The sequence below is a fragment of the Pristiophorus japonicus genome, chromosome 2 (assembly GCF_044704955.1).
Source record: "Pristiophorus japonicus isolate sPriJap1 chromosome 2, sPriJap1.hap1, whole genome shotgun sequence".
NCBI lineage: Eukaryota > Metazoa > Chordata > Chondrichthyes > Pristiophoridae > Pristiophorus > Pristiophorus japonicus.
Window position 1 is genome coordinate 62102767 of NC_091978.1, and position 234462 is coordinate 62337228.

At 45.9% G+C, this 234462-nt stretch overlaps 1 protein-coding gene and 1 long non-coding RNA gene across 5 annotated transcripts; one reads left to right on the forward strand and one right to left on the reverse strand.

Moving 5' to 3' along the window:
• Window positions 1-9783: 9783 nt before the first annotated feature.
• Window positions 9784-217734, forward strand: rab27b (RAB27B, member RAS oncogene family). Of its 4 annotated transcripts, XM_070867506.1 has the most exons (7): window positions 179188-179274; window positions 189009-189107; window positions 189255-189426; window positions 205198-205286; window positions 207511-207614; window positions 214246-214369; window positions 215307-217734. In XM_070867506.1, the coding sequence occupies exons 3-7, from the start codon at window positions 189274-189276 to the stop codon at window positions 215494-215496; spliced, it is 660 nt and encodes a 219-aa protein (XP_070723607.1). In that variant the 5' UTR covers window positions 179188-179274; window positions 189009-189107; window positions 189255-189273; the 3' UTR covers window positions 215497-217734. The 4 variants fall into 4 exon arrangements, with proteins under 4 accessions (XP_070723608.1, XP_070723609.1, XP_070723610.1 ...); XM_070867507.1 differs by lacking the exons at window positions 179188-179274; window positions 189009-189107 and adding an exon at window positions 9784-9991; XM_070867508.1 differs by lacking the exons at window positions 179188-179274; window positions 189009-189107 and adding an exon at window positions 72666-72683.
• On the reverse strand, window positions 176403-179024 carry LOC139230301 (uncharacterized). Its single transcript, XR_011587899.1, has 3 exons — window positions 178853-179024; window positions 176726-176882; window positions 176403-176577 (listed from the first exon to the last, which is right to left on the reverse strand). It is a non-coding gene; the product is annotated as an uncharacterized lncRNA (long non-coding RNA).
• Window positions 217735-234462: the final 16728 nt, after the last annotated feature.

Genomic DNA, 234462 nt, shown 5'->3' on the forward strand with positions numbered 1-234462 from the left:
GTTAGCCCAATCAACATGCAGATTAAAGTCACCCATGATAACTGATGTAACCTTATTGCATGCGTCCCTAATTTCCTGTTTGATGATATCCCCAACCTCCCTACTACTGTTTGGTAGTCTGTACACTACTCTCACTAATGTTTTCTGCCCTTTGGTGTTTCGCAGCTCTACCCATATAGATTCCACATCATCCACGCTAATGTCCTTCTTTGCTATTGCATTAATCTCCTCTTTAACCAGTAATGCTGCCCAACTCCTTTTCTTTCCTGTCTGTCCTTCCTGAATATTGAACACCCCTGGAGGTTGAGTTCCCAGCCTTGGTTACCCTGGAGCCATGTCTCCGTAATCCCAATAACATCATATCCGTTAACAGCTATCTGTGCAGTCAATTCGTCCACCTTATTGTGAATGCACCTCGCATTAAATTCAGAGCCTACAGGCTTGTTTTTTTTAACACTCTTTGTATATTTGCTAATGCAGTTCGGGAATGTTTAAACTAATATGGCAGGGGGATGGGAACCGATGCAGCGAGAAAGGGTGAAGTAATATGGAGTCAGAAACAGATGGTAGAAAGGTAAAAAGCAATAGTGGAAGGCTGAGTAAACAAAGGCAAGAAACAAAAAGGGCCACACTACATCATAAAAGGACAAAGGGTGTTAAAAAAAACAAGCCTGAAGGCTTTGTGGCTTAATGCAGGAAGTATCCGTAATAAGGTGGATGAATTAACTGTGCAAATAGATATTAACAGATAAGATGCGATTGGGATTACAGAGACGTGGCTCCAGGATGATCAGGGCTATGAACTCAACATCCAAGGGTATTCAACATTCAGGAAGGATAGAATAAAAGGAAAAGGAGGTAGAGTAGCATTGCTGGTTAAAGAGGAGATTAATGCAACAGTTAGGAAGGACATTAGCTTGGATGATGTGGAATCTATATGGGTAGAGCTGCAGAACATCAAAGAGCAAAAACATTTATTGGGAGTTGTGTACAGACCTCCAAACAGTAGTAGTGATGTTGGGGAGGGCATCAAACAGGAAATTAGGGGTGCATGCAATAAAGGTGCAGCAGTTATCATGGGTGACTTTAATATGCATATAGATTGGGCTAACCAAACTGGAAGCAATACGGTGGAGGAGGATTTCCTGGAGTGCATAAGGGATGGTTTTCTAGACCAATATGCCAAGGAACCAACTAGGGGGGAGGCCATTTTAGACTGGGTGTTGTTTAATGAGAGAGGATTAATTAGCAATCTCGTTGTGCGAGGCCCCTTGGGAAAGAGTGACCATAATATGGTGGAATTCTGCATTAGGATGGAGAATGAAACAGTTAATTCAGAGACCATGGTCCAGAACTTAAAGAAGGGTAACTTTGAAAGTATGAGGCGTGAATTGGCTAGGATAGATTGGCGAATGATACTTAAGGGGTTGACAGTAGATGGGCAATGGCAGACATTTAGAGACCGCATGGATGAACTACAACAATTGTACATCCCTGTTTGGCGTAAAAATAAAAAAGGGAAGGTGGCTCAACCGTGGCTATCAAGGGAAATCAGGAACAGTATTAAAGCCAAGGAAGTGGCATACAAATTGGCCAGAAATAGCAGCGAACCCGGGGACTGGGAGAAATTTAGAACTCAGCAGAGGAGGACAAAGGGTTTGATTAGGGCAGGGAAAATAGAGTACGAGAGGAAGCTTGCAGGGAACATTAAAATGGACTGCAAAAGTTTCTATAGATATGTAAAGAGAAAAAGGTTAGTAAAGACAAACGTAGGTCCCCTGCAGTCAGAATCAGGGGAAGTCATAACGGGGAACAAAGAAATGGCAGACCAATTGAACAAGTACTTTCATTTGGTATTCACTAAGGAGGACACAAACAACCTTCCGGATATAGAAGGGGTCAGTGGGTCTAGTAAGAAGGAGGAACTGAGGGAAATCCTTATTAGTCGGGAAGTTGTGTTGGGGAAATTATGGGATTGAAGGCTGATAAATCCCCAGGGCCTGATGGACTGCATCCCAGAGTACTTAAGGAGGTGGCCTTGGAAATAGCGGATGCATTGACAGACATTTTCCAACATTATATAGAGTCTGGATCAGTTCCTATCGAGTGGAGGGTAGCCAATGTAACCCCACTTTTTAAAAAAGGAGGGAGAGATAAAACAGGGAATTATAGATCGGTCAGCCTGACATCGGTAGTGGGTAAAATGATGGAATCAATTATTAAGGATGTCATAGCAGCGCATTTGGAAAGAGGTGACATGATAGCTCCAAGTCAGCATGGATTTGTGAAAGGGAAATCATACTTGACAAATCTACTGGAATTTTTTGAGTATGTTTCCAGTAGAGTGGACAAGGGAGAACCAGTTGATGTGGTGTATTTGGACTTTCAGAAGTTCTTCGCTAAAGGTGCCACACAATAGATTAATGTGCAAAGTTAAAGCACATGGGGTTGGGGGTAGTGTGCTGACGTGGATTGAGAACTGGTTGGCAGACAGGAAGCAACGAGTAGGAGTAAATGGGTACTTTTCAGAATGGCAGGCAGTGACTAGTGGGGTACCGCAAGGTTCTGTGCTGAGGCCCCAGCTGTTTACATTGTACATTAATGATTTAGACGAGGGGATTAAATGTAGTATCTCCAAATTTGCGGATGACACTAAGTTGGGTGGTAGTCTGAGCTGCGAGGAGGATGCTATGAGGCTGCAGAGTGACTTGGATAGGTTAGGTGAGTGGGCAAATGCATGGCAGATGAAGTATAATGTGGATAAATGTGAGGTTATCCACTTTGGTGGTAAAAACAGAGAGACAGACTATTATCTGAATGGTGACAGATTAGGAAAAGGGGAGGTGCAACGAGACCTGGGTGTCATGGTACATCAGTCATTGAAGGTTGGCATGCAGGTACAGCAGGCAGTTAAGAAAGCAAATGGCATGTTGGCCTTCATAGCGAGGGGATTTGAGTACAGGGGCAGGGAGGTGTTACTACAGTTGTACAGGGCTTTGGTGAGGCCACACCTGGAGTATTGTGTACAGTTTTGGTCTCCTAACTTGAGGAAGGACTTTCTTGCTATTGAGGGAATGCAGCGAAGGTTCACCAGACTGATTCCCGGGATGGCGGGAAAGACTGATTCAACTGGGCTTGTATTCACTGGAGTTCAGAAGAATGAGAGGGGATCTCATAGAAACGTTTAAAATTCTGACGGGTTTAGACAGGTTAGATGCAGGAAGAATGTTCCCAATGTTGGGGAAGTCCAGAACCCGGGGTCACAATCTAAGGCTAAGGTGTAAGCCATTTAGGACTGAGATGAAGAGAAACTTCTTCACCCAGAGAGTGGTGAACCTGTGGAATTCTCTACCACAGAAAGTTGTTGCGGCCAATTCACTAAATATATTCAAAAAGTAGTTAGATATAGTCCTTACAACTAGAGGGATCAAGGGGTATGGCGAGAAAGCAGGAATGGGGTACTGAAGTTGCATGTTCAGCCATGAACTCATTGAATGGTGGTGCAGGCTCGAAGGGCCAAATGGCCTACTCCTGCACCTATTTTCTATGTTTCTATGTTTTAGAATTATGTTGTAATATGACCCTTTTTGATTTTTGTCCTTGATTTCTCTGCTCTCCACTCTTGCTTTTCTGCTTCCTACCTTTTGCTTCTGCCCCATTTTTACTTCCCTCTGCCTCCCTGCAGATTCCCAACCCCCTGCCTTTTTAGTTTAAACCCTCCCCGACAGCACTAGCAAACACACCGTCGAGGACATCGGTTCTGGTCCTGCCCAGGTGCAGACTGTCTGGTTTGTACTGGTCCCACCTCCCCAATAACTGGTTCCAATGTCCCACGAATTTGAATCTCTCCCTCTTGCACCATTTCTCAAGCCACGCCTTCATCTTAGCTATCCTGCTATTTCTAATCTGACTTGTACGTGGCACTGGTAGCAATCCTGAGATTACTACCTTTGAGGTCCTACTTTTTAATTTAACTCCTAGCTCCCTAAATTCAGCTTGTAAAACCTCATCCCACTTTTTTACCTATATCGTTGATACCTATATGCACCACGACAACTGGTTGTTCACCCTCCCCCTCCTGAATGCCCTGCATCCGCTCCAAGACATCCTTGACCCTTGCACCAGGGAGGCAACATACCATCCTGGAGTCTCGTTTGCGGCCGTAGAAACGCCTCTCTATTCTCCTTACAATAGACTCCCCTACCACTATAGCTCTCCCACTCTTTTTCCTGCCCTCCTGTGCAGCAGTGCCACCCATGGTGCCATGACCTTGGCTGCTGCTGCCTTCCCCTGATGAGTCATCTCCCCCAACAATACCCAAAACAGTGTATCTGTTTTGGAGGGAGATATCTGCAGATGACCACTGCACTACCTTCCTTCCACTGCTCTTCCTGTTGGTCACTCATTCCCTCTCTGCCTGTGTAACCTTTACCTACAGTGTGACCAACTCACTAAACGTGCTACTCACGACATCCTCAGCATCGCGGATGCTCCAGAGTGAATCCATGCGCAGCTCCAGTGCTGCAATGCGGTCTGTCAGGAGCTGCAGCTGGATACACTTCCTACACATGTCGTTGTCAGGGACACTGGACTACAAACTCACACGAGGCATGCATATATAGCAGACACGGTCACTCTGTGACCTTCACCTTTATTCCCCGGACCAAGGAGAGCTGATCCTGGGTGGGACCTCCCCTTTTATACCTGGAAACCCAGGTGAGGAGTGTCTCCTGCAAGTTCACCCCCTGTGGTCAGGGTGTGCATTTCTATGGTACAGATACAGTGTACATGAGTTACAGTTACATGACTATGTCATTGCAAGATGGTTAAATACATGACAGGAACCATCCGTGATTTCCCACATAGCACAGGAGGAGCATGACATGGGTCTGCATTCTCCTGCCAGGACTTTACCCTTAAATTACTTAATTTTGCAACAATGACAAGGTTTCTTACTGCTAAGAAAAAGAAAAAGATAAAGAAAAAGAACACTACTCAGCACTCAACCAGCAAATCACTTACCCTCTTGGCTGTGACGTCACACTTCGATTACTTTTTACTTCTTTCTTACTTTTGACCCCGCTGCCGCTGCTTCTATCACAGGTCCGCCCGCTCCCGCCGCTGCTCCTGACTAGCTCCTGAGACTGTGACTCCTAGTTCTAAATGGCCTTATATGAAGTAATAGCAACCTGATCCTGCCTTGATCACTAGTGCAATATTAATAATGACACTTCTTGAATATGCAAGGAGGCAGTTTAGATAGTCGAACTACATTTTAAAAAGCAGCTTGGAGCAAACATGGGGTTGGTAATTGTCGGGTGGTGTGACATTTGGCTGGAGTAAGTATCGAGAGATGATGGGGTGAGTATCAGGTAATGCAACAGTAAACTGAAACCATTTTGATCCTATAGTGTGAGGTACTGATAAAAGGCCTATTTGATTACAATGTTTGGGCTCTTGACAATTTGATCATAGTATGAGAGCTATTGAATAAGGGAAATAAGCGCAGTTGGGTGAGATTATGATCTTTACACAATCCAAAGGCAAGTTTGCTTATTAATTAAGTGGATTTGCAAGTAAAGTAAAGTGTATAGGAACATAGAAACATAGAAAATAGGTGCAGGAGCAGGCCATTCAGCCCTTCTAGCCTGCACTGCCATTCAATGAGTTCATGGCTGAACATGAAACTTCAGTACCCCCTTCCTGCTTTCTCGCCATACCCCTTGATCCCCCGAGTAGTAAGGACTTCATCTAACTCCCTTTTGAATATATTTAGTGAATTGGCCTCAACTACTTTCTGTGGCAGAGAATTCCACAGGTTCACCACTCTCTGGGTGAAGAAGTTTCTCCTCTTCTCGGTCCTAAATGGCTTACCCCTTATCCTTAGACTGTGACCCCTGGTTCTGGACTTCCCCAACATTGGGAACATTCTTCCTGCATCTAACCTGTCTAAACCCGTCAGAATTTTAAACGTTTCTATGAGGTCCCCTCTCATTCTTCTGAGCTCCAGTGAATACAAGCCCAGTTGATCCACTCTTTCTTGATAGGTCAGTCCCACCATCCCGGGAATCAGTCTGGTGAATCGTCGCTGCACTCCCTCAATAGCAAGAATGTCCTTCCTCAAGTTAGGAGACCAAAACTGTACACAATACTCCAGGTGTGGCCTCACCAAGGCCCTGTACAACTGTAGCAACACCTCCCTGCCCCTGTACTCAAATCCCCTCGCTATGAAGGCCAACATGCCATTTGCTTTCTTAACCGCCTGCTGTACCTGCATGCCAACCTTCAATGACTGATGTACCATGACACCCAGGTTTCGTTGCACCTTCCCTTTTCCTAATCTGTCACCATTCAGATAATAGTCTGTCTCTCTGTTTTTACCACCAAAGTGGATAACCTCACATTTATCCACATTATACTTCATCTGCCATTCATTTCCCACTCACCTAACCTATCCAAGTCACTCTGCAGCCTCATAGCATCCTCCTCGCAGCTCACACTGCCACTCAACTTAGTGTCATCCGCAAATTTGGAGATACTACATTTAATCCCCTCGTCTAAATCATTAATGTACAATGTAAACAGCTGGGGCCTCAGCACAGAACCTTGCGGTACCCCACTAGTCACTGCCTGCCATTCTGAAAAGTACCCATTTACTCCTACTCTTTGCTTTCTGTCTGACAACCAGTTCTCAATCCACGTCAGCACACTACCCCCAATCCCATGTGCTTTAACTTTGCACATTAATCTCTTGTGTGGGACCTTGTTGAAAGCCTTCTGAAAGTCCAAATATACCACATCAACTGGTTCTCCTTTGTCCACTTTACTGGAAACATCCTCAAAAAATTCCAGAAGATTTGTCAAGCATGATTTCCCTTTCACAAATCCATGCTGACTTGTCACCATTTTCCAAATGCGCTGCTATGACATCCTTAATAATTGATTCCATCATTTTACCCACTACTGAGGTCAGGCTGACCGGTCTATAATTCCCTGTTTTCTCTCTCCCTCCTTTTTTAAAAAGTGGGGTTACATTGGTTACCCTCCACTCCATAGGAACTGATCCAGAGTCAATGGAATGTTGGAAAATGACTGTCAATGCATCCGCTATCTCCAAGGCCACCTCCTTAAGTACTCTGGGATGCAGTCCATCAGGCCCTGGGGATTTATCGGCCTTCAATCCCATCAATTTCCCCAACACAATTTCCCGATTAATAAAGATTTCCCTCAGTTCCTCCTCTTTACTGGACCCTCTGACCCCTTTTATATCCGGAAGGTTGTTTGTGTCCTCCTTAGTGAATACCGAACCAAAGTACTTGTTCAATTGGTCTGCCATTTCTTTGTTCCCCGTTATGACTTCCGCTGATTCTGACTGCAGGGGACCTACGTTTGTCTTTACTAACCTTTTTCTCTTTACATACCTATCGAAACTTTTGCAATCCGCCTTAATGTTCCCTGCAAGCTTCTTCTCGTACTCCATTTTCCCTGCCTCAATCAAACCCTTTGTCCTCCTCTGCTGAGTTCTAAATTTCTCCCAGTCCCCGGGTTCGCTGCTATTTCTGGCCAATTTGTATGCCACTTCCTTGGCTTTAATACTATCCCTGATTTCCCTAGATAGCCACGGTTGAGCCACCTTCCCTTTTTTATTTTTACGCCAGACAGGAATGTACAATTGTTGTAATTCATCCATGCGGTCTCTAAATATCTGCCATTGCCCATCCAAAGTCAACCCCTTAAGTATCATTCGCCAATCTATCCTAGCCAATTCACGCCTCATACCTTCAAAGTTACCCTTCTTTAAGTTCTGGACCATGGTCTCTGAATTAACTGTTTCATTCTCCATCCTAATACAGAATTCCACCATATTATGGTCACTCTTCCCTAAGGGGCCTCGCACAATGAGATTGCTAATTAATCCTCTCTCATTACACAACACCCAGTCTAAGATGGCCTCCCCCCTAGTTGGTTCCTTGACATATTGGTCTAGAAAACCATCCCTTATGCACTCCAGGAAATCCTCCTCCACCATATTGCTTCCAGTTTGGCTAGCCCAATCTATGTGCATATTAAAGTCACCCATTATAACTGCTGTACCTTTATTGCATGCACCCCTAATTTCCTGTTTGATGCCCTCCCCAACATACAAGAAAGATGTGATCGCGGAGTCACTGAACCTGGACCACAGGGTGATCACATGACACGACAGGAAGGGAAACAGAATATAAACTGGGAGAAAGATAGAATTCATGGTAGCGAATTGAAGGAATAACACCGGGAAGAGGCAAGATTACAGCTCTATCCAGAGGACTGGGTAATACCATTTTTCTTATACCTCTGTACTATTATGTCAGCCGTGACTCAGTGGGTAGCACCCTTGCCTCTGAGTCATAAGGTTGTGGGTTCAAGTCCCACTCCAGAGATTTGAGCACAAAAATCCAGACTGACCCTCCACTCCAGTGCAATGCTGAGGGAGTGCTGCACTGTTGGAGGTGCCGACTTTCAGAAGATTTGTTAAACCGAGGCCCTGTCGGCTCTCTCAGGTGGACGTAAAAGATCTTATGGCACTATTTTGAAGAAGAGTTATCCCCAGTGTCCTGACCAATTTTTATCCCTCAATCAACATCACTAAAGCAGGTTATCTGGTCATTATCACATTGCTGTTTGTGGGAGCTTGCTGTGTACAATTTGGCTGCCGTGTTTCCTACACTTCTAAAAGTACTCGATTGGCTAAAAAGTGTTTTGGGACGTCCGGTGGTCATGAAAGGTGCTATATAAATGCAGTGGTGTCCTGTCGCAGTATCCTGTGAGAGTACACCACCGCAGGTCGGGAGGATAAAGAGCTGGAGCATGCCACTGTAGCTTCTGAGGTGGGAGACTGGGTGACGTCATCAAGGCCCAGGTCGCCGGTTGGAGCGTGGGCTGGGACATGGGTGGGGCCCAGACACAGCGGAGGAATGGGATGGTTGTAGCAGAGGTGCGGCAAATGAGGGTGCGAGGCCCAGAAGAACCGAGGGCCCACGGGCAGCACAGACCAGCCCACACTGCGATTTGTGTGCGCACTAGGTCCGTGCAGCAGAGCAGGTGTCCAGTCATCCTGGTTAATGCTTGCCACTGGATAAAGGCCTAGCTCTGTCAAGCCCGTGTAGTGGCTGATGTGCAACGGTTACCACACGTTAAAAAAATCCACGTACAGGAATCTTCCACCCCTGGAGTTCAGGACTGGAATATCGGGTCCTTCATTAAAACATCTGTGAACTCAACCTTTTAGGTGTGGAAGCAAGTCATCCTCGTTCGAGGGGCCGCCTATGATGATGATATATAAATGCAAGTTTTTCTTTTTATTGCTAAAGTGATTGTATTTACTTGACTTATTCCATATCAATAAAGTCATCAAACAATCAATATAGTCTCCTTCCAATGCTTACAAGTATAGTGCAAACATACATTCTTAACAAAAAGTGCTCTTTTCTCCTCAGATTTCACAATCTAAAATCATTGCGTTTAAAATATATATATATATTTTTTTTTAAACTTCTATTGGCCAGATTGAGTGATTGTTTCCAGAAAGAGTGAATAAGCGGGTTGCTTTGTTGTTGCTGCTGTACCGGCGTCAGCGTTAGGACCTGGGGGTGGCGGGTTTGCTCTCTCTCCAGGGGGCAGGAGTCTGTGAGCAGCGCCGAGCTGCTGCCAGCGCACTCCAGGACATTGCCAGGGGGAGGAGGAGGAATCAGGGGAACTGCACAGCAGTCAGATCGCCCTCTTCTACCCCGTTTTGTCTTCGCATTTTCTGTTTCTGAGCTGAATTGACCGGGACCAGGAGATTGTCAGTCTCTCTCGCTCTCTGTCTGTCGGTGTGGCAAACGGTGCAAAAGCTGGCTGAAAAGCTACCAATTGTATGATCAGATCGGTGCTGAGGGCAAGCTGAGGAATGAACTAGTTATTTGTTTTTTTTCAAAAGAAGGCAAATCCGTCGGCTTTACAGCAGTGTGGAGTAAGTAGATTTGTGTGTATTTCCATAGATAATGCTTTTCTAAAAAAATATTTTTCCTATTACCTGTTCATTTTTAAGCTTTTTCAGTTAGAGTTGTTTTTGCATTTCTGTGTTAATAGCTGACTGAACAAGTGATGTATTTGCCTCCCAAGATCTATTGCAATTTCCCTATTCAAGTTTTTTATCTTAACCTGCGTTTTTCTTGTATATTCTCGCTCAGTGGGGTAGGACAGGAGACTTGTGTGTGGTGTTGTGTGTCTACCTGCTAGGCTCCAATCCAATCCTGGATGCACCCGTTCTAAAGTTAGTGGTCCTTTGCCTTGTTTACAACCTTAGAGACTTGTTAATGTTTCCTTTGGTCAGCCAGGTCTAACGCAGGGAGACCCAACACCATGCTTGAAATTCCAAACTATGATGAAAAAACACGCACCGCTATGGTCTATACTTTCTCTCCCTGTATGGGTACATGCCACTTACCCAAGTCCATGAGGTAAACAAGAAAGAAAGACTTGCATTTATATACAATCTTTCACATCCTCTGGACGCCCAACCCACCCCCAGCAATTTCCAGCCGATGCAGCACTTTTGAGGTGTAATTACTGTTGTAATTTAGGGAAAAAGTCTGTCAGCAGCTAACGATTAGGGATTCCAAATGTGTACAGAAATGTGTGCTGAAGTTTAAAACCCAAGCAGCCCTTTAGGAAGTTCCCTGCTGCTTATCCACCTAGGACCATCAGGCTACTGGTTTGCAGAAAGAGAGAGAGAGGGAAGAATTCAGGTCCCTAGCTCATGTAATGAGCAGTGCTGATGTTACAAAGCTAGGTGGGAATGTAAGTTGTGAGGAGGATGCAAAGAGGCTTCAAGAGGATATAGACAGGCTAAGTGAGTGGGCACGGACATGGCAAATGGAATATAATGTGGAGAAATGTGAAGTTATCCACTTTGGTAGGAACAATAGAAAAGCAGAGTATTTTTTAAATGGTGAGAGATTGGGAAATGTTGGTGTTCAGAGGGATCTGGGTGTCCTTGTACACAAATCACTGAAAGTTAACATGCAGGCACAGCAAGCAATTAATAGAGCAAATGGTATGTTGGCCTTTATTACAAGAGGATTTGAGTATAAGAATAAAGACATCTTACTGCAATTATATAGGCCTTGGTGAAACCGCACCTGAGTATTGTGTGCAGTTTTAGTCTCCTTACCAAAGGAAGGATATACTTGCCAGAGAGGGATTGCAATGAAGGTTCACCAGACTGATTCCTGGGATGGGGGATTGTCCTGTAAGGAGAGATTGAGTTGACTAGGTCTATATTCTCTAGAGTTTAGAAGAATGAGAGGTGATCTCATTGAAATATACAAAATTCTTACAGAGCTTGACAGGGTAGATGCAAGCATGATGTTTCCCCTGGCTGAGGAGTCTAGAACCAGGGGTCACAGTCTCAGAATAAGGGGTTAGCCATTTAGGATTGAGATGAGGAGAAATTTCTTCACTCAGAGGGTTGTGAATCTTTGGAAGTCTCTACCCCAGATGGCAGTGGAAGGTCAGTCGTTGAGTATAATCAAGGCAGAGATTGATAGGTTTTTGGATATTAAGGGAATCAAGGGATATGGGGATAGTACAGGCAAGTGGAGATGAGGTAGAAGATTAGCCGTGATCTCATTGAATGATGGAGCAGGCTCGAGGGGCCAAATGGCCTACTCCTGCTCTTATTTCTTTTGTCCTCATGATGCTGTATGTCATATTACCCAGTCTAACACAGAAGTTTGATTTGGTTCCCAGTCTTCCAATGCCAGATTATCATTCTGACATCAATGAGACTCGTTTAAAGGGGTATAACTTAAATATGTTTTTTCCCTTTACCAAGACTTAGCATCTGTTTGGTTTTGGACCTCTCAGTCTGAATATTTCTAAAATGCAAACCAGACATCAACATTTTGTGTTTTTTAAAAATCTTCTTTTGACTTCAGTGTCTTGATGTGCAGCATTAGGCACTAAGGGGTGGAAATTCGGTCGCACTTCTGTTGCGGCATTCTCCCGGGCGGAGCAGTAAACTTTGTGCCGGCAAATGGGTCTGCCGCCACTAAATTCATCAGCTGGGCCCTGAGTTTGGAGCAGGGCGCTAAGGGAGGTGGTTGCACACCTCTTTTAGGGTGCTCGGCTGGCTGAGCATGAGAAAATCCCGAGCTAAACAGCCAGCCTCGGAGTGACCTAAGAGAGGCCTCGGGAGAAAAAAAACATTCATGATAAATAACTCACGGCACCACAACATAAATTGCAAAAAGAATCAATCACACTTACCTCAGGTCGGCACCTACCTCACTGCAGCTGCTACAGCTTGAAATGCCAGCTTCCACAGGCGTTCCCACCAGGGTGCTCTATGGAGTGCTATGGGTTGGCGCGATCCAAATATTGAACCGGTGTCACAACCAGGGGCATTGCACACTGACTCACCACTTCCGGGTGGTAATGCTCCGCACCCCCTCGGAACTGGCACCGAATGTCCCGGCGGGGTGCTGAATGCTGGCCGCCCACCTGGAAGTGCTTACCGCCGCCATTGCAGTCCCTCCGGGCACTATCAGGATCGAAAATCCAGCCCAAGAGGTTTCAATGAGTTGGTATTGGCAGCTAAGAAAACTTAGGAAGTCATGTTTCCTGGACGAGACAATTTTGGCTATGAGGAAAGATTGGAGATTCTGGGTCTGTTGTCTTTGGAACAGAGGAGGCTTAGGGGAGACCTGATTGAAGTGTATAAAATTTTGAGGGGCCTGGATAGAGTGGATAGGAAGGACCTGTTTCCCTTGGCAGAGGGGTCAACAACCGGGGGCATAGATTTAAAGTAATTGGAGAGAGGTTTAGAGGAGATACGAGGGGAAATATCTTCATCCAGAGGGTGGTGTGTGTCTGGAACTCACTGCCAGAAATGGTGGTAGAGGCAGAAACCCTTACCACATTTAAAAAATACTTGGATGTGCATTTAAAGTGCCATAACCTACAGGGCTACGGACCAAAACTGGAAAGTGAGATTAGGCTGGATAGCTCTTGGTCGGCCGGCGCGGACACGTTGAGCCAAAATGATCTCCTTCCATGCTGTAAATTTTTATGATTCTATTCTGTGTTCTTACCCCTGTAACGGCTACCCAGGTTTTACACTTGGCAATAGATACCAATTCTATTCCCCACTCTTTTCCCCACCCTCCCCATGAATAGAAGGAACATGTACCTATGCATTGCAGCAATCTGCTGTTCTATATGCAACCCTAATACCTAAAGAACATTGCTTGAGATTTCACAGTAAGCCAAAGAAAAACCTTAAAACTCAGTACTCCCAAGCAGTGGCCATGTTAATATGTTTGTCACACTCTGGTAACATCAACTGTTGGTTCGTGTGAAGTGGAACTGTTATTGTTAGGTCTGCTATGCCTGTAAACCCTGTTAATGCCCAAAGCATTCAGTATATTATGTTGTGCCCATTACTGAAGTGGACCTCTTTTTGCTGCAGTGCAGTAGAAACAGACTGACCACTCCCTCTTACTACCAGCCCTCCCTTTTTTGAGTGCCGGCTTGGCTCAGTTAGTAATTCTCTTGCTGTTGACCCAGAAGGCTGTGACTTCAAGTCACACTGGAGGACATAGACAAAATTTAGAATGGTATACAGTTCTTCCAGATATTGCTCTCTCCCATGCTCAATGTTGATGCATTCTGGTTACTTTTCTTAACTACACAATTGATAGATTTTTAATCTTAGAAAAATTGATAGGAAAAATAAATGACATTTGGGCTTCTCCATACCCAGAGCACCAACTGCATCATTTACCCCAAAAGCTACCTCAGCATATACACTGGGAGAGATCTTGAGACCTCCTGCCTGGCAAAAGTGGGGCAGTACTGCCCTGAAAATCATAAAATCATACAGCACAGAACAAGGTAATTTGGCCCAATGATTTTTTTGCTGGCTCTTTGAAAGAGCTATCCAATTAGTCCCACTCCCATGCTATTTCCCTATAGTCCTGCATTTCTTTCCCCTTCAAGTATTTATCTAATTCCCTTTTGAAAGTAACTATTGAACTTGCATTTGGCTCAGTCAGTAATTCTCTTGGTGTTGACCCAGAAGGCTCACTGAAGCTCACAGAGAGAATTATACGGTTCTTCCAGATATTGCTCTTCCCATGTGAATTTCCTACATTACCACAGTGACTATACTTCAAAAAGTACTTCATTGGCTGTAAAGTGCTTTGAGATGTGTAGTGGTTGTGAAAGGTGCTTTATAAATGCAAGTCTTTTTTTCTTTTTGCTTCCACCACCCTTTCAGGCAATACATTCCAGAACATTACTCGCTGTGTAGAAAAATGTCTTCTCATTTCCCCCCTGGATTTTTTTGCCAATTATCCACAAACTCCATTCCCTGCCACACACTCTGTTCCCTAGCCACTGACTCCATTCCTCTCCCTGGCAACTGTCTGAGGCTGAGCCACATTGTTCGCAACTTTTGATCCCGAGATGAGTTTCCAACTACATATCTATGCCATTTTTAAGAGTGCCTATTTCATATTTCCACCTCCGGAACATCACCTGACTCCGCCCCTGCTTCAGCTCATCTACTGCTGAAACTCTCACCCATGTCTTTATTACCTCTAGACTTGATCATTCCAATGCACTCCTGGCTGGCCTCCCACATTCTACCCTCCATAAACTGCGCTGCCCATGTCCTAACTTGCACCAAGTCCCGTTCACCTATCACCCCAGTGCTCGCTGACTTACATTGGCTCCCGGTTAAGCAACACCTCAATTTTAAAATTCTCATCCTTTTTTTCAAATCCCTCCATGGCCTCACACCTCCCTATCTCTGTAATATCCTCCAGTCCCACATCCATCCAAGATATTTGCGCCTCCCTAATTGAGGGCTTTTGAACATCCCCAATTTTAATCACTCCACTATCGGTGACAGTGCCTTCAGGTGCCAAGGGCCTATCCTCCGTAAACCTTTCCGCATCTCTATCTCTCTCTCCTCCTTAAGGATACTCCTTAAAACCTACCTCTTTGACCAAGCTTTTGGTCAAATCCTTATGTGGCTCGGTGTCAAATCTTGTTTTATAAAGCTGCTGTCAAGTGCCTTGGAACGTTTTACTATGTTAAAGATGCTATATAAATACAAGTTGTTGTTGGTAAATCTGCGTCCTCTAATTGTCTATCTTCCTGTCAGGGCAAAGAGATATCTGTGCTATCAAAACCCTGTATAATTTTGAACACCTCTTGCAAATCCCCTCTTAACCTTCTCTGCTCTAAGGAGAACAATCCCAGTTTATCTAGTCTCTGCACATAACTGAAGTCCCTCAGCCCTGGTAGCATGCTGGTAAAGCTCCACTGCACCCTCTGCAAAGCCTGACATCCTTCCTAAAGTGTGGTGCCCAAAATTGTACACAGTACTCCAGCTGAGGCCTAACCAAATTTATAAAGGTTTAGCATAACATCCTTGCTTTTGTACTCAATGCCTCTATTAATAAACCCAAGGATCCCGTATGTTTTTTTAACAGCCTTATCAACTTGTCCTGCCACCTTCAGAGATTTGTGGATGTAATCCCCCAGGTCTCTGTGTACCATTTAGCTCATGTTCCCTCTCTTCATTTTTCCTTCGAAAATGTATCATTTCACACTTCTGCATTAAATGTAATCTGCCATATGCCTTCCCATTTCACCAGCCCATGTCCTCCTGAGGTCTGCTACTATTCTCAATCCTGGGGTATGATTTACTGCCTGGCTCGCACCAAGCCTCGGGCCAATGCTATATTCTCAAGGGTCTACCACTGGGCAACTGGAGTGCCCACCTGAGTCAAATGTCAGGCCCTGTTAATATGCAAATAGGGGTGCTATGACATAAATAGGACCCCTATTGCCATTTTAGGACTTAACTAGGCGGAACATGCTTGCATTCTAGCCAACAATGACCCCAGAAGATATGTTTTTATTTATTTGTGTGGGGCCGGGAGGAGCAGGTAACTGATGCCATGTTTTCCTATGTACAGCCAGAATCAGCAGACTTGGGCTCGGGGGTTAGCACGGATTGCAGGCTTCCTACAAGTCCAAGGTGCATCCACATCGTCCTGTGGGCTCCTTCAGATCAGCCCACTGCTTTCGAATTGTGAGGCTTTTCATTTCATGGCAACTGGTGTGATCAGCAGTGCACCATGCACATTTGTTCCTGTTTTCCCCAGTAGCTACCTTGATGCACTTATAATTCAGCAATTCTGCCCCTGTATAGCAAGTTAAAGGCTGGCTGCTTGGGGACAAGAGCTATCTCCTGCACTCTTGACTTCTCTCCGGAACCCAATTCAGCGGCTGAACTGCATTACAGTCAGATCTATGGTTAAAAGAGAGTCCTCATCAAGCAGACCATTGGAGTCCTCGAGCGACGATTCCACTGCCTGGACAAGTCTGATGACATCCTCTGATACACCTCAGAAAGACTATCCCGTATGATGGTTTGGTGTATGCTGCAAAAATCTTTCTCTGCAGCAGGGACAACATATGGAGTCATGATTGGATGAAAACCTTCATCGTGATGACATTAGCGACATAGAGTGTGGCGAAGAAGATGGGCTCCAACATCTGCCTAAAGCCAAGGCTCTTTAGCAGGAGCTCATTCAGCCAAACGTTCCCTGCTCCCTTGAATTAACAGTCATGCCTAACATCTCTTCACCCTCCATTCAACTACATCCACCCAAAGACCAATCATAGAATCATAGAATGATTACAGTACAGAAGGAGGCTATTCGGCCTATCAAGTCTGTGCCGGCTCTCTGCAAGAGCACTTCACCTAGTCCCACCAACATTGATATTCATCTTACCTGACATTGCAGGGTTAGCTACTACAGGAACACCCTGCACACAAAACATTCAAAAAGGTTGATCATTTTACTGGCTTACAAAAAGTCTACAAGCTGGCCTATAGTGCCTGTTGCAAGCGCTCTCTTATCTATTCTAGTGCACCTATGCAATGCTTCCCCAGTTGCTGTAGCATTGGAGGTAGATCATCATCATAGGCAGTCCCTCAGAATCGAGGAAGAGTTGCTTCCACTCTTAACATGAATTCTTAGGTGCTGAACAATCCAATACGAGACCACAGTCTCTGTCACAGGTGGGACAGATAGTCGTTGACGGAAAGGGTGGGTGGGACTGATTTGCTGCAAGCTCTTTCCGTTGCCTGTGCTTGATTTCTGCATGCTCTCGGCGATGAGACTCGAGGTGCACTTCCTCCACTTCGGGTGGTCTATGGCCAGGGACTCCCAGGTGTCAGTGGGGATGTTGTACTTTATCAGGGAGGCTTTGAGGGTGTCCTTGTAACGTTTCCGCTGTCCACCTTTGGCTCGTTTGTCGTGAAGGAGTTCCAAGTAGAGTGCTTGCTTTGGGAGTCTCGTGTCTGGCATGCGAACAATGTGGCCTGCCCAGCGAAGCTGATCAAGTGTGGTCAGTGCTTCAATGCTGGGGATGTTGGCCAGGTCGAGGACGCTAATGTTGGTGCGTCTGTCCTCCCAGGGGATTTGTAGGATCTTACGCAGACATCGTTGGTGGTATTTCTCCAGCGACTTGAAGTGTCTACTGTACATGGTCCATGTTTCTGAGCCATACAGGAGGGTGGGTATTACTACAGCCCTGTAGAGCTTGGTGGCAGTTTTGAGGGTCTGGTCTTCAAATACTCTTTTCCTCAGGCGGCCGAAAGCTGCACTGGCACACTGGAGGTGGTGTTGAATCTCGTCGTCAATGCCTGTTCTTGTTGATAAGAGGCTCCCAAGGTATGGGAACATGGAGGTAGAAGGCCACTGTGTTCAGACCAGGGCACTTAAGTTGCTTGTGGTCGGTGATCTCTGTGAACCCGGGACTCAGAAGCCTGACTGCAGACTGCAGCAACTCGGTAGCTGTGGGGGGCAGTCTGGCCCAGCTGGCTTTCTGGCACCATGATGGCCATTGGTTGAAGGGTTGCAGAGTGCTTTCATCCTGAGAGAGGGCAGCATGTTCCACTCCCCGTTGCACAACTGCTCCTGCAGGGCCCAAGTTGTCCGAAGGATCTAGGTAAAGGGTAGAGGGACAAGAGTAAAACATAATGACACTGGTAAAGCTGATGAGTGGCAGTGCAATGCAATGCAATACCAGTTGACTTGTACATGTGTGTGAGAGAGTTAAGAGAAAAGGAAGGGAAAATTCTCCAGCACTGTGCTGTGCGTGCCTTCGTATCTACAATGCTGTGTGCTCTCTCTCTGCTACTAATATCAATGATAACGTCCTCCGTTAGTTTCAGACTTTGCATTGTACTGGATCCTCCTATTCTTGAAGTCTCCCTTCAATGTATACCAGACACTAATGCCACATGAGTGGATGTGGATTAATGCTTGCCCCGTTGAAAGGCTTTGAAGATGTGTGACGCAGTTTAATGTTTGTGCTGAGAGGAAGAAGAAGCATATGTAGACAAGAGAAAGGGATCGTTGTGTGGGGGGGCGGCGGCAGTCGCAGGTCTTGATGTGTGGCAGAAGCTCTTGTCCAGAACCTTTGGGACAGCCAATCAGTTGGAGCACGAACTTGCTCCAAGTGATAAAAAGTGTACGTGATTGCACATACCATTGCTCCAGGACCTGAGAACATAAGCTAAATGGCTAGTTTAGTACTGAGGGAGTGCTGCTTTATCAGAGGTGTCGTCTTTCAGATGCAATGTTAAACTAAGGCCCCGAATGTTCCGGTAATTTATGTAGAAAAAAATTAAATGATCATTCATCTCACTGCTGTTCATGAGACTTTTCTGGGTTCAAAATGATTGCTGTATTCGTCTACATAACAAGCATGACTGCATGTCAAAGTAATTCATTATATGTGAATTGCACGGACATGTGAGATGTGATAACATGCTGGATACAGTAGTATAGCGGTTAAGTTGCTGGACTAGTAATCCCAAGAACGTGAATGCAGATCCCACCACAGAAACGGTAAAAGTGATCATGAATTTGTTGGATTGTCATTAAAACTCAACTGATTCACTAATTAGGGAAGGAAACCTGTCATCTTTACCTGGTCTGGCCTATATGTGACTCCAGTCCTATTCCAATATCATAACAGTCCCTCCTTTCAAGGATGACTTGCTTTCACGTCAAAAAGGGATGAGTTCACAGGTGTTTCAATGAAGGACCTAATATTCCAGGTCCCGAACTACATCCTGAAGGGTGGAAGATGCCTGTGCGTGAATTTTTTTAATGAGTGGTGGCCGTTGCACACCAGCCACCACATGGGCTTGACAGAGCTAGGTCTTGGTCCAATGGCAAGGATTATCCAAGACGACTGGAGACCAGCTCTGCTGCATGGACCTAGTGCGCACACATCATCATCATAGGCAGTCCCTCGGAATCGAGGAAGACTTGCTTCCACTCTTACTATGAGTCCTTAGGTGGCTGAACAGTCCAATGCAAGAACTACAGTCCCTGTCGCAGGTGGGACAGATAGTCGTGGGAAAGGGTGGGTGGGACAGGTTTGACACATGCTCTTTCCGCTGCCTGTGCTTGATTTCTGCATGCTCTCGGCGATGAGACTCGAGGTGCTCAGTGCCCTCCCGGATGCACTTCCTCCACTTAGGGCGGTTTTTGGCCAGGGACTCCCAGGTGTCAGTCGGGATGTTACACTTTATCAGGGAGGCTTTGAGGTGTCCTTGTAACGTTTCCTCTGCCCACCTTTGGCTCATTTATCGTGAAGGAGTTCCGAGTAGAGTGCTTGCTTTGGGAGCCTCGTGTCTGGCATGCGGACAATGTGGCCTGCCCAGCCGAGCTGATCAAGTGTGGTCAGTGATTCAATGCTGGGGATGTTGACCTGGTCGAGGATGGTAATATTGGTGCGTTTGTCCTCCCAGGAGGTTTGTATGATCTTGCGGAGACATCGTTGGTGGTATTTCCCCAGCGACTTGAAGTGTCTGCTGTACAAGGCCCATGTCTGCGCACACAATCGCAGTGTGGGCTGGCCGGTGCTGCCCCTGGGCCCACGCTTCTTCTGGCACCAAACTCACGCCTCTCCTGGGCCCTGATCGCGTCGCTCCACGATCACTCACCACTCCTGCGCCCCAACCTTGCCGCTCCTGCTGTACCTGCCCCACGCTCCAATCACAGACCTGGACCTTGATGACATCCAATCCAGTCACCCTCTTCACAGCCGCCGCTTCCCTGCACCAGCTCACGCTGTACCTTGCAGCGGTATGCCGCCATGCTGCTCCAGGGGCCGCTCGCCGCTCGCCTTTTATGGCCCCGACCTGCCGCTGATTGTCTCTCGCAGGAGGGGGCCGCCATGCTGCTAAATGCCGCCGCTCGCCACTCCTTTTATGGCCCCGATCTGCCGCGGATGGTCTCCCGCAGGTCGGGGCCTGTACTCCAATATAGTGCATTCTTAACTGCCTTAGTAGTAACCTAGTATGCCACTCAGTGGTATCAAATTGCTTAAATGCTGTGTCAAAATCCTAGAATTCCCTACTTAATAGCAATGAGGGAGCATTTTCACCACAGGGACTACTTCGTTTCAAGGCCCACCATTGCCTACTCAGGGCAACTAGACATGAATCTTGCCATCAAAGCCTATATCCTGAAAATGAATAAAGGAAATCTAAATTAATCTATTTCTCTCTTCCATCATTCAATCACCACTTTATTTCAATTAAAAAAATTCGCATTTTTCCACCGCTGAGCATAATGATGGACAATGAAAGATGGCAGCCTCCTGCAATTAAATTATGATTTGAGCTTTACTAAGCATTGGGTTTGACAGCAGAAGTCTTGCCTCAGTGGTTGTACTTTCACCTTTGAGTAGGAAGGTAGTGTGTTTAAAGTCAACTTCAGAAACTTGAATCCAGTTTGACACTTCAGTGCAGCACTGAGGGAGTGCTGCATTTGGATGAGGCGTTAAATTCTTCTTTGTGGGACCTTGCTGTGCACTCATTTACAACAGTAATTGCACAGACACAGTAAACTAAATTGTTTCCTTTTGTTCTGTAAACTCGAATGACTTCTGTTCTCTTAATGGGCTGTAAAGCACTTTGGGACACCCTGAGATTGTGAAAGGCGCCGTATAAATGGAAGTTATTTTCTTTTCTGTCCATTAGCCACGTAACTTGGGATTGGAAGAATGTCCGCCACTCTGAAATGTACATCACAAGAAATGATGGGGGGAGGGGGAACAATGTTAAAATATTCTTGCAAGCTTTCATATCAAGATTTTTCAAATAATTAAAACGGCAGGTATTGGAGTGCTGTACATTTCTGTAAAAGCTTATGAAGATTTGGGAGACATGGTCATTGTTAGCATGAAGTCTTTCCCTGTATGGTTGCATTGCATTTTGATGAATGGTATATCATTACCACTCATGGAGCGTTTTAACTTGTTGAAAGGCATGTGGTGATTGAATTATTGAATATAGACTGAATTGCAGAGAGAACGGAAGTCATGCTCTCATCAGTGCTGAGAAGAATCATTCGAGTTTATAGAACAGACGGAGGCTATTTGGTTTACTGTGTCTGTGCCAGCTATTTGAAAGTCAGTAACTATCTAGAGGGTGATGGACTGTGTGTTGCCAATCCACTAGTGTATTAAGTACCAGAAACAACTTAAATTTTGAGTCTTGTCTGTGGATCTTGACTTTTAATCTTATTTATTTACAGCCTTTGGAAAAGATTTTGTTCTGGTTTAATCTAGATTTTTTTGTTCCAAAATTTTAGTCATATCTTTCATGTTTTCATTCTAATCCTGTCAGGAATTTTTATCAGAACAAATTGTTCCACTTCCCAAAATTCACAGGGGCCATACAAATACTGATTGATAATAAACTAGGGCTTGAAATACAACAAATTACCATTTCAAAATCTGGTTCAAAAGTTATAGGTTATTAACCAATTTTTAGTCCTAGAAAATGCCTTAGTTTCTGTCTCGGTTTCAAATTTAGTCTAGTTAATTCCATAATAAAATAATTTTAGTTGATGAAAATGCAGTGGCCAGGGATTTCCTTGGAGCTGCTCCTGCTCCGTCATTGTAACTGCACTGTCCAAGGATGAGACGTTAAACCGAGGCCCCGCCTGCTAGGCCAACATAGAAACTTCAGGAAAGGAGGTCCTGAGCTTCTTTTAATTTAATCTTGTGATGTGGGTGACAGTGGCAAGGCAGTATTTATAGACCATCTGTGTTTTAAGAGTTAACCACATTGGGCCCAAGTTTCAGCTGTCCCGCAGAATGGTGCACCTCCGAGAGGCCCGCCTATTTTGTAGAATTAAAAGTGCGCCTAAAACTTACCGCGCAATTCTTGGTGTTCAGCAGGCCTGTTTAGCAGTCGGTGCGGCGCAGCACAAGCAGGTGGGGGCGGAGCTACAGCCCTGTGCCGAAAAGAGTGCCGGCAGCTGCGCGTGTGCACAGTGGAGTCTGCGTGCGTGCGCAGCTGCTCCTGGCCCACTCAGATGTCAGTTGTCTCCGGGCGACCCTATTCCTGGCCGAAGGGATGTTGTGATGTTCGCCGCCACTATCCCAGGCCGAGTGGCCTGCCTGCCTCACCGTCCCTTGCCTCGCCGCTGCCCAACCTCAGGCCTCGCCTCATTGTCACTGCCCTTACCTCGAAGCCTCCTCGCCGGTTTGCCTGAATGCCTCCTCCGTGACGGGGTAGCTCGACCAACTCTCCGGCGGGCCCCCCCGACCGCCTCCTTGGCAGGCAGGGCTGCGTGTGCTGTTGGAGGGCTCCTGGTGCTCCCGAACAGATAGGTGCTGCAGTAATAATTTTTTATTTACTGATTTATTGATTGATTTTTTAATTTTTTATTTATTGATTTATTGATTTATTTATTGATTGGTTGATTTATTGATTTATTTATCATTTATTATTGATGATGGCTCTTTATTGCTAAAAGTGAAGTGTTTAATGCTTTGGAAAATCCCCTAACTTCCCTCACCACCATCTCTGGCTACCTGCGCCTAATTTCTAAAGTGTACGCAAGGTTTTTCTGAGTGTACAAAAGTCGCCACTTACTCCGTTCTAAGTTAGTTTGGAGTAATTTTTCACTGCCTAAACTTGCAAAACAGGCGTAATTGGCTGATAACGCCCCCTTTTGAAGAAAAAATGGAACTAAAACGAAACTAAACTAACTCACAGAACTGGAGCAAACTAAATGCCGAGAATTGCTATTTCTAAGATACTCCAAACTAAACTAGTTGTTCCAAAAAAATAGGAGCAACTCCAGCCGAAACTTGGGCCCATAGTGTGGGTTTGAAAGCACATGTAGGCCAGACTAGGTCAGAGTGGCAGGGTTCCATCTCTGTATAACAACAGCACCAGCTGAAATTTGATGGCAACCTGGTAAATTATATGTTAATTTTTTTGGTGCTAGCCTACAAATTCCCATCATTTTTGAATTCACTTTTACAATTTACCATGGAGGGAATTTGAACTCATGAATGCTAGGTTGTAAATCCAGCACCATTATAACTAGGCTACTGCATGGATAGCAATCCAGAGGGGACAATTTTCCCTTTCCCCTCCCGAGTTAGTGATGCTGAGGTCAGTTGCACCTCTCCATCCGAGGTGAGATTGAAAAGCTCGGCAAAGTTGCGCAATTGAAACTGGCTCCTTCCATCTCATCACTGTCTCAATGCTAAGAAAGTAGACATGTTACATACCTCACTCCACATATAATGCTTCTGCAGTGGCTGTTGTTTGTTCTTTTACACACTAGACCAGTGTTGATGCTGATCACTTTGATAGTCCTTGGAAGCAGTGTGTATGTTGCCGCCCTTGTATTTCTTATATTTTCATTGAGTGAAGTTTCTTCCTTCGCTTTTGTGAAAACAAGATAAGAAACAGGAATAGATCCAAATCTGCAACACAAACAGCCACCCCCAAGGTCCAACAATGTGACATAGTAAGTCTTTTACTGTACAATAATGGATCTCTTGTGGTGCTGCTTATGAACTAAAAATAAAGACCACACTTACATGAGAACATAAGAACATAAGAAATAGGAGCAGGAGTAGGTAATTTGACCCCTCGAGCCTGCTCTGCCATTCAATAAGGTCATGGCTGATCTGATCATGGACTCAGCTCCACTTCCCTGCCCGCTCCCCATAACCCTTTATTCCCTTATTGCTCAAAAATCTGTCTATCTCCACTTTAAATATATTCAATGACCCAGCCTCCAAAGCTCTCTGGGGCAGAGCATGCCACAGATTTACAACCCTCTGAGAGAAGAAATTCCTCCTAATTTCAATTTTAACTGGGCAGCCCCTTATTCTATGTACCCTAGTTTTAGTTTCCCCTATGAGTGGAACTATCTTCTCTGCATCCACATTGTTGAGCCCCCTCATTATCTTATATGTTTCAATAAGATCACCTCTTATTCTTCTGAACTCCAATGTGTATAGGCCCAACCTACTCAATCTATCTTCATAAGTCAACCCCCTCATCTCTGGAATCAACCTAGTAAACCTTCTCTGAACAGCCTGCAATGCAAGTATATCCTTCCTTAAATAAGGAGACCAAAACTGTACGCAATACTCCAGGTGTGGCCTCACCAATACCCTGTACAGCTTAGCAGGACTTCTCTGCTTTTATACTCTATCCCCCTTGTAATAAACGCCAACATTCCATTTGCCTACCTGATTATTTTTGTACCTGCATAGTAACCTTTTCTATTTCATGCACAAGGACCCCCAGGTCCCTCTGTACTGCAGCACTTCGCAATTTTTCTCCATTTAAATTATAATTTGCTTTTCTATTATTTCTGCCAATATGGATAACCTCACATTTTCCCACATTATACTTACTCCATCTGCCAAATTTTTGCCCATTCATTTAGCCTGTCTATATCCCTTTGCAGATTATTTGTGTCCTCCTCACAATTTGCTTTCCCACCCATCTTTGTATCATCAGCAAACTTGGCTACATTACACTCGGCCCTTCATCCAAGTCATTAATATAGATTGTAAATAGTTGAGGCCCCAGCACCGATTCCTGTGGCACCCTACTAGGTACTATTTGCCAACCAGAAAATGACCCGATTCTCTGTTTTCTGTTAGTTAGCCAATCCTCTATACACACTAATATATTACCCCCAACCCCGTGAACTTTTATCTTGTGCAGTAACCATTTATGTGGCACCTTATCGAATGCCTTATGTATCTATGGGGCAGATTTTCCAAACTGGTGCTCCCAGGGACCACATATTGGAAATTAAGATACAGAGGTCAGCATGCCCCTTCATGATTTTCCATCTAAACAGATCGGAAATCACCTGGGGCATGGGCCTAATATTTAAGTGATGCCCGACAAGAGGTTTGGGCTCTGTGGCCATGCTCCATGTGCATCATCATCATCATAGGCAGTCCCTCGGAATTGAGGAAGACTTGCTTCCATTCTTAAAATGAGTCCTTAGGTGGCTGAATGGCCAGTGCACTGCTGGTGTGCTGCACTCACATTGCTTTGGTTCAGCGCTGGGAAAGGATGATCGGCCATTACGTGGTTAATGGTCATTGTTTTATATTCCTTGCTGTTTCATTCCTGGGTGGTGCAGAATAAAATGGGCCTCTAGGTCATGTGACAATGTGCTATAAATACCAAAGCTCTGAATTTCTGCAGGGGTGGTGGGGGAGGGGGCCTGTGGGGGGCTTGCCATAACATCGGCGATAGATTGGCAGAGCCCTCAGAGAAACGACATAAATGGTCAGCCATTTCTCTCAGGCCTCCGCCAACCGCCCACTGAAGTTACAGCAGGAGCAGGAGAACCTCCCACAGAATTTCAGGGCCCTAGGCTTGATTGCCCTCTCTAACTGCTTGTATTTTCCTTATTATGCCATAAAGAGCTATAATATTCCTGACATTGCCTTTGTGTTAATTTTATCTGCTTTTTTTCTTCCATTTCCCCACCTCATGCAACTACTTTGTTTCTTTTGTTTTTTCCCAGTCAGGACTGGCTTTGTGAAGTCCTAAATGAGCATTGAGGGAGAAAGTTGAAAGGCGTAGTGAGAAGAGAATGAGACCAAGACCTAGCTCTATCCGATGTTGTATTAGGAAAAGGGAATATTCTTTGCTATCATATTGTTTCAGCATTCCCTGATGATCAGAAAAACGTCTAAATTTGGTCACTGGGGAATTGAAGCCGGATCAGAACAAAGTGTAACATTGGAGTCATTGGCACTAATGGGCGCTTAAGGCGGCGCAAACGACTTCACCCGGGCACGGCGCTGCTACCGACACCCGTGAAATTCAACGGGAGTTTAGCGGCCTGCAAACCGGTAGCGCCCCGGGTTGTTGCACCAGCGATGACAATGTCATCACCATGCGCAGCGACCCATTATCTTCCAGGAGCAAAAATTCGGTAGCACTCCTGCTGCCATGGCACCCCACTCCCTGCTGGTCCAGTGACGGCCCTTTCTCCCTCCTGCAGATTCAGCAGCTTGGCCCTCCCCTTTAATGGAAGGGCTCAGCCCTCTCTTCCCACCAGCGCTATGCATCCCTCCGCGTAGCGCTGGAAGATTCGCGTCCCTTTGTGCCCGGTCCCGCCCTTGAGAGGAAGTGGAGCAGGAGATTTTGCGCTTCACTTCCTCTTGGGGGCGGTAAGCCCAATATAGCTCACGGGGCCGGACTTCTGCGGCTGGTGCAGGAACACCTGCCCCGCGGCTGTTCCTGCCCCCGCACGGGGCGGTACCGAATTTTCAGCCTCTTGAATCTAAATCATATTCACATTTTTTTTTGATCAATTTCTGGCCAGTAGCCTCCAGGCAGCTTGTGTGTTAGGCATTGTGCTGGCTAAGACATGCAGTGAGATGTAGAATTCAGGACTTTCCAAGGAACAGTGATGATAATGCTATGGTGACCACCCCTGTATTATCTGGTGCCGAAGCCCTATTCTCTATAGCCAGCCAATGACTGGAGTGCTGAGAACCTACACACAAGATATGAATGTTGTTTATTAAGGTTTCAGAAAATATTTAAAATATGTCGGACCACCCGCCCCCCCCCCCCATGGCGCACCTGTTTGGATTGGGTACTTCAGGGGAGGCTCAGAGAGAGAACATTTTACTGTTGGGTCGGCCTCTCCCTAATAAAGACCCACCCTCCATTATGACTGTTTTTTTTTTGCAGGCTTCATTACCCAGATCTACCACGGGATCTTGGGCTTTAAATAAAGGCAAGAGTACAACAGCCAGGAAGTTTTACCAAACCTATATAAAATGTTAATTCGGCCCCAGCTGGAGTATTGTGTCCAATTCTGGGCACCACACCTTAGGAAGGGAATGACGGCTTTGCAGAGGGTACAGAAGAGATTTGCTAGAATGAGGGATTACAGTTACGTGGATAGACTGTAGAAGCTGTGGTTGTTCTCCTTAGAGCAGAGAAGGCGAAGAGGAGATTTGAGTGAAGAAATTGAATTAGCCAAAATGCATTACATTTCCATAGCCTTAACGTGTACTCCAGCAACAACGGTTCAGCAAATGATAGTTTCTGCATTTATACTTCCCAACACACTTCCCAAGACACTCGCCACAGAATACCTTTGACCTGTTCTTGTAGCCATAGTATGCGGCTGGTCCAGTTAAGTTTCTGGTCAATGATGACCCCAGGATGCTGATGGGGATTCGCCGATGGTAATGCCGTTGAATGTCAAGGGGCGGTGGTTAGACTCTCGCTTGTCGGAAATAGTGTGGTATGAAGTTGGAACTTTTTGCAGATTGTTACAGATCAACCTGCTGTGTTTGTAACATAAACATGGAACCCTGACTTCAGCACCTGTCATAAGCTTGTGGCAACTGTGGCTCAGTGGGTAGCACTCTCGCCTCTGAGTCAGAAGGTTGCACTTGAAGTGCGGTAATCTGCAGAGTTACAGACCTAGAGCTGGAAAGTGGGATGAGGCTGGATAGCCTCTTGTTGGCCAGCACGGACACGATGGGCCGAAATGGCCTCCTTCCATGCTGTAAACTTCTATGATTCTATGATCATGAATATGCACACATTGCAGCTGCCCATATACATTCAGTTGCTTGAGTTTTTCAGAGTGGCACCATTAGCCCAGTGGTTGCTATGCTGGCAACCAGAGGTTTGTTGAAATCCTAGGGATCGTTACTTGTCACTCAGTTCTACTTAATGCAGATTGTTATCAAGGGATGGAATTTACAAGGCTGTTACGTGGAGATAGAACATCTTGTGACAGTGAACAGTACCACCAGTTGAAGTTGAAGGAGTGAACTGCTATCATCTTTGTCCAAGTGCAGATGTCCCCTTATAAATTGATGTGGTGGCCAAGACTGAGAATTCAACATACAGGGGTATCTGACAATTCGGAAAGATAGACAAGAAGGGAAAGGAGTTGGGGTAGCTCTGTTAATAAAGGATGATATCAGGGCAGTTGTGAGAGACGATATTGGCTCGAATGAACAAAATGTTGAATCATTGTGGGTGGAGATTAGAGATAGTAAGGGGAAAAAGTCACTGGTGGGCGTAGTTTATAGGCCCCCAAATAATAACTTCACGATGGGGCAGACAATAATCAGGGGAATAATGGAGGCATGTGAAAAAGGAACGGCAATAATCATGGGGGATTTTAACCCACATATCGATTGGTCAAATCAAATCACACGGGGTAGCCTTGAGAGGAATTCATAGAATGCATACGGGATTGTTTCTTAGAACAGTATGTTACAGAACCAACAAGGGAGCAAGCTATCTTAGATCTGGTCCTGTGTAATGAGACAGGAATAATAAACGATCTCCTAGTAAAAGATCCTCTCGGAATGAGTGATCACAGTATGGTTGAATTTGTAATACAGATTGAGGGTGAGGAAGTAGTGTCTCAAACGAGCGTACTATGCTTAAACAAAGGGAACTACAGTGGGATGAGGGCAGAATTGGCTAAAGTAGACTGGGAACACAGATTAAATGGTGGCACAATTGAGGAACAGTGGAGGACTTTTAAGGAGCTCTTTCATAGTGCTCAACAAAAATATATTCCAGTGAAAAAGAAGGGCGGTAAGAGAAGGGATAACCAGCCGTGGATAACCAAGGAAATAAAGGAGAGTATCAAATTAAAAACCAATGCGTATAAGGTGGCTAAGGTTAGTGGGAAACTAGAAGATTGGGAACATTTTAAACAACAGCAAAGAATGACTAAGAAAGCAATAAAGAAAGGAAAGATAGATTACGAAAGTAAACTTGCGCAAAACATAAAAACGGATAGTAAAAGCTTTTACAGATATATAAAACGGAAAAGAGTGACTAAAGTAAATGTTGGTCCCTTAGAAGATGAGAAGGAGGATTTAATAATGGGAAATGTGGAAATGGCTGAGACCTTAAACAATTATTTTGCTTCGGTCTTCACAGTGGAAGACACAAAAACCATGCCAAAAATTGCTGGTCACGGGAATGTGAGAAGGGAGGACCTTGAGACAATCACGATCATTAGGGGGATAGTGCTGGACAGGCTAATGGGACTCAAGGTAGACAAGTCCCCTGGTCCTGATGAAATGCATCCCAGGGTATTAAAAGAGATGGCGGAAGTTATAGCAGATGCATTCATTATAATCTACCAAAATTCTCTGGACTCAGGGGAGGTACCATCAGATTGGAAAGCAGCTAATGTAACGCCTCGATTTAAAAAAGGGGGCAGACAAAAGGCAGGTAACTATAGGCCGGTTAATTTAACATCTGTAGTGAGGAAAATGTTTGAAGCTATCATAAAGGAAGAAATAGCGGGACATCTAGATAGGAATAGTGCAATCAAGCAGACGCAACATGGATTCATGAAGGGGAAATCATGTGTAACTAATTTACTGGAATTCTTTGAGAATATAACGAGCATGGTGTACCGATGGAAGTGGTGTATTTAGATTTCCAAAAGGCATTCGATAAGGTGCCACACAAAAGATTACGGCAGTCGGGAGCAGCGTCGAGGAGGTGCGTGGAGAGGCCTATAAAAGGCACAGCAGGGAGTCTGGGGCCCAGCGTCGGCGGCAGTCGGGAGCAGCGTCGAGGAGGTGCGTGGAGCGGCCTATAAAAGGCACAGCAGGGAGTCCGGGGCCCAGAGTCGGCGGCAGTCGGGAGCAGCATCGGAGGTGTGTGGTGAGGCCTATAAAAGGCACAGCAGGGAGTCCGGGGCCCAGCGTCGAGGAGGTGCGTGGTGAGGCCTATAAAAGGCACAGTAGGGAGTCCGGGGCCCAGCGTCGGCGGCAGTCGGGAGCAGCGTCGAGGAGGTGCGTGGAGCGGCCTATAAAAGGCACAGCAGGGAGTCCGGGGCCCAGCGTCGGGAGCAGCGTCGAGGAGGTGCGTGGAGAGGCCTATAAAAGGCACAGCAGGGAGTCTGGGGCCCAGCGTCGGCGGCAGTCGGGAGCAGCGTCGAGGAGGTGCGTGGAGCGGCCTATAAAAGGCACAGCAGGGAGTCCGGGGCCCAGAGTCGGCGGCAGTCGGGAGCAGCGTCGGAGGTGTGTGGTGAGGCCTATAAAAGGCACAGCAGGGAGTCCGGGGCCCAGCGTCGGCGGCAGTCGGGAGCAGCGTCGAGGAGGTGCGTGGAGAGGCCTATAAAAGGCACAGTAGGGAGTCCGGGGCCCAGCGTCGGCGGCAGTCGGGAGCAGCGTCGAGGAGGTGCGTGGAGAGGCCTATAAAAGGCGGAGCTTGTGCAGCTACAGGGAGAAGGCAAAAAAGAAGTAGAAAGAAATCAAAAGGTGACGTCACAGCCAAGAGGGTAAGTGATTGGCTGGTGATTGGTGAGTAGTTTTTCTTTTTTCTCTTCTATATCAGTGAGTAACTTTTAACATTGTTGTTGCCAATTTAAGTGTATATAAGGGTTAAGTCATGGCAGGAGAGCTCGGTCGGGTGTTAGAAACATAGAAACATAGAAAATAGGTGCAGGAGTAGGCCATTCGGCCCTTCTAGCCTGCACCGCCATTCAATGAGTTCATGGCTGAACATGCAACTTCAGTACCCCATTCCTGCTTTCTCACCATACCCCTTGATTCCCCTAGTAGTAAGGACTTCATCTAACTCCTTTTTGAATATATTTAGTGAATTGGCCTCAACAACTTTCTGTGGTAGAGAATTCCACAGGTTCACCACTCTCTGGGTGAAGAAATTCCTCCTCATCTCAGTCCTAAATGGCTTCCCCCTTATCCTTAGACTGTGTCCCCTGGTTCTGGACTTCCCCAACATTGGGAACATTCTTCCTGCATCTAACCTGTCTAACCCCGTCAGAATTTTAAACGTTTCTATGAGGTCCCCTCTCATTCTTCTGAACTCCAGTGAATACAAGCCCAGTTGATCCAGTCTTTCTTGATAGGTCAGTCCCGCCATCCCGGGAATCAGTCTGGTGAACCTTCGCTGCACTCCCTCAATAGCAAGAATGTCCTTCCTCAGGTTAGGAGACCAAAACTGTACACAATACTCCAGGTGTGGCCTCACCAAGGCCCTGTACAATTGTAGCAACACCTCCCTGCCCTTGTACTCAAATCCCCTCGCTATGAAGGCCAACATGCCATTTGCTTTCTTAACCGCCTGCTGTACCTGCATGCCAACCTTCAATGACTGATGTACCATGACACCCAGGTCTCGTTGCACCTCTCCTTTTCCTAATCTGTCACCATTCAGATAATAGTCTGTCTCTCTGTTTTTACCACCAAGGTGGATAACCTCACATTTATCCACATTATACTTCATCTGCCATGCATTTGCCCACTCACCTAACCTATCCAAGTCGCTCTGCAGCCTCATAGAATCCTCCTTGCAGCTCACACTGCCACCCAACTTAGTGTCATCCGCAAATTTGGAGATACTACATTTAATCCCCTCGTCTAAATCATTAATGTACAGTGTAAACAGCTGGGGCCCCAGCAGAGAACCTTGCGGTACCCCACTAGTCACTGCCTGCCATTCTGAAAAGTCCCCATTTACTCCTACTCTTTGCTTCCTGTCTGACAACCAGTTCTCAATCCATGTCATGCTCCTCCTGTACCATGTGGGAACTCAGGGACACTTCCGGTGTCCCTGACGATTACGTGTGCGGGAAGTGTATCCGCCTCCAGCTCCTGACAGACCGCGTTGCGGAGTTGGAGCTGAGGGTGGATTCACTCGAGCATCCACGATGCTGAGAATGACGTGAGTATCACGTGTAGCGAGTTGGTCGTACCACAGGGAAAGGGTCCACAGCCAGATAGGGAATGGAAGACCAACAGGAAGAGCAGTGCAAGGAAGGTAGTGCAGGAGTCCCCTGTGGTCATCCCCCTGCAAAACAGATACACAGCTTTGGGTACTGTTGAGGGGGATGACTCATCAGGGGAGGGCAGCAGCAGCCAAGTTCATGGCACCGTGGCTGGCTCTGCTGCACAGGAGGGCAGGAAAAAGAGTGGGAGAGCAATAGTGATTGGGGATTCAATGGTGAGGGGAATAGATAGGCGTTTCTGCGGCCGCAACCGAGACTCCAGGATGGTATGTTGCCTCCCTGGTGCAAGGGTCAAGGATGTCTCGGAGCGGGTGCAGGACATTCTAAAAAGGGAGGGAGAACAGCCAGTTGTCGTGGTGCACATTGGTACCAACGACATAGGTAAAAAGAGGGATGAGGTCCTACGAAACGAATTTAAGGAGCTAGGAGCTAAATTAAAAAGTAGGACCTCAAAAGTAGTAATCTCGGGATTGCTACCAGTGCCACGTGATAGTCAGAGTAGGAATCGCAGGATAGCGCAGATGAATACGTGGCTTGAGCAGTGGTGCAACAGGGAGGGATTCAAATTCCTGGGGCATTGGAACCGGTTCTGGGGGAGGTGGGACCAGTACAAACCGGACGGTCTGCACCTGGGCAGGACCGGAACCAATGTCCTAGGGGGAGTGTTTGCTAGTGCTGTTGGGGAGGATTTAAACTGATATGGCAGGGGGATGGGAACCAATGCAGGGAGACAGAGGGAAACAAAAAGGAGGCAAAAGCAAAAGACAGAAAGGAGATGAGGAAAAGTGGAGGGCAGAGAAACCCAAGGCAAAGAACAAAAAGGGCCACTGTACAGCAAAATTCTAAAAGGACAAAGGGTGTTAAAAGAACAAGCCTGAAGGCTTTGTGTCTTAATGCAAGGAGTATACGCAATAAAGTGGATGAATTAACTGTGCAAATAGATGTTAACAAATATGATGTGATTGGGATTACGGAGACGTGGCTCCAGGATGATCAGGGCTGGGAACTCAACATCCAGGGGTATTCAACATTCAGGAAAGATAGAATAAAAGGAAAAGGAGGTGGGGTAGCATTGCTGGTTAAGGAGCAAATTAAGGCAATAGTTTGGAAGGACATTAGCTTGGATGATGTGGAATCTATATGGGTAGAGCTGCAGAATACCAAAGGACAAAAAACGTTAGTGGGAGTTGTGTACAGACCTCCAAACAGTAGTAGTGATGTTGGGGAGGGCATCAAACATGAAATTAGGGGTGCGTGCAATAAAGGTGCAGCAGTTATAATGGGTGACTTTAATATGCACATAGATTGGGTTAACCAAACTGGAAGCAATACGGTAGAGGAGGATTTCCTGGAGTGCATAAGGGATGGTTTTTTAGACCAATATGTCGAGGGACCAACTAGGGGGGAGGCCATCTTAGACTGGGTGTTGTGTAATGAGAGAGGATTAATTAGCAATCTCGTTGTGCGAGGCCCCTTGGGGAAGAGTGACCATAATATGGTAGAATTCTGCATTAGGATGGAGAATGAAACAGTTAATTCAGAGACCATGGTCCAGAACTTAAAGAAGGGTAACTTTGAAGGTATGAGGCGTGAATTGGCTAGGATAGATTGGCGAATGATACTGAAGGGGTTGACTGTGGATGGGCAATGGCAGACATTTAGAGACCGCATGGATGAACTACAACAATTGTACATTCCTGTCTGTCGTAAAAATAAAAAAGGGAAGGTGGCTCAACCGTGGCTATCAAGGGAAATCAGGGATAGCATTAAAGCCAAGGGAGTGGCATACAAATTGGCCAGAAATAGCAGAGAACCCGGGGACTGGGAGAAATTTAGAACTCAGCAGAGGAGGACAAAGGGTTTGATTAGGGCAGGGAAAATGGAGTACGAGAAGAAGCTTGCAGGGAACATTAAGACGGATTGCAAAAGTTTCTATAGATATGTAAAGAGAAAAAGGTTAGTAAAGACAAACGTAGGTCCCCTGCAGTCAGAATCAGGGGAAGTCATAACGGGGAACAAAGAAATGGCGGACCAATTGAACAAGTACTTTGGTTCGGTATTCACTAAGGAGGACACAAACAACCTTCCGGATATAAAAGGGGTCGGAGGGTCTAGTAAGGAGGAGGAACTGAGGGAAATCCTTATTAGTCGGGAAATTGTGTTGGGGAAATTGATGGGATTGAAGGCCGATAAATCCCCAGGGCCTGATGGACTGCATCCCAGAGTACTTAAGGAGGTGGCCTTGGAAATAGTGGATGCATTGACAGTCATTTTCCAACATTCCATTGACTCTGGATCAGTTCCTATGGAGTGGAGGGTAGCCAATGTAACCCCACTTTTTAAAAAAGGAGGGAGAGAGAAAACAGGGAATTACAGACCGGTCAGCCTGACATCGGTAGTGGGTAAAATGATGGAATCAATTATTAAGGATGTCATCGCAGTGCATTTGGAAAGAGGTAATATGATAGGTCCAAGTCAGCATGGATTTGTGAAAGGGAAATCATGCTTGACAAATCTTCTGGAATTTTTTGAGGATGTTTCCAGTAGAGTGGACAAGGGAGAACCAGTCGATGTGGTATATTTGGACTTTCAGAAGGCTTTCGACAAGGTCCCACACAAGAGATTAATGTGCAAAGTTAAAGCACATGGGATTGGGGGTAGTGTGCTGACATGGATTGAGAACTGGTTGTCAGACAGGAAGCAAAGAGTAGGAGTAAATGGGGACTTTTCAGAATGGCAGGCAGTGACTAGTGGGGTACCGCAAGGTTCTCTGCTGGGGCCCCAGCTGTTTACACTGTACATTAATGATTTAGACGAGGGGATTAAATGTAGTATCTCCAAATTTGCGGATGACACTAAGTTGGGTGGCAGTGTGAGCTGCAAGGAGGATTCTATGAGGCTGCAGAGCGACTTGGATAGGTTAGGTGAGTGGGCAAATGCATGGCAGATGAAGTATAATGTGGATAAATGTGAGGTTATCCACTTTGGTGGTAAAAACAGAGAGACAGACTATTATCTGAATGGTGACAGATTAGGAAAAGGGCAGGTGCAAAGAGACCTGGGTGTCATGGTACATCAGTCATTGAAGGTTGGCATGCAGGTACAGCAGGCGGTTAAGAAAGCAAATGGCATGTTGGCCTTCATAGCGAGGGGATTTGAGTACAAGGGCAGGGAGGTGTTGCTACAATTGTACAGGGCCTTGGTGAGGCCACACCTGGAGTATTGTGTACAGTTTTGGTCTCCTAACCTGAGGAAGGACATTCTTGCTGTTGAGGGAGTGCAGCGAAGGTTCACCAGACTGATTCCCGGGATGGCGGGACTGACCTATCAAGAAAGACTGGATCAACTGGGCTTGTATTCACTGGAGTTCAGAAGAATGAGAGGGGACCTCATAGAAACGTTTAAAATTCTGACGGGGTTAGACAGGTTAGATGCAGGAAGAATGTTCCCAATGTTGGGGAAGTCCAGAACCAGGGGACACAGTCTAAGGATAAGGGGGAAGCCATTTAGGACCGAGATGAGGAGGAATTTCTTCACCCAGAGAGTGGTGAACCTGTGGAATTCTCTACCACAGAAAGTTGTTGAGGCCAATTCACTAAATATATTCAAAAAGGAGTTAGATGAAGTCCTTACTACTAGGGGAATCAAGGGGTATGGTGAGAAAGCAGGAATGGGGTACTGAAGTGCATGTTCAGCCATGAACTCATTGAATGGCGGTGCAGGCTAGAAGGGCCGAATGGCCTACTCCTGCACCTATTTTCTATGTTTCTATGTTTCTATGTTTCTAAGATAAAGATACGCGGAGTCAGAGGAAATGTATTAGCGTGGATAGAGAATTGGCTGGCTAACAGAAAGCAGAGAGTCGGGATAAGTGGGTCCTTTTCAGGTTGGAAATCGGTGGTCAGTGGTGTGCCACAGGGATCGGTGCTGGGACCACAACTGTTTACAATATACATAGATGACCTGGAAGAGGGGACAGAGTGTAGTGTAAAAAAATTTGCAGATGACACAAAGATTAGTGGGAAAGCGGGTTGTGTAGAGGACACAGAGAGGCTGCAAAGAGATTTAGATAGGTTAAGCGAATGGGCTAAGGTTTGGCAGATGGAATATAATGTCGGAAAATGTCAGGTCATCCACCTTGGAAAAAAAAACATTAAAAGGGAATATTATTTGAATGGGGAGAAATTACAACATGCTGCGGTGCAGAGGGACCTGGGGGTCCTTGTGCATGAAACTCCCAAAAAGTTAGTTTGCAGGTGCAGCAAGTAATCAGGAAGGCGAATGGAATGTTGGCCTTCATTGCAAGAGGGATGGAATACAAAAGCAGGGAGGTCCTGCTGCAACTGTACAGGGTATTGGTGAGGCCGCACCTGGAGTACTGCGTACAGTTTTGGTCACCTTACTTAAGGAAGGATATACTAGCTTTGGAGGGGGTACAGAGACGATTAACTAGGCTGATTCCGGAGATGAGGGGGTTACCTTATGATGATAGATTGAGTAGACTGGGTCTTTACTCATTGGAGTTCAGAAGGATGAGGGGTGATCTTATAGAAACATTTAAAATAATGAAAGGGATAGACAAGATAGAGGCAGAGAGGTTGTTTCCACTGGTCAGGGAGACTAGAACTAGGGGACACAGCCTCAAAATACGGGGGAGCCAATTTAAAATCGAGTTGAGAGGAAATTTCTTCTCCCAGAGGGTTGTGAATCTGTGGAATTCTCTGCCCAAGGAAGCAGTTAAGGCTAGCTCATTGAATGTATTCAAATTACAGATGGATAGATATTTAACCAATAAGGGAATTAAGGGTGACGGGGAGCGGGCGGGTAAGTGGAGCTGAGTCCACGGCCAGATCAGCCATGATCTTGTTGAATGGCAGAGCAGGCTCGAGGAGCTGGATGGCCTACTCCTGTTACTAATTCTTATGTTCTTATTATGTTCTTACAGCTAAGGGGATCAAGGGCCATGGAGAGAAAGCAGGAAATGGGTACTGAGGGAATGATCAGCCATGATCTTATTGAATGGCGGTGCAGGCTCGAAAGGCCGAATGGCCTACTCCTGCACCTATTTTCTATGTTTCTATGTTTCTATGTACACTGCAAAGAATACCTAATATTTTTAGATAAAGATCGGGTGATTAGAGGCACAAGAGACGGAAAAGATAAGAAAGCACACTTTAGTATGTTGTGCTGGTAAAGATGAATGTTGAGTAATGGTGCATGCCTTGCAATCTTTGTTTTTTTTTGAACAGCTCAAAAATGTTAGTGCCACAAAGATACAGTGTTAACTGCTTGATTGTAATGTTGCAGCAGACTCCATTTACTCACTTCCATCTTCACAAAGCCGCTTATGTGCCAGAATGTTGACATCAATTGCAATGCCTTTGAGCAACATTTCCTGGTAACTCTTTAATAGGAGCCGTGGATCAATCTCCTAATGTGTCAGCAGACTTCACTCGAACTTCTATTTCGGTGGAATGTTAATCAATATGTTGTTGTTTAACAAGCAGTACTGCAATAAAGTATTTTATTAATGCATTTTGTTTAATAATCTATTATGGCTTGTTAGAATAAAGATTAGCGGGGAAACAATTGGGGGCAGCAACATTTGCAAGGCGCTCGTGAGAAATTGGGCTTACCGCCCCCGAAAGGAAGTGGAGTGCAAAATAAAGCACTCCAATTCCTTTATGGGGCGGTAGCGGGGCGGATGTGATGGGAGCGGGGCGCAGCGCTGCAAACTGGGCTGAGTAACGCTGCCCCGTAGATGGGGCTCATCCCTGAATTAAAGGAAATGGCCCAAACTGCATACCTTGCAGCAAAAAAAGAGTCCCTACCTGGACCACTGAGGAGCAGGGGTGCCACGCCAACAGTCCAGCACTCAAGTAGAGTGCCGCATTGACCGATCGCAGCACGGACCCCGCATTCAAAGCAGGAAAGAATCGGCTAATTTTTTTTTTAAACCACAACACACCTCCCCTTTAAGTTTTGCCCCGCGAGCGGCCGGCTGCCTGGTACATGCCCCCTGAAGCTGTCGCTGTCATCGCCCGTCGCAGCTTCAGGGGGCAAAACTCAATTTAGGGTCCGGGGCACTCATGGCGTGGGGGTGCTGCAGACGGTGATGACGTATGCATCGGCAGCGGAGCGGAGTGCTACTGGTTACCGCCGCCGCTAAACTCCCACCGAATTTACCGGGAGTCATTAGCGGTGCCACGCCCGGTCGTAAAGTCATTTGCATCCTGTTAGCGCCTCTCGGGGGGCCGTAACGGGAGCCGTAAATGTCCCCAATTTCTAGGCCTAAGTGTTGCAATGCAATACTTTCACAAACTGGAGTCATATTGATTCATGTGGAGTTGATAACTTTAAAGAGATTTATGATCCCCAAAAATTGATTCGATCATTTGAATACATGGGATAAGAAGCAGAAAATTCTGGAGATATACAGGAGGTCAGTTAGCATCTAAAAGCGAAAAGCTAAGAATTTGGGAGGGGCCCTTCACAAATGCACGAAAATCTCATTTTTCTTAAGGGTCTATTTTAACGTTACTCACCCGGTGGAAACCAGGCGTGTGGGCAGTTAAAAATGACGGGGTTACTTACCCTTTCATAAATTGCCTATTTTAACCTGCAACGTTGTGCAAGCAGATGAGGCGCCTGCTTAATGTAGGTGCAGGCCAGTGGGAATGTATGCAAATTGGGGTCCTACTATGTCAAAAGGACCCCGATTGCATTTTAACTGGGGCCTGGGTGGGGAATCCTTCGCGACTTTCCCACCAGGCTGGGGCAGGTCTTTCATTGGCCTGCAGATAGAAGAGACCTCCAGTGCAAGTGTAAAATTTTCCATTGTGGGGCCAGGAAGAGCAAGGAGTGCTCATGTTGGCCCCACACGGAAAGCCACGGCTGTCACCTGCCCTTCTTCCCTGCTGTGAGACCCTCCCGAAACCCCCTGCTCATGACTTTGAGACCTTCGCATAGTTCTGGCAGGTAGCTTTTGGCTGCCCGAACTTCCTCTCCTGCCCGCCTGTTTCGGGAAGGCAGCTGTCCAGCAAACTATGGATGAGGCCGAGGAATTAAAATACTCCAGGACTCAAATTAGGCCCGTGACTGTATAACACTCTCACCTCGTCCCCCACCAGCACCAAACCCATTTGGGGTTAGAATTGACCCCTGAGAGTCAGATACATTAAAGTAGGTTGCATTTCTAAGTGAGACTAGATTCTTAAGAATTGCATAAATAATCAAGGATAACTCATCGGCTGAACTTTGAATATTTTAATTCGAGAACTTCATTACTTTGTTCTTATTCGCATTGTAGACTCTTACAACACAGAGGAGGACTTTCAGCCTATCGTCCCTGTGACGACTTCTTAAAAGAACTATCCAATTAGTCTTCCCACTCTTTCCCCATAGCCCTGAAAAGTTTTCCTTTGAAATAGGATATTATACCGTGCTTGATGTGTTGTAATGATTTGGAAAGCAACTAATAGGCAGATGTGAGAAGAGATACTTTGGAAATTTGTTGGCATACTTTGTTTCGAAATCAAGTTAATACAAAGACTGATATAGCCTTTACTTGCTTGTTATGTATCCTCCTAAGAGGCCTTTTTCTTTCTGTGATTAGATTAAGTGTCATTTTTTATTCTGATTTTATTGACAAACTCAATTGCCTCTGGAGAATTAATGTGATTGTAATTCTGTATTGCTGCGTTCTCTAAACTTTGAGTTGTACAAAACATTATTCAACAAAACACAGTGCTGTTCATGAAAACCTTGAGGACCTGCTCTTTAAGCTAGCACCTACGCCCTCCAGCCATATTTTGGCTGCTTTGCCTTTCCTTCCAAAATATTTTCAACCCACTCCATTATTTGCTGCAACCTAGCTTCTGAGAAGCAGCAACATTTGGGATTCCTAGTCATAATGCAAATGATGTAGCCCACTCCTCTGGTTGTAGAATCCCCCACAACTACAGCACACTCGCTATTACCACCCTTGCTTGTTTTCACTTGGGGTAACCTCACCTGGACCTTTTCTGTTTGATGCCTTCAAGATAGGAAGTAGTAGAATTTAAAAGGATGCGTGCAACTGAAATTTTAAGGTGTGTTAAGTTGTAAATATTATTTTGGTTATTTAGTATAGTTACATTAAAATAAATAGTTATTTACATTAAGACTCTTTAAAGGGTTGTTAATTTCACAAAGAATTAAGTTTGGGCGAAGCAAGATGAAAGTGCTGAGACTGAGTTGACCTGCTCCATCAGATGATATCAAGTAAGATGTAGGCGTCAACTCATGAACCACTTAGTATGGCAGGAAGCTAGTGTTGTGTAGAACTTATGTCACGCAAATGTTTTTGGTAAACACAAGTGTCCAGGACAGCCACAGATGCAAGATTTGTCTCGAAGTTGATTTGCTTGAGATCAGAGTCACTGGGCTTGAGGAATACTTGGGGGCACCACTCCATGGCCGCGATTTTGCCTAACGGGACGGGAGCGAAGCGGGCGATATCCGTAGTGGGGTCCCCGCCCGCTGCCGGTTTCATTCCGCTCTGTTGAAGTGATGGGGCGAGGTTCCTGACCAATTGAAAGGAAACGGATCTGAAGACATAATTTGAGGTTCATGCCCAATTTAATTTGACAGTTGTACTGTCAGTGTTCTACAACACTGAGGTGCTGCAAACACTAACAATCACTGCACAGAGGTGCAGGGCTGCACCCAGACTTTCCCATGACTCCTTCCATATGCTTATGGAGGGAGTCACAGAATGCAGGGAGGTTCTTTTCCATTCCAGTGGGTGGAAGAGACCTCCCCATGACACCACGCAGCCTGGTTGCACATTGCACAGAAGGGCATAAGAAGGGATGTCGTCAGGTGCAAACCTTTCAATGATCTCAGTGGATCACGAAACGTTACTGCAAAGTCACACTCAACATCATCCTGCTGTGCCTCTCATTACATCCCCATCACTCTGCCTTTCCTACCTATTCCACACCAACTTACCTTGCACCTCCACCCATCCCTCTCTACCTACGTTATCACTTCCCCATCTCACTAGCCACCTCTTACACTCACCCTCATCATGGCCAATCATACCAACTAACAACACACAAGACACTTGGGTCTTTTAGCCAATGTTCATGTAAAGTTGCTGTTAATGTGTTGTCAAACATTGAAATCTTTATTTTCAATATTTTGTCTTCTTGGACAGATTTGGAAGTGGCTTAGTGAGTTGCAGTGAATGGTGAAACATAAGGGTATCCTCCACAATAGTGATAAGTGTGAAAGGAATGCGTAGGGCATTGCAGGGATGGTTTATGGTGCTGGTGTGGTATGGTGCCAACCTGGCACATCATGTGGCAGCCAGGATGTACAGAATCAAGTGAAGTAAATCTGGTCATGGTGAGGCCATCCTTGGCCTCCCGGGTAGCAATGTGATCAGGTGCTGATGCCCTTTAACCTGTGCAGCATCAGGTGATTGCAGAGATGGTTGCTGTTGTTATTGGTGCTGCTGGTATGCCTGGTGCTACTGCTGTTGAGGATGATCATGGTAGGATTCTGAGGACCAAGGTGAGATTTTTTTCAAGGGCACTGATGTTGAAGGAATAGATGGCAGCTGAAATTGAGATGACAGAAGCGATTTGTCAATGGTGAGAGAGGTTGCTCCAAGGGGGTGACACTGGATAGAGAGTTCACCCCACAAAAAAGGTTACTGCGCAAGGTAAAAGTTCACGGGGTTGGGGGTAATATATTAGCATGGATAGAGAATTGGCTAACCAACAGAAAGCAGAGAGTCGAGATAAATGGTTCATTCTCTGGTTGGCAACCAGTAACTAGTGGGGTGCCGCAGGGATCAGTGCTGGGACCATAACTATTTACAGTCTATACTAACGACTTGGAAGAAGGGACTGAGTGTAACGTAGCCAAATTTGCTGACTATGCAAAGATGGGAGGAAAAGCAACGTGTGAGGAGGACACAAAAAAATGTGCCACAGGGCATAGACTGACTAAATGAGTGGGCAAAAATTTGGCAGATGAAGAATAATGTTGGAAAGTGTAAGGTCATACACTTTGGCAGAAAAATAAAAGAGCAAGTTATTATTTAAATGGAGAAAGATTGAGAAGTGCTGCAGTACAGCAGGACCTGGGGGTACCTGTGTATGAAACACAAAAGGATAGTATGCAGGTACAGCAAGTGATAACAACATAAGAACATAACATAAGAACATAAGAATTAGGAACAGGAGTAGGCCATCTAGCCCCTCGAGCCTGCTCCGCCATTTAACAAGATCATGGCTGATCTGGCCGTGGACTCAGCTCCACTTACCCGCTCGCTCCCCGTAACCCTTAATTCCCTTATTGGTTATCCTCCTCCGAACCCGCCCTCTCAGTGCCGGCAAAATAGAAACATATAGAAACATAGAAAATAGGTGCAGGAGTAGGCCATTCGGCCCTTCTAGCCTGCACCGCCATCAATGAGTTCATGGCTGAACATGCAACTTCAGTACCCAATTCCTGCTTTCTCGCCATACCCCTTGATCCCCCTAGTAGTAAGGACTTCATCTAACTCCTTTTTGAATATATTTAGTGAATTGGCCTCAACAACTTTCTGTGGTAGATAATTCCACAGGTTCACCACTCTGGGTGAAGAAGTTTCTCCTCATCTCAGTCCTAAATGGCGTACCTCTTATCCTTAGTCTGTGACCCCTGGTTCTGGGCTTCCCCAACATTGGGAACATTCTTCCTGCATCTAACCTGTCTAAACCCATCAGAATTTTAAACGTTTCTATGAGGTCCCCTCTCATTCTTCTGAAATCCAGTGAATACAAGCCCAGTTAATCCAGTCTTTCTTGATTGGTCAGTCCCGCCATCCCGGGAATCAGTCTGGTGAACCTTCGCTGCACTCCTTCAACAGCAAGAATGTCCTTCCTCAGGTTAGGAGACCAAAACTGTACACAATACTCCAGGTGTGGCCTCACCAAGGCCCTGTACAACTGTAGCAACACCTCCCTGCCCCTGTACTCAAATCCCCTTGCTATGAAGGCCAACATGCCATTTGCTTTCTTAACCGCCTGCTGTACCTGCATGCCAACCTTCAATGACTGATGTACCATGACACCGAGGTCTCGTTGCACCTCCCCTTTTCCTAATCTGTCACCATTCAGATAATAGTCTGTCTCTCTGTTTTTACCACCAAAGTGGATAACCTCACATTTATCCACATTATACTTCATCTGCCATGCATTTGCCCACTCACCTAACCTATCCAAGTCGCTCTGCAGCCTCATAGCATCCTCCTCGCAGCTCACACTGCCACCCAACTTAGTGTCATCCGCAAATTTGGAGATACTACATTTAATCCCCTCGTCTAAATCATTAATGTACAGTGTAAACAGCTGGGGCCCCAGCACAGAACCTTGCGGTACCCCACTAGTCACTGCCTGCCATTCTGAAAAGTCCCCATTTACTCCTACTCTTTGCTTCCTGTCTGCCAACCAGTTCTCAATCCACGTCAGCACACTACCCCCAATCCCATGTGCTTTAACTTTGCACATTAATCTCTTGTGTGGGACCTTGTCGAAAGCCCTCTGAAAGTCCAAATATACCACATCAACTGGTTCTCCCTTGTTCACTCTACTGGAAACATCCTCAAAAAATTCCAGAAGATTTGTCAAGCATGATTTCCCTTTCACAAATCCATGCTGACTTGGACCTATCATGTCACCTCTTTCCAAATGCGCTGGTATGACATCCTTAATAATTGATTCCATCATTTTACCCACTACCGATGTCAGGCTGACCGGTCTATAATTCCCTGTTTTCTCTCTCCCTCCTTTTTTAAAAAGTGGGGTTACATTGGCTACCCTCCACTCCATAGGAACTGATCCAGAGTCAATGGAATGTTGGAAAATGTCTGTCAATGCATCCGCTATTTCCAAGGCCACCTCCTTAAGTACTCTGGGATGCAGTCCATCAGGCCCTGGGGATTTATCGGCCTTCAATCCCATCAATTTCCTCAACACAATTTCCCGACTAATAAGGATTTCCCTCAGTTCCTCCTCCTTACTCGACCCTCTGACCCCTTTTATATCCGAAAGGTTGTTTGTGTCCTCCTTAGTGAATACCGAACCAAAATACTTGTTCAATTGGTCCGCCATTTCTTTGTTCCCCGTTATGACTTCCCCTGATTCTGATTGCAGGGGACCTACGTTTGTCTTTACAAACCTTTTCCTCTTTACATATCTATAGAAACTTTTGCAATCCGTCTTAATGTTCCCTGCAAGCTTCTTCTCGTACTCCATTTTCCCTGCCCTAATCAAACCCTTTGTCCTCCTCTGCTGAGTTCTAAATTTCTCCCAGTCCCCGGGTTCGCTGCTATTTCTGGCCCATATCATATGTGAGGAGGAATGATTTTCTGGAACATAATTTTCAGAGGATGGTCAGCCCACAGGTATAGAGGGCGAGTGAGGCAGACGAGGGTAAGTGGGTGATTGCCCAGCAACGTTGTGCAAAAAGACAAAATGAGCTAGTGTGGCCATTTTTGAGCCAGTTTTAAACAGGTTTACAGTACTGGATATCTCTAATGCAGACATAGATGGTGGTGAGACCAAAGTATTAAAAATAAAGTTGGAGTAGTAGAAGGACTAATTGCAATGGAGAGATATGGGGCTGGAACCTCCACTTTTGTGGTTATCGCCCCAAAATGGGAGATATTTCCGGCATGGGTGGTAAATAAGGGTTTACCGCCCATTCTCAAACCACCTAATTTCCACTTTTGAAAATGGGCGTTACCGCAAGCGATATAAAATGGGCGGTAATGTTAAATTTTTCTGACCTTCTGCCGTAAAGTGTGGCCGTCCTTAGCAACGGCATGGCAACGCTCGACTCCCGCGATTCTGGAGGTCACAGGTCACCATGACATGCGCAGATGAGGAAACAGAGAGAGAGAGGGAGCTCAGAGTGAATGAAGGCGTGGCTGGATGCTGTGATGGATCTGGTTCCAGGTAATGAAGCTGGACAATTAAGTAAAGCTGTGAGAATATTTGGGTAATGATTTAATCAGGTTCACAAAGCAAAAGAAGAGTTGAATACATAGTTGTCAGACTGGAAATGAGCTTATTTTATTGAGATGAAAAGGCACCCAGCCCAGATGAATAGGGTGTTAATAGGGTGTTTTCCTGAAAGGGATGCAGCAGCATTGTGCTGAATTTATTAAGTACCATTCGCATCACAGAAGTGCCAGGCAATTACCATCTCCAACAAGAGAGAGTCTAACCACCTCCCCTTGACATTCAGTGCCATTACCATACTGTGGCTACAAGAGCAGGTCAGAGGCTGGGTATTCTGTGGTGAATGTCTCACCTTCTGACTCCCCAAAGCTTTTCCACCATTTACAAGGCACAAATCAGGAGTGTGATGGAATACTCTCCACTTGCCTGGATGAGTGCAGCTCCAAAAATACTCAAGAAGCTCAACACCATCCAGGACAAAGCAGCCTGTTTGATTGGCACCCCATCCACTACCTTAAACATTCACTCCCTGCACCACCGGCGCACCGTGGCTGCAGTGTACCATCTACAAGATGCACTGCAACAACTCACCAAGGCCACCCCAGTGCCCATCCAGACTTATGTGAAAGCATGACGAACTGGTATGCAAGTAATTTTAGGTGCCAATTTGAATTGTGCCCATAACATGCCTAATTCAAATTATTGCATAATTCATTTTTTTGGTGCAAAAAACTTTGATTGGCACTACATGATTGGCAACTAGGAAATGTGCAAGCATGATCCAGCATTTGTGGCTGGGTCCATTCAGCACCTCCCTATTTCCCCAACCTCTTTTTCCGGCGCACTCACCCGAGATGCGCCGACTTTGTGTGCTCAAAACGGCGCCCAAAAACTTACTCATGATTCTGGCCGCTCTGCTGTGTGTCCCGGGTCCTGGCGTGGCGTATATAGTGCTGGGGGGGGGGGGGGGGGACTACAGCCCTGTGCCAAAAACAGTGCCGGTAGCTGTCCGCATGCGTGGTGGAGTCTGCATGCATGCGCAGTAGCTCCTCGCCCTCCCAGTGCGTCCTGCAGGCTGTGAGCGGGACCAGATGCTCGCTGCCCTATCCCTGGCCGAAGGGACGACCCGATGTTCGCCGCCCCTATCCCTGGCCGAATGGTCTCCCGCACTGCACCGGACCGCCCAAGCTATTGAACAGATGGAAACCTGCTGTGCTAACTTGTTTCTGGCAAACATATGGGGAAGTTGTTTCTGTTTTACACATCTTTTGGGAGTATCTCGGCATACAGCCTTTGGAGCCAATTACTTACAGAGAATGGAAACATCGCTCGGCTTAATTTGTTTTAGGAAGATCCCTGTACAGGTAAAAAAATGATTGTGAAGGAGACCTATAAAAATGTGCAAAGTAATGAGTGACATGAAAAATGCCCTGTACATGTAAGTAGCTGCTTGTGTTGTTTAAACGACTTAGATTGTATGTTTGCAGAGTTCCTTTATTTTCTTTTAATCTTTCCTTAAAACGTTGTAAGTCTTGGTGCTTTAGGTGCAGGTCTTCTCTGCTTCCTTCTATTTTTTATTTGTTATTGAATGCTTTTTGTGCTTTGTTTAGTGCTTTGTAAGTCTTGGTGTTTTAGAATGTACTAACCTGCGCTCATTTCTTAACTCTCCGCAAGGGTTTTCTGTGCGGTCACAAGTGGCCACATACGCTGGCCTCAGTTAGTTTGGAGCAACTATTAGCTGTCCAAACTGGTTTAAATGGTGAAAATGGCTGGTAACACGCCCTTTTGAAAAAAAAACTAAACTTAAAAAAAATCCTAACTAACTCACTTACACTGGCGCAAATTCAATGTGCAGAATGGGAATTTTTAAGATATTCCAGAAAAATCAAGTTGCTCCAAAAAAACAGCAACTCCTGGGCAAATTTGGGCCCTATGATAGCACAACTGAAAGCAACTCAGTGCTGAGGAATCTGTGTCATTGTAATATGTTTAATCAGGGTGCTTGCTGCTGCCCTTCCATATTTGATGCATTGTTTATTAAGAATTTAATAGAGCACCATTGATTTTGTTTCCCAAATGTATAACTTGCATAATTCAATACCAATCTTGGACATGATTCAGAATCCATTTAGGCAGGGAGAGCTTGGTTATTAATTTAAATGAAGCTCTTCTGAAAGCATACAGCTGTATCACAGTTTCCTGCTGCAGACTTCGCTTAAAAATGTAAACCTTTTTAATGCACTTCATTTCTAATTATAAACAAAACTTCACGGGGGTGAATTTATACTTCAGCGGGAGCACAGAATGGGTGGCAGCGGAAAGACCATTCATTTATATACCCCACCAACCCCCCCCCACGATTAACCTTACCACTGTTCAGAGCGGTAGGCAGTTTGGTCACGCTGCTCTTTGACTTGCATTCTGCCCTTGTGGGTGTGCAGTTCATAGTATGTTGACATTGAAGATTGCTACTCAGATCGGTCTCTTTTTGATTCCATCCTAGAATTTCCATCCATAAATTTATGCTGACAGTCCAATGCAGTGCTGAGGGAGTGCTGCATTGTCAGAGGTGCCGTTTTTCAGATGAGGTGTTAAGAACATAAGAATTAGAAGCAGGAGTAGGCCATTTGGCCCCTCGAGCCTGCTTTGCCATTCAATAAGATCATGGCTAATCTTCTACCTCAACTCCACTTGCCAGCACTATCCCTATATCCCTTGATTCCCTTAATATCCAAAAATCTATCGATCTCTGTCTTGATTATATTCAACGACTGAGCTTCCACTGCCATCTGGGGTAGAGAATTCCAAAGATTCACAACCCTCTAAGTGAAGAAATTTCTCCTCAGCTCAATTGTAAATGGCTGATCCCTTATTCTGAGACTGTGGCCCTTGTTTCCCCATCCAGAGGAAACATTACCGTCTCGCCCTATAAAAATTTTGTATATGTCAATGAGATCACCTCTCATTCTTCTAAACTCTAGAGAATATAGGCCTAGTCTGCTCAATCTCCCCTCATAGGGCAATCCTCTCATCCCAGGAATCAGTCTGGTGAACCTTCGTTGCACTCCCTCTATGGTAAGTATATCCTACCTTAGGTAACGAGACCAAAACTGTACACAATATACCAGAGGGCCAAAATTGGTCGACATACTGCCCACATATTGCCCAAATATGCAATTTTGGTCAAAAAAACACCTACATACCGCCAACACACCGCACGGCGGAATATTCATCATTGACATACCGCCGAGCAGTATGCACACCATCACCCGTGCAAGATTGCCCGCATACCGCCAAAAAGTCCGATTTTCATCACATACTGCCGACATACCCACCGGAGCTGCATACCGTTCTGGAAAAGGTGGTTTTACGCGATGTTAAGTGGGCGGGAATGGGTGGTAGTGCTTGGTGCCACCGTTTTTAAATCGGGAACAGTCAGCTAAAGCAGCACCTCAGTATTTTTGAAGTGAACATTAATTTTACAGTGCAATTTAGTGGAAAAGGTATGTTTATTGTTACTGATGAACTTATTAAGATAGAAGGACTTTTAGTTATATTATTTTCATCGAAAAATATTGTGGAACTTTAAAAAGAATGGGGCCTGTACTATCTCAGCCTATATTGCTGACTACCTGTCTAATGCAGGATTCAGATGTGTGAAGGTTTATTGAGCAGAGTTATCAGGGTAATGGAGGAGGTCGCAAACTGACGAGGAGGAGTAGGCCTTACCCCCAAAGGATTTTATGGGAGAAGCGCTCATACTTGGACCTGACCGATCGACAGTGCATTTGAAGGCTGCGCTTCCGAAAAGACGTGATCACAGAGATTTGCCAGCTCATTAAGGCAGACCTGCAGCCCAGTACCACCAACATTACTCCACTCTCTGTCGAGATGAAGGTGACTGCGGCACTCTCGTTTTATGCATGTAGCTCTTTTCAGGCATCAGCTGGAGACATATGCACTATTTCTCAGTATGCTACTCATCGGTGCATTCGACAGGTAACTGAAGCACTGTATGCACGCCGGATGGAATTTATAAACTTCCCAGAGATCAGGGAGGCACAGAGTGACAGGGCTTTGGGATTTGCACGCATTGCCAGCTTCCCCAAGGTGCAGAGTGCTGTTGACTGTACCCATATTGTCCTGCGAGCACCATTACAGGAGGCAGAGGTGTACCAAAACCACAAGGGAATTCACTACCGCAACGTGCAGCTCGTATGCGACCATACACAGCGCAATAATGGCAGTGAATGCCAACTTTCCAAGGAGTAGTCATGATGCGCATATGTTGCGTGAGAGCACTGTGTCTGATCTGTTCAAGTCTGAGCCACAAGGTAAATGCTGGATGCTGGGGGGAAAAGGGTACTGCCTCGCCACCTGGCTCTTGGCCCCCCCTGCAGAACCATCACACAGAAAAACATAAAAACATAAGAAATAGGAGCAGGAGTAGGCTATTTGGCTCTTCGAGTCTGCTCCACCATTTAATAAGATCATGCTGATCTGATCATGACCTCAGCTCCACTTCCCTGACCGCTCCCCATAACCCTTTACTCCCTTATCGCTCAAAAATCTGTCTACACCTTAAATATATTCAATGTCCCAGCCTCCACAGCTCTCTGGGGCAGAGAATTCCATAGATTTACAACCCTCTGAGAGAATAAATTTCTCCTCATCTCAGTTTTAAATGGGAGGCCCCTTATTCTAAGACTATGTCCCCTAGTTTTAGTTTCCCCTATAAGTGGAAATATCCTCTCTGCATCCACCTTGTTGAGCCCCCTCATTATCTTATAAGTTTCCAAAAAAGATCACCTCTCATTCTTCTGAACTCCAATGAGTATCGGCCCAACCTATTCAACCTATCTTCATAAGTCAACCCGCTCATCTCTGAAATCAACCTAGTGAACCTTCTCTGAACAGCCTCTAACGCAGGTATCCCCTTCCTTAAATACAGACACCAAAACTATGCAGTATTCTAGGTGTGGCCTCACCAATACCCTGTACATTTGTAGCAGGACTTCTCTGGTTTTATACTCCATCCCCCTTGCAATAAAGGCCACCATTCCATTTGCCTTCCTGATTACTTGCTGTACCTGCATACTAACTGTTTGTGTTTCATGCACAAGGACCCCCAGGGTCTCTCTGTACTGCCGCACTTTGCAATTTTTCTCCATTTAAATTATAATTTGCTTTTCTATTATTTCTGCCAAAGTGGATAACCTCACATATTCCCACATTATACTCCATCTGCCAAATTTTTGTCCACTCACTTAGCCTTTCTATATCCCTTTGCCGATTTTTTGTGTCCTCCTCATAACTTACTTTTCCACCCATCTTTGTTTCATCAGCAAACTTGGCTACATTACAGTCGGTCCCTTCATCAAAGTCATTAATATAGATTGTAAATAGTTGAGAACCCAGCACCGATCCCTGCGGCACCCCATCAGTTACTGTTTGCCAACTGGAAAATGACCCATTTATCCCGACTCTCTGTTTTCTGTTAGTTAGCCAATCCTCTATCCAAACCGAGCAATGATATAATAAGAGCGATATAACCACACATAATATAATCGAAAAGACAATTGGAGTGCTGAAGCAGCGCTTTCGATGCTTGGACCACTCAAGAGGCAGGCTGCAATATCACCCTGGGCAGGTTGCTCAGTTCACAGTGGTGTGTGAAGGGATCAAGGGGTATGGAGAGAAAGCAGGAAAGAGGTACTGAGGTTGAATGATCAGCCATGATCTTATTGAATGGTGGTGCAGGCTTAAAGGGCCGAATGGCCTGCTCCTGCACCTATTTTCTATGTTTCTATTTTTATGTTACATAATTTCGCAATCATGCGCGGACAGGAATTGCTACAGAGGACTGCGGGACCACCTGTAGGAGACAGAGGAGAAAGAAGAGGAAAGTGAGAGGCAGGAGTGTTAAGTGTGGAAGAACTCCACAAGACTGATTACTGTGAGCTAAAACTGATGTGGCCTGAGTCTCTTTAATACAACTCCAGAGTGCATAAGCAGCATGGCAAACAACCTTTTATACTCCCTTGCACAAGGTGTGCAGGTGACCCTTGGGCCTCCAACAGTTGTGCCCTCTGGTGGCAAGCCTTATACAGTTACAATGTTTACATACATAATATCATTCCTTCCCCCCCCCCCCCCCAAAGTCTTTAATACAAATTATTTACAAGTTGAGACGATCTGGGGACCTACTCTCCCTGGTTGATTGTCTGAGTTCAAACTCTGGCATGAGTGAGTTGGTCGAATTATTGCTGCACTGCGGCACGGCTGGTCTGACAGGACTGTTGGGAATGGTGGGTTCATCCTCTTGATTGACAGCAAGGTCGATTGCTGGTTGGATGTGTGTTGGTGGGTCGATGATGGTGATGTCCTCTTCAGGTTGTTCCTGGTTGTCGGTGAACCGCAGTTTGGTCTGATCCTAATGCTTTCTGCACGTTTGTCCATTCACTAGTTTGACTATAAACACTCTATTCCCCTCCTTGGCCAAGACAGTGCCAGTGACCCATTTAGGACCATGACCGTAATTCAGGACAAACACAGGGTCGTTAACATCAATGTCACGCGATACAGCTGCGCGATCGTGGTACATGTTTTGCCGGTGACGCCGGGTTTCCACATGATCATTTAGACCGGGTGGACTAGGGAGAGCCTGGTTTTGAGTGCTCTCTTTATTAACAATTCTGCAGAGGGAACCCTAGTGAGCGAGTGGGGCAGCGTCTGGTAGCGGAGCAGAACCTGAGATAAGCGGGTCTGCAAGGAGCCTTCAGTCACACGTTTCAAGCTCTGCTTGATAGTTTGGACTGCCCGTTCCGCTTGACTATTGGATGCAAGCTTAAACGGGGCAGACCTGACATGCTTAATGCCATTGTGCGTCATAAACTCGTTGAATTTAGAGCTGGTGAAACACGGTCCATTGTCACTGACAAGGACGCCGGGCAAGCCATGGGTGGCGAACATAGCTCAGAGGCTTTCGATGGTGGCAGTGGATGTGCTGGATGACATGATTACACATTCAGTCCATTTAGAGTAAGAGTCCACTACAACTAAAAACATCTTTCCGAGAAAGTGGCCAGCAAAATCTACGTAGATCCTGGACCACGGTTTGGAGGGCCATGACCACAGACTCAATATAGCCTCCCTTGGTGCATTGCTCAATTGTGAGCACATGTTGCACTGGTGTACGCATGAATCTAAGTCCGAGTCAATGCCGGGCCACCAAACATGTGACCTGGCTATAGCCTTCATCATGACTATGCCTGGGTGGATATTGTGTAGGTCGCATATAAATGTTTCCCTGCCTTTTTTTGGCAAAACCATGCGATTACCCCATAAGGGACAATCCGACTGGATGGACATTTCATCTTTGCGTTGGTGAAACGGCTTAATTTCATCTTGCATTTCCCCATGAACGGCCGATCAGCTCTCATTGAGGATGCAACTTGTTACAAGTGATAGCACAGGATCCTGGCTGTTCCAGGTGCTAATCTGGCGAGCGGTGACGGGTGACCCCTCGCTCTCAAAAGCATCTATGACCCGAAGTAAGTCTGCCGGCTGCGCCATTCCCACCCCGGTAGTGGGCAATGGTAGCCGACTGAGGGCATCAGCACAGTTCTCTGTGCCTGATCTGTGGCGGATTACATAGTCATAGGCGAACAATGATAGTGCCCATCATTAGATGCGGGACGAAGCATCGGTGTTTATTCCTTTGCTTTCTGAAAATAGCGAAATGAACAGTTTATAGTCGGTTTCAAGTTCAAACCGAAGTCCAAATAGGTATTGGTGCATTTTCTTAACCCCATACACACATGCTAACGCAACATTCTTGACCATACTGTAGGCTCTTTCAGCCTTAGACAGACTTCTAGATGCGTATGCAACCGGTTGAAGTTTGCCCGATACATTGGTTTGCTGTAACACACAGCCGACCTCGTATGAAGATGCATCACAAGCTAGCACTAATCGGTTACACGGGTCATACAGTACAAGTAACTTATTGGAACAAAGCAGGTTTCTGACCTTCTCAAAGGCTGTCTCTTGAGATTTACCCCAAACCCAGTCGTCACCCTTATGTAGTAACGTGTAACGGTTCCAGCAAAGTGCTTAACCCAGGTAGAACGTTACCAAAATAGTTGAGGAGTCCCAGGAACGAATGCAGCTCCATCACATTCTGTGGTCTGGGTGCATTCTTAATGGCCTCTGTCTTTGAGTCCGTGGGTCTGAAGCCATCTGCCGTAATCTTTCTCCCCAGAAATTCGACCTCTGGTGTCAGGAAAACACACTTGGAGCATTTCAGCCTGAGTCCCATTCTGTCTGGTCGAATTAGAACCTCTTCCGGGTTGTGCAGGTGTTCAGTGGTGTCATGACCGGTGATCAGGATGTCGTCTTGAAACACAACGGTGCATGGAACCGATTTCAGCAGACTCTCCATGTTCCTCTGGAAGATGGCAGCAGCCAAGCGAACCCCAAAAGGGCACCTGTGGTATATAAATAGTCCTTTGTGCGTGTTGATGCATGTTAATCTTTTCAGCCAGCTTCTGTGTCATGCAGGCGGAGGTTAGGTTCAACTTAGTGAACGACTTCCTCCCCCGCTAACGTTGCAAACAGGTCATCTGCCTTGGGTAGCGGGTACTGGTCTTGTAACGAGACTCAGTTGATCGTTACCTTGTAGTCTCCCCAGATTCTGACTGTGCCATCGCTTTTTAACACTGGAACAATCAGACTGGCCCACTCGCTGAACTCGACTGGCGATATGCTTCCCTCTCATTGAAGTCTGTCCAGTTTGATCTCGACTTTCTCCCTCATAATATATGGAACCGCTCGAGCCTTGTGATGAATGGGCCTTGCATCGAGGATTTGATGGATCTGCACCTTGGCACCTGTGAAGTTGCCAATGCCTGGTTCAAACAGCGATGGAAACTTGCTCAGCTTGGGCGCACGAGGCATCATCCACTGAAGATAGTGCTTTGATGTCGTCCAGGTTCCATCGAATCTTTCCCAGCCAGCTTCTACCGAATAGCGTTGGGCAATCACGGTGCAATCCACAGTGATAAATCATGCACAGCTCCATCATACTTAACTGCTGCACTGCCAATGACTGATATGAGCTCTTTGGTGTAGGTGTGCAGTTTTGTCTGAATCGGGCTCAGTTTGCGCCTTTGTGCCTTGTTGCCCCACAGTTTATCAAAAGCCTTCTGGCTCATAATTGAAAGACTCGCCCCCATGTCCAATTCGATTGATACCGGAATACTGTTCAATTTGACTTTCAGCTGATAGGAGGGCTCTTGGTGGTGAAGGTGTGTACCCCATACACTTCTTCCTCGGTTTGAGTTGCCCCTCTTGTTTGTTCTGCGTGATCCGTGCCGCATGGTGAGTCACAGCACACTCGCACATTCGCTGGAGGTGCCCCATTGTTTTGCAGCCTTTGCACACGTAGTGCTTGAATCGACATTGATGGGCTCGATGATTACTCCTGCAGTGCCAACATGGTGCTAATGGATTTGCATTCAAGCCCGATGGCGGACTCTGAGTCATCCTAGCTGCCAACGTGTAGACCCTGCCATATGCAGTTCTGCCTGCTAGCGACGTTATTTTATGCACAGTACTTGCCGGTGAGCTTCGCTGCTGGGAAGATATCTGCCTGGTCTTGTCGCTCATGGATATGAATGCCTGGGCTATTGTGATGGCTTTGCTCAGGGCTAGAGATTCGGCGGACAGCAGCTTGCGAAGAATGACCTCATGACCGATGCCAAGCATAATAAAGTCCCACAGCATTTTCCCCAAAAATCCAGCAAATTCGCAAGTTCCCGCAAGGCGTCTCAGGTCGGTGACATAACTCGCCACGTCCTGGCCCTCGGAGTGGTGGTGCGTGTAAAAGTGATGCCTGGCCATTAAGATGCTCTCCTTTAGCTTGAGATGGTTCCGAACCAGCATACACAACTCTGTATATGTCTTCTCCGCTGGTTTCTCCGGTGCTAGCAGATTCTTGATGAGGCCGTATATTGTGGACTCACACACGGTGAGGAGAATCACTCTGCGCTTGATCGCTTTATCGTCCCCATCAGCTCGTTGGCATTGAAGTACTGGTCGAGATGCTCAAAATAAGCCTTCCCAATCATCACCCTTTACAAATCTCTCTAAAATACCAACAGCAGTCATGACCGCGTGATAGTTCATAATCTGTTACTTGTCGCCAATTGTTAAGTATGGAAGAACTCCAAGACTGAATACTGTGAGCTAAAACTGATGTGACCTTAATCTCTTTAATACAACTCCAGAGTGCCTAAGCAGCATGGCAGACAACCTTTTATGCTCCCTTGCACGAGGTGTGCAGGTGACCCTTGGGCCTCCAACAGTTGCGCCCTCTGATGGCAAGTCTTACACAGTTACAATGTTTACATACATAACAAGGAGGATGATGAGGAGCTTCCAGAGGAACCCATGGCACCAGCCCCCCAACACCACAGTGGAGAGAACGCAGTAGGGCACTGCAAAATTGTTACGTCAGCAGCTCATAAATTAATGCTTTGCTTGAATGTGGAGAGCTGCGTTTTGGGACCCTGATGACCCTTACCCCAAAAGTTTGACACTGTACAAGAGTGCTTAAATTCAATTCAAATGTTTATGTAAAAATTGCTAAAATATACAACAATTTTAAAACTTTGTAAAACTTATAACTATAAAACAACTTTAATAACATCTTTAACAAAACTTTTAACAACTTTAATAATTTTAACAAAACTTTTACAACTTTAATAAACTTTTACAACTTTAATAAACTTTTGCAAATCAAACTTCAATTATTCAGTCAACAAGTCCAACTAAAGAAAGGGTAGGGCATTCAGGCAGGAAGAGTGTGAAATATTAGATGAAATAAACATAGTGAGAGAGGAAGTAATAAGGGGCTTAGCATTCGGTGCAGCGGCCCCGATCTGCAAGGACCATTGCCAGGTATGGCCCGTGCTGGAGACGGCTGTGAAGAAGGTGACTGGATTGGATGTCACCAGAATCCAGGTCGGTGATTGGAGCGTCGGCAGGTACAGAAGGAGCGGTGAGAAATTGCAGAGCGACGTGATCGGGGCCCAGAAGAGGCAAAGGCCCAGGGGCAGCACGAGCCAGCCCACACTGTGATATGTGTGCGCACTAGGTCCGTGCAGCAGAGCTGGTCTCCAGTGGTCCTGGTTAACCTTTGCCACTGGATCAAGACCTAGCTCTGTCAAGCCCATGTGGGGGCTGGTGTGCAACGGCCACTACACGTTAAAAAAATCCACGCACAGGCATCTTCCACCCTTCAGGATGTAGTTCAGGATCTGGAATATCGGGCCCTTCATTGAAACACCTGTGAACTCATTGAATTCATCCCTTTTTGGCATGGAAGCAAGTCATCTTCAATACGAGGGGCCACCTATAATGATGACAATAAAAAGACCCTTTACTGTCCTCGGCCATGACCTTGGCCCCATCCCTGACTGCGTGCTACACCACCCTTGGGACTATTCCCCCCTTTCTCATTTCCATCCTTCCCTTTCCCACTGCCTCTGAGCCCGGACCTCCCCATGGTGGTACCAAGCTGGCGTGCAGTACTGCACCCTGAGTGCTGTTGCTGTCGTTGGGGGTCAGACATTGCAGGCACAATAAGGCCTCAGGAGAAGCTCATGATGTGGAAGGCATGGCTTCAGGGCTGAAAGATGATGTCAGATCCCCACCCTCAGGTGTTGTTGAGCTGACTGCTATGACACTGGGGGGAATTCCGCGCCATGTCCAGATCCTGTTGATTGCTGCATGATTTCGAGGGTGCCGGTGGTCTGCTCCATCGCGGTGATCAATCGCAACATATCCTCCGACTGCCGCTCTGATAGAGCCGCGATGTTTGCGGCTATCTTTGTCATGGCCTTGAGCAGCTCTCGACCTATGTCGATGCTGGTCTGTGACAGACGCGCCATGTCCTGGTACACGCCTACAGCAACCAACCTTTTCTGCACCAACCTCTGTCGCTGCAGCAAAAGCGCTGCAACACTGGGGGTGCATTGCTGCGCACCACTTGGTCCCACAGAATTAGAGGAGCCATGGGGGAATCCCCTGAATACAGACTCGGTGATGGAGGATGTTCCAGCTGCCCCACATGGAGCTGGTGTCTCCTCCTCCATCTCCACTGGCTCCAGGATCGGCGGCTCTTCCTCTTCGTCTTCCTCATCTCTGCCAATGGTGATGTCGGGAGAGGGCTGGGTGACGCCAGAGGTGGAGGCAGTGGGTCTGTCGTCTGTGTCGGTGTAGTCTGGATCATCCAAGTCTGGAAGTACAAATCAACATTTAAAAATGCTTGCCACCAGGGGAGGGGTCAGGGTTATATGAGTATATAGTACAGTGACTTAACGCAGTCTTACTTAAATGTCCACTACTGCTGCATTACTGCATTACATATCGCAGACAGACAATACATATATGCATTACTTTACATGCCCCCAACAGTACATCACATGAGGCCAACATTACAGTGCAATAAACTTGCATTACATCACATCAGGCTAACATTACAATTACTGTTACATTACATGACCTAAGAGGACCGTAACACAGACTGGATTGTATTCAGCTTACCATCCTGTGTGAGTGGGTCAGCTCCAATGCCGGTGGTGGCTCGGTTGCTATCCCCGACCAGGGACAGGGCACGGATTTTGATGTCATTCAGAGGCTCCTGGGTTGTGGGTCCTACCCCCGTATGCTGCTGATCGGCTGCTATTGCAGATGTCTTCTTCTGCAGAAAGTAAAGTAAATCAAAGTAAAAATCTTCAATCCATTTAAAATCGCAGACACACAGGATCATACAGACACACATACACACACACATTAAAAAACACTGCGTTGATCCTCTTGTCATTGCCTGAAAGTACGAATACATTGCCGTAACCTTAAGATAAATAACATAATCCATGTGACACGGAACCTACATTTACATGGCACATAGCACATGGCCTTGCAGTCGGACTCAGGTGAAATTATAATGGGGAACAAAGAAATGGCAGACCAATGAACAAATACTTTGGTTCTGTCTTCACGAAGGAAGACACAAATAACCTTCCGGAGGTACTAGGGGACCGAGGGTCTAGTGAGAAGGAGGAACTGAAGGATATCCTTATTAGGTGGGAAATTGTGTTGGGGAAATTGATGGGATTGAAGGCTGATAAATCCCCAGGGCCTGATTATCTGCATCCCAGAGTACTTAGGGAAGTGGCCCTAGAAATAGTGGATGCATTGGTGATTATTTTCCAAGGGTCTATCGACTCTGGAGCAGTTCCTATGGACTGGAGGGTAGCTAATGTAACATCACTTTTTAAAAAAGGAGGGAGAGAGAAAACGGGTAATTATAGACTGGTTAGCCTGACATCAGCAGTGGGGTAAATGTTGGAATCAATTATTAAAGATGAAATAGCAGCACATTTGCAGAGCAGTGACAGGATTGGTCCAATCAGCATGGATTTATGAAAGGGAAATCATGCTTGACAAATCTTCTAGAATTTTTTGAGGATGTAACTAGTAGAGTGGACAAGGGAGAACCAGTGGATGCGGTGTATTTGGACTTTGAAAAGGCCTGGACTTTGAAAAGGCCTTTGACAAGGTCCCACATAAGAGATTGGTGTGCAAAATCAAAGCACGTGGTATTGGGGGTAATGTACTGGCGTGGATAGAGAATTGGTTGGCAGACAGGAAGCAAAGAGTCGGGATAAACGGGTCCTTTTTGGAATGGCATGCAGTGACTAGTGGAGTACCGCAGGGCTCAGTGCTGGGACCCCAGCTCTTTACAATATATATAAATGATTTGGATGAAGGAATTGAGTGTAATATCTCCAAGTTTGCAGATGACACTAAACTGGGTGGCGGTGTGAGCTGCGAGGAGGATCCTAAGAGGCTGCAGGGTGATTTGGACAGGTTAGGTGAGTGGGCAAATGCATGGCAGATGCAGTATAATGTGGATAAATGTGAGGTTATCTACTTTCGTGGCAAAAACACGAAGGCAGAATATTATCTGAATAGTGGCAGATTAGGAAAAGGGGAGGTACAACGAGATCTGGATGTCATGGTTCATCAGTCATTGAAAGTTGGCATGCAGGTGCAGCAGGCGGTGAAGAAGGCAAATGGCATGTTGGCCTTCATAGCTAGGGGATTTGAGTATAAGAGCAGGGAGATCTCACTGCAATTGTACAGGGCCTTGGTGAGGCCTCACCTGGAATATTGTGTTCAGTTCTGGTCTCCTAATCTGAGGAAGGACGTTCTTGCTATAGAGGGAGTGCAGCGAAGGTTCACCAGACTGATTCGAGGGATGGCCGCACTGACATATGAGGTGAGACTGGATCAACTGGGCCTTTATACACTGGAGTTTAGAAGGATGAGAGGGGATCTCATAGAAACGTATAAGATTCTGACGGGACGGGACAGGTTAGATGCGGGAAGAATGTTCCCGATGTTGGGGAAGTCCAGAACCAGGGGACACAGTCTTAGGAAAAGGGGTAGGCCATTTAAGACTGAGATGAGGAGAAACTTCTTCACTCAGAGAGTTATTAACCTGTGGAATTCCCTACCGCAGAGAATTGTTGATGCCAGTTCATTGGATATATTCAAGAGGGAGTTAGATATGGCACTTACGGCTAAAGGGATCAAGGGATATGGAGAGAAAGCAGGAAAGGGGTACTGAGGTGAATGATCAGCCATGAATGGCGGTGCAGGCTCGAAAGGCCGATTGGCCTACTCCTGTACCTATTTTCTATGTTTCTATGTTTCTATGGCGGGTGCATAAATAAAATCATTACTTACTTTTGCTACCCTCACCAGGTAATTCCACCTCTTACGGCAACTTTCCCCAGTGCGTACCACTGTACTTATGGAGCACACAGCCTCCCCGATCTCATCCCATATCCAGTTGTACTCCTTTGGGGGGGGGGGGGGGTTTCCATCACCACCCTTCGTTAGCTCGGAGTACTTCTCTGTTATATGCTCGAGAAGGGCAGCTAACTCCGTCTCGTCGAAGACAGGCGCCCTCAACCTCCCGTCCTTCTCGATGTTCCTGCGCTTCGATTTTTAAAAAACATTTCCATTATCTTTCTGTTATGATTTTTGCTTTATAAAATATGTCTTATTCTTCAAACTGTAGAATTATTAGTTGTTATGAATATTTTTTAACTCTGCAATATGTTTTTAAAGTAACTGCCGGTCGACTAGCTTGCTGCTCCTTCTCACTCACTCTCTCCTCTTCAAGTCACTGCGCATGAGCTGGTGACCCCTGACCCTCGAAATCGTGGGTAAAAAGCTTCTGTAAAAAAAAAGGGGAAAAATAAAATCGGATATGCGCAGTTTAGTGCTACACTGTCCATCGAAGAGAAAGTCGATCTGGATCGACTACTAGGAAACCTACCGCCCGCTACAGATTGCTGGCATACCACCGACATAACGGCAAAAATTTTTTGACTAATTTTGTCCCTTTGGTCTCGGCGGTATGCCGGTGGTCTGAAATGAGGCACTGCCGGCAGACCGCCGAGAAATGGACAGACCTTATTCATCGACCAATTTCAGGCCCCAGATGCGGTCTCACCAGAGCCCTATATAATTGCAATAAGATGTATTTACTCTTATGCTCAAATACTCTTGTAATAAAGGCTAACATACCACTTTCTTTCTTAATTGCTTGCTGTACTTGCATGTTAACTTTGATAAAGACAGAAAGGAGATCTTATGAGAGTAAACTAGCAAGTAATATAAAAACAGACAGTAAGAACTTATACAGGTATCTATAAAGGAAGCGAGTAGCTAAAGTAAATGTTGGTTCCTTAGAGGATGAGGTTGGGGAATTAATACTGGGGAACAGAGGAATGGCAGAGATTTTGAAAAAATAGTTTGTATCGATATTCACTAAATCGCAAGACACTAAAAATATCCCAACAATTGATATTCAAGTTGCTATTAGAGGGGAGGGGGGGGAATTAAAACAATCACTATCACTAGAGATAAAGTACTAGGCAAATTAATGGGACTAAAGGTGGACAGGTGCCCTGGACCTGATGGCCTGCATCCTAGGGTTTTAAAAGAAGTGGCTGCAGAGAGAGTGGATGCATTGGTTGTAATCGACAAAAATTCGACTGGACTGGAAAACCGCAAATGTAACACCCATATTTAAGAAAGGACAGAGACAGAAAGCAGGAAACTATAGACCAGTTAGCCTAACATCTGTCATTGGGAAAATGCTGGAGTCCATTATTAAGGAAGTAGTAGCAGGATCTTTAGAAAATCATAATGCAGTCAAGCAGAGTCAGAATGATTTTATTAAAGGGAAATCATGTTTGACAAATTTGCTGGAGTTCTTTGAGGATGTAACGAGCAGGGTGGATTAAGGAGAACCTGTAGATGTGGTGTATTTGGATTTTCAGAAAACATTCGATAAGGTGCCACATAAAAGGTTACTGCACAAAATACGAGCTCACGGTGTTGGGGTAATATATTAGCGTGAATAGAGGATTGGCTAACTTACAGAAAACTGAGATTTGGGATAAATGGGTCATTTTCAGGTTGGCAAAGTGTAACTAGTAGGGTGCCACAGGGACCATAGAAACATAGAAACATAGAAAATAGGTGTAGGAGTAGGCCATTCGGCCCTTCGAGCCTGTACCACCATTCAATAAGATCATGGCTGATCATTCACCTCAGTACCCCTTTCCTGCTTTTGCTCCATACCCTTTGATCCCTTTAGCCGTAAGGGCCATATCTAACTCCCCCTTGAATATATCCAATGAACTGGCATCAACAACTCTCTGCAGTCGGGAATTCCACAGGTTAACAACTCTCTGAGTGAAGAAGTTTCTCCTCATCTCAGTCCTAAATGGCTTACCCCTTATCCTTAGACTATGTCTCCTGGTTCTGGACTTCCCCAACATCGGGAACATTCTGACTGCATCTAACCTGTCCCGTCCCGTCAGAATTTTATATGTTTCGATGAGATCCCCTCTCATCCTTCTAAACTCCAGTGAATACAGGCCCAGTCGATCCAGTCTCTCCTCATATGTCAGTCCTGCCGTCCCGAAAATCAGTCTGGTGAACCTTCGCTGCACTCCCTCACTAGCAAGAATGTCCTTCCTCAGATTAGGAGACCAAAACTGAACACAATATTCCAGGTAAGGCCTCACTAAGGCCCTGTACAACTGCAGTAAGACCTCCCTGCTCCTATACTCAAATCCCCTAGCTATGAAGGCCAACATACCATTTGCCCTCTTCACCGCCTGCTGTACCTGCATGCCAAATTTCAATGACTGATGTACCATGACACCCAGGTCTCGTTGCACCTCCCCTTTTCCTAATCTGCCACCATTCAGATAATATTCTGCCTTCGTGTTTTTGCCACGAAAGTTGATAACCTCACATTTATCCACATTATAGTGCATCTGCCACTCGTTTGCCCACTCACCTAACCTGTCCAAATCACCCTGCAGCCTTTTAGCATCCTCCTCACAGCTCACACCACCACCCAGCTTAGTGTCATCTGCAAACTTGGAGATATTACACTCAACTCCCTCATCCAAATCATTAATGTATATTGTAAATAGCTTGGGTCCCAGCACTGAGCCCTGCGGCACCCCACTAGTTACTGCCTGCCATTCTGAAAAGCACCCGTTTATCCCGACTCTCTGCTTCCTGTCTGCCAACCAGTTCTCTATCCACGACAGTACATTACCCCCAATACCATGTGCTTTAATTTTGCACACCAATCTCTTGTGTGGGACCTTGTCAAAAGCCTTTTGAAAGTCCAAATACACCACATCCACTGTTTCTCCCTTGTCCACTCTACCAGTTACATCCTCAAAAAATTCCAGAAGATTTGTCAAGCATGATTTCCCTTTCATAAATCCATGCTGACTTGGACTGATCCTGTCACTGATTTCCAAATGGGCTGCTATTTCATCTTTAATAATTGATTCCAACATTTTCCCCACTACAGACGTCAGGCTAACTGATCTATAATTACGTGCCTTCTCTCTCCCTCCCTTCTTAAAAAGTGGTGTTACATTAGCTACCCTCCAGTCTACAGGAACTGATCCAGAGTCGATAGACTGTTGGAAAATGATCACCAATGCATCCACTATTTCTAGGGCCACTTCCTTAAGTACTCTGGGATGTAGACTATCAGGTCCCGGGGATTTATCAGCCTTCAATCCCATCAATTTCCCGCCTAATAAGGATTTCCTTCAATTCCTCCTTCTCACTAGACCCTTGGTCCCTTAGTATTTCCGGAAGGTTATTTGTGTCTTCCTGCGTGAAAACAGAACCAAAGTATTTGTTTAACTGGTCTGCCATTTCTTTGTTCCCCATTATAAATTCACCTGACTCTGACTGCAAGGGACCTACGTTTGGCTTCACTAATCTTTTTCTCTTCACATACCTATAGAAGCTTTTGCAGTCAGTTTCTATGTTCCCAGCAAGCTTCCTCTCATATTCCCCCTCCTAATTAAACCCTCTGCTGTATTCTAAATTTCTCCAAGACCTCAGGTTTGCTGCTTTTTCTGGCTAATTTATATACCTCTTCCTTGGATTTAACACTATCCTTAATTTCCCTTGTTAATCACGGTTGAGCCACCTTCCCCATTTTATTTTTACTCCACACAGCGATGTACAATTGTTGAAGTTCATCCATATGATCTTTAAATGTTTGCCATTGCCTATCCACTGTCAACCCTTTAAGTATCACTCGCCAGTCTATTCTAGCCAATTCACGTCTTATACCATCGACCTTAACTTTTCCTTAAGTTCAGTACCAGTGCTGGGACCTCAACTATTTACAATTTATATTAATGACTTGCATGAAGGAACCGAGTGTAACGTAGGCAAATTTGCTGATGTTACAAAGATCGGTGTTAAAGCAAGTTATGAGGAGGACGCAAATAATCTGCAAAGGGATATAGATAGGCTCAGTGAGTGGGCAAACATTTGGCAGATGGAATATAATGTAGGAAAATGTGAGGTTATCCATTTTGGCAGGAAAAATAAAAAAGCAAATTTCTATTTAATTGGAGAGAGATTACAAAATGCTGCATTACAGAGAGATCTGGGGGTTCTTGAAAAACAAAAAGTGAGTATTCAGGTACAGCAAGTAATTAGGAAGGCAAATGGAATGTCGGCCTTTACTGCAAGGGAGATAGAGTATAAAAGTAGAGAAGTCCTGCTACACTGTACAGGGTATTGGTGAGGCCATACCTAGAGTACTGCGTACAGTTTTAGTCTCCTTATTTGAGGAAGAATATAGTTGCATTGGAGAAATTTCAGAGAAGATTCACAAGGTTGATTCCTGAGATGAAGGGGTTGTCATATGAAGAAAGGTTGAGCAGGATGGGCCTATACTCATTGGAGTTTAGAAGAATGAGAGGTGATCTTATTGAAACATATAAGATTCTGATGGGTCTTGACAGGGTTGATAGAGGCAGAGAGGTTGTTTCCACTAGTCGGGGAGACTAGAACTAGGGGGCACAGCCTCAAAATACCGGGGAGCCAATTTAAAACCGAGTTGAGAAGGAATTTCTTCTTCCAGAGGGTTGTGAATCTGTGGAATTCTCTGCCCAGGGAAGCAGTTGAGGCTAGCTCATTGAATGTATTCAAATCACAGATAGATACATTTTTAACCAATAAGGGAATTAAGGGTTATGGGGAGCGGGCGGGTCAGTGGAGCTGAGTCCACGGCCAGATCAGCCATGATCTTTTTGAATGGCGGAGCAGGCTCGAGGGGCTAGATGGCCTACTCCTGTTCCTAATTCTTATGTTCTTATGTTATATTATGATGCAGAAGGGATGCTTCCCCTCATGAGTGAATCTCGAACTAAGGGGCATAGTTTCAGGATAAGGTGTCACCAGTTAAGGCAGAAATGAGGAGGAATTTCTTTTCTCAGAGGGTCATGAATCTTTGGAATCCTTTACCCTAGGGGACGGTGGAGGCTGAGTCTTTGAATATATTTAAGGTGGAGATAGACAGATTTTTGAACAGTAAGCAAGTGAAGGGTTATGGGGAGCGGGTGGGGAAGTAGAATTGAGGCCAGAATCAGATCAGCCATGATCTTATTGAATGGCGAAGCAGGCTCGAGGAGCCAAATGGCCTACTCCTGCTTCTATTTCTTATAAAAACATAAGAATTTGGAGCAGGAGTAGGTCATTAGGTCCCTCGAGCCTGCTCTGCCAGTTAATAAGATCATGGCTGATCTGATCTTGGGCTCAGCTCCACCTCCCTGCCCGCTCCCCGTAACCCTTCACTCGCATATCGTTCAACAATCTGTCTATCGCCACCTTAAATATGTTCAATGACCCAGCCTCCACAGCATCCTGGGGCAGAGAATGCCAAAGATTTATGGCTTTTTGAGAGAAGAAATTCCTCCTCATCTCAGTTCTAAATGGGCGATCCCTTATTCTTAAACTATGCCCCCAGTTCTGGATTCCCCCACGAGTGGAAACATCCTCTCTGCATCTATCTTGTCGAGCACCTTCAGAATCTTATATGTTTCAATAATATCACGTCTCATTCTTCTAAACTCCACTGAGTATAGCCCAACCTACTCAACCATTCTTCATAACTCAACCCCCTCATCTCCGGAATCAACCTAGTGAACCTTCTCCAAACTCTATCCAATGCAAGTATATCCTTTCTTAAATAAGGAGACCAAAACTGTACGCAGTACTCTAGATGTGGCCTTAACAATATAGTTGTAGCAGGACATCCCTGCTTTTATACTCTATTCCCCCTTGCAATAAAGGCCAACATTCCATTTGCCTTTTTGATTACTTGCTGTAGTTCCATACTAACCTTTTGTGTTTCATGCACAAGTACCCCTAGGTCCCTCTGAACTGCAGCATTTTGTAGTTTCTCTCCATTTAGAAACAAAGAAACATAGAAAATAGGTGTAGGAGCAGGCCATTCGGCCCTTCGAGCCTGCAACACCATTCAATATGATCATGGCTGATCATGCAACTTCAGTACTCCACTCCTGCCTTCTCTCCATACCCCCTGATCCCTTTAGCCGTAAGGGCCACATCTAGCTCCCTTTTGAATATATCCAATGAACTGGACACAACAACAATAATAATTAGCTTCTTTTATTTTTCCTGCCAAATTTCCTTTCCCACATTATACTCCATCTGCCAAATGTTTGCCCACTCACTTAACCTGTCTATATCCCTTTGCAGACTTTTTGTGTCCTCCTCACAACTTGCTTTCCTATCCATCTTTGTATCATCAGCAAACTTGGCTACATTACACTCTGTCTATTCATCCAAGTCATTAATATAGATTGTAAATAGTTGAGGCCCCAGCACCGATCCCTGTGGCACCATTTGCCAACCGGAAAATGATCCATTTATCTGACTTTCTGTTTTCCGTTAGTTAGCCAATCTTCTGTCCATGCTAATATATTACCGCCAACCCCGTGAGCTCTTATCTTGTGCAGTAACCTTTTATGTGGCACCATATCGAATGCCTGTTAGAAATGCAAATACACCACATCCACTGGTCCCCCATTATCCACCCTGCTCGTTACATCCTCAAAGAATTCCAGCAATCTGTCAAACATTATTTCCCTTTCATAAAACCAAGCTGACTCTGCTTGACCGAATTACGCTTTTTCAAATGTCCTGCTACTGCTTCCTTATGAATGGATTCCAGCATTTTACCAATGACAGATGTTAGGCTAACTGGTCTATTGTTTCCTGCTTTCTCTCTGCCTCCTTTTTTAAATAGGGGTGTTACATTTGCGGTTTTCCAATCCACTGTGACCTCTCCAGAATCCAGAGAATTTTGGTAGATTACAACCAATGCATGCACTACCTCTGTAGCCACTTCTTTTAAGGCCCTAGGATGCAGGCCTTCAGGTCCAGGGGATTTGTCCACCTTTAGTCCCATTATTTTACCGAGTACTTTTTCTTTAGTGTAGTGATTGTTTTTTGTTTTAAGTTCCTCCCTCCCTATAGCCCCTTGATTATCTATTATTGGGATGTTTTTAGTGACTTCTACCGTGAAGACCAATACAAAATATTTGTTCAAAGTCTCCGCCATTTCCCTGTGCCCCATTATTAATTCCCGCGTCTCATTCTCTAAGGGACCAATGCTTACATTAGCTACTCTCTTCCTTTTTATATACCTGTAGAAGCTTTTCTCTCTGTTTTTATATTTCTTGCTAGTTTACTCTCTATCTTACCTCTCTTTATAATTTTTTTAGTCATCCTTTGCTGATTTAAAACAAATTCCCAATCCTCTGGCCTCCCACTAATCTTGGATACTTTGTATGCCATTTAAAAATGCTTTATACCATCCTTTACTTCCTTAGTTAACCACGGATGGTTCTCCCTTCTCTTAAAGTAGTTCCTTCTCACTGGAATATATTTTTGTTGAGAGTTTTGAAACATCTCCTTAAATGTCTGCCACAAATTATCAACCATCTTACACTTTAATCTATTTTCCCAGTCCAGTTTACCAACTCTGCCTTCATGCCTTTGTAATCGCCTTTATTTAAGATCAGGACACTGGTTTGAGATCCAACTTTCTTACCCTCCAACTGAATTTGAAATTCAACCATTTATGCTCTTATGTACTTTCAGTAATTCGTGTACAAGGACACCTAGGTCCCTCTAAACACCAATATTTCCCAATCTCTAACCATTTAAAAAATACTCTGCTTTTCTATTTTTCCTACCAAAGTGGATAACTTCACATTTCTCCACATTATATTGCATTTGCCAAGTTCTTGCCCATTCACTTAGTCTGTTTATATCCCCTTGAAGCCTCTTTGCATCCTCCTCACAACTTACATTCCCACCTATTTTTGTAAACTTGGATATATTTCATTTAGTCCCTTCATCCAAATCATTGATATAGATTGTGAATAGCTGGGGCCCAGGCACCGATCCTTGTGTCACCCCATTAGTTACAGCCTGCCAACCCGAAAATGACCCGTTTATTCCTACTCTCTATTTTTTGTCCGTTAACCAATCCTCAATCCATGCTAGTATATTACCCCCAATCCCATGAGCCCTAATTTTGTTCAATAACCTTTTGTGTGGCACCTTATCGAATGCCTTCTGAAAATCCAAATACACCACATCCACTTTTACATCTGCCCTCTCAGGTGGACGTAAAAGATCCCATGGCACTATTTTGAAGAAGAGCAGAGGAGTTATCCCCGGTGTCTTAGCCAATATTTATCCCTCAATCAACATAACAACAAAACAGATTATTTGGTCATTATCACATTGCTGTTTATGGGAGTTGCTGTACGCAAGTTGGCTGCCACGTTTCCCACATTAAAACAGTGACTACACTCCAAAAGAACTTAATTGGCTGTAAAGCGCTTTGAGACGTCTGGTGGTCGTCTCAAGGTCAAGCACCCAGGTCCTACCCCACTGCTGGCCAAGAACGGTGAGCTACTCATCAAGTCGGAGAGGCAGTCAGTGCCCGTTGGAAGGAATATTTTGAAGATCCCCTTAACTGAGACTCTGTCTTCACTTTGAGTGCCCTCGACTCCATCCCGCAGCATGCTACCCTCCACCATCTCAGCACAACTCCAGCCCGGCACGAGGTAGAAAAGGCTATCCGCCAGTTGAAGAATAACAAGGCAACAGGAGCGGATGGAATTCCCACCGAAGCACTAAAGCATGGCAGAGAAGCACTTTTGGCACGAATACATGACCTCATTTCTCTTATTTGGAAGGAGGAGAGCATGCCAGGAGATGTCAGGGATGCCGTAATCGTGACTATCTTCAAAAAAGGGGACAAGTTCGATTGTGGTAACTACAGAGGAATCTCCCTGCTGTCAGCCACAGGGAAAATCATTGCAAGGATCCTCCTCAATCATCTTCTCTCTGTGGCTGAAGAGCTCCTCCCAGAGTCGCAATGCGGATGCCGCCCACTGAGGGGTACAATGGACATGATCTTCAACGCGAAACAATTACAAGAGAAATGCAGGAAACAGCACCAACCCTTGTATATGGCATTTTTTGACCTCACAAAGACCTTTGACATTGTCAACTGTGAGGGATTATGGAGTGTCCCCTCCGTTTCGGCTGCCCTCAGAAGTTTGTCACCATCCTCCACCTACTTCATGGTGACTTGCAAGCCGTAATCCTGACCAATGAATCCATCACAGACTCGATCCATGTCTGGACCAGGGTCAAGCAAGGCTGCATCATCGCACCAACGCTCTTCTCGATCTTCATTGCTGCAATGCTACATATCACCCGTAACAAGCTCCCTGCTGGAATGGAGCTAAATTATAGAACAGATGGGAATCTGTTCAACCTCCGCCACCTCCAGGCCAGATCCAAGGTCGTCCCATCCTCTGTCATCAAACTACAGTACGCAGACGATGTTTTCCTCTGCACACACTCGGAGGCCGATCTCCAAGCCATCGTCAACACTTTCACCGAGGCCTACGAGAGCATGGGCCTTACACTAAACATCGTAAGACAAGGGTCTCTGCCAACCTGATCCTGCCACACAGCACTGCCCCCCGATTATCAAAATCCACAAAGAGGCCTTGGGACAACGTGGATCATTTTCCATATCTCGGGAGCCTACTGTCCACAACAGCAGGCATCGACGACGAGGTCCAACACTGCCTCCAGTATGTCAGCACAGCCTTCGGTCACCTGAGGAAGAGAGTATTTGAACAGCAGGACCTCAAATCCGGCACCAAGCTCATGGTCTCCAGGGCAGTAGTGATAATCACCCTCCTATATGGCTCAGAGACATGGACTATATACAGGAGACACCTCAAAGCACTGGAGAAGTACCACCAGCGCTGCCTCCACAAAATCCTGCAAATGCATTGGCAGGATAGACACACCAACGTCAGTGTTGTCGCTCCGGCCAACATCCCCAGCATCGAATCATTGACCACACTCGATCAGCTCCATTGGGCGGGCCACATCGTCCGCATGCCCGACACGAGACTCCCAAAGCAAGTGCTCTACGCGGAGCTTTGACACAGCAAGCGAGCCCCAGGTGGGCAGAGGAAATGTTGCAAGAACACCCTCAAAGCTCCCTTGACAAAGTGCAACATCCCCACCGACTCCTGGGAATCCCTGGCCCAAGACTGCCCAAAGTGGAGGAAGAGCATCCGGGACAGCGCTGAGCACCTCGAGTCCCTTCGCCGAGAACAAGAAGAAACCAAGAGTAGACAGCGGAAGGAGCGTGCGTCAACCCAGGCTCCCCGACCACCCTTTCCTTCAATCACTGTCTGTCCCACCTGTGACAGAGACTGGAGGTCCCATATTGGACTCCTCAGTCACCTGAGAACTCCATTTTAGAGTGGAAGCAAGTCATCCTCGACTCCGAGGGACTGCCTATGATGATGATGATGGCCATGAAAGGCGCTATATAAATGTATGTTTTTCTTTGACTATTTCAACTCTATTCATGGAGGTAAATTTTAATACCCCCCCCCCCCGGCCCCCATTAAAACCTGGGACGATCGTGGTTTTCCTAGATTGACGACAGTTTTTACGCCGCTGCCACTTAAATTTAAGAATAGTGACACTGGTGGCCTGCTAGGGGACACCACGGCTTAAAGTAAATAATATCTAGCAAACATCGCTGCTACTTAAACAGTAAAATGTGTAAAGTGTCTCCTAAAATTAATTGCACCTATTTCCTGTCTAATGTTTGGATTGAAATAAAACAAGCACAGGATCTAGTTTCTACATTTCCCAGAAGAAAGTAAAGGCGATGGGAATTATAGGTTCCAAGCCAAAATGGCATCTGGTTTGTTGCACAAAGATCCTAGGCTGAAATTGTGGCTGAGTCTGTAATCACTTCTGATTTTGTATTTGTTATTCTTAGAATGGTGGTTAATGGCCATGAAATAGAATGTGACAGATTTTGCTTTCAAAGTAAAGGCGAGGTTCATGGCACTCGCCGTTATTTATGCGTTGACAGTACAGCAATTTCAGGCGAGGGGCAGATTTGGGGTTAATTGCGAATATCCAACAGTTGCAGTCCAAGTTGCTGTTTCTCTGCTGTTAGTTTCGCAAAGATGGTATCTCGCAGGCTGCATCACCATAGATAGGCACTGAATGTTGTGAGGTTGTTGTATTTACGCGGTAGATACGAACCGAGCCCACCACAGATATTTAGGGCTAGTAATTGCAAGCGTAAGTACCCCATTACCGACGTGCTAAGTGTTAATGACTGACAATCAACTTTTCCGGCACCAAAAATGAATTATTATAAGCTTGGAGTCTCATTCCTTCAGCTTGTGAATCGTTTTAGGAGATTTAAAAAATGTCAAATTTAAAAAGAAATGTCTTCCTTTTCCTTTCTGTCTCTTCTTTTCTCCCTGTCTTAATTAAATCTTGCTTTCTCTCTCTTTATTTCTCTTTCTGTACCTGATTTGCCATTGTATTCATCCCCTTTAAATTCATTCTTGTTCTCAGTTCTTCTGATGTTTATATCTCAATCCTTCAATCTCATTGGTTAAGGAGATTCCCTGTTGGTTGCCCTGTTCATCCAGGTCCCAGATGCCTTGCTTCCCTCACTAAACCAATTAGCTCGCACTTTCAGCAACTTAGTGGGCAAAATATTTTTGAGCTAAAAAGTGTGGGGACATGTCTAACTAACGGCAGGCACTGTTAGATGCCCTGCTATAGCAAAAGCTGGCTGATTATTTCAGTATCCAAACACACAGCACTTCAGCACATTCTTGACTTCCCATTATCATTTGGTTTTAAAATTGAGATCATGTAGCCTATTAATTAAAGTCTATGATAGTATTGACTCACAGTTACTGGAGTCACTCTTGGTGCCAGTATATTAATAAATTAAGGAAAAAATGGCTAGCATTTTTAGACGCTAGGAGGATAATTTTATTTGTTGCAGTTTTTCAGACATAGCATTTCGTTCATACACCTTTGTTCTCTTTTTTAATTACTTTGAGGTTGCATGTAAAATAGACTAAATCATCTTTGACAGCTTGTGAACATTGTCATTCAATTGCCATTGGCTGCTTCATTTCAGATTTGCCATTATGCTCACTGCGGCATATTCTAATTTGAAAACCAGCACACTAAGGAGTAAGTTATCAATGGCGAGTTCAGCAGGCTGGATGGCAAAATGTACAGGATGCCGCGCCGATATGGACATTGCAGAAAAACGTGGGCCACCAATTTAACTAAACATCAATTTTTTCTTTTTCAGTAGTTAAGAATATGCTGAATTAGACCAAGATTGCAGGTGTTAAAGGCAGTGTTACATTTAGCTCTCTCTACTGTCCAGTCTCACGTAACTTTTTAGTGTCGTGCAAAAGGAAGATTTTAGTGATTATAATTATTGTGCTTCATCATCATTACCAGCAGTGACTTCAATTTAGAAAAAGATCTATAATCTTGTAATTATGTATAACCACAGGCTTGCATTTAACCGATAAACAAGGGAAGCAAACTGGTCTAAATTGCCATAACGCTTTGAAGTCTGCACGACTGGTACTGAATTGTGAGTTTTGATTTTGATCTGCACTATTATATCTTTCATTCCCGTTATCAGCTTTAGAATGTTCTGGTGAACCTTTTCTGGTGACTCAGTTGTGAGGTGTGAGATTGAGCTACAGAGTAGGAAGGGACCAGCAGTGGGACATTTGGAAAAGCATAATTCAATCAAGCAGAGTGAGCATGGTTTTATGAAAGGGAAATCATGTTTGAAAAATTTGCTGGAGTTCTTTGAGGATGTAACGAGCCGGGTGGATAAGGAGGAACCAGTGGATGTGATGTATTTGGATTTCCAGAAGGCATTCAATAAGGTGCCACATAAAGGGCCCCAAGTTTCGGGCCGCGCCTAGAATGGCGCAGCCTCGACCTGGACGCCCGTTTTTCACGCCAGAAATTGTGCCTAAAAAATATTTACCGATTCTCCGGCTCCTTGCAGGTCCTCTGGAGCTGGGCGCGGCGCAGCACGAGCTGTGGGGGGTGGAGCCAGGTCCCTGCGCTCAAAACAGTGCCGGGACCTCTGCACAGGCGCGCTAGCTCCAGGCGCTCAAAACTTTGTGGGAGGGGCCCGAAGCACGCAGCCCCTAGCCCTGGCCGAATGGCCTCACTGGGGCTGCGTGGATCAGGCTGCACCTCCCACGCCCACCTCCTGCTTCCTCCCTTCAGCTGGCTCTCTCAAACACAACCCCGCCCCCAGCTCCTGCTCCGACTCCCCCCGACCCGACTCCCCCTCCCCCCCGGACCCGACCCCCGCGCCTCCCCCCTCCCGGACCGGACCTGACCCGACCCGACTCCTGCTCCCCCCGCCCTCCCCGGACCGGACCGGACCCGACCCGACCCCCGCGCCCCCGTCCCCCACCCCGGACCAGACCCGACCCGACCCGACCCCTGCTCCCCCTCCCTCCCCGGACCGGACCGGACCCGACTCGACTCCTACTCCCCCTCACCCCTCCCCCGGACTGGACCCGACCCGACTCGACTCCCGCTCCCCTCCCCCACCGCCCCCGGACTCCCCCTCCCCCCCGGACCCGACCCCCCCTCACCGTCCCCGGACTGGACCCGACCTCGGACCAGACCCACCCCCGCCCCGCCCCCAGACCAGATCTGACCCCACCACTCCCCCCCCGACCCCGGACCCAACCTGCCCCCCCTGCCCCCAGACCGGATCTGATCCCCCCACTCCCCCTCCCGCCCTCGGACCCGACCCGACCCGACCCTGGACCCGACCCCCCCACCCCCGGACCGGACCTGACCCCCGCTCCCCCCCCCCGCCCCCGGACCTGACCCGGCCCCGGAGCCGACCCCCCCCCGCCCCGGTCTGGACCTGACCCCTGCTCCACACCCCCTGCCCCCGCACCCGATCCGACCCGACCCCAGACCCGACCCCCTCCCACCCCCGGACCGGACCTGACCCCTGCTCCACACCCACCGCCCCCGGACCCGACTCGACCCGACTCCCGGACCCGATCCGACCCACTCCATGACCCGACCCACACACCTCCCCCCATCCCCCGACCCGACTCCCTAGCCACCTACCTTTAAATCTGGTGCTGGGGGCGGGCCCCGCCCGAAGTCTTGGGCCCGGCCGGGCCCGGCCCATTCACCCTCCCTCTCCTCTCCTCTCTCCCCTCCCTTCCTCCCTCCCTTCTCCCCCTCCCCCCTCCCTCTCTCCCCCCCCTTCATCTCCCCCCTCCCTCCCTTTCCTCTCCCTCCCTCCCCCTGCCTCTCTCCCCACTCCACCCCCCACCCCCCCCCTACTCCACCCCCCTCCCCTCGCTGTCAGAAACACAGACACTGACAGACAGAGAGTGAGAGAGACACACACAGACAGACAGAGAGATAGAGACACTGACAGAGACACACTGGGGGCTGGGGGGGGGGGCATCCCAGCACGCTGTTGGAGGGCTCCCGGTGCTGCAGTCGGTAAGTAGAAAATGTTTTATTTATTGATTTTTTAATTTTTTTAATTTTTTATTAATTTTTTGGGATTGATTTATTGATTGATTTATTGATGTATTTATCATTTATTATTGATGATGGCTCTTTATTTGTAAAACTGAAGTGTTTAATGTTTGTAAACTTCCCTTTGAAACCGTACCCCCCCCCATTCCCTACGCCTGATTTTCTAAGTATAGGCAAGGTTTTTCTGAGCGTACAAAAATCTACACGTACTCCATTCTAAGTTAGTTTGGAGTAAGTTTTCACTGCCTAAACTTTCAAAACGGGCGTAAGTGGCCGGACACGCCCCCTTTTGAAAAAAAAATCTGTTCCAAACTGACTCGAACTGGAGCAAACTAAATGCCGAGACTTGCAATTTCTAAGATACTCCATTCTAAACCAATTGCTCCAAAAAAACAGGAGCAACTCAGGCCGAAACTTGGCCCCAAAAGGTTTCTGCGCAAGATAAAAGATCACGTGGTTGGTGGTAATATAATAGCATGGATAGAGAATAGAAACATAGAAACATAGAAAATAGGTGCAGGAGTAGGCCATTCGAGAAGATCATGGCTGATCGTTCACCTCAGTACCCCTTTCCTGCTTTCTCTCCATACCCCTTGATCCTTTAGCCGTAATGGCCATATCTAACTCTTTCTTGAATATATCCAATGAACTGGCATCAACAACTCTCTGCGCAGGGGAATTCCACAGGTTAACAACTCTCTGAGTGAAGAAGTTTCTCCTCATCTCAGTCCTAAATGGCTTACCCCTTATCCTTAGATTATGTCCCCTGGTTCTGGACTTCCCCAACATCGGGAACATTCTTACTGCATCTAACCTGTCCAGTCCCATTAGGATTTTATATGTTTCTATGACATCCCCTCTCATCCTTCTAAACTCCAGTGAATACAGGCTCAGTCAATCCAGTTTCTCCTCATATGTCAGTCCTGCCATCCCGGGAATCAGTCTGGTGAACCTTCGCTGCACTCTCTCACTAGCAAGAACATCCTTCCTCAGATTAGGAGACCAAAATTGAACACAATATTCCAGATGAGGCCTCACCAAGGCCCTGTACAACTGCAGTAAGACCTCCCTGCTCCGATACTCAAATCTCCTAGCTATGAAGACCAATATACCATTTGACTTCTTCACCGCCTGCTGTACCTGCATGCCAACTTTCAATACTGATGTATCATGACACCCAGGTCTCGTTGCACCTCCCCTTTTCCTAATCTGCCGCCATTCAGATAATATTCTGCCTTTGTGTTTTTGCCACCAAAGTGGATAACCTCACATTTATCCACATTATACTGCATCTGCCATGCATTTGCCCACTCACCTAACCTGTCCAAGTCACCCTGCAGCCTCTTAGCCTTCTCCTCACAGCCCACACTGTCACCCAGCTTAGTGTCATCTGCAAACTTGGAGATATTACACTCAATTCCTTCATCTAAATCATTAATGTATATTGTAAATAGTTGGGGTCCCAGCACTGAGCCATGTGATACACCACTAGTCACTGCCTGCCATTCTGAAAAGGACCCGTTTATCCCCACTTTCTGCTTCCTGTCTGCCAACCAGTCCTGTATCCACGTCAGTACATTACCCCCAATACCATGTGCTTTAATTTTGCACACTAATCTCTTGTGTGGGACCTTGTCAAAAGCCTTTTGAAAGTCCAAATACACCACATCCACTGGTTCTCCCTTGTCCACTCTACCAGTTACATCCTCAAAAAACTCTAGATGATTTGTCAAGCATGATTTCCCTTTCATAAATCCATGCTGACATGGACCGATCCTGTCACTGCTTTCCAAATGCGTTGCTATTTCATCCTTAATGATTGATTCCAACATTTTCCCCACCACTGATGTCAGGCTAACCGGTCTATAATTAACCGTTTTCTCTCATCCTCCTTTTTCAAAAAGTGGTGTTACATTAGCTACCCTCCAGTCCATAGGAACTGATCCAGAGTCGATAGACTGTTGGAAAATGATCACCAATGCATCCACTATTTCTAGAGCCACTTCCTTAAGTACTCTGGGATGCAGACTATCAGGCCCCGGGGATTTATCGGCCTTCAATCCCATCAATTTCCCTAACACAATTTCCCGCCTAATAAGGATTTCCTTCAGTTCCTCCTTCTCACTAGACCCTCAGTCCCCTAGTATTTCCGAAAGGTTATTTGTGTCTTCCTGCGTGAAAACAGAACCAAAGTATTTGTTTAACTGGTCTGCCATTTCTTTGTTCCCCATTATAAATTCACCTGAATCTGACTGCAAGGGACCTACGTTTGTCTTCACTAATCTTTTTCTCTTCACATATCTATAGAAGCTTTTGCAGTCAGTTTTTTTTTTCCCAGCCAGCTTCCTCTCATACTCTATTTTCCTCTTCCTAATTAAACATTTGTCTTCTTCTGCTGAATTCCAAATTTCTCCCAGTCCTCAGGTTTGCTGCTTTTTCTGGCCAATTTATATGCCTCTTCCTTGGATTTAACACGATCCTTAATTTCCCTTGTTAGCCACAGTTGAGCCACCTTCCACGTTTTATTTTTACTCCAGACAGGCATGTACAATTGTTGAAGTTCATCCATGTGATCTTTAAATGTTTGCCTATCCACCGTCAACCCTTTAAGTATCATTCGCCAGTCTATTCTAGCCAATTCAAGTCTCATACCATTGAAGTTACCTTTCCCCAAGTTCAGGACCCTAGTCTCTGAATTAACTGTGTCACTATCCATCTTAATAAAGAATTCTACCATATTATGGTCACTCTTCCCCAAGGGGCCTCGCACAACAAGATTGCTAATTAGTCCTTTCTCATTACACGTCACCCAGTCTAGGATGGCCAGCCCTCTTGTTGGTTCCTCGACATATTGGTCTCGAAAACCATCCCTAATATACTCCAGGAAATCCTCCTCCACCGCATTGCTACCAGTTTAGTTCGCTCAATCTATATGTAGATTACAGTCGCCCATGATAACTGCTGTACCATTATTCCACACATCCCTAATTGGCTAACTAACAGAAAAGAGAGTCGAGATAAATAGGTCATTTTCCGTTTGGCAAACAGTAACTAGTGGGGTTCCGCAGGAATCGGTGCTGGGGCCTCAACTATTTACAATCTATATTAATGACTTGGATGAAGGGACCGAGTGTAATGTAGCCAAGTTTGCTGATGATACAAAGATGGGTGGGAAAGCAAATTGTGAGGAGGACACAAATAATCTGCAAAGGGATATAGACAGGCTAAGTGAGTGGGCAAAAATTTGGCAGATAGAGTAAGTATAATGTGGGAAAATGTGAGGTTATCCACATTGGCAGAAATAATAGAAAAGCAAATTATAATTTAAATGGAGAAAAATTGCAAAGTACTGCAGTACAGAGGGACCTGGGGGTCCTTGTGCATGAAACACAAAAAGTTAGTATTCAGGTACAGCAAGTAATCAGGAAAGCAAATGGAATGTTGACCTTTATTACAAGGGGGATAGAGTATAAAAGCAGACCAGTCCTGCTACAACTGTACAGGGTATTGGTGAGGTCACACCTGGAATACTGCGTACAGTTTTGGTCTCCATATTTAAGGAAGGATATACTTGCATTGGAGGCTGTTCAGAGAAGGTTCACTAGGTTGATTCCGGAGATGAGGGGATTGATTTATGAGGATAGGTTGAGTAGGTTGGGCCGATACACATTGTAATTCAGAAGAATGAGAGGTGATCTTATTGAAACATATAAGATAATGAGGGGGCTCGACAAGGTGGATGCAGAGACGATATTTCCACTTATAGGGGAAACTAAAATTTGGGGACATGGTCTCAGAATAAGGGGCTGCCCATTTAAAACTGAGATGAGGAAGAATTTCTTCTCTCGGAGGGTTGTAAATCTATGGAATTTTCTGCCCCAGAGAGCTGTGAAGGCTGGGTCATTGAATATATTTAAGGCGGAGATAGACAGATATTTGAGCGATAAGGGAGTAAAGGGTTATGGGGAGCGGGCAGGGAAGTGGAGCTGTGTCTATGATCAGATCAGCCATGATCTTATTAAATGGCGGAGCAGGCTCGAGGAGCCAGATGGCCTACTCCTGCTCCTATTTCTTATGTTCTATGTACTGTCCAGTCTTATCTGACCTTTTAGTGTCAAACAAAAGGAAGATTTTAGTGATTAAAGTTATTTTGCTTTATCATCATTACCAGCAGTGATTTCAATTTAGACAAAGGCGTGAAATCTTCTTTGTAATTATGTATAAACACAGGCTTGCATTTAACTGATAAACAAGGAAAGCACACTAGTCTAAATCGCCTTAACCCTTTGAAGTCTGCACTAGTGGTACTGAATTGTGAATTTTGATTTTGATGTGATATGCTTCATTCTCATTGTCAGCTTTAGAATGTCCTGTTCAACCTTTTCTGGTGAGGTGTGGGATTGAGCCATACAGAGCAGGAAGGTACCAGATACATTGCCCAGTTTGTGTTGTGCTAGCTGATGTCAGCTTGCGTGGCAGTAGGCTGCAATTGGCTTCAGCGTTTCTTGCCAACAGAGAGGAAAAATAACTCATTATCCAGTGATCTCTGTTTGAAAGTGTCACATATAGATATCTGCTATGACGCAGCCCCATGGTCAAATGGCTTGCTGATAGTCATTATCTATAATTTAGAATGATGAGTGGTTAGTTAGCTAAGATACCGGAGAGTAGTTAGTATCCATGGAGCCATAGCCTAGCATGATTGAACAATTTCAGGGGAGGATTTAATTCTCTTGTAGAATCATTGGATTGACAGCAGAGAAGGCGGCCATTCAGCCCATCATGCCAGTGCTGGTGCTATCACTTCATCTGAAACTGCATACTCCAATCCCTTTGTGCTGTATCCCTTTACATTCTTCATTTTCAAATAATTATAATGATTCCCATTTCTAGTATCCTAATGTAAACTTATGCTTGTAGATTAAGATGGTCTTCTGGCAATTTTCATAGACAATTGCAAAGTCAGTAAACTCAAAGCAAATCATTTATGTTTGAATGGTGTCCCAGTTTACCAGGGCTAAATGTTGAATTGAACTTTTTCGACCTTCAGTGTTCTCCAGTGACATTTAGGATTATTTCTGAATGTCCCTATTAGGATCCCTCCATTTTGTGGATTTGATTGCGTGCACTTGAATGGCTTTTTCACTGAAAAATATCCTTCTGCATATGTGCAAGACTATTTCTATATTGAAGAGTATTAGTCCAGATCTTCTGGGGTCCAAGGTGCGTATGTGGCCATAAGTGCCCTGCAACTTCCAGGTTTGCGCGTGCGATGCGCATGCGACAACAAACTGGAACTTGCGATCTGCCAAGTTTCAGTTTGACAGATCCACCGCATCCCCGAGAAATGGGCATTTGCTGGCAGAGAGTTGGGGTATAGACCAGCGAATGCCCGTGAATTTCTCACACCTGGTAAAAGCAGGCATGTGATGAGGAGAAACTTCTTCACTCAGAGAGTTGTTAACCTGTGGAATTCCCTACCACAGAGAATTGTCGATGCCAGTTCATTGGATATATTCAAGAGGGAGTTGGATATGGCCCTTACGGCTAAAGGGATCAAGGGGTATGGAGAGAAAGCAGGAAAGGGGTACTGAGGGAATGATCAGCCACAATCTTATCGAATGGCGGTGCAGGCTCGAAGGGCTAAATGGCCTACTCCTGCACCTATTTTCTATGTGAGGCCTTCTTATACTAGTATAAAAGTTTAAATAAATATTATAATATATTTTTTTAATTATTTAAACATAAAAAACTTCTAAAATTAGTTTGTTATTTTTAGCCCTTTTAAACATTTACATTTATTTTTCAAAAAATGCAATTTTTGTTTTAAATGTTTTATTAAATTGTATTTTAACTCATTTTGAACATGTAATGATTTATTTTTATTTACCTGGTGTGTAATTGTATTTTTTTGTAGGATTTCTATTCATGCTTATGAAGATTCTGTACGTAAATGGAATCCCCGTAAGCATAATGGAAATCCCCTTTGTGATTGGTTGGTCCGGCCCACATGATCCCAGGGGCACTTGTGAACCGCGCGTCCCCCTGGGATACGTGGGCCTTTATGCAGGCGTACGCGTAGAGGACCTCCGAGACCAACAGGTAGGTTCGTACTTTTCTTGCAGTTCGGAGGCATTCGCCTGAGGGAAGCCTCCGATTGCAAATTCAGGCCCAATGAGTCCTATCTGTTGGGCCTGTCTAGTTCTCAGTGCTTTGCATGGCTGTATCACCTTGATAGAGGTGCCATCTGCAGGTACCTCCCTGTATTACACTTGCTTTGGAATTGGAAAATATTGGCATGCTGTTGGTTCTGTTGGTAATTTTCTGTACTATAATTGCATCCCAACATAATACAGTTTTATTTTTGAAGTAGAACCTCTTAGAAACATAGGACCACAAGAACAGGAATAGGACATTCAACCCCTTGAGCCTGTTATGCCATTTATTTAGATCATGGCTGATCTGTATCTTTACTCCATCTATCTGCCTTGGTTCTGTAACTGTTAATACCTTTGCCTAACAATATTCTATCAAACTCAGTTTTGAAATTTTCTATTGACCTAGCCTCAACAGCTTTTTCAGGGAGAAAGTTCCAGATTTCCACTACCCTTTGTGTGAAGAAGTGTTTCCTGACATCACCCCTCAATGGCCTAGCTCTAATTTTAGTTTTATGCCCTCTTGTACTGGACTCCCTCATGAGAGGGAATAGTTTCTCTCTGTCGACCCTATCAACTCCTTTAATAACTTTTAAACACCTCAATTAGATTCTCTAGACACCTCTTGCCTTATTTCAGTGAGCTCTGTGAATATCAGGTACTGAAGAGAACGCTTGTCGTCTCAGTTCGTTGCCAACAGCGCATCTGAAGTTAGCGGCAAACTGCAAATGTCAGACAGGAAGCAAAGAGTAGGAGTAAACGGGTACTTTTCAGAATGGCAGGCAGTGACTAGTGGAGTGCCGCAAGGTTCTGTGCTGGGGCCCCAGCTGTTTACATTGTACATTAATGATTTAGAAGAGGGGATTAAATGCAGTATCTCCAAATTTGCGGATGATACTAAGTTGGGTGGCAGTGTGAGCTGCGAGGAGGATGCTATTAGGCTGCAGAGTGACTTGGATAGGTTAGGTGAGTGGGCAAATGCATGGCAGATGAAGTATAATGTGGATAAATGTGAGGTTATCCAATTTGGTGGTAAAAACAGAGAGACAGACTATTATCTGAATGGTGACAGATTAGGAAAAGGGAAGGTGCAACGAGACCTGGGTGTCATGGTACATCAGTCATTGAAGGTTAGCATGCAGGTACAGCAGGCGGTTAAGAAAGCAAATGGCATGTTGGCCTTCATAGCGAGGGGATTTGAATACAGGGGCAGGGAGGTGTTGCTACAGTTGTACAGGGCCTTGGTGAGGCCACACCTGGAGTATTGTGTACAGTTTTGGTCTCCTAACTTGAGGAAGGACATTCTTGCTATTGAGGGAGTGCAGCGAAGGTTCACCAGACTGATTCCCGGGATGGCGGGACTGACCTATCAAGAAAGATTGGATCAACTGGGCTTGTATTCACTGGAGTTCAGAAGAATGAGAGGGGACCTCATAGAAACGTTTAAAATTCTGACGGGTTTAGACAGGTTAGATGCAGAAAGAATGTTCCCAATGTTGGGGAAGTCCAGAACCAGGGGTCACAGTCTGAGGATAAGGGGTAAGCCATTTAGGACCGAGATGAGGAGAAACTTCTTCACCCAGAGAGTGGTGAACCTGTGGAATTCTCTACCACAGAAAGTAGTTGAGGCCAATTCACTAAATATATTCAAAAGGGAGTTAGATGAAGTCCTTACTACTCGGGGGATCAAGGGTTATGGCGAGAAAGCAGGAAGGGGGTACTGAAGTTTCATGTTCAGCCATGAACTCATTGAATGGCGGTGCAGGCTAGAAGGGCTGAATGGCCTGCTCCTGCACCTATTTTCTATGTTTCTATGTTTCTATAAACAAAACGGCACTTCGGCCACAGAGGCAGTGCTCAGCAGCAAAATAGTTGCTGTTTGCAACTTTGAGACAACTGAATGGACAAACAGTAGCAATATAAGTGAGAGTGACTGCTTGTAAAGTAGAGAACCAGTAAAGAAATATTGTTGTTTATTAGTATGTTTTGCCATTTTTTATCCTGTATCCTTGCAAAATGTTGAAATAACGAGTTACAGGAGGATATACTAACCTGTACTTAATCTGTTAATGGTTCACATTCCTCCTCTCTCCCTCCGCTTGCCCATTAAAGCAAAGCAGGATTTATAACTGTTTCCACTGTAACTGCATCCTAGAACTATAAAAATTTACAGCACTGAAGAAGGCCATCCAACACATGTGTCGATGCTTGCTCTTGGTAGAGCAATGCAATATTAATTTCACTGCCTCGCTCTCCTTGCGTAGCCTTGGAGTCTACTTTGTTTCAAATAATTACCTAATGTTTCCTGAAAAACTGCAATGGTTTCTGCCTTAACCACACCCTGAGGGAGCACTCCCTCGACATAACATTTTTCCAAACTCCACTCCTCTCTTTCTTAGTGACAACTTTAAATTGGTAGCTCCTCATCACTGACTTTCCAATTAGAGTAAATAGTATTTCACTATTCATTCTATCAAACCCCTTCGTAACTTTAAAAGCCTTTATTACCCTTACCCTTATCTGCTCCAATGGAAAAGGTCCTAGGGGTCGAAATTCGGTCCCGCCGTTTTTGAGGCGGTATCATTGGCTGAGTGCTGATATTAACGCCAGCCGGTAGGTGCCGTCTCAAACTGTAAAATTCAGTTTTGCCACCCAAAGATGAGGGAGCAGCGCTAACAGTGGCATTGCACACACATCCTCGGGCGCCAATGGAGCGGCATCTCAGGAGACCGACCGAATTTCCCGATGGTCGGCTGCCGGCATGCACGATGAAAAATTTTTTGTTAAAGTTTCCGATACTTTCCCTCACCCACACTTCCCCACTGGTCCCATTAATACATAGCTGCTAAAAAAAATAAACATCACCACTTACCTTGATCCCTGGACGCTACCATCCCGGGATCCCCGATGTCCCACCAGCTTTCCCAGGTTGTACCAACGCCTGCTGGTAAGGCCACCGTACTTACGTAATTTCGCAACCATGGCGGCAAGGGAGCATTGCACGCTTGATGGCGTCACCATGTGGGTGGCGGTAGAGCACGCAGCGCTACCTCTTCTGCCGCCCCTACTGCCCAACTAAATTTTCCGAGATCCAAGGAACCTGGTCGCCGCCGACGGTAAGCACTTAGCCGCCCGTTAGCTGCCTCTCTCCGGCGGTAACGGGTGGCATTAGAAACCAGATTTTGACCCTCTAGTATCTCAGATCTGTCCTCATAATTTCCATACCCTGGTATCTTCCTGGTGAATCTGTGCTACAAACTCTCAGTGGCCTTGATGCCCTCTCTGGAAATAGAGTGCCCAGAACTGCATAGTACTCTAACTATGGCATTATATATTGTCTTATACAATTTTATCATTACATCTTTGCTCTTATACTTTACGTCCCTATCTAGAAACCCAAAACCCGCACCTGCACTTTCAGAGAAATGAGCCTCTATGTTTCTCAGTTCATCCACCTCCCTCGGTATCTTTCTGTTAAGTGTATATTCTTTATTTTTTCTCCTGCTCCTATTTCTTATGTTCTTATGTAAATTATATTAAATTTGTCAACCGTGACTTTGCCTTAAAAAATCCTGATTCCCCTTGACTATCCCATGCATTTCTAAATGTTAATTAACTTCATCATGAGTTATGAATTCAAACAGATTGCCCGCAACTGATGTTAGACTACTGCTCTGTAATTACCAAATTTAACCTTGTCTAGTTCCTTGACTCGTGTAGTATCAGTGTCGTGACAGTATATTTGGCTACCGTCTAATTCACTGGCACAATTTAAATATCTAAGAAGAATTCAACATTTTTTTGGTGAGAGCCTTTCCTCTGACATTCTTCCGCAGCTTTGGATAGATACCGTCAGGATCTCGTGACATTTCCATCTTGGGTTCTGCTATTTTTCTTAGAACAAATTCCTTTTCTACAATTTCCTGTAAGATTGCTACATGTCCTCATTTAGTACAGGTACTCTTACATTCTCACTTCCACCATCATTTTTAAAAACTAATGCCAAATATTTATTTATTGGGGCTAAAATTCCGGCCTCACTGGGTCCGTACGAAATGTGCACGAACCTGACGAGGTCTCGCAAAAGCCGGTTTTCAGGGCACGATGCGCATGTGACGAAAACTGGCTTTTCTGATCTGTCAAAATTTCTCTTGATAGATCCTCTGCATCCCCGGGGAAGGACATCCGCGCAGGAGAGATTGGGCTACTTGCCCAACTCATGCTGCGAGGAGGATGCTATGAGGCTGCAGAGCGACTTGGATAGGTTAGGTGAGTGGGCAAATGCATGGCAAATGAAGTATTATGTGGATAAATGTGAGGTTATCCACTTTGGTGGTAAAAACAGAGAGACAGACTATGATCTGAATGGTGACAGATTAGGAAAAGGGGAGGTGCAACGAGACCTGGGTGTCATGGTACATCAGTCATTGAAGGTTGGCATGCAGGTACAGCAGGTGGTTAAGAAAACAAATGGCATGTTGGCCTTCATAGCGAGGGGATTTGAGTACAGGGGCAGGGAGGTGTTGCTACAGTTGTACAGGGCCTTGGTGAGGCCACACCTGGAGTATTGTGTACAGTTTTGGTCTCCTAACTTGAGGAAGGACATTCTTGCTATTGAGGGAGTGCAGCGAAGGTTCACCAGACTGATTCCCAGGATGGCGGGACTGACCTATCAAGAAAGACTGGATCAACTGGGCTTGTATTCACTGGAGTTCAGAAGAATGAGAGGGGACCTCTTAGCAACGTTTAAAATTCTGATGGGTTCAGACAGGTTAGATGCAGGAAGAATGTTCCCAATGTTGGGGAAGTCCAGAACCAGGGGTCACATTCTAAGGATAAGGGGTAAGCCATTTAGGACCGAGATGAGGAGAAACCTCTTCACCCAGAGAGTGGTGAACCTGTGGCATTCTCTACCACAGAAAGTTGTTGAGGCCAATTCACTAAATATATTCAAAAAGGAGTTAGATGTAGTCCTTACTACTAGGGGGATCAAGGTGTATGGCAAGAAAGCAGGAATGGGGTACTGAAGTTGCATGTTCAACCATGAACTCATTGAATGGCGGTGCAGGCTCGAAGGGCTGAATGGCCTACTCCTGCACCTATTTTCTATGTTTCTATGTTTTTATATGCCCAGCAAGTGTTCTTTAAACTCTTACGCCTGATGAAAGCAGCCACATAGCCTATTTTTACCAGCATAAGAATTTTAAAACATAGAAAAATTAAATTTAAATACCACATTTTATAGTAAAAAAAAACCTGTCCATTAAGTTTATTTTAACCCCTATTAAATCACATTTTAAAAAAATTCCCCAAAAGATTTTTTTTTCTAGAACCAGGGGTCACCGTCTCAAAATAAGGGGTCGACCATTTAGGACTGAGATGATTAAGTTTAATTTCAATGAATTTTAAAAATGTGAGGTGTTTTTTTAAATTATGTTGTGTTTCTCGTTTTAGGGGTTTATTCTCATTGATAGTAATGAGAACTCGTAAAAACGGAGTTTCCATTATTGTCAGTAAGAATACTGCAGAGTCATTGGTGGTCCAGGCCCACATGATGCCAGAATTTTCGTGCGTACGGGAAAGTCCTCTCCATGTACACTACACATGGAATGAAGGCCTCCAACCGCAATCGGAGGTGCTTCCGGGACCACCAGGTGCTTTCGTAAAAAAGTTTTGGGTCAGAGGAGTTCGTGCGCAGGAAGCCTCCGACCGGAATTTTCCCCCCAATATATTGATCCTCCACAGCTATAGTCCCTCCTTTGTCCCTGAGTGGTCCTGCTATGGAAATGTTGTGCTTTAAAAACATAACATAAGAAATAGGAGCAGGAGTAGACCATTCAGCCCCTCGAGCCTGCTCCGGCATTTAATAGGATTATGGCTGATCTTCGACCTCAACTCAACTTTCCTGCACTATCCCCATATTCCTTGATTCCCTTAATATCCAAAAGTCTTTTGATCTCTGTCTTGAATATACTCAACGACTGAACCTCTACAACTCTCTGGGATAGAGAATTCCAAAGATGCACCACCCTGTGAGTGAAGAAATGACTCCTCATCTCAGTCCTAAATGACCGACCCCTTATTCTGAGACTGTGACTCCTAGTTCTACTGTACTCCCCAGCCAGAGGAAACATCCTCCCTGCATCTACCCTGTCAAGCCCTGTAAAAATGTTGTATGTTTCAATGAGATCACATCATTCTTTTAAACTCCAGAGAATATAGGCCTAATCGTCTCAATCTCTCCTCATATGATAATCCCCCCCATCCCAGGAATCAGTCTGGTGAACCATCGTTCACCTGTCAGAGGTGCCATCTTTTGGATGAGATATTAAACCGAGGCCCTCTCAAGTGGATGTAAAAAATCCCATGGCACTATTTCGAAGAAGAGCAGGCAAGTTATCCCCGGTGTCTTGGCCAATATTTATTCCTCAATCAACGTAACAAAAAAACAATATCTGGTCATTATCACATTCCTGTTTGTCGGAGCTTGCTTGTGTGCAAATTGGCTGCCGCATTTCCGACATTATAACAGTGACTACACTTCAAAAGTACTTCATTGGCTGTAAAGCGCATTGAGATGTCCGGTGGTCGTGAAAGGCACTCTTTTTGCAAGTCCTTTTTTTTTCCGTTGGACTCCCTCTATGGCGAGTATATCCTTCCTTAGGTAAGGAGACCAAAACTGTAATGGAAAGCACCTGATCAAAGATGAATATTGTTCGGCTACGCCCTCTCTTTTTATCTGGTCATTATCACATTCCTGTTTGTTAGTCCTAAAGTAAATGTTGGTCCCTTAGAAGATGAGAAGGGGGATTTAATAATGGGAAATGTGGAAATGGCTGAGACCTTAAACAATTATTTTGCTTCGGGCTTCACAGTGGAAAACCCCAAATCCATGCCAAAAATTGCTGGTCACGGGAATGTGGGAAGGGAGGACCTTGAGACAACCACTATCACTAGGGGGGGTAGTGCTGGACAGGCTAATGGATCTCAAGGTAGACAAGTCCCCTGGTCCTGATGAAATGCATCCTAGGGTATTAAAAGAGATGGCGGAAGTTATAGCAGATGCATTCGTTATAATCTACCAACATTCTCTGGACTCTCGGGAGGTACCAGTGGATTGGAAAGCAGCTAATGTAACGCCTCTGTTTAAAAAAGGGGGCAGACAAAAGGCAGGTAACTATAGGTCGGTTAGTTTAACATCTGTAGTGGGGAGAATGCTTGAAGCTATCATTAAGGAAGAAATAGCGGGACATCTAGATAGGAATAGTACAATCAAGCAGACGCAACATGGATTCATGAAGGGGAAATCACGTTTAACTAATTTACTGGAATTTTTTGAGGATATAACGAGCATGATGGATAGAGGTGTACCGATGGATGTGGTGTATTTAGATTTCCAAAAGGCATTCGATAAGGTGCCACACAAAAGGTTACTGCAGAAGATAAAGTTACGCGGAGTCAGAGGAAATGTATTAGCATGGATCGAGAATTGGCTGGCTAACAGAAAGCAGAGAGTTGGGATAAATGGGTCCTTTTCAGGTTGGAAATTGGTGGTTAGTGGTGTGCCACAGGGATCGGTGCTGGGACCACAACTGTTTACAATATACATAGATGACCTGGAAGAGGGGACAGAGTGTAGTGTAACAAAATTTGCAGATGACACAAAGATTAGTGGGAAAGCGGGTTGTGTAGAGGACACAGAGAGGTTTAGATAGGTTAAGCGACTGGGCTAAGGTTTGGCAGATGGAATACAATGTCGGAAAATGTGAGGTCATCCACCATGGACAAAAAAACAGTAAAAGGGAATATTATTTGAATTGGGAGAAATTACAACATGCTGCAGTGCAGAGGGACCTGGGGGTCCTTGTGCATGAATCCCAAAAAGTTAGTTTGCAGGTGCAGCAGGTAATCAGGAAGGCGAATGGAATGTTAGCCTTCATTGCGAGAGGGATGGAGTACAAAAGCAGGGAAGTCCTGCTGCAACTGTACAGGGTATTGATGAGGCCGCACCTGGAGTACTCTGTGCAGTTTTGGTCACCTTACTTAAGGAAGGATATACTAGCTTTGGAGGGGGTACAGAGACGATTCACTAGGCTGATTCCGGAGATGAGGGGGTTACCTTATGATGATAGATTGAGTAGACTGGGTCTTTACTCGTTGGAGTTCAGAAGGATGAGAGGTGATCTTATAGAAACCTTTAAAATAATGAAAGGTTTAGATAAGATCGAGGCAGAGAGGTTGTTTCCACTGGTCGGGGAGACTAGAACTAGGGGGCACAGCCTCAAAATACAGGGGAGCCAATTTAAAACCAAGTTGAGAAGGAATTTCTTCTCCCAGAGGGTCTGTGGAATTCTCTGCCCAAGGAAGCAGTTGAGGCTAGCTCATTGAATGTATTCAAATCACAGATAGATAGATTTTTAACCAATAAGGGAATTAAGGGTTATGGGGAGCGGGCGGGTAAGTGGAGCTGAGTCCACGGCCAGATCAGCCATGATCTTGTTGAATGGCGGAGCAGGCTTGAGGGGCTAGATGACCTACTCCTGTTCCTAATTCTTATGTTCTTATGTATCCGTCTGCTCTGCTCTTTAAGACACCATCTTCAAGTTGGAATACAGTTCTATGGACATAGGCAATGCTTCAGTATATTGCCCAAAGTTGCCAGACTTTATGCATGAATCTAGAATGGCCTATAATTTTCGCAAAATGAGTTACACTGCTATTGTACCCGTAAAAAAAAAGTGTTGCATCCAACATTGGCCTCTAGAAAGACTTATACATGAGCTTCCTGGATCTGTTGATTTGCATTCACAGTGGTGCAAGCAATGATGTAAAGCAGGAGCAAGCTGCTCAACTAACTGGATAACTGTGCAGCCGTTTCAGAGAGTGTTCAGCCTGCACGCCTCTGCAGCAGACTGGGGGATAAACATCTAACAACACTTGGCTCTTTTACACCACTCCTAATAACGGCTCTGCATGTCTTAGCAATATTTTGATTACACCTACACAGAGTTATGAACACTCAAGCACCATTTATACCTAAAAGGCAACACAGCATGGCACCAAGCCAGACTAGGATGAACCCACAACTTCATTCATTCAAACCTCCAAGTCTTCCTGGAAAGCATTGAAGGTAGGACGAGCAGACTCCTGGGTGTGGGTGCAACCACGTCTCCCAGAATTATCACTTGTGCCACCTGGAGGGAGCTGGCACTGACACTGACTGCCAACTCATCTACCCCCAGGACAGCAGAACAGTGTCGCAAAAAGTTACACATCCTTACTAGGGCAAGCAAGGTAACACACTGCATATCTCTCCCTTTCCTTTCTAGCCCACCCAGGGCACCAGCACACTCTTCACCCTCTTAAAGCAAAACTTGCTCAACTAAGCCTCCGTAATGCTCCTTGGCTAACAGGGGCTCCATAGAAACATAGAAAATAGGTGCAGGAGTAGGCTATTCGGCCCTTCTAGCCTGCACCGCCATTCAATGAGTTCATGGCTGAACATTCAACTTCAGTACCCCATTCCTGCTTTCTCGCCATACCCCTTGATCCCCCGAGTAGTAAGGACCTCATCGAACTCCTTTTTGAATATATTTAGTGAATTGGCCTGAACAACTTTCTGTGGTAGAGAATTCCACAGGTTCACCACTCTCTGGGTGAAGAAGTTCCTCCGCATCTCGGTCCGAAATGGCTTACCCCTTATCCTTAGACTGTGACCTCTGGTTCTGGACTTCCCCAACATTGGGAACATTCTTCCTGCATCTAACCTGTCTAACCCCGTCAGAATTTTAAATGTTTCTATGAGGTCCCCTCTCATTCTTCTGAACTCCAGTGAATACAAGCCCAGTTGATCCAGTCTTGCTTGATAGGTCAGTCCCGCCATCCCGGGAATCAATCTGGTGAACCTTCGCTGCACTCCCTCAATAGCAAGAATGTCCTTCCTCAGGTTAGGAGACCAAAACTGTACACAATACTCCAGGTGTGGCCTCACCAATGCCCTGTACAACTGTAGCAACACCTCCCTGCCCCTGTACTCAAATCCCCTTGCTATGAAGGCCAACATGCCATTTGCTTTCTTAACCGCCTGCTGCACCTGCATGCCAACCTTCAATGACTGATGTACCATGACACCCAGATCTCTTTGCACCTCCCCTTTTCCTAATCTGTCACCATTCAGATAATAGTCTGTCTCTCTGTTTTTACCACCAAAGTGGATAACCTCACATTTATCCACATTATACTTCATCTGCCATGCATTTGCCCACTCACCTAACCTATCCAAGTCGCTCTGCAGCCTCACAGCATCCTCCTCGCAGCTCACACTACCACCCAACTTAGTGTCATCCGCAAATTTGGAGATACTACATTTAATCCCCTCATCTAAATCATTAATGTACAGTGTAAACAGCTGGGGCCCCAGCACAGAACCTTGCGGTACTCCACTAGTCACTGCCTGCCATTCTGAAAAGTCCCCATTTACTCCTACTCTTTGCTTCCTGTCTGACAACCAGTTCTCAATCCATGTCAGTACACTACCCCCAATCCCATGTGCTCTAACTTTGCACATCAATCTCTTGTGTGGGACCTTGTCGAACGCCTTCTGAAAGTCCAAATTTACCACATCAACTGGTTCTCCCTTGTCCACTCTACTGGAAACATCCTCAAAAAATTCCAGAAGATTTGTCAAGCATGATTTCCCTTTCACAAATCCATGCAGACTTGAACCTATCATGTCACCTCTTTCCAAATGCACTGCTATGACATCTTAATAATTGATTCCATCATTTTACCCACTACCGATGTCAGGCTGACCGGTCTATAATTCCCTGTTTTCTCTCTCCCTCCTTTTTTAAAAAGTGGGGTTACATTGGCTACCCTCCACTCTATAGGAACTGATCCAGAGTCAATGGAATGTTGGAAAATGACTGTCAACGCATCCACTATTTCCAAGGCCACCTCCTTAAGTACTCTGGGATGCAGTCCATCAGGCCCTGGGGATTTATCGGCCTTCAATCCCATCAATTTCCCCAACACAATTTCCCGGCTAATAAGGATTTCCCTCAGTTCCTCCTCCTTGCTAGACCCCCCGACCCCTTTTATAACCGGAAAGTTGTTCGTGTCCTCCTTCGTGAATACCGAACCAAAGTACTTGTTCAATTGGTCCGCCATTTCTTTGTTCCCCGTTATGACTTCCCCTGATTCTGACTGCAGGGGACCTACGTTTGTCTTTACTAACCTTTTTCTCTTTACATATCTATAGAAACTTTTGCAATCCGTCTTAATGTTCCCTGCAAGCTTCTTCTCATACTCCATTTTCCCTGCCCTAATCAAACCCTTTGTTCTCCTCTGTTGAGTTCTAAATTTCTCCCAGTCCCCAGGTTCGCTGCTATTTCTGGCCAATTTGTATGCCACTTCCTTGGCTTTAATACTATCCCTGATTTCCCTTGATAGCCACGGTTGAGCCACCTTCCCTTTTTTATTTTTATGCCAGACAGGAATGTACAATTGTTGTAGTTCATCCATGCGGTCTCTAAATGTCTGCCATTGCCCATCCACAGTCAACCCCTTAAGTATCATTCGCCAATCCATCCCAGCCAATTCACGCCTCATACCTTCAAAGTTAGCCTTCTTTAAGTTCTGGACCATGGTCTCTTGGTATCTTGTACTATGGCTACCCAGCTCCCCTCACAGCAATTACTGACATGCACAACCCTCAAATCCCTTCATCCACTTTAACAATCTCTTATCCCATAGCTGTGAGAGACTGGAGGGATGTGATTAGGGCCCAGGGGAGGCGTGAGTTCGGGGCCAGGGGCCCAGGGGCAGCACGGGCCAGCCCACACTGCTATATGTGTGTGCACTAGGTCCATGCAGCAGAGCAGGTCCCCAGTTGTCTTGGGCAATCCTTACCACTGGACCAAGACCTAGCTCTGTCAAGCCTGTGTGGTGGCTGGTGTGCAACGGCCACCCCACATGAAAAAACTCTACACACAGGCATCTTCCACCCTTCATGATGTAGTTCGGGTCCTTCATTCGAAACACCTGTGAACTCATCCTTTTTTTGGCGTGGAACCAAGTCACCCTCATTTCGAGGGACTGCCTATGATGATGATAATCCCACACCTTGCACCTCACTTCTCTCATGCCACTTGGCACACACTCCTGAACTGCTAGCCTTACCCTCATTCACTCTGTCATCAAGTTGGTACACAATGTCTGCCAAAGCCAGACTTCAGGAGGGACATCCCCACCTTTGAGCCCCTCATCCGCTTTGAGAAGACCACCTGTCCCGTGGGACAGCACTCAGCTCTTGCCGTGGGATATGGTGAGGTTGGTGGTATTTTGCCTGCACCAAACTATTGACTGAACACCTACACTGTTGCGCTGGCATCCCAGTGAAGCAACCCACAGAGGCAACCTTCCACCTCCTTCTCTGCCTCCTTAATCCCAAGGAAAGATGTTCATCCATTCTTAAGCTTCTACCCTGCTGTCCTGTAGATCCACCAGAGAAACAGGCAGTACAGGAGGAACACCGCGATGAGATTGAAGAGGGTGATGTGGACCAATCCGCCAATGAGTCTCAGCAACATGATAGATACTGCCACCTCTCAGGACAGCAGCACGTGCCAGGCCTCCAGCCGTCCCCCTCACTGCACTGCGGCAGTAGAACGTGAGAGGTGACAGTAAAATGCCAAGGAGCAAGCTGACATGAGACGGGGGCACCTCAGCCCCTTGAGCCTTTGTAGAGCATGTGTAGCCAACCACCTCCTGTGAGCCTGGCCCTCAGATGACACCTAGAAGAATAGGTGGGAATGCCCTAGCTGCTTTTGAGAAGCCCTGATTGCGGGTAGGGCACAGGGGATCCAAAAGTTTGCCTGTGGTCCAACGCAATCAGAAGCAAATGCAGGTGTCTGGAGGCAGAATAGCAAATCAAAAACCTGCTTTAAAAATCGTTTCCTAGCTGCATAAACCTGACTTGCAAGATCTCCAGTCCCTTCTGTTTCAAGAGCTCCTCACCTCCACCTTGAGCAGCTGACCCTGACAGCTGTTGTGCCTCATTGAACCGTGTGCAAGTTACCCCAAGTGCACCAGCAGTCCAAATCCAGGATATGCGGAGTTGCTCTGCCACCAGCTCTCAAGAAGAGAACATTTACTCAAGGGAGAAAATGGAGTGGGCAATGTGGTTAAAAAGGGAAAAAATGCTGATATAAGGGATGTCAACAGGACATGGTAAATAAAAGCTCAGCATGATACTATACACATGTCCTGTCAGAGAGATCAGTTCAGATAATTCTGATAGATGCCAAGGAAATTAGAAGCACAGTGAGAATTTTGTTTTGCAACCTTTCCAAGTGGCAGATCACAGGAAGACCACATGCAGATGTTTGTACGTCAGCAGCAAATTGGCAACCTACATGAACAGAACTGATTAAAAAGCATGTCTCCAAAACAGCACATCTTTTGAAGGTCAAACGCTCCAAGTTATGTCAATCTCGTCAAAATTTGGAACTCACTATAATCATATGAAAAAATACCAAAGTGAATTTGATCATAGTGCTAGTTAGATGCCGTTATCTATTCAGGCTAACTGTTTTCCATCGAGAACAGTTGAAATGGCAATAGCGGGTTCAATCTCCAATAATCACCACTTTTTGTTTATTATTTACCAGAAAGGTTGCTACCAGGGAGAGACAATTTGCACACGTTAAATAATTCAGATCAGCACCATTCCCAACAAACGTCAAAGGGCTAGAATTTCCGCCCGGTTTCTCGGTAGTATTGGTCAGTTTGGGCAGAAAACCATCTGGTGGAAATTTCGGAAAACAGTTCCGCCGGCGGTTTCGAAATACCACTGGGGAGCGGACCGCCGGCGTGCACCGCTTGAGTTTTGTCTCAGCGGTGACCTGTCGGTAAGTAAAAAAAAAACACCCACGAGAAACTAGCTGGAACTGGGGCCCTGCAAAAAAAGGTAAGTTAAAGTTCTCTTTTACTTTCTTTTTCAGCGATTATGTGTAAAAGGATCCTGAGAATGTATTAATATTATTTATTTTTTGTATTTAAAAAAAATAATTTTTAGTGTTTTCCCCCCTCCCTAGGCCCAACCCGCAGCCTTGGTCTAAATTTTAGTAAGTACCGCCCATTTAGATTAAGTTCCACCCTAGAGGCCCAGGATCACGTTTTCTGCCGAGAATCAGGGTGTAAGGTCCATTTTTTCTGCCAGGCGAAATTTTTTCCTTTTTTTGTGGAATTTTTCACCCGCGGTAATTTTAAAATCTTAGTGGTATTTTGAGCGGCAATCCAGCGGTGGTGGATTTTTGGGAAATTTTAGCCTAAGGGATTTGCAAGTGACATATTGACAGAGTCCAAATAATGTTTGGTACCAATTAATCATTTTGCCAGACTTTTTATTAAAGTGCATTCATTATATTTTAATTCAGGCTATTTTCATGAACCTATAGACCAACATTCGCGAGGCATGAGACTTCGCCAGGCGCAGAAGTCTCACCCTTCGCGATAAATTGGGGTTACCGCGCCCAAAAGGAAGTGGAGCGCTACATCACGCAGTCCACTTCCTTCCTGGGACGGGAGCGGGACGCATGGCTCAGCAGTTCTACACGCTGGGCGGCAAAGTACTGCCGCGTACGAGGGGCTCTTTATTGAATTAAAGGGAAGGCCTCAAGCTGCATACTCAGCATACGAGGAACCCACCTACCTGGACCACCGGGGAGTGGGGGTGCCATGCGATCAGCCAGGCATTCAAGCAGAGTGCCGAGCTGGGCGATCGCGGCCACGACCCTGTGACCAAAGCGCCACCGGAGCTGGAAGCGAAACGGGAGGTTTTTTTTCAGCAGCAGCCGGCCACCTTTCCTTTAAATTCCACCCCGGTAGCGACCGGCCACCAGGTCCGTGCCCCCTGGAGCTGTTGCTGTTATCGCCCGACCCAGCTTCAGGGGCGAAACCCAATTTAGGTGCCGGAGCGGTAATGGGTCGATACGCACGGCGGTGATGTCACGATTTCTGGGTGCAGGAGACTGGGTCGCAGTACCGTAGTGCCGCCACTATACTCCCACCGAATTTATCGGGAGTCGTTAGTGGCACCACACCCAGTCGCAAAGTCATTTGCAACCCAGTAGCACCCAATTTCTCTACCCATAATTTCTAAATGTTGTTTCATGTTGCCAATAGTATTGTGATATTGTAATAATAGTATTTTCCAGTAGGTCTCAGTTGGAGAAAAATTGTTTGTTTCCTTAACAGTGCTGTTTATGCACCATTAAGGGTTTGTTGCTGCAACTTGTGCCAGTATAGGAGTAAAATTTACAGTTGGTCATTCATAGGTGAGTAAAGCTGGTCCAAAATTCCTGCAATTGACCAATTGACTATTTCTGTAAATGAGGTTGGACACCCCCCACTGTATCATCTAATGGTAATTAGATATAATTTTCTTGTGTAAGTATACCCCTCATATTATTTCCCGAAGAGAGTATTTAACTGAGTGGAAGGATCTAGTGGGATATATTTTGACTTTTGGGCGATTGACCGGCAGAGTGGACTGATCAGCTGCCCGCTCCAGCGGCGAAGATTTTAAGGCCCAGGCCTCATTTAAATTTGGCAGGGCGCCAAACAGAAGTCGTGCTGCAGCTCGTCTGATGGAGGCCTCAAGATCGGGCTAGGCAGCTGCCAGCAAGGTAGGTTGCAGGGTTGGATTGCGATTACGGAGGATTGAAGTCCCAAGGCGGTCAGAGGCCCAGATTATTTTTGTGGGCCTAGGAGGAGCATGCTCAAGTGACATTTATCTTTGGCAGGATTTTTCATCATATGACCCCGATTTACATATTTAAAAAGAGCTTATCGACTGAAACAAGTGAGCGCTTTGGACACCCGGCAATGGGTCCTTTTCAAAATGGAGCTGTCCGCATCGCTGGTGTTAACGGGGTGGCAAGGGTACTGACCCCGGGCACGGCAGCATAGTGGATACGTTATTAGACTAGTAATCCAGAGGCCTGGACTGATCTGGAGGCGTGAGTTCAAATCCCACCACAGCAGTTGGAAAATTTTAATTCAGTTCAATAAATCTGGAATAAAAAGCTAGTATCAGTAATAGTAACCATGAAACTACTGGATTGTCGTAAAAACCCATCTGGTTCACTAATGTCCTTTAGGCAAGGAATTCTGCCATCCTTACCTGGTCTGGTCTCTACAAGGCTCCAGATCCACAGGAATGTGGTTGACTCTTAACTGCCCTCTGAAATGGCCGAGCAAGCCACTCAGTTGTCCAAAATCGCTATGGAAAACAATAATAAGAATAAAACCGGATGGACCACCCGGCATCGACCTCAGCACCACTTCGGACACATCAAGGACACACAACTCAGTTGACCCTGCAAAGTTCTCCTCACTAACATCTGGGGACTTGGGAGAGCTGTCCCACAGACCAGTCAAGCTCACAGAATCATACCTTTCAGCAAATGTCCCACCGGAAGGACAGACTCACCAGAGGTGATGGCACAGTGGTATTCAGTCAGGATGGAATGGCCTGAGAGTTTTCAACATTGACTCTGGACCTCACGAAGTCTCATGGCTTCAAGTCAAGCATGGGCTGCTGATTACCATCTACTGTCCTCCCTCAGCTGATGAATCAGCACTCCTCCATGTTGAAACACCACTTGAAAGAAGCACTGAGGGTAGCAAGGGTACAGAAAGTACTCTGTCCATCAGCAGCAGCAGAATTGTATTCCACCACAATCTGTAACTTCATGGCCTGGCATATCCCTCACCAGGACCATCAAGCCAGGGCAATAACCCTGGTTCTATGAGGAGTGTAGAAGAGCACCAGGCGTACCTAAAAATGAGGTGCCAACCTGGGGATGTTGCAACACAGGACTACTACTAGGCAGCCCCTTGTGACGATGGGCTCACAGGTATTACAATGAGTTACATCTTAAAGAGGTGTAAGATGCCCGTGCATAGATTTTTTTTTACGTGTTTTTTTTTAAGGGGCTTGACAGAGCTAGGTCTTGGTCCAGTGGTGAGGATTGACCAAGATGACTGGAGACCAAGCTCTGTTGCACCTCCCCTAGGCCCCGACCCCACTGCTGTTAAATGCTGCGCCGCTCCTGGGCCACGACCCCGTCACTATTAAATGCTGCACTGCCCATCGCTGGGCTCAACCTCCGTCCCCCACTGGGCGCAACCTCTGCCCCCCACTGGGCGCAACCTCTGCCTCCCACTGGGCGCAACCTCTGCCCCCCACTGGGCGCAACCTCTGCCTCCCACTGGGCTCAACCTCTGCCTCCCACTGGGCTCAACCTCCGTCCCCCACTGGGCGCAACCTCCGTCCCCCACTGGGCGCAACCTCTGCCCCCCACTGGGCTCAACCTCTACCCCCCACTGGGCTCAACCTCTGCCCCCCACTGGACTCGAATGCCGCCCCTCGCTGGACTTGACCTCCGCCCCTCATTGGGATCAAATTCCACCCGTTGCTGGGCTTGACTTCTGCACTTGCTGGGCCCGGATCTCAGCCCCTAGCCGCGCTCAACTTCCGCACCCGCTGTGCCCGGATCGCGGCCCCCTGCTTGGCTCGGACGCCGCTCCAATGGGCTGCCTGGACTCCAGGCACCCTTGTAGAAGTGGTTGCACTCCTGGGCCAGCTCGCGCTGCTCCCCGCAGTGGCTGGCGCTCTTACTTATACCCCGCCTGCTGATGCTGTTCTCTGGCAGGTTCAGGGGGGGCGTCACAAAACAGGACTACATGCTAAACAGCAGAAGCAGCCTGCTATAGACAGAGCTAAGCGATTCCACAACCAGTGGATCAGATCAAAGCGCTGCAGTTCTGCCACATCCAGTCACGAATGGTGGTAGACAATGAAATAACAAATGGGAGGAAGAGGCTCCATGGATATCCCCATCCTCAATGATGGCAGAGTCCAGCATGTGCGTGCAAAAGACAATGCTGAAGCGTTTGCAACCATCTTCAGCCAGAAGTGCCGAGTGGATGCTCCATACCGGCCTCCACTGCAGAAGCCAGTCTTCAGCCAATTCGATTCACTCCATGTGATATCAAGAAACAGCTGAGCACACTACAGCAAAGACTATGGGCCCGACAATATCCCGGCTGTTGTGTTGAAGACTTGTGCTCCAGAATTAGCCGCGCCTCTAGACAAGCTGTTCCAGTACAGCTACAATACTGGCATCTATCTGACAATGTGGAAAATGCCTAGGTATGTCCTATCCACTAAAACAGAACAAATCCAATCTGGCCAGTTACTGCCCCATCAGTCTACTTGCAATCATCAACAAAGTGATGGAAGGTATTATTGACAGTGCTATCAAGAGGCACTTACTCATCAATAACCTTCTCACCAATGCCCAGTTTGGGTTCCGCCAGGGCCACTCGGCTCCAGACCTCATTGCAGCCTTGGTCCAAACATGGATAAAAGAGCTGAATTCCAGAGGTGAGTTGAGAGTGACTGCCCATGACATCAAGGCAGCATTTGACCAAGTGTGGCAGCAAGGTGCCCTAGTAAAACTGAAGTCAATGGGAATCAGGGGGAAAACTCTCCACTGGCTGGAGTCGTAACTAGCAGAAAGGAATAAGGTTGTGGTTGTTGGAGGCCAATCATCACAACCCCAGGACATTACTGCAGGAGTTCCTCAGAGCAGCATCCTAGGCCCAACCATCTTCAGCTGTTTCATCAATGACATTCTCTCCATAATAAGGATAGAAGTGGGGATGTTCACTGATGATAGCACAGTGTTCAGTTCCATTCGCAACTCCTCAGATAATGAAGCAGTCCATACCCACATGCAGCAAGACCTGGATGACATTCAGGCTTGGGCTGATAAGCGGCAAGTAACTTTGATGCCACAGAAGTGCCAGGCAATGACTATCTCCAACAAGCGAGAGTCTAACCAACGCCCTTTGACATTCAACGACATTACCATCGCCGAATCCCCCACCATCAACATCCTGGGGTCACCATTGTCCAGAAACTTAACTGGTCCAGCCACATAAATACTGTGGCTACAAGAGCAGGTCAGAGGCTGGATATTCTGCGGCGAATGTCTCAGCTCCTGACTCCCCAAAGCCTTTCCACCATCTACAACGCACAAGTCAGGAGTGTGATGGAATACTCTCCACTTGCCTGGGTGAGTGCAGCTCCCACAACACTCAAGAAGCTCAACAACATTCTGGACAAAGCAACCCGCTTGATTGGCTCCCCATCCACCAACTTAAACATTCACTCCCTCCACTACCTGCACAATGTGTCTGCAGTGTGTACCATCTACAAGATGCACTGCAGCAACTCACCAAGGCTTCTTCGGCAGCACCTCCCAAACTCGTGACCTCTACCACCTATAATGACAAGGGCAGCAAGCGCATGGGAACACCACCAATTCCAAGTTCCCCTCCAAATCACACACCATCCTGTCATGGAAATATATCACTGTTCCTTCATCGTTGCTGGGTCAAAATCCTGGAACTCCCTCCCTAACAGCACTGTGGGAGTACCTTCACCGCACGGACTGCAGTGATTCAAGAAGGCGGCTCACCGCCACCTTCTGAAGTGCAATTAGGGATGGACAATAAATGCCGTGACGTCCATATCCCATGAACGAATAATAAAATAAAGGTGAAGGCAATGAAAAGCAAGCCAAGTAACTTTACTTTTGCTCTGATCAGAATATTTCTCGATAGTAACTCACACAGAAATCTACATTTATTCTAGTGGCACTTGACATGATTGGTCCTCTCATTATGTATGTAATTGGACTTTAATTAAAGACCAGGACATAATCACCTTGCGCACCTCTTCCTTCTGATTTGGAGGGTGCTTATCTGCATTATGATTCAAGTTTAAATAAAAACTAATTTTGCATATATATATATTGTTACCTATGGAGCAAGAGTCAGACTGAACACTGTGAGCTCAAAGTAGAGTGTGACCTTAGTCTTTTATTGCAGGTCTCCAGAGTGCTTCTTCAACCTGTGAGGCCTCCTTAAATACCTGTGCTCCCAAGGGATTATGGGATCCCTTGTAACTTCAGGGGATGAGCCCTCTGGTGGCAGTACAGACTAAATACAAGTTTAGATATATAACAACACTCCCTGCCCCCCCCCCCACCCCCCCCGCTCAAAGTTAATAGTGTAACTATTTACAATGTGAGTCGATCTGGGGCCCTTCTTGCCTTGGTTGATCGTCTCGGTGTGAAAGCTGGTATTGTTGAATCATTTGTTGGGCCCTTGCTGGGCTGCTGTGCAGCTGGCCTTGCTGGGCTGCCTGGTGTGTTGGGCCCTGCTGGGCTGCTGTGGATGATGGTCAACTATGCTTCGTGGTCAACCGTGGTGCCAGTTGCCACTGGTGTGTATGTTGGGGGATCAAAAATGGTAGGGTCCAAGGTGGGTTGCTCAGGATAGTCCGTGAATCTGAATTTGATTTGGTCCAAGTGTTTCCAGTGAATGAGTCCATTTGAAAGTTTGATCCGAAACACCCTGCTCCCCTCTTTGGCCACGACAGTACCAGGAAGCCACTTGGGACCTTGTCCATAATTCAAAACAAATACAGGATCATTGATTTCAATCTCGTGTGACACATTTGTGCTATCATGGTTTGCACTTTGTTGAAGCTGCCTGCTCTCTACCTGTTCATGTAGATAAGGGTGAACTAATGAGAGCCTTATCTTAAGTGCTTTTTTCATGAGCAGTTCAGCAGGTGGGATCCCAGTGAGCGAATGGGGTCTCATGCGGTAGCTAAGCAGGACTCGGGATAGGCGAGTCTGAATGAGCCTTCAGTTACCCTCCAAGCCTTGCTTGATGGTTTGCACTACTCTCTCTGCCTGACCATTGGACGCTGGTTTAAACGGGGCAGCTGTGACATGTTTGATCCCGTTACGGGTCATGAATTCTTTGAACTCAGCACTGGTAAACATGGCCCATTGTCGCTCACCAGGACATCGGGTAAGCCGTGTGTGGCAAACATGGCCCACAGGCTTTCAGTAGTGGCAGCAGACGTGCTAGCCGACATTATCTCACATTCAATCCACTTGGAGTACGCGTCTACAACCACAAGGAACATTTTACCCAAGAATGGGCCTTCATTGTCGACATGTACCCTAGACCACGGTTTGGAGGGCCAAGACCATAAACTTAGCGGCACATCCCTGGGTACATTGCTTAACTGCGAACATGTATTACATCTGTGAACGCAGGACTCTTTAAGTCCGCATCGATACCAGGCCACCACACGTGGGATCTGACTATCGGTTTCATCATTACGATGCCTCGGTATGTACTGTGGAGGTCATTGATGAAGGTGTCTCTGCCCTTTTTGGGGACCACTACTCGATTGCCCCACAGAAGGCAGTCTGCCTGTATAGACATTTCATCTTTGTGCCGCTGGAATGGCTTTATCTCTTCCTGCATTTCCACTGGGACACTGGACCAGCTCCCGTGAAGCTTTTGACTAGAGATAATAAGGGGTCCTGGCACATCCAGGTTTTGATCTGCTGGACAGTGATGGGTGATTGCTCACTCTCAATGCTTCCATAACTACGGCTAGATCTGCGGGCTGCGCCATTTCCACCCCCGTGGTGGGCAATGTCAGCCTACTGAGAGCATCGGCGCAGTTTTCTGTGCCTGGCCTGTGGCGGATAGCGTAGTTGTATGCGGACAACATGAGCGCCCATCTCTGGATGCGGGCCGATACGTTGGTATTTATCCCTTTACTCTCGTAAAACAGGGATATTAGTGGCTTATGGTCAGTTTCTAATTCGAATTTTAGCCCAAACAGGTATTGATGCATTTTCTTTACCCCATAGACACACGCTAACGCTTCTTTCTCAATCATGCTGTAGGCTCTCTCAGCCTTGGTTGGACAGACTCCTGGATGCATAAGCAACCGGTTGCAGTTTCCCAAAATCATTAGCTTGTTGCAATACACACCCAACGCCATATGACGATGCATCACATGCTAGTACCAAATGCTTACATGGATCATACAACACAAGCAATTTGTTTGAGCATAACAATTTTCTCGATTTTACAAAGGCATTTTCTTGGCTTTTGCCCCAAACCCACTCGTCCCCTTTTCGTAGTAAGACATGCAGTGGTTCTAACAGTGTGCTGAGACCCGGTAAGAAGTTACCAAAGTAGTTCAAGAGCCCCAGAAACGACCGTAGCTCCGTCACGTTCTGTGGCCTCGGTGCGTTCTCGATTGCTTCGGTCTTCGCATTGGTGGGCCTAATGCCATCCGCCGCAATCCTCCTTCCCAAGAACTTCACTTCAGGCGCCAGGAAAACGTACTTTGAGCGTTTTAACCTGAGCCCCACATGGTTGAGTCGACTAAGAACCTCCTCCAGATTCTGCAGATGCTTGACTGTGTTCCGACCTGTGACCAAGATGTCATCCTGGAAGACCGACTTCAGTAAGCTTTCCATGTTTCTCTGGAATATCGCCGCCACTAATCAGATTTCAAGCGGGCCTCTGTTATAAACAAAAAGACCTTTGCGCGTGTTGATACAGGTGAGGGCCTTCGATGATTCCTCCAGTTCCTGCGTCATGTAGGCTGAAGTCAAATCCAGCTTCGTGAACGCCTTTCCTCCCGCCAGCATTGCAGAGGTCGTCGGCCTTTGGTAGTGGGTATTGGCCCTGCAGGGAGAAACGATTGATAGTTACTTTGTAATCGCCACAGATTCTGACAGTGACGTCTCCCTTGAGGACAGGAACGATTGGGCTGGCCCACTCGTTGAACTCGATCGGTGAAATGATGCCCTCTCTTTGCAGCCAGTCTAGCTTGATCTCTGCCCTTTCTCTCATCATGAATGGTACTGCTCTCGCCTTGCGATGGATGGGTTGTTCCCTCAGAATTAGGTGGATCTGCACTTTTGCTCCTTGGAATTTCTCGATGCCTGGTTCGAACAGCGAAGGAAATTTGTTTTAAGACCTGGGCACACGAAGTGTTGTCAGTGGGCGATAGTGCTCGGATGTCATCCCAGTTCCAGCATATCTTTCCCAGCCAGCTCCTTTCGAGCAGTGTGGGACCATCGCCTGGTACCATCCTGAGTGGTAGTTTGTGCACCGCTCCGTCGTAGGAGACCTTTACAGTAGCACTGCCGATTACGTGAATCAGTTCTTTTGTGTAAGTTCTTGGTTTCGTGCGAACTGGAGTTAAGACTAGCCTTGAGGCCTTGTTGCACCACAACCTTTCGAAAGTCTTTTTGCCCATGATGGACTGGCTCGCGCCCTTGTCCAGCTCCATTGACATCAGGAGTCCATTTAGTTCAACATTCAGCATTATCGAGGGACAATTCATGGTGAATGTGTGCACCCCATTTACCTCTGCCTCCTTAGTCTGAGCCTCTGGTTAGTCGTGATCCTCCCTGGATCTGTCCTCCTCTGCAACATGGTGGTTTGCAGGTTTAACAGGATTTGCAGCTCGCCTGCACATTCGTTGGAGGTGTCCCATTGTTCCACAGCCCTTGCAAACGTACCCTTTGAAGCAGCATGAATGGAAACGATGATCACCCTCCAGAGCCAACAAGGTGTTAATGGCCTTGTATTCATCACCCTTGATGGTGGACTCTGAGACATCTGCAGACGTGCAGCTGCAAGCATGTGTGAGATCAACATCACTTTGTTCACAGTATTTGTAGCAGCACTTGTGTGTTGAGAGATTTGCTTAGTATTGTCACTGGTGGCAGTGAACGCCTGGGCTATCGCTATGACCTTATTCATGGTTGGGGTCTCTACAGTCAAAAGTTTGCGAAGTATGGTTTCGTGGCCAAAGCCAAGACGAAAAAGTCTCTGAGCATGTGCTCCAAATGTCCTTTAAATTCGCAATGTCCTGCAAGGCGTCTTAGCTCGGCGACGTAACTCGCCACTTCCTGGCCTTCAGACCTTTTGTAGATGTAGAACCAATACCTCGCCATCAGAACGCATTCCTTTGGGTTCAAATGCTCTCGGACCAGTGTGCACAAATCGTCGTACGATTTCTCCTTGGGTTTCGCTGGAGTGAGCAGATTCTTCATGAGGCCATACGTTGGTGCCCCACAGACAGTGAGGAGGATCGCCCTTCATTTGGCAGAATTCTCTTCCCCATCTAGCTCATTGGCCAAGAAGTATTGGTCGAGTCGCTCCACAAAAGTTTCCCAATCATCTCCCTCTGAGAATTTCTCCAGGATGCTCACTGCTCTCTGCATCTTTGGGTTTGCTATCTGTATCTCGTCACCAGTTGTTATGTATGGAGAAAGAGTCAGACTGAACACTGAGCTCAAAGTCGAGCATGACCATAGTCTTTTATTGCAGGTCTCCAGAGTGCCTCTCAACCTGTGAGCCCTCCTTGAATACCTGTGCTCCCAAGGGATTATGGGAGCACAGGTATTCAATGACTCCAGTGAATGAGCCCTCTGGTGGTAGTACAGAGTAAATACAAGTTTACATATATAACATATATCATGATGTGAGCATCATTATATGTGTAATCCCTTTACTGGGGTACGGTACGGTTGTGGCTATGCAACCGGACGAGTGAACTAGAGAATGTGAGTTCAAATCCCATCATGACAGTCTGAGAATTTAAAATCAGTTTATAAAATCTGGAAATAAAAAATTGCAATTGTGAAATGTGATCATGAAGCTTTCAGATTAGCAGTAAAAACCCAACTGGATCACTAATGTCCTTTAGGGATGGAAACCTTCCCAATATGGCCTATATGGCACTTCAGTCCTTCACCAATGTGAATATCACTTAACTACCCTTTGAAATGGCCTGGCAAGCCACTCAGCTGTATCAAGCCAGTTATCCAGACTGCAGTGATTCAAGAAGGAGATAACTAGGAATGGCAATAAATGCCAACCTTTAGAACTTTAAGTGAGATCCCTGAACAACTACCTTCACCGAGAAAAGGTTTGGCAAATCTTTCTTCTGAGGAGTTATAGTGAGCTATGAGTCATTTTTCACACAGCAACATTAGAAATTTTGATGTCACCTATATCATATTTTGTGTTGGGTAAACATTTTCTTGTTTATGAAGACAATGCCTCTTTAAGAAACATCTCAGTTGGAGTGGTCTCAGAATTCATGTTTTAGCTATCAGAACATTAGAATTTTTATATGTAAGGTTAACACACACAAGTGTGCTGCTGAAACACGCTATGAGTGATATAAAAAAATTGTGCATTTATATAGTGCCTTTCACGACCACCAGACGTCTTTACAGCCAATGAAGTACTTTTGAAGTGTAGTCACTGTTGTAATGTGGGAAACGCGGCAGCCAATTTGCCCACAGCAAACTCCCACAAACTGCAATGTGATAATGACCAGATAATCTGTTTTGTTATCTTGATTGATAAATATTGGTTAGATAACTGCCCTGCTCTTCTTCGAAATAGTGCCATGGGATCTGTTACGTCCACCTGAGAGAGCAGATGGGGTCTTGGTTCAACATCTCATCCAAAAGTCAGCACCTCTGACAGTGCAGCACTCCCTCAGCACTGCACAGCAGCGTCAGCCAAGATTTATGTGCTCAACTGCTTGGAGTGGGACTTGAACCCACAACCTTCAAAGGCGAGTGTACTACCCACTGAGCCACAGCTGACACTGCAAAAGATAAAACAGATAGGAATAACATGTTGCATAAATTCTTATAGACAAATTGATAAAAGTACATGATATATTTATAATACATTAACTGAGTGGAACTTATAAAAAGTATGTGAAGTTTGTGAATGTGCTTTGTGCATCAACTTGGTCTACTAATTGTGCAATGCCATCTCGTTGACATGGGCTGGTACCTGATATTTATGCATACCGTGGCTGCAATGTGCGCTATGTACAGGATGCACCGCAGCAACTCGTCAAGGCTTTGACAGCACTTCACAAACCCACAAATTCCACCACCTAGAAGGACAAGGGTGGCAATTGCATAGAAACATCCCCCACCTCCCAAGTCCCCTCCAAGTCACACACTATCCTGATTTGGACATATATTTCCTTTCCTCATTGTTGCTGGATCTATCTCCCTAACAGCTTCACCACACGGACTGCAGCTACTCAAGAAGGCGGCTCAGCACCACCTTCTCAAGGGCAACTAGGGATGGACAATAAATGCCAACCTGGCCAGTGATTTCCGTGTCTCAAGAGTGAATAAGAGTGAAGAGTACCATTTGGTTCTCATTCAAAGATTGGTGGAAGTAAAACTTAAGATGGAAAATAATTCTTATTACCAACAACAACTTGTATTTATATAGCACCTTTCATGAACGTAGTGAAACGTCCCAAGGCGCGTCACAGGAGTATTATGAGATAAAAAATTTGACACCGAATCGGATAAGTAGAAATTAGTGCAGTGAAAGAGGTAGGTTTTAAGGAGCATCATGAAGGAGGAAAGAGAGGTAGAGAGGCGGAGAGGTTTCGGGAGGGAGTTCCAGAGCTTGGGGCCTAGACAATGGAAGGCACGGCCACTAATGGTTGAGTGATTATAATCAGGGATGCTCAAAAGGGCAGAATTAGAGGAGCACAGACATCTCCGGGGGGGTTGTGGGGCTGGAGATTACAGAGATAAGGAGGGGCGAGGCCATGGAGGGATTTGAAAATAAGGATGAGAATTTTGAAATCAAGATGTTGCTTAACCGGAAGCCAATATAGGTCAGCGAGCACAGGGGTGATGGGTGAACGGGACTTGGTGCGAGTTAGGACACGGGCAGCCAAGTTTTGGAACGCCTTTAGTTTACATAGAGTAGAATGTGTGAGGCCAGTCAGAAGTGCGTTGGAATAGTGAAGCCTAGAGGTAACAAAGGCATGGATGGGGGCTTCAGCAGCGAATGAGCTGAGGCAAGGGCAGAGAGGGGCGATATTACGGAGGTGGAAATAGGCAGTCTTCGTACATTCGTACACTTCGTAGCTGCGGATATGTGTTCGGATGCTAATTTCAGGGTCAAATATGACACCAAGGTTGCAAACAGTCTGGTTCAGCCTCAGGCAGGAGTTCGGGAGAGGGATGGAGTCAGTGGCTAAGGAACGGAGTTTGTGACGGAGACTGAAAACAATTGCTTCGTTCTTCCCAATATTCAATTGGGGAACATTTCTGCTCATTCAGAACTGAATGTCGAACAAGCAGTCTAACAATTTAGAGAGCGTGGAGGGGTCGAGAAAAGTGGTAGTGAGGTAGAGCTGGGTGTCATCAGCGTACATGTGGAAACTGACGCTGTGTTTTCGGATGATGTTGCCCAACATGTAGGTGAGAAATAGGAGGGAACCAAGGATAGATCCTTGGGGGACACCAGGGGTAACGATGCAGGGGTGGGAGGAGAAGTCGTTGCAGGCGACTCTCTGGCTATGATTAGATAGACAAGAATGGAACCAGGTGAGTACAGTCCCACCTAGTTGGACGACGGTGGAGAGGCGTTGGAGAAGGATAGATTGGTCAACCATGTCAAAGGCTGCAGACAAGTCAAGAAGGACGACGGGGGATAGTTTGCCTTTGTCACAGTCACAAAGGATATCATTTGTAACTTTGATGAGAGCACAGAAACTGGATTGGAGGGATTCAAACATGGAACTACGGGAAAGATGGACACGGATTTGGGAGGAGACAACACGTTCATGGACTTTGGAGAGGAAAAGGAGGTTGGAGATGGGGCAGCAGTTTTCAAGAACGGAGGGGTCGAAGGTTTTTTTTGAGGAGAGGGGCGATAACGGCAGATTTGAGGGAGAGGGGGACAGTACCTGAGGAGAGAGAACCGTTAACAATGTCAGCTAACATGGGAGCAAGAAGATGAAGTTGTATGGTCACCAGTTTGATGGAAATAGTGTCAAGGGAGCAGGAGTTTAAGATGTTTCCAACAGTAAAGGGAAACTTTTAGTTATTTGATGATAGCTAGCTGCATTTCCAAGTACTGTAAAACATTCCAAGCTCTTGGAATTAACATTCTTATCAGGTCATCTTAGTGAGGTCTGAGCTCAAATATTAACAACTGGAGCTTACCCAAGGAGTTGGGGGTGTGAGAGAGAGAGAGTGATCAGAAATGGTGGAATGAGATACGAGGAGGAAAAAAAGTATTCAGTTCTATAATAGTGAGGGTCCATGGCATTTTGTTTTGTTTACTTTAGCTCCATTATACCCAAACAAGTGATGCATCCTTGATAACATTTTCTAATTTGTAAGTTCATACGGTCTTGATGCATAGAAACAGAGCCAAAACAGAGCCTTGTGATAAAATCTCTTGCCACAGACTGGCGTTTCCTGTTCTGAAGAAGTGGCTGCAATGCATGTGGGTGGAAATCTAAAGGGATGTGTGTGAGGGACGAAGATGTGGCATTTTGTTCTTTGCTCAGCATTACGTTAATTCCGCTCACATACTCACTATCACTTTGATCTGGTCTTGGTAAACAACAGTTGGTTGGTGACGATCGATTGTACATCTCTAACTGTAAGTAACAGTATGTCTTGAAGTCGTATTTTTCTTTGCATGATTGGCATTTGCAGATAACAATTGATAAAGCATGTTATGTGCTGTCTGAGGGCAGTTTGGCAAGTGTTTTTTTCAGCTACATACAGTTGTAAAACTGTTAGTAGATGAAATAATGTCATTTTGTTTTGAGTTTCAAGCTCTTCCAATCAAACTCCATCAAATTTTCAGAACATCACAAGGCATTTCAACATCCTTTGATTTGTTGCTGTTTTGATATCTGCACCACAAATGCTTGTACTTTTGCACAGTAGCACCAAGGTTAGACTAACTTTTGAACTTAAATTGTGGTCACAGAAGTTGAAATGGATACACAATCAAAGGCCGAGAAATTCAGTCGCACAGGCACTAAACAGCCTCCCAACCTTCCAATATGGGAAGCAGGAAGTGCACGCTCATTGCGAGCTGGAAGTGCGTCACCAGCCATATTGGTGTAGGTAGATGCGTTGATGTCAGAAGTGTGCGTCTGGATTACGCGAAAGCAGAATATGTTATTTAAATTAGGTTCCTGTGCTTCATGTAGGACCTGTTTTCGATATTAGAATGCCCCAGCACATTACTCACGACATGATCTGTGCTGCTGATTCTCTCTATATCTCCTCTTCTGTTTCTTCTATCTCCTAAACTCTTCATTTTGCTCCTCTCCCTATTTTTTCTTCCTTCTTCACTTTCAGATGTCAAGTGATATATTGTGGCGTGCAGGGATAGGTGACACCACTGGCTGTAGGCTACACGTAGGGTGGGGGATACGGGGAAAATATGATGCTCTGTGGCTCTCTTTCCATTCGCTCTCCAATGACTGGTGTTTCCCCATCCTTATTCACATCACATCCCCTTTTGCTTCAGCTTCCCATTACCCCTTCTCCTACCTCCCCCCTTCCACCCATTATTACTCCTACCTCTTTGAATGGCCTGTTCAGCCCCTTAATTTTCCCATTTCCCTTCCTTTGGGATTATTCACTACGCTTAGCCATCCATCCACTGCCTCCCAAGTGCAGGAGGTAGGAGATTAAAAGCCTCCCCCTCCCACTCTCACAACCTCTCCCCTCCTACATTCACTTTCTGTTTCCCTCAAAGAGGCTATGTTTGCTTTCAAAATTATTGGGGTGAAAATTGCGGTCGGAGGCTTCCTGCGGACGAACGCCTCCAACTGAAAAAATGTTTACAAAAATAACCGGTGGTTCTGGAGGCACGTAGGATTGCATTCAGAGGCCAAGTTTCGCAGTCCAGTGTACGGGAACATGTCTTCCAGGATCGTATGCGTATCCTGGAATCATGTGGGCCTGGACCACCAATCATGATGTAGTATTCTCATTTTTAGAAAGGAAGGTCCGAGTTCCAATTACTATCAATGAGAACACTCCTCAAATCTAATAAATTACAAACATGAATAAAAAAACACTTCACATTTTTTTAATTAATAGAAATTGCATTAAATTAAATGTTTTAGAGAAAAATGTATTTTTTTGAAATAAAAAAAATGTAATAATGTTAAAAATAAACGTATCTTCATAGGGTTTTTAATACAAAAATAAGTAATAACATTTAATTTTTCTATGTTTTAAAAGTCTTATGCTGGTAAAAGTAGGCTATAAACCTGCTTTTACCAGCCGTAAGAGTTTGAAGGGTATTCGCTGGGCAAGAGTTGGGCATCTTGCCCAAATCGCCGCCCGCGAATGTCCTTCCTGTAGCAATGCGTGCGATCTGTCAAAAGATCTGACAGATCGCAAAAGCCAGTTCTCGGTGCAAAAGAATATAAGAACATAAGAACATAAGACATAAGAACATAAGAATAAGAACATAAGAAATAGGAACAGGAGTGGCCATCTAGCCCCTCGAGCCTGCTCCGCCATTCAATAAGATCATGGCTGATCTGATCTTGGCCGCATTTCCCTGCCCACTTCCCATAAACCCTTGACTCCATTATCATTCAAAAATCTGTCTATCTCCACCTTAAATATATTCAATGACCCAGCCTCCACAGCTTCCTGGGGCAGAGATTGACAACCCTCTGAGAGAAGAAATTCCTCCTCATTTCTATCTTAACTGGAAGACCCCTTATTCTGAAACTATGCCCCATAGTTCTAGATTCCCCCATGAGGGGAAAAATCCTCTCTGCATCTACCCTGTCTAGCCCCCTCAGAATCCTAAATGATTCAATAATATCACCTCTCATTCTTCTAAACTCCAAGGAGTATAGGCCCAATCTGCTCAACCTCTCTTCATATGACAACCCCTTCATCTCAGGAACCAACCTCATGAACCTTCTCTGAACTGCCTTCAATGCAAGTATATCCTTCCTTAAATAAGGAGACCAAAACTGTGCGCAGTACTCCAGGTGTGGTCTTACAACGCCCTGTACAGTTGCAGTAGGACTTCCCTACGTTTATTCTCCATCCTCTTTGCAATAAAGGCCAACAATCCATTTGCCTTCCTGATTACTTGCTGTATGCATGCTAACTTTTTTTAAATTTACCTTAAAGCTTTTGAAATTTGTCCTCTTTTTCAAAATTATTTGAGAAAAGGTTACATAGAAACATAGAAAATAGGTGCAGGAGTAGGCCACTCGGCCCTTTGAGCCTGCACCGCCATTCAATGGGTTCATGGCTGAACATGCAACTTTAGTACCCCATTCCTGCTTTCTCGCCAGACCCCTTGGTCCCCCTAGTAGTAAGGACTACATCTAACTCCTTTTTGAATATATTTAGTGAATTGGCCTCAACAACTTCCTGTGGTAGAGAATTCCACAGGTTCACCACTCTCTGGGTGAAAAAGTTTAGAAGCATAGAAACATAGAAAATAGGTGCAGGAGTAGGCCATTAGGCCCTTCTAGCCTGCACCGCCATTCAATGAGTTCATGGCTGAACATGCAACTTCAGTACCCCATTCCTGCTTTCTCGACTTCAGTACCCCATTCCTGCTTTCTCGACTTCAGTACCCCATTCCTGCTTTCTCCTCATCTCGGTCCTAAATGCCTTACCCCTTATCCTTAGACTGTGACCCCTGGTTCTGGACTTCCCCAACATTGGGAACATTCTTCCTGCATCTAACCTGTCTAAACCCGTCAGAATTTTAAACGTTTCTATGAGATCCCCTCTCATTCTTCTGAACTCCAGTGAACACAAGCCCAGTTGATCCAGTCTTTCTTGATATGTCAGTCCCGCCATCCTGGGAATCAGTCTGGTGAACCTTCGCTGCACTCCCTCAATAGCAAGAATGTCCTTCCTCAAGTTAGGCGACCAAAACTGTACACAATATACCAGGTGTGGCCTCACCAAGGCCCTGTACAACTGTAATAACACCTCCCTGCCCCTGTACTCAAATCCCCTCGCTATGAAGGCCAACATGCCATTTGCTTTCTTAACCGCCTGCTGTACCTACATGCCAAACTTCAATGACTGATGTACCATGACACCCAGGTCTCGTTGCACCTCCCCTTTTCCTAATCTGTCACCATTCAGATAATAGTCTGTCTCTCTGTTTTTACCACCAAAGTGGATAACCTCACATTTATCCACATTATACTTCATCTTCCCTGCATTTGCCCACTCACCTAACCTATCCAAGTCACTCTGCAGCCTCACAGCATCCTACTCGCAGCTCACACTGCCACCCAACTTAGTGTCATCCACAAATTTGGAGATACTACATTTAATCCCCTCGTCTAAATCATTAATGTACACTGTAAACAGCTGGGGCCCCAGCACAGAAACTTGCGGTATCCCACTAGTCACTGCCTGCCATTCTGAAAAGTACCCATTTACTCCTTCTCTTTGCTTCCTGTCTGCCAACCAGTTCTCAATCCACGTCAGCACACTACCCCAATCCCATGTGCTTTAACTTTGCACGTTAATCTCTTGTGTGGGACCTTGTCGAAAGCCTTCTGAAAGTCCAAATACACCACATCAACTGGTTCTCCCTTGTCCACTCTACTGGAAACATCCTCAAAAAATTCCAGAAGATTTGTCAAGCATGATTTCCCTTTCACAAATCCATGCTGACTTGGACCTATCATGTCACCTCTTTCCAAGTGCGCTGCTATGACATCCTTAATAATTGATTCCATCATTTTACCCACTACTGAGGTCAGGCTGACCGGTCTATAATTCCCTGTTTTCTCTCTCCCTCCTTTTTTAAAAAGTGAGGTTACATTGGCTACCCTCCTTAGGAACTGATCCAGAGTCTATGGAATGTTGGAAAATGACTGACAATGTATCCGCTATTTCCAAGGTCACCTCCTTAAGTACTCTGAGATGCAGTCCATCAGGCCCTGGGGATTTATCGGCCTTCAATCCCATCAATTTCCCAAATACAATTTCCCGACTAATAAGGATTTCCCTCAGTTCCTCCTTCTTACTAGACCCACTGACCCCTTCTATATCCAGAAAGTTGCTTGTGTCCTCCTTAGTGAATACCGAACCAAAGTACTTGTTCAATTGGTCCGCCATTTCTTTGTTCCCCATTATGACTTCCCCTGATTCTGACTGCAGGGGACCTACGTTTGTCTTTACTAACCTTTTTCTCTTTACATATCTATAGAAGCTTTTGCAGTCCGTCTTAATGTTCCCTGCAAGCTTCCCCTCGTACTTTATTTTCCCTGCCTAATCAAACCCTTTGTCCTCCTTTGCAGAGTTCTAAATTTCTCCCAGTCCCCGAATTCGCTGCTATTTCTGGCCAATTTGTATGCCAATTCCTTGGCTTTAATACTATCCCTGATTTCCCTTGATAGCCACGGTTGAGCTGTAAATTCCTGGATTCTTTTACCTCAATCTGGTTCAGTAAAATTACTGAGTCGAATACCTCTTGTGCTTTGAACAAAGCAGTCTTTATTACCGGCCAGTAAGACCTATCAGACAGAAGATATACTCTCTGGATAGAGCGTACACACTCCCTACGGATAGGTGAAGTTACATCATAAAGCATTAACAGTTATACAGTTTTGAAATCAGATAACAAAATACAAATGGATTGACAGTCTAACTCAGCCACTCATTAGTCAATCTATATGAGATGTTTTTCTTGAAAGCTCAAGCATTGCCTCTAAATGTTCCAATCTAGTGGTGTGACTATTCATGTTACAATTAGATGTTATTGGCAGGATTAGTGACTTGAAACCTTGAGAAAGACTGTTAGCTATGCTGATGTTGCACTATTTGCAATCTGACATTCTCCCAGCTATTCTTCCATGGCTTATACATTTTCATATATCCCGTTTACTTTACTGTCCTTAATTCCATATATTCCGTTCAGATATCCACATCCCTCCTTTTATCATTCTATGATAACATTTAGGATCATTCTAGGAGTATTGCATTGTTGAGTAGTTCTCTAGTTTGTTGGATCATAACCCAGGAACCCTTGACCACAAGAGGGTCTGCTAACCTTGTCATCATTACTTTACAGCAGAGGTTAAGGCAACCAACAATCAAACAGCAGGTAATTATTATTACGATGAGAACAATTGCCCCATGTATTAGATAGGATCTCCAAGATCCACCCAGAAACCAATCAAACCTGCTAAGTTCTTTTGCTGATGTGGATAACTTCTTCACCTCCCTCCTTATGTGATCGGCAAGGTGGGTTATGTTTTCTGAACTATCAGGAATGTAAGTGCAACATTCAGATCCTATCAGGGCACACGTTCCCCCTTTCTCAGCTAACAGGTAATCGAGGGCCATTCGGTTTTGTAATGCTACGGTCCTTATCGCTACCATTTCAGCTGTGATGCCCTCCAGAGCCTCAGCAGTGCGGTTAGCTACCTGTTCCAATATCGTTTCTTTGAATCCATCTAACAGTTTCAGTTAGGGTCAGTGGAACGGTGCGCAAAGGAATTCCCCCTTTGGAATGTATAGGGATATGTGAACACACCCAGCATCTAGTGAAGTGCCCTTTTTCCGCATAAACGTAAGATATATACAAAAAGGTGTTTACATGGAGCTCTCGCCTTTGTCTTCCTTCCCGTGCGCCAAAACTGTCATATATTATGCAGACAGTGGCATACAGACACAGTCTCATCTTATAAATAGTCCAATTATTTAGCTGATAAAAAGAGTTCTGTTTTCCCGTTTCCCTTCTTCAGGTCTCCGTCAGTGTATTTGGCTGTCTTACGGGTAAAAGTTCAAACTGATCCTCCTTCAACTGCCTTGTTCAGCTATGGGGAAGAGGAGATCTGGAACAGAAACAGGAATTAGACTAACCAGCAAAATTTGTTTAAATGGTGATGAGCTTGCAGTGGTGCAGGTGAACCCAGGCACTTTTCCCCTCAACCTTGGCTGCGGGGGTAGTGAGTGACACCTAAAAAGGCCCCTCCCATTGTGGCTCTAATCCCTTCCGAATCCATACTTCCCTGGTGCCACGAGGGACAATTCGGGTAAAACTGGGAGGTCGAGGTGAGCATCTTGAACCTGGTTGTGAACTAGTCGCAGAGCCTGAGTCAGAGAAAGAACATAGGTGGTCATCAGTCTAGCTGAGATCTCATATCTAGGAACAATTTCCCTCATTAACACCTTAACAACAGTCTGAGTCTTATTGTCCAGGTTAGGGTAGGCTTCAATCCATCTGCTAAACACATCTACTATTACTAACACACATTTGTAACACTGAACTTTTTGCAACTCAATGTAGTCCAACTGAAATGTTTCAAAGGGACCTTCGGGTAGGGGCTGTTTACCCCAATCACAGGGGACTCCCTTCCCTGGATTATGTTGCTGGCCAACCAGGCAACGACTACTGATGTTCTGGGTGAGCGCCTGGAGTCTAGGGTACCCCCAAGTAGCCAAAAGTGTGTCACTCGTGATCCTTGCTCCACAATGAGTAGCAAAATGCAGACATTCTATAACCCATGAGGCCAACTCGTCAGACATGCAAGTCTGTTCCGCGGGAGTGGTCCAGAGTTTAGAAACATTGTCATAAGTACATGCATAATATTTCCACAACAGTTTATCTTTTTCAGGAGCGTCCTCCTGTGCTTTTATAACATCTTGGATGGTTGGCATTGGTTTTTCCGAGGCTAACTTATCCTTCGCAGGATTTTTAGTCTGACTCATAATTTTGGGCACTACCATCTGTTGGTCACGAGAGGCCTGTTTGGCCTCTTGGTCAGGACAACGATTCCCTATATCAACCAGAGAATTTGACAATGGCAATGCGTTTGGGGAACATGAGGGTTTGCAACAAATCAGATACTAACTGTTTATGAAATATCTCATTCCCCTGTGAGGTTAGGAATCCCCTATTTTTCCATAATTGTCCGAAATCATGGGCCACCCCAAAGGCATACCTAGAGTCGGTATAGATATTGACTTTGAGATCTTTGGCCAAGATACAGGCTTGGGTGAGGGCGAATAGTTCAGCTTGTTGAGCAGAATAGGCGGTTTCAAAGCGGCAGATTCCAAGACCTGATTCTCCTGGTTTACTATGGCGTATCCTGAGATTCGTGTATCTTCTGGATTAATAGAAGTACTTCCGTCAACATACATAAACAATCATGACTGGGTTCTTCCTCATCTTGGGGTGGCTCAGTAAGAAAACAGGCCGGATTAATTGCAGTACAGTGCCGAAAGGTCAGTTTAGGATTGCCTGTGATTTCAGTGGGTTCTGTCGGATAGAGGGCCAGTCCACATTGCCCTGCACTGGGATCTCAATGGGAGTATAACCCACTTGGGAGGGGTCCTCTGCCCACACATGAAGATCCACATAGTCAGGTATGTCCGAGACAGTATGATGCTGTAGAGTCGTTAAGACCTTCTCGGGGTCCCCATGAAATTGGACTGTTCGGCCATGTTTTACGATTTGCACATCCTGGCTGGTAGGGTCAGCCTCATCTATGGCCTTGCGTACCATAACTCCCAAATCTTTAGCATGGTGAGGGGCTAATACTTCACGAGCAATATGCGGTGCCATTGTTAGGGGCTGTTTCCACAGATTTTTATCCACTTCCACAAAATCTGCCTCTCTTTCCAGTCCAGTCACTCTAGCCCTTAATAGAATTCCCTTCACTTCCCCTTCATGATCCTGATAAAAGTTCTGCAGGTCCTGATTCTTTCCACTGGGATCGTATGCTAGGGTCACGTGATAGGGTGCCTGCGGCAGGTCCAGAGACCACCACTGAGGGGTTCTAGTGGTATAATACTGCCGCTTAAGGGTTTCCTGTTTTACAATAATCCCATTATCTCCATACTCCAAATGCAACTGGAATTTGCAAAGGAGGTCTCTAGCCATAAAGTTACAGTCCAGATTGGTTGTGATAACAACTCGATGTTCCACCGATTCTTCCTGGTAACCCATTTTAACCGGTTCTGACACTAGGAATGTCGAGATTTGTCCCAGGAATCCTGAAAGTTCCTGTGTTTCAGTAGAGGCAGGGAGTTTAAGCTTTGATTGTACAGAAGACATGAAGGCTCCCGTATCTATCAAAAAGGGTTGCCACTCATTCAGAATGGGTTCGTAGTCCGGGGAGGATCCCTGCACAATCAAGCTGCGTAGTCAATTGGGGGACAATTGACCAAAGGGGTTGTTTCTGGGAGAAGTTAGTGTAAGATCCTCCTCTCCCCCCTTGCCCCCCTCCTCTTCCTCCTCTTCCTTTTCCATGCTGACGGTAGGGGCAATTTTTATTCCAATGTCCTTCCTGCCCACAATTAAAACAGTCAATTCCTCTTACCCAGTCCCGGCCTCTTCCCATACCATGCTGGAGACAATAGGGAGGTTTATAGCAGGGCTCGGGCCGTTTGGTTGTTTAGTATAACCGTATCCTTGCTTATCCATCCAATGCAACACTACGGTTCTATTGATCCTTCCTCCCGAGATGGCTCTTCCTTTCTAGTCACGTATTCAGTCTTGACCCGGGTTGGGGGCGCACCTCCCCCCTCCCCTTTCTTTTCCTGCCAATAATATCTAACTGTCCTCTCCATCTGTCCGGATAGCGTGAGCAATCAAATAGTTGTTTGAAGATCACAGACATCTATAGAGAGGTGGTCTGCAGCTTGTTGTGCCTCAGGGTTTGGCATTGGTCTGACAGGGAATTGGTGTCGGGACTTTGGGATCTTGGAAATCATTTCTAGGCCGGAGGATGTTTCAGAGCTGTCTGACTGCTTGACAGTTCTGCGTCTCGATCGGCGGGGGTGTTTGCTATGTCTTTCACAACTTGGACTGGTAGATTGACTAGAAAATTTACGGGACTGTTTGTGATGTTGTGATATAGTTCTGCCCTTTCGAGTGTGAGATCTGGTCCTTTCGGCTATATTGCTTGTAAACTGGGGATCCCAATCGCTATCAGAGGATGAGGAGTCAGTTCGGGTTTGTTGCTTTGGTGGTATGGGGTTATTTTTAACTCCTCTCGCCGGAGTGTAAGGTGGAGGGTGTTGGGAAGAGGACTGGAGCAAGAGGCCAGGGGGTGCGGGAGGCGCCGTTGGGCGCTGAGTCAGTGGCCACTCATCAATTTCATCATCAGCCTCGGTTAACACAATGCCAGCCATTTTAACTCGTAGTTGATCAATACCTTTCTCAAAGGTCCCAGAGGATCTCTTAGCAAGTTTCTCGTGCGCACATTCTTTCTTTAAGACGTCTACAGTTTTAACATGTGTTCCCTCTGTCAATGCAAGTCCTAATTTAATAGCATTTGTTTGCCAACTCGATAGAAGTGATGCATCTTTTAATTTCTGACAATAATGTCGCCAGGTTGCAATTAAATTTTTATCCCCTTTTCCTCGTCCCCTTCTCCAAATTAATCCCTGTGCTTTTTTTGCTATCTCTACACTTCTAGTGTCACCTAGAGGCCATTGGTCATCCCCTAATAATTTATTCAGGGCTCCTGATAATTTTCTAAAGTCTTCAGCTCTTTCAGGGAATTCCTCACATAGCTTTTGTAGCGGACTATCCGCATCCGTGGTTTTATCTAACTGATTACCCATTTTCACGCTGCTCCTCGTATTACTGTGTCGCTACGCGTTCGTGTCGTCGTGCAATTTAAACAAACTTAAAAATTGACACAGACTTTACAGAAACTAACACTGACTTTAACTAACTCCAAATAACCAAACTTTACTAATGCTAACAATTACCCGCGTCGCCGCGCGGTTCGCGTCGCCGCGCGATTTAGGATACTAAAACTACCACGTCGCCTCGCAGTTCACGTCGCCGCGCAATCCGCGTTGCCTCGCAGTTCACGTCGCCGCGCAATCCGCGTCGACCCGTGGCTCGCGTCGCCGCGCGAGTTAAGATACTTAAAACTTTAAAAGATAAACAAGGACTTCTAACACTTACCCACGTCGCCGCGCGGTTCGCGTCGCCGCGCGATTTCAATACTTAAAACTTTACTTAAAACTCTAAACACTTAAGACTTACAACGACTTACTGACATTAGCATTGACTTTCGCGATTCGCGTTGCTGCGCCTCTGTGTCACTACGCGTCGGCGTCACTGCGCGTTTATGTCACCGCGCGTTTACGTACTGCGCGTCTACGTCACTGCGCGTTCGCTTCCCTGCGCATTCGCTTCCCTGCGCGTTCGCTTTGGCCCTTCTCCTCTCGGCCGCACGCTCGCACCGCTGCGCGTCTCGCGTTGTTTGTGCGTCTGCGCCGCTGCGCGTTCGCGTCGGCCCTACCTTCCGAGTTGCTGCGGGGGTTTTTTTTTTAATTCAATCAGAGCCTAGACGGGCCAAGTGATATACAAGGTCGACGTCGTACCTGAGTTGAACACCTATCCTCGATTTAAATCCCCATTTTATTCCCTGTGAGCCTAATTTTCTAATTTTGATCTCTTATGAGCCTCAATTAATTTCTTTCAGTTTCCAAATTTCCCTATCCTTTCGCGTTACTGCGCAGTTTAAATTCAATCAGTCAATGAAAGCCCTTATTTAATGGAGTTTTTCTGCCAACTGGACCGGAGTGATTTATTTTTTTACTGCAGTGGAATTTTTTCATAATTTAAAATCTCAGAACATTTTTTTTTTTAGCACCTATTTAGTACGTAACTTTTTTTTATAACTAGAGAGAAGTCTGGCACGTAGGCTGTGGACTGCTTTTCGTTATCTCAATTGTTCCAGCCTCAAGGTCGTGTTATTTAATATAATTTTTTTTTTAAATCCTTTTGAATCCATCTCAGTTGTTTTGCTGTGCCTTCTCTGAATGTTTTCTTTCAACAAGTTTTTCTTTTTTTTTAACCACCGGGACCATGTAATTTTTTTTTCAACAAACCTATCCTTTGTGCATTTCCTGACTCCGTAACTTATCATCCGAATATACGTAATTCAATAAGGTTCACACTCTTAAACTTCCCACATACAGGACAACACTACGAAGGGTTAAAACAAACTTTCATTCTGTTTGAGATAAAACAAACCACAACTCCCCGGCTTTTTTTTTACAGTAAAAATCACAGAAGCATTTCTCATCTAAACAGACATTCACAAGAGTCACTTTTCTTTCCTATTAATTTTTGGATCCATGATTGATCATCCATCCCTATCTAGCTCTAACTATCTTTCCAAGTCGCCGCTTGGTTTGCGTCATCGCGCAATTTCCCTATCTCTATCCCTATTCTAAGTTTGAAAGGTATTCACCAGATTGTCCTGGATCTCGTTCAGACACTACCTGAGAACCAGCGAGTGGCTAAACTTTCCTCAGACTTTTGAAACCGGGGGAAACTAGAGCAGTATTGAAATTATACTCACTCCAGTGGCCACTTTCCCCTCGTCTCATCCAAGGCTAGTCTGGCTCTTAATTCGCAAGTTTTCGGCAGTCGTCCGTTGAGATCCCACTTCTGACACCAAATGTAAATTCCTGGATTCTTTTACTTCAATCTGGTTCAGTAAAATTACTGAGTCGAATACCTCTTGTGCTTTGAACAAAGCAGTCTTTATTACCGGCCAGTAAGACCTATCAGACAGAAGATATACTCTCTGGATAGAGCGTACACACTCCCTACGGATAGGTGAAGTTACATCGTAAAGCGTTAACAGTTATACAGTTTTGAAATCAGATAACAAAATACAAATGGATTGACAGTCTAACTCAGCCACTCATTAGTCAATCTATATGAGATGTTTTTCTTGAAAGCTCAAGCATTGCCTCTAAATGTTCCAATCTAGTGGTGTGACTATTCATGTTACAATTAGATGTTATTGGCAGGATTAGTGACTTGAAACCTTGAGACAGACTGTTAGCTATGCTGATGTTGCACTATTTGCAATCTGACATTCTCCCAGCTATTCTTCCATGGCTTATACATTTTCATATATCCCGTTTACTTTACTGTCCTTAATTCCATATATTCCATTCAGATATCCACAGAGCCACCTTCCCTTTTTTATTTTTACGCCAGACAGGGATGCACAATTGTTGTAGTTCATCCATGCGGTCTGTAAATGTCTGCCATTGCCAATCCACAGTCAACCCCTTAAGTATCATTCGCCAAATCTGTCCTAGCCAATTCACGCCTCATACCTTCAAAGTTACCCTTCTTAAAGTTTTGGACCATGGTCTCTGAATGAACTGTTTTATTCTCCATCCTAATGTAAAATTCCACCATATTATGGTCACTCTTCCCCAAGGGGCCTTGCACAACGAGATTGCTAATTAATCCTCTCTCATTACACAACACCCAGTCTAAGATGGCCTCCCCGCTAGTTGGTTCCTCAACATATTGGTCTAGAAAATCATCCCTTATGCACTCCAGGAAATCCTCCTCCACCGTATTGCTTCCAGTTTGGTTTGCCCAATCTATATGCATATTAAAGTCACCCATGATAACTGCTGCACCTTTATTGCATGCACCCCTAATTTCCTGTTTGATGCCCTCCCCAACATCACTACTACTGTTTGGAGGTCTGTACACAACTCACACTAACGTTTTTTGCCCTTTGGTGTTCTGCAGCTCTACCCATATAGATTCCACATCAGGACAGAAAGTTACTGGACAGAAAGTGCGAGGAGGTAAAGGAAAATACCCCATTAGTACAGCAACTGGACAGTAAGGGGAAATTAGGTACACCACACATACTCAGACTGTATAACCTGAGTTCAGCTCACAGAGTCACAGTTCTGGCCAAAAAAAATCCAAGCCCATGCTTTTGGGAGAGGCTGAGGCCTTCAAATATTAAAGACATTAACAGACTGTTCAATCGATAAATTTATTCCACGTTCTTGTGAAATATATCAATTTGGGATTTTAAAAATTTTGTTCACAACTTTATTTTGAATGTTGCTGAGAAAGTGGTGGCAGGCAAACAGTTTCAGAAAGCATTTTGAGCAATGTGCTTTTGAACCATGCCACCTACGGGAGAAACAGTTCCTGCAGATACTGATAATGGGCTCAATTTTCCCCAGTGATTTGCGCCATTTTTTTGGAGCAGACTGCTTTTTTTGGCCTAAGTTAAAAATCCACAATTTCCCCAATTTGCACCAGCGTAACTCAGTTAGTTACTGGTGCGTTCATAATAAAGGATGAAACTGAGTACTGTGTACAATGAGCAAGTGTGACCTTAGCTCCTTTAATAAGACTCCAGAGTGCAGGTACCTCGTGGGTGGCTTGCTTAAGATACCGTGCTCCCAAGGGATGCTGGGAATCCTTGGGACTCCAACAGGTAGGCCCTCTGGTGGTAGTGTAATAAAGGTTGCAAGGGGTTAAATATATAACATCACTCCCCCGTAAAGTCAATAGTACACTGAATTACAAGGTGAGATGATCTGGGGCTTTTCGCTCCCTTGTCGATCGTCTCGGTACAAATGCGGGTGTGGGCGAGTTGGTTAGTTCTTCACTGGGCTGCTGGGCAGCCGGCCTTGCCAGGCTGTTGGGGATGGTGAGTTCGGCTTTGTGGTCAACCATGATGTCAGTTGCTACTTGTGTGTGTATTGGAGAGTCAAAGTTGGTGGTGTCATCTTCAGGTTGTTCGTAGATGTTGGTGAACCGCAATTTGATTTGGTCCAAATGTTTTCTGCATGTTAATCCATTGGCCAATTTGACCTGAAACGTCCTACTCCCCTCTTTGGCTATGACCGTGCCAGTGAGCCATTTGGGGCCATGTCCATAATTGAGTACAAACACAGGGTCCTTGACCTCAATATCACGTCACAAATTTGCGCTGTCATGGTACACACTTTGTTGATGCCGTCTGCCCCCCACGCGATCATGGAGATCAGGGTGGACAAGAGAGAGCCTTGTTTTGAGCGCCTTTTTCATGAGCAGCTCGACTGGGGGAACCCCGGTGAGTGAGTGGGGTCAGATGCGGTAGCTGAGCAGCACTCGGGATAGTCAGGTCTGCAGGGAACGTTCCGACATGCATTTCAAGCTTTGCTTGATGGTCTGAACTGCCCGTTCCGCCTGGCCATTGGATATGGGCTTGAACGGAGCAGATGTGACGTGCTTGATCCCATTGTGAGTCATGAATTCCTTGAATTCAGCACTGGTGAAACACGGCCCATTGTCGCTGACTCAGACATCAGGTAGGCTGTACGTGGCAAACATGGCTCGTAGGCTTTCAATAGTGACCATGGACGTGCTTACAGACATTATTGCACATTCAATCCATTTTGAGTAAGCATCCACGACAACCAAGAATATTTTGTCTATAAATGGGCCCGCATAGTCCACGTGTATCCTCGACCACGGTTTGGAGGGCCATGACCACAAACTTAGCGGTGCCTCTCTGGGTACATTGCTCAGCTGAGAGCAAGTGTTGCACTGGCGCACGCATGACTCTAAAACTGAGTCGATGCCAGGCCACCACACATGGGATTTGGCTATGGCTTTCATCATTACAATGCCTGGGTGGGTGCTGTGCAGTTCACAAATGAACGTATCTCTGCCTTTCTTGGGCAAGGCCACGCGATTGCCCCACAACAGACAGTCCGCCTGCAGGGACATTTCGTCTTTGCGCCTGTAGAATGGCTTAATTGCCTCCTGCTTCTCCGTTGGGATGCTGGACCAGTTCCCATGGAGGACACAGTTTTTTACCAAGGATAGTAAAGGATCCTGGCTGGTCCAGGTTCTGATCTGGCGGGCTGTAACGGGGGACTTTTCGTTTTCGAATGCATCCATTATCATGAGCAAATCCGCAGGCTGTGCCATTTCCACCCCAGTGGTGGGCAATGGTAGCCGACTGAGAGCATCAACGTAGTTCTCTGTGCCCAGTCTGTGGCAGATTACATAGTTGTATGCCGACAGCGTGAGCGCCCATCTTTGGATGTGGGCAGAGGCATTAGTGTTAATCCCTTTGCTCTCAGAGAATAGCGATATGAGCGGCTTGTGGTCAGTTTCAAGATCAAACTTGAGGCCAAATAAGTACAGGTGCATTTTCTTTACCCCATAAATGCACGCCAGAGCCTCTTTTCGACCTTGGACAAACTCCTGGACGCATAAGCGACCGGTTGCAAGATCCCCAATTCATTAGCCTGTTGTAACACACACCCGACCCTGTATAACGATGCATCGCAAGCTAGCACTAATCGTTCACAAGGGTTATACAGGACAAGTAATTTATTAGAACACAACAGATTCCTGGCTTTCTTAAAGGCAGCCTCTTGTGAATTCCCCCATACCCAGTCGTCTCCCTTGCGCAGTAGCACATGTAGGGGTTCTAGCAGGGTGCTTAACCCAGGTAGGAAATTACCAAAATAGTTAAGGAGTACCAGGAACGACCGCAGGTCCGTCACCTTCTATGGTCTCGGCACGTTCTTGATGGCCTCCGTCTTGGCGTCGGTGGGTCTGATGCCGTCTGCTGCAATTCTCCTTCCCAAGAACTTGCCCTCCTGCACCAGGAAAACACACTTCGAATGTTTCAGCCTGAGCACCACGCGATCCAACCGACAAAGAACCTCTTCCAGATTCTTCAAGTGCTCAATGGTGTCCCGACCTGTAACCAGTATGTCGTCCTGGAAAACCACGGTATGAGGAACCAACTTTAGCAGGCTCTCCATGTTCTGTTGGAAGATTGCCGCGGCCGCCCGAATCCCGAACGGGCATCTGTTATAGATGAACAGACCTTTGTGCCTGTTGATGCAGGTGAGGCCTTTCGAAGACTCCTCCAGCTCCTGCGTCATGTAGGCCGAGGTCAGGTCCAGCTTGGTGAATGTCTTCCCTCCAGCCAGGGTCGCAAATAGGTCGTTTGCCTTGGGCAGCGGGTACTGGTCCTGCAGCGAAAAACGGTTAATCGTTACTTTATAGACCCCACAAATTCTGACTGTGCCGTCCTCTTTAAGTACTGGGACAATCGGACTGGCCCACTCATTGAATTCCACCAGCGCGATGATGCCTTCTCGCTGCAGCCTGTCCAGCTCAATTTGCACTTCCTCACGCACCATATATGGTACCGCCTGTGCCTTGTGGTGGATGGGTCACGTACCGGGAACCAAATGGATCTGCACTTTCACCCCCGAGAAGCTTCCAAACCTGCTCAGAACCTGGGCACATGAAACATTGTCGACGGACGAAAGCGCTCGGATGTCGTCCCAATTCCAGCGGATTTTTCCCAGCCAGCTTCTGCCAAACAATCTGGGGCCATCCCCTGGCATAATCCACAGTGGGAGTGCGTGTACTGCTCCATCATAGGAGACTTTGACTTCTGCACTGCCAATTATAGGGATTAGTTCCTTGGTGTAAATCCTTAGTTTGGTGTGAATGGGGTTGAGCTTGGGCCCCACAGCCTGTCGAAGGCCTTTTTACTCATTATGGACTGATTCGCACCCGTGTCCAGTTCCATAGATACTGGAATTCCGTTCAGTTCAACTTTCAACATTATTGGTGGACAGTTCGTGATGAATGTGTGTACCCCGTGCACTTCTGCCTCCTCGGTACGGGTCTCCAATGCAGCCTGATCCACAGTGGGTCGATCTTCCTCTGCAATGGGGTGGTTTGCAGGGTTTGCAGCTCGCCTGCACATTCACTGGAGGTGTCCCATTGTTCTGCAACCGTTGCACGCATAGTGCTTGAAGCGGCATTGATGGGGCCGGTGATCACCTCCACAGTGCCAACAGGGTGTTAACTGCCTTGCATTAACGGTTGATGACGGACTCTGGGTCATCTAAGGTCGTGCAACAGCAGCCGGCCTATACGTTCTGCCATGTATATTCCTGCTCGAAAATGACATTAGTTTGTGCACAGTACTGGCCAAAACCTCTTTACTCTGCGAAATCTGTTTGGTGTTGTCGCTGGTGGACATAAATGCCTGGGCTATCGTTATGGCTTTACTTAGATTCGGAGTTTCAACAGTCAACAGTTTGCGAAGGATTACCTCATGGCCAATGCCCAGTACAAAAAAGTCTCTCACCATTTGTTCTAGGAATCCCTCAAATTCACAATGTCTTGCAAAGTGCCTTAGTTCGGCGACATAGCTCGCTACTTCCTGGCCCTGCGACCATTGACATGTGTAGAATCGATATCTCACCATCAAAATGCTTTCCTTAGGATATAGGTGCTCCCGGATCAGCGTACACAATTCTTCATAGGATTTAGCTGTTGGTTTTACCGGAGCTAGGAGATTCTTCATCAGGCCATAGATTGTTGCCCCACAGACAGTTAGGAGGATCGCCCTTCATTTGGCAGCATTCTCATCCCCTTCCAGCTCGTTGGCCACAAAGTATTGGTCGAGTCGCTCCACGAAGGCCTCCCAATCGTCCCCTTCTGAGAACTTCTCCAGGATACTGTTGTGTATCTGTAAAGCATGCACTCCCATGTTCCGCCACCAGGGAGTGCATCCCCTAAAGTCCCAAGGGATCCCAACATCCCTTGGGAGCACTGTATATAAGCTGGCCCCTAAGGCCTGTTCCTCACTCTGGAATGTCTTAATAAAGACTGAGGTCACTGTTATTTTAACCTCCCTGTGTGCAGTCTCATCTGTGTCAGGAACACAACAATTGGCGCCGAGTATATGAATCCAATGCAAAGATGCAACAAACTGTGGGCATCCTGGAGAAATTCTCAGAGGGTGAGGACTGTGAAGCCTATGTCGAACGGCTAGACCAATACTTTGTAGCCAACGAGCTGGACGGAGAAGGAAGCGCTGCAAAAAGGAGAGCGGTCCTCCTCACGGTCTGCAGGGCACCGACCTACAGCCTCATGAAGAATCTTCTGGCTCCAGTGAAACCCACAGATAAGTCGTATGAGGAGCTGTGTACACTGGTTCTGGAGCATCTTAACCCAAGGGAGAGGGGGCTGATGGCGAGGTATCGGTTCTACACGTGCCAGCGATCTGAAGGTCAGGAAGTGGCGAGCTACCTCGCCGAGCTAAGGCGACTTGCAGGACAATGTGAGTTTGATGGCTACCTGGAGCAAATGCTCAGAGACTTTATTGTACTGGTCATTGGCCACGAGACCATCCTACGAAAACTTTTGACTGTAGAGACACCGACCCTCAGTAAGGCCATTGTGATAGCACAGGCGTTTATGTCCACCAGTGATAACACCAAACAAATCTCTCAGCACACAAGTGCTAGCAATGTTCATAAATTAACTGGAACTGTGTTTGCGAGCAGAAATGTATAGGGCAGAAACCATGAGCCTGCAACTGCCAGCAGGCCTCAGGTGACCCAGATGACACAGAGTCCGCAACAAAGGATGAATGCAAGGCAATTCACACCTTGTTGGCGTTGTAGAGGCTTCCATTCAGCCTATTCATGCCATTTCAAAGGCTATGTTTGCAAGAGCTGTGGAACAATGGGGCACCACCAATGAGCTTGCAGACGAGCTGCAAGCTCTGCAAAACCTGCTAACCACCACGTGGCAAAGGAAGATTGGTCCATGGTGGATCAAAGCAATTTCGAGTCTCAGAGAAAGGAGGCAGATGCTTAAGTACACGGGGTGCACACATTTTCGACGAAATGTCCATCTATAATGCGAAATGTAAAATTGAATGGCTTATCCTTGGCAATGAACTGGACACTGGCGCTAGTCAATCCATCATGAGGAAAAAGATGTTTGAGAGACTGTGGTGCAACAAGGCACTCAGACCAGCCCTGAGCCCCATCCACACGAAACTAAGAACGAACGCCAAAGAGCTTATAACTGTCCTGGGCAGCGCCATGGTCAAGGTCACCTACGAGGGCACGGTGCACGAACTACCACTCTGGATTGTCCCAGGCGATGGCCCCAAACTGCTTGGAAGAAGCTGGCTGGGCAAAATCCGCTGGAACTGGGATGACATCCGAGCACTATCACATGTCGATGAGGCCTCATGTACCCAGATTCTTAACAAATTTCCTTCCCTTTTTGAGCCTGGCATTGGAAACTTTTCCGGGGCGAACGTGCGGATCCACTTGTTCCCAGAGGCATGACCCATTCACCACAAGGCGCGAGCGGTACCTCACATGATGAGGGAGAGAGTGGAAATCGAGTTGCACAGGCTGCAATATGAGGGCATCATCTCCCCAGTGGAATTCAGCGAGTGGGCCAGCCCGATTGTTCCAGTACTCAAAAGTGATGGCACGGTCAGGATTTGCGGCGATTATAAAGTAACTATTAATCGTTTCTCGCAACAGGACCAATACCCTCCACCTAAGGCAGACGACCTATTTGCGACGCTGGCAGGAGGCAAGACGTTCGCCAAGCTCGATCTGACTTCGGCCTACATGACGCAGGAGCTGGAGGAGTCTTCGAAGGGCCTCACCTGCATCAACACGCACAAGGGACTGTTCATCTACAACAGATGCCTGCTTGGAATTCGGTCGGCTGCAGCGATCTTCCAGAGAAACATGGAGGGCCTACTCAAGTCTGTACCATGCACAGTGGTTTTTCAGGACGATATATTGGTCACGGGTCGGGACACCATCGAGCACCTACAAAACCTGGAGGAGGTCCTCCAGCGACTGGATCGCGTAGGGCTGCGGCTAAAGAGGTCGAAATGTGTCTTCATGGCAACAGAAGTGGAGTTTTTGGGGTGAAAGATCACGGCGGACAGCATTCGGCCCACAGACGCCAAGACAGAAGCTGTCAGGAATGCGCCCAGGCCACAGAACGTCACGGAGCTGCGGTCGTTCCTGGGACTCCTCAACTATTTTGGTAACCTTTTAGAGCTCCTACATGTGTTATTGCGTAAAGATGAGAACTGGGTATGGGGAAAAATACAAGTAATTGCTTTTGAGAAAACCAGAAACAATTTATGCTCCAACAAGCTGCTTGTATTGTATAACCCATGTAAACGACTTGTGCTAGCATGTGATGCGTCGTTGTACGGAGTCGGGTGTGTATTACAACAAGCTAACGTTGCTGGGAAGTTGCAACCTGTCGTCTATGCCTCCAGGAGCTTGTCTAAGGCCGAGAGGGCCTACAGCATGATTGAGAAAGAGGCATTAGCATATGTAGTGGGGCTAAAGAAAATGCATCAGTACCTGTTTGGCCTCAAATTTGAGCTGGAAACCGATCACAAGCCCCTCATATCCCTGTTCGCTGAAAACAAGGGGATAAATACTAATGCCTCAGCCCACATACAAAGGTGGGCCCTCGCGCTATCAACTTATAACTATACCATCCGCCACAGGCCAGGCACCGAGAACTGTGCGGATACTCTCTGTTGGCTACCATTGCCCACCACAGGGGTGGAAATGGCGCAGCCTGCAAACTTGTTGATGGTGGCGCAGCCCGCAGACTTGTTGATGGTCATGTAAGCTTTTGAAAATGATAAATCACCTGTCACGGCCCGCCAGATTAGGACTTGGAACAGCCAAAATTCTCTGCTGTCCGAAGTAAAAAAACTGTGTACTGCATGGGAGCTGGGCCAGCATCCCCATTGAAATGCAAGAGCTAATCAAGCCGTTCCAGCGGCGAAAGGACGAGCTGTCCATTCAGGCAGACTGCCTGTTGTGGGGTAACCGCGTAGTGCTACCAAAAAAGGGCAGGGAGACGTTCATCTCGGATCTTCACAGTACACACCCGGGTATAGTAATGATGAAAGCGATAGCCAGATCCCACGTGTGGTGGCCCGGTATCGACTCTGACTTAGAGTCCTGTGTACGGCAATGCCGCGTGTGTGCTCAGTTGAGCAACGCGCCCAGAGAGGCACCACTAAGTTTGTGGTCCTGGCCCTCCAGACCATGGTCGAGGATCCATGTCGACTACGCGGGCCCGTTTCTCGGTAAAATGTTCCTGGTGGTGGTGGATGCCTTTTTAAAATGGATTGAATGTGAAATAATGTCGGGAAGCACCGCCACCGCCATCATTGACAGCCTGGGGGCCATATTTGCCACCCACGGCCTGCCTGACATACTGGTCAGTGACAACGGGCCATGTTTCACCAGTGCCGAATTTAAAGAATTCATGACCCGTAATGGGATCAAACATGTCACCTCGGCCCCGTTTAAACCAATCAAACAGCCTTAAACGAGTCACAGAAGGCTCACTCCAAACCTGCCTGTCCCGCGTACTGCTCAGCTACCGCACGAGAACCCACTCGCTCACAGGGGTGCCTCCGGCTGAGCTACTCATGAAAAGGACACTTAAAACCAGACTCTCGCTGGTTCACCCCAACTTGCATGATCAGGTCGAGAGCAGGAGGCAGCAACAAAATGTAAACGATGGTCGTGCCACTGTGTCACTGGAAATTGATCTGAACGACCCTGTGTATGTGCTAAACTATGGACATGGTCCCAAGTGGATAGTGGGCACGGTGATAGCTAAAGAAGGGAGTAGGTATTTGTAGTCAAACTCGACAATGGACAAATTTGCAGAAAGTACCTGTACCAAACGAGGCTGCAGTTCACAGACTGCCCTGAACAACCCACAGCAGACACCACCTTTTTCAAGTACACAACACACACCCAAAGGATCAACGACACCACCCTGGACTAGGAAATCGAACCCATCACCCCTAACAGCCCAGAAAGGCCAGGCTCACCCAGCAGTCCTGCAGGGCCAACAACATGCCAGCCCAGCGAGGACACAGCCAACACACCAGAACAGACATTTGTACCGAGGCAGTCTACCAGGGAAAGAAAGGCTCCCGACCGCCTCACCTTGTAAATAGTTTTCACTTTGACTTTGTGGGGGAGTGCTGTTGTGTATCTGTAAAGCATGCACTCCCATGTGCCGGCACCAGCATCCCAGCATCCCTTGGGAGCACTGTACATAAGCCGGCCCCTAAGGCCTGTTACTCACTCTGGAGTGTCTTAATAAAGACTGAGGTCACTGTTACTTTAACCTCCCTGTGTGCAGTCTCATCTGTGTCAGGAACACAACAGATACCAACCTTTCTTTGCATTTTCGCGCGGTTGTTTGTTACCTCGTCGCCAATTGATGCGTCACAATAAAGGATGAAACTGGGTACTGTGTACAATGAGCAAGTGTGACCTTAGCTCCTTTAATAAGGCTCCAGAGTGCAGATACTTCGTGGGTGGCCTGCTTATATGCCGTGCTCCCAAGGGATGCTGGAATCCCATGGGACACCAACAGGTAAGCCCTCTGGTGGTAGTGTAATACAGGTTGTAAGGGGTTAAATACATAACAGTTACGATTTTTTTAGGTAAGTTTTTTTTCAGCCAAAATGGGTGTAACCTGCCACCTATGCCAATTCTGGCTATTTAGGCAAATTTGGCCAGCTGAGAGTTACTCCAGTTCTGCTTAGGTCAGTGGATGTGGCCTCTGCAGAAAAACCTTCTGGAGAGTTAAAGAAATCGGCGCAGGTAAGTGCAGCAGATGCCCGGACAGCAGCAGCAGGAAAGGTAAGAGAGCGGGATAGAGAGAGGTGGGGGAGAGCCAGGTGGGGAGGGGGCGTGGTGGGGGGAGACGGGGTGGGGGGAAGCCTTTCGGGTGAAGTTAGTTGCGGGGACAGGGAGGGAGGAGGCCATTCAGCCTGGGATAGGGGTAGGGGAGCGGGACCGGCAAGCCCTTCGGCCAGGGCTGGTGGGAGGGCATCAGGATCCACAAGGCACTCGGGGCTAGGGGGTGGGGGCCGGTGGGAGACCTGGAGCTGGACCGGCACAGGCAAGGGGTTCGGGGCGGGCTAGGGAAGCAGACCGGCAAGCCTTTCGACCAGGGCTAGGGGCGGGGAGCGGGACCGGCTTTAATAATTGGAGGTAGAGGTACGTTGCTGTAATATATTTTAACGTGTTTTTAAGTTGATGCAATGAGTTTTAATGTGTTTTTAAGTTGATGCAATATGTTTTAATGTGTTGGGAGCTGGCTGTATGTTTCACTTTGCACCTGGTTACCGTGCCAACCCGATCCTTTTGGCGCAGATCAAGGCTCCACCCCTAAAACTAAAGGACAGGTTAGGCCACACCAAAATGAAGAAATCCAACTTGGAACATTTTTTTTTTGGCGTACTTGGGACCCCAAAAAACGGGCGTAACTCTTCAAGTACGCCAAACAAAAGCTTTGGGGAAAATTGAGCCCAATGAGTTTTAAATGGAATTTACACCCAATGTACCAAACGTACTATACAATAGATAAGTTTTGTTGTGGGCTTAAATTTCTTACGTTTAAAATAGTTGCATTCCTGGTGTTAAATTTTACACATAAGTCAATAATGGGCTGTAATTTGCGTTCCCGACAGGCACGTATAAGGTGCGCCTGCCCTCTAGGGTCCTTGCAGATTCTGGGTGGAGATATGCGCTGCGCATACACAAAAACCCGGAGCTTGCAATCTGTCAAGTATTTGCTTAACAGATCATCCACATCCCTGAGAAAAGGGCTTCCGCGGGCAGAGAGTTGGGTTATTTGCCCAACTTCTGCCCAGCGAATGCCCGTGAAATTCTTATGCCTGGTTAAAGCTGGAGTAAGGCAAGGGTATTTTTCACCCCTTCAAAACATTTAAATTTATTTTTCAAAAAATTACAATTTTGATTTAACTGTTTCATTATATTGTATTTTAATTAATTATAAATATGTAAGTTTTCTATTTATTTGTTATGTTAAATGTGTTTTTTATGTGATCCTCATTCCGTAATCCCCATAAGCATGAATGGGGATCTCCTTCTTTGATTGGATGGGCCAGCCCACGTGATCCCAGGGGCGTTTGTGAACCGCCTGCGCCCCCGGGATGCGAGGGCCTCTATGCAGGCCTACACGCAGAGGCCCGGGAGCACGAGTCTCCGTGGATCCCGAGGCAGAAGGTAAGTGCGTAGATTTTTTGATGTCGGAGGCTGCTCAGTGTATCTCCTTAACCAATTAGATTTAAGGATTGAGAAAGAAACAGGAACGATGGAGAAGGAGGATGCATTAGAGTGAAATATGGTACAAAAAGAGAAATAAAGAAGAAAAAAAAGACTGGATTAAGAGTGAGAGAAAAAGAGACAGAAAGAAAAAGTCAAAAAAATAGAAATGTTTAAAATCTCTAAGAAGAATTTACTACATGCAGGAATGAGATTGGACAGTTTAAGCTGTTCCCTTTCTGGGCCAGAGAGGCTGATTGGCATTGCATTAATAATTATCACAACGTTGAAAGGATACTTATGCTCTTAATCACCAGCCCTAACTTTTCATGGAAAGTTTAATGGAAAATTAATGTGCAAATCCAGCAAGTTCTTAAGATAATGGGGAGGCTCAGGGTGAGGTGCTGATTGTGCGAAGCAAATGGGGGAGTGGCATAAATCAACCATCAAGTTCTAGAGGTTCGCAACTCACGGCATATCTCTTCATTCCCTGATTTGCGCATTAAAAGGAAAAACGATTTACATTTATATAGCGCCTTTCACGACCACCGGCCGTCCCAAAGAGCTTTTCAGCCAATGTTGTACTTTTGAAGTGTAGTCGCTGTTGTGATGTAGGAAACACAGCAGCCAATTTGCACATAGCAAGCACCCACAAACAGCAATGTGATAATGACCAGATAATCTTTTTTTTGTTATGTTGATTGAGGGATAAATATTGGCCAGGACACCGGGGATAACTTCCCTGCTCTTTTTCGAAATAGTGCCGTGGGATCTTTTCGTCCACCTGAGAGAGCAGATGTGTGTCGTTAACCTACCATTATTCCATAGTCATCAGTGCTTACGCCCCGACATTCGATGCAACAGATGAGGCCAAAGAGGGTTTTTACTCCAACCTTGAAAAATGCCTGACCTGCGTCCCCGCGGGCGACAAACTGATCATCCTCGGCAACTTCAACGCCAGGGTCGGCAGGGACACAGACCTCTGGGGAGGCATGATTGGCAGAGAGGGCGTAGGGAAAGCCAACTCCAGCGGTACCTTACTCCTGACAAAATGTCTAGAGCATGGTCATCACCAACACCTTGTTCCGCCAGAGGGATAAATACAAGGCATCATGGCAACACCCTCGCTCCAAACACTGGCACCTGCTCGATTAAGTCATCGTCCGAGCCAGGGATCGCAAGAATGTGCGCATCACCCGTACCATGACAGGAGCTGACGACTGCTGGACGGACCACCACCTAATCCGACATCAACATAGCCCCAAAGCGGAGGGGGCAGCAGAAGCAGTGTCTCAAAATAGTCAATGCCGGGGCACTTAAGGACCTAGCTAAGAGAGCCCTTTACAGTCAGCGCTTCACAGCTAATCTGGCGTGCCTTGATGACCCCGAGACGCAGAATGCCCACAGCAGTTGGTCTGCCCTCCAGGCCTCCATAACCAGTGTCTGCGAAGAGGCGCTCAGTCACTCAACCATGAAACACCAGGACTGGTTTGATGAGAATGATCAGGAGATTCAAGAACTAATAGCCTGCAAGCGCAGGGCATTTCTGAGCCTTAAACAGCAACCCAACTCGGGAGCAGCAAAGCAGCATTACAGACGGCTAAAGGCAAAGGTCCAATTAAAAACCCGGGACCTAAAGAACAGGTGGTGGATGGAGAAAGCACAGGAGATACAGCAGCTGGCCCACAGCCATGATGTGCAAGGATTCTTCACCGCAGTCAAGGCCACCTACGGACCAAAGACCCAAGGCCCCACCCCACTGCTGGCCAAGAACAGGGAAACACTAATCAAGGACACCGATAGTCAGGGCCCGCTGGAAGGAACAATTCGAAGATCTCCTCAACCGAGACTGTGCCTTTGACTCGAGCATTCTCGACTCCATTCCGCAGCATGCTACCCGCCACCACCTCAGTAAGACCCCAACACTGCATAAGGTAGAAAAGGCCATAAGACAGCTCAAAAACAACAAGGCTACGGGTGCGGACAGAATCCCTGCTGAGGCACTGAAGTATGGCGGAGAGGCACTACTGGCGCGAATACACGACCTCATCTCTCTCATCTGGAGGGAGGAGAGCATGCCGGGAGATCTTCGAGATGCAGTGATCATGACCATCTTTAAAAAAGGGGACAAGTCAGACTGCGGCAACCACAGAGGAATCTCCCTGCTATCAACCACAGGGAAAGTCGTTGCTAGAGTCCTCCTCAACCGCCTTCTCCCCGTGACCGAGGAGCTCCTCCCGGAGTCACAGTGCGGATTTCATTCATCCCCTCCAGGGTACAACAGACGTGATTTTTGCAGCGCAACAGCTGCAGGAAAAATGCAGGGAACAGCACCAGCCCTTATACATGGCCTTCTTCGACCTTACAAAGGCCTTCGACACTGTCAACCCCGAGGGTCTATGGAGCATCCTCCTCCGTTTCGGATGCCCCCAAAGGTACGTCACCATACTCCGCCTGCTCCATGATGACATGCAAAGGGGACCTTACCAACGGATTCATCACAGACCCAATTCATGTCTGGACCGGGGGTCAAGTAGGGCTGCGTTATCGCCCCAACCCGCTTCTCAATCTTCCCCGCTGCCATGCTCCACCTCACAGTTGATAAGCTCCCCGCTGGAGTGGATCTAAACTATAGAACCAGTGGGAAGCTGTTCAACCTTCGCTGTCTCCAGGCCAGGTCCAAGACCACTCCAACCTCTGTCGTCGAGCTACGGTACGCGGACAACACCTGTGTCTGTGCACACACAGAGGCTGAACTCCACGACATAGTCGACGTATTTACCGAGGCATATGAAAGCATGGGCCTTACACTAAACATTCGTAAGACAAAGGTCCTCCACCAGCCTGTCCTCGTCGCACAGCACTGCCCCCCAAACATCAAGATCCATGGCGTGGCCCTGGACAATGTGGACCACTTCCCCTATCTCGGGAGCCTCCTACCAACAAGAGCAGGCATTGATGATGAGATCCAACACCGCCTCCAGTGCGCCAGTGCAGCCTTTGGCCACCTGAGGAAAAGAGTGTTTGAAGATCAGTTCCTCAAAACTGTCACAAAGCTCATGGTCTACAAGGCCATAGTAATACCCGCCCTCCTTTATGGCTCAGAGACGTGGACACCTCAAGTCACTGGAGAAATACCAGCGATGTCTCCGCAAGACCCTGCAAATCCCCTGGGAGGACAGACACACAAACATTAGCGTCCTCGTCCAGGCCAACATCCCCAGCATTGAAGTACTGACCACACTTGATCAGCTCCGCTGGGCAGGCCACATAGTTCGCATGCCAGACACGAGACTCCCAAAGCAAGCGCTCTACTCGGAACTCGTCCACGGCAAACGAGCCAAAGGCGGGCAGAGATAACATAACAAGGATACCCTCAAAGCCTCCCTGATAAAGTGCGACATCCCCACTGACACCTGGGAGTCCCTGGCAAAAGACCGCCCTAAGTGGAGGAAGTGCATTTGGGAGGGCGCTGAGCTCCTCAAGTATCGTCACCGAGAGCATGCAGAAATCAAGTGCAGGCAGCGGAAGGAGCATGTGGCAAACCAGACACCCCACCCACCCTTTTCCTCAATGACTATCTGTCCCACCTGTGACAGAGACTGTGGTTCTCTTATTGGACTGTACAGCCACCTAAGAACTCATGCTAAGAATGGAAGCAAGTCTTCCTCGATTCCGAGGGACTGCCTATGATGATGATTATTTTTCCCGCAATGTTTGACCCAATGTGTTAAGCTGGATCCTGCAAGTTAAATTCTTATATGTTACCAGCTGATAAATCAACAAATGAACCGAAAGCACATTCTACTCACTTGCCACCAAGTGAACTATTCTCCGATTTGGACACTTGGAGCAATCCATATGTAGTATTTGAGCTCCTCTTCAAGAGAGGTATTCTAGCAGTCATTAAAGCATGCCTTAATGTTACCTCATAAGTAACACACTAGCATTTTTTTGGGCACTACTTTGATGTTGGAGATAAATGAATGAGAAAGAAAGCAAGATTGCCTGCCTTTGGTGTGGTTTTCTGCATGCGGTTTCTGTTTTACGTGCCTATATGATTTGCTTTTCTGTATTATTGCTTCTAACTATTATTTGGAATGTTTGAATTAAAATAGTTAATTTGACAAATTATTTCCCTCATTGTTGAACTATAACCTTGTTTGAGGGCTACCATCATTAGATATAACTGAGGATTGTCTTTAGCATGAATCCTGTGTCGTACAATAGCGAGGGAAGATCATCTAGCTCTTAAAAGACTTCAGTGATTTGGAGAGCCTTGAGGAATTGGGATGTCTGAACCCACTTCTTAGCAGACATGGACCTACAAAACACCACAATCCCTAACTGAGCAGCAATTGGTACTCTCACCCAGAGAGACCACAGTGTGGAAAATTGAAAATGTTGTAATGTTGCTTCTCTGAGGTTTGCATTGAGGCATGTTTTTGAGGCAAAGGAGAAGGAGATTACACTGCATCTAACTTCTTTACCTGTGCTTGATGATGACATAGAGTGTTTGAAATAGGACAGTGTTCTGTTTGTTAACACTAAGATCCCTCACTTAGATAAACGCAACATTCTTCCAAAAAGTTGAGGGAGCACTGCCCTGGTGATTTTTACCACCAGCACAACAAGTTTATCAAGATTTTTGGAAAATGAGGTGTGTTGAAAGAATGAGAAAGATAGGTGTGTGTGCGTGTCATGTGATAGTTATGATTTACAATATAAAACAAGCTCATCAACTAATGAGTAACAATTGAAACTTGACCCAGCATTAAAGGGCCAATCTGTTTCCCGCGAATATAGGTACCTTTCAGTTAAACATTCTCAAATGAGGAGGGATAGGTGTAACCCTAAACTATGATACTTCACCATGACTCTTAGCTTAAGCAATGTTGTCTTACTTGTTAGTTGACAGCATGAAACCATACAATACTTTTTTTTACAAGACCTGTAGGTAAGTATCCAGCTTAATTCTCAACTAGCCTGTTTAAAGCTACACTAACACACTGTTGATTTTAATTTAAAATGAGATTGTAATGAATGGTATTACATTTTCACTCGCGAGGCAAACATCTGTCCTGGTGTTCACCTCTTGCAACCAGTATTCCACCTGTTCATGACAGCTGCTCCTCCAGTTTACAGTTCCTTTTATTTTGTTGCTCGGTGGCAGAGCAAGCGGCCAAACAAATGCAAAAGAAGAGGAAAGCATAGCCTGCAGACAGCAGCCAAGGCACCAAGGAGTACAAGGAGTTCAAGTTCTAGCCTTGGTCAAGCTGCAGATTTCACTCACACCATTTCTGGCCCTTAAACTTCACTCCCGTTTCTCATTGTATTAAAGTTGTGACATTTTTAAATAATGATGAATTAAGAATCGGTTCCTCGTTACCTTGGAACGCTAGAATTTACACGGGATAAAGAATTTAAGTCCAGTATGTTTTATTTGTTTCAGGGGTGTGTTTTTGTTCAGAAATGACTCTCCTTATGAGTCAGAACCATCCAATGGTGCAGATTACAAACTGATATTGTGCAAGTGTAGAATGTTTCTCAACTTGCAAAAAAGCCATTTGACGCCTGCTCCTACTGAAGGGAACAGTCCAGATGTTAGAATTTGTATCTTTCGATCAGGAGGCAGCAGCTTCATATTCTTTTGGGGATTTAACTTTGAATCCAATATTGACACCATTCTACAGTTTAACAGGATGCTGAATTACTGTATCAGATTTGAACCTAAGGTGCTCCTCTTATATCTGTTCTATAATAGGGTGTCGCAACTGTACACATTGTGTTCACTTTAGGGCACTTCATTATAGGAAAGGTATGAACACAATGGAAAAGCTACAACATAGGTTCACCAGGGGTGAAGAGTTAGTTATGAAGAGATACTTGAGAGATTGGGCCTTTTTCACCTAAATCTGAAAAGATTAAGGCGTTACCTGTTTGAGGACCTCATGATTTTGAAGACTTATGATAAGGTAAATAGTGACATGTTAATACTGCTGTTTGGCAAGATGGTAATGAATAGCCACAAATTTAACAGAGCCACAAAATAATTAGGAGGTTACACAGAGTAGTTGGAATGTGGGATTCTCTGCCACAGACTGTTGTCAAAACACAGTCCTTAAATACTTTTAAAAGGGAATTAGATAGTTGTTTCAAAAGGGAGTATTAAAGAGTATGGGGAATAAGCAGAGGAGTCAGATCGAGACTAAGTGGTTCATGCGGAGAAAAACACCAGCTCAAACTTTGTAGGTCAAGTAGCCTATTTCTGTGCTGTACCATTCGATTATTACTATCTGAAAAACTAAAATCCTGTGGGATTAAAAAAAAAGTATGTGTCAGTTACTATTGGTTCCCAAGTGGTTCCATTATCTCTTCTCATATCTCCTCCATGTCCCACTGTAAACTACATTTTTAGTCTCACTGTACTGCACCGATAAAATGTCCTCAAATGAAGCAATATGTTTTGATGCTATTATGCTTATTTGTGAGCTGGGGATATGCAAAACTATTCACTCATGGCTGGCTATTGTAGGCTGTTCTTAGTGAGGCATTGTTTTAATTTTCTGAATTCTATGAAGGTTATACATTTTATGCAAATTCAGTTTCGCTTGACAGGAACAAAAGCATTTTTTTAAACGACATTCCATCAATTGATCTGACAATGTGGACTCTCAGATATTTTGGAAGTACAGGTGCAGCATTGAGAATCTGGAGTTCCGGAATCCGGAATGTTCCAGAATCCGGACTCCGAACCGGTCAGTGGCAGGGTCATCTGGAATCCATAAAATGTTCCGGAATCCGGACCCGACGACCGGCCGACCTCGGGGCCCTGCCGCTGCCTGACCTCGGGCCTTGCCTCGCGCCGCTCGCCTCGTCCCACCGCTGCTGCCCTTACCTCGAGGCCACCTCGTCGGCCCACCCGACAACCTCCTTGGGGACCGCCCGACAACCTCCTCCTTGGCGGGGTCTGCCCGAAGACCTCTTCTGCGGGGCCCGCCCGACAACCTGCTTGCCAGGGCCTGCCTGATGAAATCTTCCCTTGCGGGGCCGAACGGCCCGAACAGCTCTTCTGCAGGAATCTCCGCCCCCCCCCACCCCCCTTTCTGACGTTCCGAAATCCGGAAATACCCGAACCTGGGCTCAGGCGTTTCCGGATTCGTGATGTCAGAAAACAAATCGAAAGTCCGGAAGAGCCCAGAATCCAGAATGGCCTCCGGCCCGAAGGTTCCAGATTTTAGGCGCTGCACCTGTATTGAAGGCATTTACAAAGTATACGATGGTAAAATTTACAATGGTTTAGAGAACATTTAAGAAGAAAGAAGCTAGCAGATGCCTATCTGGTGACTGAGGTACTGGATTTGAAAATAACCACCATACAATAAAGTCAGTGAACTTTAATCTTTGGCAAGGTTTTAAAGAGCTCGGAGCCGAAATTCAGGGTCTCAAAGAGACCTGTTAGTGTCCGTTTGCGGCGGCCATTTCTAAAAATTAAATGGCCGCCGCTTTGGGCTCAACAGGCTGACAGACCTAAACTCAGGCCGGGGATTTTTCGGCCTGGACCCCATACTGCCCAAGTGGTATCACCACCAATAAAATCAATAAAAGTACTCACCCAGCGATTTTCACTTCACTCAGTGGATTCTCTACCGCGCGGTGCCACCGACAGGATTCTCTGTCGGTGCACCTCTGCAGAATGACTGCGGGTTGGCAGTGCGGCCATTCTTAAAGGAGAGCGCCCACTGCCTCGGCCACAGTGCAAGAATTTTTTGCCGGCCAACTTGCCGATTGGACAACAAAATACTGGCCTTGGGTGCCAGGCCACTGACCCGGCTGAAGCCCTTCCTGGTGGCCCAGTGGCCAAAGTTAAAAAATGATCGCATCTCTCCCTTTTAACGGCGGGAAGAGAGCGTGGTGACGCACACCGCTGTGATGTCACTATGCTGATTGACAGTGGCGGGCGGTCGGGCCTTCCGACCAATTTTCAGCCAGTGAGCCTGGCTTTGAGTCTAAGGTCTGTTCCCATTATGATCCATTTCCCGTAGGACTTTGAAAAAAATTCAAAGTCCTGAAAATGGATCTACTCACCGCACCAAGAGTTCCAGCGGTGAGTAATAGTAAAAACTCAAAGGTGCGCCAGCGTTCTGGCCCACCTGAATTTCGGCCCCCTCGTCTCCAGAGAAATAATCTATAATTACGTAGCAGAGGCGTAAGAGTAAAATAAGATATTAGGAGGAATGAGCAAAAGCTTGATGAAAGAGATAGGCTGTAGAGAGGGTCCTAAATGATGCAAGGGATGTGGTGGCGAGGCAAAGGAGTTCAGGAAGAAGCTTCCAGAGTGTGGGGTCCAGCTAGGGCGGGGCAATGCCATTTATATAACACCTTTAACATAGACACAAGGATGAGAATTTTAAATTTGAGACTTTGGAGGACCAGAAATCAGAGGTCAGCAAGGGCAGGATGATAGGTGAGTTGGATTTGTTGTGGGATATGTTATGGCCGGTGGAGTTTTGTATGAGTCAAAGATTACAGTGGGTAGAGAATGGGAGGTGCCTAAAGCATGGATGGGATTTCCGCAGCAGATGGGTTGAGCTGGCCAGTGTTACGGAGGTGGAAGTGGGCATTCTTTGTGATGGAAAGGATATGGTGTCAGAAGCTCAGGCCGAGGTCGAAGAGGATGCTGAGGTTGGAGGTAGACAGATTTTTGAACGATAAGGGAGTAAAGGGTTAAGGGGAGGGGGGTGGGGGCAAGTAAGTGGAGCTGAGTCCATGATCAGATTAGCCATGATCTTATTGAATGGCGGAGTAGGCTCGAGGGGCCTAATGGCCTACTCCTGCTCCTAGTTCTTAACTTCTTATGTTGCAGACTTCCTGCTTCTGCTTGATACAGTGAGGTGGTGTCAGTAGTGATGGTATTGAGTTTTTGGCAGTGACCAAAGATGATGGCTTTGCTCATCTCAGTGTTTAGCTGGAGGAAATGGTAACTTATCCAAAACTTGATTTCAACAACAACTTGCGCCTTTAATGTAGTAAAATATCCCAAGGCACTTCACAGGAGCGGACACCGAGGCACATAAGGAGACTCGAAGTGCTCAATCGCCGAGAGCATACAGAAAACAAGCGCACCAGCGGAAGGAGCGTGCAGCAAACCAGACTCCCCACCCACCCTTTCCTCCAACGACTGTCCAACCTGTGACAGAGACTATAATTCCCATATTGGACTGTTCAGTCACCTGAGAACTCACTTTTAGAGTGGAAGCAAGTCTTCCTCGATTTCGAGGGACTGCCTATAATGATGATGACATAAGGAGATATTAGGACAGATGACGAAAAGCTTGAACAAAGAGGTAGGTTATAAGGAGCGTCTTAAAAGGAGGAGAGAGAGGCGGAGAAGCTTGTGCGGGGGTGGGGGGGAGATTCCAGAGTTTAGGGCCTAGGCAGCTGAAGGCTCGGCCGCTAAAGGTGGACCAATTAAAATCGGGGATGTTCAATGGGCCAGAATTGGAGGAGCGCAGAGACTTGTAGGGTTGGAGGAGGCTGCAGAGGTGGGGAGGGGCAAGGCCATAGAGGGATTTGAAAATAAGGATGAGAATTTTAAAATTGAGGTGTTGCTTAACCGGGAGCCCATGTAGGTCAGCGAAGACAGGGGTGATGGGTGAACAGGACTTGGTGCAAGTTAGGATACGGGCAGCAGAGTTTTGGATAAGCTCAAGTTTATGTAGGGTGGAAGATGGGAGGCTGGTCAGGAGAGCGTTGGAATAGTCAAATCTACAGATAGTAGTAGATGCTGATGGCAGCCAGGAAGCTGAAAAATCTCCTGGAACTTCCACTGCTCTGTATCTTTAAGGCCTACAGCAGTACACAGCATTCCTTCCCATAATCAGATTTGAATCCTAGGTGGTCGTCCTGCTCGGGATTCACCCAGTCCATTCAAGTGAGCTGAACCAGGGTTCAGCAGAAGTCAATTCAGGCACTTGTGGAAACTGCAGGGGATGAGCGATTGGAGGGGAAGGAGAATGCGAGTCACTTTTTCTGATCCTTTTTTTTAACTACCCTCAATTCCCTTCTTGTAGAAATCTGAATTCTCCTTTTTTGTTTTCTTGTATCTTTTCTGTCGATTTCCACCCTTCCTATTGATCACCCATTCCCATTTAGATCGTCCCCTTCCTCTTGATCACTTCCCTCCCTCTCGAACACTTCCCCCGCTACCCCCCGGACCTCCCTGGGGGAAGTACCGATGATGCCACGACTCAAAATTTACATCCACTTTGACGGCCAGTTGCCTGGGGACACGTAGCACGCGTCCGCAAATCACTGGTCCAACTTAAATAAGGCCCAATGCCCAATATCGAGTGTGCCTCGGGCCTACCCATTCCGGTCCATGGATCGCTTCCTGTGCCCAGTTTGTGGCAGCAGGCCGGTGTAATGTATACACCTGTACACTCACAAGTTTGTTGAATTGGGAGTGGCTTAGCCAGTCACGTGATGTTCACAAGACTCAATAAAACCCCAGCCAGTTGGGTTCAGGGAATTCATGATGAGGCAGGTGGTTGTGAGCCTGGTGGATGAACTGATAATGTGTAGTGTGATTGTTAAACCTTTTGCTAATAAAACAACGAGGGCTAGAACCTCCACTTTTGTGCTTATCGCCCAAAAATGGGTGATATTTCCGGCGTGGGCATTAAAAAAGGGTTTTCAGATCATCGGCTTCTCGCCCATTCTCAAAGCACCTAGTCTCCATTTTTGAAAATGGGCGTTACCGCAAGCGATATGAAATGGACGGTAGCGTAAAAATGTTTTGACCTTCTGCCGTAAAGTGTGGCCGTCCTTAGCATGGCAACGCTCGATTCCCGCGATTCAGGAGGTCAAGGGTCATCATGGCATGCACAGAAGAGGAGACAGAGAGAGGGAGCTGAGAGGGACTGAAGGCGTGTCTGGGTGTGATGTGGCTGCATTGGGAGGAAGGAGGGAGACTTTAGAGCTTCACAGCAAGTTAGGAAAGAAAAATTAGCTGTTAACAGCCACATATTTGCCCGCATTTGGCCTATAATGGAGAGAGAGGAGGAGACATCACAGCACACTGTGGAGACTGACGCTGGAGAGAGCAGTGAGGTGGGAGAGGAGCACATTGGAGGGCGCAAAAGAACCAGGAGGTTCTCGGACGAGGCAAGTGCCTCCCTCCTGCAGGAGGTCGAGTTACACTGGGGTGATTTGACACAGGGAGGGCATGGGAAGCCCACCCCAAAGGCCTACCAGAGGATTTGGACCGAAATAGCAGAGGTGGTCTCGTCAGCGAACAACGAGGTTCGTGAGGGCAACCAATGCCACAAACGATGGAACGACCTTGTGGGATCTACAAGAGTAAGTATTACATTGATTTACATGTACTTATGTATTTATATAATTTGATTTGTAACAGTCATGAGTGACTATCATCAGATGTGAGGTCTTTCACTTTTACTGGGAATGTTGTAGTCAAAGCCTGCGGTCACGGTGCACGTCTTTAGGTAAAGGATGATAATTTTCATAATAATCATGATTACATCTGTCAGTTATGTGTTGTATCAGTGTCTGTGACAGTACCTAGCAATGATATCACGTAATGATCTCATGCCATGTCGTCCTGTCACCTTTTACAGAAGAAGCTATCGACGATGAGGTCCGTGCAGAGGCGATCGGGTGGGGGGCCACCAGTCCCCAGCAACATCACTGAGATGGAGGAGCAGGTGCTCACACTCGCGGGGAAGCACACCTGGACAGCCACGGACGCATCTGCAGACCCTGAAGTGATGCCACATGAGTAAAACTTACACCACTGCGTGATGTGAAGTCAATAGATGCCACACCCACTCATATCCGAACAATCATATATGATAGATGATTTCGAAAATTGTCCTAGAAATAATGATGGCCTAATGAAAATCATTGCAATGCAAACGTGTTGATGGTCATGAAATGTGATGTCTGCAATGATTTTGAGAGCGGTGGTGCTTTTGTCATGCATATGCTGTGTGTAGCACTGGATTCACCTTGTCACCCTAGCGCCCGCTTTTCCTCTAATAACCTCATTTGTGTTTTGCAGCTCAGCCACCAGTGTGTCCCAAGACAAGACCAGAGAGGCCAGAAGGTTGAGGGTGTGGGGCCCAACTCTCCAGACGATCCAACATCTGGTGCTGAGGAGCTTCAATTCTCGCCCGGCAATCCGCTGGGTCTGTTCTCCACGGATGAGAGTGCGGACTTCGAGGAACCTGCATCGCCACGCTCCAGAAGCCATTCCACCCCAAGGCCATCTATAGGTCCTCCGGTCATTCCCACCTTCACTTTGGAGGTACGGGCCCCAAGTACCTCGCCACAGGGCACCCCGTTTGTCCCCAGGACGGCGCCGACCCCGCGGAGGTCTCATGGATGCAGCAGGTCTGTTCCACGAGCACCACATGACAGCGGAGAGATGGTACAATTGTCCAGGAGGACTGTAGACAATGGTGACCAGCTCATCAAAGGATTGGTGGGCATATCCTGACAGCTGGCACCATGACTGAGTACATTCCATGGATGGCGGAGGCCCTGGATGCGAAAGCCAGGAACACTGCTGCCACAGGCCTCCCAGTGGTCCCCGAGCGCAGCACTCCACCCCTAGGTTCTCCACCACCACTGCAAACGACAGATGAGAGCAAGGACCAAGATTTTGCTTCTGTATCAGAGAACGTTGCCCCCTCGGCACCCACCGCTCCCATACCCGTGCAACCACCGCATCTGCCTTCATCTCCCCCCAATGAGGCACCGTCTGAGGAGCTCCTCAGCCAGGCGCTGTGGAGCGAGGAGGGGAAGGTGTAGAGGTGGGGAGAATAAGGGGAGGTGGAGAAGGAAAGTGAGGTGCATGTCCGCAGGTGATGGCTCCATCTCCATCAATATCTCCATCTGGGTGTATGCAATTTGTTGTAATGTATGGGGGCAGGGGACTACCCTCCTGCTTTGCCTTTGTATTCTGTGTTGCTGGACATGTTGAACATTTGATTGATGTCAATGGTGGAAAAAGTGGGGTGTGGGCGGGTGTTGGATGTTATTGCCTGTGATACTTATGATTTCAGACCAAAGTTGGTATAAAATTTTTGTTATTGAACATAACCTTGTTGCGCATTGGCTCAGATAGCTGCACCGTTAAACACTGGTGATTCCTTAACATGAAAGTGTCAAATACAACTTAACATCAATCAACGTAAACTTTAACTGGCACCAAGATGATGGGCACCATTGATTTCTGAGCTGCACACACACAGCAGTGTGTCAGCTTTGTCACTCACATCACGCTCTTTCAGGCAAATCATTCGGATGTCCGCTCCTCACGTAAGAGTCTTGCAGCTATGAAGCCACCACGGGCCCTTTCCTGCAGTCTGGAGGGGGTCGTGGGCATGGCCCTAGGTCAGCATCCAGCCCCTCATCGTCCTCTTCCTCTCTTTCATGAGGTGGAGCATCAGTGCCTTCTGGCAATTCTTGGCCCCTCCTGATAACCAGGTTGTGATAACCAGCATCGAGCACACTACCACGAATTTAGCTACTTGCTCAGGGTTGTATTGTAGCTCCCCTCCTGAGTGGTCAAGACATCTGAAGCGCTGCTTAAGCAGAGATATTGTTTGGTGATCCCATTGCATTGAAAGTATAATAGCGATGGATCAGAAGCAATGATTTCCTCACTAAAATACACCTGAAATAAACCGCCAATAGTCCAAAGTCTGAAAATATGTCTATTGAGATGTTCACTTCACCTGAGGAGAACGCCAGAGTCAATGCAAACTCCCCCGAAGTTGAAGCAGCCTTTTGAATGAAGCGACCTGCGAATTTAAACATGCCAGCCACACCGTTGGCGCTCGTTCAGAACAGTTCCACTTTTTCTGGGCGTTTTTTGGGCGAGCGATATTGTGGATGATATGTGTGCGAGGTGGTGTTTTGATAAGTGCAATAAGTCAAAGTACAAATAGGGTTGCAGAGTACTTGCATACACTTACAGATAAGTGTGTGGATATTTTTATACATTTGGGTAGCACATGCACAGACAGAATTGAGTTTTACTACTCGAACTCTGCTTGGTAAGAGAAGACCCCGATTTTAACTGCAGGTGGATTGCCGCTCAGTTAAAATTACAGTCCGGTCTCAATTATGCCATTGGGCCACAAATTGCAAATATAAAAGAGGACTCAGTTGACTCCGGGCAGTGGCCTTGCTGCCTGCTCAGGAGAGCAGGTTAAAATTGTAAATGTTGAAATCATGGTGAGTTTCGCACAGGTAAGAACCAAGACAATTTTAACTGCCCACCTGCCAGGTTTCTGCTGAGCGAGTAAGATTAAAATCGCAATGCTTTTTCATAGAAATCAGCGAAAAATTATGATACAGAAGGAGGCCATTCGGCCCATCGCGTCTGCTGGTCGAAAAAGAGCTACCCAGCCTAATCCCATCTTCCATCACTAGGTCCGTAGCCCTGTAGGTCACGGCTCTTTAAGTGCACATCCAAATACTGTTTAAATGTGATGAGGGTTTCTGTCTCTACCACCCTTTCAGGCAGTGAGTTCCAGACCCCCACCACCCTCTGGGGGAAGAAATGTTTCCTCATCTCCCCTCTAATCCTTCTACTTTAAATCTATGCCCCCTGGTTATTGACCTCTCTGCTAAGGGAAATAGATCCTTCTTATCCACTCTATCTAGGCCCCTCATAATGTTATACATCTCAATTAAATCTCCCCTCAGCCTACTCTGTTCCAAGGAAAACAACCCCAGCCTATCCAATCTTTCCTCATAGCTAAAGGGGACCGAGGGTCCAATGAGAATGAGGAACTGAAGGAAATCCTTATTAGGCGGGAAATTGTGTTAGGGAAATTGATGGGATTGAAGGCCGATAAATCCCTGAGGCCTGATAGTCTGCATCCCAGAGTACTTAAGGAAGTGGCCCTAGAAATAGTGGATGCATTGGTGATCATTTTTCTACAGTCTATTGACTCTGGATCAGTTCCTATGGACTGGAGGGTAGCTAATGTAACACCACTTTTTAAAAAAGGAGGAAGAGAGAAAACGGGGAATTATACACCAGTTAGCCTGACATCAGTAGTGGGGAAAATGTTGGAATCAATTATTAAAGATGAAATAGCAGCGCATTTGGAAAGCAGTGACAGGATCGGTCCAAGTCAGCATGGATTTATGAAAGGCAAATCATGCTTGACATATCTTCTGGAATTTTTTGAGGATGTAACTAATAGAGTGGACAAGGGAGAACCAGTGGATGTGATATATTTGGACTTTCAAAAGACTTTTGACAAGGTCCCACACAAGAGATTGGTGTGCAAAATTAAAGCACATGGTATTGGAGGTAATGTACTAACATGGATAGAGAACTGGTTGGCAGACAGGAAGCAGAGAGTCGGGATAAACAGGTCCTTTTCATAATGGCAGGCAGTGACTAGTGGAGTGCCGCAGGGCTCAGTGCTGGGACCCCAGCTATTTACAATATACATTAATGATTTAGATGAAGGAATTGAGTGTAATATCTCTAAATTTGCAGATGACACTAAGCTGGGTGGCGGTGTGAGCTGTGAGGTGGACGCTAAGAGGCTGCAGAGTGACTTGGACAGGTTAGGTGAGTGGGCAAATGCATGGCAGATGCAGTATAATGTGGATAAATGTGAGGTTATCCACTTTGGGGGCAAAAACACGAAGGCAGAATATTATCTGAATGGCGGCAGATTAGGAAAAGGGGAGGTGCAACGAGACCTGGGTGTCATGGTACATTAGTCATTGATAGTTGGCATGCAGGTACAGCAGGCGGTGAAGAAGGCAAATGGTATGTTAGCCTTCATAGCTAGGGGATTTGAGTGTAGGAGCAGGGATGTCTTACTGCAGTTGTATAGGGCCTTGGTGAGGCCTCACCTGGAATATTGTGTTCAGTTTTGGTCTCCTAATCTGAGGAAGGACGTTCTTGCTATTGAGGGAGTGGGGAGTGCAGCGAAGGTTCACCAGACTGATTCCTGGGATGGCAGGACTGACATATGAGCAGAGACTGGATCGGCTGGGCCTGTATTCACTGGAGTTGAGAAGGATGAGAGGGGATCTCATAGAAACATATAAAATTCTGATGGGACTGGACAGGTTAGATGCAAGAAGAATGTTCCCGATGTTGGGGAAGTCCAGAACCAGGGGACACAGTCTAAATATAAGGGGTAAGCCATTTTAGACTGAGATGAGGGGAAACTTCTTCATTCAGAGAGTTGTTAATCTGTGGAATTCCCTACAGCAGAGAGTTGTTGATGCCAGTTCATTGGATATATTCAAGAGGAAGTTAGATATGGCCCTTACAGCTAAAGGGACCAAGGGGTATGGAGAGAAAGCAGGAAAGGGGTACTGAGGTGAATGATCAGCCATGATCTTATTGAATGGTGGTGCAGGCTCGAAGGGCCGAGTGGCCCACTCCTGCAGCTATTTTCTATGTTTCTATGTTTCCAGTCCTGGCAACATCCTCGTAAATCTCCTCTGTACCCTTTCTAGTGCAATCACATCCTACCTGTAATGTGGTGACCAGAACTGCATGCAGTATTCAAGCTGTGGCCTAACTAGTGTTGTATACAGTTCTAGCATAACTTCCCTGCTCTTGTATTCCATGCCTTGGCTAATAAAGGAAAGCATTCCGGATGCCTTTTTAACTGCCTGATCGACTTGTCCTGCTACCTTTAATGATCTGTGGACATACACTCCAAGGTCCCTCTGTTCCTCCACACCTCTCAGTATCCTCCCATTTATTGTGTATTCCCTTGCCTTGTTGCCCCTCTCCAAATGCATCACCTCACACTTTTTTGGATTGATTTCCATTTGCCACTGTTCTGCCCAACTGACCAGTTCTTTGAAAAATTGCATGAAATGCCTTAAGCTTGATTTCTCATTGATAGCAAATTGTTATAAGTAAGCTCCTTGTTTAAAACAAAGTATTCTAAATAACTCTTCCCAGGAGTTTGAAAGTGAGTCATGTGCACTATCCTCTCCACGGTCATGCTGTGCTTGCTGATCTTGTGACACATTTTGGAGCCTACATGTACTCTTTGCGGTGCTGTGGATTCAATAAATTATAAAACCATAATTGTTTTTTTAAATCCAACACCGGAAGACATAATTCTATTTGCCAGACTTAACAGTCTTTCTAATTTTAGTTTGTTTTCATCCTTTTAGATCCATTTGCTACAGTTGATTAACCCCATTTAGAGTACTGTGTTCAGTTCTGGGCACCGGCCCTCAGGAAGGATATATTGACTTTGGAGGGGGTGCAGCACAGATTCACCAGAATGATACTGGGGCCAAAAGGGTTAAATTATGAGGACAGGTTGCATCGACTAGGATTGTATTCCGTTGAGTATAGAAGATTAAGGGGAGGTGTTTAAGATGATTAAAACAGTTTATAGGATAGATATTGTGTATGTATTGGCACATGCGGTGGAGCCTAGTCTCCAGTCATCTTGGATCCCCTTACCACTGGACCAAGACCTTGCTCCATCAAGCTCGTGTGGTGGCTGGTGTGCATCGGCCACCCCACATTGACAGAATTCACGCACAGGCATCTTCCACCGTTTAAAATTAGTTCATCAGTCACCTGAGTACTCATTTTTAATGTGGAAGCAAGTCAGCCTCGACCCCGAGGAACTGCCTATGATTAATTGATTGATTGATTGATGAGGATAGATAGAAACAATTTCCTCTAGTGGGGAAGTCCAGAACAAGGGGGCAGAAGCTTAAAATTAGAGCTAGGGCATTCAGGGATGATGTCATGAAGCACTTCTTCACACAAAGGGTAGTGGAAATGTTAAATTCTCACCCCAAAAGCCTGTGGATGCTTGACTAATTGAAAATTTCAAAACTGAATCGACAGATTTTTGTGAGATAACTTAATCAAGGGATATGGATCAAAGGCAGGTAAATGGAGTAGAAAAACAAAAGGCTATTGAGGCTGGATCCATTGAAAATGTCAAAACTGAGATAGATTTTTGTTAAGCAAGGATATTAAAGGTTATGGAACTAAGGAGGGTAGATGGAATTAAGATACAGATCAGATATGATCCAGTTGAAAGTTGTAGCAGGCCCAAGGGGCTGAATGGCCTTCTCCTGTCCCTCTGTTCCTATCCTATACCCACGTTCTAGTCTCCAACTGAAGGGCAGGCCAGAGGAATTCTGTGGGGGGGAGACAATAACATTTTGCTTTTGAAATCTGCTGATTTCTTCATTTCCCTGCTGCATTTAATTTCAATGTTACGGACTTCAAGACTCCCATTATCACCCCTTTGCCTAAAAAAAAGCCCATTTTCGACTCTTCAGTCTTCCAGCTTATTTTCAACTTATCATTAGGCATTAAGGCCCTCAAATGTGTTGTCATCACTCGGCTCCATTTCCTCTTCTCCCATCACTCCCTGCTCGAATCCCTTCAGTCTGCTCACCACTCTGCTTATAGCACCAAGACTGCTCTTGTCAAAGTCACCAAAAGCATATATTATAAGAACATAAGAAATAGGAGTCGGCCGTACGGCCCCTCGAGCCTGCTCTGTCAGTTAATACAATCATGGCTGATCCGATCATGGACTCAGGTCCACTTCCCCGCCCACTTCCCATAACCCCTTATCCCCTTATTGTTTAAGAAACTGTCTATTTTTGTCTTAAATTTATTCAATGTCCCAGCTTCCACAGCTCTCTGAGGCAGCGAATTCCACAGATTTACAACCCTCTGACAGAAGAAATTTCTACTCCTCTCAGTTTTAAATGGACGGCCCCTTATTCTAAGATCATGCCCTCTAGTTCTAGTCTCCCCCATCAGTGGAAATATCCTCTCTGCATCCATCTTGTCAAACCCCCTCATAATCTTATTCGTTTCGATAAGATCACCTCTTCGGAATTCCAATGAATAGAGACCCAACCTACTCAACCTTTCCTCATAAGTCAACCTTCTCATCTCCGGAATCTTCTCTGAACTGCTTCCAAAGCAAGTATATCTTTTCATAAATATGGAAACCAAACCTGCACGCTGTATTCCAGGTGTGGCCTCTGTATAGTTGTAGCAAGAGTTCCCTGCTTTTATACTCCATCCTCTTTGCAATAAAGGCCAAGATTCCATTGGCCTTCCTGATCACTTGCTGTACCTGCACACTAACCTTTTGTGTTTCATGCACAAGTACCCCCAGGTCCCGCTGTACTGCAGCACTTTGCAATCTTTCTCCAACTAAATAATAACTTGCTCTTTGCTTTTTTTCTGCCAAAGTGCATGACCTCACACTTTCCAACATTATACTCCATCTGCCAAATGTTTGCCCACTCACTTAGCTTGTGTATGCCTTTTGCAGATTTTTTGTGTCCTCCTCACACATTGCTTTTCCTCCCATCTTTGTATCATCAGCAAACTTGGCTATGTTACACTCAATCCCTTCTTCCAAGTCGTTTATATAGATTGTAAATAGTTGGGGTCCCAGCACTGATCCTTGCGGCACCCCACTAGTCACTGTTTGCCAACCCAAGAATGAACCATTTATCCCGACTCTCTGTTTTCTGTTAGTTAGCCAATCCTCTATCCATGCTAATATATTACCCCCCAACCCCATGAACTTTTATCTTACGATTATGACCGTAATCATGCAGCACATTCGTTCATTATCTTTCTCTACTTCTTGGTGATGTTCCACATTATCTACCACAGCATATTCCTCCAATGTCTCTCCTCTGTGGTTTCTCCACGGCATTACATTTTCTTCCCAGTACAGCCAGCCCATCTTCTCCGATGGTTTCTCCTGCCCTGCATGGTCACCTCGGCTCTCGTCCATTCCTGCTTTACATGCTGCTGTTCAGCAGTGACATTCACAGGCAGGAGGTCAGTTTTATTGATAACATCCTCGTTCTACTTCACTGCCACCATCATGGACTCCATGACCACTACTGTTCTGTCCTACTGACTGCTTATCTCCCATCAAGTCGCGGACGAGTAAGAACTTTCTTCAAATTAACATAGGCAAGATTGATGCCAGCGTGTCTAGCTCCTGCCAAAAACTCTGCACCTTAGCACCTGATTCCGCTTCCTTTCCTGGTAGCCAGCTTGGGATGAATCTGCTGGTGCACAAATTCAGTGTCCTTTTTGAACCTGATCTGAACTTGAATTTCCACAACTTATCTATCACCAAGACTGCCTATTTCTACTTGTGCAACATCACCCGCCTTTACCCCTACCTCATCCAACTGCTGCAGTAACCTTCATTTACACATTTATCACCTTCAGACTTGACTACTCCAAAACTTTCCTCAGCAGCCTCATCACTCCATCCTGCGTAAACTGCAACTAACTGAAAAAGTCAGGTGTCCTTTCTTATCCTGCATGAAGATCTCCTATCACCCTGATCTTCCACAACTTTGATTATATCCCCATCCCGCAATGCATAGTCAAAATCCTTGTTGTCATCTAAAAGTCTCTCCATATCCTTGTCTCCCGCTACGTCTGAATGTTCTCCAGCTCCTGATGCCTGCGTGTGCCAGTCACTATTCTGAATCTAACCACCTTTGTGACCTCCTTCCTGTTTCACCTTCAATCTCGGAGCCTTCAATCAGATTGGCCCCACTCTCTGGAACTCCCACTTACTAACTTTCTTCTCCATCAATCCTGGCCAATATTATCCCTCAATCAACATAACAAAAAAACCCAGAATATCTGGGCATTATCACATTGCTGTTTGTGGAAGCTTGCTCTGTGCAAATTGGCTGCCGTGTTCCAACATTACAACAGTGACCACACTCCAAAAGTACTTCATTGGCTGTAAAGCGCTTTGAGACAACCGGTGGTCATGAAAGGCACTATATAAATCCAAGTCTTTCTTTATACATGGGTACTCAATTGCTGCCTGCTTTGAGCATGCCTCTGGTCACCTCTCTTATATATTCATTCTTTGCTGCTTGCTGTCTGTTAACACTTCTGTGTAATGTTTGGCAAAATGTAGTTGCATTAGAGGTGCTATATAAACAGTAGTTGTGGTCTTGTTTGTTGGTGATCTGACAAAGACTACTCCTTAATTACCAAAGCTGCTCACTTTTGCAGCTGTCTTATCATGTTTGACAAGACTGACATGGAGTCAGTAACTAAGAAAAAGGTCAGTATGGTTAGTCACTGCTTCATCTCACAACATGATAACCTACCTAACAAGGGCAAAAATAAATTCTCAGCAAGAGAATTTCAGACGACATATTTAATCTGTGAGTCATCTCAGGTGCTCCGAGTTCAAAAAGCTATCTCATGTTGGGTAGAGCAAATCTGTGTTTAAAATTGGTTCATAACATTTTAGGGAAGAAAAGAATTTCAGTTTATGAGGCAAGAAAAAGCTGCTGAGACCTGAATTACATTAGCCCAATGACTAGACATGATTGTCTGGTTAACAGCCATTTATCACTTTGAGAGTACAGGATCTGAAAGGGGAAATAACGAAAGGGCAGATACAGGGTATATGACTCACTGCTGAAATTTATGATGCAGTTATGCGATATAATTCAACTGACAGTAACGTTTGTCAGTTTCATCACCATTTTTTCTCCAGTTTATTGCTTCCATCAAGTTCACATACGCCGATTTAAAATAATTCTATTAACATGGAGCAACTTCCAAGACCAGATGGGAGGAGTGGGGACTTCGATTTGGCTGCAGTTTTACATAAAAGCTACAAAGAAAATTAGAGGGTTGCTGAGACCCAGAAACAAATTTCAGTGAAATTATGCAGAAAGGTTGACATACGTACATGTAATAGAGATATCAAAGGCTTTAAGATTATGAAAGGGTTTGATAGGGTAGAGAAGATGAAGTCGAAATTCAATGCAGCCAGAAAGCTGGTGGTGTTAAGGCCTTTTTTCCCCGATTAACGCTGTAAAGTTTGCGGCTGCCATTGGATCCAAATTCAGCTTTTTGACCACAAAAAAGTATTCCAGTCTTATTAGCCCTTCAAACCTGAAAGATTGCAGTCAGTTGGGGCACTATTCCCACGGGAAATTCACCCCGAGGGTGATGTGGCAGCTGCCATTGCAGCACAGGCGCGAGGGAACGAGCGTATCGATGCTGCTTCGGAGAGGATGGCTGCGGATCTGCAAGAGTCGACGGAGTGTCTAAGTGCTGTCATATCTTGGTGGCTTTCAGACTGTGGCTGCTCACATGCAGTCTCAGCTGGATGCCCCCCGGAGACCCTCAGTGTTGCTTTCGAGGCTGGGTCCACCACAGGCCACAGCGGACCTGCTGGTGTGGTGCCACAGCACCGACCTGAGCTCCCTGAGATTGGTGGTGGTGGTATTGTGCCGCCCCTGGTGAGTTATTCAGGCTCCTCAGGCCAGGATACGGATGATATGCTCCCTCTGGCTCGCAGCATTCCTGGCCCCAGAACTGTCACTCCTCCAGTGCCTCTACGCATGGCCTCGCCCGAACCAAGCCAGACTGAACCGTCCCAGGAGGGTGTTGACCTGTCTTCAGCCGGCCCTTCCAGGCCCAAAGCTGCTCGAGGGCGCCCTAAGGACATCTCCACACAGGGAACACAGCAGCCTTCCCAGACCCATGTGGCCACCACAGGGGAGACATTGAGACGAAGTTGCAAGTTAGGCACGCGTAAGATCATCATAGGCAGTTCCTCAATGTCGAGGATGACTTGCTTCCACTGTAAAAGTGAGTTCTCAGGTGGCTGAACAGTTCAATGTGGGACCTACAGTCTCTATCACAGGTGGGGTAGACAGTGGTTGAAGGAAAGGGTGGGTGGGGAGTCTGATTTGCTTCACGCTCCTTTTGTTGCCTGCGCTTGTTTTCTGCATTCTCTTGGCGATGAGACTCGAGGTGCTCAGCACCCTCCCAGATGCTCTTCCTCCACTTTGGGTGGTCTTGGGCCAGGGATTCCCAGGTGCCGGTGGGGATGTTGCACTTTATCAAGGAGGCTTTGAGGGTGTCCTCTGCCCACCTGGGGCTTGCTTGCAATGTTAAGGCTCCGAGAAGAGTGCTTGCTTTGGGAGTCTTGTGTCGGGCATGCCAGTGATGTGGCCCGCCCAGCGGAGCTGATCGAGCATGGTCAGTGCTTCAATGCTGAGGATGTTGGCCTGAGCGAGAACACTAACATTGGTATGTCTGTCCTCCCAATGGATTTGCAGGATCTTGCGGAGGCAGCGTTGGTGGTACTTCTCCAGTGCTTTGAGGTGTCTGCTGGAAATAGTTCACATCTCTGCGCCATATAGGAGGGCGGGTATCGTGTAGATTATAAGCTTGGTGCCAGATTTGAGGTCCTGGTCTTCATAAACTCTCTTCCTCAGGCGACCGAAGGCGGCGTTGGCACACTGAAGGCAGTGTTGGACATCGTCATCGATGTCTGCCCTTGCTGACAGTAGGCTCTCGAGGTATGGAAAATGGTCTACGCTGTCCAAGGCCTCGTCGTGGATTTTGATAATCGGGGGGGCAGTGCTGCGTGGCGGGGTCAGGTTGGTGGAGGATCTTTTTCTTACGGATGTTTAGTGTAAGGCCCATGCTTTCGTACGCCTCGATGAAGGTGTTGACGATAACTTGGAGTTCGGCCTTTGAGCGTCGTCTGCGTACTGAAGTTTGATGACAGAGGATGCGATGACCGTGGATCTAGCCTGGAGGTGGTGGAGGTGGAACAGATTCCCATTTGTTACCGCTCGGAATGCTGAGCTGGGGCAGCGTTTCCAGTCTGAGCCCCTGGATTGAGATTTCAGTTTTCTCTCTGTGAATCTTGGGATCTCTCTTTCTCTCTCTCTCTCTCTCTAGTTTTTTTTCCCCTTTTCTCTTTCTCTTTTCCTATTTCTCTCTCTCCCAATCACATTTTTTCATTCTGTTTCTCATTCCCTTTCCTCACTTCTATCTCTTTCTCTTTTGCTCCCTTCCCTCTCTATCACACTCTCTCTTTCTCTTTCCCTCTCCCTCTCGCTCTCACCCTCTTTCCCTCTCACCCTCCCTCTCACCCTCTCCCTCCCTCTTTCTCTCTCCCTCTTTCTCTCACCCTCTCTCTTTCCCTCGCTCTCTCTCCCCTTGTGCAGATTCTGTGCTGAACATCCTCAGGTTTGGCTCTTACCTTCTTGTCTCTCTCTGTTCCCACAGCTCCGAGTTCTCTGCTACTCTGCACTGGCCCTAAAAGCTGGCGGGGGCACTAGCAGCTGAAGGGCCGGCTTTTTCATCCTGAAAATGGGTCCGGGGACGGAGCGGCAGCGGTGTATACTTTTAGCGCGTCACTACTGCCGCAAGCCCCACACCGCCATGAGAGTCAGCGGTGGCACACACTGCTGCAAGACCTCCCGGACCAAATCTATATTGGGGCGGCCAGTTGAGCCCAAAGCGGCGGCTATTCGATTTTGACGACTGGCCGTCGCAAACAGGAAGTAACGGTTCTTACCGGGACCGTGAATTTCGGAGCCGATGTTTCCAATTGCGGGGGAGACCAAAACTAGATGCCATAAATATAAGATCGTCACCAATAAATCCTAGAGGGAATTCAGGAGAAACCTGTTTACCCAGAGAATAGTAAGAATGTAGTACAAAAGCAAAATACTGAGGATGCTGGAATCTGAAATAAAAATAGAAAATGCTGGAAATCTCAGCGGGTCAGGCAGCATCTGTGGAGAGAAACGAGTTAATGTTTCGGGTCGATGAACATAGAACATAAGAACATAAGAATTAGGGACAGGAGTAGGCCATCTAGCCCCTCGAGCCTGCTCTGCCATTCAACAAGATCATGGCTGATCTGGCCGTGGACTCAGCTCCACTTACCCGCCCGGTCCCCATAACCCTTAATTCCCTTATTGGTTAAAAATCTATCTATCTGTGATTTGAATACATTCAATGAGCTAGCCTCAACTGCTTCCTTTGGCAGAGAATTCCACAGATTCACAACCCTCTGGGAGAAGAAATTCCTTCTCAACTCGGTTTTAAATTGGCTCCCCCGTATTTTGAGGCTGTGTCCCCTAGTTCTAGTCTCCCCGACCAGTGGAAACAACCTCTCTGTCTCGATCTTGTCTATCCCTTTCATTATTTTAAATGTTTCTATAAGATCACCCCTCATCCTTCTGAACTCCAACGAGTAAAGACCCAGTCTACTCAATCTATCATCATAAGGTAACCCCCTCATCTCCGGAATCAGCCTAGTGAATCGTCTCTGTACCCCCTCCAAGGCTAGTATATCCTTCCTTCATAAGACTGTAATACTTGGTACCACAGGGAGTAGTTGAGACAAATAGCATAGATGCATTTAAGGACAAGCTAGATAAGTAAATTAGGGATAAAAACAGAGTGCTGGAAATCTCAGCGGGTCAGGCAGCATCTGTGGAGAGAAAAACAGTTAACTTTTCGGGTCGACGACCCTTCGTCAGAACTGATGAATGTTTGAAGCACTGAAAGGGGGAGGGGGAAGAAAGAGCAAAAGGGTGGAAGGCATGAGAGATTAGAGAGATAAAAAGGATGATGGGCCAAATTGAAATGGTAATGACAGAGGTTAGACATTAATCTGGATAGGGTCTGAATGGCGTAGTAATGACCAGCTGCCATTATAGACAAAGAGAAAAAAAGAGAAGAAAAAAACATAAAATGGGGAGGGGATGGAGCAGCGAAAGGGAGCCAAAGATGGGCAGAGGTTATGCTCTGAAATTGTTGAACTCGATGTTGAGTCCAGAAGGCTATAAAGTGCCTAAACGAAAGATGAGGTGCTGTTCCTCGAGCTTCCGTTGAGCTTCACTGGAACAGTGTAGGAGACCGAGGACGGAGATATCAGAGTGGGAGTGGAGTGGAGAATTAAAATGACAGGTGACCGGAAGCTCAGGGTCACACTTACGGACTGAACGGAGGTGTTCCGCAAAGTGGTCACCCAATATACGCTTGTTCTCCCCAATGTAGAGGAGACCGCATCGTGAGCAGCGAATACAGTATAATAAATTTAAAGAAGTACAAGTAAATTGCTGTTTCACCTGGAAGGAGTATTTGGGGCCCTGGATAGTGGGAAGGGAGGAGGTTAAAGGGCAGGTGTTGCATCTCCAGCGCTTGCATGGAAAGGTGTCGTGGGAAGGGGAGGGGGTGCTGGGGATGACTGCGGAATGGACCAGGGTGTCGTGGAAGGAGAGGTCCCTTTGAAATGCTGAGAGGAGAGGGATGGAGAAGATGTGATTGGTGGTGGGATCATGCTGGAGGTGGCGGAAATGGCGGAGAATGATAGGTTGAACGTGGAGGCTGGTGGGATGAAAGGTGAGGTCAAGGGAACCCTGTCATGGTTCTGAGAGGGAGGGGAAGGGGTGAGAGTAGAGGTGTGAGAAATAGAACGGACATGGTCGAGGGCCATGTTAACCATGACGGAATCCTTGGTTGAGGAAAAGGGAAGACATGTCAGAGGCACTAGTGTGAAAGGTGGCATTGTCAGAGCAGTTGCGACGGAGACGGGGAAACTGCGGGAATGGAATGGAGTCCTTACAGGATCCGGGGTGTGAGAAAGTGTAGTCCAGGTAGCTGTGGGAGTCAGTGGACTTATAGTGGATACTGGTCGAAAGTCTATCCCCAGAAATGGAGACAGAGAAGTTGAGGAAGGGAAGGGAAGAGTCGGAGATGGACCATATGAAGGTGAGGGAAGGGTGGAAATTGGATGCAAAGTGAATGAAATTTTCAAGTTCAGGGCGAGAGCAGGAAATGGCACCGATACAGTCATCAATGTACTGGAAAAAGAGGTGAGGGAGGGGACCCGAGTAGGACTAGATCAAAGAATATTCCACATATCCCATGAAAAGATAGGCATAGCTGGGACCCATGCGGGTTCCCATAGCAACACCTTTAATTTGGAGAAAGTGAGTGGAGTTAAAGGAGAAGTTGTACAATGTGAGAACATGTTCAACCTGGTTGGGCCTCTACTCGAGGAAGAAGCGGAGCGCCCTCAGGCCATCCTGGTGGGGGATGGAAGTGTAGAGGGATTGGATGTCCATGGTGCAAAGTGTTGTGTATCTGTAAAGCAGTCACTCCCATGTTCCGCCACCAGGGAGCTAATCCCCTGAAGTCCCAAGGGATCCCAGAATTCCTTGGGAGCACTGGATATAAGCCGGCTCCTAAGGCCTGTACCTCACTCTGGAGTGTCTTATTAAAGACTGAGGTCACTGTTACTTTAACCTCCTTGTGTGCAGCCACATCTGTGTTAGGAACACAATAACTGGCGACGAGAATACGAATCCAATGCAAAGATGCAGCAAACTGTGAGCATCGTGGAGAAGTTCTCGGAGTGTGAGGACTGGGAAGCCTATGTCGAATGGCTAGACCAGTACTTTGTAGCCAACGAGCTGGACGGAGAAGGAAGTGCTGCAAAAAGGAGAGCGATCCTCCTCACAGTCTGCGGGGCACCGACCTACAGCCTCATGAAGAATCTTCTGGCTCCGGTGAAACCCACAGATAAATTGTAAGAGGAGCTGTGTACACTGGTTTGGGAGCATCTTAACCCGAGGGCGAGGTATTGGTTCTACACATGCCAGCGATCTGAAGGTCAGGAAGTGGCGAGCTACGTCGCCGAGCTAAGGCGACTTGCAGGACAATGTGACTTTGATGGCTTCCTGGAGCAAATGCTCAGAGAGACTTTTTGTACTGGGCATTGGCCACGAGACCATCCGATGAAAACTTTTGACTGTAGAGACACCGACCCTCAGTAAGGCCATTGCGATAGCACAGGCGTTTATGTCCACCAGTGATAACACCAAGCAAATCTCTCAGCACAGAAGTTATAGCAATGTTCATAAATTAACTGGAACTGTGTTTGTGAGCAGAAATGTACAGGGCAGAACCCACGAGTCTGCAACTGCCAGCAGGCCTCAGGTGACCCAGATGACTCCCCAACAAAGGATGAATGCAAGGCAATTCACACCTTGTTGGTGTTGTGAAGGTTTCCATTCAGGCTATTCATGCCGCTTCAAAGTGTATGTTTGCAAGAGCTGTGGAACAATTGGGCACCTTTAACAAGCTTGCAAATGAGCTGCAAGCTCTGCAAAACCTGCTAACCACCACGTGGCAGAGGAAGATCGGTCCATGGTGGATCTAAGCAATTTTGAGCCTCAGAGAGAGGAGGCAGATGCTGAAGTATACGGGGTGCACACATTTTTGACAAAATGTCCACCTATAATGCTAAACATAAAATTGAATGGCTTACCCATAGCCATGGAACTGGACACTGGCGCTAGCCAATCCATTATGAGTAAAAAGATGTTTGAGGGACTGTGGTGCAACAAGGCACTCAGACCAGCCCTGAGCCCCATCCACATGAAACTGAGAATGTACACCAAAGAGCTTATCACTGTCCTGGGCACGCCATGGTCAAGGTCACCTACGAGGGCACGGTGCACGAACTGACACTCTGGATTATCCCGGGCGATGACCCCACACTGCTTGGAAGGAGCTGGCTGGGCAAAATCCGCTGGAACTGGGATGACATCCGAGCGCTATCACATGTCGATGAGGCCTCATGTACCCAGGTTCTTAACAAATTTCCTTCCCTTTTTGAGCCAGGCATTGGAAACTTTTCCGGGGCAAAGGTGCGGATCCACTTGGTACCAGAGGCACGACCCATTCACCACAAGGCGCGAGCGGTACCTCACATGATGAGGGAGAGAGTAGAAATCGAGCTAGACAGGCTGCAACACGAGGGCATCATCTCCCCAGTGGAATTCAACGAGTGGGCCAGCCCGATTGTTCCAGTACTCAAAAGTGATGGCACGGTCAGGATTTGTGGCGATTATAAAGTAACTATTAATCGTTTCTCGCTACAGGACCAAACCCACTACCTAAGGCAGACATAAGAATATAAGAACATAAGAACATATTTGTGACGCTGGCAGGAGGCAAGACATTCACCAAGCTCGACCTGACTTCGGCCTACATGACTCAGGAGCTGGAGGAGTCTTCGAAGGGCCTCACCTGCATCAACACGCACAAGGGACTGTTCATCTACAACAGATGCCCGTTTGGAATTCGGTCGGCTGCAGCGATCTTCCAGAGAAACATGGAGAGCATACTCAAGTCGGTACCACACACTGTGGTCTGTCAGGACGACATATTTGTCACGGGTCGGGACACCGCCGAGCACCTACAAAACCTGGAGGAGGTCCTCCAGCGACTGGATCGCGTAGGGCTGCGGCTGAAGAGGTCGAAATGCGTCTTCGTGGCAACAGAAGTGGAGTTTTTGGGGAGAAAGATCGCGGAGGACGGCATTCGGCCCACAGACGCCAAGAGAGAGGCTATCAGGAACGCGCCCAGGCCACAGAACGTCACAGAGCTGCGGTCGTTCCTGGGACTCCTCAACTATTTTGGTAACTTCCTACCGGGGTTAAGCACCCTTTTAGAGCCCCTACATGTGTTATTGCGCAAAGGTGAGAACTAGGTATGGGGATAAAACCAAGTAATTGCTTTTGAGAAAGCCAGAAACATTTTATGCTCCAACAAGCTGCTTGTATTGTATAACCCGTGTAAAAGACTTGTGCTAGTGACGCGTCGTCGTACGGAGTGGGGTGTGTATTACAACAAACTAATGTTGCGGGGAAGTTGCAACCTGTCGCCTATGCTTCCAGGAGCTTGTCTAAGGCTGAGAGTGCTGACAGCATGATTGAGAAAGAGGCATTAGCGTGTGTGTTCGGGGTAAAGAAAATGCATCAGTACCGATTTGGCCTCAAATTTGAGCTGGAAACCGATCACACGCCTCTCACATCCCTGTTCGGTGAAAACAAGGGGATAAATACTAATGCCACAGCCCGCATACAAAGGTGGGCACTCGCGCTATCAGCGTATAACTGTACCATCCGCCATAGGCCAGGCACTGAGAACTGTGCGGATGCTCTCAGTCGGCGACTATTGCCAACCACAGGGGTGAAAATGGCGCAGCCTGCAAACTTGTTGATGGTGATGCAGCCCGCAGACTTGTTGATGGTCATGGAAGCGTTTGAAAATGATAAATCACCTGTCAAGGCCCGCCAGATTAGGACTTGGACCAGCCAAGATCCTCTGCTGTCCCTAGTAAAAAACTGTGTACTGCATGGGAGCTGGCCAGCATCCCCGTTGAAATGCAAGAGCCAATCAAGCCATTCCAGCGGCGAAAGGATGAGCTGTCCATTCAGGCAGACTCCCTGTTGTGGGGTAACCGCATAGTGCTACCAAAGAAGGGCAGGGAGACATTCATCTCGGAACTCCACAGCACACACCCGGTATAGTAATGATGAAAGCGATAGCGAGATCCCATGTGTGGTGGCCAGATATCGACACTGACTTAGCGTCCTGTGAACGGCAATGTAGCGTATGTGCTCAGTTGAGCAATGCGCCCAGAGAGGCACCACTAAGTTTGTGGTCCTGGCCCTCCAGACCATGGTCAAGGATCCATGTCGACTATGCGTTTCTCGGTAAAATGTTCCTGGTGGTGGTGGATGTTTTTTCAAAATGGATTGAATGTGAAATAATGTCGGGAAGCACCATCACCGCCACTATTGAAAGCCTGAGGGCCATATTTGCCACCCACGGCCTGCCTGACATACTGGTCAGTGACAATGGGCCATGTTTCACCAGTGCCGAATTTAAAGAATTCATGACCCACAATGGGATCAAACATGTCACCTCGGCTCTGTTTAAACCAGCCTCCAATGGGCATGCAGAGCGGGCAGTACAAACCATCAAACAGAGCCTTAAACGAGTCACAAAAGGCTCACTCCAAACCCGCCTGTCCCGAGTACTGCTCAGCTACCGCACGAGACCCGACTCGCTCACAGGGGTGCCCCCGGCTGAGCTACTCATGAAAAGGACACTTAAAACCAGACTCTTGCTGGTTCACCCCAAGCTGCATGATCAGGTAGAGAACAGGTGGCAGCAACAAAATGTAAACGATGGTCGCGCCACTGTGTCACGGGAAATTGATCTGAATGACGCTGTGTATGTGCTAAACAATGGACATGGTCCCAAGTGGATCGCGGGCACGGTGATAGCTAAAGAAGGGAATAGGGTGTTTGTAGTCAAACTAGACAATGGACAAATTTTCAGAAAGCACCTGGACCAAACGAGGCTGTGGTTCACAGACTGCCCTGAACAACCCACAGCAGACACCACCTTTTTTGAGCCCACAACACACACCGAAAGGATCAACGACACCACGCCGGACCAGCAAATCAAACCCAACAGCCCAGCAAGGCCAGGCTCACCTAGCAGCCCTGCAGGGCCAACAACATGCCAGCCCAGTGAGGGCACAGCCAACACACCAGAACAGAGATTTGTACCGAGGCGGTCCACCAGGGAAAGAAAGGCTCCCGACCGCCTCACCTTGTAAATAGTTTTCACTTTGACTTTGGCAGGGGAGTGATGTTGTGTATCTTTAAAGCATGCACTCCCATGTTCCGCCACCAGGGAGCTCATCCCCTGAAATCCCAAGGGATCCCAGCATCCCTTGGGAGCACTGTATATAAGCCGGCCCCTAAGGCCTGTTCCTCACTCTGGAGTGTCTTACTAAAGACTGAGATCACGGTTACTTTAACCTCCCTGTGTGCAGCCTCACCTGTGTTAGGAACACAATACAAAGGAGACGGTTGGGGCCAAGAAACTGGAAACTGTTAAAATGAAGGAGTGCGTCGGAGGAGTCGCGGATGTCGGAGGGAAGAAGGTGGACAAGGGGAGAAAAAATAGAGTCGAAATAGGAAGAAATAAGTTCTGTGGGGCAAGAACAGGCTGAAACAATGGGTCTACCGGGGCAGTCCTGTTTGTGGATCTTGGGCTGTGCGGCGTTGGGGAAGTATGAGGTTGGTGGCTATGGAGGGAAAATCTTCAGAGGAGATGAGTTCAGTGACTGTCTGGGAAATGATGGCTTGATGTTCAGTGGTGGGGTCATGGTCCAGGGGGAGATAGGAGGAGGCGTTAGTGAGTTGGCGATCAGCCTCTGCAAGATAGAGGTCGGTTTGCCAAACAACAACAGTGCCACCCTTGACAGGAGGTTTAATGGCAAGGTTGGGGTTGGATCTGAGCGAGCGGAGTGCTGCAAGTTCAGAGGGAGGTAGATTACTCTGTTTTTCTCTCCACAGATGCTGCCGGACCTGTTGAGATTTCCAGCATTTTCTGTTTTTATTTCAGATTCCAGCATCCGCAGTATTTTGCTTTTGTATTAGAAGTAAATGAGGGAGGAGGATTAAAATGATATGCTGATAGGGTTAAATGAAGAGGTGTGGGAGGCAACTCATATGGAGCATAAATGCCGGCATACACCAGTTGGGCCGAATGGCCTATTTCTGTGTAAACTCTATGGCCGGGATCTTACCACGACGGATCCGTGGCAGGCGACATCGGTGGTGGGTCTCGACCCCACTGCTGTCTCTATCCCGGCCTCTGAAATGAATTTCCCTTGATTGGCCTTGTTAAGCCTGTCCAACTAGAGGAAGCAGGTCTGGATGCATTTGATGACGCATCATCAGCCAGTTTCCTTAAAGAGACCATGGCCAACTTTATTTTGACATTTGTGCTGTCAGTGTTCTGCAGCATTGAGGTGCTGCAAACAATGACAATCACTACACAGAAGTGCAAGGCTGCACTAAGGATCTCCCATGACTCCTTCCATATGCTTGCACAGCGTGCAGGGAGGTCCTCTTCCCTTTCCATGAATGGAAGAGACCTCCCCAGGAGACCACATAGCCTGGTTGCACATTGCAGGGAAGGGCACAAGCAGGGATGTGGTCAGGAGGACCAGGCTGCAGTGCCGCAAACCTTTCAATAATCTCAGTAGATCACAAAACATGAGTACAAAGCCACACTCAACATTATCCTGCTGTGCCTCTCATCACTTCCTCATTACTATTCCTTCCCTACCCTCCTGGATGGAGACTTCTGTAAAGACTTGCAGCATGGTGAATCTGTTGTGGAAATGCAGTGAGGAATGGTTTGTGGCTTTGGGAAGATATCTCTGTAAGGTGGGAGCTTTTACTGACACATTTGCAGCTGTCAACGCAACAGCTGATTCAATGGCCACTGAACTCCTGCCTTAGCTTGATAGACGTGGTCCACGACCAACGTGGACCCCATGGATGAGATGTCAAATGCAGAAGCTGAGCTGAAATTAATTCTTAAGTGGCTCTAATCAAGCCACTAATTACCTGAATAGGATCTCCGCTGTGAACGCGCCGCTGTGTGTCGGGTCTGTTCAGCACTGACCGACCCGATATTGGGAAAAGAGTGCGTGGTGGTGGGTTGACGGAAGGATCCTGATCCGCCACCTGGAAAATCCAGCCCCATGTAACTGTATGTAATGGTAAACTACTGCAATGAGATGACTCTTTTCGATTAAAAAACAAAGTTATAGTTGATTTAAGAATTGTCACAGCAGTGTGCCCCGCATCATTGAGGGATTCAAAATATTCCAAATATTTTGAGGAGATTGACAGAACAGTTTTGAAATTGCGAGGGTCCTGAAAGATCAGTGCTAATTGCACTACCAACATGTAAAAACCTGAACTTTTAAAAATCATTCTGGTTCCAGGGTTACATACGACAAAAGTTTATTTACAAATATAAACCATTTACCATCCTTCCCATGCAGACATTCTCTCAAATCTTCAAATGTTCGAATAACATACATAACGGGCTCAATTTTCCCCAAAGCATTTTTTTGGCGCACTTGAAGAGTTACCCCGATTTTTTGGGGCCCAAGTACGCCAAAACAAAATGTTCTAAGTTTCCCCGTTGGATTTCTTTATTTCGGCGTGACCTAACCCGACCTTTAGTTTTGGCGTTGGAACCTTGATCTTCCCCAAAAAAATTAGGCTGCCATGGTAACCAGGGACACACTGCGAACTGAGGCTGCAAAGTGAAGCATACAGCGAGCTCCCAACACATTAAAGGAATTGAAAAACACATAGCAGCAACTTACCTCCAACCCCGCCCAAAGAGCTTGATGATCTGGTCCCATTCTCAGTCACCAGACACACACACACACAATGGGACCGCAAATGGGACCGGACAGCCTTCGGGCGGGTTTGGAGGTAAGTTGCTGCTATGTGTTTTTCAATTCTTTCACTGTGTCCGGGCATCTGCTGCGCCGATTTCCTTAACTCTAGGGAAGGTTTTTCAGGCCACATACACTGGCCTAATCAGAACTGGAGTAACTCTCAGCTGGCCAAACTTCCCTAAATGGCCAGAATTGGCATAGGTGGCTGGTTACGCCCCCTTTGGCTAAAAAAAAAACTGACCTAAAAAATTCGCAACTAACTGAGTTACGCTGGTGCAAATTGATTGGGGAAACTGTTTTTTCAGCTTAGGCCAAAAAGAGCAGCCTGCTCCAAAAAAACGCCGCAAATCACTGGGGAAAATTGAGCCCATGGATACTATACATACCGTGGGACTTGCATTTCTTTGCTTTGTAATAATTGATGTTAAAAAGAAAACAGATCACATTTGGGAGCAGATCACGTTGTAAGGTTTGGTACCATTACGCTGACTTGCAGCAAAGGTGGGCCATTCTTGAAATCGCTGCATCCGGTTCACTGCCATACACGTGCGACATATTCTAATTAGAAATACAGGAAGATATGGAGGATGTTATCAACGGCAAGATAAGCACGCTAGATGGCGAATTGTACACTGTCGCCAGTCTTGCTGTTTCAGGAAGAGAGAAAACGGGTAATTATAGACCGGTTAGCTTGACATCAGTAGTGGGGAAAATGTTGGAATTGATCATGAAGGACGAAATAGCAGTGCATTTGGAAAGCGGTAACAGGATCGGATCAAGTCAGCATGGATTTCTGAAAGGGAAATCATGTTTGACGAATCTTCAGGAATTTTTTGAGGATGTAACTAGCAGAGTGGACAAGGGAGAACCAGTGGATGTGGTGTATTTGGACTTTCAGAAGGCTTTTGACAAGGTCCCACACAAGAGATTGTTGTGCAAAATCAAAGCACATGGTATTGGGGGTAATATACTGACGTGGATAGGGAACTGTTGGCAGACAGGAAGCAGAGAGTCGGGATAAACGGGTCCTTTTCAGAATGGCAGGCAGTGACTAGTGGAGTGCCGCAGGGCTCAGTGCTGGGACCCCAGCTCTTTATAATATACATTAACGATTTGGATGAAGAAATAGAGTGATATCTCCAAGTTTGCAGATGACACTAAACTGGATGGCGGTGTGAGCTGTGAGGAGGACGCTAAGAGGCTGCAAGGTGACTTGGACAGGTTAGGTGAGTGGGCAAATGCATGGCAGATGCAGTATAATGTGGATAAATGTGAGGTTATCCATTTTGGGGGCAAAAACACGAAGGCAGAATATTATCTGAATGGCGACAAACTAGGAAAAGGGGAGGTGCAACGAGACCTGGGTGTCATGGTTCATCAGTCACTGAAAGTGGGCACGCAGGTACAGCAGGCAAATGATATGTTGGCCTTCATAGCTAGGGGATTTGAATATAGAAGCAGGGAGGTCTTACTGCAGTTGTACAGGGCCTTTGTGAGGCCTCACCTGGAATATTGTGTTCAGTTTTGGTCTCCTAGTCTGAGGAAGGACGTTCTTGCTATTGAGGGAGTGCAGTGAAGGTTCACCAGACTGATTCCAGGGATGGCTGGGCTGCCATATGAGGAGAGACTGGATCAACTGGGCCTTTATTCACTGGAGTTTAGAAGGATGAGAGGGGATCTCATAGAAACATATAAGATTCTGACGGGACTGGACAGGTTAGATGCGGGAAGAATGTTCCCGATGTTGAGGAAGTCCAGAACCAGGGGACATAGTCTTAGGATAAGTGGTAGGCCATTTAGGACTGAGATGAGGAGAAACTTCTTCACTCAGAGAGTTGTTAACCGTGAAATTCTCTGCCGCAGAGAGTTGTTGATGCCAGTTCACTGAATATATTCAAGAGGGAGTTAGATATGGCTGTTACGGTTAAGGGGATCAAGGGGTACGGAGAGAAAGGAGGAAAGGGGTTCTGAAGGAATGATCAGCCATGATCTTATTGAATGGTGGTGCAGGCTTGAAGGGCCGAATGGCCTACTCCTGCACCTATTTTTCTATGTTTCTATGATATTCTGAATGGGTTAGAGGAATTTTCCTAGATTTCTTTTTCCCAATTGGCCTGGGTTTTTATCTGTTTCTTTTGCCTCTGCCAGGAGATCGCATGCCTCCAGTTGGGGTGGAGTGTAGAATGTTGCGGTGCAAGGGGTGTCGCAGTTGTGTGGGACGGACTGGTTGGGCCGGGTACTCTTTACCTTTCCGCCATTGTTCATTCATCATAGGTTTATATGTAACCTTCAGGGCTGCTGACCGAGGGCCGTGTGGCTCTTTGTCGGCCGGTGCGGACACAATGGGCAGAAATGGCCTCCTTCTGCACTGTAAATTTCTGTGTTTCTATGTTGGTGGGCAAATCCGTTTCAGCTGTTTTGCAGAGGAAATATTACAAACTCAATACAAGATTTGTAAGAAGTAATTATTTACTAATTAGTTTCTCAGGTATCCCTGCATTTAAATTCAGATCATCAGCAGCTGCATGGTCTCTAATTGTCATCCCACGACAGGTACTTGAGCACAAAATAATCTAGGCTGACACTCCGGTGCAGTGCTGGGGGAGTGTTCACTGTCGGAGGTGCTGTCTTTCAGGTGAGACGTTAAACCATCTGCTTTCTCAGGTGGGCGTAAAAAATCCCATAGCACTATTTGGAAGAAGAGCAGTGGAGTTCTCCCTGGTGTCCTGGCCAATATTTATCCCTCAATCAGCATAACAAAAAACAGATTATCTGGTCGTTATCATATTGCTGTTTGTGGGAGCTTGTTGTGCGGTCGTGTTTCCTACATTACAACAGTGACTACACTTCAAAAAGTACTTCATCGGCTGTAAAGCGCTTTGGGACGTCCGGTGGTCTTGAAAGGCGCCATATAAATGCAAATCTTTCTTTTCTCAACTCTGTAAATATGCCAATTTTACACTTATTCCCTCAATGAAAAATTAACTGCTGCAGCATCTCATTGATGTGGAATCAAATGTATTGATCAGTATGAATTCTGAAAGAAAGACCTTTGGATCAATATCTATATTAAAGTTACGGTTGGCACTGCTAAGGGACAAGGGGGTCAGTGAATTGATACGAACATTAAATGGCATTCAAAAATTCAAACCATTTAACAGGCAACGTTCTGGCCAGCTAGTGTGTCTGAAAGCCAATTATTTTTGCATTAGTTAAATAAATCATCAAAGCTCAATAACAAGGCATCATCTGATGTTATACAAAGTTGCTGTTTCGAGTTCTGCATGTTTTAATAAGTCATAATTAGATGCTGTTTTATTGAGCTTCTTGTTTGTGTTAGCCAAAATATAGATCATTTAATCAATGCAGAAGTGTTTGACCGTGACTGTCGCCATTGCTGTTACAGGACCTATTGTAGATATAACCATTCTTCAACAATCTAAGTGGCAGTGGCGATCAAAGTATCATTCGTTCTACAAAATGATGATCAGCATTGATTTTAATGGGGCGGGGCTATGTTAATGAATTGTTCACTGTTTCGGTGAGGGAAATGGTGGAGCGATGCAAATGTCCCAGGAAATGCTAGCATCACGTAAGTCACTTACGCAGTACTTCCCCGGGACGTAGCCGACATAGATGTGTCATTACAACCCAGGAGACAGGTTCACACTTTAAATATTATAACAAAGCTGGAAGCCTGGGATTTAAGCTGCTGTGATGGTTTAGCTATGGCTGGCCGGGGTTCCTGAGCCTCGGGATTACCGGCAGCTGCAGCGAGGTGAGGACAACCTCGGGGAGCAATCCTTGTGGGCCGGGAGGAGCAGGTGTGCTTCCTCCCAGACCTTGAAGCTTTCTCACCATCAGCCCCCTCCTCCCATCAGCACCCCCTACCCCTACATACAAATCCCCCCACCCCTCTGGGTCAGGGATCAGCCCCTCACCCCAGGATCGGGGATTGGACCGCCTGGGATAGCCCCCCCCCCTCCCCCAGGGTCAGGGATCAGATCGCCCCTGGAATCATAAACCCCGGAGTCAGGGATCGAATCTTCCCCCCCCCCCCCACCCCCCCGATAGGAGCCCAGCCCCGTGGACTGGTATCAGGGCTTGCACCTACCTGGTCCTGCAGCCTCTACTCCAGCATTTCCCGCTTGACAGGAAGTCAGCCTCTCAGTCAGGTTGGCTTCTGGGCGGGGTACCTGCCCATGACATCACACACATGACCACACTTGATCAGCTCCGCTGGGCAGGCCACATTGTTCGCATGTCAGACACAAGACTGCCAAAGCAAGCGCTGTACTCGGAACTCCTTCACGCCAAACGAGCCAAAGGAAACATTTCAAGGACGCCCTCAAATCCTCCCTGATAAAGTGCAACATCCCCACTGACACCTGGGAGTCCCTGGCCAAAGACCGCCCTAAGTGGAGGAAGTGCATCCGGGAGGGTGCTGAGCTCCTCGAGTCTCATCGCCGAAAGAGTGTGCGGCAAACCTGTCCCACCCAGCCTTTCCCTCAACGATTATCTGTCCCACCTGTGACAGAGACTGTGGCTCTCATATTGGACTGTACAGCCACCTAAGGACTCATTTTAAGAGTGGAAGCAAGTCTTCCTCGATTCCGAGGGACTGCCTATGATGATGATGATGATGCAGATTTCATACGCTCCACCGGCCCACCCCCCCACCCCCTGTTCCCGGTGGGTCAGAAACTGTTTAATGTGTCAAGAGTATTCTTTCACTTTTCAAGGATACACATCCCAAACTTTAGCATCTTTCTCTTTACAGATGTTCTATATTTCCAACAATTTGTGCCTCTTGACTGCAATGGTTTTACGATCATTTACTGTGCATGCACGAGCTTTACCTTCCAAGCATTGCTGATGTGATGTTAAACATTCGATACAGCGCCAGGCCACTGGAGACCATAATCCTTAATTTGTACAATCTCACTTGTTCATCTCCACTAATGCTCCAATCCATGAAGTCCTGCCAGTAAATTGCCATTTGATGAAGCACGTCTGCCCACGGGGGTCTTGAGTGAACATACATGAACAGATTAGGAAAGTGGCCCGCTCTTGAAAACAAATTAACAAAATGCAGCGAGTAACATTATTATAACAGGATGGCCTGTGTTGAACAATTAAAGAATAAATGGTACTTGGCAGATAAATGGATTTAAAATGAATTCAAATCATTTACTGGGAGAATTAGAGTGTTTTAGTCCTGGAAGTAATTTTAGTTTTTCGACTTTATCTTGTAATGTATCGAAGTTGTTAGCTATAAGCCTAGAAATTTCTGCTGAAGATATTATTGGATGTTTTTCTGATATTCCTCTGTCCTCTATTTTAATGCTCAATTTAAACAACAGACATAAAAATGTTTGATGAATGAGTCAAGCATTTGCCCAAATAATGCCAAAAATAATTTCTAGGATATCGCCTCAAAAGAAATGTAATACAAATTTAAGGCCACATTTGGTCTAGAACTTAGGAGGCAAAATTCCCCTGCTGTGCGCCTGCCGTTAGTGCCTCTGAGTGGTGCCAACAGGGCACGAAAGTCTTTTCGCCTGTGGTGGTGGGGGGTGGGAGGGAGGTGGCGCTCCCAGCTCCCGCGAAATTGCGCTGGAGTTAGCTGAGGCAACTCTGCTGGTAGAGCCCCGGGCCATCGTGCCTTTTTTTTACTCATTCATGGGATGTGGGCATCACTGGCAATGCCAGCATTAATTGCCCTCCCCTATATTGCCCTTTAGAAGGTGGTGGTGAGCCAACTTCTTGAACCGCTGCAGTCCATGTGCTGAAGGTACTCCCAAAATGCTGCGAAGGAGGAGTTTCCAGGATTTTGACCCAGCGATGATGAAGGAACAACGATATACCTCCAAATCAGGATGCTGTGTGACTTGAAGGGGAACGTGGAGGTGGCGGTGTTCCCATGTACCTGCTGCCCTTGTCCTTCTAGGTGGTAGAGATCGCGGGTTTGGGAAGTGCTGTCGAAAAAGCCTTGGCGAGTTGCTGCAGTGCATCTTGTAGATGGTATACACTGCAGCCACGGTGCGCCGGTGGTGCAGGGAGTGGATGTTTAAGGTGGTGGATGGGGTGCTAATCAAGTGGGCTGCTTTGTCCTGGATGGAGTCGAGCTTCTTGAGTGTTGTTAGAGCTGCACTCATCCAGGGAAGTGGCGAGTATTCCATCACACTCCTGACTTGTGCCTTGTAGATGATGGAAAAGCTTTGAGGAGTCAGGAGGGGAGACACCCACTGCAGAATACCTAGTATCTGACCTGCTCTTGTAGCCACAGTATTTATGTGACTGGTCCAGTTAAGTTTCTGGTCAATGGTGACCCCCAAGGTGTTGGGGGATTCGGCGATGGTAATGCCATTGAGTATCAAGGTGCGGTGGTTAGACTCTCACTTATTGGACATGGTGATTGCCTGGCATTTGTGAGGATCGAATGGTACTTGACACTTATCAGCCCAAGCCTGAATGTCGTCCAGGTCTTGCTGCATGCGGGCATAGACTGCTTCATTATCTGAGGAGTTGCAAATGCACTGAAGACTGCAGTCATCATCGAACATCCCCACTTCTGACATTATGATGGAGGGAAGGACATTGATGAAGCAGCTGATGATGGTTGGGCCGAGGACACTGTCCTGAGGAACTCCTGCAGTGATGTCCTGGAACTGTGATGATTGACTCCAACCACCACGACCATCTTCCTTTATGCTAGGTATGACTCCAGCCAGTGGAGAGGTTTTTCCCAGATTCCCATTGATTTCAATTTTACTAGGGCTTCTTGATGCCACACTCGGTTAAATGCTGTCTTGATGTCAAGGGCAGTCATTCTCACCTCACCTCTGGAACTCAGCTCTTTTGTCCATGTTTGGACCAAGGCTGTAATGAGGTTGGGAACCGAATGGTCCTGGTGGAACCCAAACTGGGCATTGGTGAGTAGGTTATTGATGAGTAAGTGCCACTTGATAGCACTGTCGATGATATCTTCCATTACTTTGCTGATGATTGAGAGTAGACTGATGGGGCGGTAATTGGCCGGATTGGATTTGTCCTGCTTTTTATGGACAGGACATACCTGGGCAGTTTTCCACATTGTCAGATAGATGCCAGAGTTGTATCTGTACTGGAACGGCTTAGCTAGAGACGCAGCTAGTTCTGGAGCACAAGTCTTCAGCACAACAGCCGGGATGTTGTCAGGGCCCATAGCCTTTGTTGTATGCAGTGCAGTCAGCCATTTTTTAATATCACGTGGAGTGAATCAAATTGACTCAAGACTGGCTTCTGTGATGGTGGGACCCCAGGAAGAGGCGACGATGTAATCGCCATGCGCGGCGACCCCTTTTCGCCCCACGGCGGAAATTGGGCAGCGCCCTGTGAGGCTGCCGCGAACAAAGTCAGCGCTAGCCTCGCGGACTGCGAGCCGGGCCGCACCTCACTCGCAAGGCGAAAGGGAAAGCGGAGATGCGCTGCGCGCCGCCATTGTTTTTCTCCGACTCACCAATCGGGCTGTTGTCCACTGCTGCTGTGGGATCCGGTCGCGATCGTGCAGCCTGGCGCTCCGTTTTGATGCCGGCTGCAGCCCCGGCGGCCCACATCCCTGGTGTCCCAGTGGCAGCCCATCAAAAGGCCTGCAGAGCTCGCAGCGTCCCTCCCCGTCAATGGATAGGGAGGGGCATTGAAACACATCAGCGCTATGTGGAGAGGCCGTGTAGCGCTTTGCGATGCGCCCGCGTAGTGCTCTCGATCCCGCCAGAGAGGAAGTGAAGCTCACAATATTGCCCTCCACTTCCTGTTTCGCTTCCGGGACAGGACTTTCGCAGAATGCCTGGCCTCAGAAAGGTTACCATCCCCAACAGGGGCCAAAGGCAATTTCATCCGCTTATTGTCTTATTATAACAAAATTTTATTTACACATAAAACCATAATGTGCTGTAAAGAAGCACTAATGGACGCCATCATCCACAGCAAACGATAATTGAAACCTGACCCGTTGAAACATTATCACCCACATCCACGTGCAACTATTCACATTACTTCATAATGGAACAAGGACAGCATCTCTGGCCAGCATCACACAATTTTTTAATGGCTCATGCAAGTGGATCTATTGACATGAGTTCATATTCGAGCAAGGTTACCATTTATGGCCACTAGCACACACATATTTACCGGTTCTTTCTCAGTGCATTCCCACCCCTTCCCTTCTCCCCCCTCCCAGACCTACTGCTCCTCCTCAATGGGGTCTCAGTGCCTGCAGCAAGGCTGGTAGAAGGTCGCTGTGTTGACGCCTCTGCCACAGCTGATTGCCCAGCAGGACATTCCGCACCAGCTCGGGCGCTGGAAGGCCAGACTGCAGACTGCATCACCTCAGCATGGGCGGCAGCACTCTGTGGTGGATGGGTTGTAGAGAGTGGTAGGGGCAAGGGCGGAATGATGTCGTCCTGAACGAGGGCATCATGTTCCGATAGGCCTGACACACTGCTACTCCCCCGGAGCAGAGACTCAGCATCTGGAGCTATCTGGCTGAGCACAGATTGCTGTCGTGCTTCGCCAACGTTATTTCCCCGTGCAACTGATGGGGCCCCAGACAAGATGGCAGTGGTCAGTGCCTGCGTGGATTCAAGTTGGCTCTGCATCAGCGCAGACTGCGACTGCAGCACACCACAGAGCTAATTGATGCCATCACATGCTGAGGACACGACAGTCTGCAGGCCTACCATAGCGTCGGCCTGGTGCTCAATGGCTACTGCCACGTCAGCCATAGCCTGTGCCAGCCACGATCACTTGAAGCATCCAACATCAGTTGGTATCTACCAAGGATGGGCTGCTGAGACACAAATGCAATAGTTGAGGCAGCCTCCACCACACGCAAAGCAATTGCTTTGACACTCCTCGGCCACCTTGACAAAACACCCAGCAGATCGCTGTGCATCTGAAATGACTGTCTTGTGAGATCGTAAAGTCGGCCTCATCATCAGAGTGCTGCTGAGCATCACTCAGGGGCACACTCAGCCTCCGGGGAGCTAGCCCCCTGATCTCCCATCCCCCGTGGCGTTGCTGCAGGTCACTGGGTCCCGGAGAATCACCCACTTCCATCTCCCCGAGCACGCCTTCCGACAAAAAACTGCTGGCCCCGCTCTCTGAGGACGCTGGATCCTTGGTCACGTCCAGAGAGGTGTCCTCCACCTGCTCGTCCTCTCCACCATCACCCACAGTGGAATGCTGATGTGCAGTCCCCTGGCCGTCTGAGTCATCATCTGAAAGCACAAAGCCAGAGAAAAGTGGTTACCTGCAGGGCCAGGAGCGACAAAGGCATTGGAGAGTGGCAGTCTCATGGAAAAAGCTGAAGGGTTGTGGAACCAAGCCTAAGTGGCCTGCTGAATGCTGCAAAGGAACTCAACACACCATCACTGCCCAGGGGGGTCGGCCTCACCCACCGCCATGGCACCAACTTGAATGCCCATCCGCGCCGAGACACGTTCCTCCAACGGAGTGAGGTCCTTGAGTTCAGACTCCCCTCCTGCAGTCCACATCTGCTCCCTGCGTTGTGGGCGAGCTTCTCCTGTAAGATTAAAGAGAACATCTGAGTTACAGCCCTTCTATCAGTGTGTCCCAAGTACCTTACACAGTTTAGTAGATGTAACTGTATGAGAGTCTTCACAGGTCAATGTAACTTCCACCCGCTGCGTGGACTTGGTGTGGGAATGCTTGAATTAGGCGACCTGGACCTAATAGTAACGGGGAGGCTGCCGTCTACCAGACGCATCAGAAGACTGAGGAGTTAACAACATCAGGGGTGGATCTGCAGAACCAAGTAGCAAGGTTAACAGTGCATGCAGAGCCTTGCAGTAGGTGAGGCTTCAAATGGGAAAGTTGCATCTGGCCTCACCCGTGTAGGGCATGGATTCCCAAATACTACATTGAGCAGAGAGTGCACATTGAGCTCAGAGCATAACATGTTGGCATTTAAGATTTAAGATACTGTCACCAGCCGCATCATCTCGTTTCACTTTTTTTGGCACTGAGTGGCTGTCTTGGCCACCATGTCACTCGCAGAAACTCATTCTGCCGTCTGTATGTCTGTGGTTGTGGTCTCCTCCTGACCTGAGCAACTCCCGCCAGGGCATCAAGGAGTGTATCCACGGCGGCGTCCATAGCCGATGGGCACACTGGCAAGCTGCTGCTGCTGGGTCTGCCATCCTCACCATCTGAGTGAGTGCGTATATACCCACGAGGCATTGAGGCGCACAATCAACGCCTCAGTGGAATCCAGGTAGTGCCACTATGTCTGTGGCGCAGCTCCAAATGCTGCCTCACGCCAGATGTTGCGGACCCACTTAACGGCCCACTCAGCACTGCTTACCACCTCCAGGTAAGTGTGTAAAGGCATGATTTTATGCTGCAATCCACTTTTCAGGCGGCAAAACTGAATTTCTGGTTTCGGGGCCGCGCCTAACGCCTGGTGTTAAAAAATCCTCTCAGCGACACCGTCTCAAAATCGGTGATACTGAATTTCAGAAATCTATTAAGATTAAAGGGGTGAAACTGCCCCTCTTTATAGCACGTTAGCGCCTCCATGGGTCACAAGGCAGTTTTCGCCCGGGGGAGGGGAGCGCTACCGCCTCCAGGGACATTGCCCGAGAGTTTGCTCCGCAGTTAGTGCCCCAGGCCGCTATGCAACCAGCGATGACCTCATCGCCGTGCGCACGACCCCTCACTGCACCCGTGCCGACCCCTTAACATCCCGCAGAGGAAATTGCCTCGCGGGCCCCAAGGCTGGCGGACATCCGTTCCCCGGGCTGCTCACTAAAGGAAAGGGCGCCAGTGCTGCGGGCCACCTTCTAGTTTTGTTGGCCGACTCTGAGGTTGGCTCAACGATAGCGGCCCTAGCATGGTCCGGGCCGCCATCGTGCAGCCGGCCACTCCGTCTCGAGTGCCGGGCTGCAAAGCCAGTCCAACGCTATCCTGGTGGGCCAGTGGAGGCCATCGGAAGCCGTGCAGGTTGCACAGCGGCCCTCCCCTTCAATCAAAGGGGAGGGGCGTTGAAGCGCGTCAGCCCACGCGGAGCATCAAGGCAGCGCTTCCCTCAGCGCCTCAGTAGCGCCCCGGTTCCCGCCCCCCAAAGGAAGTAGAGTGCGTAAGATTGTGCTCCGCTTCCTTTGAAGGGCGGTAAAGCTAATTCCGCGGCAGGGCCGGGACTTCTGTGCCGGGCGCTAAAGGTCCCGGCCCCAGAAGGCTACCATCCCCAATCGGGGCACAGGCCAATTTCGCCCCCTTAAAAGTCTTTTGTTGCGTCACAGTTCAGAAGTGCTTCACTTCGAAAGTGTTGCAACTCAGGGCATCACATCTACAAAACTTCATAGAGGGTCCTCAAAATGGTGCGGGCCTCTCCCCAGGGACTTCGGGCGGGGGGCACGAGCACTTCTCCCACCACCCGCATGAAGTCTGCCCGTAGTTATATCCGACCGCTTATAGTTATGTAAATAACTTCGAGAAACGAAGAGAGAATAATAAATAAAAATAAGTACTTGCCTCTCACAAGCAACGCCACAAGAGATCTTCTGCTCTGTATCAAAATTTCCAAGTTTGTTGTTCCAAGTTCCCGATGATTAAAAACCTGTAAAAACTTATTCCAAGCACCTAGGTTCTCTATTCTTTTTTGGAGTGGGGATTGGACTGGGGGAAGGACAAGGATGGCCCACATTACCTCAATATCTCTTGGAAATGCTCATTTGAGACTTGGCTTTCTCTGCCCAGGTAAGCCATAATTCCCTTTTTTTTTTAATTGGCCCGAGGTGAGTTCTCAAATTGCTGCTGGAAGCCACGCCTCCCCTCTGTGCGAAGTCAGACACGAGCCCTCTGTTCACTGCACAGTCAGAGGTGGAGCCTTCACTGACATTTCTCTTACCTACAGAGCTACAGGGGCAAAGCCTGAGTGTTCCTGGACACAGTCAGTAAGTCTTTGTCTTAAGTATCCTTAAGAATGTTGATGGTTTTGGTCGGATGCCTGCTGTGTTTTTGTACTCGTGCTCGGTTGGACCATGAAAGTGAACTGGTTTTGTAAAATCATGTTTCTATTAATCTAAAATCTACACATCAGTGGTTTAACACGCAGTAGGTCTCAGCCTGCTAATGCAGGAATGCTTCCACTCCTCTTTACTCGATTTGTTGAGTGCTGTGTGGTTATGTTGCTGCCTCTACTAACCATTTCACACCCAAAGCAGCCCAAAGTGGAGTGAGAGAATGCTATACAATTTATTTTTAAAACATTGGGCCAAATCTGGATGCCAGTCAAAGGACTTTGAATTCTGACAAGCCTTAACTTGTATTTAACTGACTTGATTATGCAAAAGTGCAGGATTCAGTCAGGAAGAACAATCCAACCAGACAGTCCAGTAACTGGAGCAGTTCCACATGTACAGACGCGACTCGGTAGAAATAAGGTCAAGCATTGTCTTGTGTTAAGAATTTGCACATTAGTTGTTGATTTGCCTTTTTGTTCCCATTTCTATTATAAATTTCTGCATTATAGTTCCCCTCCCCCCATTTCTGTATATTTTTATCTGTCTTATCTGGTTTTCCTGTAAAGGCTATGTAAATGCTCTGTGGAAATTTAGAGAGCATGCCCTCTACAGGAAGGGTACTCTTAACAGGTTTACAGGACATGCAAATTGACCTATTTTAATCTAAAATTTTATATTTGCATGTAAAATGAAAAGTAAAAATTGTAAATGCTAGAAATCTGAAATAAAAGCTGAAAATCCTGCCATACACAGCAGATCAGTCAGCATGCATAATGGTAGGTTGTTGGCATGGTGGCTGTATTTTTAAATTTATTCTCGAGATGTGAGTGTCGCTGGCAAGGCCAGCGTTTATTGCCCATCCCTACTTGCCCTGAAAAGACGGTGATGGGCCTTCTTCAACTGCTACAGTGTTATTCATTGTATGAGTCAACCACATTGCTGTGGGTCTGGAGTCACATCAGATCAGGTCAGAAAAGCAGGTTTCCTTCCCTAAAGGACATTAGTGAACCAGTTAAATTTTTAATGACAATCTGACAGCTTCATGATCACTTTTACTGATGCCAGCCTCTTTTGTTTTATAACTGAATTCAAATTTTTAAACTTCCAAAATGGGATTAGAACTCACTTTATCTAGATTTATAGGTTTCTGGATTACTAGTCCAGTAACATAACCACAATACTGCCAAAAGCCATATAAACTGAAATGTCATAATATTTGCAGATGCTGATTGACCTGCTGTGTACATGCAGCATCATATTATTTTACATATACATACTTTTATGAACATAACCATATTTTTTCTGAAGGTTGCAGTGGCTGGGTTTTAAAATATTGGACAGTGTGCCAAAATAAAACTCAAGTTGGACTTCCCCTCAACCTAATCTGTACTCCACATTTTAGGTCTTGAATAGAAATGAATAAGTTGTTCCAATTAAGTATCTTTTAACAGTGGTGTTCTAGAAAAGCTGTCAAGTAGCTCTCCTTTTCCAGTATTTGTCGGTGGAGTATTACCACCAGTCACAGATAAATCTGTGTGCTACTGGTGATAATTGACAACAGCCATGCAGATTATCTGAATGCTTGATGTGGGAACAATCCTTTTTATAGTCTGCTGCTGTGTTGACGTAGTATATCATGGTCAGTCTGAAGTATGGAGAATGTGTGCATTGTTGGTGCAATGTATATGTAATAGCGAGTTGTGAAATGCAGAGATTATTCTTAGTAACTTTCTGTGGTAAATAATATGAGGGGTGACTGTGTTGAGAGAGACGGAATATTTTTTAGTGTACATGCTCAGTGGTGCCATGCCAGATTTAACACAATTCGATGCTCCCTTTATTCTATGCCAACAATGCACTTAAATTCCTGTCCTCTGCAGAACCCCCACTACTGCACTAGTATGCTACAAACAACACTTTAGAATGCTCTAGGTTTTTCCCCCTGTAATTAAAGTAACAAAATGTTGGGTACACTTTCAGTTTATGTTATGACAAGCCCATTGTCCACTATTTTGACCCATAAGTGTCTGCTATGCCTCTGAGTCAGAAGGTTCTGGGTTCAAGTCCCACTCCAGGAACTTGAGCACATGAAAAAATCTAAGCTGATACTCCACAAGTACAGTGCTGCACTGTCGGAGGTGCTGTCTTTCGGATGACACGTTAAACCGAGGCCCTGTCTGCTCTCTCAGGTGGACGTAAAAGATCCCATGGAACTATTTCGAAGAAGAACAGGGGAGTTATCCCCAGTGTCCTGGCAAATATTTAACCCTCAATCAACATAACAAAAACAGATTATCTAGTCATTATCACGTTGCTGTTTGTGGGAGTTTGCTGTGCACATGTTGGCTGCCGCGTTCCCCACATTACAACGGTGACTACACTCCAAAAGTACTTCATTGGCTGTAAGACGCTTTGAGACGTCCGGTGGTCGTGAAAGGAGCTATATAAATGCAAGTCTTTATTTTCTTTTATAAGACTATTTTTTGTAATCTTTTATCCCTGAGGCCTCGTGGCCCAATGAAAGTTCAGCATATCTCCTTGTCTTCATTTGTTTTTGAAGTTCACGTTTTTTGAAGCTACAAAAAACACTTTGTTTCATTCTTCTACTTTTTCTGCTTATGACAGAAACACAATTTGGCACTGAACCAAGTGTACAGACTGGCATTTTTTTATATTGGATTGAATTCATTGGGCCAGGATAAAACCACACCAACATTCCTCAGATAGTCACTCAGTGAAGGCCAAGCCTTCATTTGATTTGAACAGGAGTGTTTTCCTGCATGCTGATGTGTGTCTGTGCAAATAAATGTTACAGCATTGCCAATACTTCCCAGTATCCTGCAAATGCTTGATTCTCAATCAGAAGAGATTAAAGAGTTCAAATATTTAAGGCAGAACAGTTCCATGTGGGATGAACTGATAATGAAATTGCTCATTAGTCATGTTGTCGTAATACAATATTAAACATCCATAATGTAATTGTTATAATCCTATGCCCCATTATAACTCTAAACAGCCACGAGTTTGTCAATTACAATGGCCCTTAAATTCCGGTCAAGCTCTTCCCACGGGAAAATGACAGAAAAAGAGAAAAAAGATGCGCACTTACCTGTTGCTGCTGCGCCCGTTGGAACTTCCGAGCCTGAGGCTTCCCGTGACTGCGCGTCGCAGCGCGTGCACGTGGGGACATGCGCAGGCCGGGATCTGGAGACAGCAGCCAATCAGGTGTAGTATAGATTCTCATTCATAGTAAGTCTGGAGCTCCTATTATTATGAATGAGAAGCCCCGCACAAACACCCAAAACACAATAAAAAAATAGAAAATAAACTACAGATTTAACATTCATTTAAATTAAAGTTGTTATAAAAAAAAATATTTTCCCGACTTTAAAATTTTTAAAAATTAAGCCTTAAAATAAACTTACTGTAGTTGGGAGGGTTTTTAACAATAAAATGTGTTTTTATAACTTTATTTTAAAATGTTTTTGTGTATTTTTAAACACTTGCGCCTGTAAAAGTAGGCTATACGCCTGCTTTTTCAGGCGCAAGATTTTAAAGGACATTTGCAGGGCAAGATATTCGTAAATATCTGAAATCTTGCCCTGCAAGTCTCCTCGCTCCCGCGATACGGAGGATCTGTCAAGCCAGAAACTTGACAGATCAGAAAAGCCGATTTTCAACGCATGCACGTTGCGCGCTGAAAATCAGCTTTTCCGATGCCTTCCCGGGTCCGTAGAAACTTCGTACGGACCCAAGACATTGGAATTTCAGGGCCATTATATCGAGAAAAGTGGTTACGATCATCCTTAAGAAGCTTTTGTTTTTATATAATAAAACCCAAATGCAATCTGTGGCAGTAATGTTATCTTCTCGTAATGACTCATGAAATATAACTTGATTGAGAGGAAAGCCATTAGCCTTTAACATATTCCTGCCATTTAACAAGCTCATTAAAAGTCATGGATCATTGGGCCCAAATTTCCCCATGAGTTGCATCGTTTTTTTTTGGTGTAACTTGATTTTTCTGATGTATCTTTTTGTTTGCAAATATGACATTTTATTTGCGCCAGTGTAAGTGAGTTAGTTAGGTTTTTTGCTAGGTCAATTTTTTTTTCAAAAGGGGGTGTTCCCAGCCACTTAAACCATTTATGACAATTTGGCTAGAAAAAAGTTGTACTAAACTAACTTAGGGCAGCGTTTGTATCCACTTTTGTCCGCACAGAAAGACCTTACTTACAGTTAAGGAATCTGTGCAAGTAAGTACATTTAAATCACCACCAAGCACCAAACAAAGCACAAAAAGTAATAAGCAATCAATAAATAAAAAATAAAAAAATAGAAGGAACTCTGCCGCTAAAGCACCAAGACCAAAGTAATAAGCAATCAATAAATAACATGTAAAAAAATAGAAGGAACTCTGCAGCTAAAGCACCAAAATCAATCAGTAAATAACAAATATAAAATAGAAGTCCTACCTTAGGGAACACAGCGGGCCGTCGATGAGGGAGCCCATTCGGCCAGGGCTAGGGACGGCGTGCTTCAGCCCCTCCCACACAGCCTGCAGCACGCGTTTGCTGAAACGGCCTGCCAGGAGCTACTGCACATGCGCGTAGACTCTAGCACGCATGTGCAGAGGTCCTGGCACTGTTTTCAGCGCCGGGACCTGGCTCCGCCCCCAATCCATTGGGCCACGCTGCGCCACGACGGAGGAGAGGTTGGGGAGCAGCCAAAATTCGGAGGTCTTTTTTCGGTGCGCTTGGAGGCGGGTAAAAGCGGCGCAGCTCGAGAGAGAGGACGCCAGAAAAAAAAGTTAGGGAAATTTGGGCCCATAGTGTCCATTTTTGCACCATAAAGTGTGTTGATTGGTGCTTTATTACAATGAAGCAACTGCTGTCCTATTATTTAAGTAGTCTCTCTTTGCATTTTTGGATTTATACGTTTTTTAGACTTCCTGTTATAGGAAAGTAACAAATAATGCCTCTCTTCCATCTGAATTATCAATAGGTTGCACCGCCATAGATAGATATTGGGATATGAAAAGGGAAGTGTTTGGGGCGAGTTGATATTTCTTTATGGTTCTGAGAGCTAGAGCCAAATGAAAACGCAGAGGCTAGTGGAATAAGATTTTACAATAAGATGTGAAAGAAAGTTGCTGGAGAATAAGCTGGAAGACACAATGTGCCCACACTGAAGTAATGTGTGCAGTAACGGAATCTGTTAAGGGAGAAGATTGCGATGGGCAGTACATCTGTTGTAGCATCTTTAATGTGGTTTAACATCCCAAGGTACTTCTCAGAAGCATAGTTAGACAAAACATAATGGGCCTGAAATTCGGGTCGGAGGCTTCTTTCGGACGAACGCCTCCGACCCGAGAATTTTAAAGAAATTATCTGGTGGTCCCGGCGGCGCCTACGATTGCGGTGGGGAGGCCTTCTCTTCCCGTGCTTCCAAGCGCGCTCCCATCATCGAGGTTCAAACGTAGATGGTGCAGTCACGTGTGACTGCTCAATCAATCGGGTGTGGTCACTTCATTAAACATATTTAAATCAGGCTCCCACAGTGCTAATGGGAGCCTGTTTTAAATATAACAGTTTCCGCATGCGTTTCCCAGGGCTTGGGAAACCCAGCAGCAAAAGGGAGGCAACAACTGCCAGCTCCAACAGTTAAGTGCCTTATATAGCATTCCTTGTCAGCCAGGAGAGCAGGACTACTCCCCCAGCTCCTCACAGAAGCCTTCAGCCTCCATTTTTCCGATTACGGTCTCCCTCTAGCCCCTGTCACAATCACCAACCTACCCCCCTCCCCCCACCAAAGCCCGATCTGCCACCTGGCTCCCTCCCTTTAAGCAGGTGATGAAATGACAAAGGGGCGATGGTGCAAGACAAAAGGAGATGGTAATAGGACAAGTAAAGAAACAAAAGATGAGTCTAGATGAGATGTAAAATGACAGGTGACCGGACGTTCTTGGGGTCACACGGACTAAATGGAGGTGTTACGCAAAGCAGTTATGAACTAAGAGGCTTAACTAATTTGAGGACTATCTACAAGATGCACAGCAGAAACTCGCCAAGGCTTCTTCGACAGCACCTCCCAAATCCATGACCTCAACAAGGTCAAGGACAGCAGGCACATGGAAATGCCATCACCTTCAAGTTCCCTTCCAAATCACACACCATCCTGACTTGGAAATATATCGCTGTTCCTTCATTGTCGCTGGGTCAAAATCCTGGAACTCCCTTCGTAACAGTACTGTTGGAGTAACTACACCACAAGGAGTGCAGCAGTTCAAGAATGCGGCTCACCACCACCTTCTCAAGGGAAATTCGGGATGGGCAATAAATACTGGCCTTTGAGGCCCACATCCCATGAAACAAATAAAAAAAAACAATTTGTGTTATATTTTGGAAATCTCTAACTTTTATTTAATTGACTACTAAGTAAGTTATAGAGGTCTGCAACTTGATTGTATTAATATAACACGACTGAAACCTGGTCAGGTTTATCAAGTTTTAGATGTTCTGTCTATTTTGTAGATAGTGATCAGCATGAATGCAGTAGAGTTTTGAGTTCCTGGTTTCATTTACAGAAAGATCAGATCCTATCTTTGATCAACAAGCAGATGGTTTCCATGATCTAATTAGCAGCATAGATCCTTTGACTATTTAGGACTGGATTTGTCCCATTATGAAGATTTATTTGTTGCAATAAGCAAATATTTCTTGTTAATCTGATTAGCCACCAGTTTTATGTGAAACTTCTCGAGGTCAGAATTGCCCTGTTTTGTGACTCCCGTTAGCACCCCGGGGGGGCAGTAAAGGGGCGTGAACCTGCTTCCGCCCGGGGTGGGGTGGGGGATGCTATTGGCACCCGCAAAATTGCCTGGGAGTTAGTGGAGGCACTGCCATGCTAGCGGCGCGCGATGGCATCATCACTGTGCGCCGACCCTTTTCCGCCCCGCAGCGGAAATTGGCCAGCACCCCACAAGCGGTGTCAGTGCCAGCCTTGCGGGTCGTCAACCGGCTGACATCTGGTCACCATTGACCAGAAACTTAACTGGACCAGCCATATAAATACTGTGGCAACAAGAGCAAGTCAGAGGCTGGGTATTCTGCAGCAAGTGTCTCACCTCCTGACTTCCCAAAGCCTTTCCAAGTCAGGAGTGTGATGGAATACTCTCCACTCGCCTGGATGAGTGCAGCTCCAACAACACTCAAGACACTCGACACCATCCAGGACAAAGCAGCCCACTTGATTGGCATCCCATCCACCACCTTAAACATTTACTCCCTCCAGCATTGGTGCACCGTGGCTGCAGTGTGTACCATCTACAAGATGCAGCAACTCACCAAGGCTTCTTCAGCAACACCTCCCAGACCTATGACCTCTAGCACCTAGAAGGACAAGGGCAGCAGGTGCAAGGGAACACCATGACCTACCTGCAAGTTCCCCTTCAAGTCACACACCATTCTGACTTGGAAATATATCGCCGTTCCTTCATAGTCGCTGGGTCAAAATCCTGGAACTCATTCCCTAACAGTACTATGGGAGTACTTTCACTCACGTGGACTGCAGCAGTTCAAGAAGGCAACTCACCACCACCTTCTTAAGGGCAATTAGGGATGGGCAATAAATGCTGGCCTTGCCAGCGACGCCCACATTCCATGAATTAATTTTTTTTAAACTGCAGAATGGACCTGTTGGTCTGAATGGCCTGTTTCTGTGCTGTAAATACTGATTCCATCCTTCATGCTGCTGATCTCGTGTTTTTTTCATTCATACCGTGTATATAATGACAGCTTGTGCCACCACTATACTTCCACTGTTAGGTAATAATGCAAAGCTTCACCTTACAAAGGAGCTCAACATTCCTCATATATTGAATCAATTTATCATGTTCTGTGCTGTATGTATGGTAGTTATTGTATTAAGAATAAATTAAGGCCTGTACATTTAGTTGGAATACATGAAATGTACATTTTCACTGCGTGGTACTTAAGCTATTGGTCATAGAACAAAGATTTTAATTTACCTTTTCGTATTATGGAATTTAATTTTATGTTTAGCCTTGGAGGAGCCACTGCTTCTAGGCTCTGGGGTGGAGGTGATCTATTATTAGTGACTGGCCTCCACATCAATGTTAAGACACCTATGTAAGACCAGTACACTCCCCATTCCTCACAGAAAGACCTAGGGAGAGAGGCAGCATAAGAACATAAGAACATAAGAATTAGGAACAGGAGTAGGCCATCTAGCCCCTCGAGCCTGCTCCGCCATTCAAAAAATCATGGCTGATCTGGCCGTGGACTCAGCTCCACTTACCCGCCCGCTCCCCATAACCCTTAATTCCCTTATTGGTTAAAAATCTATCTATCTGTGATTTGAATACATTCAATGAGCTAGCCTCAACTGCTTCCTTGGGCAGAGAATTCCACAGATTCACAACCCTCTGGGAGAAGAAATTCCTTCTCAACTCGGTTTTAAATTGGCTCCCCCGTATTTTGAGGCTGTGCTAGTCTCCCCGACCATGGAAGTAACCAGCTCGTTTAAAAACGTGTGTTTTGTAAAAACTTCTGTATACACAGCAGTGAAAATTAAAAGTAGGAAAGTAGTTTGTTTCTGAGTTTTGCTTTCCCTCAGAGAGCTCAACTTGTTGCATTCATAGAAAAATACTCAACTGTTGAGGAGTGAAATTTTAATTAGACAGGTGCAAACATGTAGCTTGCTTTCATCGAAGTAGAAGCTACTGTGCCACTGAATAAAGGCCTAGCTCTGTCAAGCCCGTGTGGTGGCTGATGTGCAACGGTCATCACACATTAAAAAAATCCATGCACAGGCATCTTCCACCCCTGGAGTTCAGGACTGGAATATCAGGCCCTTCATTGAAACATCTATGAACTCATCCCTTTTGGTGTGGAAGCAAGTCATCCTCGTTTGAGGGACCGCCTATGATGATGATGATGACTTCAAGTGTGTGCTGATGTTTCACACACACATGTAATTTGAGCTGGTGGTTCCTACACTCTGAAGGCCCTACCACTAACTTTGAACCTGTCTCTTGCAGAGACACTGAGCCTGAATTTGCGGTCGGAGGCTTCCCACGGATGCCTCCGACCAGCAAAAAATCTACGAACCTCCCTGCTGATTCTGGATCCACGAAGACTCGTGCTTGCGTACGTACGGAATCCCCATATTCATGAATGGGAATACACCAAACAATACATGCACATCAAATACATTTTTTTTAAATTACACATTTAAAAAGAATTAAAATGACATTTAATTAAATATAATACAAATTTAATTTTTTGAAAAATAAATTTAAATGTTTCAAAGGGGCTAGAAACAGCCTTCCCTTATTGCACAGGTTTATGCAAACAACTTTTCGCCCAAGCATAGCATCTCTACCGACTCCCGCAAAGTTCCGCGGGAGTTTAGCGGTAACAGTGACCGGTAGCGCCCCGCTCCACTGCGCCAGCAGTGACAACATCATCACCATGCGCAGCGGCCCAGAGCGAAAATTCGTTAGCGCCCCCTTGCACACGACCGCCTACCGGGCTGTAGGCCACTCACGGGGGTGATAATTAAAGGGGAGGTATGGAATGTAAAGAAAGAAAATGGCCAACTTACCGTTGCTGTTAAATTAAATATTGTTACAACTTTAACAGGATTAAGAATGATTGAATCATACAATGGGATCGCAAGGCACTTTCCATTGATACCTGTTTTGAGATTTGCTCAAATATAGAATTTTTTCAGCTGCTGAGGTGAGTAGCATCCTGTGGCCTTGATATCTTTCTGACCATTTGAAACTCGTGTATTTATCGCTACCTATAAAGATGGGAGCTAAAGAGTTAATGTGCTTTTGATATTTTGTTTCTCATGCCCTGTTCTTTTTGACCTGGTTTTTGCAGGGTCAGCTTGAATAGCACTATGACTGATGGGGATTACGATTATCTGATCAAGCTCCTGGCTCTCGGGGACTCGGGGGTTGGTAAGACCACGTTTCTCTACCGGTACACAGAGAATAAGTTCAACCCCAAGTTTGTCACCACAGTGGGAATTGACTTCCGGGAAAAGAGACTGGTGAGTGCTTGCCTATTTTCTCTAACCATTCCAGCTGCAGTCCAACACCATCAATCATGGGCAAATCTGGTCTAAAGAGGGAAAATACTACAAATAGAAATTAAGCGTGCTTTAAAAGTTTTATTTTAATTTTACTTATAAAGATCATCGTTTGTCAATTGTTTGTATGTGTTGTGGGGAAAAAAAATTCATACAACAGATATTCATCTTAAGATATTGTTTGTTTGCCCTCCCTGCAATGTCCATTCTGGGTGAGTGGAATCTCTGTAGTGAGCTGAATTATGATAAAAGTAGGGCTAGTTTAGTCAGAGAAGTGAGTTTGTAGCGGTCCAAGCTATATATTAGTGCTTTAATGAGCGAGGTTATAGGGCCCAAGTTTCCACATGATTTGCGCCTGATTTTTAGGAGCAACTGGTGGAGAACGGACTATCTTAGAAATCGCAATTCTCCACGTTTTTTTTTCTGCAGTTCTAGTCAGGTGGAACAGTTCTACTTTGGAACAGAATTTTTTCTTCAAAAGGGGGCGTGTCCGGCCACTGACGCCTGATTTGAAAGTTTCCACAGTGAAAACGTACTCCAAACTAACTTAGAATGGAGCAAGTGAAGATTTTTGTAGAACTGAAAAACCCTTGTCTACACATTAAAAAATCAGGCGCAGGTTACAAATTAGGCGTCCAGAACGAGGTGGGGGGGAGGGGGGGGAAGGGAAGTCATTAAATTCTACAATAAATCTTCATTTATACTTATACAAATATTATAATAATAAATCCAACCTGAATAAACATTTATAAGCAAAGAAAAGATTAAATAAACCATCTTCCTATCTGTGTGAAAGTGCTTCAGCCAGGGAGAATTCTGCAGTCAGCCTGAGGCGCCCGTTCTTGCCGCCGGGGGGGGGGGAGGCGCCCGTTCTTCCCGCGGGGGGGGGAGAGAGGAGGCGCCCGTTCTTTCCCGCGGGGGGGAGTAGGCGCCCGTTCTTCCCGCGGGGGGGGTAGGAGGCGCCCGTTCTTTCCCGCGGGGGGGAGGAGGCGCCCATTCTTCCCGCGGGGGGAGGTAGGAGGTGCCCGTTCTTTCCCGCGGGGGGGGGGAGTAGGAGGTGCCCGTTCTTTCCCGCGGGGGGGGGGAGTAGGAGGCGCCCGTTCTTCCCGCGGGGGGGGGGGTAGGAGGCGCCCGTTCTTTCCCGCGGGGGGGAGGAGGCGCCCGTTCTTCCCGCGGGGGGGGTTAGGAGGCGCCCGTTCTTTCCCGCGGGGGGGAGGAGGCGCCCGTTCTTCCCGCGGGGGGGGGGGGTAGGAGGTGCCCGTTCTTTCCCGCGGGGGGGAGTAGGCGCCCGTTCTTTCCCGCGGGGGGGGTAGGAGGCGCCCGTTCTTTCCCGCGGGGGGTAGGAGGTGCCCGTTCTTTCCCGTGGGAGGGAGGAGGCGCCCGTTCTTCCCGCGGGGGGGTAGGAGGTGCCCGTTCTTTCCCGCGGGGGGTAGGAGGTGCCCGTTCTTTCCCGTGGGAGGGAGGAGGCGCCCGTTCTTCCCGCGGGGGGGGTAGGAGGCGCCCGTTCTTTCCCGCGGGGGGTAGGAGGTGCCCGTTCTTTCCCGTGGGAGGGAGGAGGCGCCCGTTCTTCCCGCGGGGGGGTAGGAGGTGCCCGTTCTTTCCCGCGGGGGGGGTAGGAGGCGCCCGTTCTTTCCCGCGGGGGGTTAGGAGGCGCCCGTTCTTTCCCGCGGGGGGGGGGGAGGAGGCGCCCGTTCTTTCCCGCGGGGGGGGGGGGGGGAGGCGTCCGTTCTTCCCGCGGGGGGGGTAGGAAGTGCCCGTTCTTTCCGGCGGGGGGGGGGGGGGTTAGGAGGCGCCCGTTCTTCCCGCGGGGGGGGGGGGGGGGGGAGGCGCCCGTTCTTCCCGCGGGGGGGGGGAGGAGGAGGCGCCCATTCTTTCCCGCGGGGGGGTAGGAGGTGCCCGTTCTTTCTCGCAGGGGTGGGGGAGGCGCCCGTTCTTCCCGCGGGGGGGGGGGGGGAAGGAGACAGTGAGAAGGCTGCAAGTGCTGATGTGCTGATGGCAATGTGCTTTTATTTTTTTAAATTTCAAAAATTAAACAGCTACAAAGAACTACAAAAATGGCCGAGTGCCAATGTTTTTTTCACACTGCGCGTACGCGAACGCTCCAACGGGCACGCGCAGCGTTGCCGACAGGAAAAAAACGAATTTAAATAGTACTCGCCCCCTCCCACTTACAAAATCGCCGCGAGTGTAGGCTCCGCCCCCCTGGGCGCCGCGCCAAGCAGACAAGGAGCTGCAGAACGCTCCAGAATCGCGATTTTTTTTTTTAGGCGCCGTTTTAGGCGCGAAAAACGGGCGCCCAGCTCGGAGGGACGCCCGTTTTTTATCGTGTGGAAACTTGGGCCCATAGAGTATTATGTTGCTTAATGCATTGCATTCTTACTATTATATGTTTCTGTGAGGGAACTGCTGAGGAGAACTACTGCACCAAGAGGAAATCTCACCCGACTTGTGCACCTAGAATCATAGATTCATAGAGCATAGAAGGAGGCTATTCAGCCCATCGTGCCTGTGCTGGCTCTTTAAAAGAGCTGTCCAATTAGTCCCACTCCCCTGTTCTTTCTCCATAGCCCTGTAATTCTTTCCTTTTCAAGTATTTATCCAATTCCCTTTTGAAAGTTATTATTGAATCTGCTTCCACTGCCCTTTCAGGCAGTGCATATCAGATCATAACAACTCGCTGCATAAAAACAATTCTGCTCATCTCCCCTCTGGCTCTTACGCCCATTATTTTAAATCTGTGTCCTCTGGTTAACAACCCTGCTGCCAGTGGAAACAGTTGCTCACGATCGATTCTGTTGATTAGGTATTGACTCGGACTATCACCTCCGACTGACTAAGTGGAAGGGCAACAACGAACACACGGGAGCAGGTCCCCTACCCACCCCGTCAGCAAAGCAAAGGGTCCCTTCCAACATGGAGCGAGAGGATTTCTCTTGATAGTTGATGATAATTGCATTACTTGGTGAAATACTGAACCACACACACCAGGCATAATATTTTTAATACATTATAGATAAAGAGCACAGATGCTGACTGTTGTTCTTAAATGGCACTATAACTTTAACAGGATTAAGTTTATAGAAAGTTCAAAAGGGAAGTGGTAAAGGAAATAAGACGGGCAAAGAGAGAGTATGATAATAGATCAGCAACGAACATAAAAATGAATCCAAAAGTCTTCTATAGGCACATAAATAATAAAGGGGTTATTAAGAGGAGGGGTGGGGCTGATTAGGGACCAAAATGAAGACCTACACATGAAGGCAGAGGGCATGGCTGAGGTACGAAATGAGGACTTTGCATCTTCTTTACCAAGAAAGTCATCGTAAAAGATGATATAGTGGAGATAAAAAATGATAAAGAGGAAGTACTAGAAAGGCTGGCTGTACTTAAAGTAGATAAGTCACCAGAACTGAATAGGATGCATCCTAGGATGCTGAGGGAAGTAAAATTGGAAATTGCGGAGGTACTGGCCATAATCTTCCAATCCTCCTTGGATATGGGGTTGGTGCCAGAGGACTGGAGAATTGCAAAGGTGACACCCTGGTTCAAAACAGGGTGTAAGGATAATCCCAGTGACTACAGACCAGTCAGTTTAACCTCGGCAGTGGGAAAACATTTAGAAATCATAATCCGGGACAAAATTAACAGTCACTTGGAAAGTGTGGGTTAATTAAGAAAAGCCAGCACGGATTTGTTAAAGGCAAATCGTATTTGACTAACTTGAATGAGTTTTTTGATGAGGTAACAAAGAGAGCAGTGCAGTTGATGTGGTGTAAATAGACTGCCAAAAGCCTTTTGATAAAGTGACACATAATAGGCTTGCCAGCAAAGTTGAAGCCTATGGAATAAAAGGGACAGTGGATACAAAATTGGCTAAATGATAGAGCAGAGATGAATGGTTATTTATTGGACTGGAGGAAGATACACAGTGGTGTTCTCCAGGGGTCGGTACTAGGACCACTGCTTTTCTTGACATATATTAGTGACTCGGACTTGAGTGTACAGGGCTCAATTTTAAAATTTGCAAATGACACAAAACTAAGAAATATAGTGAACAGTGAGGAGGAGAATGATAGATTTTAAGAGAATGTAGGCTGGTGGAATGGGCAGACACGTGGCAGATGAAATTTAATGCAGAAAAGTGCGAAGTGATGCATTTTGGTAGGAAGAATGAGGAGAGGCAATATAAACGAAAAGGCACAATTCTAAAGGGGTTGCATGAACAGAGAGACCTGGGGGTATATGTGCATAAATCGTTGAAGCTGGCAGGGCTGGTTGAGAAAGTGGCTAAAAAAGCATACAGGATAATGGGCTTCATAAATAGAGGCAAAGAATACAAAAGCAAGGAAGTTATGATGAACCTTTATAAAACACTGGTTCGGCCTCAACTGGAGTATTGTGTCCAATTCAGGGACTGCACTTTAGGAAGGATGTGAAGATCTTAGAGAGGGCGCAGAAAAGATTTACAAAAATGATTCCAGGGATGAGGGACTTCAGTTATGTTGATAGACTGCAGAAGCTGGGGTTGTTCTCCTTGGAGCAGAGAAGATTGAGAGGTGATTTGACCGAGGTGCTCAAAATCATGAGGGATCTGGATAGAGTAGATAGAGAGAAACTGTTCCCATTGGTAGAAGGGTCAAGAACCAGAGGACACGGAATTAAGGTGATTGGCAAAAGAACCAAAGGCACATGAGGAAAATCTTTTTTACCCAGCCAGTGGTTATGATCGAGAATGCACTGCCTGAAAGGGTGGTGGAAGGCAGATTCAATTGCGGCTTTCAAAAGGGAATTGGATAAGTACCTGAAGGAAACAACTTTGCGGGGCTATGGGGAAAGGGCGGGGGCATGGGTCTAGCTGAAGTGTTCTTGCAGAGAGCCAGCACAGTCTTGATGGGCCAAATGGTCTCCTTCTATACTGTAACTATTTTATGATTCTAAGAATGATTGAATTATACTATGGGATCACAAGGCACTTTCTAAAGCATTGATAACTATTTTGAGACTTGTTTTGATTGAAAATCTTGTAGGAATGTTGGAATTTCTCACAGCATTCCCCCTCCCATCCCACACCTTCCACATAGGGAGAAAAGAAATGCAAGGGGTGCTTGCTCCTGACCATATCCAACATAATTCACTGGGAAAGAAGCATGTGTGGACATTGGGTGAGGAAAAGATCAGACTCAAACATGTTGCTGGCCACAGTAAAATAGCCTGCCAACACTCAGAGGCCTTAATTGCCCGCGCCCAAAACATGGCTAACGCACCCTGTTTCTATGGTTTTTGCCGCCGTGGTGGTTGAGGTGGCCTCTTGAGCGAAGTTCCACTCTTTTTATTTTTCACTTGGATCCGGAACTCGCTTTTAATGGGGGCATATATGCGGCGGCGACACCACTAGAGGGGAGGAAGTTGGGGGCGGTGCGGAGTGCCGCCGCGATGACGTAATTACGGCGCCGCATTGCCACGGCTCTCCCCTTCACTTAAAGGGGAGAGCCTGCACAACATTTAAACTTAAGTCCACTGGGCCACCAGGGAGGGTTTTGGCCAGGTCAATGGCCTCGCACCCAAGAGGAGGTGCCAGGCTGCCTGTTGGAGGCCCGGCCGAACCTTGGGGGGGCATAATTATCGGGCCAACATGGCAATCGGCCGACAAAAAAAACATGGTGGCAGCGGCAGTAGGTCCTCCTCTTTAAGGGGAGCCATGCCGCCAATGCAGAAGCCGCTTGTTTTACCATCCTATGACCCTGCTGGAAAGTGCATGTATACGGACGACATCATCATCATCATCTTGTTTTGATGATGATGATGTCGTCTGTATACATGCTTGTTTTGGCACCGCCATGTAGGCCGAAGATTTTCATGCCGGAATGTCGCCGTCGGGGGGTTAGATCGGTGGTGCACACTGTGATGACGCACTTATCACAGATCGGCAGCAGCGGAGCGGTATGGGGGGAGCGGAATTTTGATAATGGCAGCCATTACATGAAAACTCGGCGGCCATTGCACTCCGCAGCATGGCCATCGCTTTCCGGTGTTAAGAGGCCTTAAGGAAAGGGTCAATTTCGGCCCCTCAGTGTTAAGTTTCTCACGTGAAGTGTGGCTGCTTGAGTGAGATATCGGAGGTTGACCATAACCCAACATAAGGTCATGTCTTTAGGAGAAGATGGGAGAAATGTAGGAAGGAGAAAAGGGGAGGATAACAATGCTTAGCGCAGGAGTCTAGGTTAAACTTCTGGTAACAATCTCCAAATAACAAATCTTTTTGCCACAAACATGTAATCAGGGTATAAACCTCAACCTACTTTAAGAAGATAACACACATGGGGAGAAATTCCCCAGTACCTCTATTGGGGAGAGTAACCGGCTCGGGGCAGGACTTCCTGCACCCAGCAGGGAGGTCCCACCCCGGCCGCAAGATTGCAGTTACCGCCAGTCAGAGGAAGGGGAGCGCAATCTCACAAGGGGCGAAGAAGTCAGGCCGACTGGTGAGTCGGCAAAACCGCCAAGGTGGCAGGTGTGGGGCACTCACAACCTCCCCTTTAACTTCCGCCCCGCGAGCGAATGTCGGTCAGGTTTGTGGGGCGCAGGGCAATATCCAGGGCGCTACTGTGGCAGCGCCTCCGCTAACTCCCTCGCAGTTTTGCAGGAGCCAGTAGCACCCCACACCCCCCCGCCCGGGTGAAAAGTATTTCGCACCCCCAGAGGCACTGACGGCTGTCGCAGAAAGGGGCTATTTCAACCCTACACTTGTTTATTTTAAGCACTGAACTAAGCGACCTTTGAATTGCCAGTATATGTCAAAAGATTTAGGACTGGATTTTAGGCTTTTATGTTTTCGAGGCGATAATAGCGGCGGGTCTGGGAAAGTTAGCAGTCGGGAATAATTTGCATCTTAGTTGTTAACTTTGTGCATCTGGACCTTGTGTACACCTCTCTTGGCACAAGGATGGGAAACTCCCGAGCTAAACAGCCAGCCAGGGAGCGCTCCGAGAGACGCCTGGGGGGGGGGTGGGGGGTGGGAAACATATAAAAAAACACAAAATCATTCCCAAAACATTTCCCACACCACCACAACACAAATCACACAAAAAATTTAAAGAAAAAACAATCCCACTTACTTTTGGAGTCCTTTACCTTCCTTTCCGTTGCCGGGATGATTGAACTGTTCAGATTTCCCAGGTGGCCACTGTGGGCGCACTTCTGGGCAGACGGGTCGGACAAGACTCAAAACTCGCGCCGGTGTCACAACCAGAGGCAGCTCTTCTGGGCGCTCCTGTTCAGCACCGCCGCAAAGCATGACCGGAGGATCGCCACACCGCCACCTTTCACGCCCCGGAAATTCCAGCCCCTAGTTGTATTGCCTGCGGATTGGAAGCTGCAGAAAAACATTGTCTGCGGATTGGAAGCTACAGAAAAAATATTTCTACAAGTATATCTACAAAAGGACTGTTTATATATTATTTTGGAAATAAACATCTAATATGAATGTAAAAAAGAACTGGACCAATATCTGGCTAAAAATGGGATCAAGATAATTACATTTCCCTAAGGAATTTGATGGTTCCTGAGCTGCTGAGATCATGGGAATGTCGTGTCAAGGGAGACATCCTGTTAAAAAAATATTTTACAATAACCACTTGTATTACTATAGCGCCTTTAACATAATAAAACATCACAAGGTTTTTCACAGGAGCATTATCAGACAAACATTGATACTGAGCCAAAAAAGATGTTAGGACCGGTGATGGTGCAATGGAAATAAACATCAGGAGAGATGTAAAAGGGGCTGCCAATTTGCTATCACCCAGTTTATACTATCGCACAAAGTCAAAATCTACTCCACTGACTCTACTGAGCACAAGAAGATATCTATGGTTGTCCCAACTTTGTAACCGAAAGCACACAGAGAAGCTTCGCAACACTAATCCTCAGCATAAGATCAAAAAAACTGAAAAGGATGTGACTGAAAAAGGATCTTGTAAATGGTAGCTAGTATAGAAAAGGTAAATCTAGAACATTACTGCAAATAAAAATATTATGTCGGAAAAAAGTCCACTGGCAAAAAGCAAATTGAGATCGAATGGAAGGAAGTTCCTCACACACAGTGATCAACATTTCCAGGTAGGATCGTGGAGGCAAAAATCTTAAGAGTTGTTTAAAAAACTGCTGAATGCTGTGATAAGAACATAAGAAATAGAAGCAGGAGTAGGCCATCTGGCCCCTCGAGCCTGTCCTGCTATTCAATAAGATCATGGCTGATCTGATCTTGGTCGCAATTCCACTTCTCTGCCCACTCCCCATAACCCTTTACTCCCTTATCACTCAAAAATCTGTCTACGCCTTAAATATATTCAATGACCCAGCCTCCACAACTCTCTGGGGTAGAGAATTCCACAGATTCACAACCCTCTGAGAGAAGAAATTCTTCCTCATCTCCGTTTTAAATGGGCGGCCCCTTATTCTGAGACTACGTCCCTTAGTTCTAGATTCTCCTCTTTCTGGGCTCTTTCTGGATGGATAAGCTAGACTTAACCAAATGGCCCTTCATCATCTGTATCTTAGGACATATTAATTTAATTTAAATCTTCTAGCCAAGGGGTTGTTCCCATTTATGGAACATGGATTGTATCAACTGCATACAACTTACATAATAATTTGCCCAATTATTCTGAAAAATGGGCGTGAAGAACCTCCTTCCCAAATTTGCATTGCAAATCTTGTCTCTTTCAATTTTTCAAAGACAGAGTAGCCTTGCTTTTTCATTGCTGTTCTATTAAAATATTGATGTGAAGTGGGATGTTTTTCAGTTTCATAAAAAAATTCCCCCAAGAGAGCATGACACGGTGTATTTGATTCTATCCGAAGCTTGATGTGCGTGAAATCACCCACGACAAATTTGGCCACAATGGGGGAATTTTAACATGAAAAAATGCCCCAACCCGCCTCAAACCCGCCCACTTTCAGCTTTTACTCAGGCGGAACGGGGACAGGCAGCCATCCCACTGTCAGGAGGCGAGTTGGCATTTTAAATATGATAATGAGGCCTGAAATCATGTTTGACAAATCTGTCAGAGATTTTGAGGTTGTAACGAGCAGAATAGATATAGGGATATGGTGTACTTGGATTTTCAGAAGGCATTCAATAAGGTGCCACACAAGAGGTTAAACAAAATTAGGGCACATGGGATTGGGGATAATATACTAGCATAGATTGAGGATTGGTTAATGGACAGGAAACAGAGTGTAGGAATAAACTGTTCATTTTCGGGTTGGCAGGCTGTAACTACTGGGGTACGGCAAGGATCGGTGCTTGGGCCTCTGCTATTCACAGTCTATATCAATGATTTGGATGAGGGGACCAAATGTACTATATCCAAGTTTGCTGATGATACAAAGCTAGGTGGGAATGTAAGTTGTGAGGAGGATGCAAAGAGACTTAAATTGGATATAGACAGGCTAAGTGAGTGGGCAAGAACATGGCAAATGGAATATAACGTGGAGAAATGTGAAATTATCCACTTTGGTAGGAAAAATAAAAAAGCAGAGTATTTTTTAAAGGGTGAGAGATTGGGAAATGTTGGTGTTCAGAGGGACCAGGGTGTCCTTGCACACAAATCACTGAAAGTTAACATGCAGGTACAGCAAGCAATTGAGAGCAGATAGGTCTTTATTACAAGAGGATTTGAGTATAACAGTAAAGTGGGTAGAAATTGCCCTTCGCCCAAAACGATGGTTTTTACCGCAGCTGCGGTTCAGATCGTCTCTTGAGCGACATTCGGCTCTTTGTTTTTTTGTTTTGATCTGGAAATCAGTCTTAACGGGGGCGGTGACAACATCTGAGGGGCAGAAACGGCGGTGACAGCAACTGAGGGGCGGAAGTTGCGTGCGGTGCGGAGTCACCGCCGCGATGACATCATCACAGCGGCGCGTCACCACAGCTCTCCCCTTCACTTAAAAGGGGAGAGCCTCCACGCTTTTAAAACTTTGGCCCACTGATCCACCAGGGAGGGATTCGGCTGGGCCAGTGGCTTGGCACCCTGTTGGCAGCCCAGCTGAACCCGGGGGGCATAATTATCGGGCCGACATAGCAGTCAGCCGACGAAAAAAAAATTTCCCCTTTAAGGGAAGCCGCACCGCCACTGCAGAAGGCCACAGTCTCACTGGGCCACCTTGAAAAAACAGGTTTTGGCACCGCCGTGCGGGCCGAAGATTTTCCGAGGGGAATGTCGCTGTCGTGTGGGGGGGTGGGGTGGTTAGCTTGACGGTACGCACGGTGATGATGCGCATACTGCGGATCAGCAGCAGCGGAGCGGTAAGGGCGGGGGGGGATTGGGGCACTGCCAGGAAAACACGGGAGGGAAATTAGGCTATCAACGGTCATTCCACGAAAAGTCAGCGGCCACTCCACTCCGCAGTGTGGCCATCGATTTTGCGGGGGGGGGGGGGGGGGGGGTAACATCATAGGCAGTCCGAAGACTTGCTTCCACTCCTAAAGTGAATTCTTTGATGGCTGAACAGTCCGATATGAGAGCCACAGACCCTGTTACAGGAGGGACAGACATTCATCGAGGGAAGGGGTGGGTGGGGCTGGTTTGCCGTGCGCACAGTCGGCTGCCTGCGCTTGATCTCTTCACATTCTTTGCGTAGAGACTCGAAGAGCTCGATGCCCTCCCGGAGGCATTTCTCTACCTCATGCGGTCTTCGGCCAGGGTCTCCCAGGTGTCAGTGGTGATGTCACACTTTACCAGGGAGGCTTTGAGGGTGTCCTTATACCATTTCTGCTGCCTACCTTTGGCTCGTTTACCATGAAGGAGTTCTGCATAAAGCATTTGCTTAGAGAGTCTCGTATCTGGCATGCGAACTATGTGGCCTGTCCAGCGAAGTTGACCAAGTGTGGTTAGTGCTTCAATGCTGGGGATGTTAGCATGGACGAGGACGCTGATGTTGGTGCGCCTGTCCTCCCAGGGGATTTGCAGGATTTTGCGGAGACATCGTTGGTGATAAATCTCCAGCGACTTGAGGTGCCTTCTATACATCGTCCATGCCTCAGATCCATACAGGAGGGCGGGTATTACTGCAGCCCTGTAGACCATGAGCTTGGCGGTAGATTTGAGGGCCTGGTCTTCAAACATTCTTTTCCTCAGACAGCCGAAGGCTGCGCTGGAGGTGATGTTGAATCTCCGCATCAATGTCTGCCTTTGTTGATAAGAGGCTCCCGAGATATGGGAAATGATCCATGTTGTCGAGGGCCGCACCTTGAATCTTGATGATTGGAGGGTAGTGCTGTGCGACGGGGACAGGCTGGTGGAGGACCTTTGTCTTACGGATGTTAAATGTAAGGCTCATGCTTTCATATGCCTCAGTTAATACATTGACTATAGCCTGGAGATCAGCCTCAGAATGTGCGCATTTGCAGGCGCGTCCGCATACTGCAGCTCAACGACAGAGGTTGGGGTGATCTTGGACCTGGCCTGGAGGTGTCGTAGGTTAAACAGCTTCCCACTGGTTCTGTAATTTATTTCCACTCCAGCGGGGAGCTTGTTGATTGTGAGGTGGAGCATAGCGGCGAGGAAGATTGAGAAGAGGATTGGAGTGATGACGCAGCCCTGTTTGACCCCAGTCTGGACGTGAATTGGGTCTGTAATGGATCCGTTGGTAAGGATCACGGCCTGCATGTCGTCGTGAAGCAGGCGAAGGCTGTTGACAAACTTTTGGGGGCATCTGAAATGGAGGAGGATGCTCCATAGACCCTCACGGTTGACAGTGTCAAAGGCCTTTGTAAGGTCGAAAAAGGCCATGTATAAGGGCTGGCGCTGCTCCCTGCATTTTTCCTGCAGCTGTCACGCTGCAAATATCATGTCCATTGTGCCCCGTAGGGGACGAAATTGTGATTCCGGGAGGAGCTCCTCAGCCACAGGGAGAAGACGATTGAGGAGAACTCTCGCAACAACTTTCCCAGTGGCTGATAGCAGGGAGATTCCCCTGTAGTTGCCGCAGTCGGACATTCCCTTTTTAAAAAATGGTCACAATCACTGCATAACAGGCCTTAAGGAAAGGGGCAATTTCGGCCTCAAGATGTCTTACTGAAATTATATAGGGCCCTGGTGAGACCACACCTGGAGTAATGTTTACAGTTTTGGCCTCCTTACCTAAGGAAGGATATACTTGCCATAGAGGGAGTGCAACAAAGATTCATCAGACTGATTCCTGGAATGGGAGATTGATCCTTTGGGAGAGATTGAGTAGACTAGGCCTATATTCTATAGAGTTTAGAAGAATGAGAGATGATCTAATTGAAACATGCAAAATTCTTACAGGGCTTGACAGGGTAGATGCAGGGAGGATGTTTCCACTGGCTGAGGAGTCTAGAACAGCGGTCATAGTCTCAGAATAAGGGATTGGCCATTTAGGACTGAGATGAGGAGAAACTTCTTCACTCAGAAGGTGGTGAATCTTTGGAATTCTCTATCCCACAGGGCTGTGGAGGCTCAGTCTTTGAGTATATTCAAGACAGAGATCGATAGATTTTTGGATATTAAGGGAATCAAGGGATATGGGGATAGTGCAGGAAATGGAGTTGAGGTAGAAGATCAGCCATGATCTTATTGAATTGCGGAGCAGGCTCGAGGGGTCGAAATGCCTACATCTGCTCCTATTTCTTATGTGCTTCTGAAGCCTCTTTAACCTGCGTGCATGTGACGTGTGACGTCATGGGCTGATTGACAGGCTGGCTTCCAGTAGGACGGGGAATGATGGACATGAGGCTGCATCAAACAGCTAGGTGTTGGGTCCGGCAGGGGGGAAGGTGGGCGGTGTAGGGGTAGAGGTGGGCTGCGGCAGGCAGGGGATCCCGGGCCTCGGGATTTCCAGTCGCTGCAGTGAGCCAAGCGCAGCCTCGGGGAGCAAACCTTTTGGGCCGGGAGGAGCAGGAGTGCTTCGTCCTGCCCCCCTTCCCCCCAAATCGTCCTCACCATCAACCCACCCCATACAAACACCAAACACCACCCCTGCCCCATGTCGGGAATCAGACCCCCTCCCCCCATTGGAGTTGAAGATCAGAACTTTTCTACCTGAGTTTGGGGATCAGAACTGCCCCCCTTCCCGGGCTTGGAAAATCACCTCTACCCCTACACCGCCCACCTCCCCCCCTGCCAGACCCAGCACCTAGCTGTTTGATGCAGCCTCATGTCCAGCATTCCCCGTCCGACTGGAAGCCAGCCTGTCAATCAGTCCATGACGTCACACGCACGCTGTGGAGTGTTAACTGCGTGCGGGAAAACATGGACTTTGACTTCCGGGTTTCCCGCGATCTACCGGCACCCCGTTCCGGGCGGGTCAGAAACTTCTAAATTCCGGCCAGTGCTTCCCTAAGGACTACAGACGGTGCCTCTTACTATGCCACGTGAGCGGTATATGGAAAACTAAACCTACTTAGTCATGTACCCAGGTTTAACCCAGCAGTGAGCTTTTACTTTTAATTATTAGTATTAATATACCAATTAAATGCAACTTGTTTTCCTCAAAAGAAAATTAAAGAAGGATAACATGGGCAGTATTTCCAATCTAAAGTGTCTCTTCACTCCCTGTCCAATTTATAAAATATTCAAAGTTTTAAAAGAACCTCTCTCACCTAGTAAGAGATAGTTTTACTTTGATATTTTTGAACCAGTGAAGATCCTCCAGCTTTGAGTTTCCCTTCTGCTGGAGAGGTGTTAAACTGAAGTCAGTGCTGGGCATGTAAAGAAGCAGCTCCCTGGGGAATCCTTTATACCAGCAACCTGTACTAGGCCTAGTGAATGTTAAGCAGTTCTGAACTGGCAAAAAATCCAGCTGGCACTGAATTTCCATGGCTTGTGTGCTTCTTGATCAACATCCAAGCCAGTCCTGAGTGTCTGTGTGTAGTATTCCACATGTGACACATCATCGCTGCTCCATTAACTCACTAATGGAGAGGCAAAATGGCAGGTCTTCATGGGACTGCAAAGAAATCCAAGGATTAATAATGATCAAATATAATATTTTAAGAAATGCTATTTAGCATCAAATAAGTGGGAGAGAAAAGAGTAGAATCATAGAATAGTTACAGCACGGAAGAAAGCCATTCGGCCCGTCGAGCCCGTGCTGACTCTCAGCTAGTCCCACTCCCCAGCCCTTTCCCCGTAGCTCTGCAAATTATTTTCCTTCATATACTTATCCAACTCACTTTTGAAAGATAAGATTGAGTCTGCCTCCTCCACATTCCAGTACATTCCAGATCTTAACCACTCGCTGCGTAAAAACCTTTTTTCTTATGTCACCTTTGGTTCTTTTGACAATCACCTTATATCTGTGCCCTATGGTTCTCGACCCTTCTGCCAAAGGGAACAGTTTCTATCTACTTTGTCCAACTCCCTCATGATTTTGAGCACCTCTATCAAATCTCCTCTCAATCTTCTCTGCTCCAAGGAGAACAAGCTCAACTTCTGCAGTCTGTCCACATAACTGAAGTCCCTCGTTCCTGGAATCATTCTCATAAATCTTTTCTGCACCTTCTCTAAGGCCTTCACATCCTTACTAAAGTGTGGTGCCCAGAATTGGACACAGTACTCCAGTTGGGGTCAAACCAGTGTTTTATACAGGTTCATCATAATTTCCACACTGTTGTACTCTATACCTCTATTTATGAAGCCCAGGATCCCGTAAGCCTTTTTAACCGCTTTCTCAACCTGCCCTGCCACCTTCAATGATTTATGCACACATACCCCCAGGTCTCTCTGTTCGTGCAACCCCCTTTAGGATTGTACCATTTAGTTTATATGTCCTCTCCTCATTCTTTCCACCAAAATCCATCACTTCACACTTTTCTGCATTGTATTTCATCTGCTATGTATCTGCTCATTTCACCAGCCTGTCTATGTCCTCTTGAAATCTATCACTCTCCTTCTCACTGTTCCAAGTTTTGTGTCATCTGCTTGTATTGAAAGTACTTTCTCCTCTTTTGACTTAATACTGAAGATAACAGCAGTCCAGGATTGCCATGATTTTCCCAGTGACAAATCTGCTTTATCAAAATGTAACATTTATGATCTCATTCCTGTTTTTCAACTTATTAGGATAGAATTGTCTGATTGAAGGGGAGATGAGTTTTCAAATCGCAAAAAAAAACCTGTCCCATGGATGAGAAACCAATGGGACCGATTTTAGTTTGTTGCTGTAAGCGGGTGGTGGTATGATCATGTCGTGAACCCAACCGCAGCAACGAGAACCTGAACTAGCTTGGTGGTCACACCTTATTAGCATGTGATCGGCCAGCTGCATGTGCTGAGGGGGGACTCCGAGGCAGCTTGCCAGCCAGGATGGGCAGGAAATCGGCCAAGGCAGCTAACAGTACGGACCTGGTGTGTGGGAGCGGGGGGGTGTTGGGGCGGCGGGGGCCAGACGGAAGGGCGATCCCAAGGTCGGGTGCTGGACACACAGGAACTTGCAGCGGGCCGGAGCATTTTTCTGGGACCAGGAGAAGCATACCTGCTTATCGCGCTGATTTCCAGTGTAAATGGGGCAGTAGCCATTGAAAATCTGCCCCATGGTGTCACTGCTTCTTTAGTGGAATATTAGTGAGCTGCTGTGTGCAATTAATGGACCTAATAAACCTACTGATATTAGTAGACCTAAAGGCATTGGATCATTAATGCCAGCTGCAGTAAGCCATCTTTGACATCTCAAGACAAGGCCACTAATTTAATTTTATTCTTTTAGGAGCACCATGTTGGAAGAGACTCAAATGGTAAAACAGACAACACCTTTAAAATCCATCTCCAACTATGGGATACAGCTGGGCAGGAAAGGTAATGCTATATATATACTGTTACTTAGCAGTTAATATATGTTACTACAGTTTTTTTATATGCTAAACAATTATCTATTTAATTTTCTCATGCTGTAAAGCATTGATGGTCTCATTACGTTCTACTTAAAGAGGCACTGGCTTCATGAAATAAATGTTTGACTGAAACCGTGTGCTAGTTTCGTAACTATGGGAGGGGGATTTTAGCAGCCAGTGGGTTTCCAATGGGATCTCTTGTTTCAGTTTGATTCCTGCCCACCCACGGCAGAGTGAGGCCATAGCAAACTTAACCCCTAATGGTGTCATCAGCAAATTTTTATATTGTTCCCTTGATTCGGAAATCTAGATCAGTAACCCTGCAGGATTTAAAAAAAAAACATATTTAGCCTATTCATGAAGCGAATATGGATTAATTTCAAATGGGTTTTGTTGGTTTGCAACTGTGTTAATGAACACGTAGCATGATGTTCCCCTCCCCTCTTCTGTTGTGTGGTTTTAAATCACCTCTCTGGAAAAGAATGATCTGTTCAATAGCACTATATAAGCTCGAGACAATTGCGGCTTTCTGTGCTGCCAATCAGATCATGCAAGGTCTTTGTTCTGAGCACAGAAAGATTTTCAACATAGCCATTAATTTTAAATAATTCATTTATTTAAACTGAGACTTAAAAGTATATTTAGGTGGGGTTGTGTTTTTGGTTAGCGGCATAAATCTACATTGTATAGATGTTTTATCTGTACAATGGAATTTCAGTGTTGTTGTAATGTGCAAAATTCTGGTTTCCCTCCTTCATGCCTTACTTTTCTGTGTGAGAGAGGTCCTCTGCCCAAATGTCTCCTGGACGACCCCTTGTCCTAACTTCTAGAAGGCAGTCATCAGTGGAAGGAAAACAAATCATTTCGCTAGTATACAGAAACGGAAGTAACATGCTAGTACTTCAATGAATACAGAAAAAACATAATGCAACATTTTTGAGACATTGCTCATATACTGCACCCCAGACTGACAGAAATCTGTTGACCTTCCAGACTGCCTTAGTTTGAAAGCCTAAGCAGTGCTGACCTTTAGTGTGCCTAAGTTGTAAAACATGAAGAAGCTCTAACTGAACGTGCCCTACTCAATCCAACTCAAACCTGCATCTATTTTTCTTAAGACTTCTTGGAGAGAAATGGCTAGCACATGACTAATATTGACCTACGTTCCATTATTTTTGTGCTGCACTCAAAAACAACAAAATGTACACCCCAACACTGCAAAGCCCCTCTGGAGATATACAAGAAACCAACTATTCTTAAGAAACTACAACCCGTACAGTGATTCCCATTGCCACATTCAACAGCATTGTCAAAGATTTAGAAATTTGGGCCTCTTAGTTGAAGCAAATTGATTTTCCCTTACTACCACACTGCTGAGATTAACTAATGTTGGGCAGTACAGGAACTAAAACTATGACCTGTATGGCTCAATGTTATACCCAATGGTTGATTCACATACCGACTAATTGAGAGCTTAATATGTAGTTAAAAGTCCAATGCTTAGCATTGTAGGTGTACGTATGTTTTGATAGTTTAGATGTATGGAGGCAGGATAATGGCAAAGCACGGCCCAGATTTGTGTCTGTGATTCTCCCACATAGATTTCACTGAATCGTAGAATTTTATAGCACAGGAGGAGGCCATTCAACCCATCACACCCGTACGAGGATTTATAAAAGTACTATCCATTTAGTCCTATTCCTCTGCCCTTTCCCTATACCCTTTCATGTTCTTATAATTCAGGGCAGACACTTACCTACAGGAAAGAATGAAAGAGTCACTCAGCCACCTGCACTCATGCCCTGTCTGGGTGCCTGGCTTTAGAGTGAAATAGGCTTGGGAATATGTTGCTCATCCTCTTGACCACAGAAGGTGCTTGAATGAAGGAAACTTAAAAAATAGTAAATGGGAAGAAAACAGCTTAGAGTGTCACCCTCAATGGGGGAAAGTGCATTTTAAATAAATTATTTCACAAGCAACAAAAAGTCTGAATTGTAAAAGAAAATAATTTCATGTACTGGCTGTCAAGGCAATGTCCAAAACATTATATTATTACTGACTTGCAAGCCAGAAACCCTTTATGAGGCAATCCACTGTGGCAGGTTATAATGATAGACGGTAAGAGATTGACTACTTGACTTATGCATTTTTAAATTGGATCAAAGCATTGCATTTATTTGTTCCTGTAGGTTCCGGAGCCTCACCACAGCCTTTTTCAGAGATGCCATGGGATTTTTATTGATCTTTGACTTAACGAGTCAACAGAGTTTTCTGAATGTGAGAAACTGGATAAGTAAGTTATGGTGGTAATTCAGTTCTAAATTAAAGCATTCCTTTGAGGGGTGGCGCTTTTATTGAGAACTTACTGTGAGCATGAATAAACCTGTTTTTCTGCATTGGAAAGTTGCTAAAAATGTAAGTGTACTCAGCAGCTATCAGTTGTTTGTTTACACAGGGCCTTCAGGTAATTGTGAATTAGAATGTTGTGTCACCTTATCTGTTGGAAACCCGGTGGACCTGTGGAGATTGCCCCTGGTGGCCCAGTGGTGGCCACCAAAGCGTCTGCAGAGTCCATAGTGGCCCTCCCCTTTAATTGAAGGGGAGGGGCGTTGTGGCACGTTAGTGCTACATGGAGCATCCAGGAGCACCCCTGAAACGACACGGAGAGCCCGAGACAGCGCTGCGCCTCGTTTGAGGGCCGCAAAGGGCAATTCCACGCCAGGGAGGGGACATCCCGCCCGGACGATAATTGACCCGGGCCCGGAAGATTACTGCCTCCAGTCCGGGCATGGGGCAGTTTTGGGCCCTCATCTGTTCACTTGTCTGTATTTGTCACCAATTAATCTGTACTCACAGTCTGATGTGCAGATGGCTACTGCACTAGACATATATCTTATTGTTGGCCGAGGTGCATTCCATTTATCAAACTTGTAATAGGTTTACGGCTAAAAAAAAATCAAAGGGTGTATGGACTGGAAATATGATAATATATGAGAGATACAATAGCAGAAGTGAGGTATTTGTGACTTTGTTAAAGAAATAGTAAAGAAATATGTGACTACTAAGAGAATTTATTGGCAAACATGTAAGTAAGAGTGTTTTGAAGTTACCCACATGCGCTGCATTTTAAATTATTTCCATAAAGCCGTGTACAAGTAAAACAACTAAACAGTCATGACTAATGCAGCTTTTTACCACACAGGTGCATGGGGATGTAGTAGGGTTGTTTCCAATTTAACTCTGCATACTAATATCACTTAATAGGCTCTGCATATCAACATATTAAATCATAATTTACATTACTTAATTATTGCATCACACATATGTGTGTTCTGTCTTCACGGCTGTAGGCTATGCTTTTATCAGGCGCAACAGTTTTCAGGACATCCGCTGGGCAAGATATGGGTAAATCCCGCAATCTTGCCCTTACGAATGTCCTGGCAGTGGAGATGCGGAAGATCTGTCAAGCTGGAGCTTGACAGATCGCAAAAGCCGGTTTTCAGCACATGTACATTGTGCGCTGAAAACTGGCATTTGCGATGCCTTCCCGGGTCCATACACACTCCGTACTGACCTGGAGAGGCCAGGATTTCTAGGCCATTATATCTTCATGTTGGTATGGTGGATGACTTGGAGGGGAACTTGGAGGTGATGGTGTTCTCGTGCATCTGCTACCCTTGTTTTTCTAGATGGTGAAGGTTGCAGATGAAAGTGCTGACAAAAAAAACCATGGTGACTTGCTGCAGTGCATCCTGTAGATAGCACACACTGCAGCCATGGTACACTGGTGGTGGAGGTTGTTGATGTATAAGCTAGTGAATAGGGTGCTGATTAAGGGAATTATTTGTCCTGGATGGTGTCAAGCTGCTTAAATGTTGTTGCAGCTGCACCCATCCAGGCATGTGGAGAGTAATCCATCACACTCCTGACTTGTGCCTTGTTGGTGGTGGAGAAAGTTTGGGCAGTCAGGAGATGAGTCACACGCCACAGAATACCCCGCCTCTGACCTGCTCCAGTAGCCATAGCATTTATGTGGCTGCTCCAGTTGAACTTCAGGATATTGATGGTGGGGGATTCAGCGATGGCAATGTTATTGAATGTCAACAACAACTTGTATTTATATATCGCCTTTAATGTATTAAAACATCCCAAGGATAATAACATTATAATAACAAAATTCAACACCAAGCCACATAAGGGGATATTAGGGCAGATGAACAAAAGCTTGGGTAAAGAGGTAGGTCTTAAGGAGCATCTTAAAGGAGGAAAGAGATGCAGAGAGGTTTAGGCAGGGAATTCCAGAGCTTAGGGCCTTGGCAGCCACCAATGGTTGAGCGCTTATAATCAGGGATGCTCAAAAGGCCAGAATTATAGGGGCGCAGATATCTCGGGGGTTGTGAGGCTGGAGGAGATTACAGAATTACGGAAGGGCAAGGCCATGGAGGGTTTGAAAACAAGGTTAAGAATTTAAAAATGCTGACCTCCTGGATGCAGGATCCCTACCTAACATACGCGCTGCAATCAGAGATCCCCTCACGAGGCCCCTGATCGCCTGGCTACCTTCCAACCAATTATTCTGAGGCTGGACCATCCTCCAGTGGCAGGCCTCGATCTCCTCTTGCCTCCCCACCCCACAGTGCCTCGACGGCCCCGATCTCTTGCTTCCCCCCCGCCCTCACCCGATCCCTTCCTCCCTCCTCTGTGCAGCCTAGAGCCGTAGGCCTACCCGCCTAGGCCAGCCAGCCTCTCCACCTGGCTGGCTGCGGATGGGAAACAAAGGCTTCAGATGCAAATCAGGCCCTGTCTTTAAAGTCGGCAGGTTCTGCGGGAAATCCGTTCTCCCGCGTTTCCCGTCCACATCGGAGCCCCCCCCCCGCCCTGCCCCCAACTTGCTTTCCCCATGAAAATCCAGCCCAATATTTAATTGGAGAAAATTTCTGCTCATCCAGATCGCACAAGCATTCTGACAATTCAGAGACAGTGGAGGGATCGAGGGAGGTGCTGGTGATGTAGAGCTGGGTGTGGTCAACCTTCATGTGGAAACTGATGCTGTACTTTCAGATCATGTCAAGGGGAAGTGCTTAGGTTCTCTCTTGTTGGAGATGCTCATTGCCCGACAATGAGAGGTGATCTTATCGAAACATATAAGATTATGAGGGGGCTTGACAAGGTGGATGCAGAGAGGATGTTTCCACTGATGGGGGAGACTAGAACTAGAGGGTTTGATCTTAGACTAAGGGGCCACCCATTTAAAACAGAGATGAGGAGAAATTTCTTCTCTCAGAGGGTTGTAAATCTGTGGAATTCGCTGCCTCAGAGAGCTGTGGAAGTGGGACATTGAATAAATTTAAGACAGTAAGAGATAATTTCTTAAACGATAAGGGGATAAGGGGTTATGGGGAGCGGGCGGGGAAGTGGAGCTGAGTCCATGATCAGATCAGCCATGATCTTATTGATCTTATTGCCAGTTCATTGGATATATTCAAGAGGGAGTTAGATATGGCTCTTAAGGCTAAAGGGATCAAGGGGTATGGAGAGAAAGCAGGAAAGGGGTACTGAGGTGAATGATCAGCCATGATCTTATTGAATGGTGGTGCAGGCGCGAAGGGCCGAATGGCCTACTCCTGCACCTATTTTCTATGTTTCTATGATTTTATGAATGGCGGAGGAGGCTCGAGGGACCGTATGGCCTATTCCTGTTCCTATTTCTTATGTTCTTATTTGTTTGACACAAATGTTACTTGCCAACAAGCCAGGATGTTGTCCAGGTATTGCTGTATGCTACACTGACTGCTTTGTCGGAATTGATAATAGAGCTGAACACTGCAATCATCAGCAGACAGCCCCAATCCTGACCTTACGAGGGAGGGAAGGTCATTGATGAAGTGGCTGACGATAGTTGAGCCTTGGACACTGCCCTGAGATCCTGATGTCCTAGGTCTGAAACTCTCCACCAGACACAATACTAGGTATGATTCCAGCCAGTGGAGAGTTTCCCCCTGATCCCCATTGACTTCAGTTTTAGTAGGACTTCTTGGTGACACACACAGTCAAATGCTGCCTTGATGTCAAGGGCAGCCACTCTCACCTCACCTCTGGAATTCAGTTATTTTGTCCTTGTTTAAATCCCTCTATCGCCTCACCCTTCCATATCTCTGTGACCTCCTCCAGGCCTTCAACCTTCACCCCCAAACTGTCTGTTCCTTTGACGCTAACCTCATGTGAATATTCCCCTTCCTTTTGCCCATCAGTGGCAGCTATGCCTTCAGCCCCTGAGGACCCATGTTCTGGAATTCCTTCCCTAACTCCCGAAGCCTGCACTTCCCTTGTCCCCTTTTGTTCATAGTTCATAATGCCTCTTTGAAGCACCTTAGGATGTTTTTCTCTGCCAAGTATTTGTTATGTTGTTAATAAACACACCCAAAGTTGATTTCAATGCAACAGGAGTGCAGATGCTCCTTTAAAATGTAAGTCAGGTGAGGAAGTCTGCATATACATGAAAACACTTATGTGCAGAGAACTTTCTTAATTGATTGTTTGACTAACAGCCAAGCAGCCTGAACAAGGTACTGCCAACTGGGAATCTATACAACGTCGACTGATGTGAGATCAGTATAAATATACCTTTGGATGATTTATAACTCTTTCTATCTTCACATAGCTGAGTTAGGAGAGACTCATATGTTTTGCCCATTTGATAATTGCATTCCTGTAGTTTGGTATGAATTATTCCTCAATTGACTGGTTCCTTAACTGTTGACATATCCATGGGTTTGTGCCTGGCTGCATACTGAATAATGGTGCATCTGTTTTTCTGGCACTTTATTTTTCCTTATGTGTGTTTGTATTTGGGTCTGTCAGTCTGTATGGGGGTGATTTTAGCCAAACCCACCTGGTTGGATACTGAGATTGGATCGGTTGCCTGTTTTGTACTCCACCTGATTTTACTTTCTATTGAAGTCAGTGGAAAGTAAATCAGGTGAGATGGTTTCCAGCCATGTGGGTTACATTAAAATGGCCCCCATGCCTCTCTCTCTCTCTCTCTAATATGGTTGCACCTAGTGGACTACTGCTACACTTAGTGTACTACTGTGGTAATGCAACTACTGGTATATAAAAATAAAAGTGCCATGTGACAAGTCACATGATGTATTGGAGCTATCTTTTAGTGTGTGTGTTTGTGATGTCGTAAAGAATATATCACACTCTCTATTCATACTACATTTGCATTTGCTTCAGAAGGTTGTGGGCTCAAACCCCATTTCAGAAATTCAGCACAGAAGCTAAGCTGACTTTTACCGCTGATGGAATGTGTATTGTCACAGATGCCACCCTTTGACTGGCACCTTAATCCAAGGCCCCTACCAGTTCGGGTGGTAGTTAAAGATTCCATAGAACTATTCAAAGAATAGTAGAATGTTTCCTTGATATTTGGGCTAATGTTTCTCCCTGAACCAACACCATCAGATCCCCATTAAGCGGCCAGTCATCTGATTATTGTTTATGGGATCATGCTGTGTCTATACATATTTACCCAAATAACAACAGATAATTCAATGTATGTGACGACATTACCCAAATAACAACAGATAATTCAATGTATGTCACAACATTACCCAATTACCCAAATAACAACAAATAATTCAATGTATGTGATGACATTCCTAAGAGATATAATAAGGCAGTATTTAAATACAGAAACAACTCTTAGTTGACCATCCCGCTTATTTAAATATTTTTAAGAAAAACTTCTGAGGCCATGATTTTAGCCTGAGCTGTGAGTTGGGACTCACTTCCAACTATTGGTGCGTTGGCCTGGGCTCACCTTGACGTACCTCCTCCAGGTCCCACTGACAAGCTGAAGACTCAGGAACTCTTGCTGTAGGCAATCCATGCCCTCTTTTCTGCCGCTGGTCTTGTTTGGAACAGGTAACGGCTCAACTCCCAACAGGCCAACCCAGAATCCCTGACAGAAGGCTGGGACCCAATGAATCTAACTTGTGGCCCTTCTGGTGCACTCCTGCTGAGGTTACAGTAAGACAGCACTGTAAGAACCATGGAATTTCAGTCCTAATGCCTCCCACCACCCCCACTGCTTTTTTTATGCATACTCAGAGAAACTGTTCTATCACAAGAAAAGCCAGATAGATTATTGGGTTAAGGACTGTATTTCTCCATGGCTTTAAATTAGTATGCCTATTACCATATGTTCATATGCAACTCCTTTGCCTGTTATATGAATTGAGGTATTTAATAGAAACACTCATTTTGAGGCCTATACTCCTTGGCTGGTAGAGAATTTATAGAAAAAGTTACAGTTTATTCCACCTATTCTATAGCTACACACAGATCCAAATGAAAACGGTCTGCCTAGACCTCTGCCTGGAAGATAACTACTTGCTGTGACTTGTAATATTGCACAGAGCATTATTGTGTCATCTCCATATAATGAGCATTTTGGCATTGCTGTTCTTAAAGAAGTGTTTTGGAAATGTTTTTGGAGAAAGCAATGTAAATTTCACCAAAATAACTTCATCAGCAAGTAATGTAATGATGCATTTCAACAATTGTGTGATTGTCTGAAAGTGAGGGGATGTTTATCAAATGCTTTTCTTGTGAAAATAGTTCACCTAGGAAATTCTCTTTTTTGTACTACTTTGGTTCATTTGTTTATGGACGTGGAAATAATGAGGAAGAATGTTCGTTGACCAACATTTATGTACAGTCTTCCTCATTCTCTGAATTTAGTTCAACCGCCACATGCAAAGCTCGACCTGGCTCTTGGCCTCTCGCTGTTCTGCTCTGATTAGCAGCTTTTATTTCTTTCTTTGTTTGAACTTCCTGGTTTGTAGAAACTTGGACTCTTTGCTGCCACCGTCAGTCAGTTTGGGTTACTAACTACTTTTACTGTTTCTTTCATTCAGGCCAGCTTCAAGCAAATGCATATTGTGAAAATCCAGACGTGGTTTTAGTTGGAAACAAAGCGGATTTGTCCGAACAGAGGGAGGTACAGGAGACGCAAGCAAAAGAGCTAGCAGACAAATACGGGTGAGCGCTTTGCTCACTTAACTTTTATCATGTCCATTTGAAGTAGTTTAACTCTTTTGAAGCTGACAGTGAAAGATTGGTCTTTTCTGATCCAGTTTCCCCCTCATTATAACAAATAGAATTATGATTGTGCCTGTTTAGTCACAATTACATTGTAAATATCTGTGTTCTATAACTGACCAGTCAGAGTCGTTTCTGAAAATTGGTAAGTTAAGGCAAGCCTATTTTTAACTTAGGGTGGGTGGTTGGGCGTTTGTATAACGTTATGAGTTAGAAACTCACCCGCTGCTCCAGAAATAAGGCTCGAGCTGTTTTAGCTCGCGGGCCTCATTTAATTCCTGCTGACCAACTTCCCACTTGGCGGGATCGGCTGTTGGAGCTGTTTCATGGGAGTCTTGCGGTTGGGAAGTGGAGGGGGAGGAATCAATGGCAGGGGAGGCCTCAGCATTCATTGTGGGACCCAGTGGAGGACTTCTGCTCCTCCTGGCCCCACAAGGAAAGCTTAAAAACTGACCTATTTGGGCCTGTTCTGGCCCCAATCCGCTTTCCCCCTGGCAGGTTTCTCTCGCAATTTCTAGCAGCAAAGTATATTGTGACTTGGTCAGAGGCTTAAAAACAGATTATCTGGCTTCAAAATCAGAGAAGGTGCATGGAGGAGGTGGGGGTGCTATATTGGGGGTGGGGGGGAAAGTAAACTAGGGGGGGTAAAACTATATTTAAAAAACAAGCAAATCCTAATCTCTCGCATGTGATTTTTAACAAGTATAGGGACTCAGACTCATTGCAGTCATCATTCTGATCTACACCATGGCTCGCCTGTTCAATCTTTAGATAATAAATACCTCTGGGGAAAAAGATGTTCTCATTGGATGCTGTGTGCACATTGTTTTCTTGCATGGAAAATGGAAAAATATCTAACGTTCTCTCCTTCCCACAGGATTCCCTACTTTGAAACTAGTGCTGCCACTGGAGCCGGCATTGATAAATCTATAATCGCATTGCTGGACTTAATCATGAAACGAATGGAGCAGTGTGTCGACAAGAGTCAAATACCTGATTCAGTCAATGGAGGAGCCGGCCAAAAACTCGACACTGCCAACCCAAACGAGAAAAAGTGTGCCTGCTAGAGAACAACTTCACCACAGCTAAAGAGTTTCTGCATGTGTAAATGTTTCTCCAGAAAGTTTATTTTCCTATGTCATTGTTTTTTTTTTACATTTTCTTCTGGCCATCTTCAGTAATAACTAGGGGAAATTATTATAGATGAGACTGTTTAGGTGGTGCAGAAAATATGCCGTATTCCAGTTGGAAGATTTGACATGTGGATGCATACCTCAATGCAGTGGGTTATTTGCCCCAGCCAAATTAACAGCACTAAACTGCTTCTAGCCAAATATTGATGCTGCCTGACGGTAAAATGATCAGTAAAAAAAACTTGATTTCTCTTACAGAAAAGTAAGCCATCCATTACAACGGTGAAAATAAGGCCAGCAAGTTGCAAAAGGCATCAAGTAACTTGCGTGTAAAATAAATAACATTTACATTGAAATGAAGTATTTGAGAAAATGTCCTTGAAAAAGCATTGGTAATCTTAATCAAACATTTGGACTCCCTTTGAAGAGATCCATCCCTTTCTTTTTTGGTACAATACTTCCTTTTGCAGTATAATCTAAGTTTGTTTTCCCCTAAGTTTGTTTTACCCTCCAACATTTTTGTTGTCAAAACGCTTCAAATTCCATTCATTTCTCTTGAGTTGGGAAGATCGTAAAATTAATTGGACCTCAACTAAAATTAGTTACACCTCAGTGTCTACATAATGAGAGCATGTGTATTAATAATACAACAACAACAAAGTTTCAAAGTGTTTCCATTCCATGTGTTAATTTGCTGCATTTCATGAAAACTATTGTGCACAAAGCATTGTGAATATTGGTTTCATCAGTGGCCTTGACCAATCAAGTGCATGTGCTGGCTGCTTGTCTGTCTGGAGTATTTACAACATGATAAAAATCGAAAGCAGTCATGTTTCTACCAGTAACATGTAATTCGTATCTTCTGAATGTAAACCATACAGTTGACTGACACCCAAATTGGGTAGAACTCACTGGAAATAATATCACTGCCAGCTAGCCTGCTAGGTAGAACACTTCACAGTAGCAGACTGCTCCATCACGATGGAGGAGATCAAAGAAGCAAGATCTATCAAACTCTGGAAAAGCATTTAAATTATCTGGATCAGACCATTCTTTTCAACCAATCAAATGAACTACACAGCAACCATTATAGTTTTCTCTATACATTTTTTCGATAGATTCCAGCATCCGCAATATTTTGCTTTTGTTATAGTTTTTTCTGTACTTTGCACAGGCCCATATAAAATGTCTGGCCAAAGTTTGGGTGACCCTTTCCTCACATGCATGTGAACAACCTTGCGCAGACTTTCAAACTCTCGGTTGGATTCTAGGAGAATGTGATTTACTCGCTCACAAATCCAGGGGAGTGCTCTTTCCCTGGTGTATCTGTCAACAATTATAATATTTTACATTTTGGGAAGCTTCCTTATGACCATGAAGTCGATACTTTGCACATTTGCTTCCAGCCTACATATTCACTGAGTCCCTTTTCAGTAAATCAACTGAACAGCTGAGATTTATTCACCGTGCTTGATTCCAGTCCAACTTCATCTTCCTGTAACCCCAAGTCCCAATCACAGCGAGAGTTTTTTGTGCTTCACAGTTGAGTGAAATGTACTCCTGAGGCAGATGATCATCATGTCATCTCAGCTGTTGAGCTGATCTTTCAGTTTGGGGTTCAAATGTCGTGCCAAGCTGGATATGTTACTTTTTTTTTTAAAGAAGCAGCATTCATTACACTATTATGACAGCTTCTAACACTGCCATGAACTTCCGTGTACAGTTAAATGAATAGCCTGGATAACTGAATGAATCACTTACATCGGCTGTAGAGCAGAAGCCAAGAGCACAATCTGGAAAGAAGCATTTTGTCAGTTCTATTCCTCATTAGTCTTTTGAAACAGAAACTCTCAAGCTAATTTTAAATTTTGATGCCATTTTTGTTTCTGACTTCACTTTGATTGTTGTATTTGTGAGTTTGGGGAACTAACTTATGGGAGTTGCTGAGTGCAGCATTGTGAGGAAGCTGGATGAATGTACATTCATTGGGATGGCCTGATAACTGAAACGCCCTGGGGCAGTCACTGCATCATTGCATATATTCAACTTTCTTGTGCTATTGGGCTCAATTTCTCCTCCAACTTAGCTTCCTTTCAAATAATATATTTTGTGTTCATTATTACACTTAAATATTCAGGAGGATGAACAGAAATAAAATGAATTTAATCATAATTCTTGCAACTATTTATTTCACTTTTGGAATTCCTTTTTAAAATTCTTTACAAATTGGCCTTTATAACCCGACAGAGCCTCCTGTTGTCACTTTTGGTTCTGTGCTAAGATTGAATTAGCTTATATTTGCAACATTTTGATTTGAATCAAGGTAATTGGAATCTCTTGGTGGGTCAGTGCTAGCTTATTAAGCAAAAGGGTAAATGCTTTTGAAAGAATGTCACTGTGCCTGGAATGATTGAGGGGGACATTGGTTTCGATTTGACTTCTGAGGTTAAATTCAGTGCTCAAAACAGGGGATCTGTATTCAAAAGAGCTTGGGTCGGAGATGGCACTTCAGCACACTAACACCAAGTCTCTGACTCACAATCCTTACAAGTGCAACGCCCTGCTAGGCATGCCTGAGAGTTGAATTTACCCTGCAATGTAACCTTGTGGCATTCTAGCACTATGGTATAGAGATTAGTTCGGTAAGTGCCATGTATGTGATACTGTATTGGAACATATTTTGCACAAATGATGAATGCCAACTGCACAGAAGTCAGCTTGTATTATGTGATATGCATGTATTAACTGCTGATATTCTCCTACCAATGAAGTACAACTACAGTTCAGGTTGTTTTCATTATCTACCTTTTTGGCAGATTTTTAGCATAAGGATGTGATTTAACCTGTCACATATTGATTTCTTGAGCTGATTTGTGTACAATGCTTCACAGTCACTGATGCTTACAGATTTATGTTTACAAGTTAAATGATGTGAATCCCAACTGAAAGCCTATTGGAGAGTTTGTATGCACTAAATTTTTCCTGTACTCAAATGTCCAATCCCCCAGATTTATCATTATCCAACACACTGATGTTGTCATATGATGTAATGTGGGTGCACTATATTAAAGGGGCATTACAGGAAAACAACTGCTTGACAGTGTTATCTAAAACTCTTCCATGAATAATCCTGCTAGCAAACTGAGCTGATTCACGTCATGATCTGATTTCTGCGTGGCAGTTTCTGCTGATATGTTGCTCCCTGCCTCTCCTGGAAGCAACCTCTTTCATCAACAAGTATTAAAGCAGACCGATCAGTTAGGCCACAACATGTAATGGGGCATGGATTAGCTATTTGAATAAGGGAGTGAGAGGAAATGTTTGAGAGGAAACATTTTCAATTAACTTTTCTGTGGCAAAAAGAACATTGTAAATAAGGAGTGAAATGATTTAAATATTTTCCACTATAGACACTCCCTTCAACTCTCAAGTTTGCGTTGTCTGACAGGGCCGTGTGTGTGCATTTACATTGTTAAAAGAATCATTTTCATGCTCTCGCTCCCCCCACCCCCCCAAAAATGATTATATTCTGTCAGGCTGAATTACATTAGATGGAATAAGTAGAGGGGATTTAATGGAGAAGCTGACTCTACAGGTCAGTACTGCTACTGTCTTATAAAGTTCCTTCTATACAATTGGGATTGACAGAGTAGATGCTGAGAGATTGTTTCCCTTGGTTGGAGTCTAGAACTAGGGGGCATAGTCTCAGGATAAGGCTGAGATGAGGAAATTCTTCACTCAGACGGTTTGTGAATATATTTGCAATTCTCTACCCCAAAGTTCTGTGGATGCTGAGTCGTTGAGTATATCGAAAGCTGAGATCGAAACTTGGACTCTGGGGAAATCAAGGGATGTGAAGATTGGGTGGGAAAGTGGAGTTGAGGTTGAAGATTATCCATGATGTTATTGAATGATAGAGCAGGCTCAAGGGGCTGTATGGCCTACTCCTGCTCCAAATTCTTATGTTCTTATGGTCTTAGCACTGACAGCTACTTACCCATTGAGGTTTATCATCTTAGTAAACACAAAAAAAGTTTATATTTTGGGGAAAAATCTTCAATTACTTCACAATACAGGTCCATTTTATCCAGCCTAAATAGTACTGAAGGGCTGGGATATCTGGGGAGATCTAACAGTCTTACTGAGAGTTCTTTCCATCGCCCCGCAAGTCTGCATTGTGTTGGAGGATGCACGTTTCTCCCAAACTAAAGTCTGATGTGCATGTGTATTGTTTAAAACTGGCAGACTATAGGCCAAGTGTCTATTAGTGCCAGTATTTGCTTTAGTTCCTTTGAGCTTTTAACTAACAATTACATCATCAGAAGTAAATAAGCCCTTACAATATTTCAAAAGTAATGCAACTCATGAAGGAGCAGTTTTGATTTTGATCTTTTGCAAGCTGGACATTTCCAATTAAGAGTGTAAAATGGTGCTGTATCCAAACCACTGGATTGCCTATAACAGAGGGTTAGCGGGCACAATGGTATTAACAAAACCTCCAGTGTTAATATTGCACCACATGTTGGCCTTGAAATATTCTTGCAACTCCTCAGGTTTTTGTCTCAGTCCCATATTGAGCAGCTTGTTGTCTGTAGTAAGCACAGTTCAAACATCACATCACATTGTTATTGCCTGATCATCCTTTGTACCCTCACCGTGTGCTTTATCAACTCACTGATACATGCCCTCCTCATTCACTGCAATTACTTTTAAAGGCTGCATCTGTTTTAGTTAAATTCTAATGAAAATTACAGAAATGGTAACAGAATTACTACTCACAAACACTCCTGTTGCTATGCTGAACTACACAGGTATTAGTAGTACAGCTAACCAATCAGGTGAGTGAAAGATTAAGCTGTGTGCTTATACTGCAGCAAAGCATATGGTTTGTGTTAATGTATACACCTTTGAATTGTTGAACTTGGTGATGAGATTTTGTGTGGGTTAATTCCAATGGAAAAGAAAATTGGGCGGCATGTAAAACAGTCTGCTGATTCGCGATCACCTGTTTAGAAACATAGAAAAATAGGTGCAGGAGTAGGCCATTCGGCCCTTCGAGCCTGCACCGCCATTCAATAAGATCATGGCTGATCATTCCTTCAGTACTCCTTTCCTGCTTTCTCTCCATACCCCTTGATCCCCTTAACCCTAAGAGCCATATCTAACTCCCTCTTGAATATATCCAGTGAACTGGCATCAACAACTCTGCGGCAGAGATTTCCACAGGTTAACAACTCTCTGAGTGAAGAAGCTTCTCCTCATTTCAGTCCTAAATGGCCCACCCCTTATCCTAAGACTTTGTCCCCTGGTTCTGGACTTCCCCAACATCGGGAACATTCTTCCTGCATCTAACCTGTCCAGTCGTGTCGGAATCTTATGTTTCTATGAAATCCCCTCTCATCCTTCTAAACTCCAGTGAATAAAAGCCCAGTTGATCCAGTCTCTCCTCATAAGTGAACCTTCGCTGCACTCCCGCAATAGCAAGAACGTCCTTCCTCAGACTAGGAAACCAAAACTGAACACAATATTTCAGGTGAGGTCTCACCAAGGCCCTGAACAACTGCAGTAAGACCTCCCTGCTTCTATATTCAAATCCCCTAGCTATGAAGGCCAACATACCATTTGCCTTCTTTACTGCCTGCTGTACCTGCGTGCCCATTTTCAGTGACTGATGAACCATGACACCCAGGTCTCGTTGCACCTCCCCTTTTCCTAGTCTGCCACCATTCTGCCTTCATGTTTTTGCCCCCAAAATGGATAACCTCACATTTATCCACATTATACTGCATCTGCCATGCATTTGCCCACTCACCTAACCTGTCCAAGTCACCCTGCAGCCTCTTAGCATCCTCCTCACAGCTCACACCGCCACCCAGTTTAGTGTCATCTGCAAACTTGGAGATATTACACTCTATTCCTTCATCCAAATTGTTAATGTATATTGTAAAGAGCTGGGGTCCCAGCACTGAGCCCTGCGGCACTCCACTAGTCACTGCCTGCCATTCTGAAAAGGACCCGTTTATCCCGACTCTGCTTCCTGTCTGCCAACCAGTTCCCTATCCACGTCAGTACATTACCCCCAATACCATGTGCTTTGATTTTGCACACCAATCTCTTGTGTGGGACCTTGTCAAAAGCCTTCTGAAAGTCCAAATACACCACATCCACTGGTTCTCCCTTGTCCACTCTGCTAGTTACATCCTCAAAAAATTCCAGAAGATTTGTCAAGCATGATTTCCCTTTCATAAATCCATGCTGACTTAATCCGATCCTGTCACCGCTTTCCAAATGTGCTGCTATTTCATCCTTCATGATCAATTCCAACATTTTCCCCACTACTGATGTCAAACTAACCGATCTATAATTACCCGTTTTCTCTCTCCCTCCTTTTTTAAAAAGTAGTGTTACATTAGCTACCCTCCAGTCCATGGGAACTGATCCGGAGTCGATAGACTGTTGGAAAATGATCACCAATGCATCCACTATTTCTAGGGCCACTTCCTTGAGCACTCTGGGATGCAGACTATCAGGCCCCAGGGATTTATCGGCCTTCAATCCCATCAATTTCCCGAATGCAATTTCCCACCTAATAAGGATATCCTTCAGTTCCTCCTTCTCATTAGACGCACTGTCCCCAGTACCTTCGGAAGGTTATTTGTATCTTCCTTCGCGAAGACAGAACCGAAGTATTTGTTCAATTGGTCTGCCATTTCTTTGTTCCCCATTATAAATTCACCTGAATCCGACTGCAAGTGACATATGTTTGTCTTTTTCTCTTCACATATTTATAGAAGCTTTTGCAGTCAGTTTTTATATTCTCTGCAAGCTTTTGCTCGTACTCTATTTCCCCCCTCTTAATTAAACCCTTCGTTCTCCTCTGTTGAATTCTAAATTTCTCTCAGTCATCAGGTTAGTTGCTTTTTCTAGCCAATTTAAATGCCTCTTCCTTGGCTTTAACACTATCCTTAATTTCCTTTGTCAGCCATGGTTGAGCCACCTTCCCAGTTTTATTTTTACTCCAGACAGGGATGTACATTTGCTGATGTTCATCCATGTGATCTTTAAATGTTTACCATTGCTTATCCACCGTCAACCCTTTTAGTATCGTTTGCCAGTCTATTCTAGCCAATTCACACCTCATACCGTCGATGTTACCTTTCCTTAAGTTCAGAACACTAGTTTCCGAATTAACTTTGTCACTCTCCATCTTAATAAGGAATTCTACCATATTATGGTCACTTTTCCCTAAGAGGCCTCGCACAACAAGATTGCTAATTAGTCCCTTCTCATTACACAATACCCAGTCTAGGAAGGCCAGCTCCCTGGTTGGTTCCTCAACATATTGGTCTAGAAAACCATCCCTAATACACTCCAGGAAATCCTCCTCCACCGCATTGCTATCAGTTAGGTTAGCCCAATCAATATGTAGATTAAAGTCGCCCATGCTTACTGCTGTACCTTTATTGCACACATCCCTTATTTCTTGCTTGATGCTGTCCCCAACCTCACTACTACTATTTGGTGGTCTATACAACATCCACTAGCGTTTCCAGCCCTTTGGTATTCCGCAGCTCCACCCATACCGATTCCACATCATCCAGGCTAATGTCCTTCCTTACAATTGCATTGATTTCATCTTTAACCAGCAATGCCACCCCGCCTCCTTTTCCTTTCTGTCTATCCTTCCTAAATGCTGAATACCCTTGGATGTTGAGTTCCCAGCCTTGGTCTCCCTGGAGCCATGTCTCCGTGATGCCAATCACATCGTATCCGTTAACTGCTGTCTGTGCAGTTAATTCATCCACCTTATTCCAAATACTCCTCGCATTGAGGCACAGAGCCTTCAGACTTGTTTTTTTAACACACTTTGCCCCTTTAGCGTTGCAACACTGTTCAATATGAATTTCATCCTATGGGCTCAATTTTCCCCAAAGCATTTTTTTGGCGTCCTTGAAGAGTTACGCCCGATTTTTTGTGGCCCAAGTATGCCAAAAAAAAAGTGTTGTAAGTTTCCCCTTAGGATCTCTTCATTTTGGCTTGGCCTAACCCAAGGGGTGGTGGAGCCTTGATTTGCGCCAAAAAGATCGGCTGCCATGGTAACCAGGGACACAAGCATACAGCCACCTTGCAACACATTAAAAGAATTGAAAAACACAAATAGCAATTTTCCTCCAACTCTGCTGGAAGGGCTTTTTGGTCCAGTCCCATTTTCAGTCAACCACCGCTTCAATTCTCCTGTCAGTGCGTTCTCCTGACGGTGCGCTCTTCCGCCCCTAGCCCAGGCCGAGTGGCCTCCTGGTCCGCTCCCTAGCCCAGGCCGAGTGGTCTCATCCCTCCCGGTCCCCGCACCTAACTACACCCAAAAGGCTCCCTCCACCCCCTCTCCCTCCCCCCATCTCTCTTCCCCATCTCCCTCTCCCCCTCTCTCTTACCTCTCCTGCTACACTTACCTGCGCCGATTTCTTTAACTCTGCAAGGGTTTTCTCGAGAGGCCACATCCGCTGGCCTAAGTAGAAATGGAGTAACTATTAGCTGGCCAAAGTTGCCTAAATGACCACAATTGGTGTAGGTGGCTGGTAACGCCCCCTTTTGAGAGAAAAAAAACTTACCTAAAAAAAATGTAACTAAGTGAGTTACGCTGGTGCAAATTGATTGGAAAAACTAGGGATTTTTAAGTTAGGCCAGAAAAAGCAACCTACTCCAAATAAAGGCGCAAATACTGGGGAAAATTGAGCCCTATAATACTCCAAACAGCACCTTAAATTTAAATAATCTTGATTTAAAATCACTTTTCTTTCACCCAGAAGAGACTTGTCTGTAAGGAGTTGTCATCTGTCAGCCCTTTTGTTTGTTACCGTTGGGGACATGGAGGAGATAATGACAGCTAGCCAACATACAGATGGATAATTTCAATTACAAAGTAATTTTTAATGACTAATTAGAACCAACCCTGATGAGACATTCAGGCACAGACTGTCTCATGAAAGCAGGGAGGCACCGATAATGCTGCACTGAGTTGGCAGGCCAGACTCTTGCCCCACTCATCACAGACTAATTTTGGCAAGAAGGCCTAAAACAGGTATTTGGCCCCTCATTTACATATATAAGGCACCTAACACTTGTTTTAAGCAGTCATCAGAGACGCCTGACAAATAGGCCAATTTCGGGTCAGATGCTTTTCAGATGTTCTTGGGAAGCAGGATTTTGGTCCCCAAAATTGTGCCTCTTGCACTCGTTTGACAGGCATCAAAATGGGCGCAACGAGGTCCAATTTCTACCTCATTATGTTCATGAAAAATTGTTTGGCAAATGCCATTTTTGTTAGGATAAGTAGAAGACTCAGAATTGTTTTTATCATGATGATGCCATGCACATGTGACGTTACGAGGCATTTGGACCTGATTGACAACGTGACATTGCCTGCATTTTTACATAAATACAATAGCTCTTTATAAACACACAATTTACAATTCGTCACGCGGATTTTAAAATTAGGACTATAGATATAGATGCACTGCTGTTTAGAAGCTTTTCTGTACACTAGTGACATGAAAGGAATGAGTGAAACTTGCACATTTAATAAACTAGATAATAGCTGTGTGGGAGAAAACTAATATTTGAACATCATTTGCAAGGTAATTTCTGCATCACATGTGGTTAATGTGAAGTTTAGGATGACAATATATGTCTACTGCTGTTGTAATTCACAGTATGTTTCAAAGGGTGATTGGATTTTCCATTCAATAACAGATTATATACTTTTGTACGATCGGATCAGCTGACCAGTGACTGCTAATCGCAGTTATCGATTAGCAAGATTTGAATTAAAACACAAGCTTGGGGTGGGAGCCGGGCGGGTGGGGGCTGAGCTGGGTGGCAAACCATCCTCACCTCGGCAACGTGCAACCCAGGAGATTTGAACTCACCAGCCCAAAACTGCACGCCCCCGGCCAATTTCCCGACCCACACCGGTGGAAAGTGGCTGCTGGGCGGCGGGGGTCAATAGTGGGCTGCAGGAGACTGCTATTGGGGACAGAAGACGCTCTGGTATGTCAATCATGACAGGGGGTGGGGGGCTAGCCTAGGGCAGAGAGGCCCTAAACTTTCCTCGTCAGGCTCAGAGAAGGACTCCTCCAGACCGTGTGGGGAAAGCCAAAGCAATTTTTAAAACGTACCTTTCTGGAGGCCTCTGGTCCCGACGCCTCTTCCTGCTAGGTTGACCTGGCGGAAAAGCTACAACGGCTTATCCACGCAGGCCTCTGATTAAAATAGAGTTGGGGCCTTGATGATGTCATTGTAGCCCAATCTACATATTTAAAGAAGGACCTTGCTTGTTTCCCGAGAGTGTCCTTCAGGCCGGTTCCCATCAACAACAACAACTTGTATTTATATAGCGCCTTTAATGTAGTGAAACGTCCCAAGGCGCTTCACAGGAGTACTATGAGATTTTTTAAAATTTGACACCGAGCCACATAAGTAGAAATTAGGGCAGGAGACCAAAAGCTTGTCAAAGAGGGAGGTTTTAGGGAGCGTCTTGAAGGAGGAAAGAAAGGCGGAGAGGTTTAGGCAGAGAGTTACAGCAGGATAAAAATCACGACCTGTGAGAAGAGAGCGGCACCTAGGCAGTTAAGCCCCCGGGCAATTTTAACTGCCACCCCGCCATGTTTCTGCTTGGTGAACAGGGTTAAAATCACTCCGACAATATCTTTGTCACCATCGGATGCTGAATTATTGTCAGGGTAAAGGGTCTTCAAAATGTGGAATTATTTTTAGTAAACATGTTGGAATGTGCAGTCTTTTTTGTTCGGTTAAAAGGTCACAAGCATTGAAGTAAAACCCATGGCAGGTTGAACATTCATAACTAGATTCAGTATAAAAGTCAAGCATGTTGTTTATGAGTATCTGAGCTCTGCTTTAGGGCGTCAGTTTAAATGGAAAATTCAAAGTTTAGCTCTGAATTTTGCTTCAGACTATTGAAATTGCACCTAAAGAAAATTATACTGAAGAAAATTTTTGATTGTGTTTCCTACTTGATCTTCAAGTTCTCTCTATGAGAGTTATCTTACTTTAAGTTACTAGAGGATACCTGACATCTATGGAACCATATCCGAGCCAGGAGTCAACCCCTTCAGGAGAAGAGTGGAAAAAAATTGGGAGGAAAATAAATGAATATCTCTGGGAGAGCTGTTTCACCTTTGTGAAATATAAAAGGCATTCCTTATTCAAAGTGTTTGGGATAATCTTTGTAAGCTGAGGAACCAGTGACTTCATCCACCATCCCCCCAACAGAAGTTTCAGTTAGAATCCGATGCTCAGGATTGTTACGATCACTTCTTTAAAAAAGGTAGAAATTGGGGTTTGTAACAATGTCCCTGGTCCTACAGTTACCGATATTTTTTTTACAGTTCAGATCCCGCATTGTTGAATATATCCTTGAATAATTAGAAGGGCGGGGATGGGGTAGATGGTGGCTTCTTTTGTTGAGTGGAGCACTGAAATGGTGCAATCTGTTCCCAACTCATGCTTATTCCTGGACTTAGGCCAAAATCAAATCAGTATCCTTAAAAGGCATTTGGCCAACGTTACTGTTTGGGAAGAAAGAAAGGCCGGAAGAGGGGTGCACGGTGGTGATTGAAACCACATCACATGAAAGTGATACACTCCAACGCAAAGTTTAATTCGAAGCTGAAACAAAGATTTTGAAGGCTGATGTGAAACTGTAAAATTGAATGGGATTTAGACAGTCCTTGATGAGGAGGGTAAACACAATGGACTGGTAGTACTGATACACGAGTGGGGTCAATACCTTCAGCCAGGCTGATTATGTGAACCTATGCTTGTGAGGTTTCTGTAAAATTGTAATTTAGGAGCTTCCCAAATGGTCAAGTTGGTAAATCCATTTCCTGGCATTTAAAGGAAAGGAAAATTCAGCCTTGATTCCTGCTTCTAATGACTCATCGAGTGACTCCTGAGGGAAACTGCATGAATTGAGAACAGCACCGAGCTTAGCTTGGACACTCTCCTCAGTCTGCTGATGCTATTTGCCGCACCACACACATGAAAGATGGAGCCTTGAGAGAGGCACCACAGGTCTGCCATTTATCAGAATGAGTCACTACGGGTCTTGAAGAACATTGGGGGAACAGGGATTTTTTAAATCTAAGTTGGTTAGCAAAACACATCAAATGTGTTGGTGGAACTTCAACTTTACAAAAAGTGTCTGCCTAAATGTTGCCTATTTAGTGAAATGCCTTGAGGTGTGAAAGCAAAGGGTTAACAAACATAAATATTATATCAACGTGCGAAACTTTGGAGAAGTATGGTTTCCTTTGCAGAGCTGTTCCATTACCGAGAAAACTTGAGTAAACCTTTTAGAAACATAGAAACATAGAAAATAGGTGCAGGAGTAGGCCATTCGGCCCTTCTAGCCTGCACCGCCATTCAATGAGTTCATGGCTGAACATTCAACTTCAGTACCCCATTCCTGCTTTCTCGCCATACCCCTTGATCCCCCTAGTAGTAAGGACCTCATCGAACTCCTTTTTGAATATATTTAGTGAATTGGCCTCAACAACTTTCTGTGGTAGAGAATTCCACAGGTTCACCACTCTCTGGGTGAAGAAGTTCCTCCGCTTCTCGGTCCTAAATGGCTTACCCCTTATCCTTAGACTGTGACCTCTGGTTTATTTCATCTTGGAAAAACTTTCTGCATTTTGTTTAAGAATTGTAAATGCAGTCTGATGTCTAAGTATCATAATTAACCATGTAGTCTGTAGCTGTGTCGATTATTAAATACTCAGACCGTGAGCTGAACAACACTCCAATAAAGTCTCAGTCACCTTGTTCCAATTTATAGCCAGCTGACACTGAATAATAATCACGTTAAAGAATCTTCAAAAAAAAACACTTGTTTTTAATAAACATGATTCAATCTCTCTTAAGTATGTTGTGCGTATAGAACAATGCCATTCAATGAATACAGTTTGCACAAAATGTTTTTGTCTCATTTTTAAAATAGCCATTTGTCTTAATTGCTTGGGGTTTATAATGTATAAGGAATGTCATAAGGAAAATGTAATGTGCTTTTAAATGTGCGCATTTTTCAAATTAAAAATTCATTTATATCTATTATCCGAGTTGAATTCTGATTTTTAAGACTTTTTTCTGATTAAAAGAAACTGCTGAACACAGGATTATGGTTTGATAAAGGGAAGCGGTTACATGGACGATGGCGACCTTTCCAATCTTGCGCATTCCTCTGTTCCTTTGTTTATTCAGTGTAGCTCCTTTCCGATGAGAGAATCCTGACATCCCATTCCAGAAGCTAAGTCCTCAATATAAAATGATCTGTCATTTCATTTGACCTTGCTAATCAATCTCAGATTTGAAAATTTCATTTGACCCAGCATCCACAGCATTTTTGCAGAGTTCATGATTTCCACTACTCTGTGTGAAAAAGTGCCTCCTGATTTTCACTTCCAAATGGCCAAGCTCCAATTTTAAGATTATGCCTCCTTGATCTGGATTCCCCCACCAGTGGAAATTGTTTCTCTGCATCTAAATACTCTGTCACTCTGATGATATATTCCAGTAACTTCTCCACAACTGATGCTAAACTGACGGGTCTATAGTTACCTGATTTCTCCCTCCCTCCCTTCTTAAATAATGGAGTGCCATTTGCAATTTTCCAATTGGAAGGCACAGTTCCTGAATCGAGAGAACTTTGGAAAATTATGGCTAACACATCTGCAATTTCCTCATCTATTGCATTTAATACTGAGGAGTAGAAACTGATTTGTCTAAAGTAAATTATTTTTTTCCATTATCTTTTTTTTAACATATTGAATCCAATAAGTTCCTTTCCTTGACTTACTTTTAGGTTCCCTTGCAGCACTGGTATTTTGTCCCCTTCCTCAACTGTGAATAAGGATACAAAATATTAATTTAACAAATCTGCCATTTTCCTTTTTATCCTTTACAGTATCACCTACATCCGTCTTTAATGGGCTCGCGTTCCCCTTCACGCTTTCTCTTAATATGTTTATAGAAACTTTTACTGTTAGCTTTAATATCCATTGGAAGTTTTTATTTCATATTTTTTCCATAACCTTTTGCACCTCTTATTACTTTCTTTGTCTTGCTTTTTACAGCTCACCCTGACTGCTGGATACCTTTGCTGAAGTATTCTAGTCCAATGAAAGAGCTGAAAACACAACACCAAATCTTCTTTATAAATGCCAGTCTGTTAATTAGACATTGAAATGGGTCAATTTTGATATTTATTATTCACAGGCTATCATATATTAGGAATTCTGTAAAGCACTGTAAACCATTTTGGGGTGTCATGAGGTAATGAAAAGTACTATATAAATGGCAGTTCTTTTTTTCTTGAAAAGAAGAGCTTTAAATTGCCCTAATGCACTATACGTTTTATTGTAATACAGCTAGCATCATATGTTTTGACACAATAGCCTAGATTTTACAATTTGAGTGCCGTTTGGACTAGAATGGTTAGAAGCAGATTTTTGACAGACTTAATTTGAAGTGTGCTGTTTGCTTATAATTTTCTGAGGTCAGTTCATTCTACAGCTTCAGCTGCAGATCAGCAGAGAGTTCACGAATAGTGGGAATGGAAAATTACATGTAAGTAAAATTTAAAGGGTTTGGAACGAGTCAGAATAAGGTGGAAAGACTCAGCAGGCAGCTGAATGCATGAGAAACCTTTGCCAAGGCTGATGGGGAGAAGACTAGGATGTGACAGGAAAAAAAAATGAAGTAAAAGGAAATCTGACATCCAGAAATGAGTCTGCAGGCAAATGACAGTGCAGTCTCCCCTTGTGTTGGATAACCACTATGAAGAGGAGGTGCCCCTGCAGGAAGTGGCTGTGCAGAGGGTGGTCCTATTTGTGGCACCATGACACCATCCTTATAGATTCACATTGTAGTATGCCTAGAAAGAGGTGAAGGCAAGCTGGGGGCCATAGTTGCAGGGTAATGTCACTGGCTGTGCCAGCCATATGCTGCCAGCGTCCTAACAGTGGATGACACAGCTCTGCAACTGGCTATTTACTGACCCAGACACTGCAGAGACAATTCCCCAGTCATCCAGATATGGTTGGTAGCATCTTAGCAGGTTCAATAAATCAGGTTGTGCTATCTGTTCTATACCTTGTCATGACTTATTTTATGGAGCATTACCGAAAGCATGTCCTGCTGTAGCAAGGATGCTTCCAATCAGGCATCCAATAGTGCATTATGTCAGATGTTCACTTGTCTTGCTGGTGCCATTGGATCTGCTGTCACAGCTTCTGTTGGGACCAGGAATCACCTCAAGCACTAATTGTTTGCCAACACATTTGTTCACTTCTGTCTACGGATGCAGTTCTGCAGATAACACAGTGGACTGGATTTTCGGTTCTGCTCATGTTGGGGCGGTAATGACGGCGAGGCGATAAAGATTGCGCCCGGGAACAGTTTGCGCCTCCATCAGCAAAATTCATCAGCTGGGCCCTGAGTGTGGGGTGGAGGGCTAAGGGAGGCACACCTGCTTCAGGGCATTAGATCAACTGACCAAGTGAAATCCCAAGCTAAACAGCCGGCCTCAGAGCGCTGTAAGAGAGGCCTGGCGGGGGGGAGGGGGGTGATCAGAAAAAACCCCACCAAAAACATTCCCAATAAATAACTCAGGCCACCAAAACATAAATCGCAAAAAATATAAATAAAAACAATCACCCTTACCTGAAGTCGACATTACTTACCTCAATGCGGCTGCTACAGCTTAGACCGCCCACTTCCACAGGCGGTCCCAGCAATGCGCTCTATGGGGCACTATGGGTGAGGCAGCAGACAAAAATTGAGCTGGTGTCGCAACCATGGGCGTTGCACACCAGCTCGCCTCTTCCGGGCGGTACTGCTCCACGCCCCGTCAGAACCGGCACCGAAAGTATCGGCAGGGCGCTGGATGCTGGCCGCCCACCCGGCAGTGCTTACTGCCGCCATCACTGCCCCTCCGGGCGCTAACAAGAGCGGCAGAAAACCGAAAATCCAGCCCAGCGTGTCCAAGCCTTGACTGGCAGCACCAGGAGATCTGGGTTAGATGCTAGCCCCCGAACTGCAGCAATAACAGCAGGAGGTCAGGAAGCAGACTGTATGTCCATTTGGATCTCAGGGAAGGAGCCCTGTCAACATCAAAAACCCCTTTCCAGCCTCAGACTACCCACGGGCAAAAGCATGGAAAATCTACTATTTGAAGATTAATTCATTGTGTGGGTATTACCTTTTGCAGGCATAGAGTTGCACGGGATGATATCATATAATACTTGTTGCTATGAAATAGTTCAGGCTTGCCTTGCTGAAAAATGTGAGTATCAGGGGAGGGTCAGCTATGATACTTGTTCCGACATCCCCACAGGATCAAAAGGAACAATGTACTCACTATTTACACTCACACATAGACAATAGCCGCAGGGACAAGATGCACCCATTGAAGCACAAACAGTCTGAGTTAGCAATTTGAGAAGAGGGGAGAAAATTGGAGAAACAACTGTATTTATGACTCCCCTTTTTCCTTTCATTGTTTTCCACAGCATCTTCATTTAATCTATTCTATAAATCCCTCAATCTCAACTCCTGCTTGACTATTACAGACTTTGAAAGTCAGGTTTTCTTCCTCACAAACAGGAGACGGATCCCTCAGCAGGCCATCAACGTACCAACCTGTAGATGGTCATCAAGAGATAATGAAGACAGCAGAATAGATCTTATACATGTGGCTCCAGCAAAAATTGGTGACCTTTTAAATACATTTTGGATTTTCCTTTTTACACTAGAAGTATTATTGTTTTCTTTTTACAGAAGTCATTATGTTTGATCCCCGCCACAAACTGCATTCCCCCTAACCACTGACTCCATCCCTCTCCCGAGCATCAATCTGAGACTACCCAGGTGTCATATTTGACCCTGAAATGAGTTTCCAGCCACATATCAGCGGCATAACTAAAACCGCCTTTTCCCACCTCCGTAACATTGCCTGCCTCCGCCCTGCCTCAGCTCTTCTACTGCTGAAAACCTCATTCATGCCTTTGTTACCTCTAGACTTGACTACTCCAACTCACTACTGGCTGGCCTCCCACATTCTACATTACGTAATCTTGAGGTCATCCAAAACTCAGCTGCCTGTCTCCTAACTCACACCAAGTCACGATCACCCATCACCACTGTGCTCGCTGGCTACTCGCCCTACATTGGCTCCCGGTTAAACAACGACTCGATTTCAAAATTCTCATCCTTGTTTACAAATCACTCCATTGCCTTGCCCCTTCCTATCTCTATAATCTTTTTCAGCCTCACAACCTCACAACTCTAATTCTGCCCTCTTTAATATCCCTCATTATAACTGCTCAAACATCGGTGACTATGCCTTTAGCTGTTTGGGCCCTAAGCTCTGGAACTTCCTCCCCAAACCGCTCTACCTCTCTACCTGTCTTTCCTCTTTTAAGATGCTCCTTAAAACCTACCTCTTTAACCAAGCTTTTGGTCATCTTCCTTAATTTCTTCTTTTGTGGCTCAGTGTCAAATTTATCTGTTTTGTCTTGTAAGACTGCTGTGAATTGACTTGAGGCGTTTTACTACGTTAAAGTTGCTATATAAATAAAAGTTATTATTATTATAAGATTTAAAACTAACCAAAGAATTTCCATATTTTTCCTACAGCATGCTGTCTACAGCTGATCTATCAGCTGATCGAATATGTGACAGCTCCCTTAAGATTTCTTTCTGGGATTCTCATGTTTAATTTCCAATGACTTTGATAAATAAATATATACACAGTATTATTAGCTGATCGAATATGTGACAGCTCCCTTAAGATTTCTTTCTGGGATTCTCATGTTTAATTTCCAATGACTTTGATAAATAAATATATACACAGTATTATTAAAAGACTCAGAAGCACACAACACCACTTGAAATGTGATATAATGTAACCACACAAAATGTTGAAGTTAAGTTTGCCCAAACCCTATTGATCAATAAAAAACAACAGATTTAAGAAAACAACCAAACAGCTAATATAGAACTTTTTTCTTTGTTTTTTTTGGAACGCAAAATAAAAATAGAAGGGATGTCAGTTGATTTATTTTCACCCAAAATCCAGTGCAACACTTTACAATCTTGTCCTACAAGTCTCTCATCTTTATTAGGGGAGCAGTTCCAATTACAGCAATGATGTTGGAGACATACCGAACAATGATAATTATCCCAGCACTGACTCATTGCTGGCGTAGTTGCTTAAGGCCTAAAGTTTGGTTCCATGTCTCTGGGAGTTTAAAACAATTACAAGGTTTGCTCATTCAAACTTTGTTCAACTAACTTATGACCCTGCCCAAACATCTTGGGTGAATGAAATGTTATTGTATACTGTCCACATGAGTGGCCTTTCCTCGTAACTTATTCCATGAGAATGTTGTCCATTGGGTGAAAATAAATCAACTGATGTCCCTTCTATTTTTATCTTGCGTTCCAAAAAAAAACAAAGAAAAAAGTTCTATATTAGCTGTTTGGTTGTTGTCTTAAATCTATTCCTTTTTATTGGTGCAAGGATCAGTCGGGTTTGAACAAACTTAGCTTCAACATTTTGTGTGGTTACATTATATCAAATTTCAAGTGGTGTGTGCTTTTGAGTCTTTTAATAATACTGTGTATATATTTCTTTATCAAAGTCAATGGAAATTAAACATGAGAATCCCAGAAAGAAATCTAACCAAAGACAATGGGCCCTCTAGTGGCTCACTGGGTAAATTCACTGTTTGGTATGAACCCAGAGAGCTCAGGAATATCCTCAATTCAATTCTTGGTCTGACAATGAGGGAAATGCTAAGTTATTTGATCTCAGTTGGAGAG

Excerpts from the sequence above, each read along its gene's own strand:
- rab27b (XM_070867507.1), top strand. The coding sequence starts at position 189,274 with ATGACTGATGGGGATTACGATTATCTGATCAAGCTCCTGGCTCTCGGG. Across the intron at positions 207,615-214,245 it reads GAATGTGAGAAACTGGATAA|GCCAGCTTCAAGCAAATGCA; the intron begins GTAAGTTATGGT and ends TCTTTCATTCAG. Across the intron at positions 214,370-215,306 it reads GAGCTAGCAGACAAATACGG|GATTCCCTACTTTGAAACTA; the intron begins GTGAGCGCTTTG and ends TCCTTCCCACAG.